Source organism: Acinonyx jubatus, chromosome C2 (genome assembly GCF_027475565.1).
Source record: "Acinonyx jubatus isolate Ajub_Pintada_27869175 chromosome C2, VMU_Ajub_asm_v1.0, whole genome shotgun sequence".
Taxonomy (NCBI): domain Eukaryota; kingdom Metazoa; phylum Chordata; class Mammalia; order Carnivora; family Felidae; genus Acinonyx; species Acinonyx jubatus.
The window spans coordinates 79309204-79538445 of NC_069384.1; the positions used below are offsets into that span (position 1 = coordinate 79309204).

At 45.4% G+C, this 229242-nt stretch overlaps 1 protein-coding gene, 4 long non-coding RNA genes and 1 pseudogene across 14 annotated transcripts; 2 read left to right on the top strand and 4 right to left on the bottom strand.

The window, feature by feature from the left end:
- Positions 1–10116: 10116 nt before the first annotated feature.
- Positions 10117–48365, bottom strand: LOC128315221 (uncharacterized). Its single transcript, XR_008297763.1, has 2 exons — positions 48102–48365; positions 10117–10632 (listed from the first exon to the last, which is right to left on the bottom strand). It is a non-coding gene; the product is annotated as an uncharacterized LOC128315221 (long non-coding RNA).
- Positions 26643–40247, top strand: LOC106968010 (uncharacterized). 4 transcript variants are annotated; one of them, XR_008297762.1, is made up of 3 exons: positions 26656–30821; positions 37159–37281; positions 38983–40247. It is a non-coding gene; the product is annotated as an uncharacterized LOC106968010 (long non-coding RNA). The 4 variants fall into 4 exon arrangements; XR_008297761.1 differs by lacking the exon at positions 37159–37281 and having other exon boundaries at positions 26643–30821; XR_008297759.1 differs by lacking the exon at positions 37159–37281 and having other exon boundaries at positions 26643–30280.
- Positions 48366–70218: 21853 nt separating the features above from the next.
- LOC128315222 (uncharacterized) lies at positions 70219–71234 on the bottom strand. The gene is made up of 2 exons (XR_008297764.1): positions 70610–71234; positions 70219–70396 (listed from the first exon to the last, which is right to left on the bottom strand). It is a non-coding gene; the product is annotated as an uncharacterized LOC128315222 (long non-coding RNA).
- Positions 71235–73313: 2079 nt separating this feature from the next.
- On the bottom strand, positions 73314–193544 carry ST6GAL1 (ST6 beta-galactoside alpha-2,6-sialyltransferase 1). 7 transcript variants are annotated; one of them, XM_027061219.2, is made up of 9 exons: positions 193072–193544; positions 165027–165157; positions 124391–124548; positions 107805–107940; positions 101629–102264; positions 93799–93896; positions 80003–80101; positions 78479–78653; positions 73314–76220 (listed from the first exon to the last, which is right to left on the bottom strand). In XM_027061219.2, the coding sequence occupies exons 5-9, from the start codon at positions 102212–102214 to the stop codon at positions 75979–75981; spliced, it is 1200 nt and encodes a 399-aa protein (XP_026917020.1). In that variant the 5' UTR covers positions 102215–102264; positions 107805–107940; positions 124391–124548; positions 165027–165157; positions 193072–193544; the 3' UTR covers positions 73314–75978. The 7 variants fall into 7 exon arrangements, with proteins under 7 accessions (XP_026917020.1, XP_053077061.1, XP_026917021.1 ...); XM_053221086.1 differs by lacking the exon at positions 193072–193544 and adding an exon at positions 178276–179816; XM_027061220.2 differs by lacking the exon at positions 165027–165157.
- LOC106968027 (uncharacterized) lies at positions 136217–136765 on the top strand (annotated as a pseudogene).
- Positions 193545–205705: 12161 nt separating the features above from the next.
- Positions 205706–219970, bottom strand: LOC128315223 (uncharacterized). Its single transcript, XR_008297770.1, has 2 exons — positions 219892–219970; positions 205706–206037 (listed from the first exon to the last, which is right to left on the bottom strand). It is a non-coding gene; the product is annotated as an uncharacterized LOC128315223 (long non-coding RNA).
- Positions 219971–229242: the final 9272 nt, after the last annotated feature.

Consider the following 229242-nt stretch of genomic DNA (forward strand, 5'->3'; position numbering starts at 1 on the left):
TTTCTCAGCAACAAAGACGTCTATGGTTTGAAAAAAATTCCAAGTGTTTTCAGGAATTGGAGTCTAAAAATGCCACTTGTACTTGTTATCTAGCCCTGCCTCCTCCTCTTAGCCAAACCGTGCCTTCCCCACACAGGGAATTTGTCTAGAGGCACAACTCTGGGGACCCAAATCCCAACTCTGACTTGTGTTGAGAGGCCTTTCTCCTGGAGGAATCTAATCATAAATCTAGCTTAAATTCAAACCTTGGCTTCAGTCATGAAAGAACAGATTGGCCAAGGAGTGAGAGCCTAAGTGCTCCCAGAAGGAGACAGTCGACGTGCTCTCCGGGGCCATCTGAAGCTTTGTGAGGTGCCAGAGGAGGATGTGCTGTCCTGAGCATGAAGCGGGGCTTCTGCTGGGAACAGGATTGTGAGAAACTTGAACCCTACTTGAACCCGCTGGGGGCTGCACCTGGCTGAGATGCTCCTTGGAGTCCACACTTGTAGCACCCTTTCCAATCAAACTTCATAGAAACACAGAAAGGTGTGTGTGTGTGTGTGTGTGTGTGTGTGTGTGTGTGTGTGTGTACACACAGGAGAGAGAGTGAGAGAGAGAGAGAGAGAGAGAGAGTCCTCATCTGTAACAGCCCTGGGCCACAAGGAATGGTGTCATTAGTGGAGCAGAAATTTGAAGACAGTTTTTCAGGGAATGACATGGATAGGATGAGGTTGACCAACATCCTGACCAACTAGTCATATGTGAAAAGAGGGCTGGTATGTAAACGCCAGAGACAACTGAGTGAGTAGGAGCCCTGCCAGCACCTGCAAAGCCACCAAGTAGAGCGGAACAGCTGGGGGCAAGGGCAGGCCCCGGACAGCTGGGGGTCTGGCAAGAAAAGATGAAATAGAAAGGAAGTCCGTGGCAAGCAACAAACTACTCACTGCAGATGCAGTTATTACACACTGTAAGATTCTACAATAATTCTTGAGAGATACGCTACCCAATGCAAAAAAAATGGGGGCACCAAAATGGCGCAGTGGGTTAAATGTCTGACTCTTGGTTTCCGTTTGCGTCACGATCTCACGGTTTCCAGAGTTGGAGTCCCGTGTCGGGCTCTGGGCTGGGAGCACGGAGCCTGCTTGGGATTCTCTCCCTCTCTCTCTCTCTGCCCCTTCCCCACCAGAGCTGTCTCTGTCTCTCTCAGCATGAATAAACTTTAGAAAAGTTTAATAACCCGTATAACTTAACGGTGCTAGATGAGCTTTAGTGAGTAGCCATGTTCAGACTCTACACCAGGTGTAGTACGTGAATCATCTCATTCAATCCTGATATAATTCCAATATAGCGGATCCCATACTTCTATCCATTTAAAAGATTAAAAAAACAAAAACAAAAACAAAGAACAAGGCTCAAAGAGAACTTGACTAAAACTAGACGGCACCAAAATGTTACTCGGGCTGGTCTGACCCTGAAGCCCCGGCTGTAAGTAACTACAGAATGTTTGTTCTCATGCAATCCCAACAAAACTCAAGAGCACATGACATGGGCAGAGCTACATGCTGTGAAACCTATGTTTTATAAACTGCCCTGACCCAAATGCACCGCGTGATGTTCTTGGTTTTCCCACATGAAAACGTAGTGTGGTTAGAGCACACGTTCTTTAAAATCCCTTCCAGCTCAAACGATTTGTGAAGCTGAGCCCCCTGGAGACGCTTTCAGGAGTGATATTGCGGGGTTTTGTTTTGCTTGGTTGCTTTTTTAAAAGTTCGCGTTTGATGGATGACGGCGAATGAGAAAGTGCCGTGAGGTCCTGGCCACAGATAATTCTCGCTTCGGTGTTTTCCATTCTGGGCCTTTCAGGGCCAGGATGCAAGTACATTTACTCCCATATTTGACAGTTCCAGATAAAGGTCCAGCCCTGTGGTGGTATCTCCCTGGTGTCTCAGTCAAAGGGAAGAGGCAGGGATATGATGCGAGTCAGGTGACAAGTCAGGTGATTGGCTGCTCTCCACCCCAGGACTGGCACGGTCCTCAGAGTGCCCCAGGCCAGCCCCGTCACTTGCACGTCAGCCCCAGGGCTGTGTGCTCGAGGCTAGGAGGCAGCCGGCGGCTCAGAGGCTTATGGACAAGACACAGCCTCACCAGTGAGCCCCAAACCCTACAAACTGCTCAAGTCAAGTCACAGGTAAGCCCTGAGAACCCGCTGGTACTTCATTCCCACCTCATTCTGCACACCTGCTTCATCTCAGGGATCTGGATTTTTCTACTCATGGAGACACTTGATTCCAAAGCCTAGAGTCTCCTGAGGAGCTTTAAAGTTATCTCTGAAAGAACTGCTACTTTGTCTATCTTCATCTTCCAAAACAAATCCATCCCGCAGGGCCTACCTCAAATGCCACCTTCTCTGGAAGCTTTCCTTGATTCTCCCAGTCACAATTTCTCTCTCCTGTGACCCCAACAGTCACTTCACGCTTTTCTCCTGTAGCCCTCATTGATAGTGAGAGGCACAGCATCCCATGATACCAGCAGCATGCACAGAGTCTACTGGGGAAAGCTGGATCGAGGTACAGGCTCAGCCCTTGGTGTGTCAATTCCTCTGGCCCAGACCTCACCGCGGTGCCCATCCTAATGGGCTCACACTAATTATCGTAACACATGTTCCCTGGCTCGTTGTGTGCACCTGACCCAAGAAGCAGATATCCCAGGGAGACCTCTCAGCTGAGACATGGGCCATGTGGAACGCACAGAAGAGGACCCACCCAGTGCAGAGCCTCTGCTCAGCCTCAGCTGAGGGTGCATTCTGAATGTGGGACACCCCCTGGCCACGTGCGTGGTCCATTCTCCAGATGGAGGTGCAAACAAGGGTATCCGGGGACCCCTGCAGGCTGGCAGGCAGGCTCAAATCTTGTTGCCTTCATAAAACCAGACTACAGGGTGCTTAGAGGCTGCCCTATCTATGCCAGTACCAGGTAACCCAAAGTTCCAGAGCCCTCAAAGGACATGACCAGGGCAGCTGCCCCTCAAAGGACATGCCCCAGGATGTCACTGCTCATGAGGGTCCTGAACACATGGACAGGACAAGGGGGGAGCGGTCAAGGAAAAGTGGCTTTCTGCTCCATGCTAACACTGTGAGCTCACACAGCATGCAGGCCCTACTCTAGATGCTCAAAAAAACAACTGATCTCCCCAGGGATGGCATTCTGACTTCTTTGGCCTCTCTTAGCATTGTGTATGCGGTGGCCAAGGTCACGCCTCTGCTGGCCAGGGACCTCTCAACACTGCCCAGAGGGAGCAGCAGGAATGAGAGGCTCCAGGGCAGGAAGAAGACCCAGATTCACCAACCCACAGCCAGAGAGAGGGAGGGATCAGCCACAGAGCTTCCCTCTCCTCCTGGGCTAGGATGACTGGGGGAGAAAAGGGGCCATAGCAGGGGAGAGAGTAAGAAAAGAAAATGAAGAGCCAAGAGTGGACAGAGAGGAAGAAAAAATGTAGTGGGGATAAATGGGCAGCAGGGAGGAAGGAGGAGGGATGGATGAGGGAGAGCAGAGAGAGGGAGGACAAAGAAAGTAGGGGAGAAAAAAGAACCTTTAGAAAGAGTTAAGCAGAGACTAGAGGGAGAGGTAGAAGATGGGATAGCAATAAACATAGAAGATGAGGAAGAGAAGCAAAGGAACAGAGTCAGACACAAGAACAACAGGAGAAATCACAGGAGGGAGAACAAAAAGAACAGAGACGAGGCAAGAAAGACGAAGAGGCAGAACAGCAAGGAGAAGGAAACTAGGGTAGCAGAGGTAAGAAAAGCACACAGAGACAGAGACTGACAGACAGAGAGGCAAGAAGAAGGGGGAGGGCCTGAGATGCTGAGATGAGATGAAGGAAGCCTAGAGTGAGGGAGACTGCATCAGAATGGCCAGAAAGCAGGCAGGGAGAAAGGGAGAAGGGCGGGAGATGAGGGAGCATAGACTGGGAAGAGGGAAATTGGACCAGGAAGAGAAAAGGCTGAGGAAGAGCAATAGCACAGAGAGAAAGAGTTGGGGAGGGAGGCAAAGTAGAGCTAAGAGGGCGAGAAGCAGAAGAAGGAAGTGAATGGGGTAACATAGATAGAAGGAAGACAGACACAAAAAGAGAAGGTTGGGTCAGAAACAGGACAGAAACTGTCCCAGTTTTCTCAACTGTAAAATGGAATGCTTACTTCACTAATTTTTATGAGAATTAAATACAGTGATGTGGGTAAAGCGCCTGAAATACTGTAGTCACTTAATGATTTTCTTTTGTTTTGTGGATCACAGTTCCGACACTGACAATGAACTAAGTGTCAGAAAAACTCGCCTTCTTTTATTCACCTTTATACCTTTGTCACCTAACACATGCCCTAGTACATAACACACTTGTCGTGTGTGTTCGAATGAACTGAACAAACGGTCAGAGAAAGGAAGATATGGAATTAATTCTTTGAAGCAAAGAAGACATAGGAAAAGAGAAATGGAGACAAGAAAGAAACAAAAGTAAGGAAATGAAACTACAAAGAAAAAATGGAGGGGCGCCTGGGGGGCTCAGTCGGTTGAGCGTCCAACTTCAGCTCAGGCCATGATCTCACGGTTCGGGAGTTCCAACCCCGCATCGGGCTCTGTGCTGACAGCTCAGAGCCTGGAGCCTGCTTCAGATTCTGTGTCTCCCTCTCTCTCTGCCCCTCCTCCATTCATTCTCTCTCTCTCTCTCTCTCTCTCTCTCTCTCTCTCTCTCTCTCTCTGTCTCTCTCAAAAATAAACATTAAATTTTTTTTTTGAAAAAATGGAGGAAGAAGATCAATGTGGAGGAAGGAGAAAGAGAAAGCAAACTTACACTGGTGACAACCAGGCAGCTCAGGCCAGAAGCTGCCACTCAGCAGTGGGTCCAGCAGTTCCACGGACCTCAGAAGGCGTAAGCTGCCAGGCGGATGCTCCTGGCTGAGACATGGAGCTACAGTGAGTGATGGGGCAGGAGCCAACTTTGTGATCTGAAGAGCTCCTGACCATCGATCACCTTTGGGGACTTAATAGAAACCCTCCAGAGCCCAGCCTAACTCCTTTGAGCTTTATCTAATTTCAGCATCTTATTCCTGGGCAATAAACTCTGCTGCCACCACCACACCATCATACTGCTAGGGCACCAGAGATCTCAGCCCCTGGCTCCCTTCAGCAGATTATGAAATACAAGGTTAGTGAAGGCTCAGTAACCATCCCATTGGATAAAGAAGTTCGCCTCAAGGTACAGTGTAAGCAGGTAGGATGGATTAATTGATATATCAACCAACCAGTCCCTTTCACACCCTGCCTGCTACACACCTGGCCACACCAAGGGAAGCCTTGGGAGCCCACTGCCTTGATGAACAACTAAACATGGGGCTTGATGTCAGAACCTATACCTTGGATTAGAAGGTATTCGGGCACATGATGGATTGACTAAACTAGCCCATTAAAAGCAGTGAGCATGGAAAACAACTTGATGACCCAGTGACAGGAGATGGGGAGCAACTCAACAGTTGCTGAGTACAACTGCTCGTCATGTGCCCTGGGGAATGGGGTAGAGAGAAAGGTGGCATGAAAATAAGAACATGCCTTCACTAATCGTCATGTGCAACACTGAGGCACGGCACCACAGTCATGGTGGCAAATGACCAAATATAAGAAAGAGGGGGGGACGTTCTTCCCCGTGGAACACCACAGAGCGTTGGCACGTGAGATCTCCACTGCATCCTAATCACCAGTCCCAGTGGGAGTTACGGTACCCAGGAGAACAGCAGCAACGCCCAGTCGGTCAAAGTGGTACCTAATGGGAGATGATGGTTCCTGAGAGAAGGTAGTAGAATTCAGAAGAAAGTAAGTAGCAAAGGTATCCAGAAATGAGGATAGTGTGCAGCCAAAAAGTGGCAATGCGGAATCACAAATTTAATGAAATGAACACAACTAGAGTGAGTGTCAGCAGGGTTGCCTGGGTGGCTCAGTCGGTTGAGCGTCCGGCTCCTGATTTCCACTCAGGTCGTGATCTCGCGGTTCATGAGTTCGAGCCCCACGTAGGGTTCTGCGCTGATGGTGCAGAGCCTGCTTGGGATTTCCTCTCTCTGCCCCTTCTCTGCTTGCTCTCTTTCTCTCAAAATAAATCAAATAAACTTAAAAAAAAAAAAAAATGAGTGTCAGCAGAGCTTGCGGTCAGCAGACGGAGCAACGTCCCGCGGTAGAAAACCAGGACGGAAGTAGGAAAACACAGCTGCCCTGACAACTCCTAGAGATGGTTGTCGGGAAGTGGTTCCTTTATTAAGACACTGCTGCGATCCCCAAAACTGCCAGGGGTGGGAAGGGACTCTGCTAGTTGGGAGACATAGCAGATTCTATCTATGGTTCTCCACCCACTGTGTTGACCAGGAACTGGCAGGCAACTTGCAACCATGAGGGAAAGGCTGCTTCCCCTGACATGACTGAGTCATGGCTTCCTTCCAGACTTACGTGAGAGTATTAACTCCGGTTTCTTTAAGCCAGTGCCGGACTAGTTAATGTCACAATTAAAAGCATGCTATTCGCACCCTTGAAAATAACTGGTTTATACTTTGGAACATATAACTACTATATGTACCCCCTCTCAGAGCCCACACACCCCAACCCATTTCCATGCTTCTTTTTTGTTTTTAATTTATTTGTATTTATTTTGAGAGAGGTAGGAAGCAAGCAAGGGAGGGGCACAGAGAGAGGGAGAGAATCCCAAGCAGGCTCCACAATGTCAGCACCGAGCCCCACGTGGGGCTCCAACTCACGAACCCTGACATCATGACCTGAGCCGAAATCAAGAGTCAGACACTTAACTGACTGAGCCACCCAGGTGCCCCCCCACCATGCTTCTTTTTACTGGGTCCTCTGTCAGCTACTGAAATTATTGGTGCCAGTAGCCATCTATTATCCATTACCCCCAAAATACCTTAAGCATAAGACTCCTTAGCGTTTAGACCTGTGAGAGAAAGAGCTAAAATAAAAGAGAAGTAGACCTACATTCCAGGGACCATTTGTTTGGGGTAGGAGAGGGGGATAGTAGGTTTTTAATTTACCTTATGAATTTTTAAATGTTTATTTTACATTTATTTTTGAGAGAGAGGGAGACAGAGCGTGAATGGGAGAGGGGCAGGGAAAGAGGGAAACACAAAAGCCGAAGCAGGTTCCAAGCTCTGAGCTGTCAGCACAGAGTCCAACACGGGGCTTGAACTCATGAACTGTGAGATCATGACCTGAGCCAAAGTCGGATGCGTAACCGATGGAGCCAGCCAGGCGCCCCAGGATTTTTTAATTTATTTGAGAGACATGCACAAATTTCCACCAGCCATAGAGAGGGAGCAGTTGAAAATACAGAATTCCAAGACAGTGAATGATGGTGTAAGATAAAGGGATTTTTTTTTTCTTTTTGAACAGGAGAACAAGTTCTTTTTCCCAGAAAAAAAGGGAGGTGATCACTAAATAAAGTTTCAGATATGCGGGCAGGACATTAAAGAGGTCAAGTTGAAGCGAAGGTTCTACTGGGTGGGACTTGTGTACAAAAAGGTAGGACGGAGATTTGGGGTGAAGTAATGATGTTTGGAAAGACCTTTGTCGGGAAGGGAGGAGTAGCTGTTTGAAAGGGTGAGGAGGCCACCAACAGGATTTGCCCCAAGCTTACGGATAATCAAATTAGACTTCTGGTTAGAAATGGCAGCAGTCTGAATACTTGCTTTTATTTCTAGTCCCTTCACACACCACATAAGGACAAGACAAAACAACTTTTTGAAATACGTAAATCCATAAAGACGGACGGAACGGGAAGTGAGACTGCGGATGTCAGGAGAATTTAATACCATCTTGGGAAACGGAGTTAGTGGGATAAATCTTAAAAGAAATTAAATTGTCACTAGTCAGAAAACCTGAGGTAAAATGCCTGCAGGTAAAAGAATGAGTCACTCACCTGCAGCATCAACGCTGCCTGGAAGTGTTCAGAAACGCAGATGCTTTGGCCCCACCTAAGAGTCTCTGGAGGTGGGACCCAGATCTCTGGGATTCACCAAGTTTTTCAGGTAATTTGTATACACGCTGAGTCTGAAAAGCACTGCAGTATGTAAGGCGTTAAGACCCAGAGTCTGAGGAACTGCAACGTCTGCTCTCTCTGAGGATAAGGGTTGAGAGGCTAACCCTCCACAGAACTACCTCAAAATTTGTTTGAAGAGAGGTGAGAACCCCAGATACCTTCTTTTCGGTTCGAGCAGCCAGATGACTGTACGAACAAGAGATGTGCTTTCCGAAGACGATGTCGCGGGTAGACTCGAAGCAGATGGACCAGAAATGGCGGGGAGTAAGAAAGAGTCCATATACTCAAAACAGGGAGGTTGTAGCAAAACCTACTTGTGACTTCTTCGGCCTCTTGGCTTCCAAACTGTTGGGCATCAAGATTATCATGATCTCCCTGCCCACGCAGGAAATGGGAGAAATCCTATGTAGGTGGACGGAGTAGCCTACAGACAGTGACATGATGGGGTAACCCCCTCCCCTTAAAAATGGCTGTGTCTCTTGCTGCCCATCTACCCTGCAGTGAAGCCTACCACCCTACAAGCCCCACAGATGCACTTACAATTGCTATTGTAGTGCTCTCTTAAATGTGAAGAGGCAGCCAAAGACCACAGGACATCCGGAGAAAGAATATAATGATAATGTAACATTGTATGTCAACTACGCTTCAATTTAAAAAAAAGGGGGGGGGCGGGCACCTGAGTGGCTCAGTAGGTGAAGCGTCCAACTTCGGCTCAGGTCATGATCTCACGATTCGTGAGTTCAAGCCCCGCGTCAGGCTCTCTGCTGACAGCTCAGAGCCTGGAGCCTGCTTCGGATTCTGCGTCTCCCTCTATCTGTCCTTCTACCGCTTGCGCTCTGTCTCTTGCGTTGTCTCAAAACCAAATAAAAACATTAAAAAAAGGTGGAGGGACATAATGCAAAAGACACAAAAGCAGACCAAAAAAAAAAAAAAAGGAACTCTAAGGAAAGAAAGATTATGCAGGAAGCAGAAAACTATAATTAATGTACAAGCCCCTTTTAGGCAACAGGCTTGAGCAATGGAAACCTGAAGAAGACAAAAGGGCCCACAGTGACCACCGACCTGAATGCCAACAGGCTCATTAGGCCACCCACCTCGAAATAGCCAGCCTTAGCTGATCAATGGGCTACTTACATCCAGGCACAGGTACCAAAAAAGGAAAATGCCATACATCCCCATACCTCCTCACTCCCTCACTTAACCATAGCAGCACCCCCCGCCCCCATCACCACCTCGTGGTAGACAGTCTCTCCTTTGCTGTCCTGCCTGCTGTCCCCTTGCAGTGTATTCAACAAACTTCTCTCTCCTTTGTCCTGCCTTGGGTGAATTCTTTCACCTCCCGTGCCACCGGCTTCCACCCTACAGTCAATGCTCTCTGAAAGCTAACAGCATACATGTAACAAGAAAACTGTAGAAAAGAGTACCCAGCAGAAAGAGAAGAGTTCTTAGAAATTGTAAGAGTCCTTAGGAGAAATTAAAATTGCAAGAAAAGAATTGAATGGTAAAGTTGAGGAGATTGCTATGAAATCACAACAACAACAAAAAGGCAAAGAGAACATAGAAGAGAAAAGACAAAGAAATCAGAGGACAAATCCAAAAGATTCAATTTCTTTTTTTTAATATATATTCTTAAACATTTACCAATTTTTGAGAGAGAGAGAGAGAACAAGTGAGGGAGGGGCAGAGAGAGAGAGAGGGAGATACAGAATCTGAAGCAGGCTCCAGGCTCTGAGATGTCCACCCCAAGGCTGGGCTGGAACCCACAGACCACAAGATCATGACCTGAGCCAAAGCCGGATACTTAACCGACTGAGCCACCCAGGTGCCCCACAAAGATTCAATTTCTTGAGGAACCTCAACACTGCTTTTCACACTGGCTCTACCATTTTGCATTTCCACCAACAGTATGCAAGGGCTCTAATTTCTCACCAACGCTTATTGCCTTTTGTGTTTTGCTTTTAATAACAGCCATCCTGACAGGTTTAAGATGATATCACATTGTAATTTTAATTTGCATTTCCCTGGAGATTAATGATGTTAAGTTTTTTTAAAAAAAAATGTATTTGTTGGCCAACTTACGTCTTCCTTGGCAAAATATCTGTTCAAGCCCTCAGCCTATTTTTAATCAGATTATTAGGGGCATTATGCTAACTGAGCTATAGGCGTTCCTTATATATTTTGAATATTAACCTCTTAACCACCATATGATCCACCAGTTCCACTGCTGAGTATTTATCCAAAAGAATTGAAATCAGGATCTCAAAGGCATATTAGCACCCTTACGTTCACTGCCACACTACTCACAATAGCCAAGAAGTGAAAACAACCTTACGGTCCACTGATGGATGAATGAGTAAAGAAAATGTGGTATGCACGCACAGTGAAATACCACTTGGGCTTAAAAAGATGGAAAATATGCAATATGGGACAACATGGATGAACCTTGAGAACACTGTGCCGAGTGAAATAAACCAGTTACAGAAAAACAAATAGTGCATGGTTCTACTTACCTGAGGTATCTCAAGTAGTTAAATCCATGGAATCAAAGACTGCAGTGGTGTTTACCAGGAGCTGGGGAGGAGGAAGTAGGGAGTTACTAATCAACAGGCATAAAGTTTCAGTTAAGCAAGATGAATAATCTCTAGTGTTCTGATGTTAAGTGTTCTTACCACAGTAAAATAAATTCAATCTAAGATATTAAATATTCAATTAGTAGCTGTTCCAGAAAGAGAAAGCTATAAAAAGAAATAGTTTCCCAGAACTGAAAAACATGAATTTCTTAATTTAAGCGACCCACCAAATTGTGGCTCGTTTATTTATAAAAGGAACCACAATAGACATTATTGTGAAATTTCAGAAAAGCCATAATAAATAAAAGGTAATAAAACTTCCCAGCCGTGGGGAAAGGAAGGTTATGGATGCAAGTTCAAGAATCAGATAGGCATCGAATTTCTCGAAGCTAGCACATGGAGTAAGACCGTCAATATTCTGAGATCATGTGATTTCCAACCTAGAAGTCTATACTCAGCCAATATTCTGATTAAAATGAGGGATGAACAGAGATGTTTTCAGACATAAGATGTCTCAAAATATTTTCCTCTTCTGCACACATTCTTAGCAAGCCACTAGAGGAGGTGGGGTTACCCCGAAAGAAGAGACTAAATCAAGAAGAAATAAATAAGAAGAAATCAAAGAGGAAGTTCTGTGCATATAGTAAACAGAGGACCTGACACAGGAGAAAGAGGAAGAGAATTCTTAGTTTGATGATGCAGGGAAATCTGTTGCCCTAAAAAGCAGCTGAGGATGGATGCTGAAGAGGAGACATCTCTTCACGACAAGCACATTGCTGGGCTTTGCTTCCCCTGCCACGATCTAAAGTGTCTTTGTGTCATTTCATTTCAGGTGTTTCAGGAGGTAGGAAATGTTGAAGTCCATTATTGGAAGGAAATTTGGGGTGCATCAAGTTCATTTCTGAGAACGAGGAATATTTAGGGGGCTCACAAAGGAGATGGGAACTAGGGAGACAACAAAGGTTGGGATAACATGTATCACACAGGAAACGGGGACCTGGGAAAACATCATCCTTTATCTATTTAGGCTACAAACTGGGACCATTTATCTGGCTAGAAGGGCTCATTACTAGGACAAAGGTCAAGGAAGAGTTACCATACTAAATATTCAAAAGGAGTGAGATAAATGAATCCACCACTGGAAATTCTCACTGGCCACATTTCTCCCACATACTCCTGTCTCTACATGCATCAAAAAGAGGCTCCAGCAAGTTCTCATGGTGGGAAGTTGGAAACTGCAATTGACAAAACTCCAGTGAAGTCAGAATTCAGTTACAGGATCTCTCTTTGAAGATGGTGCTTGAGGGGCACCTGGGTTGTTCAGTCGGTTAAGCGCCCGACTCTTGATTTCTGCTCAGGTCATGATCTCACAGTTTCATGAGTTCGAGCCCCACATCGGGCTCTGTGCTAACAGTGCAGCAGAGCCTGCTTGGGATTCCCTCTCTCTCTCTCTTTTTCTCTCCCTCTCTTTCTCTCTCTGCCCCTCCCCAGCTCACGCTCAGTCTCTCTAAATAAATAAATAAATACATACATACATACATACATACATACATACATACATACATACATACATACAATGAAGGTGAGGCTCGAGGTTTCCATTTCTTCCTTTTCTTGGCAATCATCCTAAAGCCACCAGCAGAATGAGAAGCAGAAGTGCGAAGTCTTCCTTCAAAGAAACAAGATTGCTGGGGCGCCTGGGTGGCTCAGTCGTTAAGCATCCGACTTCGGCTCAGGTCATGATCTCGCGGTCCGTGGGTTCGAGCCCCGCGTCGGGCTCTGGGCTGACGGCTCAGAGCCTGGAGCCTGCTTCTGTTTCTGTGTCTCCCTCTCTCTCTGACCCTCCCCTGTTCATGCTCTGTCTCTCCCTGTCTCAAAAATAAATAAAACGTCAAAAAAAAAAAAAGAAAGAAAGAAACAAGATTGCTGAAACCTCTAGGCACAAAACTGGAAGAAGCACGAAGGGGTAGGACAGGTGTTGGCAGTGCATGAAGCGTATGGAAGGAAGTGGAAAGGAGACTACAGAGCTCAGAAAGAGATCACAGAGTGCATTGTCTAAGGACAGGAGCACACTCTGAGTGCAATACCAAAATCTTTTGTTTGTGGCTGAGGGATATAGCGGCCACAAAATGGCGGTTCCCTGGCCTTGGTTTTGATGTGAAAAGTGGAGCAGACAAGGTTGAATTACACAGACAAGACATAATTTCAGGCAAGGGTCTACCCATGTGGTTGGGGGAGAAGAGACACTTGCAAAGCAAAAAGCACCATAGAGCCTTTTTCCATCACTGAGATGAATGACAGGCTGTCAAAACCCATATCTAAAACTCAGATTCAAGGGGTACCTGGCTGGCTCAGTCATTGGGGCATTCAACTCTTAGAGTAGTGAGTTCAAGCTCCATATTGGGTGTATAGGTCACTTAAAACTAAAATCTTAGGGGCTCCTGGGTGGCTCAGTCAGTTAAGCGTCCAAACTCTTGATTTTGGCTCAGGTCTTGATCTCAAAGTCCTGGGATCGAGCCCCAAGTGGGGCTCTGTGCTGAGCATGGAGCCTGCCTGGGGTTCTCTCTCTTTCCCTCTCTCTCTCTCTCTCCCTCCCCCTATGCCCCTCCCCCACTGACACTCACTCTCTTCCTCTCTAAAAAGAAAATCTTTAACAAGTAATTAAAAATAAAAATAAAACTCAGATTCAAAAGAAAATTTCTGCACACTTAAAACACAGGTGTGGCCCCACCTCCATGTGAACCTTCTGCAAATATCTGACACAGGAAAAACTCCCCACTGACTCAAAAATGAGGTCACAAATAGGAACTGCAAAAGATCTGTGCAAAGTTCCCATAAAAACAAATGAGGAAAAGAAAAATAAACAGAATATAAAAAACAATTTTCAAGAAAAAAAGTTGCTTTGAACAACTTGAAAATTATGTAATTTTTAAAAATAAAAGAAGATTTGATTTGCAAAATTGGAAGGACACACAGTGACCCAGGACAAAGTAACACAAAGACATACTGTCACAAAGCTACTAAACTTCAAAGACAAAGAGTCCTTTGGGGAGCCATGCAAAAATATGAATTCATTTACAGCGGAAAAAAAATAAGGCTGACCTCCGATTCCCCCAGAGCAAATTCCCATAGCAGGAAATAGTAGACCAATGTTTATAATCTCCTCAACAAGATAAGACCAAGGACTATTTTACTCACTCAAAATTTCATTCAAGTATAAAGGCAAGAAATGAACATTTTGAATATCTGATGAGCCCTTCTTGTAGCAAACACTAGAAGATGAAGTTCACTCAGCCAAGAGATAAATGAAAAAACCACAGGCTTGGCATTGAGATTGAATCTACTTTGCTGTAAAATAAAGATTAAAGCAAATGTAGGGATTATGGTAACAATGCAGAAAGAAAACGTAGTAATATCAAAAGCTGACCTCTGTTCTCTGGAGCTGAAATACATAATGTAAAGACAGAGTCTGGGTATAAAAAAGAAGATCATTTATTGCTTTGCCAGGCAAAGGAGACTGCAGCAGGCCACCAAGACTGCAAGGCCACCTGGGGTAAAAACCTGTGGGGTTTTAAAGGAAAATGCAGGATCTGAGTAGTTTCCATTGGAATCTGGTACATGCTGCCAGCCGAGTCCCTCCTGTCTTCAAGGTGGTCTCATGACTAGCACTGGTGCCCCTTCACCAAGTATGCACTGAGGTCAGTGAGATCAATATCCATACCGAGTCCCTGGACAAAAGATTCTACAGAAAAACAAGTGAAGGGGAAGGGGAGACCTCAAGAATGAGGAAGATAAAAATGTATTCAGTTGGAAGTCAAGCCTTGCTGAAGCACTAATGTGTCCCTCTAAATTTCCATCCAATAATTCTTACCATATGGAACGGACATATCTAACAGATTTGAGAAAGAATTTGGAGAGTAAGTAGCTAGTAGTGAATACTGAATTCACTCATCCTCTATAATACGGGGCCAAAAGATATCATTGGAAGCTGAGAAATCAAGTGGAAATAATGGAGATTTATTTAGCAATACAAAGATAAATGCTAAGAACAATAGCAATTAAAACTGAATGGAGGGGTGAAAGGAAAGAAAAAGGAAATATATTAATTTGTGGCTGCTCACAGTGGGGAGTTAATAGATTCCGAATAAACAGCGGATTAAAGGTTTTATCCTAAATTATGTTTATAACAGTAATCTCTAGATCAAAGAAATACTTTACAAAGTATTAGAATAAATACGCAAGCTCAAAAAAAGTGCAAAACATATTGCATAATAGATACTAAAACACAAAAACGTAAGATAAAACAGTATGACAGAATTAAGCTAAACATATCACTGATAGCCAGTGGTGTGCTAGCAAATGTTTAACAACTGTCCTTGGGAAAACATAACAAAACACGTTAACTTGTAGCTTTTGCTGATTTCCATGTTGCGCATACCCCTACTGTTACCAGTGGGAGAGTCTGCCTTGTGTGAATGGAGGTCTCCTTCCTTGGATTCCTCTCATGAGGAGACTTACTGGGGATCCACATTCAAATAAAGACAGACAGAAGGAGAGTAGCAAGCAAAGTTTATTATAGTGAAAAGTACACTCTCAAGGTGGGAGAGCAGGCAGGTTCCCAGAGGTAGAATGGCCCCTAGGTTGTTTTGGGATTGGGTATTTGTTGCTTCTCTCTGGGCTGAGAGGAGCTGTGACATTCACTGGGGTGGTCTCTAATGGAGGTTACTTCCAATCATGTGGGGGACTCTTCCCACAGGTTCAGAGGGAGAGTTTTTGACTCTACAAGGTTTGTTACCAGAACCATCATGGCAGTCTTTCTCCATGGAGGGAGGGGGTGTACCATACCTGCAGGGCAAATACAGTGTAATGAATCTAGGGGTTACCCTGGGGCAGAGGTGGAGGAGGAAAGTGCAGGCTCAGCACCTATGGCTCTGGAGCTGTTGTCCCCAGAGTTTTGGAAGCCACAAGGTCAGGATGTTGTGCCCTGGGCTTCTATTGTGTAACCTATTTACCACTGCCCTTGCCTCCAGCTCAAATCTCTATCATTCCCCTTCAAGGACTTGGGACTCTGCCTCAGGGCGGTCCTTCCACTGCACTGCTCACTTCTAGGTTCTACCTAACTCTACCTTGGCCAATTTCAAGCTACAGATCTGATATCACTAAATGGGGGCTGCGAACTTATGAGAGGCTCCAGCACACCGTGGCTGACAGTGATAAATTTAAATCAGCTAAGGAGAAAACTTTCATTTTGGATTACAAAGCTGCACCAACTTAATACTGTATACAGGAGATCTTAAAAACAAAGGGGTTTAAAATTGAAAATAAAATAATGGGAACTGTATACTAGGCAGAGACAAAAAAAGAAACGACGAGGAGAGAGATCCCGATCTTATATAAAATAAATTTAAAGAAAACAGTATCAGGATGCCTGGGTGGCATCCAACTCTTGATTTTAGCTCAGGCGATGATCACAGTTTGTAAGATCCAGCCCTGCATCGAGCTCTGCACTGACAGCATGGAGCCTGCTTGGGTTTCTCTCTCTCCCTCTGTCTCTCTCTCTGCCCCTACCCCACTCAAAATAAATAAACAAACATTTTTTAAATAAAGAAAATAGTATCAAATGATGTCTCAAAGAGTGATTTATAATGACAAGGCATACAGATAACAATGAAAAGATAATAACTATAAACATTGGCACTAGCTAACATTACATCAATATCAATAAATAAAAACTACAGGAATTACATGAAGAAACAGATTTAAAAATGCATTAGTAAAAAGACACATTATTACTCCCAGCCTAGGAATTCCAAGTGAATAAAAAGAAGGATGCACAAGACTTATTAGCATAATAATGTATTGGTATATTTTTTATCAAATTCAAGTTCTTGGAAAAAAATACACCTCACCTTCTTTCCAAGAAACCACAAAAGGAGTCATTAAAATTGATTACATATTAGGCCACAAGAAAACATCAAGAAAAATTTTTAATACTGTAGACAAGTTCTTTGATGACAAAGTTTAAAAACCATATATTTATAATCAAATTTAAAAACAAAATTCTCTTATATCTGGGAATATTATTTTTATAATTTTTAAACAATTCTTGAGTCAAGCAGGAACTCAAAACTGAACTTGCAGAATGTATTAAAACAAATAATAATTATCACATTTCATATTCAGAATCCACTGTAAATAACTATGGCAGTGTTCAGAAGAAATTGTACACACTATATTATTACATTAACAAACAAAAAAGAATTAAAATAGTTGAAGTAACCATCCAACTTTAGAAGCTAGAAAAAGAACAATAAAAGTAAATAGAAGGAAGGTAGAGGAAGGAAATAATAAAAGACATAATAATAAAAGAAAAGGTAAATATTTTGAATTATGAATTATAAATTCAAGATCAGAAAAAAAAAGTCACCTGGGTGACTTGGTTAAGCATTTGACTTCGGCTCAGGTCATGATCTCACTGCTACTGAGTTCAAGCCCCACGTCAGACTCCATGCTGACAGCTCAGAGCCTAGAGCCTGTTTCCGATTCTGTGTCTTCCTCTCTCTCTCTCTGCCCCACCCCCACTCGCACTCTGCCTCTCTCTCTTTCTCAAAAATAAACAAACATTTAAATAAATAAATAAATAAATAAATAAACTAACATTAAAAAAAATTTTTTTTAAAGTCATAATATTTTTTAAAGGTACCAGAGCTGGTTTCTGCAGGGCAAATAGGAAGCAATAAAATACCACATTTCATTCATATGTGGAATTAAAAAAAAAAAATGAACAAGGGAAAACAATAAAAGAGAGAGGAAGCAAGAAACAGACCTTTTTTTTAAGTTAATTTGTGTATTTTGAGAGAGAGGAGAATGCATGAGCTATGGAGGGGCAGAGACAGGTAGAGAATCCCAAGCAGGCTCTGCACTGCCAATGCAGAGCCCAATGAGGGGCTGGAACCCAGCTCATGAACCATGAGATCATGGCCTGAGCCAAAGTCAGAAGCTTACCTGACTGGGTGCCCTCAGACGCTTAACTATAGAGAACACACTCATGGTTATCAGAGCGAGGGGGGGAGGTGGGTGATGGGGATTTAGGAAGGCACCTGTTGTGATAAGCACCAGGTGATGTATGGAAGTGTTGAATTACTGTATTGTACACCTGAAACTAATATAACACTGTATGTTAATTAGCTGGAATTAAAATGAAACTTTTAAAAAAGGAAAAATGCAATTATATGAGATATAAAAGAGGAAATCATTGCAGACATTGTGAACCTGACACATAAGAGACTACTTTGATAAATTGTGGGCAACTAAATTTGAAAACCTGGATGAAATCGATAATGTTCTAATAAAATTAATTTTATTAAAACATAACTCACCAAAATTGGTCTTAAATAGATCAGTTACTATATGCTTAAAATTTGTCAAAGACCTATATTCCCAAAAACACTATGTCCAGACAGTTTCACATAGGACTCTATAACTTGAAAAAGCAGGTGATCCCAATGTTATTTGTACTGTTCTAGAGTATTAAAAAAAAAGAGGGGGTTTCCATTTTGGAACTATTCCCCCCCCCAAAAAAAAGACACCATAGAGAAAAAAAACTATAGAATAATCTCACGCATGAACACAGACATAAATTCTAAATAAAATGGTAGAAAACAAAGTAGCATATTAAGAGGCTAATACAACATGACCAAACGTGGTTTATTCTAGGAATAAAAGACTGGTTCATTTAAATAAATTGCCATATCAGAAAATTCGTTTAAATAAACTGCCATGTCAGATTTCAATATATAAATACATGATCATTCCCTTAGACACTAAGAAGTGTTAGATTAAATTCAATACCTGTTCTGGACAAAAATGTTTAAACTGTAAGCAGAAGATACATCCTTAACATGATAAAACGTATTTATCTGTCTCCAAACCAATATTTATGCTAAAAGAAGATAGATCAAGATCATCACCATTAAAATCAATAATAAGATATAAATGTAAATCCCATAGTACCAGATGAAACTTCATCTTACAAACTGTACAACAGTATATTAGAATAACAATGGAAAGAAATACAGGTATTTTATTGTATTGTCTTGAGTAATTCTATTTTTTGAAAAGAACCAATGACAGGGTGAGAGATGTCCGAAAATAAACTGTAGTCAAACTAATTTTCATTACTATGCATGAATGCATCCTGAATGACAATGCACGATAATGAAGCTTTGCTATTCACCTATTTAAGCATTTAAGGGGTTAAAAGATGATAGATTATCTGACTCATGTTGCTATAATAATTCCATATACATCCCTTTTTGGTTACTGCATAAAATAGCATTCAGAGAAGATATCTAAAATGTTACACTTTGGGGATAAGAATAAGAATATATAGATTCATTAGTATAAATAATGCTATAAAGAACATTCTCCTCCTTTTGGATTATTTACATAGGATACTTTGTAAGTGGCTCAGAAGATATCTTGATTTTTATTGAAGAAAATACCTCTTTTTCTATGGTCATACTTAATGCAAAAGGAGTATTGCTTCTTCCATAGCTAACATACTGTATTCTTAATAAAATTTAATTTCCAAATTTTCAACTAATTTTGTAGTTTTTCCAAACTTACAGTTTTTTGTTTTAAACAAGTTTTTAAAAAAGATGATAGAAGTTTAATTGCTGCTGGAGTAATCGCACATCCATAAACAAACAAACAAAAATGAATCCTGGCCTAAGTCTCACACCTTAAACAAAAAATAAAACTCAAACGGGTCAAAAACTTAAATGAAACCATAAGACTTTTAGAAAAAAATTGGAGAAAATCTTCAAGATCTAGGCTGGGCAAAAAGTTCTTAGACTTAACACAAAACATCACCATAAAAGGAAAAATTGATAAATTGGACATTAACAAAGTTAAAAACCTTTGCTCTCTGGAAGACTGTTAAGAAGAGGAAAAGACAAGCTACAGAATGGGAGAAAATATTTACAAAACACATACCTGGCAAAGAGCTAGTATTTAGAATGTATAAACAAACACCAATACAGTAAAACAGGGAGAGTTCGGTAAAAGGATACAAACTACAAGTACATATAAGGTCTGAGAATGTCATATATAACATGTATCTCTAGTTGATAACACTGTGTTGTATGTTGTATCATTGACATTTGCTAAGAGAGCAGAACTTAGATGTTCTCACACACACAAAAGGTAAGTATGTGATGAATGTGCTAACTGGAGGGGGGGGGAATCTTTCACAGTGTAAACATATATTAAATCATCACACTGTACACTTTATCTTACAATTTTATTTGTCAATTATAACACAGTAAAGCAGGGTGTGGCGGTACAAAACAGTAAAAAAACCCACACAATCCAATAGTTACCAGCTGGAAGGTAAGTAAATTGGGAGCCCGGAAAAAACGGAGCTCAATGAAGAGACATTTCACTGAAGCGGATAGGTAGATTGAAAATCAGCACATGAAAAGATGTTCAACATCATCAGTCAACTGGGAAATGCAAATTAGAACCACAATGAGATATCAGTACATACCTATCAGAATAACTAAAATAAAAGTGACAACACCAAATGCTGATGAGGATTTGGAGAGATCGGTTCACTCCTTACTTGCTGATGGGCATAAAAAGTGGTACGGCCACTAGGAACCAGTTGAGCAGTTCCTGAAAAACTAAACATGCAACTGCCATGCAATCCAGCAAATTACATTTCTGGGCATTTATCCCAGCGAAATGAAGATTTGTGATCACACATGAACCTATTCACAAAAGTCTACAGCAGTTTCATTCATAAAAGCCAAAAACTGGAATCTGCCCAGATTCCTTCAGTGGGTGAATAGTTAAAAGGTGGCATATCCATCATGAAATACTACTGAGCAACAAAAAGACACAAGCTACTGATGTAGGAAACAACTGGAATGAATCTTCAGAGAATTACGCAGGGTAGAAAAATGCCAGTTTTAAAGGTTACTTACTGAGTGCTTCCACTTATGTTACAAACCTGAAATGAGAATTTCAAGATGATAGAAATAGAGAACAGATGAATAGTTACCATGGATTAAGGATGGGGTGGGGAAAAGTAGAAAGTGGGTATATATAAAGGGGCAACGTGAGGTTCTTCTGGCAATAGAATGTTCTGTAATCTTGACTGTATCAATCTCATTATCCATGTCTTAATATTGTAGTATAGTTTTGTAAAATGTTACCTTTGGGAAAAACTGGGTAAAGGGCACAGATCTCTCTGTATTATTTCTTATAAATGCTCGTGAATGTACAATTATCTCAAAATCCAAAACTTAATTTTTAAAAATCTGATAGAGTGTTTTTCCCCTTGATAACTACTGACAATGGATATAGTGGGGTTGTTCATGTTTGATGCACACATTATTTCAAGAAAACAATTTAAAAAACCCTATTCCGATACCATTATTGGAGTGTGAGCTGCTTTGGGGTAGTAATGTGTACCATCAATCGGTTGCATTATTCTTCAACAACACTAAGTAACCAAGACTTGAAAAATCACAACTAATGAGCCTCATAGAATCCAGTAATATGAATTTCCTTAAATGATATTTGTAAATCTTACATTAACAACAAGTAAAGTTTGGATGTTTTAGCCTGCACACAGAAATCATATAAGTCTATAAAGAAAAATGTTTTTAAAATATTCACTATTTGAATATGCTCACTATTTGAAATGACTAGGGAATGCTTTGTTTCCATCAAGGAAGTAAAAAGTGTGTGAAATTGACATATATTTCAAATACCTTTGAAAGTTTAAGTCCTTCTTAAACTGCAAGAAAATAAAATCAATCTCCCTAAAATGAAGGAAATTACGATGCTATTTATCAACAAATTTATATTGTTAGCCCCATTTACCAACACCTTTCAAAATGTCCATCTTTGCATAAGTTAAATAACATAGGCTTAAAGATAGATTTGAATATATACTGACATTATGATGATTAGATTTAAAGATCTGTGTGATTGTATAAAATAGCGTCAGGAAAACAGGTAGGTAAGATATTCACAGGATAATGTAGGTAGGTAAGATACACGTTTCACTGTTGCATGATTTAATCGGTGTAAATAGGAAACGTTTTAGATCTAATTCAAACTTTTATAGCCACTTATTTGGAAAGAAGATACTTTTATAATAGTATCTCCAACTACATGCTTGTTTTGAAACAGGTTTCAATCGCAGTTACTGCAAAGGTGAACAAGAGGTAAACTGCATGGGAGATTTGACTTTCCTTTCAATTTAGAACTAATTAGCACAGATGTTGCATTAACAGGAATCTTATAGTTTGTTAATATTATTTTGAAATAAAGTAAGTTATTTAACGTTTAGTTGCGTAAGAAATCTGCGATAGGAGATATGAGATCTTCACTCGGCTGGGAGGTTAAGTAAATTGGGAGCCCGGAAAAAACAGCTCAAGGGAGTTGCCAAGCTCCCGGAGAGCCCGGCGGTTGTTCGTGGAGAGGGCGCCCCCTGGAGGTCTTGGCCGTTCCTCGCTCGTTGGCCCACTGGAGCCCAAGCTATGGGTGTTGGCCCGCAAGCCGCCAGAGCTAGCAAATCTTTTTCTTGTTTATCCAAAATGAGGATGACACCACGCCGTGTGCCCAGCGCCAGATCACGCACTGCAGCAAGACGGAGAACGAAGGATGGACGGGGACCCCAAAGCGGGCCCAGGCACAAGCCACCCTGGAATCCGCCAGCCGGCCTGCAGCACCTACAACGGCTTGGCCGGGCGCGCGGCCGGGGGCGGGGCCTGTCTCCCGGGAAACCACCCTCGGGCCAATGCGCGACGCCAGCCCCGGGTTTCGGTTGAGCCGAGGCTGTTAGACGCCCTGAACCTTTGCCACCGCCGGCCGCCAGTTGCGGGTAGAGGGGCCCTTGCGACTCGGCGCCCGCGGCCAGACGGGGGGCAGTGGCCGCCCCTTGCGACAGTAGACAGGGTTCGGGTTCGCGATCCGCCCTGGTGGGTCTCGGGTGCGGGTGTCCGGCCGGCCGTTGCCCGCCCCAGTCTCCTGCAGCTGGAGGCGTGCGTCCCCCAGTTGGGGAGCGGCGGGAGTGCAGGCGCGGGAGGGGCCGCCGCTGGGCGAGGGTGAGCCAAGTCCGCTCCCCGAGCCGTGACCCGGTCGCCTCATGCAGACTCAGCGGCCGCAGCTCGCACCCGCTCCCCCCGCCGGAGCTCCCGGAGGTCCCTCGCCGGCAGCGCCTGTGTGTGGCTTGGAGGAGGAAAGTTGACTATGAAGTAGCCTCGGAGTCACTCCTGCCCAGGCCTGCAAGTCACCGTTGCGGGTGTCAGTCTGTCGTTACCCAACTTGGGGCCACAGAAGCTTGACCCTATGAATACCCGGGATAATCCGTGGTCTCATCAGCAAAGGCAAAAGCCTTACCCACCTGCTTCTTCCCCTCACTGCTTTCCTCCCAAATGGTTCTCACTGGCTTCAAAACCTCTTCCTCAGTGAATTCTAGTAGACTTGATTTTGGAGTGTCCGTTAAGGTTCCATTCCTCAAGGATCGTCCAGGTAATCTCACCACTTCCTTGCTTCTTCCAGAGACCTACGCCCCACCTAGCCCCAGCTTCACGGAGGTCCAACCTGTGCAGTGGCGCAGGGCTCCACGCTCAGAAAGGGGGCCTCCTGCTTGTTTTAATGCTCTGCCATCAACAATGAAAAATTCTTAATTTCTGAACAAAGGGCTCCATATTTTCCCTTTTCCACTGGACCCAGCAAATTATGAACCTGTTACTGGTCCCAACTCTCATCTTTTCCTGAAGGCCTTCTTTGATAAAATTCAATTATATAAAAATAGTTACAAGGGAGTCTCCTCTAGACCTCTCAGTAGCTACTAAGAGCATCAAGAGACGGGGGGGGGGGGGGATGATTCTATTGCCTGAACTCACAGTTGTTGGAATCATGAGATCTTTCTGATCCAGTGCTCACCCCCACCCCTCATTATATTTCAGGGCCTTCGGAGAATATGCAGAATGTGTAAGTGCCACACTTTTGAAGGCAACAATGTTTGGCTCCTTGCCTAAGGATAGAGGCAGGTGAGAAATCAGCTCTATTAATGGGTGTTCTGGGACTACTTTCACAGATGCCCCAGAAGTGCTGGTGCAGGTGTAGGGGGCAGGGAGGGCAGAGAAAGGAGGCTGCCTTGTTTGACACCATGTGGAAGAACTAAGAGGCTTCCAGAAGGAAGCTGAGAGGCTGGACAGCTGTGCTGTCCAATACTGTAGCCACAACCTGCAAGTGGTTACCGTGCACTCAAAATGAGGCCTCTACAGCAAGATGGCGCTTTATTCATCATCAGGGAAATGCAAATCAAAACTACAATGAGGTATCACCTCACACCTGTCAGAATGGCTAAAATCAACAACAGGTGTTGGCGAGGATGTGGGGAGGGGGAAGCTTCTCTCACTGCTGCTGGGGAGGCAAACTGGTGCAGCCACTCTGGAAAACGGTATGGAGGTTCCTTACAAAGTTAAAAATAGAATTTCCCTTAGATCCAGCAATTGCACTAGTAGGTATTTACCCAAAGAATACAAAAATATTAATTCAAAGGGATACCTGCATCCCGATGTCTACAGCAGCATTATCTACAGTAGCTAAATTATGGAAACAGCCCAGGTGTCCATCGACTGATGAATGGATAAAGAAGATATGGCATATATATATAATGGAACATTAACCATAAAAAAGAATGAAATTTTGCCATTTGCAGCAACATGGATGGAGCTAGACAGTATTATGTTAAACCAAAGTCAGAGAAAGACAAAATCATGATTTCACTTACATGTGAAACTTAAAAAACAAAACAAATGAGCAAAGGGGGAAAAAAGAGAGGCAAAACAAGAAACAGACTCTTAACTCTAGACTTAGAGAACAAGGTGATGGTCACCAGAGGGGATGTGGGTGGGCAGATGGGTGACATAGATGAAGGAGAGTAAGGAGTGCACTTATGATGAGTACTAGGTGATGTATGGAGTGTGGAATCACAAGATTGTACACCCGAAACTAATACTACACTGTATATTTAACTGGAATTTAAATAAAAACTTTAAAAATAGATGTTAGTAGGCATCTTAAAAAGAAAAGAAAATAGGGGCACCAGGGTGGCTCAGTTTGTTAAGCATCCGACTCTTGATTTTGGCTCAGGTCATGATCTCACAGTTTGTGGGTTCGTGCCCCACATAGGCCTCTGCACTGACAGCATGGAGCTTGCTTGGGATTCTCTCTCTCTCTCTCTCTCTCTCTCTCTCTCTCTCTCTCTCTCCCCCTCCCCTGCTCACACTCTCCCTCTCAAAATAAATAAACTTAAAAAAATAAATAAAAATAAAATAAGATGTGCTATAAGTGTAAAATGCACACCAGATTTTAATGTCTCACTTTTTAATATAAAATTTTCTATTTTTATTATGACGGCATATTGAAATGATATTTTGGATATATTGGGTTAAATAAAATATATTAAAATTCACCTATTTTTACTCTTTAATATAACTACTAGAAAATTTTGAACTACATGTTCACATATTTCTTTTGGAGAGCACTGTTCTAAAGATTTCAGAGTACTGCAAACTTTATGAAACTTATGAACTTAAAATGTTCAGAAAAACTGCCTCTCCCCAAAAAACTCACATTGCCCTTCCTCTTCCAGAAGGTACCCCTGTGTGGTCTAGAACTGCAGAATTACCATCACTTGTACAGGAGAGTCTCAAACTTGTGTCCGCTCTTGCCCCTGGAACCAATTCAGATGCTGGCAGCTGTTTCTACTGATTTGGCTGTTTGCCTAGTTTTGCAAAATAAATGATAGAGTATGCAAAGAAGGGAAGGAAGAAATAAGTAAGGGAAGCTCACCTCACCAATCTTTGCTCTAAATTATTATATTGCTACAAATTATGGGATTACAGCAGCACCTGACTCCTTTTTGTCAGCCATGCTACCTTAAAAAGTAATTAGCTTTAGTGATGAAATTGCCTGATGCATTGATCTGAAATATAAAAAGGAGCAGAAAATTATCTGCATATGCAGGCTCTCACTTGGGCATCCTCCTTTAGTTACGGAAAGTACAATGGGTGGACTCCAATATCTTAATCCAGTGTTTTGAATGTCTCTTGAAAGCAATGTGGTAAGTGAAGAGGTTAGTTCTAAACCAGTGTGTGTGGGATACTAGTCCTGACCCAGTGCTCCTAGAGCCTCTAGTTTTCTGAAAAGTGGTCCTAGTGTGGGAGTTGGTGGGAGAGGGGAGGACTGGTTTCTTGGAGGGAATAACTTGGAATTCTGGACTTTCTGCAGTTTCCAGTAGGTTGAAGCGCAAGTGTTTCTCCTGACACCTAACAAGACATATGTCCAATAGATGTACACCGAGAGCTAGCTTGGTCTTGTCCTGATCTTCACTTTTGGTAGAGGGGCATCTTGGCCTGTAGGCTTCCCTGGTGGAAGTGTTTTAACTACAAATTCAATATCTTTCATAGACATAGGACTATTCAGACGATGTACTTAAGTGAGTCTTAGTCATTTGTGTCTTATAAAGAATTGGTCTATTTCAGCCAAGTTTGGGGGCATATGGTTGTTTGTGATACTGCAGTATTCTTTTAATGTTCAAGACCTGTAGTGATGGCCCCTTTTTCATTTCACGCACTGGTACTTTATGTCTTTTTATCAGTCAGGCTACAACAATCATTTTGAGGACACCTTTTAAGGATGTAGGATGTCTAGCAACATTCCTGGCCTCTATACCCCTAGATGCCAGTAGTAGCACTACACCCCCGTCCCTACCCCCACCCCCACTGTAACAATCAAAAATGTCTTGGGGCGCCTGGGTGGCTCAGTCGGTTAAGCATCTGACTTCAGCTCAGGTCATGATCTCGCAGTCTTTGAGTTTGAGCCCCGCGTCGGGCTCTGTGCCGACAGCTCAGAGCCTGGAGCCTGCTTCGGATTCTGTGTCTCCGTCTCTCTCTGGCCCTCCCCCGTTCATGCTCTGTCTCTGTCTCAAAAATAAATAAACATTAAAAAAAATTTATATAAAAAAAAAATGTCTCAGCATTGCCAAATGTCTCCTGAGAGGCAAAATTGCCTGAGGTTCAGAACCACTGCTTTAGGCTGCCAATTATTTTTTGGAACAATTAAAAATATGATAAAATGTATTTTTTATATTTTACTTTAATTTTAACTATTTCTGGAGATCTTCATCTGTGTAGATGCAAGTTCTGTTTGGTATCATATTCTTTCTGTTGGAGGTTTTTTTTTTGTTTTCTTTTTTTTTTTTTTAAGTTTATTTTGAGAGAGCTTAGAAGCAGGGAAGGGGTGTAGGGAAGGGACAGAGAGAGAGGAGAGAGAATCCCAAGCAGGCTCTCCACTGTGATGAGAGGCTTAAACCATGAACTATGAGATCATGACCTGAGCCAAAATCAAGAGTTGGAGGCTTAACAGACTGAGCCATCCAGGTGCCCCTGGAGAAGGTTGTTTTGACCTTTATTTTAGTGCAGGTCTATTGATAATAAATTTTCTTGTTGTTTTTTTGTTTGTTTTGTTGTTCTGTCTATCTTTTAAAGTCTATTTTTCCATCATATCTGAAAGATATTTTCCCTGGGCACAGTATTCTGGACTAACAGTATTTTTCATTAATGTTTTACAGGTATTAACTCCACTATATTCTGAGTTGCATAGTTTCTAAGCCAGCTGTAATTCTTTGTTTCTCTGTAATGTGTCTTTTTCTCTGGCTACCTTTAAGATTTTCTCTTGACTTTTCAGCAGTTTGAAAAAAAATGTATTGGGGTGTGTATTTTTTGGTATTTATCCTACTTGGGACTCAGTGAGCTTTTTGTATCTGTGGTTTGGTATATTTTATTATTTTTGGAAGATTCAGCCATTCTTTCTTCAAATGTTTCTTCTGCTATCTCTCTCCTGGAATTCCAAATACACTTTTATTAGACTGTTTGGTATTACCCTACAACACTTTTGTGTTTTCTTCACACTTTTTTCTCTTTGTATTTTAGTTTGGGTAATTTCTATTACACAGCTTCAAGTTCATGCTTTCCAAGTTCATGTTGTATCAAGTGTACTGATGGGCTTTTGAAGGTATTTTTCATCTCTGTTACTGTGTTTTCTATTAGCATTTCCATTTGACATACATAGTTTTTATCTCTACTGAAATTTTCTGTATGATCATTCCTGTTATCTACTTTTTCCACTAGACTCTTCAATATATATGATTAATATATTAAAGTTATGTCAAATCCCTCTCATAGTTCCAACACTTAGGTTATCTCTGAGCCTCATTCTGTTGACTCTTCTCTCTTGACAATGGGTTGTTTTCCTTATGTGTCTCATAATTTTCTATCCAATGGTAGGCATCTTGTATAGAACAGTAGAAATTAAGATAGTGATGACTCAAGTAAGTATGTTTCTTCTTCTGCTCAATCAGTCATGTGGGGTATTGAATCAGTCAGTGGTTGACCTGGGTTTGGGTTTTCTTGTTGTACCTTCAGTGCACCATTGGTTTCAATTTCCTCTAGTGTTACCTTATATTTAAGATGTGGGATGGAAGGCTAAAGGGAGTTTCTCAACATTCCTTTTCCACTCTCAGCTTCTAGCCTTCCTTTTAACCTGCAAAAAAAAAAAAAAAAAAAAAAAAGCCTGCCTCCATGCTTTTGCCTTTCTGCCTTCTTGTAACCTGCTGCTTGATAGCTTGGTAGTGGGAGCCAGAGGACCAATCATCCTGGTCCAGCCTCTCTTAAGCAAGTCTTATATGTTTAGGCCTTGCAGGTGGGGCTTCCTCAACTCCTCAGTCTCCCCATGGCAGACAGAATTCTACTTTGCATCTTTGATGAGTCTTTTTTTTTTTTTGTACATTTATTCATTTTTGAGAGACAGAGAGAGACAGAGCACAAGCAGGGGAGGGGCAGAGAGAGAGGGAGACACAGAATCTGAAGCAGGCTCCAGGCTCCGAGTTGTCAGCACAGAGCCCAACGCAGGGTTTGAACCCACAAACTGCGAGATCATGACCTGAGCCCAAGTCGGACGCACAACCGAGCCACCCAGGCACCCCTACATCTTTGATGAGTCTTAAGATAAGAGTCTCCTGATTCCTGTAATTGTATTGGCATGAGATTTTGAGCCCAAGACCATTTCCTATCCCTCCTTATCCAGGTATAGAAGCTCTTTGTCTTCTCGTACTCTTGCCCTTACCCAATATCAAGGGTCCTCTACCTGAGCCCAGGAGACAACAGTTTGCTTCCCCTTTCCCAGCGGCTTGCAGCTATCATTCATAGGAAGGGTATGGCAGGACTTTTGTCCTTCCCATAGTGGGAGCTTACTCTGCTCCAGCAAGGCCTTCACCTCCAAGGGAGGCTGTATATGGTCTCCTGCCTTGTCCCCAGTTTTTCTCATCAGCATCCAGTGACAAGAGGCTGTAAGTGGAAATGCAAACAAGCTCCTTTTTGCCTGAGGGGTTTCTAAACATTATTGCTTGTCCTCACTTGGCCTTTAGCAATGTGTTAACAATTTTAGTTGAATTCTTACCACCCTGTATAGTAGTTGATATCTCTTCTTCAGTGCTCACATCCTATCTCTCTTTGGTGAGGCCAGTCTTTTCTTGGCTCTCAGGCTACTTGCTTGGTCTGCAACACTTGCTAGGGTGTCACATCATCCCAATTTGTGTGGTACTGAGAGTTTTCCAAGAATAGGACTTACAGTACTAAAACCAGGAAAAGTTCAGTTGGTCACCCTAACTTCAGCTTCCCAACAGGTTCAAGAAAAGCTTTTCTCTAGTTTTTCTAGGTGTTTAGGTAAGAATGATGTTCTTTCTGGATTTATTTTAGAGAGAATGTGCGTGCCTATGCATGAGAGCAGTGGGAAGGGCAGAGAGAGAGAGCGAGAGAATCTTAAGCAGGCTCCACACTCAGCATGGATCCCATCAATCCCATGACCCTAAGATCATGACCTGAGCCAAATTCAAGAGTTGGATGCTTAACTGACTAAGCCACCCAAGCGCCCCCTTCTTTCTAGATTTCTACATCCTAGGTAGAAGACGAATTAGTGAAATGCTTATGCATGTTGAATCTGAACAAAAATGGTTCTTGAGATAGTAAAAAGCCATATGGGTAAACATCTGTTTCTTACTAAGGCAGAAGGGTTTTTGTGAAATCTTCCCTAAAGTAGAGAATAAACAAAATTAGTTTAGTCTCTGTCATTATTTTGTCTGTTGACAACAAATTTATCTGATAACCTAAATAAACTCTAGCTGAAGAGGTAGATTCACACATACTATTTTTCTTTATAAGTCTACTCAACATTCAGCTAGCACCAGATTTGAACTTTACTTCCAGCAGGTGAGTATCTCCCATAGATTTTTTAGTGACACTATAAAAAAAAAATCTTTATGCCCTTTTGTGGAGGAGCAGGAAGAAGGCTGAATAGGCTTTTATCAAGAATGTTGACCACCTCTGGGTAAATGTGTATGTATATGTATATATGTGTGTATAATCTTGCTATCAACTGTCTGGGAACATACCTGATTTACGTTGCCATTGGTGGTACATCTCGTCTTGTGGTTTTTATTTCAGATATTTATGGGAGCCCAGGAGTGTGTGTGACCCCTACAGCCAGCACTAATGAGTATGGTAGGGAACCTCAAAGCCATGCTCTGTATTTTGTGTGATGGTGAAGGCTCTGTCATTTGCTCAGTTACTCCTTTGAATATCCAAGAGAAATACTTATGGCCGCTAGATAAACTTGTAGGCTGTATATAGGATATCTTAATATGTCAATAGTTTGATTAGTATAATAAAAACAGCACAGAAACCATAAGACATAATAAACACAGCACAGAAATCGTAAGACTAGGAGCATGTGTAACCTCAACAGCTGTGGGGTTTATATGGCTGTAGATATGATAATAGCTGAGATGTACAGTGTTTGTCATGTGTCAAGCGTTGTCATAGAGGTTTACATCTATAAATATATTGCGTCATCACATGTAGAAACTTCATAACAATCCTATGACTTTAGGTATTATTATCCACATATTACAGATTAGGAAAAGAGGAACAAAGAGGTTTGGTAATGTGTTCAAGATCACAATGAACAAATGATGACTTAAGCCCATGTAGTCTGTTTCCAGAGTTCTTTTAACCACTGAAAATGATCAAAGACAAAGAAGAGGTAAAGATTTCAACTTTCAGGAGGGTATATAGTAATGGGAGCTGTGTATCTGTGGGGAAAAGAAAAAGACTTTCAAGTAACACTGATTTTAGGTTGTAAACCAAATAGAGATGTACAGAAAGCTAGACAAAGACATGCTAAGGAAGAAGATTCAAAAAATGATCAAGTTATGTTTTGTACTCACTGCAAGTAAACAGAAAGTGTGAATTACACTGATGAGTATGGTCAGATATTTCATGTAAACTTCATGTAATACAGATAACCCGGTAATGGCAGAAATGCTGCAAAACCAACTTGCAGGAAGACCTCCACTTCTCTACATGAAATACTTGAATACTTTCAGTTTCAAAATGGAAAATTACTTAGATACTACTTGCCACATAGAAGAAATAGAGGCTGAAAAGTTTTATCAGTTCCATTTATTATTAACCAATTGAGAATAAAACCAACGAATGGTATGTAAAAGAACTTTGGTTTAAAGGTGACAACATGGACATTATTAACTCACATGAAGCACAGTGAGATTTACAAATGACTGGAAGATTCCACAATCCTCCAGACCAATCCTTGTAATCCAGAGGACTCATAGGGGAGCAGGACAATCAATAGGTGTACCCACAACTTGGGTTGAGTGTGTTGTTGGCAGGGATTCTGGCTTTCTTGAAAGAGTGGGACGCTTTGTGGGCTTGTGATTGGTTTTTCAAGTCAAGTGGTTATAAGAGAGTATTGTATATAACTGTAGATGGGGTGAAATCTTTAACCTAACCTGAGAGTAATCACTGAAGTCCTCTCTGCACCTACTGGATGAGCTGCATGACTTCATACAGCTCATAAGTGGCGCTCATCTGCATATGAATCTGATATTCTCACAAAGGCTACAACAAACTGTGATCAAGGAGAGAGAGTACTCAGATTGTGCTGAAAGGTATAATAATGCAGAAGCTCTGTAGATGTTTTCTTAACGTTAATTTTGACCATGGTCTAAAATGTCCGGAGTGTTGGTAATCTAGTATAGCTTGTAGCCCATAATAAATGGATGCTATATTTGCATTACTATAATACTTATACTCAAGATAAGTGAAAGAATTTAATATAACCAGCTCACCTACATTATGATAATCTGGAGTTTTCTACTCAAAAGAATTGAATGAGGACGTACTTTTGAAGGGCCAGTTCAGTATTTAAGGCATTGTCAACAATGAGCAGGAAAGGGAGCATTCCTCTGCTAGGATCAGCTCTACTCCGAAACTATGGCTATGCCTTTTTTTTTTTAAGTAAGTATTACTTTCTAAATTGAAATGATCTCACAAAAGACTTGGCTTGAAGCTTGGTGAAGAATAACCTTGTACCTAATGGACACAGAGGGCATTGGATTGGAGTGTTTGATGAATGTGGCTTCTCAGGTCTCTCCAACTCCTCCTAAGACAGGTGTTTAGGCTGGTGATACTCAGGTTCTGCCTGCCCAGGATGGAGGAGCTTTATAAGGCTCTTATATCCCAACTACATTAGTCTGAAATTCCAGACAAAAACTGCCTTTCACAAGCCAGGTCGTCTGGATCTAACCTTCAGGATCCAGGAATGATCCTTGCTAAGCGACCAACACTGTCTTGCTACATTGCCTATAGTTGATACAATAATGATTAGGCATCTTACACAGTCATATTGTGATGTTGTAAAGAAAGAAGAAGCTGTGAGGGGGCATAAGAATTCAGGTCTGCCATGGTCAAAGGTATAGTGGGAGCTAAGCAAAGCACTCTAGTCAGTTCCTACCACATATATGGGAAGGTATGTCTGGGTGTTGAAGGTGTTTGTGACCACACTCATGGTGCTTATGGGCATAACAAAACCCAACCGCATATGTTTTTGCCAAAGATAAATTATTACACCCAGACCTGGCTGTGGAAACCATTTGGTTGTTCAGGTATCTGTCTGGGACATCACAAGGCATAGGTGGCTACTGACTAGCTGCCAGAGTCAGAACCAGTGGTAACTGTTACAATGGTTTCCTCACAGAGTAATAGCCAGCGTTTGTGTCATAGGATGTGTTGGTTTAAAAGCAGACATGGCAAATATTAACTCTTTGTTGATGTTTACGGAAGAATGTGGCCTCCAGAAAAAGTGTTTTGTATAAATATAAGAAACTTGTGTCCCCATCCCAGATTTCACTAACGCTGTTTGAGGGTTTATGAGTGGGAACTTAAAAGTACAATCTGCACTGATCAATTTAATATGGTGCTTTTCAGCCTTTTTTTGTTGTTCCCCTTCCCACAAAGAGACTTTCTAAATTTTCTCTTAAAGTGTTCACAGATTTATGGCCAGTTGATGAATACTGCTTTTCCCCATAGGTAAGGATTAATGAAGAGTGTAGGATTTTACTGTTACTGCAGCCAGTACTAGGTATTTTATTTTCATTTTGCAGTTGGGAGAGAAGCAAGCAGCTTTGTCTCTTTGGAGTAGAAAGTTCAGACTGGTAAAAGTTAGGATTTCTCCTCCTTTCTTTTAACTTGGGAGAAAAAATTAAAGTACCTTTTTACATTGGGAATGTTTTCTTGGTAAAATTTTAAGATAGCTGTTGCTTATTTTTGCAGGTATTTTTACGCTGGGGACAAAGAGTTAAGACTATAAACAGTATCCTATCTCTGGGTTTTAAGCAACTTTTTAACAGGGTTTTTAGAAACTTAGACTAAACTTTTCTTGTCTTGAGTTTTAAAGCTATTTTGTGAGCTAATTACATTAGGAACTAACGCAAAGGAAATTATGTCTTGGAACTTCGCAACCTTTTACACTTTCTACTTTGGTAGTTGGTTATAAATGAGTGTGGTGGATGATGGTGGGCAGGACCAGTGCAGTAATATTTGACTTATATGACCGAATGGAAAAGGGACAACCACTGATCTCATTATGCATTAAAATATAAGCATATAATTTAATGATGGCACTGTGTAACCACCACTGAGGTCAAGAAAGAAAAGACTGCCAGCCTTCCACATGTTGATTCCAAGTTACGGCCCTTATCCCCACAGGTAACCACTATTGTGACCTGCAGAGTAATTCCTTTTTTTATACCCATGTTCCTCAAAGCATGGTCTGGCATGAGCATCATCTGGGAACTTGTTAGAAATGCAAATTCTTGGGCCCTCCCCTCGACCTAACACATGTACACATTTTTGTGTGTAGGATGCACATTTATGTGAATTAAAGTATAAAGCAGTAATTCTCAAGCTGTAGCATGTATCAGAATGACTTGGATGGCCCATTAAAACAGAGATGCTGGGGCCTACACCGACAGTTTTTGATGATCTCTTTATGGTGGTTTTATTCCCTGATTCTAATTTTCTTATGTGCTGGGTATCTTTGACTCTGTGCTAGTCATTGCACTTGACATGTTATTTTGCAGGAATAACTAACTGTGAGGCCTATAAAGAAGGTACTTTACCCCAAAGAGTATTTGCATTTGCTTCTGCCAGGCACCTGGGGGCGCCATCAGTCTGGGATCGTCTGTTCAGAGTTTGATATATCCTGGACAATGCAAGGGATTTTTACCATGTTTTAATTCTCTTTAGATTATTCCAATTCTTGCTCCCTTCACTCTGAGATCCTGGAACCCAGGTTGTTGTAGGGGAAGGCCTGCTGTCAGGTCCCCCAACTTGTATGGATCTAGAGTTAGTCCTCTTCTATACCCTGAAAGGCCATAAAACGGGAGGTTCTAGTTTTCTGGGATTAGCTAGTGCTATCAGGACAAAAGTGGCTTCAGGCTTGTTCCCTTCTCTAGATCCTTGACTTCTCTTTACTTTCGGCCTGATGATTCCTTGCTATTTTATAATCTCTTTGATGCCTTTGAAAAGATTATTTAAATATATTCTATCCAGCCTTTTTAGTTGTATTCAGCTGTAGGACTGATGTGAACAACCTGAACCAAACCTTTACCAGAAGGGAAATCTGGAAAATACATTATTAATACACAGTATTTTTTCAAAATACTGTGGTTTTTCAAAGCATTAAGAATCTATGGGTATTTATATCCTTAAAAAAAAACTTTTATCTTTAGCTGACAACTTCACCCAGACATGGGACACACAAGATGGTTTGGGTACAAAACTTTCAATATGAAAAACTTGCATATTTACAACTTTTAACCACTCCTAAAGGCTCTGATATTTCTGGTGGGTTCCGAGGAATGCTTCCCACAAATGCAGAGCCTTCCAAAATGCAGAGATGTGCCTAGTGCAGGCTCCATTTTGCAGTTTATGGCACTTTCTATGAGGTTTAATTTTACCCTTAGCTTTAACCAGTCTGGACACACCAAATTTAGGAAACATAGATGGCTTACACATTTATCCCTAGGACAGTTTCTGTCTGGGATAGCATGTGGAATGCCCCAAATTTTTATCGGCAAGTTCTAAGCACTTGATGAATTTTAACCACCTCTCTCTCCCCCACAAAAAGTAGGTTATATCATCTTTTTCCCCCCTGATTGACTCCAATGTCATGTTGATCCCTTAAGATAGGCAAGATTCTCATGGAGAAAGTACCCCATCTCAACCCATTGCTGATGAATCAGAATACATTCTTTCTGGGTAGAGCTGAATCTTTTATAGTTATCTTTAGATATATTTTGAAGGGGATTGGAGATGGAAATACACTAATGCTACACACGTGAATTTGGGAAGGAAACTGGCAGGCCTTCCAGATGTCAAGAGATTGTTGGGAATTTGGTGAGATACTTTATTTTGAACACTCTCACTGGGGTTGACAATTAGGATGTGTAGCAATCTGTGTAGGCTAGGCTTGAGGTAGGAATCAACAAACTCTGAGAGCTATTTGTAGAGTCCTTTAAAGATACTTGACGGTCATTTGATGAGCGTCAGGATCCCCTGAAGGTGGTAAGGCTTGCTTGCAGTGGAGCCCATGACCCCTGTAAGTTGTGGGTCAGGATAAATGCCAGATTTTAATCTTCATGGTAGCAAGCATTAGCTCATCTCAGATAAAGGCTATAATCCAACTAGTTAGAGCAGAGAATGCCTTAAGGCAGTAGAGCACATGCTGCTCCCCAGTGCCTTTCTTTTCCTTCCCTAAGATGTGCCCAAAATCTATGGGCTTATGGCACGAGTGCAGGATGGGCGTCCCACCAGGTCAGAGGGACACTGAGTCTCCTGAATCTGTGTTTTTCTTTATCAGTTCATAGAAGATGATGTTCTAGCTACCTTGTTGCTGAACCTAAAGTTCATGTTTTGAGTACAAACTTTCAAACTATACCATAGGATGCAGGAACTTTATAGTTCAGAGGTACAAATAATGGTTGGGGAAAGGGTGCTTTGTATATAACACGGGGCTTTCCAACCAGGGGATTTCCTAAGTTACAATACTTAAAAAAAGTCATGACCCGCCACAATCCACCCCTTAGCTCATGACTTTTGTGTGGACCAGCACATTGATCTCCAGACCAACATGATGCCATCATTCATTATTTTCACATAACTCGTCCCTTAAAATAGAAATATTGCTTTCACAAATAATAAACTTCCTTATTATAAATTCCCACTTTACTAAATGGTATGGAGAACTAGGACCACATGGAAGTCTGCTCAGTTTAACCATTTACTTATGGACATATTTTATTGAATCCCAAGTGTTTGGGCAGTGGTCTGGGATGTAGGCATTTTCCCTGTTTAATAATACATTCCCCTTCTCCCTCCCCAGCTAAAATATAATCTTAAGGACATGTGGATATAGACCACCATATATCTTATGGTTACCATTTCTTCAGCATTACTGTTGCATAGCTGGTCATCTATAGCTCTATCACTGATCTCTGAAGTAGCCCTATCAATCTGAACTTTGGATATTATATAGTAAGTTCTGTTCCTGAGCCCAGCAGGGATTTGGGGGAACCATTTAGTGGCTCCCAGTTCTGGTCTACTTAGTTCCAAATAGCATCTCCCTCTATATTCCTCAGGCAGTCATGGGTATACATGGGGTCCTCATATCCAGTAAGTGGGAGAATTAGGAGTAGACCTACAGTTATTGACAAAACCCAGAGTCCCAATTTTTGGTACTTAATATGGATGTTATAATATAGGACTTTTATGAGCATCCTTGATGTTACAAATGCTGGTGCCTAGTCCCTTTATCTCAGACTCAGAGAAAGCATATTTATATAGGGTTGGGACTATGCCTTAGGATGGCAGGAGCTGGGAATGTCAGGGGTTGGGGAATGGATCTTCCCTCTCATGGGTCCAGTTAAATGACTAGGTACAATCAGCCCTGTTCCAGCTGATAGAGATTTGGTAAGTCTAATATGCCCTATCCCCACATATATTTTCTCTCTTAACTGCAGGAGAGCCTTCCATTTATCATCCCTTTTAAACGTAGCCTTTGTGTAGGCTATCCAGCTTCTGGACTTTGCCTGGTTTTTTATTCAGTACCATGATTTACCATCCCTCAATTGTTATAGAATAAAGTATGTATCTCCAGCAGTTGGACTATGTATTATTCTGTATCTGCAGCCTCTAGGCTAATTAGATAACTTGGTATATAGCCAAACAAGCGATTTAGTATCTTCTTGAGGAAATTCAATTACTACAGGTGCTCTGAATCACCTGAGATGTCTAGGGCAATGACTGTGATCATTCAAGGTAAAACTCATCTAATCAGTGTTTTTTTTTTTTAAATGTACACACACACACACACACACACACACACACACACACACACACTAGAATGAGGACTATTTGCTTGCTGGCTGTAACCTTATTTAAATTGGTATTATAGCTAGCCCTTCCATAATTAATCTTCACTGTCTTCAGTGCAGGTAGCAGAATCCTCTTTGTGTTTCTTTCAGAAAGTTTCCATGCAGAGTTAGCTCCAGCTACAGCAATATGTCATAGGCATTGAACTTTGGGGCAATGACTGGTCAGAGCTCCAAGCCAAAGAGTCCCCCGAAGAGAGCACTCTACTCACCTTCCTCACTGGGAACTAATACCTGGAATAGTACCATACACATCTTTGTCGTACTGAACTTCTTTGTCTTACTAAAATAAAGTTTTCTTTAAGAAGACTCTTCAGTGCAGATGACTTTAAGAACATGGCCAGGACAACCAGTGTTCTCAAGGGAGGAGATGGCAGACTCATTGGTTTGGCAGCAGCCCAGGCCAGTTTTTCCCCTGCAACTTTCCAAGCTTGTTTCTGTAGTGGTTGGAGCCAAATAACCACTCGTAGACTTTGTTATAGAAGGAATGGTGAAGTCATATACAAAGAGCAGAATGGGGTCAGCTAGATGCTTTCTATAGGTAGCTAAACTCATCATTTAGTCAAACTAGGATGAACTGTGATAGGCAGCTAAAGGTTCTTTTCTGTGTGGGGAGAAAAGGAGAGGATGGGGCAGAGATAGTATTGTATCTTCCCTATTTGTATTACCTATTCAGTGTTTTCAGGCCTGTTCTCTCTGTTAGCCTGTAGACTCCTGCAAGGGTACTTGTGACTTGCTGTTCCTGAAACATTTTGTGTCTCAACCACACCCCACACTAGACCCCACCTTCCATAGCCGCGCGTCTGTTACTTGCACATAAAGCCTCTGTTCCCAAATGTTCCCAGTGGAGGAGGTGGCCTAATTTGGGGTCACTGGCTTCCCTCTAGGGGCAGTTGTCTTGGAACTGTCTGAAGTTTGAACACAGGGTTGAAGGGCAGACAGTATGGTTAACAATCTTATTATTTCTCTTGGTATTTCCTTACCATGACAGTAAAGGTTGACCATCAATTTGGGCCTCTTTTGGCCTGTCTTTTAATAGCCAGACCAACCAGTATTTCCACTGAGAACCTCTTTTTTTCTCTTTTTTATATCCCCCCACCCATTTTCTTTTGGTTATTTGGGGAGCTGAAATTCCCAGAAGTCTTCCTAAGCTACCTTTTCCAAAATTATGCATAGAGACTGCTAGTTACCTACCACTCTATTCATTCTTCTTATGAACAGGAAAAAAAAAAAAAACTACATTGTCTGTCCTCCACTACCAGTAAGGATGACACAGTGTGACACAGTCTTGTCAATGAGGGGTAACTAAATGTGTTAAGAGACGTTTCTAGTAAAGCTCCTTAAAAAGGGGTAACTTCAGAGCACACACACTTTTGCTCTAATTTCTGCCCCTTCTTCCTGTCTGTATCTTAGGGGAGATGCTAGACATGGAACAGGCATCTTGCAACAATACAACCATGTGAGAAAAGCCAAGTGAAAAGCTTGGGTCACATCTGAAAAGACTGGGTGAACAGGACACATAGGCACTGTGTGTGAACTCAAAACTGCATAATTTTTGCACACTGCCACCATCCCTGCTGCCTTAGGTTGTAAAGAAAACAAATCCCTTTGTGTACAACAGATCTGTACTGCTCTTGTATCTCTAACACTGTTTGCAGGAGGACTGTGCTGCCATAATTTACTCTTACCATCTGCGACTTAGACATTTTTTTACACCTAAATTCTTTAAAAAATAGCCGTGTGTACCTCTTTGCTGTAAGTTCAAAACTTGACATTTCTTATCAATGGAAGGTCTAAGATCCTCCAGTGGAGTACAGGTATACAATTCGAAAACAATTCGGTTGACAATAAGTTCGTTAATTTTGACAATTAGACTTTAAAAATTAGTACCACAGATATTTTAGAATAGTAGTACTATAAATGTACCATGAAATGGTTTTGTAACACATTACCAATTTTAAATGTGTAGATCCATATTTTAAGTTTTGTGGAGATGAATTACTCTCTTTTTAGATCCCTATTTATTTTCAGCCAGTCATTCCAGCTTTGTATTATTTGTAATAGTGAAACACCGAAACAGGTTCAGACCTAAAAATATAAAGGGTTATTGCAACAGCTTACGGAGTTACATAAAAGTTATGGATTACTTAATTGTGGCCACAAAATAAAATCTACAACTCCCTCAGTTTACAGAAAGATCACTTCTGTATGCACATATATATTATCAAGCCGTTACTGTTATTTTCCTAGATAAATGGGCTAATAGAAACTTTTAGTGTCCTATTTAATTTTTCTGTAATGAACTGTTATTAACTTTTCATAAGAACGATTTTTAAAAATGAAAAGACTTCCTCTTGATGGGCATTTAACAAGAGAAACAAAAAGTGTTGCTGAGAAATGAAGAGCATTCAGGAACAGCAGGAACCAGTGGACGCTCACTTTTGCTGCTGAGATACTATCACCGATGACTCAGACTGCTCCAGGCTCATGAACTGCTCCTGAACTGCTTGTAGGACCTGCGTGGCCACGAGCCCTGGCTGCAATGCCAGAGATGCCCTCTCATGTCTGCCTTTACTTCCACATGTTGCCTTGTCCCATCCCATGCTCACGTCTCTCTGATGCTTAAAAAGTGTGCTTTCGTGTATTCAATAAACGCTAGAATTTGAGTTATATGCCAACCCCCTGACTAATGCTGAGAATATACCAGTGAGCCAAACAGACCTTCATGGAACCAGTCCATCATGTTGGGATAGATGCTAATCACCTCATACAGACGTATAGAATGGGACAGAATGAGATACGGACTATGACAGAATGGGCTGCTAGGAGGCTGAGTTACTGCGCAGGTGGGGAGACCCTCGTTACATCATGCATTCAGAAATCCATTTAAGCCGAGAACTGAAGGAAGGGAAGGAGCAAGTATGTGACAGTTACGGTAAGGGGAACACGTATTTTGTGCAGAGGAGACAGCATGCATGAAGGCCCTGAGCTGCTCCGGCATGAAGGGAGTGAGAGGGCATTGGCTAGAGAAGAGAAGGGAGAGAGAACAGAGAGGTGAGCTTGCAGAGGTAAGGAGAGGCCAAATCACACAGGGCTTTGTAAGTTATGGCAGGATTTTGTCTTTTTCCCTACACAGTTAAACCAGTGAAAAGTTTTGAGCTAAAAAAAATACCTGAATCAGGTTGGTTTTCACACTGACTATTGGTACAGGAAAAAGAGTGGAGGAAGAGAGAAGAGAGGGATTGGAAAGAACAATGATAAGGAAAGGTCCAGTCATTTCCATAGCTACTCTATTTAAAGGAGATGGTTTCCAGAAGCAGTCGTGGACTCTGGCCCAGAATTTGTAACCATGGCTATTATACTCAGCATTCTGATTTTGACACAACTGCCCATCTTCTTCACTCTTGTCTATAAGGGGTCCCATGTTTGCCACAGAGAAACCTTTGGACCGTGGTCAGGTCTGAGTTATGAGGTAAACTCTTTGCTCTTCCCAAAGTATTGAAGCCACAGTTACGAAGAGGACTACACAGGGGTGCCTGGCTGACTCAGTCAGTTAAGCATCCAACTTTTGATCTTGGCTCAGGTCATGATCTCAGTTTGTGAGATCAAGCCCCATATTGGGCTCTGCGCTGACAGTGTGGAGCCTGCTTGGGATTCTCTCCTTCCCTCCCTCCATCTGTCTGTCTCTCTCAAATAAAACTTTAAAAGAAAAAAGAACTGAACAAATATTGAGTGCTTACTACATGCCAGGCACTGTAATAGGCACTAACATATGGAGTGAGTTTTAAAAATAGAGTCCCTACTCTCATTGGAACTTACTGGATTGGAAGCAAATATTAAATCCTGCAAATGTGATTACACACGATGAAATGATCACATCTTCTTGTCAGCTGCTAATAATCTTTTTAAAACTTTTTAAAGAGTTTATCTGAGAAAGAGAGAAAAAACATGAGTGGAGGAGGGGCAGAGAGAGAGAGAGGGAAAGAGAGAGAATCCCAAGCAGGGCTCCACACTGTCAGCACAGAGCCCAACATGAGGCTCAAACCCATGAACCGTGAGATCATGACCTTAGCTGAAATCAAGAGTTGGACACTGACAGAGCCACCCAGGCACCCTCAGCCACTAACAAGAATCTTAAGGTAATGTTCTCCATGGCTCCCAGACCCAGGGCTATCTGGTATAATTGTGCAATTTGAGTGTTGCACAAAGATGCTTGGCCAAGGGAGAAAATGGAGACTAAAACTCTGCCAGAATTCCCCTTGTCAACCCATCCCCTTGTGCAAAGCTACAACTGCCCAGAGGAAAGGTACATTTTTCTTTTGTACCAAAGTGTCCATCTACAGGTCAGCCCATCTCTTCATCTCATATTAGTAGGGAATTCCTTATTCTCAGGATGGAATGGCAGGCTCTAACTTGTAAATGTGTAGCTGCCCTAAGCACAGAAATCTGAGGTGAATGTCATAAGCATGAGTGGGTGTTCTTGTAGGCTGAGAAAGAATCGGGAGTATGAAGAAGGCCTAGGACACAGGTATCTTTTAGGACATAATTTTTCAAAACATCCTGCATCTGCAGGAATTAGAGCAACGCTATAGAGAGCTAAGATGAAGTGGAGAAAGAAAACTTAGTGGCGGCACAGTGGAGGAAATACCTGGCTGTACATTAGAAGGGTGGTTGTTCAGGGTGGTAGAACTTGTGGGGAAAGCTGTGGTGGAGGAAAGGAGATCTGTCACAGACTAGGAGTCTGGAGTTCTCCCTCGTCCAGCAAGAGAGCGGACGCAGAATTGAATATGAGAGAGGCTAAGGTCTGGGAGGAGACAAGAGCCCCGAACAGGGGTTTCATCTCCGCATTTATTGAGCTCACAAGATATTACTCACGTGGTGAATGTGAAGAAAATAAGATCTTACACGCGTGAAGGTGGGGAAAACAATCAGACAGTAGTTGTGTAAGAAGCAAAGGGTCTAGGGGGCAGGTGGAGTTTGTGATCAAGGTACATTGGTGCCAAATGGGAAGTAATTTCCTACAGGTGATATAACAAGACACTCGTGATTCCATTACACTATCTTGCTACCTAGCCTCGGGCGTTTTCACCCCATGGTGGCTGCTCTTCGCCCTAAGCTTTTTTCTAACCCATTTATGTAAGTAGAACCTATTTCCCCACAGAGATCCATCTATAAAATCATGTATTGGTTTCTGTATCCTGAGCCTGGCTGACTGAACAAAGCTTTGCTCCCATAATACTAACCTTTCTGTCTCAGTTTTGAAATCATAGACTCTCGGCTTATGGGAGTGGTTCTGTTTCTGGGGAGAATCCTGCCAGAATAAAGCCAGAGACAAAAAGCAAAGGACCAGGAGCCAGATATCGTGACATCCTGGCTCTCCCCAGTAGCCGTATGATCTGATGATTGTTTCATCTGAAAATAGGAAGCTGCCTTCCTCACTGGGTTACAAGTCTCAAAAGATGTCAAGAAAAAACTTTGTATACTGCAAGGCCATAAAAAGCATACAGTTTTTTCATGAAATGCCGAGTTTCAGAGGCCTGACTCTGAGCTGGGTTAAGCTGCCTGCCTGGGTTGCCTGAAGCTCTGCTTGGAGTGGCCTGGTTCTGAGGATGTTTCTCCTACATCTTCTGTTTCTCATCTGTCTTCTGGCTGTGCCAAGGGTTTTAACTACCCTCTGGCATTGATGGTTCAAAAACTTTTAATTTGTCATACAGACGCGAGACAGGTTATGTTCTGACCACAGGACATCTGTCTTCTAATGGAATCTGTGGTCAGTTAAGACCCTTTGCCCTTTAATGGGGGCCAGAAATGGAGGTAACCTTCAGGTACCAGCACCCCCCTTAACAGATGCATTAGACAGTTTCCCTCCCCTTGGCTGCTAGTTTGTTGAGCATCAGAGCCCATGCAGCCTCCTCAGGCTCAGTCCCTCACTTGCCCTCTTTCTCTGACAGATATTTTGAGCAAGTGAGGCTCATAGAACACAGTAGCAGAGATAAGTTAAAGCATCTATGTTAGCCTGTATTTTTAATGCTTATTTTTATTTTTGAGAGACAGAGAGAGAGACAGCATGAACGGGAGAGGGGCAGAGAAGGTGAGAGACCCAGAATATGAAGCAGGCTCCAGGCTCTGAGCTGTCAGCTCGAACTCACGAACCGCGAGATCATGACCTGAGCCAAAGTCAGACGCTCAACCGACTGAGCCACCTGAGCCAGGTGCCCCATCAGCCTGTTTTAATCTCTTGTGATCATTACTGAAACAATAGCAGCCAAAGTGAAGTTTAATCCCTCTGTAGCTTCTGACTAGAGCAAGAACCCTACAAAGTGTTTCAGTGCACCTTCCCACGTGCACAGGAAGATTGCCTTCCTCTCTTTCCAAGTTGCTAAGATAGAAGTACAACATTCAATCCATGCCCATCCAAAAGGATGTCGAGTTCACTTTGTGTGAGGACACCACAAAGGTCAGCCAATAGGCAAGGCGGTCCAGGTGAGAGGAAACCGGTCATCCACAATGAACAAGCACAGCAGAAGGCTAATGACACCACTGTGCATGTCAGCATTCATGTAGCAAGGTGGTTATCACCAAGTCAAAACTGGACCAAAACTACTAAAAGATGTCTTTTTAATTTTTTTTAATATTTATTTTTTTGAGAGACAGAGCATGAATGAGGGAGGGACAGAGAGAGAGGGAGACACAGAATCGGAAGCAGGCTCCAGGCTCTGAGCCATCAGCCCAGAGCCCGACGTGGGGCTCGAACTCACAGACCATGAGATCATGACCTGAGCTGAAGTCGGACACTTAACCGACTGAGCCACCCAGGCATCCCACTAAAAGATTCTTGAAAGCAAAGCCAACTGGAAGGAATATATATCTCAATGGCTTTATGAAGACCCCTAGAAGGTTGCCTCGTCTCCACACCAAAAATGATTTTGATTCCCATGAATGGCAGCTTTCTCTATTTCATGGAAACCTTGATCTTCTAACATGATCCAGTTCCTTATTTTCAGAGACTGCTGTGATGCCCAGAGCACACATATGGCAGAAAAATATGCAAAAGATGAACAGATCACACACACAAAAGTTCTAAAGATAGCCCCTACACATAGGAAAAGATATCCAGCCTTACTCAGAAAAATGCACATTAAAATCGCAATGATATACCACTTCTCACTTTTCAGATTGGGAAACATTGCATCATATAATATTCCAATGCAAAGTTATAAGGAAACAGCTCATCATAGGTTGTGCGTAAAAATGCAAACCAATAAAAGCATTTCCGAGGAAACTTAATAGTATTTAACACAATGAAATAATTGTTTACCTTTTGATACAGCAACTCCATTTCTGGGAATTTACCCGCTTGGAAAAACCTGTACCTCCAGCAATATGACAGTATGTGTCATGAGAATATTCACTGTGGCATTGTTTGCAATTGCCATGCTGAAAACAGCCTCAATGTCCATTTATGGAAATATTTTCCACAGAAATAAAAAATTTAGGATAGAAGGACTTATGCAAAAGAATGTAGCAGTGTTTGTAGTGAAATAAAATAAAACAAGCTAGAAACAAAGTGAATATAGGGGTTTGGTTGCATTGCCAAACCACGGCATACTGTGTGGCCATTCAAAAGCCTAAGTTAGATTATACGAGTTGACTTGGAAAATATTTTTCTTTTAACAGGCAAGCTAAGCCATTTATACTTATTTGTCTGATATATTTGGTCTCAACTCTGTCATATTATTTGATCATTATAATGTATATTATGTTTGCTATGTTTCTCTGTGCAATGCACTATTTTTTTTTTTTTCATTTAGGAAGGTTTGTATTTTTTCTAGTAGTTACCTTTGTACCTATGTTTCTTAATGCCCTGAGCCCCAGTTTTCTTATTTACCCTTTAACAATCCAGTTTTTCTTTTCAGTGGTTCACCTGCATTCTTATCATTGCCTGCACAACAATATGCAGATTCTGCTTCCATCTCTCCCTCTCCCTCAGGCCTCCCATTTCTAATTGCATTATTTCCAAATTATCAGAACATATAACAGTTGTGTGTTATTCTCTTTTAAAAAATGTTTTAATGTTTATTTATTTTTGAGAGAGAGACAGAGAGCAAGCAAGGGAAGGGCAGAGAGAGGGAGACACAGAATCTGAAGCAGGCTCCAGGCCCTGAGCTGTCAGCACAGAGCCCGATGTGGGGCTTGAACTCATGGACTGCGAGATCATGACCTGAGCTGAAGCTGTACACTGAGCCAACTGAGCCACCCAGGTGCCCCCAGTTGTATGTTATTCTCAACCCAAACATTGTCTAGAATAAAACATACTAACTTATAGACTTCCAGTTTTCTGTTCTGCATATAAGAAGCTTGGAAGTTAGCATTTTTGTCTTAACAATAAGTAAAAAGCTGAACAGACTCAAAGATCCATAAGAGAAGGGAGGACACAGGGCAAACTGTTGCCCCCAAAACTGGAGAGAGTCACAGCTTACCTGATTAGAGACACGTAAGCAGAAAACACCATGGGAACCAGTGGTAGGGTAGGAAAACCTAAACTGTAATTGACAAGTTTACTAGAGGCTTTAGTGTGGACAACTCAGAATTTAAAATTCCAGAGGGACCCAGTCATGGGGAAAGGGAATAATTTTGTGAGATTCACCTCACAAACTTGTCCAAATTCTCACAGAAATTTGGAAAAGAAGCTCCTCACACTTTCTTCAGGGCAACGGGAAAACAAACCATTTAAAAATAGAGCACCCCATTCTTCTCAACAAGGCCTGCCCTCAGGAAAACCTGGTTAGCCATAGCCTAACTGTCATGGGAGAAGGGAATTACACTATTTCAGCCCATTCTAATCTTTCTGCCTCACCTAACAGGGGAGAAGAACTGAGAAACACTTGTGAAGTTCACAGTGCTGATAGGCCCACGAAAAGACTGAGACCCAATCATAGGACTATAGAATAGTTCCTCTCCCCCACCTCACCACATTTCTAAAGGCCCATTTACACCAGCTCCTTTTAACTGGTATAGCATGTCCAGCCATCCAAGATTTACAAGGCACGCTGAAGGAACATAATATGCAGAGACAGGACACATATCAGAACCAGTCATGGCAGGAATGTTGGAATCCCATCAACCCAGGAAATTTTTTTTTTAATTTTTTTTTTCAACTTTTATTTATTTTTGGGACAGAGAGAGACAGAGCATGAACGGGGGAGGGGCAGAGAGAGAGGGAGACACAGAATCGGAAGCAGGCTCCAGGCTCCGAGCCATCAGCCCAGAGCCTGACGCGGGGCTCGAATTCACGGACCGGGAGATCGTGATCTGGCTGAAGTCGGACGCTTAACCGACTGCGCCACCAAGGCGCCCCAACCCAGGAAATTTAAAACAACTATCAGTAATATGCTAAGGGCTCTAAGGGATAAAATTGCAAGAAGAGATGGGCAAGGTAAGCAGAGAGATGGAAATCCTAGGAAAGAACCAAAAAGAAACACTTGCAATCAAAAACACTATAATAGAAATGAAAAAAAAAATGTCATTAATGGGTTTATTGGTAGCTGCACAGACAGACGAAGAAGAATCTCTGAGCTTGAAGATATACCAACAGAAATCTCCAGAACTGCAAAGCAAAGAGAACAAAAACTGAAAAAAGCAGAATAGAATATCCAAGGATTGTGGGATAGTACAAAAGCCATAACATTCACATAATAGACATGCCAGAAGGAGAAAATAGAAACAGAAGGAATATATGAAACAACAGCGATGGAGAATTGCCCCCAAATTAATGTTAGGGACTAAACACAGAGCCACAAAGCCTATAGAATACTAAGCAGGATAAATTTTTAACAATGCTATACCCAGGCATATCATTTTCAAATGATAGAAAATCAGGGGAGGAGCCAAGATGGCGGAACAGCATGGAAGGTTTTGTGTGTCCCACGTCTGTGAAATGCAGCCAGACCTTGGGGCGCCTGGGTAGCTCAGTCAGTTAAGCGTCCGACGTCGGCTCAGGTCATGATCTCACAGTCTGTGAGTTCTAGCCCCACGTCGGGCTCTGTGCTGACAGCTTGGAGCCTGGAACCTGCTTTGGATTCTGTGTGTTTATCTCTCTGACCCTCCCCCGTTCATGCTCTGTCTCTCTCTGTCTCAAAAATAAATAAATATTTTTAAAAAAAGAAAAGAAATACAGCCAGACCAACACTAAACCGTCCTGCACACCTAGAAAACTGATTGGAGGATTAACACAACAATCTGCACAACCTGAACCACAGAATTCAGCAGGTACGCGGCACAGAGAGGTGAACTTGGGGAGCAAGAAGCTGCAGAGGACAGGGAGGTGCTTTTGCGGGTGGAGAGAGGATGGAGACGGCGCGGGGGGAGAATACAAGAAAAGTACCCCTCCCCAAAAGCAGCTGGAGAGAAAGTGGAAAATCGGAAACAGCCGCAGGGACTAAACTAAAAAGGGAGAAAGGAGAAAGGAGAGGGTTTAAATTCCACTAAGACTAAGCAAGGGGAGCGCAGTCTGTAACTCTGCAGCTCCATACCTGGAGGTGCTCTGGTGGGAAGGGCGAATCCCCAGGAACAGAGTGGGGTCCAGGAGGTTCTCGGGCCACGCAGGGAAAAGCAGTTCCACTGCTGGAAGGACATTTGGTAGAGACTGTTGAAGCCACCTGGTCCCAGCAGACCCCAGAAGGCGGCCACATTCGCTGGTGCTGGAACAAGGTCCTTAAGGGTGAAGCCTGGTGCCAGATGTGTGTTGTGATTTTCCACAGTCCCTGAAAAGCTGCTGCTACACTATCTCACAAACTTTTTCTGCAGTCTCGGGGCACCGGCAGCAGCAAGGTCCAGCAGGCGTTCCTGGGTATAGCCGGGATTCGGCCATTGCTCGGTGAGACCCTCCTGCAGAGGGGCGGAACGGGTCAAAGCCGCAGTCCTTCAGAGGTAAGGGGCCAGGGAAAACAGCCGCATCTGAGACAAAACTCCGGAGAGAGGTACTGCCTGGGGCTTTGTCACGGACAGTGAAGAAGCGGGAGTGGATGAAAGCTGAAGACAGAGGACGGGTGCGCGATTGCTGATCAGAGAGAACAGAGTTCCCATACTAGAGACTGACGCCATTTTCACTGCTCCTGCGCATGCGCATACGCACACGCACCTATGAGCTCTGCAACAATCCACCCCAGTAGGCTAGCAGCGCCATCTAGTGGAGAGTGGAGCCATTACACTGAGCCCCACCCAACTGGGCCAACCTTGCTCTTCAAGAACACAAGTCTCACCGCCTGCTTAGTTTATGGACTATAAAGCGCTTCATAGTCTGACTTCTAGGGGAAAACGAAGTAATTTCAGTCCTATTCAATCTTTTAGCAGGTCCATCTATTCAATTTTCTTTCTTTCTTTTTTTTTCTTTTTCACTTCTTTTCTTGAATACAGAAAGAAAAAATTCATTTTTATTTTCAATTTTTATTAAAAATATTTAATTTTTTTTACTATATTTTTTACTTTTGTGTAAATTTTTTCAAATTCTATTTTACTTCCATCATTTTATTTTAGTCTACTTCAGTGTATTCACTTTTTCAAATTTTCAACTGATTTTTTTTATTTTTAATTTTTTTCTCTTTTTCTTGAATGCAGAAAGAGACAAATTCATTTTTAATTCCAATTTTTATTAAAAATATTTTTCTTTAATTTTTTTACTATATTCTTTACTTTTGTGTAAACTTTTTCAAATTCTATTTTACTCCCATCATCTCATTTTAGTCTGCTTCAGTATATTCATTTTTTCAAATTCTCAAACGATTTCCTCCCCCCACCCCCACTTCTTTTCTCTAATCTGTCAAACTACTTTCAACACCCAGACCAAACCTACCTAGGATCTGGCATCATTTATTGGATTTTGTGTGTGTGTGTGTGTGTGTTTAATTTTTTAATTTTAATGTTTTTTTAATTTTAATTGTTTTAATTTTAATTTTTCTACCTAATTAACTCCTTTTCTTCCTTCAAAATGACAAAATGAAGGGATTCACCCCAAAAGAAAGAGCACAAAGAAACAACAACCAGGGATTTAACCAATACAGATACAAGCAAGATGTCTGAACCAGAATTTAGAATCACAATAATAAGAATACTAGCTGGAGTCAAAAATAGATTAGAATCCCTTTCTTCAGAGATAAAAGATGTAAAAACTGGAATGAAATTAAAAATGCTATAACTTAGCTGCAGTCATGGGTGGATGCCTCAGCAGCAAGGTTGGATAAGGCAGAACAGAGAATCAGCAATATAGAGGACAAACTTATAGAGAATAATAAGGCAAAAAAGAAGAGGGAGATGAAGCCAAAAGAGCACGATTTAAGAATTAGAGAAATCAGTGACTCATTAAAAAGGAACAACATCAGAATCATAGGGGTCCCAGAAGAGGAAGAGAGAGAAATAGGAGTAAAAGGGTTATGTGAACAAATCATAGGGGAAAACTTTCCTAACTTGGTGAAAGACACAGACATCAAAATCCAGGAAGCACAGAGGACTCCCATTAGATTCAACAAAAACCGGGGCGCCTGGGTGGCGCAGTCGGTTGGGCGTCCGACTTCAGCCAGGTCACGATCTCGCGGTCCGTGAGTTCGAGCCACGCATCGGGCTCTGGGCTGATGGCTCAGAGCCTGGAGCCTGTTTCCGAGTCTGTGTCTCCCTCTCTCTCTGCCCCTCCCCTGTTCATGCTCTGTCTCTCTCTGTCCCAAAAATAAACGTTGAAAAAAAAATTAAAAAAAAAAGATTCAACAAAAACCGACCATCAACAAGGCATATCATAATCAAATTCACAAAATACTCAGGCAAGGAGAGAATCATGAAAGCAGCAAGGGAAAAAAAAGTCCCTAACCTACAAGGGAAGAGAGATCAGGTTTTCAGCAGACCTATCCACAGAAACTTGGCAGGCCAAAAGGGAGTAGCAGGATATATTCAATGTGCTGAATCAGAAAAATATGCAGCCAAGAATTCTTTATCCAGCAAGGCTGTCATTCAAAATAGAAGGAGAGATAAAAAGTTTCCCAGACAAACAAAAATTAAAGGAGTTTGTGACCACTAAACCAGCCCTGAAAGAAATTTTAAGGGGAACTCTGAGAGGAGAAAAGATGAAAATATAAATACATACATACATACATACATACATAAATACCAAAAGCAACAAAGATTAGAAAGGACCAGAGAACACCACCAGACTCCAACTCTACAAGCATCATAATGGCAATAAATTCTTATCTTTCAGTACTCACTCTAAACGCCAATGGACTCAATGTTCCATTCAAATGATAGAAAATCAAAGATAAAAAATCCTGAAAGAAACCAGAGGACAATCTACAAAATTGCAACTTTTCATGAACTCATTAGCTAGTTAAGGTTATGGATAGCTGGTTATCCTAACTCTGGTGAAATACAGGAGTCTCTAAAAAGAGACAAGACAAGAAACACTGACTCACTTGAAAATCACAGGAAGAATATGGGGTCCGATCATAAGTAGGGAAGAAGAATTCAGCTAACATTTTTGATCCAGTTGCTAAAGTCTGAGTGTGAATGTGGGATAATCTGAGAGAACAGGATCTCTGGGAGCCACAGAAATAGGGGATTTATTTCATACCCACTGGCAGGCTTTTGTCTATGGACCCCCACAAGGTATTCATTCCCAAAGAAGTCTGATTAACAGAGCAGGAGACTAGAAGAGAAGGCATCCCTGAGGTAGAGGCCTGGATGAGGGGAGCAGTCCCCACTGTAGGAAAGGCAAGAAGCGTTGTCTGGAAATGTATATCTTTCAGAGCAGAAGCATAGCTGGTGGGCCAAGGACAGCAATCCCTATTCTTCCCAGGGCGTATGGCTGGGAGGAGCAGAAAGGAAAAAAGTCATCATGGGCTCAGACCAACAGAGGCCTCCTACTGCTGGGGAAGGACAGGATCCCTGAGAAGGTCTCACCCCCAAAATTCAGGGATGTAGGGCTTGCCTAAGATTGAGATGGAACCAAGGCATCCTGCCCCAACCAGGTAACCAAGCACTGTTAGTAACAAGCACCTGAAATCTACCTCTATGGGAGGAGTGAGAGAGTGAAGAAGAAACCTTTCTGAAATGCAAGCAAAGGCATACAGTAAAGGCCTAAAGATAAGAGTGGAGCAGGATCATTGAGAAAAAGGTAAACTGGTCCCACCGTAAGTACAAGGTAACACTAGAATTGGAAGCCAGTGGTGAACTGACAGCAAATATAGAACAAAACTCAGACCCAGCTCAGTTCTGACTACAATGACTCAACCTCCCACATGCTTATGGCCCAGCAGAGGACTGCCCAATTCCAGATTAAATACTACATGCCTCAGTTGTTACTGTCCTAGACAATGTCTGCCTTTCAACCAAAATACAAAATACACACGCACACACGCACACACGCACACACGCACACACACACACACACAAAGGAAGAAATAAAAATGTAATCCATTGATAGCCAAAGTAAGCAGCAGAACCAGACTCATCCATGATTTTCATGTTGGAACTATCTTCCCTACTTATGATCGGACCCCATATTCTTCCTATGATTTTCAAGTGAATCAATGTTTCTTGTCTCGTCTCTTTTTAGAGAACTATCACTTAAATAACTATAATATGCTAAAGGCTCTAGTGGAGAAGGTGGACAACATGTGTGAACAGGGGGGAATTTTTGCAGAGGGATGGAACCTCTAAAAAAAGTGTCAAATAGAAATAATAGAAGTAAACAATATGATAACAAAGTGCTACATGCATTTATGGTAAAAAAAATATTTAGCAAACTAGGAATAGAAAACTATTTCTTCTGTGATAAAGATATCTACAAAAAATCTACCTTGACTGCTTTGCTGGTAATTCAGAAACAAAGTAAGGGGGTGTTTACTCCTGAAACACTATTCGACATCAAACTGAGGTCACTAAGACAAGAAAAGGAGATTTTATACGTATTGGAAAGGAAGCAATGAAACTGTTTCTATTCATAGATGAAATGTTTTCTCCATAGAAAATCCTCCAAATTCTACAAAACAGAAACTGGAACTCATAAGCTATCATGCCACAGTATGCATGGTCAATGTAAAAAACTCTGTTGAGTTTCTATATTGTAAAGGTGAGTGATTGGAAATTTAATTTTTTTAAATAGTACCATCTACAAAACACTAAAAACCATGAAATACTTCAGCATAAATCTAACAAAATATGTCTAGGATTGTATGCTGGAAACTACAAAACACAGATGAAAGAAGGCAAAGCCCTAAGCAAATGGAGACATACACTGTGTTTATAGATCGGAAAACTCAATGTTGCTAAAATGTCGTTTCTCTCCAAATTGATCTATAGGTTCAACACAATTCTGATCAGAAACATCATAGGTTTTATAGTAGAAGTAGCCAAGTGGGTTATAAAATTTATATGGAAATGCACAACCTTGAAAAAGAACAATGATGGCGAAGGACTCATACTACCTAGTTTTGATACTTACTGTGAAACTGCAGTAATTGAGCTAGTGTGGGTTCAGTGAAAGAACAGACATGTAGAGGACAGGAAGGAGATAGCTTTATTAGCTGATTTTTTAGCTTTATTAGCTGAGTTGATTGTTTCAGATTAATCTTTTCAGCTATGTAGTAGATCCTTTCAGTTTGTAGATTGGTATTTTATTTCTTACAGTTACTAATTATAGTTTTAAATAATTGTTCCATGTTTCATATTTCTTCTTTAAGGACTCCAAGTTTTCCCATGTTGCTTTGTTTGTCCTCTGTGTCAACCATTTCATCCTGACCATTTTTTTCTTTTCGATCTCATTTAATTTCTTTGCCTTTAGTGCCACTTCCTGAATTTACATTTGAGCCTGTTCTCCCTTGGGTGCTATAGTGGGTCGAATGGCCACCCGCCAAAAGTTAGGTCCACTCAAAAATTTTGAATGTGGCTATTTTTGGAAAAGGAATTTGGGCAGATGTAATTATGGTGCGGATATTGACATGAGATCGTCCCAGATTACCTGGGTGGGCCCGAATTCCAATGGCAAGTGTCCTTAGAAGAGAAGGGGAGCAGACATAGGAAAGAAGGGAAGGTGAAGACAGAGGCAAAGATTACAGTGATGCATGTACAGAACCAAAGAGCCAAGGATTGCTGGAAGCCACCAGAAGCAAGGGGAGAGCCTCAGGAGGAACCAGCCCTGGTGACTCCTTGCTGGCGGACTTCCAGCCTTTAGAACTGCCAGAGAATCCATTTCAGCCGCCCAGTTTGTGGTGATTTGTTAAGGCAGCCCTATGAAACTAACACACTTAACCTCTTAAAATTTTCTCTTCAAGTCTGAATTTCTTTTGGTCTCTTTATTTCTTGCGCTTGAGCAACTCTCTTTTAATTTTTTCCTGTTCTTTTTCCAAACTCATTTATGTTGTTGATTTCTGATTCTAGGCAATTTTTCATATTTCCAAATGCTTGTTCGAGGCTGCTTAGTTCAGTCTAGAATGTCACCGTGCAGTTTTCTTCTGCTTCACGGTTGCTTTATGTTGTTCGGATTTGTTTGTCCTGTTTTGTTTGTTTGTTATCTCCCTTGGAATGTTGGAGGATTTGATCACTTGAGATGTATTGATTCTCTCTTTTTTTACCTTTAAGTAAATTTTGCACAGAATTATTTCATTTTCTTCCATTCTTTTTGTGGATTTGGGGTGGTTTACAAGATTCTTAGTTTACTGGTGCCCTCTTCTGCCAGTGTGTCCAAGTACAGATTTTTAAGTGTATTTTCGGCGGTTGGGGAGGGATTGTATGTCCTCTGTGTGAAATCCAAGCCTATAATGTGCGCTGAAGAATATAAAGTTTTACCTGAAGGCCCTCGCCTTTCCAGTTCTGTATGGGTGAAACATACTGCCTTCTCAGGAAGAACCCCCAAAAGCACACAGCATTCTCACATTACCCCCAAGTGCTCCTTCACATTCCCTCATTTGGGATGCTGTCTTGGAGTCATCCCCACCTGTGCTCCCTGCTTCCCTCTCTCTTTCTTTGGGGCCTCTCTTTCTGGAAGTCACTGTTGGTATTTGCCAGGGAAACAAGGAAATGTAAACCAAGAAGGAACCAGTCGTGTGGGGAGGGGAAGGAACAGAATTCAAAGAGGAGAGAGGGGCAAAGGGAGTTCCTCAGAGAATGGCAAAATGAAGATCCAGGACAATGTTGTTTCGTGTAGGCTTAGAGAAAGCCAATTCTGGAGGGATCGTTCCCCCACCGCCCCCCTCAAAACAGGAAGGCAATATCTAATATTTATGAGTAAATATATGAGAAAAGTTTTATAGCTCTGTCAGAATTTGGGGATCGAACAGGGATATTACACAAGAACACTAAGCAAGAACACACACGCGAAAGTAATCATTAACTCTGCGGTGGGAAGAATTTAAAAGAAAGAAAATGTAACCATGGACTATGGCTCACCTAATAACACTTATATAATAAAAAATGCAATTATTGAATATTGATTTAACCAAACATGACACTAGTAGGATTATACTAGGAGTGGGGTATAGGAGAAGAGTGTACGGGTGAGGGGTGAGTTGGAAGACAGCTAAATTTTCATCTTCCATTGTAGCAATTTCTAAAACTGAAAAACAAAAAAGCAATCTTAGGATTGAGCTCAGGAGGCGCTGATGTCGCATTCTCCTTCCTCTGGACTCCATACTAGGTATCTTCACTCACATACCTCAGCTCCCTTGAAGGCAATTCCCCTCCACCCTCTCTACATTTTACCATATGCTAAGATTCACATCAGGTCCCGTACTCTTCTGAAAGTCCCCCCTGTTCGCTTGAACAAAATTGATCCCTGGGCTCTCATATTCCTAATATATTCCACTTTTCTGACATCTCACATTTTATTAGATTGCAAGGATTTGGAACTTGCAGAAAACGCTGATCCCTCCAAGGAGGCAGGGGAATAATAAATGTTCAGTAGATACAGAGGCCAAAAAAGGACACGGAGTCTTGCTTGGTGACCAGTACACATGCAGGGAGGGATGGGAAAGAAAAGGGGCTCGTGAGGGCTAGGGAGCAGGCCGAGGTGTTTGGCATTACCCCCTCAAAAGGATTCTTTCCGGGGCACCTGGGTGGCTCAGTCGGTTGAGCATCCGACTTCGGCTCAGGTCATGATCTCACGGTCCGTGAGTTCGAGCCCCGTGTCAGGCTCTGTGATGACCGCTCAGAGCCTGAAGCCTGCTTCAGATTCTGTGTCTCCCTCTCTCTCTGACCCTCCCCCGTTCATGCTCTGTCTCTCTCTGTCTCAAAAATAAATAAACGTTAAAAAAAATTTAAAAAGAAAAAAGGATTCTTTCCTAGAAGAGGCCTTGAAGCATACACGAAGAGAGGAGTGAGCAAGAGGAGATTTTGAGACATCTGTGTGTGTGCTGTCTTGTTCTCTCCAGCCTAACAAGGGTTCTAGAAAAATTACTAAAGAATCTCCACAGCAGCTGCTATGTTAATCTAACTCGTTACCTCAGGCCCTTCTGTGTGCCAGGGCACTGCGGAGAGCCCCCCCCAAATGCAGCTGTGATGCCCTGGTGAACACAATAACTGGAGTCACAAGTGTGCTTCCTCTCCATAAACCTACTCGAAGGCCGACCTTGTCCAGGGAGCCTTCTCCAGCCACTGCATCTCACTCATGATGTCCTGATCTTCTGAACTCAGAACATTTCTCTCTGGATCCCTTAGGAGTAGGGAGAGGGTGCCCTGCCCAGATCCCGTCAGTCAGAGCCCTTCTACCACAGTGTGTCTTCACCGCCCCCCCCCCCCCCACTTCTGCAGGCTTTGCAGGTAACGGCCAACACCTATGACCTTCACGGGCTTTCTCTCCTAGGCAATGGGCCTGTGCATTCTCACCGAGCGCAGGAGGTACCTGGGTGTTTTACATCTACCTCCCACGCCCACACATAGCTCCTCGGTTGTGAAAAGAATGGGCAAAACAAACTTTGAGGAGCCAGTTACTCCCTGGAAGTCTCTACAATTCAGGCTGAACCTGCACTCCAAGAAATTGCAGCCTTGCTTAGCCTCGTCTCCTCCCCTATCCTGCTTCTGCTGCTTCCTCACTCGCGTCTTTCTTAATAAATCACTAGCACCTGAGTCCCTGACTCAGGCTGTGATTCTGGGAGAAACCAGTTTAAGACCGTTAGTACCAGAATCAGTCCCAGGAAGCGCACTCTAAGGGTGAGATTCTGGAGCTGGATCACACACTGGCCAGATGGAAATGACTCCATGCTAGTGTTGATAGGCCCTGACATTCTGTAGCATTGCAACTACTAAAACTCTCACCTGTGGTTAACTGGGGCACTACCCAGGTAGAAGGCAATGCATTCACTTATTCAGTATCTTCGGCATTTGGGAAATACAAGGGAAATCAAAATTATGACTACCATAGAACTTGGTAGTACCACTGGATGTCCTTGACATATCAAAGAGAGGAAGGCCTGCCATCTGCAGCATGGAATTATAGACCTTTGAAACAAAGACAAAACAAAAAGTAGCATGGTACCGAGCCCTGATAGAGACAAACCATCCGATCTTAGGAAATCAAGGAACTCTGGGAGCAGGGCTGCCCACCTTGAGCCGAGAGCTGTCAGAATTACCAAGTCATAATGTTGGGCAGGCCCAGCAACAAGCCATTCTGTGAAAAGAAGTGGTATATTCTGGATGTGGCTGGAGCCGGTACGTGCACAGACAGCTCAGTTTTCACTCATTACTCACCACCAATGCACCAGTAACTTCTCCGCTAACAATCGTGGTCTCATGGGGGAGTTCCTTCGATCACCTGAGGAAGGGGGAAAATAACTAGGTCTGATTCATGGGTGGAGTATGTTGGTATAAGCCAGAAATCAACCATGAATTATATATACCTACACTCAGGGGGGGCCCTGAAAGACAGTGGTGAGAAGAAATTCCCCAAGTGGGCAGAGTTTGGACATTGCATCTGGTCATCCACCTTGTATGGACAGAGAGGTAGTCCATGACTACCTTCAGGGACAGTCGTGAATGGCTTGGCTGATTGGTTAGGGGCCTAGAGGGAGAAAGATGGGAAAATCAGGACTAAAGCAGTCTACAGGCAAACCTATGAGTGTGGGCTCAAAAGGCGAGCATCTATGTACCACATGTCTCACGCCCACCAAGGAGAATCTATCCCTGCAGAAGAGGCATACCACAAGCTGGACAGAGTGATTCTTCCAATGGATGTCAGTCCGCCTGTGTTCCTGGCCATATCAATGTTTGTATAATAGGCCCATGAACAGAGCAGCCATGAAGGCAGAGATGAAGACACACTGTTTATGGGCCCATGGATGGCTCCGTTTTGGCCAGGTGGACCTCACTGCTGGCCTTGCTGAATGTCTGACCTATCAGAAACAGAAACCCACACTGAATCCAAATACAGTGTTAGCCCTCAAGAACGAGTCACTCAGTGAAAAGTTGATTACATTGGATCCTGTCCACTCTGAAAAGGGAAGCATTTTTCCTGATTGGGTTTGATGTATATTCCAGGAATGGGTTTCCCTTTCTTGCTCACAGGCCTCAGCTCACTAACCAAGGGCCCCCAGAGTATCTGATTTAACAGCATGAAATACTGCATAATGATGCTTTGGATGTGTGTCCAAGGGCACAAAACTGTAGGAGCCACTAGTCCTACCACATACTGCATCATCCAGAGGCTGCTGGCCTAGTAGAGTGTTGAATCAGCCTCTTAAAGGCACAGCTGAAATGCCAGCTTGGAGGGGATACCCTGTGAGGGTTGGGTTCTTGTGTAATCAAATTAGGTAGAACATAGGACTCTGGCAATCAGCTGGTAGAATCAGGAAATGACCTCAATTACCATCACTCCCACTTGAAGAATTTCTACTTCTTGTTCCTGCAAACTTAGGCCCTGTGGGTCTAAAAGTCCTGGTTTCCTGGGGAGGTATGCTTCCACCAAAGGATATATTAAGAATCCCATTAAAGGGGTGCCTGGGTGGCTCAGTCAGTGAAGTGTCTGACTCTTGATTTTGGCTCAGGTCATGATCTCATGGTTCATGTGTTCGAGCCCCATGGAGCCCGCTTGGGATTCTCTCTCTCCCACTCTGTCTGCCCCTCCCTTGTTTGTGCTCTGCCTCTCTCTCTCAAAATAAATAAACATGAAAAAATATTTTTAAAAAAATAATCCCATTAAATTTAAAGCAATGGCTCCCAACTGGTTCCTGCCAGGAGACCAAAAGATACAGAAATGAATCGCCAGACCATTGGGGGAATTGTCTCTGGGGAGACAGAACTATGCTTTATGATGCAGGTGGAAGGAATACATTTGGTGCTCAGGTAGTTACAGAGCCATGGCCTAATAAAGGCATGGTAACCAGGAGGTCAGAACCCTGAGGCTGAAGGTCTGGGTCATCTCACCAGGCTAGCCACCTAGACTACCAGAAATGGTAGCCAAGGGTAAGGTGGGGGACCTAGAATAGGTAGTAGCAAAGAAAAATGACAAATAATACTTACAGTCTCAGGACTAAGTGCAGCAGTAAGGGACGTGGCTTATCCCATTGACATACCTCTTGTAAGCTTTTCCCCAGAAACTTTGACCAAGGGTTCCTTTTTCTCCACATCCTTGCCAACACTTGTTAGCTCTTGTCTTTTTGATGATAGTCTTTCTAACAAGTGTGAGGTGATAACTTTTGTGACGTTGATTTGCATTCCCCTGATGATTAGTGATGTTGAGCACTTCTTTATGTACTCATTGGGTCATCTGTATGTTTTCTTTGGGAAAATGCCTATTTAGTTCCTTCTTTCTGACGATTTTTTGACTGGATTGTTTTTGCTACTGAAATTTGTTGTATGAGTTGTATGAGTTCTTTATAAATTTTGTATTTTTCTTAATTTTTAAATGTTTATTTACTTTTGAGAGAGACAGAGAGACAGAGCACAAGCAGGGGAGGGGCAGAGAGGAAGGGAAACACAGAATCTGAAGCAGGCTCCAGGCTTTGAGCTGACAGCACAGAGCCCGACGTGGGGCTCGAACCCACAGACTATGAGATCATGACCTGAGCCAAAGTCGGACGCCTAAGCAACTGAGCCACCCAGCCACCCCTATAAATTTTGAATTTTTAACTCTTTATCAGATACAGGATTTGCAAATGATTTCTCCATTCTGTAAGTTGTCTTTTCATTTTGTTGATTGTTTCTTTGCTGTGCAGAAGCTTTATAGTTCAGTGTAGTCCTGCTTGTTTATTTTTGTTTTTGTTACCTTTGTTTTTGGTGTCTATCTAAAAATCATTGCCAAGTCCAATGTTAAAACAGTTTTTTCATGTGATTTTTTTCTATGAGTTTTGTGGTCTCAGTTCTTATGTTTAATTTAAATCTGTGGTCCCTTTTGAGTTAATTTTTGTGAGTGGTGTAAGGTAGGGTTCCAATTTCATTCTTCCACATGTGGTTATCCAGTTTTCCCTGCTCCATTTATTGAAGAGACCATCCTTTCCCCATTGGATATCTTCTAGGCAGCATGTATTTGGTTCTTGTTTTTTATCCATCCACCACTTGATGTCTTTGAAGAATTAAATCCATTTACCTTTAGGGTAATTACTGATAGGTAAGGACTTACTAATGTCATCATAGTCTTTTTTGGCTGTTTTATACTTCCTTTGACCCTTTCCTCATCTCTTGCTGCCTTCCTTTGTGAATTAGTGATTTTCCTTAGTGGTATGCTCTGATTTTCTTCTCTTTATCTTTTGTGATTCTATTCTAGGTATTGTTTTGTGGTTTCTGCGAGGCGTTTATAAAAAATTTTATATGAATAACACTCTATTTTATGCTGATAAGGGTTTAACTCCAATTGCATACAAAAACTCTACCCACTTACTCCCTGCTTTTATGTTTTTGATGTCATAGTTTACATCTTTTTGTATCGTGTATCCAGTAACAAATTGTTATAGCTATAGTTATTTTTAATACTTTTGTCTTTTAACCCTCATGCTCGAGTTGAATAGCGCCACATTAGTGTTTGAGTATTTGGAATCTATGTTTATATTTACCAGTGTTGTATATTTTCACGTTATTAAGTAGCATCCTTTTGTTTCAGTTCGAAAAACTTCTTTCATCATTTCTTGCAAAGAAGACTCAACAGTGATGAATTCCTTCAGCTTTTTTTTTTTTTTTTTTTTTTTTTTAGGGAAGGTCTTTATTTCACCTTCATTTCTGAAGGACAGTTCTACTGGGTAGAATATTCTTGGTTGGCAGTTTCTTTCTTTCAGTACTTTGAATATGTCATCTTATTCTCTCCTGGCCTGCAAGACCTCTACTGAAAAATCCACCAATAGTGTTATGGGGTTTCCTTGTTGCAAGAATGTTTTTTCTCTTAGTTCTTTTAAAATTACTTGTCTTTTAGACTATTTCATTATACTGTGTCTTGGATAAGACCTCCTTGGTTTGATACTTTGTGGTGACCTACTAGCTTCATGAATTTGCATATTTAAATTTAAATCTCTCCTCAGATTTGGGAAATTCTCAGCCATTACCTCTTTTTAAAAATTTTTTTAACATTTATTTATTTTTGACAGAGAGAGGAAGAAAGAGAGCAGGGGAGGGTCAGAGAGATGGAGACACAGAATCTGAAGCAAGCTCCAGGCTCTGAGCTGTCAGCACAGAACCCGACGTGGGGTTCCAACTCACGGACTGTGAGATCATGACCTGAGCTGAAGTCAGACACTTCACTGACTGAGCCACCCAGACACCCCTTCATTACTTCTTTAAATAAGCTTTTTATCCCTTTTCCCTCTCTTCTGGGACTCCAATGATATGTACCTTATTTCTCTTGGTGTCCCATAAGTCCTGTGGGCTCTTTTCATTCTGTTTTCCTTTTGCTCCTCTGATTGATACTTTTAATTGGTCTGTCTTCTAGCACACTGATTCTTTCTTCTGCTTGGTCAAGTTTGTTGTTGAAGCTCTCTATTGAAGTCTTCAATAGAATTCTTTAGTTATTGTATTCTTCAAATCCATGTTTGGTTCTTTTTCATGTTTTCTCTTTGTTAAACTTATTTTGTTTTTGTACTATTTTCCTGATATCATTAATTTGTTTATCTCTGTTCTCTTTCAGCTTCTCTCTGAGTGTTTTTAGAGCAATTATTTTGAATTCTTTGTCAGACAATTCTTAGATCTCCATTCTTTGGGGCCAATTACTAGTTGGCTTACTGTATTCCTTTAGTGGAGTCATGTTTCCCTTAATCTTTTAAAAGTTTACTTATTTATTTTGAGATAGAGAGATACAGCACAAACAGGTAAAGGGCAGAGAGAAGGAGAGAAAGATCCCAAGAAGGCTCCACACCATCGGCACAGAGCCCGATACGGGGCTCAAACCCATGAATTGCAAGATCATGACCTAAGCCAAGGTCAAGAGTTGGACACTTAACCAACTGAGCCACCCAGGCACCTTATTCTCAATGATTCCTGTAGCCCTGTGTAGGTGGCTATGCATTGGAAGAAGCAGTCACTTCTTCTAGTTTTAGGGGTTGACTTTGGTAAGGGAAGACTTTCACTTGCAGGTGGGGGCATGCTGGAGTGTGCTGTGATCCCAGGTCTAGTGGTGCAGGGCTCCATGTGTGAGCATGTGGCAATACCAGGTCCAGGGGGAGGCATATTTCTTCATCTCAAGCCACCAGAGTCCCCAGTATCAACAACTATGTGTCCTTGGGGAGGACTTGTTGGATGGGGAAATGAGTAATAGCTGCAAGAACTATTGTGATCTTCAGTGGCACCTCCATGGCCAGGGTACAGGCAGTGGTAGTGGCCAGAGCTGGTGGTATGCCACTCAGCAGTGGGAGCCAGCTGCAAGTGCCTATGTGGTGGCAGGAGCCAGTTGCAGACACACACATCCAGGACAGACAGAAAGGGCCAGGGACAACTACAGACTCCATGGCAGCTATGAATGCCCTGGATATCAGCATGATCTCCCCTTGTTGTACGATCTCCCACTACATGTGTATACTTCATTGGAGGCTGGTGACAGGGGTGGGGCCAGGGGGTGTGACTACACAGATGGAGGGGCTGGCTATAGGTTAGTACAGTGGTGCAGGCCAGTGACAGAAGACAGGGCCTGATCTGGGCCCACAAGCAGCTGTGGGGCACCCTGGCTGGCATCATGCCTTCCCACAGCTGCACGGTAGTATCGCTGGGTGCGTGCACTGCAGTAAAGGCTGGTGATGGACGTCAGGTCAACAGCATGCAAGGGAGCAGCTGGCAGGTCTCGCCCTGAGTGCACACATGGCAGCGGGGTCAGCCGTGAAGATCTAGGCCGGTGGTTTGCTCTGATGCAGCCACAGAGGCCTGAGTTGGCTGCCAGTGTGATTCCCAGGCTCTGGCGGGGATAAGGAGGGGGTGGTGATGGAGCAGGAGGGACTCAAGTGGCTGGCATCAGTGAACACAAATACCTGTAGGGTGAAAGCTGGTAAAATATGCAGGGATCTGGGAGCTGTGCTGGCCACTGGTTCTTTCTTCAGGAGTGAAAGCTGCCTGGTTTATCTGTGAAGCAGGCCCACTGAACCACAACTGTTCCTGCTGCATGGCTGCTATTGGTAGGCCCTGTTTTCCTTTTCGTTCCTCGCCATCTGTATTACATCTCGGGTTTGCCTGTCTGGGTTGGGTGAGACTGAAGCAGGCCTTTTCTGTGATGCCATGAAAAGCTGGAGAAGCTGGTTGCTCAGCCTGTTTCTCCTTTCCTGACAAGGGGAGCTCTTTCTAGCTGGGAAATCCCTGCTTGACACTGGGCAACACCAGTTTGCGAGGTGGGGTGATTCAGGCAAAATGCAGCCGCCCTTCTTCTCGTGTGGTTACGCTCGGGTTCTGTTGTTCCACTGTGTTGCTAAAACTTCTTAGGTGGATCCCAGAGCGGTTTTTGTTCACAGCTAGCTGTCTAATGATTGATCTGTATGTGGGGACGGGAGCTGGGGTCTTCTACGCCACCGTTTTGGTGGTCATTATCATTGTCATTACAGTCTTTGTAACTTCATCTCGTGGCACCATTGCGGGGCATAATTTATATACATCGGCATTGATCAGTTGGATAAACAGGTGGATGGGTGGGTGGATGGACAAACAAATTTTATAGGTTTTAAAAGTTCTAAAATAAGAGGGTGCAAAGAGATAGCCGGCAGGATTAGTGGGCACTAGACTCAAAGAGTTTTAAGTGAACTTTGGGTCTGAACTAGAGAGTCTGTCCTAAGTGAAGATTGCTGAGTTGGGCAACAGTAGAAACTCCGGTGTAAAATTAAACTTAGAAAGTGTTCCCACGCTTGAGTAGTGGGCTGGGAGTGTTAGGGTCCTCTCAGCTGGTAAACGGGGAATACTGTGACGTGGCTTCTGATGGAATTTACCAGGGCCTGATAGGAAATAACTCCCATGAGTGAAAATGAAGGGGAAAAAGCTGAGATTACTAACTGCTGGCCAAGTATATAGCAGACAGTGAGATCAGCATGGTCCCCACCGGCCAAACCACTAACTCCCTTCTTTTGGTAAGTAAGCACGGCCTGGAGCATTAGAATCAACTGCGGTTGCATTATTTTATTATAAAAGTGGCTACTCAGGGTTTCTCTGTGTTTTCACTTTCATCTAGAACTCTCCGTTGAATACTACTTTATTACTCAGTACCCAGGGCCACACACTTCCCCTGTGCAATATGTTCCGAGAACGGGTGGTTTGCTGTTTGGAAAAGAGGTATTCGTGTAAAGACCTATCAGATATTTCTCTTTTGATGTCTTTCCATAGAGACTCACAAAGGCTCACAGCCTTTGTCTCAACCTGAGCTGCAGAGTTTAAGACTTTCAGCCATTTTCACGTCTGGGCCTAAGACTGGTTCTTTCCCTTCATCTAATCACGCCTCCAATAGACTTTTGGCAGGTGGGTTTCAGAGTGTCCTGCTCAATCTTTCTTTGGAAAGAGGTAAAAATAAATATCTGAGGAAGCACAGGGAGAGCTCTGGGTGATGCCAGGATCTGAGGCGGCAGTCCTGGCTGGGCTGGCCCAGCTAGACAGGCCCACCTGTAGGTTGCCCCAGAGCAGAGATGTCATTAGAGACAAACACAGACCTCATTACCACAGAAGGACAGACCAGATCTCACTGGTCTTCCCACTGGGAAGAGTGGGTCACTTTCATAGCTAAAGGCAAAAAATTCAGTTGCTCAAAGCAACCACACTAGTCTGTAGCTTCCACTCTCTCGCTGCCCCTGCCCCCACTTCCTGGCTGACCGAGGTGCGTACATGCACCCCCTCCATAAGGGACTTCTCTGTCAGAGGTCATTCTTGCTTCCCCAAATCTTGCTTCATGCTTTGACCTTGGCCCTTTCATTGAAGCTCCAGCCCCTTCAAATCTCAACCCAAACAGTGGACCTGTCTTCACGACAGCCATCACTTTCCTCCCTTCTTTTTTCTTCTATGAACACCAGCGCCAGGCACCCACCATTCTTGCCACCTCTCCTCACTACTATATTCCGTGTTGTTGGAGCTACAGACTGCTCGCACCACACTGAGTTTTCAATTTCCCGGATATTTCAGGGAATCTGAACTTCTAGAGTTTTTGCCTGCTTTCACCACAGTCCTCTCTTCCTAATTCCACAACAGAGCTATGGGACAATCAGCGTCCCCTTCCCCTCCTGTTGTGACCCCTTGAACCTGAGCCAAGCTTGATGAGCCTAGAAAGAGAGACTCCTCCCCCCCAGCCCCCCCCCCCCACCCCCCGCCCCAGGACTAGGCTTTTGGGAGCAATCTGTTTAACTATATAAAATAATTCATGATTTGCCTAGCAAGAGTCCACTTTCAAAATTATGTTGGGCTAGCAGATGTTGGGCTTTCACTGCTTTAGAGAGAGGAAAAACATCTAGAAGATCATCTTGGGCTTTTGAGTTTTCGAGGGTCCAGATCTGGGGTTAGGGCACTTTAAGGAATTTTTTGGGAGAAATTTTGACTATGTGTGCTTTTTGCCTTCTATACTAACTTTTGAACCTTACAACCAGATAGGAATACGATTCAATTGTGCAGTTGTTGAAAGAAAACATTTTTATTCCTAGGATTTTATACCCAGGCAAATTGTTTCTCATGAAAACAGAAAGAAACTTTCAGATATGTAAGTACCTGTGTATCCTTGAAATAATTTTTTGAAGATGTACACCAGAATGATAAATGGAACAAATTAAGAGCATTAAGATTGGGGATGTTACAGGGGAGCCTGGGTGGCTCAGTCAGTTGAGCGTCCGACTTCAGCTCAGGTCATGATCTCACGGCTTGTGAGTTTGAGCCCCGCGTCAGGCTGTGTGCTGACAGCTTGGAGCCTGGAGACTGCTCTGTGTGTCCCTCTCTCTCTGCCCCTCCCCTGCTCATGCTCTGTCTCTCTCTGTCTCAAAAATAAACATTAAAAAAAAAATTGGGGATGTTACAGCATATAAAATGATTGTTGCTGAGTAAGCAATTTAAAATAGAAATCTTCCTTGAAATACACTGTAACTCTGGTTATAAAACTGAATGATATCATCAAAAATAATTCTCCAAACCACAGTCATATTCTGAATCTAAAATCTTAATATTAACAAAGATTAAGGATAAGGAATAGAGAATAATCTTATCTTGTCCATACAGAAATATAAGATATCATTTCATTTCTGACTCTGACAAGGAGTGAAATATGAATTAAACTGCTTTGGTAGAACTTTAAGTTAGAATGAAATATAAGATATATAGTACACTATATAGAGTGTATATTATACAAAGCTCTGAAAATGACAAAATGAGAAGCCCATATAATAAAAGGAGAAAATTAAAGAAACAGTAAGTAAGGAAGTATAAAACCAGAATGAAAGAACGTGACAGTTAAAGATAACAATTATGGGAGTGCCTGGGTGGCTCAGTCGACTCTTGGTTTTGGCTCAGGTCATGATCCCAGGGTCGTGGGATTGAGCTCCAAAGACTCTCTGTCTTTCTCCCCCTACCCCTCTCCCCTGCTTACACTCTCTCTCAATAAAAATAAAAAAAAATAAAAATAAAAAGATAACAATTATGATGGTTCATTAAGATGAATTTAAATTAAGTTAAAATATTCCTGTTAAAAGGCTAACATTCTGAGTTGGAAAACAAAATCTAGTAATATGTTGTTTTTAAGAAACACACCTAAAACCAAATGAGACCCCAAAAAAGCTTATAAGCAAAAGGATGGTCGTGAGTATGTCAGATCTTTTTAACAAACAGCATTGGGGTAACTGAATATCTACATACCAAAAAAAAAAAAAAAAGATGAAGTTGGACTTCTTGCCTTATACCTAGCCCAAAACTAATTCAAAATAGATCATAGACCTAAATATGAGAGCTAAAGGCATAAAACTCTTAGAAGAAAACAGAAATAAATCTTAATGACCTTGGGTTAGGCAAAGTTTTATTAGATACAATGCCAAAAACACAAGCAACAAAAGAAAAATAAACTTCATAGAAACATGCTTTAATGCTTTAAATGCTTTAAATGATACCATTAAGAAAGTGAAAGGTAGCCCACAGAATGGGAGAAATACTGGCAAATCATATATCTGACAACTGACTTATAAAGAATTCTAAAAAAATTCAAATATAAAAAGACGAATTATGGGGTGCCTGGGTGGTCCAGTCACCCAGGTTAAGAGTTAGGAGTCTGATCCTGGATTTCAGTTCAGGTCATAATCTCATGGTTCATGAGATGGAGCCCTGCACTGGGCTCTGTGCTGCCAGCTCGGAGCCTGCTTGGGATTCTCTCTCTCTCTCTCTCTCTCTCTCTCCCTCTCTCTGCCTCTCCCCTGCTCACTTGTGTGGGCACATGTGCTCTCTCTCTTTCTCAAAATAAATAAATAAACGTTGAAAAACTCTAAAAAAATTAAAAAACAAATTAACCCATTTTTTTTTAAATGAGCAAAAGATCTGAATAGGTATTTCTCCAAAAAGATACACAAATATCTGGTAAATACTTGAAAAGATACATGGGGTGATGTCATCAAAATGGGGGCACAGGTCATTCCTTACTTCAGCTCCCCTCACAGGAAGACGAACTAGCAACTATCTGTAGACAAAACACTATTGTGAAAATCCCACAACCGAGAGGGGAGGCTGAAGCACTCCCTGGGGCCACAAAGACCAAAAAGGACCACAAGAAGAGCCTTAGCCTTCATTGTAAATGCATTGCCCTTTCCCCCACTTAGTGCTACAGAGTGGGTGCCCCTGAGACTCTGGTTTCTCCAGTGGGAAAAGAGAGCCCAAGGTGGACATCCAGCTCCCCCAGCACTGTGGGATGCTTCCTGGGTGGGGGGGAGGAGGGGCATTTGGGTTTCACTTCAAGGGGATCACTGGGGGAATCTGCTGGGCTGAAGAAGGGGACAGAGCCTACCACAACCAGTGCTCAGATCTTGGTGGATCTCATTTCTGCATGCAGCAGCACTCAAACAGAGATTCCAGCCGGTGGCTCTGCCCATCTATCTGCAGAACTGAGCTGGTGGCCCTGTCCGTTGGCACTTCTGCCCAATTTGAGTCCCAGTCAAGGGGCCATGTAGACTGGGGAGCCTGTTCTGCTCTGCTGGGGCAGGGAAACAAATGTGCAGCCCCACCCATCTGCTGAGCACAGGCTCCAGTCCCACCTGTCCAGGAAGCCTTGCCAACAAACTAGGGCAACTGTGGAGCTCATCCTTCAACCCTGATTGGGCCGGGAGCCGAGCCAGCCACCCTGTCCAACGGTTAAGCATAGCTTCTGACTCTGCATAACCAGGGAGCCTGAACAGTGACCCTAATCAGGCTCAGAGCTCAGCTTGTGGTCCTGCCAAACCGTGGAGCCCAGCCTATAACCACGCCCAGCAGAAGACCCCAGCCTGTGGCCCTGCCTGACTGCTGAGCGCAACCTGTGGCCTGGCGCAGGCAGGAAGCCCAGAGGGTGACTGGACTCAGTCGCAGAGCATAGCCTGCAGCCCAACCTGATGAAGGAACCCAGACAGGAGCTCTGCCTGACCGCAGAACAGCCTCTACCTCCACCCAACTGCAGAATACAGCTGGAGGCCTCTTCCGACCACAGAACCTGGCCAGAAACCTTGCTTCTACACCGCTGGCAAGTTTCTGTTGGCTGTTGACAAGAAGCCTCAGTTCTCAGGACTTTTCCACAGGACTGCCGGGGTGTCCTCATGATTTGGTGGTTGGCTTCACCTAGAGCAAGTGATCCAAATGAGAGCAAGGTGGAAGCTGCAATGTCTTTGTGCCCTAACCCCAGAGGCAATACACTGTCATTTCCTCAGTATCCTATTGGTAACACAGATTGGCACTATTCAGTGGGGGAAGGAATGTCCTTACCTAAGGACATGAATACCAGGAAGTGAGGGTCATTGGGGGTCATTTTGAAGCCTGGCTACTACAGTCTGCCTTACTGACCTTAACCCTACCACATGCAAAATACACTCAAAGCTTTCAAATCCTTCTTGCTCCCCACCAGCCATATTTCATCCCTTCACAGTACCAGTGGAGCACAGCCAGCAGCCTGCCAGAGCACAAAAATCAGCCTACAGCCCTGACTGATCACAAAGCACAACCTGAGGCCCTCTCCAGAGTCTTCCCGAACACAGAGTAAGGCCAGCGGAACCGTCTGAGAGCACAGCCTGATATGGCAACCAACCAGGAGAGATTGTGGAGTCCAGCCTATAGCCCTGCCCAATCACAGAGTCCAGTGACACCAGCCCGCCGGGGAACACGGCCTGAGACCTTACCCAACCAGAAGTGATTGCAGAGCCCAGCTAGTGGCTCCCTCTGACCACAGAGCCCAGCCAGTGGCACCACCCCGGACCTCAGAGCCATGTAAGAGAACCGTCTTGGGAGGAGACCAACCAGCTCCCAGTGAAGCCCTCAGATGGCTGCGGCCCCAGCTGCCATCTTAACCACAATCTGTGAGAGATCCCAAGCCAGAAGCACCTAGCTAACCTACTCCCCAACTGACTCACAGACACTGTGTGAATACGTTTACTGTGGTTTGAGCAGCTGGCCATTTGTTAGGTAAACTAGTGTAACTAATAGGCACTCTTCCGTTTCCAGGCTTTCACTAATTTCTATGGAGACCACAAAAAGGAATAACAAAATAATAAACCAGAAAATGTCACAAAGTTTCTAGCAATCTTAGAGTGCTTCCTTTGGTTTGTTCCCTTTTCTGATTTTCTAAGACTATTCCAGCACTTTCCTCTAAGATTCTTCCAGCCACAATTCCTGAGAGGAAAAGACTACCTATCCTACCCACCTGCCACCTCCAAATGCAGTCAGAGATGATGACATATGCTTATATGTGCAGGTATTCGGGGAGCGGGGAACAAGTGCAAAGAAACTACATGTCCAATTCTAAAGAAAATTGTATAAATTATAACACATTTTTATAATAGCAAATCATGCAACCATTACAAGGCATAATTACAAAGAGATCCTTACTGATTTGGAGACACTTTTATGATGTCTTTTTAAATTAAAAAAAAGTGGGTGTGTGTGTGTGTGTGTGTGGTATTTTGTATGTGTGTACATATATAGTATTTTAAAACACAACTGGGAACTACTAGCAGGGATTATCTTTGGATGAAAGAATGCAGATGACTTTTTCCCTTTATGGTTTTGTGCTTTTGACAGCGAATATGTACTTTTATTTATTTATTTTTTATTTTTTTAATCTTTATTATTTATTTTTGAGAGAGAGAGAGAGAGATACAGAGTATGAGCGGGGAGGGGCACAGAGAGAGGGAGACACAGAATCCAAAGCAGGCTCCAGACTCTGAACTGTCAGCACAGAGCCCGATGCGGGGCTCAAACCCACGAACCACGAGATCATGACCTGGGCCGAAGTCAGACGCTTAACTGACTGAGCCACCCAGGTGCCCCTGTACTTTTATTTTTTTTAATGTTTATTTATTTATTTTTGAGAGAGAAAGAGAACACACACAAGAAGGGGAGGGGTAGAGAGGAGAGAGAGAATCACAAGCAGGCTCTGCACTGTCAGTGCAGAGCCCGACGAGGCGCTCCATCCCATGAACCCTGAGATCATGACCTGAGCCAAAATCAAGATTCAGACACTTAACTGACTAAGCCACCCAGGCACCCCTGTACTACTTTTATACTCAGAAAAAGCATTTAAAGTAAAAAGAGAATCTTGTCCATCCCTTAAGACTGTCACCCATTAAGACTACCTAAATCCGGGATGCCTGGGTGGCTTAGCTGGCTAAACGTCCAACTCTTGGTTTTGGCTTGGGTCATGATCTCACAGTTCGTGAGTTCAAGCCTTGCATCAGGTTCTGTGCTGATAGCACGGAGCCTGTTTGGGATTCTCTCTCTCTCTCTCTCTCTCTCTCTGTCCATCCCCCCACCTCTCTCAAAATAAATAAACTTTAACATTTTTTTAGAGATAAAGACTACCCCAATTCCTGTCAAAATCAATCTTATTTTCTATAACTTCATTATTGTACTTTTCCTTGTATGATCCTACTTCCCCATTTTGGCATTTGCATGGTGTTTTCCTTCTATGCCGTTACAAATGCGTGCCGAACAACCTAAGTGTACTACCTAGGTTTAGTTCTCCAGGAAATGGCACCACTCGTCTCTCAGGTGACAATGACACTGCTCACAGGCGGGGCCGGCCCATTCTCCCAGGCCCCAAATTCTTGGAGGACAGGCGCTGTGACCTGTGCCACTCACAGGCTGTCTCCCAGTGCCACTCACAGTAGGTGTTTCCTGGGGACTCACTGGGCTGAACAGAATTCCTCTTCCCATTATCAGCTTGTTTCCTAGTCAATCCTGAGGAGGGACTGGATGGTGGCATAAATGCATGAGGTGGTGGGATTTTGTAGGCGCCAGGAAGGTCTTTTCCTCTCTCTTGCAGCTGATGCCATGATCCCAGCTCACAGGGATGAATTTTATGGGTTGAAAAAGTGGAAAGTGACCCTGGAGCATTAGTGCACTCCCTGTCACATCACATCACAGCCAGGAAGGCTGCCCCGAGGGTCACAAGAGAAGAGGAAACCAAGGCCACACAGGAGGCCTGGGAGCTAGGAATAGGTGTGGGGGGTGGGAGAGGCAGCCTGAGGTATTGCAGAAGGTCCCTTCCAGGCCCAGATAGCGGGTCCCCGCCCTCCCAGCTCACCAGCTAAGAGGACCTTACAGAGAATGAGGGCCACTGTAAAATGCGGCAAGCACAAATCTCCGTTCTCAAACTGACTGTCACTTCTATTTTGAGCTCCCTTTCTACTGGGATCCAGACAGAAACCCAATCTTTGTTGATAGGGCATTACATCGGAGTTCCAGGGAACGTACAACACGAAGGCATTGGGTGCTGGGGTCCGAAGTACATACGGGCATCGCTTGTTTTGTTGTACTTTGCTTTACTGCACTGCGTGGACACTGCATTAAAAAACAATTTTTTTTTTTTGAAGGTCTGTGGCAACCCTGCGTCAAGCAAGTCTGTCGGTGCTATTTTTCCAACAGCATTTGCTCACTTCCTGTTTCTGTGTCACATTTTGGCAATTCTCGCAGTATTTCAAACTTGTTCACTATTATTACATTTGAACTGCTGCAATCTCATGATAACACTTGAATGGATGAAGAGTTGCTTCTCATGCACGAGCAAAGAAAGTGGTTTCTTGAGATGGACTCTACTCCTGGTGAAGACGCTGGGAAGCCTGTCGAAATGACAACAAAGGATTGACAACCTCATACGCTTCGGTGATAAAGCAGCGGCAAGGTTTGAGAGGACTGACCCCAAATTTGAAAGAAGTTCTACTGTGGGTAAAAGGTGTCAAACAGGATCGCATGCTACAGAGGAATCGTCTGTGAAAGGAAGAGTCAATCGGTGTGGCAAACTTCATAGCTGTCGTATTTTCAGAAACGGGCACAGCCACCCCAGCCTTTAGCCACCAGCACCCCGAGCGGGCAGAAGCCAGCAACACCTCCACTTAGGACTCCCTGAAAGGTCAGAGGATGCCTCGCATTTTTTAGCAATAACATATATTTTTTTAATGTTTATTTTTGAGAGAGTGCAAACGGTGGTGGGGGGGGGGGCGGTGGCAGAGGAAGGGAGACAGAGGGTCCAGTGGGGGCTCTGCGCTGACAGCAGGGAGCCTAATATGGGGCTCGAACTCAGGAACCTAGAGATCATGAGCTGAGCCAAAGTGATACGCTCAACTGACTGAGCCACCCAGGTGTCCCACAATAAAATATTTTTTGATCAAATAGTTTTTGCAGACACAGTGCTGCTGCACCCTTAATAGACTACAGTATAGTGTCGTGTGGTTAAGGGGGGACATATCCGATCCCTAACGGGAGGGGCACAGTTCACAGAGAAAAGGAATTCTCCTCTCTCCTTATTCCTGCTTCTGAGATTTTTTGTCCAAACATTTTGGCTATCCTCTTGGGACCTCAGTCCCTTAAGGGTTTTAGGATTTTGGAAATCAAGGTAAAGACCTTCCTTCCATCCTGCTTCCTTGTCCTACAGCATCCTTTCCCTGAGGTGCTGGACAAACAACTTAGTCACGTGAACCCAAGCAAGAGCAAAAGGAAAACAACAACAACAACAACAACAATCGGTCAATATCTCAAAGATGCTGTTTGCTACGTAGGTGAGCATCCTTCTTCCCGGGGGAGTGGAGAGGAGCTAGTGGGAAAGGATTCAGGGCTCCAGGACTCCAGCTGTGTCCTCCTTGGAGATAAAAGTTGACCCCCAGCAGTTCGTTCCCTTAGCGAGTAAGGAGAGAGGGATAAACTTTTTGAAAAACACGTTTATTTTAAAATTTTACATCATCTTTGGATAATTCATGATCGGATCAGGCACGGTGCAGACACTTCTGAGATCGAGGTCTCCAGACCAACGTGAACAGTTTCTGCGACTGAAGAGCCAGGGGACCTCATGATATAGGATGGAGCGATGGCTACTGACGAAGACGCGACCCCCTCAAGACGGGGACTTTCCAAATGCAGCGTGCAGTCACCATTTCTAAATTATCTGTCGCAAACATTAAACATCTCACCAGACCAACAATAATACCCCTATCTTATCTGCAGTTTACTAGTTTCCATAGACAACACAGAATTAAATTAATTTGATCCCTTAGATGAATAATAACAATTAAAGCTAGCATCTACCCAGTGTAGTCTCATTGTCCACACCAACACCTACCTCCTGCTGATGGAATGCCACCTGCCTCTCACTGTTTGTGATTCAGAGATTGCAGCAAGCACGTCAAATCAGAACATAAAGCAATGTTTTATGGGCCCGGGCCCGGGGGGCCCGGAGAGGGGAAAGACTCCCCACACAGCAAGAAGCGGCCCAAGTGCGCTGCCTATCCCCAAGCAGAGAGGTCAGAACTGCAAGCAGGGAGGAAGAGGAGGGGGAGGAGGAGAAGGAGGCGGGGGGGGGGGGGGTGCGGGGGGGGGGACACCCTCTGCACGTTCCACTGCCTCGGATGGTTTTCTGGGCATTCCAGGCAGGTGTCCCAATAGGAGAGTTAATTCCCTGATGATAGGACCCCTCTCCGGCCTCCCTCAAAGTAAGGTCTTGCCCAGGTGTGAGCACACAGCAGGTCCTTAGAAAAGGAAGGAAGGGAGGGAGGGAGGAAGCCACCATGCGCGGGGAACCTCCTAGGACAGAACCAGGATAGGTGTTTCATGTAACCCTTAGAACAGCCCTGTGAGGTAGGCTCATCACCCCCCCATTTTAAAGACGTGGAAACAGAGTCTCAGAGAGAATTCACCAATGGTGGTATGGCTGGTAAACGGGGCAGGGGGAGCATCAATTTGAAAACCCGGGGCTTCTTCCTCTGGGGTCCTTCTACTCTTCTATCAACCAAGGGTTTGGCAGCAAGTGAGCCAGCTCCAGCTCCCAGAGATCTAGAGCTCAAGCTTGAGGGGCCCTTGAGCACATGAGGCCAGGAGTCCAAACGCCCAGGTCTAGGAACCCTGGCTCTACAGCATTACTTTGTGACCCTGAGCGAGCGCTCTGCCTTCTCCACACAGCAGGGCTGGCCTAGCCCAGTATGCTTCTCCACCAGGGAATGGGGTAGCACAACTACCCAGGAAGCCTGTTGGCAGACCAGGGTGCGAGGGCCTCTGTCTGGAGACTCTGACGCTGCACCGTTGCTGGAGGGCCAGAGGGCATGGCTGTCTGATAAACCTTGTGAGAATCGGTTATGATCTCTAAGGTTCTGACTTCCGAGAGCAACTTTAAATGCTAGGGAACCACATCCCCACTCCCTGAGAGACGTCCCGCAAAAGGCCCGGGAAGGTCAAAGAAATCATCAGATCAGGATACTGTTGTAAAGCAGAAAATGTTGAAAAATAATTTGAGCGAGAGAGAAAAAAAAAAACCCACTGCTTTAAAGGGGAAAACAAGATTGCAGTCAGGGGTGGGGCGGGGTGGGCGTTAAGGAAGCAGTGGGCGCGGTGTGCAAATCCCACTGCAGGGTAGGGTCAGGCCAGGCTGAGCATGGACAAATCAGGTTTTTGGCATCTGGCTTGCCTGGTGTCTGCCAGGGGGCTGCACTCCCTGCCTCAGACGGGTTGGGGGGGGGTTCCTCAAAAAATCATCTGAGCCCCTAAGTTCAGGCAGACCTTAGAGAATAAATGTAGGCAATAAAGGCAGAAAGGAAAACGCAACTCAAATGAGTCAAGCGTCTGCTTGGCCTGTTTCTCCTCTTCCTCTAAAATCTCCTCCACAGCCCAGCTCAGAGAAGCCCTCTCCGACCGGCAGACAGAGCAAGTGTGCGGCCCCTCCCGAGCTTGCAAGCAGCTGGAGGATGGAGCCTGTGCCCTTCTGTGCCTCTCATCGCCCTGTGGAGAGGATGTGCGTTCGGCAAGACCCTTTGCCCACAAGCACCCAGGTTAAGGACCCGCCAAACCAGCTAGAGCGACAGGAATGCCACCTCTCCCGAGGGCATGGAGCTTGGCAGCAGCTTTGTTCTAGAGGAATCGAGGATGTGTCCTACGCTCCCTACTACCTACTGGTCCCCAGAGCCACCTTATCATCATTTAGGGCAAATCATCATTTAGGAGAATTTCTTTAAAACACGAAATCAGTATCTAGGAGCAGATTTCAAGCAACAGAGAGTGCTGGTTTGTGAGAATAATGCCACTCCCTTGGGGAAAACAGCCCAGCTTTGGCAGCCCTGGGGAGAAAGGTGGATCCCGTATTTGCCTGTGTGTGGAAAGAATGCTAGGTGTGTGTGCACATGTGTGTGGCAGGAGGCTTTGGGGGTCACACACACACCTCTGCAGCTACGGGGCAGGCTGGACCTGGATGCTTGCTCTTGGGACTCCTGCAGCCCGAGGCTCTTGCTGACAGAAGGCCCGCGGTGCAGGCTGTGATTGTTCAGGAATGTCATCTGCCCACGCTCGGTGGAGAAGGGTGAGGGGACCTGACCAGGAAGCCCACGCTCAGCAGCGAATTCTCCGGAAGCCAGGCAGCGTAGCTTTCCCAAGCAGGTAAATGTCCTCGTCTGTGCCCTGGTTGAGGTGTTTCACCAGATTCTTCTCAAAGAGTAGGGGGTGGTAGGCGCCCATCGTGCAGGCGCTGTCAAAGAACTTCTGGTAGTAGTAACACACGTCAGTCTTGCGCTTGGATGGGAGGAACTCATAAATATCCACCTGGTCACACAGCGTCATCATGATGATGATGCCTGAAAAGGGGAGCGGAGGTAAGTCCTGCCCAGCGACCCACCCCAGCATCCTGAGCTCGCGGCCCATGAGCCCGGCAGCTCAGGGACCCAAATCTGGGGAGATGTCTATCCGGGGTTTCTGTTTATTGCTGTGATTCCCAACCTGAGCTCTGCCAGTAGGCCAATCCCGCAAGCTGTTCCTCGGGATGTTGTGTCCTGTGTGCCTTGGTATCCCTGGCACCTAGGCTGATACGTGACAGGTCCCCCCCTAAGCACTAGAGGACTGAAGCGCTCCACCGGTCACCGAACTTATCGGGGCGAATGAGCTATATGCAGAGAGAGGACAAGACGACTGAGGTGACGGGACCATCACACGTAGATAGTACTTTCTAGCACTTTTACATCCCACAGGAGCCTGGTGGATGGTGCTGACTGGGAGAAGTTGCTTCTTACAGTGCTTAGGGAGACAGACCTTCCCCCGGGCCGGGAGGAGGGCAGTGGGAACAGGAGCATACACGGTCTGTATCGCTGGGCTCTGCTCCTTTGGGCAGGAGATGCAGCCGAAGTGGTGTGGCCAGGCCGGTGCTTCCAGAACACTGTGCCAACAAGAGGCTGGAGACTCCTGCTACCACCCTCCTGTCCCCACCTGGCTCAGGCATCGCCTGCAGGACACGTCCCTCGCCATCTGCCCCAAGGGGTGATCCGCCCACTCCTCCTACCACACAGGCTGTTGCTAGGATACAGTAAGATGGTGGCTCTCAGACCCCTCTGTCAGCCATAAATATGGGGAGCGTTTGCGATGAAGCAGTTCTCACTGATAGCAAAACTGTAAACTGCTTAGCAGCAATTTTGGTCCAGAGGAATCAGTTATGGGGAAAGCCCTCTCTGGCTGCCTCTGGTCTAATGCGGGGGAAAAAGACAGCTCTACAATGAACTGATGAAGGCACAACGGAAGTGCTTCCAGAAATTACGGGAGGAAGCACTTCCTATGGGAGAGGTCTTCCACAAACTTCCTGGAGGCACAGGTGTGGGGCCCGGCAGGGGCCACTAGGGATGGGCACGAAGGGGGATTGGTGGTACAGGGGACTGCGTGGGCAAAGGCAGAGCAGTGGCAACGGGAAAGTGCTTTTCCAACCATTCCTGTTCCAAAGGGCTCCTGGAAGAGCCCCAAATGCACACATCTAAACGTTGAAGAAAAAAGTATGAAGAAGGTGTGATACTGAAATGGCCCCCATCCCTTTCTATAAGGAGTGCCTCTGACATTCAACGCTGACTTGTTCATTAACTTAGGGTACAGTTACCACAGGGCTATCCTATGCCAGACCCATAAGAATGCATCAAACTCAGTCCCCACCCTGAGGTGGTTTGCATTCCAGAAGGAGAGCAGGCAAATCATGCAATGGGGGGTGGCAGGGGCCAGCCATCCAACCATCCATCCATCTTTCCGTCCATCCATCCCCAGGGAAAGGGGTCCCCTGCGGGGGCTCAGAGGAGAGTTTCCCTTCCATGCATCCGAGAAGAAAGTATGAAGCCAGCATTCAGGACCGTCTGGACTCAGACCTCAGCCCACCCTCACCAGCTCCCTCAGCTCCATTCATGACGCCTAAACCCAATAAAGCTTCACAGCTCATTCCTCTTTCAGGAACATAAACTGGGGCACTCACTGGATTAAACAAATTTTTGAAATCCAGAATAAAGTATTACTGAGTCTCGATTTTTCCTCGGATGCCAATATGGCTCAGCAGAACATTATTACTGATCCTGTTTTTATTTAAAATGTTTGATATTTCACTCAGCATCAAATCTTGCATTCGTTGTGGTGTTGAAGAGAGTCTGTATTGATGTTATTTGTTACTGAAATTTTTTGGTGCTCCCTTAAACTGTACACCTGAGGCAAGTGTCTTCCTCGCCTCATCTTCCAAATCCCAGCCCTGCTCTTCTGCTTTCCTGCCCAGCCCCCACCACCAAATCTGCCCCTTGCCCAGGCCTGGGCTGACGCCACCCCTCCACAAACCTCCCTCCTGGCACAACCGGGCAGCTGCTCCCTCCTGGCCTTGGACGCCTGACTGAACTCCACCACCAAAGACCCTAATGGAGAAGGATTCTATCTTCCGATCTCTGGATCTTAGCTAGAACTTGACACAGTATACAAATACAACAAAAACCTAGCAGTTGTTTGGTGAGCAAAGAAACGAACGAATGAATGAATGAGATCCCAGAAGAGCGCTAACCGCTTCTAGAAACAAACACGAGAGGTCCTTCCCCAGATGCAGACTCACCAAGCATCCCAGAGGATGGGGGGTTGGGCTGAATCTCCTCCGGGGAGACTTCTTGAATGATGTCCCACAGCTCCCAAGGCATCTGGGGCCTGAGGATGTAAAAGGGCTGATCGGGATGAAGCTTGCGATAACTCTTATAGTTCTCAAAGAAGCTGTAGTCAGGGCTCTGGTACCACTGAAAGAGAAGGAAATGGTCTTCTCAAGGAGAGGGATGTGCCTCGGCTCGGAGCAGATTCCAGACTCCTCCACATCACAGCACTCACTTGATAGCACAGGGGACCCAGCACATAGCCTATGCTCACAGGGGATTCTGAGCCTGGTGACCCTGGAACAGCCTCAGACTTCAGGATCATAGTCTCTGGGAAAGCTTCCAGAGCTCAAAGGGGCCCTTGGCACCGTCTAACCCCACCTCTAAGGGGGCGAAAACTGGGGCACAGCTTGCCACATCTGGGGGGTTCAAAGTCCCTGTCCTGACCCTGGCCAACTTCTGTTTTCAGGGAGATCAGTGCCAAACTGCGGGGGCTGAGGTGGTGAGGGCACCAGGGGTCACCAGAGCCTATCGGCTCCTGCCGGGTCTGACTCCAGAATCAAGTGTCCCCAGAGGGTCCCCAAGCACCCCATCCTTCTGCCCTAAAGCCATTCTCCTGTGGCACTGAAGCCACATCAGGGAGAGGCCAACCGACATGCAGGACAAACAGCGAGAGCGCCAATCTGGAGAAGCTGAGGAGCCAGCAGGCCCGAGACTTCTGTCGCCTTTCTGAAAGAGTGCCCCCTGCTTAGTAAACCAAACCCTGGGACAGGCGACTTCCCCTCTCCACAGTCCCGTCTCCTCACCTGCAAAAGGGAAATAACCACGCTTCTACCTACTTCCCTGTGTTGTTACGAGAGTGAAATGGAAGAATTCTGGAGACCGGAAGTAGGTCAAGCATGGTGATTCTGTCATAGGAGTAAGAGTAACCACTGTCTATTCCTACTGATCTGCATCAGAAATAACTGAATTAGGGGCGCCTGGGTGGCTCAGTCGGTTGGGCATCCGACTTCGGCTCAGGTCATGATCTCACAGTCTGTGAGTTCGAGCCCCACGTCGGGCTCTGTGCTGACAGCTCAGAGCCTGCCTGCTTCGGATTCTGTGTCTCCCTCTCTCTCTGCCCCTCCCCTGCTCATGCTCTGTCTCTCTCTGTCTCAAAAATAAATAAAAAACATTAAAAAAATTAAAAAAAAAAGAAATAACTGAATTAGATGAACACAACCCCACTCCAGTGAGAAATTCGGGCCCTGTTACTCCTGATCCATACCATAATTAAGAGATGAAAACACGGCACCATGGGGCAGGGCGCGGAGGGCACTGGTATAGGACGGGAATACTTCCGCGCTGCTATTCCGGATGAAGTGTGTTGTCCTCAAACTGAAAGAGCCAGTCCTCAGGGATGGCCCAGGTCAGCCATGACTCTCAAACCCAGGAACTCAGAGACATCTACAGGCAAACAGAAGACTCATCCCTACGTCCCATGTTTACCCACTTACCTTTGGGATATCTGAATGGTAAACAGATGGGTCCCACACAATTAGGATTCCCTCGTTGTACAAACTGTCTTTGAGGAAGCGCCCTTCAGTGGTGACCAACTGCAAGAAGAAGCAGCAAACTGTCACCTGGATGTCGACATGTAAACATTCTACTTGTGGTAGTAACTGACAGGTCACAAGTACCACCTGAGGCCCCAGGGCCCATGAGGCTTCTAAGTTTCGGTGCAGCACTTAAATTTCAATGACATATGAGATCAGCTGTCAACACTCACCCTAAAAGGCACATGTTGCCCAGGTGGAAACTGAGACAACAAATGGCGGAAATCAAATCAGAATTGTTTGACAATAAAAGCCAGAATCACAATAATCCCTCCCCACCTCGACCACTCACCATCACGAGGGGGCGACCTAATCAGTGTCACTGCAGTGTCTCAAGAGCGACTATGGGAAGGTGGGTGGTCTGTGTACAACCCAGGGAACACCAACTTGTCATTGGCCTCGGAGGTCATTCAGCCATCTCATCGCCCCCAAACCTCCCCCAAAGGTAGGAAGGCCCTGGAAGCCTGAAGAATATAACCCCACTTCCTCAGCATATCTTTGAGACATGAAATATTAGTGGTGGGGATTATGTAGTTGCACTGGGTGTCAAGGAGTCCCCAGACAGTCACAGGGGGCCAGGGTATGGCCATGAGGTGAGTGAGTATTAAGGGACAAATAATAGCAGGCCAAGCCAGGGAAGGGGGGTGTAGGGAGAGGGAAGGTGTCCCAGACAGAAAAAGCAATGTGTGCAAATCCCCAAATGTGAGATTATGTGAAAGAGACTGCTGGGCATCACCCAATATTCATCCCTTCTTTCTTCTTTGGAAACAAACGTTTCTGCTTGCCTCAATACATGGCTATCTAAAATAAAGACTACCTGAAATAAAAATGTCCCAGCTTCTCTTACAGCTAAGCATGGCCACGTGATAAAATTCTGGCCGAGGGTGTGGGAGCAAGAGTGACTTGCAGGAAGTGTCCTTAGAGGCAAAGTCATGCCTTTCCTTGTTCACTCCTCTTTCCTGCTGGCTCAAAGTAGATGTGATGGCTGGAGCTTCAGCAGTCATCTTGGACTGTGGAGTTGAAGCCACAGGACTGAAGGGCAAATACACAAGGTAGCAGGAGCCTGGGTTCCTGACACACTGGAACACCATAGCAGCCCTGAAATGTCTACCATTGGACTTCTTTTACATGAGACAGAAATACATTTTTATCTTGTTAACCTAGTATTGAGGGGTGGGAAGAGTGTTCCTGGCACTTATAGACAAACTTAGTTCTACTTGGTACAGTGAGGAGCTTGTCTGGGAATTGCAGGTTGTCCAGTGCAGCTAGGATACAAAGAGAGAGCTGGAAGGTACTAGAAAAAATGTAAGCAGGGGCCATGCCAGGGAGCTTAGGGTTTCTTCAGATTATGGGACCCGTGAAGTCTTTTAAGTGAGAAAGATCTCAACAGACTAGTGTTCTGGAGTCTCTAGAGTTTCAGAGAAAGGAGACCAGGCAGAAGCTGCTGCTGAGGCCTAAGAAATGATGGAGAAGGAATGACGACAAAGAGTTACAACTGTCAGCTGTAGACCTGCAGGTCGTTGGGTGTTGAAAGTGAAGGAAAGGGGGCTAAGGGTGACTTCCAGACCTCAGGTCATTTCCTAAAATGGTAACATGGAAAGAAAAGCAATGGGCATGTGCCACTGGGGGCGAGGCAGGGATGTGAAGTTCAAGGATGAGACAACTGGCCCTGAGTTCCACAGCTGAGGACCACAGGAACTAGGAACCAAACCCACGTCTTCTGACTTTAAGGGCGGTCCTCGGTCTGTGAGGAACATTGTTAAGTCCCGGCACAGATATTCAGTGCTGTGGTCCAAAGGCAGAGCAGGTGTCCCAACAAGCTGGTGGCAGGAAGGCCCAGGGAGCAGCGGCCAACCCTCTGCTGTTTTATACTTGTCTTCAGAATTCTACTGCTTCACTCCCTATTCCCATCCTTCTCCACCTCAAAGCAGCAGGTATATTGAGAGCATAAGTCTTTTCCTGAGCCATGCTTCTTTCTATGCAGAGTACTGACACCAGGTGATGTATGGGTACTCAGGAGGATTAGAGAGAACTGGAATTTTTAAGATGTCTCCAGCCCCTCTCCAGTAATCTTCTTAGTATACGAAGCAGGATGCAGGTGGAGCCAAGTTCTGGCACCCTAAGACTTTGCCACTATCTGTGGCTTCACTGTCCTCAGAAATCCCAAGCGAGCTGCTCAAAAGTCTTCTCCTGTACGATAAAGGAGAACAACAACGATAGCAGCGGATGCCCTTTAATGATGTTTACTACAAGCCAGGTACTTTTCATACAGTATCTCAGTTCATCTTTGCAAGAACCCCAGGAGGTAATTATTAATATGCTCATCTTATAAATAAGGAAATAGGCACAGAGATGCTAAGAAACTCACCCAAGCCATCTTGCTAGTAAGCAAGGGGTCTGAACTAGAGCCCTTTTGTCTGGCTCCAGAGCCCATACTTCTGACCTATATACTACACTGCCTCCCACAAAGAGGGCAGGGGTGGGTCACCCATGGGTCTTGGGAGGAGATGTCAAAGAAAGCATTTGATGAGGGACATAGACATGTCCATGGGAATGTTGCTTCTTGTGTGAGTTGTAGCAAGTCACAGCGGGAAGATCCTTGAGGGACGAGGTCCAAATCTGTCATTTTCAGAGGGGTAGACTGAGTTCCGTAGAGAAAAGAGACTTGTCCAAGGCTACCAAGTGAGCTTGGGACAGAGCCAGAACCAGAGTCTAGAGGCTGGCTCCTCCCCGAGTGTCTGTTTTCCCCCCCACAAGGCTATATTCATAAACCACGAGGCCCTTAAATAAGTGAGCACACCAACAGGGGCCGGGCCACCCTCAGTTCTCACCACACATGGTGGGGAAATGGCCATTCACCCAAGCCACTTGATGAGGCAAATGACAAAGCAGGACAGTAAGTGTTAGTTTATCCAGAGGAGGAACAGAAAGTGAACACAGCCAGGACCCGTGCGGGGAGAGGGAAGAAACTAGCAAAGCACTTCTCAACCTTACATGGACCGGGCTCTGTACTTACCGCATTAATTCTGCTGTGAGATTTAAAGATGTCCTCAAAGACAAGAGAGCCTCAAAACTGCTTGGGCAAGTGGGGCAATGCTTCATGTCTAACCCGCTCTGTGGTCTTAGGAGGGCAGCTGCCCCTCTCCAGGCTAAGGTAGCTTATTTATAGGACATTATCACCCAGTAAGGCCCTGCGTGACCAGCCATGCCTGGACAGCATCTCAGTCTGTCATGTTTTCAGCTGCAGCAGAAGGCACACGGGAGAGAATCAAAGTCTTTCCAAATGCTCCTGTACTTAACCTTGTGCAGAGTCTGACCTGAGTTCAAGGGATCCCAGGAGCCTCATGATGAGGAAAATAAGTCACTGCCATAGCAACGGAGCCCCAAGGAACACCTGCCAGGAAAAGGTTACACCAGGGAGATGGAAACCTGCTTAAAATACTCTCTCCAGTCACAGAGTAAGAAATGGTCACTGCGGAAAGTTAGAAAAGACAAGAATATACACATATATCTATATATGGAAGAATAAAAAAATAACCCCAATCGTTGCATTCTGCAGATCTTACCTGAATGGTTTTTATTCTTCCCAAATCTTTCTTCCCTCAGTTATGGACTGAACTTTGTATGTTGAAACCCTGACCCCCAACTGGACTATATTGGAGATAGGGCCTTCAGGGCAGTAATTAAGGTTAAATGAGGTCACAAGGATAGATCCCTAATCTGAGAAGATTGATATTCTTACAAGAAAAGGAAAAGATGCCAAAGATCTCTTTCTCTCCACATGCGCATAGGGGAAAGACCACATGAAGACATGGAGAGATGGTGGCCATCCACAGACCAGGAAGAGAGCCTTTATCAGAAACCAACCTTGATGGCACCTTGATCTTGTAGCTCTGGCCTCCAGAATCGTGAAAAAACAAATCTCCGTAGTTTAAGCCACCCTACCTGGTGGCTTGTTACCTGGTCCTTTGTTATGGCAGGCCTAGGAAACTAATATACTGTGTGTGTGTGTGTGTGTGTGTGTGTGTGTGTGTAGATACTGATATCTTAACTATAGAGTCTAGACTTAGTCGTTTTGTTAAACTCACACAGCAATTACAGTCAATGTCTTCTCATTTATCCCTCATGGTATTTCCCAGCCCCAAACAGAGTATGAAAAGGAAGCTCTAAGGTTCCATAACTAGCCCAAGATCACACAGCCAGGAATGGATGGAGTTTGGATGCAAATCAAGGCCTGTCTGATCTTTTCCCACTGCACTAGACAACCTTCATTCGAAACAATACGGGATAACAAAAGAAAGAGTGTGTTCTAGCTGATTTTCGAATTTGCCAGAGTCACAAAGGGGGTTAGTGCTATAGGGAGACAAACAAAGGGTGGTCAGCGTCTTGAGTAGATATGAGAAATGAAGTCTTGACCATGGTAAACTGGACCTGGACAGAAGGTGCCCAGGGCACCTCAAATGGAAAGCCACCAAGTCAGAGGGCCTGAATTCTACCAGGCATCCCAGGAAGTCATCAAAAGAACCATAAGTATGGGGCGCCTGGGTGGCTCAGTCAGTTAAGTGGCCAAATCTTGATTTCAGCTCAGGTCATGATCTCAGGGTCATGAGATTGAGCTTCAAGTCGGGCTCCGCATTGGGCGTGGAGCCTGCGTAAGAGTCTCTCTCTCTTCCTCTGTCCCTCTTCCCTGCTCGCTCTGTCTCTAAGGAAAAAAAAAAGCCCCTTTCTGGAAGGGTAGATGACAACCACTTCCTGCCTTTTATAAGTGGAGTATGAGGGGATCATTTATTTTTTGTCCTTTGCCTATGGGGTATCTGGCTAGTCATGCAAGAAAATTGATCTGGCTCTCGCTGCACTGCCCCAGAAGTAGGAGCTTGGGCAAAGATGGATCAATGCATTCATTATGTACTATGAAGTATTTAAATAAGAAATCTGTCTCTAATCCAGAACACCGTGTATGCATATATTCAAGATAAAACGAATAATGATCAAACATTTAAAATGCAACAGATAAGTCTAGAATGAACTGGAATATCTTGTTATGCCAGAAGATACAGAGTGATAAGAAAAATGATAAGAGCATGTATGTCATGGGGAAACAAGAGCTAGCCTGAAGGAACTCCCACTGGCCAAATCTGAAACCATGTGAATGCCAAAGTAATTCGGAACACTGGTGAATTACAAACCATTGAAAAAAAAAAAAGGAATCCATGAGTTCTTACCAATAAAACATAGAGAAAGAAAGGAGAGGCGGGAGGGAGGAAATAAATGGGAGGAGGAGAAGTGAGGGTTACACTTACAGTAGAATTCTGAGTGCCAACCCAGTGATGCGGGGCAGGGAGAGCTATAGTTAGAAAGTACCATTTTGCAACCATCACAGTAAAGACTGGTTCAGGCAAAAGTGAGCCATGAATGCGAAATATAGGAGGAAATTTTGATGAGGAGCGGGACAGTGGCACAATATTCAAGTGTTCATCCACAGACCATAAAGGAAAAAGAATAAATGTTATGTGTATGTGTATCCCGATCCTGGACTGGCTCTTGTACTAAAATAAAAAAAAAATGCCATAAAAGACATTATTAGGTCAATTAGGAAACAGATCTGTCTGGAATGCAGACAGATTAAAGTATGTTATCAGTGTAAATGTATGAAGTTCATAACTGTACTTTGGTTGAATAAGACAATATTCTCATTCTTAGGAAATACAGACTGAAGTGTGTATTAACTTAGTCTTCTCAGGCTACTATAACAAAATACCAGAAACTGGATGCCTTGAACGGCAGACATTTATTTCTCACAGTTCTGGAGGCTGGGTAGCCCAAGATTGAGGTACCAGCACATTTGGTTTCGCAGTGAGAACCCACCTTGTGGCTTGCAAATGGCTGCTTTTCTCCGTGTCCTCACCTGGTGGAATGAAAGTGAGCTCTGGTCTCTCTCTCTCTCTCTCTCTCTCTCCCTCTCTTTGTTCTTATAAGGACACTAGTCCCATCATAGAGACCCTACCCTCAAGACTTCATCTACATCCAGTCATCTCCCAAAAGCCCCACTGCCAAACACCATTGCACTGGAAGTCAGGGCTTCAACATATGAATTCAGGAGAGACACATTCAGTTCATAACATTCTGTCCCTGGATCCTCCAAAATCACATCCTTCCAACATGCAAAATACATTAATTCCACCCAACATCACCGGATGCCTCAACTCACTCCAACATCAACTCTAAAGTCTAAAGTCCTACGTCTCATGTAAATATCTAAATTACATAAGGGTGAGGTAGTTCATCCTGAAGCAAAACTCTTTTCCAGCTGTGAACCCATGAAACCAGAAAAGTTATGTCCTTCCAAAATACAATGGTGGGACGGCATAGGATGGACATTCCCATTCCCAAAGGGGGAAATCCGAAGGAAGAAAGAGGTAACAGGTCCCAAGGAAGGCCAAAACCTAGCAAAGTAAATCCCACTAGATGCAGAGGTTTGAGAAGAATCTTCTTTGGGGCTGGGCCTGGGTGGTTCAGTGGGTTAAGTGTCCGAATCTTGGTTTCAGCTCAGGTCATGATCTCACAGTTCATGGGTTTGAGTCCTGCATTGGGCTCTGTGCTCACAGTTCAGAGCCTGCTTGGTATTCTGTCTCCCCCTCTCTCTCTGCCCCTCCCTGCTCTCTCTCTCAAAAATAATTAAATAAACATTTTAAAAAATCCTCTTTGGTTCAATGTCATGCCTCATGGACCCACTGGGGCCAGTCAGCAGTCATACCCCCAAGGCTCTGAGTAGCTGCCATCTGGCCTAATAAAACCACAGCAATGCCCCCCTCCCACCTTTGAAACCAAGGACGCAGCCCTGATGATTTCTGAATCACATTTGGGATCATGCTTTTCCTGCTGCGAGGCACAATGACAGTTTTCAGCCAAAGAGCTCTGTGGTCTGGTCCTGTAGTATCTAAGAAGCCCAGGAGCCTTCCTCCACTTTGTCCTGTATCCGTTTCCTTCAGCTCAAGCTGGCGGTGTTTCTGCTGAGGTGGCTGATTAGGTCTGTGGTTCACACCCTTGCTGATCTCTTTATCAAATGGTCTTGGGCCACCCCTTAGTTTCCTCTTCAGAACAAGCTTTCTCATTTTTTTGCAGTATAGATAAGCCAAGAATTTTCCAAATCTTTAAGCTCTGTTTCCTTTTTGCTAAACAATTCCTTTTTAAATTCATTTTTCTCTACTCCTATCTCACTGAAAGCAGTCAGGAGAAACCAAGCTACTCCTTCAACATTTTGCTTAGAAATTACCTTAGATAAATATCCAATTTCTTTGCTCAAAAGTTCTACCTTCCACAAAACATTAGTACTCAGTCAAAATCTCTGCCACTTTATAATAAGGATCACTTTTTCTCCACTGTTCAATAACATGTTCCTCATTTCCACCTGAGATCTCACCAGAATGGCCTTTATCATCCATATACCTGCCAGCATCCTGTTCGCGATTATTTCCATATTCTCTAGAAAGATAGAAGCTATCTCTCCAGCTCCCATCTTTTTTTAACTTTTAATGTTTATTTTTGAGAGAGAGAGAGAGAGAGCACATGTGCACAAGCAGGGGAGGGGCAGAGAGCGAAGGAGACAGAGGATCCGAAGCAGGCTCTTCACTGACGGCAGTGAGCCTGATGTGAGTCTCAAACTCAGGAACCATGAGATCACAACCTGAGCCAAAATCAGATGCTCAACCAACTGAGCCACCCAGGCACCCTGGCTCTCCTCTTTTCGAGTCCTCACCAGAATGTCCCTTAGCATCTTTAGTTCTAGCATGCCCTCCAAATCTCCTCCAGCTTCTGTCAATTGCCCAGCTCCAAAGCCACTACACATTGTTAGGTTTTTCTTAGAGCTGCACCCCACTTCTCGGTACCAACAAATCTTAGCTCAGGCTGCTATGACACAATACCATAGACTGGATGGCTTAAGCGACAGGCATTTACTTCTCATGGTTCTAGAGGCTGGGGAAGTCCAAGGTCAAGGCGCCAGCAGATTTGGTTCCTGGTAGAGCTGCCCACCCTGGCTTGTAGACAGCCACCTTCCTCACATGGCAGATATATCATGGGGACCCACACTCAAGACCTCATCGAAATATATTTATCTCTGAAAGACCCCATCCCAAATACAATCACATTGAAGGTTAGAGCTTCAACAAATGAGTTGATATAGTGGGGGGAGGGGTATAAACTTTCTGTCCTCAGGAATTAATGTCTACAATATATACAACTTACTCTCAAATGAAAACCTATTCTGAAGAATGAAAAGAGCAGATGATATAGCAATGGGGTAAAATGAAAAAGTAATAGGGTCTGGATAAAGGGTATACAGGCAATCTTGGTTTTGGTCATATGATTGCAACTTTGCTGAAAGTTTCAAGTATTTGCAAATACAAAGCTCAAAAAAAATTTTTTAAAGGATTTGGAGAAGTTTGGAGGCAGTCCACTGAAGGAGCAGAAGGTTCTCTGGACTATACTCAACAAATATTTATTGCACACCGACTACATAATGGGCACTAGTCCAGGCATTTGGGTTTAAGAGTGAACCAAACAGACAAACACGCCTCCTCTTGGAGCCCATACGCCATGGTGGGAGAGCCAGGCAATAAATGAGATGGATAACCAGGATGATGGTAGAGATAGGCGTGGACTGGGAAGGTACCAGCAGGGAGCCAGGGAAGAGCCTGACCCAGCTGTGACGAGGCCTTCATCCTGCACGGGTCTGCCATTACCCTATGTGGGTTGTGCGGACCACCTTTTCTTCCTGGGCCTCGGTCATCCTGTCTGGAAAATGAAATGACCCCACAAGATCGTGGGCTCCACAAGCACAGGGAACACGTCTGTCTCTGTTTTACTGCTGCTGCGGGCTGCTGAATTCCAGCTCCCTTCACAGAGGCTGGCACAGAGCAGGTAATCAATGAGAATTTGTGGCATGAATTCATGGCCAGTTGATCTCCAAAGTCCTTTTACGCCCTGTGAATTCCAATACAAAGGACGTCCTATCACATCAGACATCACACCGGATTCTGTAGACATTAAAAGGATAATGAGGGAATATTATGAACAACTTTAGGCCAATAAATTCAATAACTCAGAAGAAATGAACAAATGCCTTGAAAGACACAAACTACCAAAGCTCAGTCAAGAAGGAACAAGTAACACGATTAGCCCTAAGTCTATTAAAGAAATTGAATTTGTAGCTAAAAAAAACTTCCCACATGGTAAATTATAGGTCCAGATGGCTTTATTGGCAAAACCTACCAAAATTCAAAAAAAAAAAAAAAAAAAGAAAGAAAAAGAAGAATACTAGTTCTACACAAACTCTTCCAGAAAATTGGCAAATGAACCTCGATCCAAATCCCACCTCTAACGTTTCCTTTCTGCTCTCCCCTGAGCAACTCACTGAGACTCTTTGAGCCTTGTGTCCCCACTGAAATGGCCTCACTGAAATGGTGCTCATACCAACCTGGGCCTGAAACAAGTATTGAACAAGTGGTACAGGCTATGGTCTCAGGATAAGCTCCTGTATGTGATCAGAGAATGTCCCAGTTGAAATCCAATCAGCACACATTCTGGCCATGCACGTGATGTAGGCTTTCTCTCCCCAGCCTGGAAGAACTTCGTAGGCAAACCTACCATAGCCTTAAATTAAAATATTTACAGGATGGGGTTTACCTCTTCACTAATCATCTGGAAGAGATGCCTAAGAAGGGGGCAGCCTCCCAGATCCAAGAGACTTTGCAGGGCTCCTCCGTGCTCTCTCTTCTCGATCGCTGCCGCCTACCAGTCTGGAGATCATACTAATTCTCTCCAAGGTCATACTCTCCAGCCCCAAAGTGGCCAGCATGGCCTGGAAATCCTGCTCTGTTCCTCTAGCTGGCCCCTTCCTCTGCTCTCCTCTTTGCTTTCTTTGCTTAAACCTCCTCTACGGAAATCCCTCTCCCCTCAGCCTCCCTACAAAAAGCCTCCTTTTCTTTACATCCTCCTTTGCAGAGAAAAAAGAAGCCCTTTCGTCCTTCCACTGTAAACCACCTCCAGCTACACTTTTCCTAGGCTTCTTCCCTTCTGACTCCGTCCTATGGGGCTTGATCCTCAACTGGGCTTTGGATCAACTCCCTCCTCCCCATGATTTACTTATTATCGCCTCTTTTTACTATATTCACTTCCTCCCTCTATTAACTGGTTTCTCCTCACTGACTTAAAAACATTTTTTATTGTGGTAAAATACAACATAAAATGATCCATTTTAACCATTTTTAAGCGTACAGCACAGTGACATGAAGTCAATTCATGCTGTTACACAACCATCGCCACCCTCCATCTACACAACTTCCCAAACTGAAACTCTACACCCATTAAACAATAATTCCTCCTCCCCGCCCCAGGATCCAGAAACCACCGTTCTACTTTCTGTCTCTATGAATTTGACTCCTCTAGGAACCTCATGTAAGCGTAACCACGTAGCATGTGCCCTCTCGTGACCCTCTTCCCACTGTCTTTTAAACGTACTCCATTCTCTCCACTCTAAAGAATGAGAAGAACAGAAACTGGTCCTGGAGCCTTCGACCCTCTACAGCTATCGTCCTACTTCACTTCTGCCCTTCAGAGCCAGCCTTCTTGAAAGAACTATCCACATTTGCCTTTCCCACTCACCCTTGACCCTATGCTCCAATGTGGTTTCTGGCTTCACCACTCTCCCTGACAGCTGCTGTTGAAGGTGCTGGGTGGCCTCGCTTTTGCCAACGAGAGAAGAGGGCTTTTCAATCTTTACCTCTGTTGGCCTCAGCAGAGACAGTGCTGATTACCTCCTCTTTCTATTTTTGTTACCCAAAGCCCTGCATAGAACTTCTGCCTACACCCTGTCCCTCATGCTCTCATCCGGCCCCGCTGTTTCATCGCCTCACAGATAAAGATGACTCGCAAATTCCCACGTCCGGCCCAGAGCCCTCCACTGAACTCCAGCCCCCTCTGTACAGCTACCTGCTTGACATCTCTTCACAGGTATCTACCAGGCAGCTCCGATCAACCCTATCCAGAGCCACGGTTTCTATCCTACCCTTCTCTCTGACCCTAGCCCTCACAACCCAAAACGTCTTCAAGTTACTTACAATCCCTGTGACTTCCGGCCGGCCAGCCAGCCACACAAGCCCGGTACCACCTGCTGCCCCTCTCCCTTCACCCCTCACTAACACCTGTGGACCACAGATGCCAAATAGCTCTTGAACCTGTTCTCTTCCCACCCTCCCCTTCATTTCTACTCTGCGGCAACTACGGGCATTTCATTAACTGTGGCGAACTGTGCCTCCTAACTGTGCCTCTCTCCACGCGCTGCAGGGCCTCTGCTCAGATGGATGCCAGCGACGTTTGCCAAGTGCAAGTCTGGTCATGCCACCGAGGATACTCCTGACCACAGCGCCTTGGCTCAGAGCACCCTTACCTTCAGCCTCAGCACTCACCACACCCCCATGCGCATTACTCCCTCCCCGGGCCCTCGCCTTCCCCTGCCCCCTTCCACACATGGCCTTACCCAGGCTGTTGCCTCTTCGTGAGAGGCCCCAGCCCTTCTCATCCTCTACACCTACACAGCTGTGTCACCTCCTCGCAACTCCTGATAGCCCTGATCAGGGAAAATTTCCCTGTGTGAGCCCTGGTAGCACTTTGATCCTGTCCTCTGCAGTTCTCTGTAGCAGCTTTCTATGTCCCTGCATGACAATTGTATCTGTAGGCAGCACATGAAAGGGCCCACTGTATCCCCCAAGCCCATCCCAGTGTCTGCCCACGTAAACGTAAGAGTGGCCATCATCCATCGATGTTTGTGCCAGGTACGAGGCGCTCGGCATGGTCTTCTGGCTTATTCCCCATAACGACCTTGTGCTGTCAGGAAGGTACTATTATCCTCCCCTCTCCACAGAGGAACAGACAGAGGAGGCTTAAGTAACTTCCACATGATCATTTAGCCACTAAGAAGCAGAGCGGGTTTCAACCCTAAGTGGCTCTACATACCGCCTCCTACCTTCCACTCAGTACTGCCCATAGTTGTGAAAGGGGACGATGGGAGGGAGAGAAGGAAGCAGAATAAACATCTCTCCTGGATATTCAGGAACCATCTTACATAGAAGAACAGGTTAAGCCTTAGCACTTCCTGAGGTGCCCTCCAGCTCCAGGATTTCTTGGACTGGGTTACAAGAAGGAAAAGGAGAAAGAAGGAAAATCTCGTCCCAACTCCTCTGCCTGATTTCCTAGATTTGGCAGGGTCCAAGCAGCCAGGAAGTTATAGCCTCATCTCCCTCTACAGGGCAACACAAATCCATACCCCACCCCCACGATAGCCAGATCTGTCTGAATGTCTCCTTCATTTCCTATCGGCATCTCTGTCCTGCCGATACCACTTTTTAGAATGCCTCCCTATCACTATTTCTCCAAATCCTGCCCATCTTTCAAAGTCTAGCTCTGATGCCATGTGCTTCAGGAGGCCCCTTGCTGACCATTCTATTTTTTTTTTAATCTGCCCTCTTATAGTTTATAACAAAAGTAGACTCGAACCCAAAGTATAAGGTTAAATAATAAATAGGAACTGAAAGCACTTAGAATCTACTGAGGATAGAACAGTGACAGAAAGTGACATCATCATCAAGGGATTTGAGTAAGAATGGAAAACAAGATGGCACCCACTTGCAAAGAAGTTCAGTTCATCAATCCTAGTTCCTTCATAAAAAGGTTCCTAGGAGTGTGGGCCTCAAATGGAAAGTGGGCCGTGTAGGAGGCAGCTTCTGCCCAGCTGGGGAGTTCCTCAAGGGCAGGCAGTGAAGAGATCACTGTCTGAGAAAAACAGAAGTGGAGCCCTGGCAGAGGAGTGGAGAAATGCAGTCCTCTTGCAACACTGCAGACAGGGCATGATGATCACCCCAGAATGCACTCCATGCCCACGGAGTCCCAGGCAACGGACAGAGTCTAAACACTGATGTGAAACAGCCAAAGTCTTTGTGTTTACTCAGAGAACACAAAACACTGACGGTCATGAGTGAGGTGAATGGGTGTCCAGACGTCTCATGCTAGTTTTGATACTCATGTCTTCCAGTTTTTTGGGGTTTTTTGAAACCACTAATTAAAATCTATTAACAGAACTCTGTGGCAAGAGTATGTCTCCAGTTTCTATTCGTTTTGAGAAATCAGCATATGCTACCTGGAAATACTTCAGGAAGCCAATTATCTAGGGGAATGCATGAGGTAATACATGAATTCTAACGCCATATAACACATAATCATGTGGTGATGGTGTCTTTCAATATTTGTAGACTATTTTACAGCTTACGAAACATGTCCACATTCTTGCTTCACTTACTTTTCACAGCAGCCCTCACTGTCTGATATTCTCTGCTACGTTGTCCCTCATGCAATACTCCGGATATAACCTGGCAGCTACGGGGACTGCATAACTCTGTTTTCTCTGGGCACTGGACACCTCCGTTAATACAAACTAATGCCCCGGGAGCTTTTCACGAACACATCACCAGGTTGGGTCTTGGGATCACTGTCTTCTCCTTCTCCAGTGAGGAATCCAGGACTCAGGAAGGTCATGGGACTTAATTCATTTGGCATCTTGGATGTGCTCCTAGCAGATGGGTTCTATGTTGGAGCCCATCCTGTGGTCCTTCCCTCACTCCAGAGCTGCACAGAAGAAATTTTACCTGAGAATTCATCAGGCGAATAGTGGTTTTCGTGCCCACATCTTGTTGGAAATTGGCTGTGGGCGCCCCATTAAATCTCAGGACTGCGTCATGATCATCTATAAACCACAAGGAAACAGAAAAGAGGTGATGAGCACCAGCAACATGAAGAAACAGAGAATGGTCTGGAGGGAGAGAGGGCAGGAGGAAGGGGAGGGGTGAGAGAATAACACTTCCCAATCTTTATCCCATCAGGACACACAGGGGGAAAGGGTCACATGCGTATGGGGCAATCAGGTACAGTTTGCAGACGGAGAGGACCACATGTCCGCCCGGCCATGGAGAAAGCTAAGGAGGCTCATATTGCGGCATCCCTGAAATCCACTCAATGGTTCCAGTGTGCCTGGGCGCCACAGAAAAGTGAACGGGGCCAGTGTGCTACCGAAAGTGCAATCACTGTTCCAGCTACCAAAGGAGCAAACCAAATAATCTTTTGGTATTACCAGTAGGTCATACTTCTCAATCCCTGTCAGAAAAACAAAGACTCTACCGTAGTCTCAGGGTAACCCACGAGTGCAAAGTCCCCGTAGCGCTCTGAAAAGCTTGCAGTGCTCAGGGAATTGGAAGCATTTATCAAGACACCTCCCTAAGTGTTCCATTAGGAACCTGAGGCCCAAAGAAGGGTCACAAACCTGGGTGGTGGCAGAGACGGAACAGCAGGTCGTAGATCTAAACTGAACCCCACATTTCCTATTTAAAAAGAAAACCTCTTTGGGGTACCTGGGTGGCTCAGTCGGTTGAGCATCCAACTCTTAGTTTCGACTCAGGTCATGATCTCACGGTTCATGAGATCGAGCCTCGTGTCTGAGATCGAGCTCTGTGTCATCGGGCTCTGTGCGAACAGCACAGAACCTGTTTGGGATTCTCTCTCCCCCTCTCTCTGCCCCTCCCCCATGCTCGCACATGCATTTGCTGTCTCTCTCTCTCAAAATAAACAAATAAACTTTAAAAATACTAAAATAAATGAAAAAAAAGCCTCTTTGTCAGAAGCAATGTCTTAAATCCAGGCAAGATCAAACAGGACATGTTTTTAAAAATCCATTCACTCCCTGTCTCTAGTTCCCCGTCCTTGTAGCTGTTTCAGCAGAGCTTGGAAGACCTGGAGAAGTTTCTCTATGTGGCATTGACCAATCTCATGGAGGAGAGAACTAATGACGTTTAAGATCTATCCCAACCCTGAGCCAACCTCCTATGAGCTCATCCCATTTTACTTGATCAAGCAAGTTTGGGGTTCACCTGTAAAATCTGCACAGGGTTTGGAGGTCAGCCCAATTCTCTGCTGTTGTATTTCCCTCCTTGTGGGAAATTTATTTGGGGTGGTTCGTCATCCACAGAGGTGGCATCAAAAGGTGGAGGGGGCGGGACAATACAAGACGATCCGAAAGAAGAATACCCATAGAGTTAAGGGATGAAATCCTCCCTCTTTATTTCAATTCTAATTTAGGTCTTAAGCCTCAGGAGTCTAGACATCTCAGCCACAAAAACAACCTGATCTTAATCCTAGGACACATTTTATCAAATGGGCTTGGAAGTTACATGACATGTCCATAGTCCGCACTTTATCAGCTTACAGGGCAGTCATACTGAACTGCAAATAGGGCAGAAGGCGTATCTTTACACAACTCAGATTGCAACACATTTGGCAGAACTGGTCACTGGCTTCAAAAGTGACCGGCGGTAATCACACCAGAAACGTAGATGCATCAGGAACTTGACTTAGTCAGCTCCCCCATTTCACAGGCGAGCAAACGACTAATCTGAGCACCCCAGTACCAAAAAAATGATAAACTCAGATGGAGTAACTGAGAATTGAATAAAAGGACTATTTCCAAAGTTGTAGGTAGAATTTACTTTTTTTTTTTAAGTTTCGTTATTTATTTTTGAGAGAAACAGAGACAGCACGAGTAGGGGAGGAGCAGAGAAAGAGAGGGAGACTGAGAATTCCGAGCAGGCTCCGCGCCGCCCGCACAGAGTCCGACAGGGGGCTCGAACTCACCAACCCGTGAGATCATGACTGGAGCCAAAACCAAGAGTCAGATGCTTAACTGACTGAGCCACCCAGGCACCCGGCAGGTAGAAGTTAAAGAAATCAACAAGGAATGGGCAAAACCCCAGGGTTGGCCACAGTGGGAGCCATTCCTACCCTTGCACCTAACATGGCAAGCAGAGCAGAGGCCCTGATCTGAAGAAGGCCACCTGTCCGGACTGGTGGCTGTTAGGGGAATACAGCTACTGCTAATGTCTAGGCAGTGAGAAGGGAATCGATTCCTCAACCTCTCTCTCCTCCTTGCCTCTGATTTCTCGGCCTGAGGGTAAAGAGAGAGAGCAGGGCTCAGAGACAGAGAGGGCTGCTTGAAAGGAGCTGAACTTTTAGTCGGGAAGAGAAGCAGTCTGTGGTTATTCTGCACGGAGAGAGCTGGGGGCAGGGGGCGGGGGGGACAGGCACTCCGACTTCACTCTCTCCCTTCTCAGTTTTACAGCAGCACTTGTATTGTCCAGTCCCAAATAAAAGCCAGAGGAGAAGGAAGCCCAGCTGACATGGTCCCAAATGTAAATTCCCAGGGCACAGAGTCAGACAGGAAAAGGAAGAGAGTGGGTCTGGAGGGCTAAATGGAGAACACCCAGCACCAGAGGCTTAGGATACATCCTTGGTATTGACCATCAGGAAACAACATGTTTTTGTTCATTCAACAAATACTGACTAAGCACCTACTTCTGTCGGGCACAGTTCTAGGTGCTAGAGACAATGGCCGTGAGCAAGAAAGATAATAAGGTCCTTGCCCTTAGACCTTAGATCTTGTAATCTACTGCAAGGAGGAAACCAATAAATGAGCCCAGCAACCTCTACTCAAGATAATTACAGACTGTGATTAATACTCTGGCACAGATAAAGTGAGCTGTGTAACAGGGGCCCTGAAGGGATCTCCTTTGTATGGTGTGATGATTTGGGACATGCTGCTGCCATCCAAAGGGAGGCCAGGCACAAGAAGGGTTTAGGGAAGTATATTTCAGCCAGAGGGTGCAGCACTGTGGGGACCCTAAGGAGAGTAAGGACTTGTCTGGAGACGAGTGAGGTGAGGGAAAGAAAAGATGCGTTGAAGAAGCTGGCAGGAACCCGGCCACACAGGCTGTGGAGGCCACAGGTATGAAGTCTGGATTTTATTCTAAGGAAGAAAAAAAAAAACCAATTAAAGAAGAAAACTTTAAAACAGGCCACTAAATTGGGCTCATAAAGAAAGAGGACAGCATCCTCGTTTGCCAAAACAGTGCTTTGCTAGTGAAGGTGAAGAAGTTCTGAAATCAAATAGGCCTCCAGGAAGTCACCAGGAAAAAGCCACAGCTACTGGGAGCCCAGCAAATGAGCCCTGCAAGGGGAAGGCTGCAGAAAACAGGGGCCACCACTTCTGTTTAACTTAGACTAAGAGAAAGAGAGGGACACAAATTAGAAAATGAAGAAATAAATGCACCACCATATGCTCAGGATATTACTGCATGCCAAGAATATTCAACAGAATCAGCTCATTAGTAAATTCATCAGTACACCAAAATCTACTGCCTCCAGGTACAGTAACTCTAAATAGCTGGAAATAATAATGAAAGAAATTTTATCATAGTTTAGACCAACCTCTTTGTGTATTTTCAAATGAGCTTAATAAATCATGTAAGCATATTTCGAAGGCTGAATTCTGGTTCTGGTCAGGAAGACTAGATATAATACACATCAGGGAGAGGAAATTATGGCCTGAAGGCCAAAACTGACCCATTCTCTGTTTTGCAAATAAACTTTATTGGAACATAATGAGGTTCATTCATTTACTACTGTCTAGTTTGCTTTTCCACTACAACCGCAGAGTTGAGTAGCTGTGAGAGACACTCTATGGCCTCAAAACCAAAAATATCTGCTGTCCAGCCCTTCATGGGAAATGTCTGCTGATCCCTGATACAAACAATCATACCTTCTGAGCTACACAATCCAGGGATGTCTTCTCAGTCCTCACTCTGCACAAGAACTCCATCTGCCCAGAATCTGCCCAAACTGCACTCCCCTTGCCTTGCATATGACACACACCCAGTTCTCCCTGTTCCTTCTCACTGGCCTTCTGAATGTCTCCGCCTTCCCTGTTCTTTCTCCACCTCTTAATGTTTACTTATTTTTGAGAGCGAGAGAGACAGAGTGTGAGCAGGGGAGGGGCAGAAAGAGAGGGAGACACAGAATCTGAAGCGGGCTCCAGGCTCTGAGCTGTCAGCCCAGAGCCCGACGCAGGGCTCGAACTCACAAACCACGAGATCATGACCTGAGCCGAAGTCGGACGCTCAACCGACTGAGCCACCCAGGCGCCCCTCTCCATCTCTTGAATGTATACTTTCTCTAGGTTTTCTCCTCAGCCCTCTCCTGGACTAAACTATCACCTCGGCACAAGGGACTCCTCAATCTGATCTCCCACCCTGACCCTTCCCCGGAATCAAATACCAAATCACATAGGTACCTACCCAGGGAATTGACAAACACATCAGACTCAGCATTTCCAAGACAGCACCTGTCTTCCTCTAGAAGCAGGCTCCCCTGTGATAGGAGACAGCCTGCTCCCAGGCTAGAAACTCTGGCTCCTGCTGATCACTCAAGGTCACTTCCAGTTAGACACCAGTTTCTGCCTCTTCTCAAATCAGACCCACCACCACGATCACCACTCAGACAACCCTGGCACTTCTCCCCTGGAAACTCTCAACTAGAATTTCCTTCTCCTATGGGAGAGCAAGTAAGTGAGAATATGAAGGGGTTTTTTTTTTCAGCTGATAAGGGATTCATCACATCAAAATTTTTATTTCATGTTTTATTTGAGAGAGAGAGAGAGAGAGAGTGAGTGAGCGGGAGAGGGGCAGAGAGACAGAATCTCAAGCAGGTTCCATGTTGAGCATGGAGTCCGATGTGAGGCTCAGTCCCACGACCCTGGAACCTGAGAGTTGGACACTCAACCGACTGAGCTATCCAGGCACCCTGCTGTCTCTGTTTTAAACATTGCTATTCTGCAGAAGATCTTGTTAGAAAAGTGAGTCCTGTCACTACCAATAAGCACAACACTATAATGGAGATTTAAAAATAATAGAAGCACTGATTCCTACTGTGTCTTCAGGTCCTGAGATTCTGTAATTTTACTGATTACATGAGGACTAATTGTCTCTTTTGGCCTCACCTACCTGAATAATTTTCAGCCTTTCTGTTTGAAAACCATTACTGGAGTAGGAATTCTTAACCTGGGGACTGTGGACCAACTTCATGGGATTCATGAATCCCTAAAATCGTGTGCAAAATACCTGTGGGTTAGGTGTGTATAAAGTGTGTGTGTGTGTGTGTGTGTGTGTGTGTGTGTGTGTGTGTGTGTATTAAATCAGTCTACGCGTTTTTCCAGAGAGAAAGTCCGCAGCTTCCAGCCAATTATTCTTAGAGGTCTCTGTGACCCCACAAGGTTAAAAGTCAGAATCTATCAATTTGCTTTTTTAAGAAATCCTTCACACTTAATAAAGATGGAAAGCCTGTCCATATTTATAAACATGTGTGCAACACAAAGAAATGCAGTTGCTTTAGGCTCCTTAGTTCCCTTATTTGGAGAGAATGTGTTTTCCATCCTTGTGAAATGAATCAGGCTAAAGAAAGCAAAGCACAGGAAGCCTTCCTCTTCTGTCAGGCTCTGGAAGGTCCTGGAGCAGGTGAGGTCATATGTCTCCTTTTTTATTCCCTGCACATAACTGCCAGGAAAAATGGTCTGAAAGGCTCTCAAAGGAAGAAAAGTAGACCCAAATGGGATTCTCTGCAGCAGAAAGAAGTGGTGAGATCACATTTTGTGCTTCCCCAAATAGTCAGTACTTCCTAATAAAAGCTGCCAAGGTGACTGGCCCCACCCCCACTTCTGCTTTTGCCTTTATGGTTTCTTTGGGGCTGTGTTTTCTAAAAACTCAGTGTGGAGGTTTTTTGTTCATCCAGAATGGATCCTTTCCTTCATCCTTTCTTCCTTCCTGATTTTTGCTCTGTAGTGGTCATGTTTAGAATGTCCCAGGTGCTAGCTGATGCTCTTTTTCACGTGAAATCATCACTGTCTGCCGGGGCAGAATTGCATTGAGGTTTCAGGGAGAGCCCAATACTTCTATGAACTGGAACCGCCTGTATTTTTATGCACTCCATACAAGTTTGGAGTGATTTGCATAAACGTTAGAATAACCTTTTTCTATAGACTAGAGTTATAGTTTCAAGTGTGTATTTCCCTGGAAAAACTTTGACCTTGAGACGTAACAAAAATTGCACGTTGGACTTCAAATGTTCTGCTTTTTAATAGGGCATCTCCTCTGGGCATTTAGCCTAACAAATGTTTTAAGGAATTCATTCATTCTTTACAAACTTTTTTTTAAGTTTATTTTTTTTATCTTGAGAGAGAGAGCAGGAAGGCTGAGAGGGAGAGAGAGAGAATCCCAGGCAGGCTCAGCACTGTCAGCACCGACCCCAATGCGGGGCTCGATCTCAAGAACTGTGAGATCATGACCTGAGCCGAAATCAAGAGTCAGACGCTTGACTGAGCCACCCGGGCGTCCCTCATTCATTCATTTATTCCTTCATGGATCTATCAACAACACAGAGCAGGAGCTTAGAATACAGAGGGGAAAGAGAGGGGGTAGGCCTTTTGCTGAAGGCCTGGGAGCATCAGGCAGCATGCCTCGCCCATAGCCTTCCCACTCTACCTGGAATCTGTCCAGCTATTTCTCCACTATTGAACATATTGGATGGTTTCAAATGGTTTGCTCTTACACACTGCACCACTAACAGGGGTTTTGGGCGGATAACTTAAGTGACTAGAGGGGAAATATCCACAGCAGTGGGTCCAGAAGACCAAACAAAGTAAGGTAAGTTTCATGGCTCCTTTTGTGTCCTTGTAAAACTGTTTGCCCGAGGGATTGTGATAATGTGCCGTGTCTCCAGCCTCAAACCTCAAACCAGCCAATGGTGGGCACAGTAATTCTCAAATAATTTTGATACACATATATGTAAGGTCTCTTAGATTTGTTTGCATGTTCATTTGAAGCAATAGCATACTTCTAAAACATCATAACCAACAGGGATAACGCTTACTGTGCACCTGCTGTGTGCCCAGCGTGCCTTGCTTTTTAATCCTCCCAGTAATCCCGTGACGTCGGGACAATTACTGTTCCCATTCAACTGATGAGCTAAGTATTGGGGCTCAGAGATTACACAACTGATAAACAATGCACTGTCACTACAAACCGGGTCCTTTGACTCAAAGGCCTGGAAACTCATCCTCTCTGCTCTTGCACCTATAGTGGTCATAGCTTTATAATAAAATTTGGCAGGGGCACCTGGGTGCCTCAGTAGGTTGCGTGTTCAGCTCAGGTCATGATCCCAGGGTTGTGGGAGCGAGCCCTGCGTTGGGCTCAGCACTGAGCGCAGAGACTGGCAGAGACTGCTTAAGATTTTCTCTCTTTCCCTCAGCCCCTCCCTCCCCCCTGCTCATGCTCTCTCTCTAAAATGAAATTAATCCATTAATCAGTAAAAAAGAGACAAGCAAAGCTCTTCTCGTTGATAAAGATGCTGGCAGCCTGGATCCCCACCCTTTCAGCTGCCCTACGGTACCTCTGACTCATACAAGAAGGCCGAAAAACACTGTTGTGGGCCCACTCTGCCAGTCCATGGAGCCACACGTGGGCCCCTCCTCTCCAGTCCCGCCCACATGCCCAGCTCCACAGGGGCACTGGCTGCTCAGCTCACCTTAACACCCCAGAACCCACCTATTTCTCGGCCGAGCTGGGAGGACTTCAGAGATCCTGCCGATGAGACCACAGCACACGTGCCCCACGGCCCAGCCTTGGTCCTAATGTTCTCCTTGGGCAGGAAGCCTTCCCACTCGGAGGTGTTGAAGGGAAAATCTGTGACCTCTACCATGGAGACGTTCACACGTTCCCGGAGGTGGCAGTGCAGGGCCTCGGCACTCAACTTGACCCCCGGCCCTGGCCCCTTATAGGACACTTTATACTTGTTCATATTCAGGTAGTTCCTCCAGATCTTCTGCAGCCTGGGGATGAGGTTTTTGGAAGAGCTGTCCTTGTTCCACACCTGGAAGGAGGCCTCCGGCTTGGCCTTGGCTGGGCCCCGGGGGCTGCTGAGGGCGTGGCTGCCCCTGTGGGGGTCCTGGGTGCTGCTTGAAGTCTCAGCCTGTTTCTCCAGACCTCTCAACACCTGGAAATCCTTGCTTTGCAACTTAAGGGAATCATAGTAAGTCCCTTTCTTCTTCTCCTTCCACACACAGATGATTGCAAACAGCAGAAAGGCCAGCACACAGCAGCTGAACTTTTTCTTCAAGTTGGCGTGAATCATAATGAAAGATGTGCTCAAGGTAGCCACTCTGTTCTGAGCAGGAAACAGGCCTAAAAGAGGTAAGACGAGGCAAAAATTTTGTTTAGGTACACAAACCTTTGTTTAGGTAAAACGAAACCTAAAAGTAGTGACAGGTAAGAGGTGGGACGATGAGCCAGGCAGCGGATTCAGGGTGAGGAGACTCACTTCCAACCTTGGTCCACTTCCCACCAGGCCCGCGGCCCACAGAAGCTTGAAGTCTGCATTCGGCCTCGGTTTGGGCTCTGAACGTAGACAAGCAGTCCTCAGACACCCCTTGTTGTTCTCTGAACCATAAACACGTCCTGTATTCTCCGACCACTCCTTCGTACGCCCTAAGTCTTGGTCTTGCGTTGTCTTAGCCTAGCTCCCTGACTATACTCTCGAGCTAGGTGAGGTCAGGAACCATATCTTACACATCGTTGGGTTCCTAGGGCCTTACGTGGTCTGTCAGGTGGAGGCACGCATGCTTGAAAAACTAGCAGAAAGAAGGAAGAGCAGGATAACTGGTCTACATCACAAGAGTCCGAACTCCCTGAAATCCTAAGGGGCCCAGCATCCTTTTCAAAATTGCCAGAAAGAGGGGCGCCTGGGTGGCTCAGTCAGTTAAGTGTCTGACTCCTCATTCGGGCTTAGGTCATGATCTCATGGTTTGTGAGTTCGAGCCCCAGGTCGGGCTCTGCACTGATGGTGCGGAGCCTGCTTGGGATTCTCCCTCTCTTTCTCTTTCTCCCTCTGCCTCTCTCTCTCTCAAAATAAATAAATAAACTTTAAAAACCAATTGCCAGAAAGAGACCTCGGTCCACAGACAGGGGCTGTGACAGACAGACCTGGGTGTGGCGCATCTCTCTAAGGGCTTGGGTGTTGGACTCCTACATGAGAAGACCACCGACGGTTAGCTTGCAACATGACATCCAGTTTCGTGGCGTGCCCCGCAAGAGTACTATCAGGTGGCAGGATGCTGACCCCCCTCATGGTAAAGCGGAGGAAATCTTGGTAAGACAGCACACACGTGACCAACTCGGGAGATAAAAACAAAGACGCACCTAAGACGGTATTTCATCTAATTTCACCATAAACCAGGGCCCCTGTGATGCACAACCCTAGCCAGTACCACGTGCACAAGTGTCCAATGGGAAGGGCGTCCCCTGAGCCATGCAGAGACGCCCTGACCATCATTAGCCATGAAGGTGTTAGAGTCTCCATATTCATAGGTTAGCAACCCGAAGCTCTGAGAGGTTAAGAGAAGTGCCTAGGGTCACAAAGCTGAGTAAATGGTAGCATCGAAGTTCAAATCCAAGTGCACCGGGGTCCATAATCCATGTCTCTTTCACTATAAACCTGCACTAAACTGTTGCAAGTTCTGGAACGTGGATTTTATTACACGCATAGAGCCTAGTATGCCCCCTTACATCTGGGTAAAGACCTACTTGGCTTTCCCGGAATTAATTGTGTAACTAGATGGCAAATGGAAGTACTTTGAACTCAAACAATGATCTGTATCTTTTGGAAAACATTAAATTCTCTCCTAAATAACTGGGCTTATTTACCATAATGAGTCTAAGCAATCACCTCTGGGGTTCTGCTAATCCACTAGAGATCCATAGTTCCTTCCCATGGAACCCACAGCTAAGGATATCTGGCCCAAGACATAGGAGTACTGGACTAGGTATTCACAAAACCTGGTCTCTCTCCATTCTTGATGACTTTGGGCAAGTCACTAAACCTGTCGGCACCTAGGTTTACGTAGAGTAATCCCTCTCTCATGCACAGACTACTAGGAGGACCAGAAAAAAATGGTGTTTGAACCAAGTCATTGTAAAGGCATAGGAAGTGTTCTGAACAGACCAGAGAGCAGCCCCTTGGCTCAGGGCCATGCGGACGCCATGTGCGACAGGGAGAAATGGCAGAGTGGAACACCTGACTTTCAGGTCCTCATCTGAGACTCTTCAAGGTAAGTGGCTTCCAGACCATTCCTGGAACCCATGGGAAGTACTGTAGGAACCAGTGGCTCTGGGGAGAATGGGCTCTTGCCTTGGGCTGCAGAAGTTTTGGAAGTGACGAAATGTACAAAGGGAGAAAAATTCAAACCTATGATCATGAAATCGGGGAGGGGCCTTGTTACATGTCAGAAAATTAAGGAATTCAATTTCCTCAGACACTCAGCCCAGCTAATCGCATGACTACAATAGCTAAAGAACTCAGAAGAAGGGAAAGGAGCATTTAAAAAGTGCCTCCAGTATGGTATGGTAGGCACTTTAGCTGCAATGTCTAATTTATTTCTTTTAATGTTTATTTATTTTTGAGAGAGAGAGAAAGAGAGAGAGAGAGAGAGAGAGAGAGCGGGGAAGGGGCAGAGAGAGAGGGGGACAGAGGATCTGACGTGGGTTCTGCACTGACAGCAGTGAGCCCAATGCGGGGCTCAAACTCAAGAACCTTAAGATCATTACCTGAGCCAAAGTCAGACACTTAACTGATGGAGCCACCCAGGCACCTCTGCAATGTCTAATTTTATCTTTACTATAGCGCCATGAGATAGATATTCACAGCCCCATCTGAGAAAATGAAAACACTGATGCTTAGCAAAGTTACGGGGCTTCTCCAAAGTCAACCAGTAGTCAGTGCCTGAACCAAGATTCCAACCTAGGTCTATCTGACTCTAAAAGTGTATGGTCTTTGCACTAAAAGACAGACATCTGTGTTGAAAAACAATGAAATGTCAGTGTTGACCAAACTCAGAAATCAGAGTCTCAGAAATCAGAACTCAGAAATCAGGGTCCCTAGAGGGACAATTTAACCCACAGACAATCACAGGAAAAAACCACCTTTGCCATCTGCAATGTCCCAGCCCTGACCAGTGTGCACTGTTTTACCCTCAGGCAGCCCCTTCACAAAGATTAGGCTTATAAGATCCACAATAACCCTGTCAGGTAAGCACAGGAAATCATATTAGCTCCATTTATAATTGAAAGAACTGATGTTATAGGAAGGAAGGGAGGGAGGGAGGGAAAAGGAAGGAAAAGGAAAGGGAAAGGGAAGGGGAAGGGAAGGAGGAAGGAAGGAAGGAAGGAAGGAAGGAAGGAGGGAAGAAGGGAGGGAGGGAGGGAAAGGGGAGGGAGGCAAAGGGAAGGGAAAGGGAAAAGGAAAGGGAAAGGGAAAAGGTAAGGGGAAGGGGAAGGGGAGACAAGGGAAGGGAAGGAGGAAGGAAGGAAGGAAGGAAGGAAGGAAGGAAGGAAGGAAGGAAGAAGGGAGGGAGGGAAAGGGGAGGGAGGCAAAGGGAAGGGAAAGGGAAAAGGAAAGGGAAAGGGAAAGGGAAGGGGAAGGGAAAGGGGAAGGGAAGGGAAGGAGGAAGGAAGGAAGGAAGGAAGGAAGGAAGGAAGGAAGGAAGGAAGAAGGGAGGGAGGGAGGGAAAGGGGAGGGAGGCAAAGGGAAGGGAAAGGGAAAAGGAAAGGGAAAGGGAAAGGGAAAAGGTAAGGGGAAGGGGAGACAAGGGAAGGGAAGGAGGAAGGAAGGAAGGAAGGAAGAAGGGAGGGAGGGAAAGGGGAGGGAGGCAAAGGGAAGGGAAAGGGAAAAGGAAAGGGAAAGGGAAGGGGAAGGGGAAGGGAAAGGGGAAGGGAAGGGAAGGGAAGGAAGGAAGGAAAGGAAGGAAGGAAGGAAAGGGAAGGAAGGAAGGAAGGAAGGAAGGAAGGAAGGAAGGAGGGAAAGAGGAGGGAGGCAAAGGGAAAGGAAAGGGAAAGGGAAAGGGAAAGGGAAAAGGTAAGGGGAAGGGGAAGGGGAGACAAGGGAAGGGAAGGAGGAAGGAAGGAAGGAAGGAAAGAAGAAGGGAGGGAGGGAAAGGGGAGGGAGGCAAAGGGAAGGGAAAGGGAAAGGGAAAAGTAAAAGGAAAGGGAAAGGGAAAGGGAAGGGGAAAGGGGAAGGGGAAGGGAAGGGAAGGAGGAAGGAAGGAAGAAGGGAGGGAGGGAGGGAATGGGAAGGGAAAGGGGAAGGAAGGAAGGAAGGAAGGAAGGAAGGAAGGAAGGAAGGAAGGAAGGAAGGAAGAAGGAAGAAGGAAGGAAGAAGGGAGGGGAAGGGGAGGGGAGGGCAGGGGAGGGAAGGAAGAATTTCCAAAGTTGCATGTGTGACTAGAAAGCAGTGCAGTAAGTTGGGACTTAATTCTTCTATGTATGAGTGAAATGAAACAGGAGGTAGGGAGGTAGGACCTGATTCACTATCTAGGAGCTGAGGCTTGGAAGGAGCTGGTGGTCACCTCTGGCCATCACCTACTGTCCCAAGGTTGAGGGTCTCAAGGGTCTCAAAAAAGAAGACCTCCTCCGAAAAGCCCGGCACAACAGTCCTGCCACTTTAAGACAGCCTCAGCCTTTAGGGTCATGGCCCCAGTGCACTCATCGGAAAGCTTACCTCAGGGCTCCCCAGGTCTCCTAACACCACCCTCTGTTCAGGCTCCAAGTCCAAAAACTGGCTGGAGTTTCTGGTCATGAACAGAGTATTTCAAGACCCTTTTTCCTCTCTCCTGCTGTTCTGAAGAGACAGGGACTAAAGCAGTTCCATCTAAGCAGCCCAAACTGAAGGAAAGGAGTAGTAAAATTTTCTCCCCTGTTTCTCTGGGGAAGCACACCAAGCTTTGGATTTTCCAGAGGTCTTAGCCCCTGGGCCTTTGCACTGCCATAGTCTCTCGCTTGTCCACTTGCCTGTCAACCAGACAGAGTTACCTTTCTGCTTCTGCCCTCCCATGGAACCCCCTCTGGTTTATATCAGGTGCTAAGCAATGCTTGCTTTTCCTGCTGACCCCCTGCTAGAGGGGACCCCCTCCTGGCTCATTCCTGAAACCCCAGTGTCCCGCACAGGACCTGAAACTGACTGGGTACTCAATAAAGGCTTACTGAACTGATGGGACTAGGTCAATAAATCTTTTCTACCCCCACCAGGCTTCTAGAAGAACAGGAACAACCCACATTATCACCTACAAAGAACAAGCCAGGGGCCTCTGGGTGGCTCAGTTAGTCAAGCAGCCGACTTCTGCTCAGGTCATGATCTCGTGGTTCATGAGTTCAAGCCCCACGTCGGGCTCTGTGCTGACAGCTCAGAACCTGGAGCCTGTTTCGAATTCTGTGTCTACCTCTCTCTGCCTCTCCTCTACTCGTTCTCTCTCTCTCTCTCTCTCTCACACACACACACACACACACACACACACACACACACACATAAATACATAAAACATTAAAAATTATTTTTCAATAATAAATAAAAAGAACAAACGAACACTAAACCAACAGTAAGAAAACCCCAGTCAAAGTAAGGTTCCTGCCCTGGTTTGCTCATCACTACATGCTCAAAAAAGGTGGGCTGAATCACAGAATAACTTCAAGTCTCCCACTTCCCATTTATAAAAACAGGCAAACCACCTAGTCCCACCACTCACCGAATCGGAACACATAATACATGAGGAAAACAGCGAAGCCGCAGTGAGACATCGAGACCCTGTGACTCCCGGCCCCATATTCTACCACCCCATTTCTTAATTAGGAATGTACCCCTTTGCTGCTCCATAGTCCAAGCTTCCAGGTCTCCTTACCTGCTCCCGGCTAATCCCCCTGGGGCTGCAGGCCCAGCAGGTCCTCAGGAACCAGCACTATTCTCCATAGGAGGAAGGTTGGCTTTATGGGGTCTGGAGGCCAAGGCTCATTTTTCTCAGGATGATCAAAACACATCTGCAAAGGCCAAAAAAGAAAAAGAAGCAAAAAAAAAAAAAAAAAAAAAAAAAAAAAAAGAGGAGGTTCAGAGCTGGTTTCCAGGAGGGGCAGGGTTAAAGATTAACAAGGTGGTCAAGCACCTCTGAGAGTCTTTTGGCTCAATCCAGGAAGCCCGGAGGGCTCAAAAAAAGAAACACAAAGAGACAAGAGCCCAGTACAGGTGCTGAGCTCAGGGTTGGGAACAGCAGAGAAGTCCTGGAAACAGACCTATATTAGATAAGAACATGCTAGAAGGATAAAGCAGGCACCACAGAGCAACCTGGGAAAGAAAAGGATTGTTTAGTCACTGGTTTAGGGGTAAATAGCAATTTGGGGAGAGAAGATTCAGCTCATCCCTAAAGACACTCTAGACAGATTTTTCAAAGTTATTTCTTATCGGGGCACCTGGGTGGCTCAGTCGGTTAAGTGTCAGACTTCAGCTCCGGTCATGATCTTACAGTCTCTGAGTTCGAACCCCACATCAGGTTCTGTGCTAACAATTCGGAGCCTGGAGCCTGCTTCAGATTCTGTGTCTCCCTCTCTCTCTGCCCCTCCCCTGCTCATGCCCTGTCTCTCTCTGTCTCAAAAATAAATAAAAACATTAAAAAAATATTTTTAAGTTATTTCTTATCAAAGAACACTTAGTGATATGTGAAATTTCTACCAGTATAATGCTAACTGGAAAAAATAGGTTGTAAAACTATATATAATATTCTAGTCAAATCCAAAAACATAAAAATTTTAATGTACATGTGAGAGAAAGGACTAGAAAAAAACAAAACAACACTGGATGGTAGAATAATGTTTTCAGCTTTTACAATTTTTTGCATATTCCAAAATTTCTAAAATGTATATGCATTACTCTTAGAGTTGGAACAATAGTACAAAAATAAATAAAATTTTAAAAAGCTACAAACAGAATTCGATATTCGAGCATCTGACTCTTGACTTCAGCTCAGGTCATGATCTCACGGCTCATGAGTTTTTGAGCCCTGCAGCCCCATGTCAGGTTCTGTGCTGACCGGGCAGAGCCTGCTTGGGATTCTCTCTCCCACTCCCCTCTGCCCCTTCCTCGCTCACTCTCTCTCTCTCTGTCTCTCAAAATAAATATATAAACTTTAAAAAAAAAGAAAGGAAATATACATATATAACACAATATTAACTTAAAATATACAAGGTAATACGTAATAATATACAAAATGTATAGATAATTGTGTATGAATTTATGTAGCAACAGGGGGAAAATTCTTCAAACACTGTAACAAAAAAAAAAGTGAAACAGAGAATGTTATCTGTGCATCCATCGTTGTGACTAAAAGTTACTCACGTCCAAATATCTAGGAAAAAATGTACCTGACTGAGACCTGGTGAGCAACTGGTGAGCAGAGAGAAGTTCTCATCTTTCAGTCTGACTTCCTTTATTACGCTTCTTATGTTACTGGCAAAACTGTTAGGGACAACACTGAAAATACATTTCAACCTTGTGTATCAACCCCACGCACACTATTGGGCTGGCCTTGAAGCCTGTCCTGGAAGATGCAGCGTTAACAGAACTCAGAGGAAGCCAGAGTGGCCATAACTCCCTCCCTCCCTTGACCCAGGAGGAGACACCCGCCCGCCTTGCAGGCCTGGGGTTCATTCCGGCAGGAGGGCAGCTGTGGGCGGGCCCTGGGTATGTCACACAGGGCAAAAGCGAGAGGTGCCTTGTGGTGTTCCTTGTCAAAAACTCAGGGGGCTCCTTATCAGATCAAAGAACTGGCGCCCAGGCACTCCTGGTCAAGTCCTAAAATAGCTCTGAGACCTCTTCCTCTTTTCATGTCATGTATGTTTCCTTTGTGGCATAAGAGTTTGTAATTACGCATGCGTTCGTATGATTATCTGATTACCAGCTGCCTCCTCTGCTAACAATGTAAACTCCTTAAGTAGGAGCCTTCTCAGACTTCTTCACTACGATCTTCAGTGCCTGGATGAGTGTCTGGCACCTGGTAAGCACTCGATAATTATTTGTTGAATGAGTGAAAGATTACCAGGCCTTCAGAGGCCTATGCTTCCCTCAGGCCACACTGATGGAAAAGGTTCTTTCTCGGCACCCTCATGAGGAACACTGAGGGTAGCCCCCTGCCCTCTAGGTGACGCCTCTTGCCTATGAGTGCTGATTTGCTGCCAACCCCCGCCCCCCCCCCCCCCCCGACCCCGCAAGCTGCTAGACCATGTGACTTGTTTGAATTCAGGGCACAAATAGTTAATGCAAATCTTCCTGTCCCTATCGATTGCACCTGTTCAGAACAACTCGCCCTCCTAGGATGTAACAACCACTCCCTGCCCGATTTCCAAAAACCAAGTAGCTGAAACAAAAGTGGCCCAATTGTTGATGTCCATCTACCATAGGTGAGGAGAGTCTTCCGGAAGTAGTCACTGCTGCTCGTAAGGCTGCAGTGGTGGTGAACTTCACCCAGCTGCAGGAATTAGAATCCTCAATTCTCTGGGTGAGAAACTTTGGCCATCAGCTACCATTTATTTGGTACTAGCTGTGTGCTCAGCACGCAGGGGTTGAGGTTAAGAGCTCTGGGATTAAACAGATTGGGGGCAAGAGTCCAAACTCTCTCACCAGTTACATGACCTCTGGCAAGCTACTCAACCCTCTAAGACTCAGCTTCTTTATCTGTAAAATGGGAGTAATAATAAAAGACCCTATCTCATAGGATTGTTTAAATAATCAAGTAAGGTGATACACCCATAGGGATTACGATAGGCTTGTGACAAAGACCACAGGCATCACTTCATTTACTCCTCACCATCCCCTCTGGTGCACCCCATGGTTGTCCCAGATTACACATGGGTAAGCTGAAATAGGGAAGAGGAATAATTTTCTCAGAGTAACTCAATTGTGGCATTCCAAATGCCCTATGTTCTTGCACCCTTTGTTGCCCTGCAAGTAAATTTCCTTCTGATGAAATGTCTTTTCCTCCCCTGTTCACACGGGGCCACACCCACTCAGTCCCCCACCATCCCCTGCACCAGCTTATGTGTCCCTGGACTCTGAAGACTTTCTTGAATCCCCCCCCCCCCCCGAGATCCATACAACTCCACTGTGCCTGTTCTGGCTCTCATCAGACTACGTGACATTTAGCTGTTTGCAGGTCTGTCCCACCCAGACGGAGAATTCCTTCATCTAGCCAGGTTCGGAACCGTAAGTGGGACGTGCTCAGTTGTGTCTGAATGAAAGAGCGAAGCTAGCTCTGACACCACCCCTCCCCATTCCCCATGCCCTTCAACGATCAGATCCACACTCATCCTTGCACCCATCCGTCACCTTCAGTTGCTAGAACCCCCTTTGCAGCACTGTCGCTGCAGAAGCTTATTTTGTCTGTGAGATACACAGAGTGAGAGGGAATTTACCACCTCCCGGGGGGGCGCATATAGCTTTGTGAACAGCTCTGCCCCTTAGAAGGTCTTAAAATGAAGAGAAATCAGCTCCCCCATAAAAATAAACTAGGGGGTTAAGCTCTGCTTTTTGGAACCACATAGATTCAGAATGAGAACCACGATGACATGTGGAGCCTTGCTCAGTGCTGAGAACTTCATGTGCACCAGCTCATTTCATCCTCACACAACTCCATGCAGACCACACCACCTGCTACCAGCATCGGTGAAGTCATTTCCCCTCCACCGGGACACTCTTCTTCACCCCTAGAATATTTTTGCAGCTGGCTCACTGTAATTCTCCCCACGCTGTTTCTGTCCTGACTCGTGGTGATATCAACATCCACCTACAGAATGGTTCTAGTCCCTGGTCTCTCAGTGAATCTCTTCTACTCCAGTGATTGTGCCTTTAGCCACTCACCCCCAAGGTCATATCTCCGATCTTATCATTTTCATAAAAGACTCCACAGTCTTGATTTTCAGGACCACCACCCCCACACACCATTCCTATCTTCGTAGCTTTGTCCAACTAGTTCTGACCTCCAACTGTCTTCTGTGGTTCCTCCTATGACCTTCTCATGGTCTCGCACTTCCTTCACAGCCTCACTTCCCTTCCATCCCAGATTAAACTCCACAGTCACTCATTAAATTGAGCTCCCCCATCACACAATATTGGATAAACCCCAATCCTGGTTAAAGCCAACTCTCTGTGCCCCTCCACACCTGCGAGCATACAGGTGCATATGTAAAGAAAATCAAAAAACGATACTTAGTAGAGTTTGCCTCAAGTTCATGATCATAAACTGCCGGTAGCTGCTTTATGCTTCCTAGTAATCACATGCTACTTTTCTAGTCAATTCACCTGCCACTCGCCTAGAGGACTATGTGACTTCATCTCCATGAAAAGTCCCCTCATCTTCCCCTTTCCTTGGTGAACGTGCTACTTACTCATAGAGAGAAAAGAAGCTACCAGAATCGAATCACCACATGTGCACCTCTGTACCACAGCTATTCACCTTACCTGCATTTATGTCCAAATGACGTCTTGTTACTGTGGATGCACCCAACACTTGCCGTACCCAACATTTGCTCCACTAGAACTCATATTTATTTCTTAAAATATTTTTTAACGTTGATTTATTTTTGAGAGAGAGAGACAGAGCGCAAGGGGTGGGCGGGAGGGGTGGGGGAGTGGTGAGAGCAGAGAGAGAGGGTGACATAGAATCCAAAGCAGGCTTCGGGTTCTGAGCCATCAGCATAGAGCCCGGTGCGGGGCTCGAACCCACGAACCACGAGATCATGACCTGAACCAAAGTCAGACACTTAACCAACTGAGCCACCCAGGCACCCCAATGTGCCACTAGAACTTACATACTCTGCTTAAGGATATTCTTCTATAAAATCTCCCCTTTTTCTTCTGCGTCATATGTATCCCTCTCTCAAAGATGATGCTTATCAGCACATAGACATGCTATTGTTTCTCCTATCTTAAACAAACATACAAACCCCTCTTGGTTGATGTGAGGCAACATGAAACACACAGCACCACCTACGAAATACTCTCATCCAAAATGTTCCACCTGTATATAATCAAGCCTTTACATGTCATTCCAGTTTTGAGAAAACACAGGAGAAAGAACAAGTTAAACGACACCGCAGACAGAAGCCAGAAAGCAGGGCATTCTACAGAACTGAACTAGTTTCATCAACGGGTCAATGGGCATGAAAAACAAACGCCTTAAAAGGCAAAAATGTCATATGCAATATGCAGACTTTGCTTGAATTTTGATTTGAACAAAATACCACCAGGGACAAATGGGGTCCCATTATCAAATGGGGATATCTGAATATAGATCTGGTATTAAATGATATTAAGAAATCATTGTTGGGGTGCCTGGGTGGCTGAGCCAGTTAAGCGTCTGACTTCAGCTCAGGTCGTGATCTCATGGTTCGGTTCATGAGTTTGCACCCTGCATCGGGCTTCCCTGCTGTCCGTGCAGAACCCACCTCAGATCCTCTGTCTCCCTCTCTCTCTGTCCCTTCCCCCCTCGTACTCTTACACTGTCTCTCTCAAAAATTAATTAAATTTTTTTTTAAAAGAAATCATTGTTAATTCTGTTAGGTATGATTATATATGTGTTTTTTTTAAAACAGTCAGTCCTATGCATGTGAAGTAGAGATGAAATCTACTTTACAACACTTCAGCCACAAAACAGATGAAGCAAATATGAAAAACACGTAATGTCATTTTTTCAAGTGTGTTCAAACTAGGCTAGGTCAGAAATAAGAGAGACTTGCAGACTCTTCTTGGACAATATCGTTGGGTGGGAGTGGGCAGAGCTTAAGCTCAAACAAAAAAAAAGCACGGGAGACAATTTTTTTCTGTTTTACTGAAGGAATTCACTGAAAAAGACACATGACTTTACAACGGTCACACATTTTGCCATGGCGTACATTCTACATTATAATCGCCATTTCCCTGTCCCTCCTGCGTAACTTCTTGACCTCATTTGACCTTCCAGCTGCTGCCCTCTTTCCTTCGCAGTAAAACTCCTTGAAAGAACGTTGTACAGTTACGGTTTCTAATTTTCCTCTTCCCATCCTCACTTGAACCCACCCCAGCAGGCCTCCGCCATCTCCAGGAAACGGCTCTTGTCTACGTCACCAAAGACCTCCGTGACCTCCATGCTGCTAAGTAAATGGCCAGTGCTCAGTTTGCACCGTGTTTGGCTCCTCAGCAGTATTTTGAGAAGTTGGTCATTTCCTGCTTCTGGCTTCCAAAACCTACACGCTCTCCTGGTTTTTCTCCACCTTACTGGTCATTCCTCCATAAATCTCCGTTGCTAGTTCCTCCTCATCTCCCCCATCTCTGCACACGGAAGTGCCCCTGGGTTCTGCACTTGGCGTTGGCAACACTCATTGTCTGTTTGTTGTGAGCACCTTGTGGTCGGGTCTATCCCTCTTCTACCCATTTTGCACTCAATCCATGCTTGTTGACATGCACCAGAATGAGATCAGAAAACAGGTTATGTCAGTGAGTTTCTGTGAAAAGGAAGTACTTAAGAATTGAAAACACACCAACAAAACAGCAGGGTCAGGATGGGGGTGTAGAATAAAATACTATACTCACTTGACTATTTCCCTATCACCTATTACCAGTGAGGGGAGGCAGCACTGCCCAGAGCACTGATGGTCAGACTTCGAGCATATCACAATTATCAATAACTGGGGCGCCTGGGTGGCTCAGTCGGTTAAGTGTCTGACTTCAGCTCAGGTCATGATCTCACATCCCGTTAGTTCGAGCCCCGCATCAGGCTCTGTGCTGACAGCGCAGAGCCTGGAGACTGCTTCGGATTCTGTGTCTCCCTCTTTCTCTGCCCCTTCCCTGCTCACGCTCTATCTCTGTCTCTCTGTTTCTCTGTCACTCAAAAATGAATAAACATTAAAAAAAAAAAAAGAACTATCAAATTACTTATTGAAATGCAGATTCCTCAGTCATTCTGATCCACGTGGTCTGAGATGGGGCTCAGAGATGGGCATTTAGCAAGCACCCGTGTGATTCTGACACAAGTGGTCCCACCCACACATCATGCTCTGAGAAAAGGGCAGCTGAGGGCACCATGACTCAAAGTGAGATCCGCAGTTAAGGCTAGTCTGAGAACGCTTTCTCAAGATCCGGGATGGATTCCAGGATAGGAATCTAATGTAATCAACTTTTATACTAATTCGAAGGAGTAATTTTATGCCTATTGATCCTAACAATAACTTTAAGAGTATTCCAAAAATTCCTCCTCGTTGCATTTTAGAAGCTATTGATGTGGGAGAGGTTGGCGGGAAAGAAAAGGATTCTTCACAGATGGTGCGAGAAGCCCTGGCTTAGGAGAAAGGGTTCACGCTCTGTCATCTCAAAAGCCCAGATTCAAATCCTGACCTTTCTACCTGTCAGTTATATGAGGTTAGACCAGTCCATCAGCTTCTAATAAGCTTGTGTCTTCATCTGTAGAGGATGGATAATAATACTTTAAAAATTCACCCCTGCAGGGTTATAGCGACAACTTAATGATAGACTTCATCGCTTTGTTCCAGCTAATAATTGTTGAGCTTTTTCACCACGTGCTGAGTACTCTACACAAGGGCCAAGCTCCTGTAATTCAGCAAGCTCATTTAATTCCTGAAGAACAGTCCCTGAGGCAGGTACCGCTCTCAGCAGCTTCCACAGTCCCCGGAGAGGTGGTCCAGGCTGCTGACTCATTCCCAGCCCCTGGCCACCGAGCTCTATTAGTGGGAGCCAGCAGAGGTCAAAAAGTTTATACTTGTGTCAAAATATTTCTGACAAGTCACAAATCTGCTCAAGCTAGAAACATATTAAGCCACAGGAAACCAACTTGCAGTTAGTAAATCTGCGAAGCGAGTGAAAGGAAGCCTCCAGAAAGATTCACAGGGGGGTCTGAGTAGCTGTGCTTTTGCAAGTGTTTACCTGAGGGCCAGAGCAGCTGCGGAGGAGCTCTGGTGGGGAGGGGGATATCCTGCCCGGATCAAAGCCCCGGAGATAAAGGGGCTTTCACTCCTGCTTGCCCCAAATGTTCCAGACCCAGGCTGCAAAAAGTGTGTCTTCATGGAGATAAGATCTTTTCCCAGCCAGGCAGGCACTAATGGAGAAGGAACACCTGAGGACATTTCCCTGAGGTTTTTCCAAAAGCATGAGAACAGAGCTTTGTGGGCGGGTATTGAGTCCCCACCACAGACAGGTTGCCCTGTGGTTTCTGACCAGAGCCAGTCACCCTGAACGGGTAAGGAGAGCTCTGAACTCAGGATTCACGGAGCCACGGCAAAGGGAAATCACTGGCCTTTTGCTACTGTCTTCAACCTTGCGCCTTTCAACGGTGGATGTATATTTGTAGAAATGTTTGCCTTCCCATTTGACAGGTGCCAGGCTGAAAGGGGGCACGTCACACCCCTTCAGCTCCCTCTCCCTATGATGCCCACTGCCCAGGACAAGCAATCAAAGCCCCAGCCCCAGCAGGCATCTTGCCCCATCTTACCACACTGAGAAACACCGTGTACTCCACTCCATCCGAACTGAGCCAAGGAAGGAGCAAAAGGGCCTATAAGGAGGGTTAAATAAATACTGCACGCCTCCTAAGCAACAGGTCCACCCCTTTTTCCTCCACACTTCAACCCACACCCAACAGAGAAGCAGAGAGAAAAGAAAATGGGCCTACCTCCTCCTCAGGAAATGGAGCTGTTTCATCTCCCCTTAATAGTTAAAAAAGAAGTAAGTTTATATCACAGAAGTCTCTACACCTACAAAAAGGTATAGGGAGTAACACAATGAACCTGTTTTCAGAGCCCAGCTCCAAGGATTACCAACATTTTGCCAACTTCGTGTTACCTCTTTCCCCCTTTTTTTTCTCTGGAGAAATTTAAAACAAATGCCAGCTCCCCTATCTTCTCCATTGGGGTTCCATAAGAAAATTAAGCCCTGATGTCCTACGTATGACATCCATTTACGTAATGAGTTAACTTACCTCCCTGGCATCCAGGATGGTGTCAGCTATGTGCCATCCTTGGGAGAAGTGGGACCACAGGCCCTCGAATAATTTTCCATGGAGCTTAATTCTCTATAACTCACACACACACACACACACACACACACACACACACACATCCACGCACACACACGCACCGGGTCTGTGAGAGGATATGTGAGGATATATATAAAACCCCGATCCCATTATCACTTAATATCCAATCCACTTTCAAATGTTTCCCAGTTCTCTCAAAAGTGTCTTTTACACTAAATTCCTTAAATGAGGATCCAAACGAGGTGGGCACATTTTGTTTGGATGATCTACCACTCTCAACTCCTTTTAATGTGAAATCGCTCCCCACTCCCTGATTTTTCCTTTTCAGGACATATATTTGTGTAAGAAACTAAGTCATTTGTCCCAGGAATGTGCCTAGAACGGAATCCTGCGGAGGACCTCCTTGCGGTATTGTTTAACTTACTCCTCTTTGTTCTGTGTTTCCTTCCTGTAAACGGAGTGTTGGATTTCAAGGCCTGTTGGGATTCAGTGGTTTCAAGTTGAATGGTTCTCCCAAGTTGTTTATATGTAGGAGGGCCTAAGTCCTGGTTGCCTGGGGGAGTGCAGGGTGAGGGACACCAGGAGAGGCCTGAGCTCCCCCACTTTGCAGAAGTTCCAGAGTTAGTGAGAACATCATACACAAATGTTTACAGTTATACTGTGATCCAGCCAGCGACACGGCAATGCAGACACCAGCCAGAAACCCCACGCTCCCCAGAATGTGCCTTCCAGTGAGGGGATAAGTGAAGAGTAAAACAAAACAAATACGTACGTCATGTTTTGGAAGTGGATAACCACTATGCAGAAAGTTAACGCAGGGGAGACGGATAGGGACCACAGGGTGTATGGGAGAAGGATGGAGATCACTGTTCAACTGGATGGTCCAGTGTTCAACTGGATGGTGAGAAAGCCTCACTGAGAACACGGCGCTGGTGCAGACAGACTGGAGGGAGGTGAAAGGAGGGGGTCATGCAGATATCTGAAGGAAGGGGATTTCAGGTGGACGGAACAGCAAAAATCCCTGGGCAGGGGCAGGCCTGACCTGTTTCAAGAACAACACGGAGGCCAGAAACAGAGCAGAGCGAGAAGGGGAGCAGAAGATGAGGTCGGGAGCATAGGAGCCAGATCACCTAGGGCCTTAGACAGGTGTAGGATTCCAGCTTACATTCTGAGTAAGACTTGGCCGACCTATGTTTGCCAGGGATCATTTGGGCTGCTGAACTGAGAAGCAAATGTGGTAGGCAGCAGCCTGAAGGAGGTTAAAGAAGAAGAAGAAGAAGAAGAAGAAGAAGAAGAAGAAGAAGAAGAAGACGACGACGACTTTTCAAGAGTCCATTGCAACAACCCAGGTGCAAACGGCCCATGAACCACTTACTCTTTACTGGGTGCTAGCAATTTAGAGATATAACCAAATGTGATCCTCTTTTAGAAACAAAAAGGAAGTTCTGAGAGAGTTTAAGCCATTTGCTCAAGATGCCATTGTCAGTGGTCAAACTAGATTATTCTAACTGCCCAAACTGCTCTGCTGTCCAACAGATGTCTCTCAGGACCCTTTAAAGAGCTCCTAAGAGCCTGGCTGCTTTACCAGGTCAACTACTGGTGCTGGTCACCATCCTGGACCCTCTGGTGACACCTCTTTACTCTGCCCTGATCTCCACTCCTTAACCCCTCAGTGTGCAAACCTCACCCTCATCTGTACCTTAGAACCTGAACTTTCTGTCCCTAGAGACCTTGACCCCCTACAACCCCCAGAGGGTACTTCAGCCAGCCACAATACCTCCAAGAAGCAGTCCATGTGTCCCGGCTTCCAGAAACCTTCACCACAATGGGCGCCCCCACACCACTTTTTTTTTTTTTTTAAGAGAGAGAGAGAGAGAGAGAGAACGAGTTGGGGAGGGGCAGAGAGAGTGGGAGAAAGGGGATCCAAAGCAAGCTCCGTGCTGACAGCAGAGAAGCAGGCTCCGTGCTGAGGGCAGAGAGCCCGATGCGGGGCTCAAACTCACAACCATGAGTTCATTACCTGAGCCAGAGTCAGACGTTCAACCAACTGAGCCACCGAGGCGCCCCGAGGGCTCCCCTTTCTTGCTTTGTGCCAACTGTGCTGCCACTTAATCCTGTAATGACTCCTCTCCCTGCTTCTCATGTCAGGGATGGCTGGCTGCCCCACCGACATCGGGATCCTGCTACCATTCAGAGTTGTTGAAAGTGGCGGCCCACCCAGGGGTTCCATTTTCCAGCAAGCGCACACGCACACACATACACACTCTGTCCCGAGGTGGGACAGGTGGCCTACGAAATGGGATCAAAAATAACAGGTGCCTCTGCTAGGCCAAGATGACTAGGAAGTGTAGCTAGCATCACCCTAACCGAGCTTCTTGGTAGAGACCTCCCGCATCCTTATTCCTACTCCTCTGGGAGCATCAGCAGATTCTCTGCAGTAGATTCTTCCATCATCCCAGGACTTCCCCGAGCACAGTGGATTAACAGAAGCTCTCCTCAATGTATTAAAAGCCAGAGGTTCCTGAGTCCTCCATACCAAGTACCTTTCCGATTTGTTTCCCCCTGCTGTGATTCCCTGATGTGAAGGACAAAGGCAAAAGAAATGCAGACACAATTAAATTTCCTTATAACCTGCAGCCCACTGACAACTACTTGAGGCAGGCAGAGGATGCTTTCCTCCAGGAACTCCCGACTGTTTTAATGTTAATGCTCTTGTAGAGGCAAAAAACAACCTTAGCTTGACAGTAGCTAGGCCCCCAGGATCCTGTAAGTCTTCTGTAACATAGGAAAATCCTTCTGGAAACTTCCTTGGTTTCTACTGGCCCCCAACTTAAAAGTATATAATCACTTGCTCCTCAAAATCCCACTGCAGCTCTTTCTGCCCAAGGGTCCTATCCCCATGCTTTAATTAAACCACCAAAAAAAAAACGTCTCAAGATTTCTTTCTTGACCGTCCGCTCCCGGTCATCAAATCACATCAATCCCCAGGTTTTAAAAGATGCTATCGGCCACATTTAATTAAGAATGTGGGCTCTTGTCAAATGAACAAAGATATTGCCGCCGGTAAGAGGTTCTGTTCAGCATGAGATTACCATTGTTATCACAATCAGTTGGTAAAATTTCAGCGTGATACAAAGAAATGGATGATTTCTTTGCCCTGGACAGGTTTGTTTTGTTTTGTTTTGTTTTGAATAAATGTGCTTCTGCCATCTGGCTTTTTGAAATCCTCCAAGAGTCTCGTGGGCAAGGAATGCTGGTTTGTGTGGCCTGAAACTTACCCCAATAAACTCATGACTTTCTGATCCCAGCTGGCCTCCTGAAAAACAGGTTTTATTGGTTGGCTAGCTATGTAGGGTACTTAAAAAAAACTACCCACAACTGCCCTCAACTAGGCAGAATTAAGTCATTCTATGCTTATCTGGAAGAATCTGGCCCCCAAGTGCTTAAAAGTCAGGAGCCCAGCAATGTAAAACCAGATTTTTATTGACTGCCAGATCAAACAGATACAGGTCTCTCACCCATCATCTCAGTGCTCAGCAGCTGAAGGCAGGCAGCCATTACATCAGAAAGACACCCTGCTCTGGGACAGAACAGAACTGTCACAGCTGAGCACAGTAACTAGGTGGCCCAGAATTCTCACTGAAGAGCAAAAGGGGACCAGATGGCAACAACGCACGAGGGAAAGAGTTCTACTGAAAGACCAAAGATGAAGAATTTTCTCTTAAATCCTGATACCAAGGGTCTGATGACCCACATCCGTCTCTTCGAGCCCCAGTTTAACTGTCTTTAGTGAGAACAATGATGTCTGCTAATGTTGTCTTAAACATGACGGTCACCAGGAACTCCTCGGCTGGAGATCGTGCCAGGGGCTGTTTATTCTTCCCTTCCATTTTGGCTTTACCCAACCAGACAGGAGAATGGCAGGGCCAGGGTTGTTGACATTCCCCGGAGCCCAGAGTCACTGAAGGGAGCTGCTGTTCTTAGAGGCAGCCACCAAGGTGATGAAATGTTTACCTCTCTCACCTTGGCAAATTGATCTCTTTCCTAGGACCAGCCCAAGGCCAACTGGGCCACCATACAAAGAGAAAAGGGAAGAGAATGTAGAGGAACGAGGGTTTGATCAAGTCTGTCCTCAGGGTATACCCTACCCCTAGTCCCACAGCCATAAGGGTCAGTGTAGGTGAAAGGAACCACTCAGGTACTACTTTTCCATATCACCTGGGCATTAACATCACCTAGGATGCATCTAAAAATATGGATGTCAGGGGTGCCTGGGTGGCTCAGTCGGTTGAGCATCCAACTTCAGCTCAGGTCATGATCTCATGGCTCATGAGTTTGAGCCCCACATCAGGGTCTGTGCTGACAGCTCAGAGCCTGGAGCCTGCTTTGGATTCTGTGTCTCCTTCCCTCCCTGCCCCTCCCCTGGTCACACACTTGCACGTGCATGGGCACGTGTTCCCTCCCTCTCAAAAATAAATAAACAAAAAAATTAATAAAAATACAGATGTCCAATACTGTCCTCAGTAGATTCTGATCTAATTGGTCTAGACCAATAGAGGCCTAGAGAAATATGAATGTTCACAGGAGGGTGGGCTCAGGCAGAGTGGGAGGAAGCCATGCTAGTTCAGGCTAAGCGTGAAGGCAGGGGATGAGCCAAAACCATGGCCTCAAGCGTGTGCAGTCCCTGCTTAGAAGAGGCTCCTCCACAACCCGAGGAGTCTGCTGTCCCTTCATGGCCCAGAGTTACTGAGAAGGGGGCGGGGCTTCAGTCCACGGTTTTGGGAATCTCAGGCCAATCTGTTGTCACTTCTGGGCTCCCCACCCCAACGGGAAATGTGAACAATTCAGGTCTGTCCTGAGGTCAGAGGCGGGGAGTCACGACTACCAGAGAGAGTGCTAATTGCCCTGGCATCAAGGTGTGTGTTTCTTTCACCTTCTCTCCTCCCAGCTGTGAACCTGACTTAGGTCACCAGATCACACAGGTAGCAATGTGGCTAAAGTATAATCTAATAGGCAAAGGAGTGTGCTCCATTCTGGGCAATCACAGACAAGGGCTCACACTCAACTTCTACTCCTCGTGAATGGTCATTTTCTCCTAGAGGGGAAGGGCTGGTATTCTGGAGTTTTCTACATTCACTTCCCTCCCCACCACACATACACAGAGACCACTTTATAGCTGCACCTACTTGGTGCTTAATGGAGCAAGCAGACGGTGGACAGTTTGGATATTTTTCTTTCGGGGCCAGATCCACAAATCTCAGCCCTAATTAATCTCACCCCCAAACCTCCCTACTTGGTCATTCCCTCCCCTTCATTTCCGGGATCCAAGAGCATGCCCATAACCAGCCCATCTCCATAGAGGAAGCTTCCCAGACTCTCCAGGCTGGAGCCCTCGCCGTGTAGACTCCCACCACACTCCCGACCTAGGTGAATGCTCTCTTACAGGCATTCCAGGTGCTGGGAGTGAGGGGCGGGGGGGGGGGGCTGCTAATCTTATTCTCCTTCTAATCAGAGATAGGGCTCTATGGGGATTCTGCTGCTTCAGTACCGCTAAGCACAAGGCATACAAACAGTACTCAGTATCCGGACCAGGGCTCACCGCCCGGGCCTGTAAATGCATTATGTTGAGGGTGGAAGGTGGTTAATTTTTACATAAGAAAATGATTTCAGACTTGAACCAAAATCACCAGTGAACACGAAGCAACTACTGGGCGTGCATCCCTATACAGAGAGAGAGGAAGAGAGAGAATTCACCATGACTGCTTTTGGTGGCTCCCTATGTGCCAGGCACTGTGCTAAACCTGCACGTTCATTCAGCCCCAACGGCCACCCTCCGAGGTTGGCGCGGTTATCGTTTCCATTTCGCAGAGAAGGAAGCTGATTTTTCAAGAAGCGGAAAGGCTTTGACTGATAAATGGCACTGCCAAAACGACAATCCAGGACTGTCTGAATGCAAAGGCCATGCTCTCAGTACCTCTTCGCCAGTGACCATCTCCTTGGACCTGTGATTCTCTCAGCCACAGCCGTGCCCGCCTAACCCCAGAAGCAAATGGTTTCAGTTAATAAGGAAACCAGCAGTATTGAGTTCTAAGCCCAGGGCACGCTTAGGATGCTACACACTTTATATGTCGAACTGGATCTTTCAGCAGCCCTGGATGGCTGCTGTTCTCACAGTTGACCTTTGGCATTTACAGGGTCAACATTTGAAATTTTGACTATTAGAGAACAACCCCATGGTCCTAGACATAAAGCAGGCTGATTTTGCTCATGAACGAATATGAAGTATGTGCAGCAGAAAGTTGGCAGGGGCCAGTCCCTTAGTATGTGAAAGGGCTCATCCCCGGGCCATGACCCAGTGCACAGGGGGCTCTCTGCCCTCCATGCACTAGGAAGTGATGCAGATAACTGCCTGTGAACTACAGATCCCACAGAAATAAGATTGCTAGTCCGTGTTAAGCAAAGTTTATGCTTGATGATGAATTTCTGCTAACAGATTTATAAATGCCCACAGCTCTATATTCACGAAATCAATCAGAGACAAAAATCACTTAAATGGTTCAGTTATGCACGACCGCATGTACGGGGGAGCCTCTGTGCCCTGGTAGCACGTGCACGAGTCCTTATCTTAAAATTCTCAAAGATCAAGGGTACCTGGGTGGCTCAGTCAGTTAAACGTCCAACTTCAGCTCAGGTCATGATTTCGCAGTTTGTGAGTTCAAGCCCCGCGTCGGGCTCTGTGTTGACAGCTCAGAGCCTGGATCCTACTTCAGATTCAGTGTCTCCCTCTCTCTCTGCCCCTCCCCTGCTCATACTCTGTCTCTCTCTCTCTCCCTCAAAAATAAATAAATATAAAAAAAAAAATTCTCAAAGGTCTCAAGAGAACACTCTCATGAATGTTGAGCCTCCTGATCCAACTTTTTATAGATGAGGAACATGAGGCTTGGGGGAGTCCTGTAACCAGCCTGGGAAAGTCTGGCCCTGAAGCCAGTGAGCTTTCCCCCCTAAAGCCCAATAGCAAGTCAGCAAAAGGTTGTCAAATCCTGCATGCTGACCCAACCAAGGAATGTGACTTTAGAGGATGGAAAAGAAAGAAGCACCATGGAAGGAAGACAGCTGCCCCCCCCGGGCCACCACAGTCCCTCCCGCCCCCAACCAGTGCTGGCCTAGGAATGGCTGTGAACTTACCTTGTGACCACATCCATTCGGATCAATCAGTTCAACCAAGATGGAGGTAACTCTGGGCTCAGGCCCGATAACAGTAGGCCCAGAGGTAACGGCCATGCCGCTGCTCTCAAGATGCTAACAGTCTCAAGTACCGTGAGAAATCAGACAAGCGCCCAAATACCTAATGCACTATTTACTCTGTCTGTTTCCACACCCCTCCCCAGCCCAGAACGTGAGCGCCTGAACCAGCGAGTTACCTCGATGCTCCCAGAGACAAGGTCAGGGCCTGTGGCTCGGCTTCATGTGCCAAATAAGTGAGCGTTTTCTTCTTGCAAACAAGGTGTTCAAGAATCTTAGCCCAGGAGTAGGAGCCCACATCCAGCCCAGGATCAAAGCCTTCATGGATGGGGAAGACCTGGAGGACAGGAGAGAAACAGCACGGAGGTGGGCAAAGGGCAGGGCACCAGGGCACAGAGAGAGGTTCAGGTCAGCCCAAGCAGGGGCCCAAAGCTGAGCAGCGGGAGGTGACACTGAAAGGGAGACTCGGGTCTCACCCCGCGGCACCATGAGTAGCCTGGGTCTGGCGATGATCGGACACGTAGTGGAGAGCAGATAAAAAGCTTCAGAGGAAAGCAAAGAACCAGCGGGAACTGCGCGAGGTCAGCAGGAGTGGGGGGTGGCGGGGTGGGTGCCATGGCTTACAACACCCCCTCCATTCCCTGAAGGTAAGCAGCCAACAAACGAGTACCAGCAGCTGCTCCTCCACCATCTACTTCGTGCCACGTGTGGGGCCAAGCAGCCGCCGAATCTTCACCATAACCCCACCATCAGGCAAGTAATTGCTGAACCCGTGAGCTGAGGCTCAGAGAGGTTACAGGACTTGCCCACAATCAACCTACTTGTCAAGAGGCACAGCCAGGATCTCAACGCAGATTTGACTCAAGGCCCAGAGGCCAGGAAAACCCTGGGTGCAGCTTCCTGCGTGGGGCAGAACGAGGAGCAAGCCTGAGGCGAGGAAGACGTTCAGACTAGGCCCAGTCTGCAAGGGTGGTGCGAAACTTCACGGGAACCCAGCTTTGCAGCCAGACGAATCCAGACTTGGATCCCCGCTTCATTACTCATCCCTGTGATCCCAGGCAAATGAGATACGAGTACTCAGGGTCTCAGTTTCCTCCTTTGCAAAATGTGTGCAGAACCACCTACGTGACGGGACTGCTGTGGGGGTTAGAAGTAAGGAGCCTGCAGTGCCAGGCATGGGGCAGGTGCTTACCACACGGTGACTGGTAAACTTGGACCTGGCTTAGCTGCTATGGGTGGGGGAAGTCCTCATTTCTAAGAGGAGATGAATTTTCTGGGAGTGTCATGAGTCAATATTTCTCTTTGGCTACATACAGGACCTTGATGTTCATCTCAACAAAACTGATGTCTGCTGCTTTCGGTGTTAACTCTTTCAGACACTGCTCCCCAGTCAAGAGAATCAGAATTTGGGACCCTCGATGAAGTGAGAGCCCAGGGGATGGTAGAGGGAAGGCTGGACTCCTGGAAAAGTCTGAAACCGGGTCCCAGTCGAGAGGTCCCTAGCTGTCCACCAAATCACCGTGTGTCCTTGCAAGTCACTTATCCCCTGGAGCCTCTGTTTCCTCACAAGAAAAGGAGCTTCCAAGCTATGCAAAGTGACACTATTGTCATTTTCAATTTCTCCAAGACAGTGGTGTAACTTCATCACCTCTGCAACGCCATGGAAGTACAGCTTGTGGGTAGAGGACCTTCCCATTTCAGAGAGAAAAAAAGAAACACTGTTGAAGGAACACCTACTTAAGACACTGAAGATTTCTTCTATTCAAGGGTCATTCTTATGAATTGAGGTGACTTGTGTTAGAAGAATCATGTCTCTGTGATTATCAGCATGAAAGCGTAAACCTGTTCAATTCCCTCAAGATCTGGTACCCCCAGAGCCCCTGCAGATGCAGGGGCAGGGGAGGGCTCTCTTCTCACCTCCAAGGAGCGGAGGGAGCACTCACAGCCTGCACAGGAAAGGCCGGTACACCCAAATTCTCACAAGAAAGCCTACTACTGCCTTTTCTCTGGATTTTCCCTCAATTTAGAGAATAGTCCAAACTCACTCCCCTTCCCAGCCTCACCCTTAGGTCCCTTGCCGCTACAACGTGACCTGAGAAGAAAACAGGAAGTCAGTGAAGTGGTCCCAGGACAAAAAAACAGGGTAGGCAGAGAGCTCTGAGGTCCAGGCACCCAATGTTGATTTCTTTGCTCAGTCAACTGCACCTGTGCTCTGAGCTGCATGTTGTAGGGTTTTCTGGCCTTCTTGCTTGGTGTTGAAATAACCTCAAGGGTCCTCGCCACCCCCACCTCCCACCAATCAAAAGCAGTAAAAAGAGAAAAAATACTTTGGGTTCTCTCTTGGTCTGTGAACAAACAGGTTATTTAGAGCCACAGCCCTCTTTTAAAAAAAATATTTATTTTGAGAGAGAGAGAGAGAGCATGCACATGCATGGGCACAAGCAGGGGAGGGGCAGAGAGAGAGGGAGAGAAAATCCCAGGCAGGCTCCACACTCAGTGTGGAGCCCAACGCAGGGTTCAATCCCATGAACCGTGAGACCGTGACCTGAGCCAAAATCAAGAGTTGGACGCTCAACCAACTGAGCCACCCGGGCACTCCCTGTCCCTTTTTATATTGAGTAAATTTGGAGTGTATCCTGGACTTTTGAATAATATATTATGAGACACTGAATCCTGCTAAAATTCTCTGGGGAAGAAAAAACGTTGATATTTTTCTTTATTTATTTAACAGACAACTAACCCACTTAGGTTCACATTGAAAGTTCTGTCTCATCTCTTGCAACTGATCGCTTCAATGCCAGTTTGGTTTTCAAAGCCTTCACTGGGCTAATTGGGTCTGCCCGCCACGTAGGCAACTCTGGGTTTATCTGGGACCTGGTTGGTGTTACTGTTATAGTTAAGCTCTCAAAACCTTTGCTGTGCCTCTTTGGGTCTATTCCATGCACACACACCTTGCAGCATGCCCATGACTTAGATCACTCCATGCGCAGAGTGAGTGGGGGCCCTTTTTCCACTTCTCTCCTCTCAGGGATTTCCTCACACCCTCTGGTGGCTCCATTGCTGGGATCCTCTGGCTGGAAAGATGGGGCTATCCCAGAGTGGTAGCTTCCCACACCGTCATGCAATTCCATGTGACAAAGGCCATGATGGGTCATCATCCAAGTTTCAGGTCCAGTATCCTACACCTGTCTCTCAGGGCTCCCATCTTGTTTTTGCATTCTGTCCAGTTTTTTAGTTGTAAACAGAGGGAGGTTATAGTTGGATTCCTTCATCTTGGCTGCCTTTTCTTCTCAGCAATTTTTACTTCTTAAAATTCCACTCATTTCTCAAAGCTCCATTAAAATACCACTTCCTGGGACACCTAGGTTGCTCAGTTGGTTAAATGTCTGACTACCTGATTTCAGGTCAGTTCATGATCTCGTGGTCATAAGATCAAGCCCTGTGTCAGGCTCCACACTGAGCAGGGAGTCTGTTTACGATTCTCTCTCTCCTTCTGTCCCTCCTGCGTGCACACACATTCTCTCCCTGTCTCTCTCTCTTTCTCTCTCTCTCTCTCGCACTCTCTCTTAAAAAAAAAAAAAAAAAAAAAGGCACTTCCTTCCAAGAAGCCATCCTTCTTCTCCCAGCTAGAAAAACTTTCTTCTTCCTCTGTATTAGGGAAGATTCAGATTTGGCAATATCGAGAGTCAAAGTCAAATCTTTTCATGATTATCTTTGTTCAAAGATCTAGGTTCAAGGACATGGCTGGAATGAAATCAAATGCAACCAAGAAGCATCATGGTGGTTAGGAGAACAGATTTTGCCTAAACCCCAGCTTTGCTAATTGCTGGATGTGTGACTTTAGGTGAGCCGCTTACATCCATGTACCTCAGTTTCCTCATCTATAAAATGGAAATAATAATACTACAGACAATTGTGAAGATGAAACGAGTTAATAGTTATAAAGCGCCTAGAATAATGCCATGTTGTTGGTGTTAAGAGATTCGCCATCTCTCACTGGTTACCTCAACTCTGCTCTACAGATGAGGAAACCCTACAGAGGGAAGAAGAAAGAACAGACAGAATGAACTCTATCTCCGCCTTTTACTAAGCCCTAAAAGGGACTATAATTTTTATTTTGACAAACACTTAAAAGAGCACAATTTGGGTGTCTGTGGGGACCCTCTGAGAAGCCACGTGGCAGATGGAAGGCTAATGGTATAAGGTGGGTTAGATCTGCCTTCCACAACTGGGTCTCCTCTGCGTGTTTCCTGTTCTAAATCATGACTCGACGGGGTAGACTGGTCTACCTGCACATTGCTCACAGAGTGAACCTCTGTGGAAAGCAAACAGAATTGGGCCCTTTCTCAGTTTACCCCCTCCAATGCCTTCCTGATACACACATAATAAAATCCAAATTTTTTTAGGCTATTACATCAGAGTTCTTGTGATTTTTTTTCCTGCTGTCATTGCTATCTGTAACCTCATCTTCTGCCACTCCCTCACAGCCCTCACATTCCAGCTGGACTGAGCTAACTAAAGTTCACCCATCCCACCTCATCATTTCCCAAGAGCACCACTGCCCTCGTCCTTGAGCTCAAATACCCCTCCCTGCCCTCCTGTCAAATGTGTAAATGCCTCCTCTCCTATGCCAACTCTTCAAGGACTTCCGGGAGGCTTTCCCAGACTCCCCGGGACCCATTTGGTTTGGCCCTCACTCCCTCCCTTGTTCCCAGAGCTCTCTGCATTAGACACCCTGGTAGCACTTTCTGGTAGATGGTCATCACTTATTTTATAGGTTCCTCTCTCCTTTACTGCACCGGTGTTTTTCAAAATATGTATCTTATGTTAGTTGGTCTCCAAATCAATGCAGAGCAACACTACCAGCTTTTCAAAAACAGAATAAACTCTGTGTGAGGGAGGGGAAAGGAAGGGAGAGAGGGAACGAGAAAATAAGTTATGTTTCTCTGGAGAACTCTAACACATGGATGCATTCTTAGCCAAAATCCCCAGTGTGACGCTGGAGACATTGACAAGCTAACTCTAAAATTTATAAGGAAATACAAAGGACCTAGAATAGCAAAAGCAACCTTAAAAGAACAAAGTTAAAGGACTTGCATTCACAAACGTGCTATATATAAAACCTCAGTAATGAAGACAATTTGTTGTTGGTGTTAGTTAGGACAGACAACTAGATCGGGGGGGGGGGGGGGGGACCAAAATCCCTAAAGAGGCCCACACATACACAGTAACAATTCTTTACAGTGGTACCAATGAAATTCAATGGAGAAAGGAAAGTCTTCTTAATGAATTATTTTGAAATAGCTAGAGATCCATGCAGGGAAGAAATACGACTTTTGACCTCTACTTCACTTTATCCATACAATGAATTTCAGACGGATCTTAGAGCTGTATGTGAAAGTGGAAACAATAACACTTCTGGAAGTAAATACAGAAGAGTTTCTTCGTGAACTTGGAGCAGACAAAGATGTCTTAGGACACAAAAGGTACTAATCACAAAAGGGAAAAAAAAAACGGTTTAAGTAGAAGTTCATCACATTTAAAGTCCGATTTATGTGAAAGTGGCCCTGATAATCTCAGTTCTTAATGTGAGAAAGACTGAAGATCGAGGCCCAGAAACAACCATCTCAGGACAACTTGTACCCAAGATGTTTCAGGGCCCCACACCAGGGTAACTGACTCATATTTCACCAACGTGTAGGCCCGGAGTTAAGAAGCGTTTAAGAGAACAAGATAAGGTCTTTGTCACTGGAAGATCAGAGAATTGCTGGGAGATAAGACTCACTCAGAACTTACAGTGCTACTAGACTATGTAATTCTGACCTGCGGTCCAAAATAACTCAGGCAAAGAAGAGAGCAGGTTGCGTTGGAGTGAACACATTGAGGATATGAAACAGAAGGGAAGTGAGAAAGCATCTAAGTGTACCCCCCCTCCCCCATCCCATTTGTATAGATGAGAAAACAGGCCCAGTGGCATAGAGAAGGCCACATCACTGGTTTGCGACACAGCCAGACTGGAACCCTGATTTCTTGGCTCCCTGTCAAATTTTCCTTCCAACCCTGTCATGCTGCTGACTTTACAGAAGATGTAGGGGATTCGCGTTGGTCCTTAAACGTATTTGAGACAATACTTGTGAGGTTCCCAGTATACTGTCCAGCATACAACAGGTGTTTGGCAGAGAATATGACTGTTACGCTAGACTGGACTTCCCAGATGAGCAGCGACAAAGCAGAAGGCCCCAACGCCAGCATTTCTATGGCAAAGCTCATGCCACACCAGGATTATTCCTACACCTGTCCAGCGCCCCATTCTACCAGCTACTACCGTTCAAGGAAAGCCACAGAAGCTCACTGTGGCTCTTCCCTAACTCACAAGGCATGAGGATTGAAGAAGGAAATGCCCATCCCTTCCGTGATGTGCTCAGAGTTCAGATTTTGCCCCAGAAACAGGAAGGCTCGCAAGTTGGACGTGAACACACCACAGAACTTTCCTCACCCGAAATCCTTGGCTGTGCTGTCCAGGCCCAGTGGTAGGTAATAAGGGTACAGGGGTGCCTAAGGAAGGTCTCTGCCTCGGGAGGAAGACAGGTAAGAGAGAATCACAGCCGCCCAGTATGCCACCATGAGGAGGGTCCAGTCAACCAGTCTGGATGGTTCAGGGAGGCGAGCTGGAGGAGACATCTCAAATAGGAAGATGAGCAGGAGTTGGACAGATAGAAGTAGGGGATGGGCGGGCTGTGTTCAACTGCGTCTCCAATCATTTCTTTGCATTTCCTAAGGAATGTGCCTTATACCTTTCCATTCAGACAAATTTCATCTGTGTCACTGGGCACCATCAAACACTCGATACCTTCCATTCCTTGTGACCCCAACTGTAGGGGGAAAGCCGCTGAATTAATGAGCATATGAAGTATCACCCTCTCTCTGCGAAATTATACACTTGCTAACCTTAAAACCAAGATTTCGTTAAAACCCGTTCAAAGCTTCAGGGACCACGAGAATGTCGCTTTGCTCCCCCTTTGTTTCAGGATGGCCCCAAACCTACAACGTAGACATAAAAATGCACTGTAACAACAAATACGGTCAAAATCTGGGAGCTCATTACAACAGAAGTTAGACCAATGCAAGAGGGCAAAGCTCTCCCTTCTGCAGGGTACAGAATAAAAATTAAAACACAGTGCTTTTCTTTTGGCTCCATTTACGCAGGGGCTTTGATATGTAAGGCTCTGTGCTATATATCACCTCACTAACACCCCCTAACACTTCTGTGAGGCAGGTGCCATATTCCCGCTTTACAGATGAGGAGACTCAAGAACAGAAGGGTTAAGTGAATTGCCCAAAGAAGGCATCTAGACTCAAACCCACATTTACAAGCTTCGTTGAGTCCTAAATACGTGCCAGGCACCGCTTAGTACTTTGCAAGAGGTAATACACTTCACCCTCCTGGCAACCTTATAGGGATAATGCCACTGTCCCCATTTTAGATGAAAAACGAGTCAACAAGAGATTAAATAACATGCCCAACACCGCACATCTCTCGGACTCCAAAGCCTGTGACAGATCCATGTGCAATAGTAGGTGTGGAAGGAAACAGGAAGGTCATTCCTCTTCCTCAGGCCACAGCCAGTTCTGGAGGAAGCTCCATTGTGCTTTTGTGCTGCTGTGGGGAACGGAGGCTGAGTGCGGGGGAGTGCCGTGTCCAGACTTGGAGGCTGTGGGTATTTGGGCTTGGCCCTCACCATCAGTCTGCAAAGGAAACTGTTTAACCAACCCGCCTCGAGGAAGGCGTCCCAACACTGATGGTGGCCTCGCCTGTCCCTCAGTGACATCAGTGGTATTCTAAAAGCGAAGTACAAACAAACACTTGGCATATTTTTACCTTTGTTAATTTAGCAAAACTCTGAGTATCACACCCAGTATCACACCTAAATCTGGTGATTTAGGGGCAAGAATGGTGAACTTACATAATCACTTGTTACTGGGAGACTAGAATCATATGCTGTCCACCTTAAACTTACACCAGGCTGTTATGTCAATTCTATCTCAGTAAAACTGGCAGAGAAAGAAAACCCAGAAGCAACACCTCGAGAAAACAGAAGCAATAATCTCAAACCACCAACACATTTTAAAATGTTTGTCGCCTTCTGGCCTAGAATTCAAAGGCTGGGGTGTTTATTATAAAGAAATCGCTTTAAATTTATAATTATATATTATTTATAAATACAATTATATTCAATTATATTACATTTAAATGTAATTAAATTATGCTTAAACATAATTAACTTATATATGTATAAATCTCAGTGGTCTAATTTTATCATCTAATTATAAAAGATAGAAAAGAGACGTACGCATGATGCTACAGGCTGGAGCATTAAATATGTCAATTTTGAAACAATCTAAATACCCAGCCATAGAAACAAGCAAATTTTATATAGGATTCAGTGTTATCCTCTGAGGCCATTAACACACCACATGCACTATAAAGATAGAAAAATGTTTATGGTACAGGAAGAAACAAACTCCATCCACACTAAAATTATAATTATAGTAAAAACCTTTTTTTTTTCCCCGCAAACGGATGATGATTGTACGAGAACACTGTACGATGAACACTAATGTGTCGGAACACCAGGAGTTAAAAAGCGTATCTTTCCTACTACTGCAATGTTTGTGAATGAAACACACTTAGAACTCGCTCGGTTGCCCACAGGCAGGCACATGGCCCTCCTAATCCCGTTTCCCCTCCATCAGGATATCTTCGTCTTCCAGGAAAGGGATAAAACTCACATGAAACACAGGACCTCCATTAGCACAGGGAGGTCAAACACATCTAACTTGGCGCTTCACAAGCCAGCCTTGGCCAAGCGCTCTCTGCGTGTTAGAACCTGAATCTTCACGCAACTTCTAAAAGGAAAGTATTGTCCGTGTGAGACAGGCTCACCCCATAGTGAAAGGGCTCCCTTAACTTCCTTCCACTCTTGCATTTGAAGACAACGGTTCCCCTTTACTCGCCTGTGACCCCTCGGCTACCTCCTTATTAGAAACAGGTCTAACAATGGTTTGGAAATTACCTACACCTACTCTGCCCCCGGCCCCCCTTGCCCACTGCACACAACACTGTCAACACCAGCAGCAAATCAAACACTCAGAGGTAATACCACCACATCAGGGCCACTGCTCCTTTCCACCTATTCAATTCCACCATCCTTCCAGGCCCCGATCAAGCCCCGGGAAGAGGAAGGACAGACCTGGGTCACAACCCAGCTCTTACGTTCCAGCTTCACGACCCCCGGCAAGTTATATGACCCCCCTGGGTTCCGTTTCCTCAGCTATTAGGCGGTACTGTAATAAATGCTTCATGTGACTGTGGCAATACATGAAATACGTAAAACACACCTTCGCCCAATACAGGAGTCACTAGCCACATGTGGCTATGGAGCCTTAGCAGTGTGGCTAATCTATATGGAGATGTGTTGCAAATGGAAAATATACACTGGAGTTGGAAAATTTCATATGGAAGAAAAGAATGTAAGAATGTTGGATTCATAACTTTTATGCTGATGACGTGATAAAGTACATACTATTTACATGTGTTGGGCTAAATTAAATATATTAAAGTTAATTTCATCTTTTATTTTTACTTGTTTAATGTGACTATTATAAAATTTAGAATTCCATATGTGGCCCACATTTGCGGCTTGCTTTCTATTTCCACTGAACATGGTCACCGTTCGACGTTCGTCCTTTCTCTGTTTTGCCCTCCCCATTCACTGGCCGCATAGAAGCTCATGCTCAGTATTGTCTGAAGTCTTTAATCGCATCTGTGGTTCCTTCCAGGTGCGTCCTTTCTCCGTCCCAGGCCCCAGGTTACCAACCTGAGCCAGGTGACAAAAAGTAGAAAGGAAACTAGCTTCTTAGAATCAGGAAACCGAGCTGCCGTCCTGGCTCTACCATTACTAATCAAGTAGCCCCTTAGCATGCCGTTTCACTCCCCTGAGCCATGGTTTTGTCACTTACAAAACAGGGTTAATGATATCATGTCCATGGCGTGAGAGAAGGCAGGTGAAGGTGCTTGGTAAACTGTCAAGGACTGCAGAGGTCAGGATTAAGTAGTATAATTTGCACGGCGAGGAGGTGGGGCACTCTTGCCTGCCTCCTCTGAGACACTCTGCCTTCCATTTTGTACCGTTACAACTACTTTCCACGTCTCGTGTCTCTAAAACCAAGTCTCCCAGAGAACACGCCTCCTCCCTCTCACAAGCCCCCAACGAAAGCAGAGTGCTACGGGCAGACCCCCTCAAACCACCACACAAACGCAGTGTGTCCTGTGCCCCAGGCATTAGGCTCAGTGATGGGGATGGCTTTGCAGGAAACCTGGCAACACAACATAGAACACGGTTGTAAGGGAGGAATCAAGTGAGTGTAAGCGCGCCAGGGACCAAGAGTAAGGTGCTCCTCACCCGGGAGAAGCAGAGAAGCGTGGTGGTGGGGAGATGTAGGAAATGGCCAACGGGAAGGACCCGTTTTGATACGTGCAGAACAGAAGGGTATAAAAGCATGAATGAGCAAGAAATGCTATACCAGTCCATCGAAAGTAAACATCGGCATTATGATGCCCAATGGGCCGCCTAACAATAAATATGTATCTTATCATGAGAGGCCCCTGATTAAGAGGTCCTTCCTGCGGACAGAGCACTACTGCCTTTCTGCCTTGGCTTCTTCGCGGTCCACTAAGGGATGTGTGCAATACGCTGTTAGGAGCTGAAATAACACCTGTGGCGACAGCATCAACTTCAGCTTTGTGCACGGAGCCTTATGAAAGCAAAAGCCCCTGTCTCAAAACATCCTGTTCCTATTTTTAGCCAGCATATATCTCCTTACCATCTACACTCTACCGCCTCCCAAGCCAACAGGCATGCAAAGCACAAACCTACACCACCTTGTGGGTGGCAGGGTGGGCTTTGCCACGTCATAATGTTTCTTCCTAGTTCCTGAATAAGAGCCAGATTATTTCTAGTACAGCTGAGCTGCAACCTCTACCAAAACCACAATGTTCTAACTGCATGGCCCAGTTAAAGCAAACACATAAAGCTTCCGTGTTGAAGATGGGGGCTGAAATTTCTGAAGCTGAACTTGTCCTTCAGACTGGTGTTCAAATACTTAAAGGAGTAAAGAATCTCAAAAGATCGTATTTTCATTTAAGAACAAAAAGACAAAAGATCAGGAAGTGGGTGATTCTAAGAGGGACAGTTGAGCAATAAAAGTAGATAAGCATCATGCGGAGGTGGCCTCGGTGGCATCAGTGTCCATCCCTGTGGACAGTGGGACCATGAGCCACACCTTACCGGTGGCCAGATACAAAATCAGTGCCTGGACCCCTAATCCCCCTCTTTGGGGAAACTACTGATTACAAGCATTTTAAGAATGTTAAGTCCTATCAACCTATTGCAATGTAAGGACTGTATTTAGATCCTGATCTGAATGTTAAAAATGCTTTAAGCATTTACTAAGTAAGCTTTACTCCCAACATGGGGCTCAAACTCGTGATCCTGAGATCAAGAGTCGCATGTTCCACTAACTGGGCCAGCCAGGAGCCCCAAACAAACTGCTTTTAAAATTACATACACACAGGGGTGCCTGGGTGGCTCAGTCGGTTAAGTGTCTGACTTTGGCTCCTATCATGATCTCACGGTTTGTGAGTTCGAGCCCCGCGTCGGGCTCTGTGCTGACAGCTCAGAGCCTGGATCCTGCTTCGGATTCTGTGTCTCCTCCTCTCTCTGTCCCTCCCCTGCTCATGCTCTGTCTCTCTCTGTCTCTCAATAATAAATAAACGTTAAAATTTAAAAAAAATAAAATAAAATTACATACACACATAGCCACATGCACATATAACAATTGGTGATATTTGACTCTTAACTCCCTATCTGATGGTATGAAGGAACTGTTCATTATTTAAACATAGTGGTATATTGTGGTTTTATTTTTAAAGGGTCCCCGTCTTTTATTTTTTTAAAGATTTTATAATTGTGTTGGCGGCCACTGCTGCACGGCCTCTAGCTCGCCAAGCTCGGCAGAAGGAGAAGGGGGGTAAGTGAGGAGGTCTCAGTACCATGGCTCGTACAAAGCAGGCTGCCCGCGAATCGACGGCGCGGGGCGGGGTAAACCACCGAGGAAGCAACTGGCTACCAAAAGCCGCTCGCGAGAGTGCGCCCTCTACTGGAGGGGTGAAGAAACCTCATCGTTACAGGCCTGGTACCGCGGCACTCGGCGAAATTAGACAAACTTCTGATCCGCAAACTTCCTTTCCAGCGTCTGGTGTGAGAAATTGCTCAGGACTTCAAAACAGACCTGCGCTTCCAGAGCGTGGCTATGGGTGCTTGGCAGGAGACAAGCGAGGCCTACCTGGTGGGCCTCATTGGAGACACCAACCTATGTGCTATCCATGCCAAACGTGTAACAATTATGCCAAAAGACGTCCAGCTAGCGTGCCGCATACGTGGAGAATGTGCTTCAGAATCCGCTCTGATGGAAAACATGTCATTCTATTAAAAAAAAAAAATTTTTTTTCCTCTTCTTTCTGTTATTGGTAGTTCTGAACGTCACATATTTTTTTCCCAGGGGGGTCAAAAGGTACCGAAGTATATGATTGCAAACGGAAAACTCGGGGACAGAAATCAGGTATTGGCAGTTTTTCCATTTTCATTTGTGTGTGAATGTTTAATATAAATGAGGAGACATACAGCATTAATGCAAGTCAAAATGTTTCAGTGAACACGTTTCAGCAGTTCACCTTTATAACAATTATAAATAAATTTGTTAAATTTTTCTGGACAGTGCCAGCATTTGGATTTTTTTAAAACAAGTAAACTTCTTATTGACTGCAACAATGGTGTTTGTAGCATTTTAATTATACAGTAGATTCCATCCATTCACTATACTTTTCTAACTGAGTTGTCCTACATGCAAGTACGTTTTTAATGTTGTCTGTCTTCTGTGCTGTTCCTGTAAGTTTGCTATTAAAACACATTAAACTATAAAAATAAAGAAAGAAATAAAGATTTTCGTTTTTTAAGTAATCTCTGCATGCAATGTGGGGCTTGAACTCACCACCCAAGATTAAGAGTCACATGCTCTACTGACTAAGCTAGCCAGGCACCCCTAAACAGTCCCTGTCTTTTAAACATATACCAAAATATTTATTTATACAGACAAAATGAAAAAATAAAGAGCTGAATTAGAAGTCAGTTAAAATAAGATCTTATTTTGTATGGATAATCACATGCAGTAAACGAAAGCTAAATGAAAAGTCTTCCTACCTTAAATCACCCATAAAATAGAACACACAGTCTGTTTATACAACCCTGAATGCTCGCACAGAAGTTCATCCAGTGAACCTAACACAGCTGGGTTATCATCCTACCCTGGAGCAAATTACAACTTTTTTCTCTGGGTAACAGAAGAAGTAATTAATTATATTGAGTTTAGTTCCACGTAGCACGAAAAAGACAAACATTGGGATCACACCCTGCACAAAAATGTTCATCCTACTGAGAGTGAGGGAAACTCAGATTCATTGCTCCCAACCTGCTCTTGTGCAGGCCTTTGATTAATTTGGCTGAGTGGCTATCAGAACAGTAGACACTATCTCAATTATTCTTTCTTTTTGAATCTCTCCCCTTTTAAAAATGTGCTGAGTGGATACGGTTACATTGACATGCCAGTCTGTATGCTCATATGTTGCTTCTAGTGTTAGAGTTGCTATTTAAGAAAAAAGATAACCACATCTGAACCCGTAGAAATACATGGACAATAAGGAGCATGCAGTGTTCAGGTGACAAAGATAATCCTTGGTAAGGAAGCATCACCGTGTTTTCCCATATTGCAGCAACACGGCAAGCACAGGACCTCGCGTTCAATTATTATCATTCTCGTGTCAATATCATCATTGTAAGTATCACTGAAGCCTTATTCTGTGCTAGATGCTTTCTATTTTACCTTAAATCTTCCGAATAACTCTGTGGGTTGATTATTTTACAGGTGAGGAAGCTGAAGATCAGAGTAAGTGACTGATTTCCCGAAGGCCATACAGTTAGAGGGGGACACAACCAAGATTCAAGTCCTGCTCCGAAGCCTAGCCCTTTCTAGCACAGTGCTACCCTGCACACACATGAGGCCTGAGCACAGTTACTTAACCAGACCCCTTTATTTGCTAAAACATTCTAAAACATTTCTAAAAGAACAAAAACAAAAACAAAACCCTATTGAGTTGTCAACTGAAAAGCAGAGAAAACCCCACTCTGTGATCCATGGGAGGACTTCTACATGTTTACGGCCCTGTTTAGTCTCACTTCCAGTTTCTTTGGCCGCCATTATGTCTGCCCTTACATCCATCTGACACCCTTAAGAGAACAAGAAATGATTCTTTGGCTTGGAATGATAGAAACTCAGATGATCCCAGGATACCCCGACCCCAAAAAAGAGGTCCCTTATAACATTTTTTTCTTTAAACTTCAAATCCATTGGGTTGTCATGGCAACTTAATAATTGGGTCAGAGTGGCCACTTATGAAAGTGAACTGACAAAGGACACGCTCTGTCCAAAGGCCAGCCAAGCAGTGACTCAGGCACCCCACAGGAAGTTTGACCCTGAAATAGATCCCTTTATGAACTTGCTACTGCAATTCCTCATGCAGGGGATTATCAAGTGCCTGCAAAGGGAGGTGCCCATCCCAGGCTAAGGATTGTGGGGTAAAAGTAAAGTCAGAGTCTCAGCCCATAGGTAGCTCGAGGCATCATGGGGAGTGGGTGTGGGGTAAAACAGCCATCTGCTGTCACAGGAAACTATCCTTTGCCATCTCCAGGAGATTAGAGGAGATGGACAGTTTTGGAGGGATTAGCAAAGGATTTGTCTCACAAGTGCTGACCAGCAGTGGAACCATCTGACAGAGAAAAATAGTGGACTGCGGGGTTGTGGACAAGGACCATGTCTAATTTGCCTTTGAATACTGAAACTGTTCTCAGGTGCCACAACAGAAATCTGAAGGGCTCAGCTTGAGGAACTAGGTGTCTGCCCTCAGAATCGATTTGGCCATATCAGGGATTGACTGGAGATGAGGGAGATGATAGAATGATACCCACAAGGCCTCTCAAAGGCTGGGAACCAATGATATCCTAAAAGATCATGGGCAGACTACCCTCTGTCCTCAGAAAGGAGGGGAGGTGGCTGGGAATGGAAGCCCCTTCTGGCTTCTGTTGTGAGCAGTGGCCAAACTCGGTGACTCGGGAGAATTCATTTCTGCCCATAAGCTCAATGCCCCCCAACCGTGGAAGCAGTGGAATCATGGGAGCAAAGGCAGCAAGATGAATATGGGTCATCTCAGAAGGCACCAGGGCAGCTCATACACCTTCCCAGTAGGGATGAGGCAGTCAGGCAAGTAACCCATGGTTCCAAAGGACCCAGGTCACAAGAACACACGTCTTCAGAGGTGAGACCTGGGGAGGCCAGAGGAGGTAATCCTAGGTCTCTAGCAGGCCACCCAGGGAGGAGTCACAAGTGTTCTTTGACTTAATGTGTGGGAAAAAACCAGTGCGTCTCATGTAAAGAACATATTGAGTATGAGGCAATTTAGTACAGGAACCAAAGTCTCTCTGACCCCAAGTCTGAGTTAGGAGTCCTCCCCTTCTGTCCCACAGCACCCCTCTTACAGTTTCCGTGTCCACCTCCTCTGCTAGGGTGTGACCTTCCAGAACACAGGAACCATTCGAGACCTTTCTGAGGCCCAGGCACCTACCACACCACTAGGTCCAGACCGGATCCTAGGCAATGACTCCTGCATACCCCGAATGCACACACCGTGAATGAGGTACTATTCCACATTCCACACTCTACCCAAGAGAAAATAAAGGCCTGGCCCAATTGAAAAGCCAAATCAAAGCAAGTCCAGGAGAGGGCAACTGACTAGATCCTACCTGCGTCTCCCATATTATAAACTGTAAGTTTCAATGGAAAGGTCTAAAGTCACCTGAGAAAAAAAGAGAATTAGTCAGTTACCAACAGGTGCACAGGGTAGAAGCCTGGGGTGGAGATTCTTGCTAACACTGTGCAACCCTGACCAGCTATTTGTAGATGACCTAAAAGCAGGGGCAGAAAAGGTGGGAAGTCAGGCAACCATGACAGGTAGTGATGGAGAACTCACTGTGTCAAGTACATGAGCCAGCTGGTTCCAGATAAAGCCAGGACCTGGTTTGTATTCTTAATTGGAATTTTTACAGGAAATCAAGAAAGACTGAGCCGTGGGAAAGGACAGCAATGGTTTAAGAGAGAGGGACTTGGTTCTTCATTCCAGGTAGCCACTCACAGGGTAGTTAAATACAGTGGTCAATCCTGATGCCTATCAATACATCATCTTAAATGTCAATACCCCTAACTGAACATGAACTATGTATGTATCAGGTGCTGTGCTAGGCAGTTTCTCTCTCTCCAATTATCATAACGACCCTGCAAGGTAAATGCACATCACCTGCATTTTATAGATGAGCATCTTTATGGGAAGAGCTAAGCCCCTTGCCCAAGGTCACGCATGCAGGTAGAACAAGGCTAGAATTCAAACCCAACTCCAAAGCCCATGTTTATAGCACACAGAGGAAAGACTACCCCTACAAGTAAGGGCAGGGAAGGGAAGGCTTCCTGTGAAGAAATAAGGTCAGAGCTGGAAGGATGTGTAGGATGTGGACAGCTGGAACAGTGCTAGAAAGATATCCAGGAGGTCCTGATGGTCCCTGAGATCCTGTGACAGAAGACACTCAAATTCAAGTGCCTTGCAGTTATACCATTTTTCAAATAGCAAATGCTACCTGATGGGCACTTTAGGATTCTAATTTTTTATTCATCTCCTCTCCACACCTCTTACCGTCCACCTGCTGGTTCTAATTCTACTCTCTAGAGGAAAACACATGTCTCTTCTTTTGCCCAGAGGGCAATCCTTCAGGACTATTACACTCCCCTGAACCTTCTCTTCTTCAGGCTAAAGATTCTCCTTCTTTGAACCATTCCTTCAATGGCATGGCCTCTGAACCCCTCACTCAACTCTGGGCCCGCTCTCATTTGTCCACATCACCGTGAATAGAACTAAACAGTTTCCAGATGTGGCCCAACTAGTATAGAACAGGAAACTGACTACACCTCTACAATGCAAATATAAAGAGTTTCTAGGTAGTTTTTAGCAGTCTCATGTGAGTGACTCTCTCAGTTGAGCGACCACTGAAGTAGAGTTCATTAGCCTTTTTTCCAAGTCCTCCTCTAAATAGTCCCATCCCCAGGTGGGCTGCCTTACTTATGCCACTGGTATTCGGACCTCACATTTCATCTTCCACTTAGCCCGGTGCATTCTTTCTTTCTACACTTAGCCCCTCTCCTAGCCTGTGAAGCTTATACCGAACCTTGACCCTGGCACATACCACATTTGCTAGCACAAATGATAGTTGTGCATCATCCATAAATCAGCAAATCCTCCCGATGTATTCCTCTAAATCACGGACGGACGGGCACTAGCCTCCCGACACAAAAGCATTCTTCGGTGACAGCCACAGAAACAGTATGCGTGAGCCAATGGAAACACCATCCAGGCCACATTTTCCACAGTGTTCCCGAGAATAGAAACTCCCAGTTATTGAGGAGACAAAGATGCTCAGTGTCTGACACAAGAGTTTTAAGTTACTCTATCATCATAACCGACACGTATTTTGATGCGACATCACATGTCTGCCCTCGAGGGAACACCTGGGATGGTCTTTAAAATATAGGTTATGGGACCATACACAAGTCTCACGGTGCAGACACCACAAAGAGCAACTCAACTAGGCTACAAGGGGCTGGGCTGGACCGCCAACTCGGAGAGAGATTATCTTTCGTAAAAAAATATTATGGATAGAGAGAGGCTATGGTGCTTTCCCATATGAGCCCCAAATTGAAAAGTCTCAAGTCATGGAATTCTATGCCTCACGTCCCAGGGTGAGGAGAAGCAATAGGATGGACTTATATAATATATATAATAAATAGTTCCCTTAGTATCATAGTTATCACTTACTAAGTATTGCCACATGCTATGCATTTTACACAGGACATTTCAGTTATTGCCTCATACTCATGGTTTGTAATTATGCCTCTTGAAAATTTAAATTATATTTCTCCCTCCCTTGGGTTTCCCCATTCTCTAGAAGACAATGAAGACCTCCCAACAGCATTTCAACAAAAATATTTACAAGTTTTCTCCAGACCCTGGCAATTCATTTGGCCAACTAACCACCTCTTTCGTAAGTATTTCTCAAGATTTTCCTGAGAATAAGACACTGGGCTGGGCACTAGGGATATTTCTTTTTTTTTATGTTTATTTATTTTAGAGAGAGAGAGACAGAGACAGAGACAGAGCGTGAGCAGGAGAGAAGCAGAGAGAGAGGGAGACACAGAATCGGAAGCAGGCTCCAGGCTCCGAGCTGTCAGCACAGAGCTCGACACGGGGCTCGAACTCACAAGCCATGAAATCATGACCTAAGCCGAAGTTGGACGCTTAACCGACTGAGCCGTCCAGGTGCTCCCAGGCAGCTACATTTCTTACATTGATCTCTCTTTAGCCACAGTCTTCAATTTTCTCTCCCCAGGGCTTGTTCTAGGCTCTCTCCCCTTTGTCGGCTGTGAGCCCTCAGGTAGGTTATGGAAAATACTGATACAATGCCCTTCACCTAAAGAGGACGGATGTAACATGCACACAGGAGCTAGCTTATCTCCAGGCACATAGGATACTTAATAAATATTAGGGATTTTTCTTTCTTTCATTCTTTCCTATGCAGCCATAGGAAAGACACATCTGTGTCTTTTCAGAGAAGATGGGAGTAAAAAAGGAGTCAAATGATTCTGTTCTCTCCCAGGACATCTCTAAACTTTATGTCATTTGCCACCACCAGAGAATTAAGCCTGCCTGCTCTGCATATCACATTTAAAAAAATGTTTTTAAGGTTTATTTACTTGAGAGAGAGAGAGAGAGAGAATGCAAGTGGGGGAGGGGCAGAGAGACAGGGAGACAGAATCCAAATCAGGGTCCAGGCTCTGAGCTGTCAGCACAGAGCCCGATGTGGGGCTCAAACCCATGAACCGTGAGTTCATGACCTGAGCCAAAGTCAGACACTCAACCGACCAAGACACCCAGGCGCCCCTGCATATCACATTTTTAAAAAGGGGGGAAAAAAAAGACTTTAGTTCTGGATATATTTCAAATCATGGTTCCTTTTATATTTTTCCTTTCCCAACACTATTCTTTTTATAAAATCCAAAGAAAGCAAACTGAGATCATTGAAATCCAACTCCCAGAGAGTCGGGGTGAGATGAAGCTGGTTCAATGCCAGGCTCTGACCAACAGTTCAGAGATCTGTCTGCCACCCTTGGCCAACTCTTTTCTTCCTCTGGTTTCCTGGGACTTATCATCAGCTTGGGTCTGAAAGTTTGTGTCCACCTCCCCCCAGCACTCAAATTCATATGTTGAAATCCTAACCCCCAAAGGTGAAAGTATTGGGACATGATTAGGTCATGAGGGTGGAACCTTCATGAATGGGATTAGTGCTCTTAGAAAAGAGGCCCCACTGCCCATTCAACTCTATGAGGGTACAGTGAGAAGGCACCAGCTATGAACCAGGAAACGAGGTCTGATTTCAGACTTCCAGCCTCCAGAACTGTGAAAAATAATTTCTCCTGTTTAAGCCACCCAAACTGGTCTTTTGTTATAGCAGCCTGAATGGACGAAGACACCAATCACATCCTTTACATCCATGTGGAACTGTTTACTAACTTGTCACTGAAATGAGTCATCTGAAGATATACCTCTTAAACACATAACCACTGTGCAGTAAAGAAAGCCAAAGTGTAACCACATACAGCTGCTCAAAGTGCTAAGAAATATATAGCTTAGGGGAGAGAAATGCCACTAACCAACAGTCAGTGCGTCAAAGAGCAATCTCTCTACATTAGACATTCTTGTCGTCTTGTTGTTGCTGCTGATACAATGACTGATCACTAAGGTCCACAGGATTTTACTGGATTCAGTAAATACTAACTGTGGACCCACTATGTGCCAGGCATGGTGCTAGGGGGCTGGACTGGGCAAGGACAAGATATACTTTGCACTAGGTTCCGTCTGTCAATCTGGATGTTATTAGCTTACTGTCGGTCACTTCCCCACTCACTCACCCACCCACACCCAAAAGACGGTTTTTCAATAGCTAAAAACAAATCCTTCAAACAAATCACTTCCTCAAGCCACCGCCTGATCTCTCCTTCCTCATAGCAGAGCTTCTCGAGTCACTTCCCCACTTTCCACTTGTTCCTCAAATAATTGAAGTCAGCCCCCATCATTCCACTGAAATTGCATTTCTAATTGCAAAATCTGAAGAGCCCTCTCCAGTACTTTCTTTGTGAGTCCTCCCCAGGTCTCCGTCTTCAAACTCCCTCCTTCTAAAGTCTGACAGGCATACTTTGGGGTTTCCCTCCTCCCTCCCCATTTTAGCCTCCTCTGGGGATCAGCTTCCAGAGCAGCCCAGAAATGCCCACGTCCCCAGGGGCCCAGCCTCAGCAGGACCTCTGTTAACACACAGACAACGCCTGCCTCCGTGTGGCCAGCCCCCTCTGGCATCTCCCTCAGACTCTACACCACATCTTTTAAGAAACATTTTTAAACTCAACATCTGTACAGAAACTTTGCACTCCACATTTACTCGTTTTCTTAAGCGCATGAGCCACCACGTGCTCGACAAGAATCTTAGTGCTTGGGATGCAACAGGGAATAAACCAGATGAAGATCACTGCCCTTAAAAAGGGCAGAGTGAAACACAAAAGCCCCATAAATGTAATAAATTATGTAGGATCTTAGAGGATACTAAGTGCTATGGGAAACAGAGCGGAGCGGGATGTGGAAAGGGAAGGATCAGAAGTGGCGGGTTGAGGCAAGTTTCCATTTTAAAAAGGTCAGAGAAGGGCTTATTGGGAAGGGAACATTCGAGCAAAGAAGTACAGGTAGTGAAGAGTGAGCCCCAGCGGTATCTCAGGAAGAGCGCGGGCAGGAGTACACAGGTGAGCACTGGCCCGGATGCAAGGCACAAAGGGAAGGGGACAGAGGGAGGGGATCCCAGAGGAACAGAGACAGCCAGGTGGGAGGTGGAAGAGATCAGGTAGCACCTTACAGGTCATGGTGAGGACTCTGGCTGTCGTTCTAACTAAAAGTGAGAGCCCCTCCAAGGGTTTGGCAAAAAAGATCAACTTTGACCTGACTCAGAGTTGCCAGGATGGCTCAGGCTGCAGTGTGTGGGGAGAGGGGTCAAGGGTAAAAGCAAGCAGACCACTGGAGAGATCCGAGTGTGAGAGCAGGAGGCTGCAGTGGAGGTGGTGAGAAGGAATATATTTCAGGGTGCTTTGAAACTCAAGTTTGATGGATTTGATTTGGGTGTGAGAGAAAGGTCAAGGGCGATTCCAAGGCTTGGGTCCCAAGCAGCCGGAAGGATGGTGCTGCTCTGAGTGGAAAAGGGGAGATGAGAGGGAAGAGCAGAAGTCCAGTGTGGGGTAGTCCTGAGTTTGAGGTCAGACTGTCAAGTGGAGTGTAAATCGGCCAGCCGACAGGAGACCAGAGGTCAGGAGAAAGGTCCAGGCTGGAGGTATAAATGGATCCTGTGGTCGAGTTGTTCCAGTGCAGCTGCATGGGTGTTTGCTTGCCAGCAAGAGTTCCTGGGTTTAAGCCAGCCTCTGGCACTGTTCAGCTGCGTGATCTCAAACAAGCTACCCAACTGCTCTGAGCGTGCCTCCTCACCTGTACAGTGGAGAAAACCAAAGTACCTACCCCTTTGGGGTTCATGGGGCAGGGAGGGGGGTTGGAGAAGAGGCAATTCACGTTAACTACCCTGCACACAGAAATCAGCCTTCAGTGTATGTTAGCAATTATAACCCTCTCCCTCCCTCTCTCCCTTTCTTACTATCTTGCTAAGCCTGGTATCTTTGACTTTTCCTTCTTTCTTACCCCAAATTCAACGCATTCCACTCCCCAAGTGCTCCTAGATCACTTGTTCGTCCTGGTACCTCACTGTCCCCACGACAAGCCAATCAAACTAAATAGGAAACAAAGTTCCATTTCTACTCTCAAAACATGTCCTAAATCTGTCGCCATCTCTCTTTTCTCATTATTTCTCCTCTGAGCTCCCAATAAATGTTACGAACCCTCAACCTCAATGACTGCTCAAAGCAAATTAAAATACAATTTTAATTTGCTTGCATGTCCCTCTTCCCTTAAAACCGCAGGAATTTCAACCACCAAGTAATAATTAGCTCCATAGCCCTGGAGCCTTGTGTTCAGTGCCCAGACCATGATAGGTATCCAATCAACATGGTGACCAAAAGAAAAAACAATTTTATTGGCTACTGTTACCCGCTAGACACTGAAATTAAGACACAATCACCACTACCTCCACATAAACTACAGTCCCTGCCTTTCAGGAGTTTTGAGAAACAAACTAAGTACACCCGAGGCAGAAAATAACCCAGCTGAATAAATGTAATGAGACCATTATAATGAAAGGGCAAGCTGTAGAATATTGACTTGATTTACATAAGGAACGCCAAGAAAAAGATACCATCTGGGCTAGATTAGAAATGAAGACAGATGGGCCGCCTGGGTGGCTCAGTCAGGTGAGCGTCCAACTTTGGCTCAGGTCATGATCTCACAGTTTGTGGGTTCGAGCCCCCCATCCGGCTCTGTGCTGACAGCTCGGAGCCTGAGAGCCTGCTTCAGATTCTGTGTCTTCCTCTCTCTCCACCCCTCCCTCGCTCACACTCTGTCTCTGTCTCTCAAAAAGGAAACAAAGAAAAAACAAACGAAGACAGAGACTATTATTGGAATGGCTGGCTATAACCAGAAGCCTTCAGGACAGAAAGATGGGATCAGGGCTTTCAAATAGAAGGTGGGGAAGTGAGACAGGCCACTGGGGCCTTCGCCAGTGGTCAGGGAGAGACAGGACAGTAAAGTGGAGAGCGCCCACTTCTAGACGGAGGCCAAAAAAGCTGCTGCAGGGAAAGATGGCTGATAGGTAGTCAAAAAGGGGAGTGTGACAGAGGACCCTCCATCTTGCCATGAGTGTGTGCATAACGTAGAGCCAAAAAGTAAAATCTGTTCAAGGAAAACAGGGCTTAAGCTGCAGAAAGCCCTCAGATTCCTTCACCTCTCCTGGAGGATTTTTATTTCTCTAACACGGCAGATCTATCTACTAGAAGATGCGATCTCCTTGTGTTCGGCACACAGAGGTGGGGGCTCAGACGGTCTCCTTATCCAAGTGAATACACACAGGTATCCCGTGGTCTCAAGCCCCAGGTTGATGAAATGACACACAGCTCACGCTCCCTTCTTCTCATTTCATCTTCCCAGCTGTCATCACTCAAGGGCAGTCAGATTCCTGGATCTCAACATCCTTGCCCCAGAGCCCAGCAGCGTGCACACATTTTTCAACATTCTTAGCCGGGATAGAGACTCCCCGAGAGTCATGAGTGACAGGAAATCTCTCTCTGCTGCAATCACCAAGACATGACTTGAGGAAGGTCATGGTTATCCACATTCATAAACGTTACGGATGACTTCAAACATGAATACAGGGATCAGCCATCCCTTTGAAGCACTCTGAACAAAGCTTTGCGCTCTGTCACCAGTCAGGGTAACCAATCCCTAACTTTCCTCCTCATCGAGAGAAGCAAAACTTCATATTATCCCAATGAGACACAGTAGCGTAGGCATAATAAGTTCTAATGTGTGATTCACACAGACACAGGTCTGAAGTCCAAGTCCGTTGCTTACTAGCTCTGTCACCAAGGGAAACTTAGCTGAATTCCCTGAGCCTCAGTTTATTCATCTGTAAAACAAGGATAGTGTTCCCTATATCACACGGCTGCTGAAAGGATTAAATGAGAAAAGATACATAAAGCACCAACACACAATCGGTGTTCAGAGTGGCAGCTATTATCATGGATCTTAGAAATCAAAGTATCCAAGGCAGTTATTCGGTAGGCTTCCATCAGTTTTAGCAGGGTCTTAGAGATGCTCTTGGTCTCTAGGAAAGCCGGTGCTGAGTTTTGTCATCAATGCTGCGGTTAAAAACAGGACAGGGGTCAAGCTTTCCTCCAGGCTCTGATGAGACAACGTTCCCTATGGTCTATGATTTATATGCCCCCAAGATGGACCTTAAGAACTTCAAAACAAAGGCACGACCCAGACATATAGAGAAGAGACAGACAACTGCCCACCATCAGTCCCCAGGGAAAATGAAGTATTCTGTGCCCTCATGGTAGGACCGAGAGTCCGGAGACTCAGCTACAGAGGAAACTGCAGAAGCTTCCCAGGGCCCAAAGCAGGGAGTGATGGCCCAGAGACAGCTTCTCACTTCGGCCCCTGCCATCCCTTCCTTCCTGCGTTCCCTCCCAGAGTCGGGATCCTTCTTGACTTTTGCACAGCTGCTCCACTCCACCTCCGCTGGTATATTAACATGAAGGACTCCTGGTGCGTGCATGCCCGGGGCAGATGCTGAGCGGCCACCGGGTCCTCGAGGAACTGACCAGCCCACCCGACACATGGTGTCACCACCGACTGCTCAATCACAAACAACAGGACCTCTGAAGGCAGCTCATTCCGTGTGCAGATCGTTCTCCGAGTCTAGAGTTTTAGAATGTAGACTCACTGATCCAGAATCTACTTCCCTTAACTTCTATCTTCAAGAGCTAGCTGTAGGACTAATGAGCTTTTAAAAGATGAAAACCTTTTCACGGTAAGCTACCCTCTGAGTCAGTTCATGTCACAATACTCACAGCCACCATTTATAGGGGGCCAATTTATAGGGGGCCAACCGTGAGCCACATCTAACAGGCAGTAGAGCACAACACCGTTTCCTAAACTTGCCAGATCCTAATATCATCCTGGGTACCTGTTTCATCCTCTGCTCCCGGAGCCCCACGCTAAGCAAGCTGAATCAACAGCTGACACAGAGCCTGGGAACTGCTCCTTCACCAAGAGCCCCAGGTGGTTCTTAGGATCACGCAGATTGGAGACGGGTGACCTAGTGGACCCAGCTGTGCCACCACTATCGTTGACTCACTACGGGAGCTTGGGCAGCTTGTAGAACCTCTCTGAACCCCAGTTAAGGATCTGTGATTTCAGAATGATAACAGCACGTGCGTGCTGGGTATTCCGAGGAATAAACTAGATGTCTCAGCCCACAGCCTCTCAGCAGTGATGCCATTCCTGGTCCTAATGACCCTATGAAATTGCAACCCTAATGGAGCTTGAGTGTATTATGCTAAGTGAAAGAAGTCGGTCAGAGAAAGACAAATACCATGCGACTTCACCCATATGCACGTGAAACAAAACAAATGAACGAGGGAAAAAGAGACAAACCAAGAAACGGGCTCTTTACTGTAGAGAACTGATGGTTACCAGAGGGAGGTGGGTGGGGGGATTGGGTGAAATAGGTGAAGGGGGGGGCGGGGAGCGCCTGGGTGGCTCAGTCGGTTGAGCGTCCGACTTCAGCCCAGGTCATGATCTCGCGGTCCGTGGGTTCGAGCCCCGCATCGGGCTCGGTGCTGACAGCCCAGAGCCTGTTTCAGATTCTGTGTCTCCCTCTCTCTCTGACCCTTCCCTGTTCATGCTTTGTCTCTCTCTGTCTCAAAAATAAATAAACATTAAAAAAATTAAAAAAAAAAAAAAGAAATAGGTGAAGGGGATTAAGAGGGGGCACCTGGGTGTCTCAGTCAGTTAAGCAGCCGACTTCAGCTCAGGTCATGATCTCACGGTCTGTGGGTTCGAGCCCCACGTCGGGCTCTGTGCTGACAGAACCTGGAGCCTGCTTGCGATTCTGTGTCTCCCTCTCTCTCTGCCCCTCCCCTGATTGCTCTCTCTCTCTCTCTCAAAAATAATAAACACTGAAGGGGATTAAGAGTACACCTGTCATGATGAGCACCAGGTAACATACGGAATTATTAATTCACTATACTGTACACCTGAAACTAATATAACCCTGTTAACGATACCGAAAGTAAAATTTTTAAAAAGGGAAAAGTAAAAACTTAAATAAATACATAAAAATAGCCACACTAGTAGTTTTACTCAGTGCTACACAAGTCGCAGTTCAAGTGTCTGAGACCAGGATCTGAACTCAGATCTTACTGTCTTTAAAGCCTACGTGCCTACACCCAGCAGTAGGGGGAGGCAGAATTAAACAGGCAGGGGCACAAAAGGACCTGCATATCCAGGTCTGGCTCCAAATTCTTGCCTGGCCCCAGCTCATATTTCAGCCTCCGCAGCGGCCGGCAGGAGCTCTGGCCAGCAAGATGCCCCCAGTATCACAGTAAGGAAAGAAAAGTTTGCCTTGTACTTCCTGCTACCCCGGCTTCTACTCCTCTTCTGAGTACCACCTCGTCCCCTTCCTTTTGGGACCACCCAGAATCTGCACTCTTTCTCCAGGTCTGCACCCAGCCTTAAGGAACCCCCCTCTTGGGAGGCAGGCTGGGTGGAGAGTTTGAGAGGCTGGCCTGGGGACCAGGGCACGCTGTGCCTCACGCTACAATTTCGAAGCTTTTGCAACGTTACTTCACCCCCATGCCACCCCCTCTCGGCTGCAGGGCTCGCCTGCACTAATGTCCTTGGCACAGTACCTGGCTCAATTAACAGCACCACAGACTCAGCCTATCACCTCTCACTGAAGTCCTTGGACTTTGTACTTAATTAAAGTGGAGCCCACCTATGACTCACACATTAGCAAATAATTCATTCATGAGCCCCTATTCATTTTGTTCAAGTACAGGTGATACAGAAATAAACAGGGTCCAGTCTCTGCCCCTGAGGCCTCGGAGGAAGAGAAAGACCCATAAAATGATGGGTGTAAGCGCATGTAAGGCATTCAGAACTAAAGGCTGGGGTACCACCAACTCCACTAGAGGAAGTCAGGAATGGTAATGTTCCTCCTGGGCTCTGAAGGATGAATAGGAGCTCACAGGCAGAAAAAGGCATATCCAGAGAGAATGGTAGTCCAAAGGCTTAGCTATGAAAGAAGGCCCGTAGTAGTCACAGAATGGTGAGAAGCTATGAGGGGTGAGGGTATGAGGGCTGCAGTGATGGAAATGGGGTTCAGAATTATCTGCTCCAGACAGAAGTGTTTCTCGTCCCAATTTACCCAAGAAACTGGGACTGGCAGAGGTTTTCTAAGCAAGCAAGTGACATTATTATTTTCTCTAAGCTCAGTGTTGAGTTCCTGACACCAAAAAGGGGCTCTGATGGGGCAGGAGAGGTGAAGAGAAGCCATTTCAGTTGATAGAGGAGAAGGTGCCAGAGACTACCTTTCCTCACCCCTCGTCTGACCTGCAGCCCCACCAACCACCGATCTGGCAGATCCTGAACTTGAGTCAAGTCCCCACGGGAATAAGAAGCTCCAGAAATGGGATATCCGTGTTCACAGAGTGATGGCAAGAGAGGAAGGTGAGAGCCACAGCTGGCACCGGCTGCAGAGGTAACCTACAGGCGAGCTGGGAAAATGTCCTTTTGTGTCTGGTGGCTCACGGCATCCCGAAAGGAGGAGGACAGACCTCGGATACTTCGCTGTTCTCTCCAAGGCTACTTTCTCATCCATTAAATGGAGATAAACCCCACATCAAAAACTCATTCCAAGGGTCTGTTTGTTTCCAGTGGCTAAGGGTCCATTTGTTTAATCTTGTGGAGGAGGGAGACGTCAGACTAAAAGACCTCAAATATAATGGGGCCCCTGGGGCACATGGGTGGCTCAGTTAGTTGAGCGTCCGACTCTTGATTTCGGCTCAGGCCATGATCCCAGGGTTGTGGGATCAAGCCCTGAGTCGGGTTCCACACAGAGCGTGGAGCCTGCTTAAGATTCTTTCTCTCCCTTTCCACCTCCGCTCCCCTTCCCCACTCGTGTGCACTCTCTGTCTCTAAAACAAAGAAAATAAAACTGTCAAATACGATGGGCTCCACTAAAGCACAGGATGGAATCAGCCCCCCCGAGACACACGCTGGGCTGTGGTCGATTCCTAGGAGAGGAATCTGATCAGTCCCTTCCAAGCTGCTTTCTGCCCTGCTGGGCTGTTTGCAGTTTCTGTCAGATCAGATCACATTTCCCACCTGAGCCAGGGGGCCCAGGAGAGCTGTGGGCCTTGCAGCCGGGAGTCTCAGAGGGCTCACATGACAGGCTGGCAGGGCGCAGCTGTTCCTGGCAAGGGCATCAATAATACAGGCCTTTTTCCGCAAACTCTGGCAAACAGTCTAACGTGACAAGTGAAAACATTGTGTCCAAATTCTCACTGGGGCTGAGGGCAGCAGAGGCCAAAATAACTCGCCTTTATCAGGGCTAAATCACCAAGCGAATCAGAGCTCTGCTGGGCTGGGGTGGCAGCCGGAGGAAGCTGCTGGTGATAAGTGCCAAGAAATGTAGGGGGAATGGTGGAGGAGGGAGCAGCAGGCAAGGTCCTTGCAGAGAACAAAATGCCTGTATCGCGTGAGTGCCTGTCCATGGAATGTTGCAGAAACCCAGGGGCACCCAGAAAGGAACCCGTGTGACTTGTTGGCTGGGGAGTGAACTGGGCCATGGATTGCATCTCAGCAACAGCCAAAAATCACTGCGACCACCACAGGCAGCCCAGAGACGACTGCAACAGGAGGCCTTATGAAGAGCGGGCCAACCGCCCTTCGTGAGCAGAGGGACTAGTGGGGTAGGGTTCAGCAGGATTTTGTCTCCTTTGTGCTGTATCAGCACCAAAAACAGGGCCTGGCATCAGCGCACTCCGTATGAATGACTGAAGAAAGGCGTGGTGTGGGAAAGAACACGGGCTTTGGGCACAGGAGCACCGTCAGTAACCGAAAATTTAAGCAAGCCACTTGTTCTCTCTGAGCCTCAGTCTCCTCATCCGGTAAATGGGATAATGCGCCTGGAAAGATGCCTATAAGAATTAAAATAATGAATGTAAAAGCCCCGAAAATGATGCCTGGTAGGTAGCAGGCACTCAATAAACGGACTTCTCAGAATTAGACCGCAGCCTTCAAATACTTGGAGACCTGCAGTATCAGCTGTTTCCAATCCTTTTGGGGGGCGGGGGAGATTAGAAGAGATAATAAAAAGAATATAAAACAACAGAAGATGATGAATCAAAGGGAAGTACAGGGAGACCTCTAAGGTCACACTGCCTGGGTGGCCTTGGTAAGTCCAATTTTCCGTGGGTCTCAGGACTCCCTATGGTTAGATGGGGATTGGGGTTGATCGGTATTCTTCAAACCATGCTCCAGGAACCACAGAGTCCGTGGAGACCCTGAGGGGCTGTCTTGGGGTAAGGAGGTGGGAGACAGTGGGCCCTAACACAGCTTCAGGAAGCTCCCCACTGAAGGCTTCCTTCTGAAGAAACTTCCACACTCTGTCCTGAGTCCTTTAAAAGTCAGTGCTTTGGGGGTTCCTGGGTGGCTCAGTTGGTTAAGCGTCCAGCTCTTGGCGTTGGCTCAGGTCATGATCTCACGATTCGTGGGATCGGGGCCCCTCTTCCGGCTCTGTGCTGGCAGCGTGGAGCCTGCTTGAGAGTCTCTCTCTCTCTTTCCCTGCCCACCCTCCCCTGACTGTCTCTCTCTCTCTCTCTCTCTCTCAAATAAGTGAACTTAAAAAAAAAAAATTAAAAGTCAGTGCTTTGTCCAAAGTCACCAGGGTCCTCCCAAAGACCAGTTCTCTCCAGGAACCTAGTCCAGCACTAGAGGAAGGCGAGGAAGGCACCTGGAGTGCAAAATCTCAGGGGCATCTGAGTCCAGGGTTGGCATCTGAGCATGAGTGCCTCTTTAAATCTTGCACCTGAAGCATCTGGCTTACCTGGCTACTACCAGCCCTAAGTCCCCAGCCCTTCTTCAGCTCCCCTGTTCGGCATTGGGCATTTCCCACTCTGGAAATCTCTCACCACTACCTTCCACGGCACTGCCTTCCGTGGTAGCGTTTTGCTTTCTGGCTCCCCTCCTTCCTCCTGGGCGAGAAGAGTGGAATAGAGAACTGGAGGGGAGGAGGGCATGGCAGGCGAGGGGAGGGCACGCTGTGGGGAGGGGCCGGTGAAGCTGGTATTGAACACGCGGAGCGTGACGGACTGGCTGAAGTGCATGAGGCAGGTCTGGACCCCAGGAGAAGAAGCTGGAACGGGGAGATTTTCTCCCCGCACTTGAGAGAATCTTCTCTCGCATCCACTTCTTCCTTCCTCACCCTACCGGCGCAGCTAAAGTCAGGTCCACATCACCTAATATCAGGGCCCTCGCAGTAGCCTCCCAAACCATGGCTGCCTCCCACCTCTCTCCACATACAAGACTGTGCTCCACATCCGGCTCTGGACAATTACGCCCCTCCTTAGAGACAAAATGGCGTCTTCCAAGTTTGCTCCACTAAGTCCAAATTCCTCACCCCCACCTCACCGGCAAGCATCCGAGCCACACCCCACCACGTGCAAATGTGCCCCTAAGCTGTAGGTGACCCAAGGCACCACTACTCCCTGAACTCCCCCAAGCCCCCTGCTCTGACTGCTCGTGCTTTCTTCCCCCAGCGCATCCTCACCGCGCACCCCAATCCCACCCTATGGAATCTTTGCACTGTGAACAGCACACCCACTCTCCTCTCTTCCCAGATCCTGCATCCAGGCCTGTGAAAGTCTAGAGCCGTTTGCAGATGTTGGAGAGTACGCTTCCCTCTCTCTGTTCGGCCAGTATTTTCAGTACATCACTATTGCACAAGCAAGGCCCTTGCCTTGTCCTCAGCAAAGAGCTACAGGGTGAAAAGCAAGCACCTTGCCCTGTAACCGCCATGAGACCCACACCTGCAGACAGGAGACACTGAACAGTGAAGCTTCAGTGGGAACATTGTGAGCCACAGAGAAACTGCCCTCTCCACAGTTTCTCTCTTTATTCCCCTTTGCACCTAGCCCAGCTGTGGCTCCAGCGGGCACTCGATAAATGCTAATTGAATTCATTAATTAGATCCTCCTGCTGGGAGAACAGAACTAACCCCAGAATGATTATGGAACATTTCCATAAAAAATAATTTTCTTGGGGCGCCTGGGTGGCTCAGTCAGTTGAGTGTCTGACTTCGGCTCAGGTCATGATCTCACAGTTTGTGAGTTCAAGCCCCGCATCGGGCTCTGTGCTGACAGCTCAGAGCCTGGAGCCTGCTTCGGATTCTGTGTCTCCCTCTCTCTCTGCTCCTCCCCTGTTCACACTCTGTCTCTCTCTCAAAAATAAATAAAGATTAAAAAAACATTTAAAAAAATAATAATTTTCTTGGGGCACCTGGGTGGCTCAGTCAGTTGGGCATCCGACTTCGGCTCAGGTCATATTCTCATGGCACACGGGTTCGAGCCCTGCATCAGGCTCTGTGCTGACAGCTCAGAGCCTGGAGCCTGCTTCAGATTCTGGGTCTCCCTCACTCTCTCTCTGCCCCTGCCCCACTTGTGCTCTGTCTCTCGAAAATAAATACACATTAAAAATAATAATAATTTTCTTGCCTTTTCCATGTAAAGATGAACGACCCCTCCAATGATGAACATGTTCTAAAACTGGATGGTTGCACAACTCGGTACATTTACTAGAAGTCATAGAATTTACACTTAAAGGAAGTTAATTTCATGGAACATAAATTACACCTCAGTAAAAGTGTTTTTAAAATATCTGTGTGATGATCAAAACCACTGCGTTCAGATAAGTAATAAGCTGAGTAATGAGCACACTTAAAAACAAACAACAACAAAAACATAACCAGGCCCTCCCTGTAAGGTGTGGCTCTGAGCTCAGCCTTGGCCCCCGTGGGCCAACAGCAGCTGTCAGTGGTTGGGTCCGGGGAACCTCCCAGGACAGTGTGGCTTGTTGGGGTGGGGAAAACACCAGGGCGGCCAGGCATCAGGTCAGCCTACAGTCAGGACAAGTGAACTGATCCTACAGAACATTCCACATGGGCCTCTTCGGTGGATCAAGGCTAAAGAATCAGACCCAGGTCAGAAGCAGCGCCCTGAGGAAGTGTCTTCCGGCCTCAGACCGTGGCTCACTTACACGGCACCACTGAACTTCCTCCAGAGCAATTCCACAATCCACGATGTCACGCTCAGTTGTGTTATTATCTAATTAATATCTGTCTCTCTCTGTAGACCCTACGCTACGTGAGGTCAAGGATGTGGCTCTTGTGCTCACAGGGCCTATTACAGAAGCAGGCACATGGTAGAGGGTCATTAAAAAGTTGCTTGAGTGCTAAGTAAGCGAATGGACACTCTTCACTGATGGAATCAGGACAAGGTACACACACGCCCACACACACACACACACACACACACACCCATTTTCTTTCAGCACAGCCCTGCCATTCAGCTGGATGGTTGGAAAGGGCCCCACGAAGAGGAGAGAGAACCAACGTGCTCTAGGGTAATTCACTACACCTGCCCCCACTGAGCCTCACAACGATCTAGATACTAGATATCGTTATTGCCCTATTGATAGCAGAAACTGGGGTTTTGCAATCAAAACCCAGATCTGTCAGGCCAGAAAGCCCCAGCTCTTTCCCAGTCATCTCTGAGGAGGGAGTGGGGGCAGGCAAACTCACGGTTATGACTGCACAGGCAGGTGGTTGAGAGTCTGAGGACCAGTGAGGACGGGTGCTTTCCCCAGGGTCAGGGCCTCCCACATCCTCCCCCGCCAGCCTCTTCCCACAGTGTGTGTGAGCCAGTCCTGAGTGCACAGCAGGCTCGTAGAACAGAATCATGTCTCCACAAGACTGTGGCTCCGAGCCTGAGCCTCACTCACACCCGGACAGCAGCCCATGGCCAGTGCAGGCCTCCAAGAAACTCTCCTTTCCGCCTAGGAAAGCACTTCCCCCGCTATTCCATTTCCCACCGCAGCATCACAAAGTGCTGACGCCCCAGAGAACACCCACAGCATGCCGCCCGCCTCCCAAATGCTCCCAAAAGCACGGCCTGAGGCCCACAGTTTCACACAGTAAGGTGTGCATCACACAAGGTGCCGCCCACCCTTACTCCCAGATAGCAGAGCGCGAGGACTAGAAGGACGGACTTGTGCACTGTACGTTCACGAACCATAACTGAAATAAACATTTGAAAACAAGAAGACTTGGGTGTCAGGCCATCTGGGTTCAAGTCCCAACTGAGTCACCACTTACTAGCTATGAGACCTCCCATGCCTTCGTTTCCTCATGTGTCAAATGCAGTATTAACAGCACCAAACTCTTAGGGTTGTTGGGATGAATGAGGTAATGCATAGAAAGCACTTAGAACCTGGTACATAATAAATGCTATAGGATTGTTAGCTGCCATTATTATTTTTCCCAGCATAGTAACGCTGCCTGTCCGTCTAGAAGTGAAAGAACAACATCAGCAGATGCTGAGCACAGGGAAGGCCTGAGGCCATGCAAGATTCCCTTGGCATTTCAGACCTCCAAACACTGAGAAAATAGCCATCCTGGCCTAACTCCAGACGCTTCTTTATCTCAGCTGCCAGTAAGTACAGATGTTGGCATACCGGCACCGGGGAGGAACAGGGTGGAGGGAGAGAGCTTACCCCACAGCACAGTAAAAAAGTCAACACTTACAGGCTGTTTGCTCATCTGCGGAAGGGGGCGGGGGGAACTTCCCTGGAAAAATATGCAGCTCTAGAAAATACCACTTTCCTGAAACCACCCAGAATGATGAAGAAGGATCTCCGATAACTGGCTAACTAGGTCAAAGGACAAAGAAGTCAGGCTTCGGGGCAACTCCAGAAATGTGGGAGGGGGTTTGTCAGCACTAGGTCCTCTCGCTTCTCACATTTAAAGTTTATTTATTTATTTTGAAGGGAGTGGCAGAGAGAGAGAGAATCCCAAGCAGGCACCATGCTGTCAGCACAGAGCCCAGTGCGGGCTCGATCTCACTAACCATGAGACCATGACCTAGGTGGAAATCAAGAGTCCGACACTTAACCGACTGAGCCACCCAGGCGCCCCTCCTTCCTACATTTAAAAAGTATAGGGGCGCCTGGGTGGCGGTTAAACGTCCGACTTCGGCTCAGGTCACGATCTCACTGTCCAGGGTTCGAGCCCCGCGTTGGGCTCTGTGCTGACTGCTCAGAGCCTGGAGCCTGTTTCAGATTCTGTGTCTCCCTCTCTCTCTGACCCTCCCCTGTTCATGCTCTGTCTCTCTCTGTCTCAAAAATAAATAAATGTTAAAAAAAAAAATTAAAAAAAAAAAAGTATAGCCTGGGGTCTAAATTCACACAGCCAGACCTAAGGAGCAGAAAGGGTAAGAGACACACAACTAGCCATCAGAGAAATGCAAATTAAGACCATAATGAGACACGGTCCCCCATCTATCAGAAGAGCTAAAATAAAAATATGACCCTACCAAACACCAGCAAGGAGGTGGAGAAAGTGGATCTCTCCCACACTGCTGGTGGGAATGTTAAATGGTACAGTCACAGTTTGGCAGTTTCTTAAATATATAAATAAATAAATAAATAAATACATACATACATACATACATACATACATACACTTACCATACAACTCAGCAATTGCACTGCTGGGCACTTATCCCAGAAAAACAAAAATTTATGTCTACACGAAAACCTACACAAAAGTGTTCACAGCAGCTTTATTTGTAATAGTCAAAAACTGGGAACAACCAAAATGTCCTTCCAAAGGTCGATAGTGAAACTGGTACATCCATACTATGGAACACCAGTCAGAAAAAAAAAAAAAAAAGAGCAAATTACTGATACATTCAACTACCTGGATGGGCCTGAAATGTATTATGATGACTGAAAACAAGCCAGTCTCAGAAGTTTGCATACTGTCCATCTCTGTTTACAGAACATTCTCAGAATGACAAAATTATAGAGAGGAAACACAGAGGGGAGGGGGCCACGGCAGTGGGACAGTGAAAGGGTGGCATGAAGGAGATCTTTCTGGTGAGAGAACAGCCCATCTCTTGATCGTAATAGCGGCTCTGCTAATCCACCCATGCGAGAAAATGACACACATTGTCCCAATCTCACGTTCCTGGTTTTGATATCGTGCTATAATCATGTAAGATGAAGCCACTGGAATAAACTAAATGAAGGATGCACTGGACCTCTCTGTACTATCTTTGCAACTCCTAGTGAATCTACAATTGTTTCAAAACAAAACATTAAAAAAAAAAATAGAAGCGCGCAGGCCATAAACCCCGGCAACTGGGAGTCCAGCCCACATCCTTCTCCAAAATCCCAGTCGTCCAATCAAATTACTTACAATTTTGCATGCAGCATGACATTCAATACGGCCATGCCTTTGCATGTACAAACTTCCACCCAGACTGCCCTCCCTCCACCTAGCTAACTTTTAATTTCCTTTACAAACCAATTCACATACATTCACCTTCTAGAAGCTTCCCTGACTTCCTGTCCTAAGATTGCTCATCTTCCTTTGCACTTCCCTGTATGTACTCAACTGAATTGTAATTATTAGTTTACGTGTCATAGTCTCTCAGGACATGCAAGCTTGGGAATTGGAAAATACATTTCCAAACATCTCCAATAAAGGATTTGTTTGTAGAGCGACCAAAGGGCTTGATTCAATCGTAAGAAGACAAAGAAACAAATTCTATTTTTTTTAGGTGAACAAAAGATTCTGCACAGACATTGCACCAAAGGAAACAGGCAGATGGCAAATAAGCACACGGAAAGATGATCAGCAGCATTGATCTTTAAGAAAATGCGAATAAAATGACAAGATATCACCGCAAACCTAGCAGGATAGCTAAAATTAAAAAGGCTGCCCATACCAAGTGTTGGCAAGGAAATGGAGCACCTTGCCAAAGATAGTACAGAGAGGGTCCAGTGCCTCCTTCATTTAGTTTATTCCAGGTATTCTCAGGTAGTGCTGGGGGGGGGCAATGTAAGACGGCACTGCCACTCTAGGAAACAATTTGGCAGCTTCTTAAAAAGCTCAACATACACCCGCCATCTGGCCCAGCCATCGCACTCTTAGGTACTGATGCAAGAAAAAGAATCCATAGGTCCCCACAACATTTTTTCACAAATGCTTACAGGGGCTTTATTTTAATGGCCCCAAATTGGCAACAACCCAAATGTCTGTTAATAGATAAAAGGATAAACAGACAGTGGTATTTCCGTACAGCAGGACCCTATTCGGCAATAAAGGCATGAACCACTTCCGCACACGACGCGGACGAATGTTAAAATGATTAAGGAGGGCACTGACTGTGATGAGCACCGGGTGGCGTATGGAGGTCAGGAATCACTATATTGTACACCTGAAACTAACATTACACTGTATGTGTACTAACTGGAGTTGAGATAAAAACTTAAATTAAAACTTAAAAGCGATCATGCTGAGTGTAAGAAGAACACATGCTGTATGATGCTATGTACTTAAAGTTCTAGAAAACGCACGCGAATCTGCAGTGATAGAATGCAGATTAGGGGCTGAGTGGGGCTGGGAGGCAGGACAGAGAGAGGGGGAAGAGGGAAGGATAAGGTGAAGGAGGAAACTTTGAGTGCTAACGATTATGCTCATTAACTTGACTGTACAGAGAATTTCATGGGCGTAAACGTGTCAAAACTCATCAAGTTGTGCCGTTTATTTTTTTTTAATTTTTTTTTATGTTTTATTTATTTTTGAGAGAGAGACAGAGCATGAACGGGGGGGAGTCAGAGAGAGAGGGAGACACAGAATCTGAAACAGGCTCCAGGCTCTGAGCTGTCAGCACAGAGCCCGATGCGGGGCTCGAACTCACGGACTGCGAGATCACGACCTGAGCCGAAATCGGTTGCCCAACCAACTGAGCCACCCAGGTGCCCCCAAGTTGTGCAGTTTAAATAAGTGCAGGTTGTTGTTAGGATTCAATAGAGCTACAGGGAGAAAATCACAGGTACCATTTAACAGGCATCTACTTTGTGGGAAGAGCAGGACATAAATAATTATTAATCTTCACTCGTTTTACAGATGAGGAAACTGAGTCAGAAAAGCCAGGTAGTCGTGCAGCTATGGTCAAGCGAGGTTTACACCCAGTTCAAATGGCCTCAAAGCTGGGGCACTTTTCTCCGTATGGTGAGTTGTTCCGACAGTGGGGGAGCTTCCAGCAAGAAGCCAGAAATGATACACCTCGGCCTCAACAAGACCTCTAGGAAGGTTGACAACAGAGGAGGATGAAGAGCTGGCATCACAGAGATGCCAGGGGATCTTTGACATCATTGAGAGGACACCCTCTGCCTTCTGGGTGGCCACTGCCACAAATTCCTCCACTAGGCAAACCCCGCCCATCACAGGTTTGGGGCCAGACAAGCCAAGGCAGGAAATGGGCTGTACCTGCCTCTGGGAACATTCTTCCCCGTGCAGCCAGAGTGGTTTTGTGTGAAAGACCCTGGCCAAACATTCAGCACAGACTCCAGCTCCACCTGTGTCACCGACAAGGCTCTTCCCCTTTCTGGGCCTCCATTTCCTCAAATGGAAGATGTGAAGGCCCACCGACCAGCTTTCCAAGGACCTCTTTCAGCCCTGACTCGTGTTCTGAGCGCCCTGCTGAAGTGAGTTTTTTCTGCCTCTGGAACTGATCAGGTGCCACAAAGGAAAAGGATTCTTGATTATCTACAGAACTGTACACGCCACGCCTCCCTCAACCCCAGCCCCACAAAGACGCCTGTCCCACTCAGCAGTGCCTTCCCAGATCTCCCCCTCTGGCCACTCTGCCTCCTCCCCTCAGCACTACCCTTCTGCAGGAATCTTCCCAAGACTCTGGCCCACCATTTGCTGCTTTGCTCCGTAGTTAGCAGGGGGAGCACCGAAGACTCAATTTTGGGGGGGTCTGGGAGCCCTGGGACACACAGACCCTTGAGACAATTTCTCCCTTTAGAATTCTTGGAAATGGTGTATGGCTGTGGGCTAACAGACGTCGGGTACCATGTCGATGTAGGAGGGCTCCTCCCCCGGTCCCCTGCCATACCAGTGCGCTCAAGGCCCAGCCAGGATCTCCCGACCGAACGGGCCACGAGATGTGGCTAGGCACCCAATTGGCTTTCGGTAACTACCTATGACACTGAAGTAAATCCCTCTTGCCAGAGGAATAATCACTTACCCAAACATGGAGGAAAACCGAGCACATCCACCTCAGTATGTTCGCCTGGCAAAAGCACATGGAGCCCAGAGGCTGAGAGGGCCTCTGCTTCCAAATGACTCAGAGACCTGGGGCCACCACATGAGTGAGGGGACGATGCTAAAGAATTCTATGGATGCTCCCAGCTCTGATGCTATCTTGCTGTAGAATGAAGAGTCCTTGGTGTCTGAAAGGAACAGTGTGGCCTTTTGTCAAGCCCCAAGCACGCAGCTGCAGCTGCTCACATAGCCTCAGAGATGGAATGATGTACCCCGAGGGAAGGGACCCTGCCTGTTGGAACCGCATCAGCATCATCCGGAAACGCCCTCTCCTGGAGGCGAGCACTTGCTGTGAAAAGCATCCGCTAGAGCTGTGGAGTCACAGCAGGCTGAGTTTACATCTCTGTTGCCTGTGGGCTGTGAAATCTTGGACAAGTCTCTTTACCTCCACGAGAGACTCCATTTCCACATCTGCCTCGTGGGGATGGAAAAACCTATTATCCTGTTAGGCCACTGCAGAACTAAATGAGATTCCGCAGACAAGAGTACAAGCACAGTGCCTAGAGCCGTCACCGACCCTTTCCTGCCCTCCCTTGTACACACAGGTAAGTCCCCAGACTAGCATCTGCCCAGGTGGTTTCAGTGGAAAACCAAACCCCTGATGAGGAAGGGGACTTAACTGCAAGCACACCGGAGAAGCCCCACATGCACCAAGGCTATGGCAGCAGACGCACGGGAAGGGGTCTGAGAAAGTTGGAGGCAGGGACGGCCCCTGAGACCATCCACCACGTCCCTTTAGCCATGGCACACAAGGGCTCAGTGATCAGGAGGCCTCCAGAGCCGTGCCCCATCCCACCAGCCTGGTTCCCCGCCTCCCCAGGAGGAGCACGTACCTTCCCATCGGCCACCCACCGCCAGTCACCAGCTGTGCGACCTGGCTTCTTAAAATGAGGGCTTCGGACCAAATGGCCTCTCCAGTCCTTCCCACCTTTCTAATTCTCTGAACTACGATTCTACAAAGTGAACTGGTGCCTAATTGATGCCCCACCTTCTCCCTATCCCCTTCCCCGGAATACATGGGGCGCGGGTGGGGAGGCAGGGAGCCCAAAGTTTCCAGGAAAGTAGAGGGAGAAGGGCAGAGGCTGGGGCTCCATTATGCTAATTTAATTAGCTCTAATCTGCCCACAGCAGGGCCTTGAAGAAAGAGGCTTTTGTTTCAATTTTTACATTTGGCAGGAAGTGCTCCTCCTCCTCCTCCTCCCCCCTCATACCCTCCTGTAGAATTTAAGAGTCAAAAGCTCTAATTTCAGTCCTGGCTCTCACATGTAGCCATGCTGGGCCTTCCTTTTCACACTTCTTTGACCGACTCCTTGATTTTTCCAGGAAGGAAATATGCCCCAGATGTCCATGAGTAAATGGAGAGTTTTTATCTGCCCTTACAAAAGGGTGTCAGTAATTCACAGATTTCCCAAGAAGCGAGAGCCAAGGTGTGGGGAAAGGCCAGCAGACTTCTCTCTACTGAGAAACCAAAGGTTTACCAATCACCTAAGCCCCCTCCCATGGGCAGGGAGCCTCACGACCGCCTCATGGGATGATTAGAACAGAAATCTCATCCGTTCATCCATTCTGTTAATGCTCATTGAGCAGTACTCTCCGCAGGAGAGGAAGGACAAGGAAGATGCACAGGACAGTGACTTGCTTCATGCCTCCCAGCCTGTCGGTGGTAGAACGAGCAAGTAACCTGAATCTCCAAAACCAAAAAGCCCTGGTTTATAAAACTGGCTAACTTCGACAGTGTAAACTTCCCCACCGTGGCCAATCTCTAGCTGTCAACAGTTTTTAACAAGCAGTTTGCAAAACTCCTGAATATTTAAAAATCGGCTCTCTGAGAGTGCCCAGACTAGCAGCAAATTCTCCGGGCTCCTAATTAAGGGTTCTTTCGGCCTCACCTCTCTACTTCCGTGCAGGGGGCGGCAACATGCCGTGGGGGCTGAAGGACTGAAGGAGTAACCTTAATGAAAATTATCTGAAGGACTGTCAGCAGGGGTAGGATTTCAGGCCTGTTTTATTCTCTTCCATGTCAGTATTTCTCCAGGTGTCCTATGAGCACATATTACCTTTACAATCAGAACATATCTAGGTAATTAGTCATTTTTTAGTGAGCTTAGCGGAATGCTTTGTATTAACCTCCTCACATCATTTTGGTCATTCTGTCTCCCTTGGGTGTGAGACAGAGAGAAAGTATCCTAAGAGCTCAAGCTCCCTCGCAGAACAGAGCAGGTGCCCCCTAAGTTAAGCCATTCACGTGAATCCCGTGCAGTCTTACCTGGAGGATAAATTCATCCCCTCTGGAGTTCAAATTTCACCAGCAACTGAGAAAAACACAACTCCCCGTTAAGATTCCAAAAGCCCTGCTCGGAAAAATCAAAGCCTCTGCAGCCACCAAGTGACCTTGCCCTGCAATGGGCTGAGGTAGAAGCAGGTGGTTTATACTAGAAACAACTGCTCCTTCTCCCTTGAGCTTTAGAGGGAGAGGTTTCCAGCACCTCCAAAGAGGAGGCGCTCTGCCCTCTCTGTCCCCAAGCTGGGATTCAAGGGGTCTTACCTCATTGCTGGGACAGAGGCTGGGCACCAGGGCATGGGCACGCTCAAGGAGGCCAATTCATTTCAGCTGGGGCTCACTGCTTCTCTGTGGGCTGCTGGCCGCAGAGCTCTGCACAATCGGCTCTACCTCACCTACAGAGGAAACACACACACACACACGCACACACGCACACACAGAAAAGTTGCCGACAAAGCACCAGAAGCGCATATGTTAACACATGCAGGAGGGCTAGCCCCCTTCCTCCTCCCACTCCTGGCCCTGGTCACTCGTGACACCTCAGAGCCCCTTCCAGAACTACAGCCCTACCTGAAACAGCCAGGCACCTTTCCAGGACCCAAACTGCCCATCTATTCACCCAGACCTACCCCTTCGGGGGCTGTGCAATTTCACTGAGCTCTAGATGAAGCAAAGCAAATTCTACCACAGTCACTTAATCCTGTGCTACTAGCTATTATTAGTAAGAAAAGCAAGAAAAAGAAAAGTACAGTTCTGGCCCCAAGTCTCATGTTTAGATAAGGCTATGGGTACCTGATTTCAATCAACGAACACATCCAACTTGCTCACAGTCTCCCTTTGACCCACAGTATGTTGTTTGGAATGTTACGAATGTGAATTCAATTCCCGATTTATTTTGAGAGCATTTTTAACGGAAACTAAATTTTCAGTCCATATATTATTATAGCTGTCTGGGTGAACAGCATGTTTTTCAAGCAATTGTTTTTTTTCCCAGGATCAAAGAAATTTGTGTTTAATCTAGAGACTTCAGAAAATATAATTAAGTCAACAGAAGGAAAAAAATTACCTATTCCTCTCCACCCAAGATAACTACAGATAACACACTCTTCCTGGTTTTATTTGGTTATCCAGATCTTTCACAAAGCTGCAATAAAGCTAGGCATGACTTGGTTCTGTGTCATCAGCGTTCTCCTGCAGCCCCATTGTAACAGTGATATAACTTGCACCTATGTGGCTATAAATGTTACCCCACCCCCAAAGGCTGGCCATCTCCAATGTTTTTATGGTAATTACAAAGAGTGCTTAAAAGTAAATCTTTGGGGAAATCCAAGGTTATTTCCGTAAGGCCCGGTCAAAGAGTTTCCAAATGTCTCATCTTGGAATGCTGCCTCCAGGACTTCTGTGCCATATAAGCCGCTCTCAGCCATGGAGAAGGGTGCCCATTCCTCCCCTGCTCCTTCCCCAGGGCCGCCTGGCCCCTCCCTCACCCACATCCTGGCTCACCACGGGTAACACTGGCAGTGGAAATTAGAGTAGAGTGCCAGCCGTGTGGATTCTCACTTTTCATGTTCACATTCAGCTTAGCCCAAATAGAAGGTAAGACCTACTGATTAAATGCACTCCCCTAATCAAGCCCGGGGAGGGGGTATCTGAGTGGGAACGGTAAGGAGCAAAAGGTGGGAAACCCCCTGAAGGACAGAGACGAGTGGTAACACACAAGCATGGTGTCCAGGGGGAAGAGACCCTGAGATGCCATGAGAAACAACAGTCATCCCCATGAGACTTCAGACACTGATAGGAAGTTTCATCATCAGATGAAAGTGAAGATGAAATGAGCCATTGAGGGGGTGGAAATGTCAAGGTCCCACAAAGGCTCAGGGCAGAGCAGAGCAAAGGACAAAGGCATCAGTTGACATGGAAAAATAAAAAGTCACTTGCAGCATATGGGCACTTTGCTGCTGTCTGTAATTAATGCTGACAAAACAGCAGGAGCCAAAGTCTCCGTGGGGAGACTGGGTCAGGCTGGGACGAGATCTCTACCTGCAAAACGCAGCTGAGCTGGTGGCCACCTGGGAGCCTGCTGGTAATGAGCCTTCCCCAGGGAACAAAAGCAAGGGGCTCCCAGGGCTGGTGGACTCTGGGGCTGCTGACTCACCTGCCCTCTTCCCAGGAGGGAGGCCCCCCTCCCCATCTCTAGCTAGACTCTCTTACCCCGCCTTTTGCTTCAGGCCAAACCTTCACCGAGACAGGGATAGTTCACCCCATCATCTGTCCAAACAGACAGACTTCCTGGATTTCTGCGGCCCTGTGACCTAGGCAAAGACCCTGAAAAGCCTAGTCTCGTGCCCCTTCCCAGCTGATCAGCACCCCCTGCCTCTCCCCCCCATGCACCTGCACCCCAGTCACGGCAATCTGCCGACTGATGAGGGAATATGGGGGCTCCACTAATGCTACTTAAATCCTTTGTCAGATGGCTTGCAGACCTCCAGTACTGTTCAAATGCTCAAGTCATTCTGCCAGGTCTTCCTGCTACCCAACCCACACTCACACCTGGGCAGTCCCCGGATGGACACAGGGTAGAACTTTGACTCAAAAGCAACTCACCCATAAGGGTGCTGGACCAATCAGTACTTTCAAAGTTGCAACGGTGACCAAAGACTACAGTCAGCTCACGGGGAATCGTAGGGCTAGAAGAAGTGAATGCCATGCACAAGACCAAGTGATGGGGCCGTGGGGCCCTGCAGAAGGAGAGGAAGCTGGCCCACAAAGAGAGGGCAGAGGCCCAGAGAGAGGCAGACAGGAAACTGTGCAGGTCCAGAGAGAGCAGACGCTTGGTGACGTTCAAGAGACTGCAAAGCTCATCTATACTTCCTACTTTTTCTTCCTATAAGCATCCCCTGAATCCCCTCCATAAACCCCTGAAGAGCTAGGTTTAGATAGGCTCTGGGGTCCCAGCTGACTCCGGCTCACTGAAGTCTTTCAGGGCCATGACTGAGAGCAGAGGGGCACTCCCAGCATCACCCAGTGCATGGCTTTGTAGTCGGGCTTTGGCCATCCATTGTGGCTACTCAAAGCCTTTTTTTCCCCCAGCTTCCTTCCCAAGTTTACGACTAGGTTTCTGATAGATGAGGCAACTAGATGGGCCAGTCTTAGACTGCAAGTACAACTTGTTCTTAGCAGAAACATGAGAAATAAACAATTACAACAGTAGTAACAAGAGCTTTTTCTATTTGAAGGCTTTTCTATTAAGTGGCTCATACTAACTCCTATCACCCTACCAGTGTGATCCATTCAGCTGGCCACAGAGTCCCCATGTATACGCCTGTGCTTCCTCACAGTGTTAATACATTGAATTCATGTCCCACTGTAATCTGTGTGTCTTCCGCTCCCTGCTCCCTGCTCAAATCCCACATGAATCACTGGCTTAATATCTGGATTTGGTTTCACTGCTTTTGTCCCTCGGCCTCACCAGCCAAAGTTTGCCTCCAAAACTTCCTCGTGCTAGAGGCCTCTTCTCTGCTCTATCGCTCCCTGCCCTCACTCCTGCCTGCGCTGTTCCCCGACCTTACAGCCCCTGGCACCTCCTCAGCCAAGGCCCTCGGTCAGCCCGGAAGCCTCAGAAGACGATTCTGAGGAAGAAAGCAGAGAAATGAGACGCTGCCTTGGCCTCACTGACTCCCTCATGCTGCATGCAGGTGTTTCCTTTCAGACGTACAACGTGTGGGCGCTGACCACAGACCATAAACCAGGATTTAGAGAGCCCACCAAGAACCAAAGAAGTTCATAAAATGAGCCAAGAACATACACCTTAAGAATTTCATGGCCCAGCATCCTCCAGGCAAGGATCGTTACTAATGGGCTTGGTTCTGAGTCAGAGAAGGGGTCAGCCTATCCCAGGGGTAGGCTGGGCCCAAGTCCCTGGCTTAAATGCATGATCATCATAAGGCACACAGGAGCCCTGGAGTAAAAGATAACCCTGTGAACCCTCCATCCATTATTCCACATTATCTGGAAAGCGAGCAACCGAGCGACCGTTCCAATTGTTTGGATATGGAGCTAAATTAGCTAAGAGCTTTGATTGATCCACACACATAAAACTTTCCAGGATCTGGGTCTCGACCCATTTGCTGAGCTCTGCAGTCAGATCAGAAGACACAGCACCCAAAACGCAAGAAGAATTTCTGCTAAGATCAGAAGACTTCCTGGTATATTTGTGCCTTCTTCTTCCCTCCCGAGCTCTTGTTTCTTCTGGATGGTTCATCTGTGGGGCCCGGACCCGACATTACAGGGCTCCTGTACTAGACCAAGGGTTAACCACAATAGTCCTCTATTTTTTTTTTTTTTTACTTAAATGTTTTTAGCAACTACTACGTGCCAAGCACTTAATATACTAATTTATTCATTTATTCCTCACACAACCCTATGAGGCAAGGAGTGTTTTCTCCATTTTATTTTTTTTTTTAATGTTCTTATTTATTTTGGAGAGAGAGAAGGAGAGAAAGAGACAGAGGGTGAGTGGGGGAGGGGCAGAGAGAGAGGGAGACAGAGAAACCAAAGCAGGCTCCAGGCTCTGTCAGCACAGAGCCCGACGCGGGGGCTTGAACTCGTGAGCCACGAGATCATGACCTGAACTGAAGTCGGATGCTCAACCGACGCAGTGCCCCAGATGCCCGTTTTCTCCATTTTCAGAGGAGGAAAAGGGCTGAAGGAACTAGGCCGGGCCCAAAGCTGGTAAGTGACCAGGACAGAATTCCACACGCCGGCCTGCCTCCCCAAGCTCTCTCATCAAAAGCCGAAATTAAACATGAGTTGAGCACTGAATACACGGGTTCTGACAAGAAAAGAAAATGCGTAAAGAATTCCTTTTCAAAGAATCAGAAAAAGGAAGGTCCTCTGCCACTGCCATGTGCAAAACACCCATTCATTCTTGTTGTTAACACGTCGACAGCAAACAATCCTTCAGTTCTGACTGTGCCTATTTGAGCTGCCGGTGTGGATATACATGGAGAGGCTTGAGCCTATTTTAATGTCAGAGCGATACCCATACATGATTTCAGGCCCTCCCCCAGGCCCCAGCCCCGTAATCTTTGCCACCCAAACGCTATGACTTTCAGCTCTTTTACCTAATTCTAGAGTGAGCTCAGTATATATCTAAATAGCATGCTTATATGGCATTTTCTGTCAATGCTAGATATTATTCATTACTTCCGACTACGAAAAATGAGAATTTAGCTTGCTTTTATCCCATGTACCTCATCTACTTCTTCTAATACAGTTATACCATTTTTTATTAAGTCGACACTAGAAGATATATTATCATGACCAGATAAATGACTGTTCACAGCCAGGCTCTGTGGTGTGTTATGATTCATTTCTTTCATGTACTTTCCTCAGCTGTCATTTCTGGAGGCCATTATTGTCTGTTTATTTGTTTAATCTTCTGTGTACCTATCACTAATTCAGTCCTCAACTTTCCAACTTCTTTTTTTTTTTTTTTCTTGATGCTCTCCCTTCTGGAATCTTCTGTCCTCCTACTCCAACTTGAACCAGTTGCTCTCTGAGCTTAAAGGAAGACTCCATTTCTCCTGTCTTAAATACCCCCTAATCTTGAAGGAACACATCTAGAGGAGCTTCCTCAGAAAGGATGTATGGGAGGTAAAAGAATTGAGTTTTCTCACATCTGAAATGCCATTATTCCTCCCTCACGTTTGATTAATAATTTGCCTGACTATAAATGCTCAGTAGGATATAAATCCCTCTCAGAACCTTAAAGGTACAGCTCCATTCATTGCCTTCCAGCTTCTAGTGTTGCCGTAGAATCTATTTCTTATATGTATTCTTATTCTTATTTTTATTCTATTTCTTATTCTTATTTGTAAGATTTCTATTCTTATATGTAATTACTTTGGGATTTTTTTTTTTTTGCTTGTGTCTTCAAGCTTTGCTTCTGGTTTATGTGGGTTTTTTTTTTCCACAATGACGTGCCTTGATGCATGTCTTTTTTCATTCACAGCACTAGGCTCTCAAGAGAGTTTTTTCATCTAGAAGCCTATGTTCCTCAGTTCTCAGAGTTTTCCTTGTATTATTTCTTCGATAACTCTTTCTGTCTGTTGTCTCTATTCTTCTTTTGTATGTCCTCCTATTCAGATGTTGAACTTCTCCGAATGATCCTTTCTTATTTTTCATTCCATAGCCCTTTTTAATTTTTTTTTTTTTTTTTTTTTTGGTTTCTAGCCTTTCTCCAAGATCTCTTCAACTTTGTATTCCAAATAGTCTACTGACTCGTTGATTTCTGTCACATTTTTAATTTCCAAGAGTTCTTTGTTAGTCTCTGAATATTCCTTTTGTTGCACACCCGTCTTTATGTTATCACTGTGCTATCTTCACGGACACCAGTACTTAACGGTTTTGGTAAAATCTGCTTCTCTCCCTGCTCTGTCTCTATGTCTTGCGAGTTTCTTTTTATGTGGTCGTTGTTCGTCTCTTTTGGTTTCTGTGATTTAGGTTTTGAGCTTTTCTCAACGTCTGGTGATCCTCAGTGGTCTTTTTAAATTTACAAGTGAGACACTAAAGGGACCGGAAGCTCCACTTACATAGACAGAACTCTTACCACCGGAGGGCTGAGAGTAAGAACGCTAAATATCAATATCTATAGGCCTTTTCTCTTGGGCTGTTAAGTTTATGCAGAGAGGTCTCGTGACCAAGGAAAAGGAGGTCTACTCCGAGCTTGCCAGCACTGTGAGAACCAGCAACAACAAAAATGTTGGGGAGGGGTGGTCTCACTCTTCAGTAGGTAGACTTTTATTCATTCCCTCTGTTTCAGGAAGGCATCTCACGCATGCCCGACTCGGCTTGGCCTGCTGTGCCTGATCTTAATTAGGTCTTAAAACTGAGCTTGTTCTTGGAAAGATCCTTAAAAGAAATTTTAGTTACCAGGGAAAGAAAGAAAAAAACAACAACAAACTTGTTCTCCACAGAGTTTCCAAGGCCAGACATTTAGGAAAGCATTAACTACGGTTCACAATCACTTATCAGGAATCTTTGGAGGCCAGATAAGTGTTGGAATTCGGAATGCTTCATATTTTGGAAAAGTGCTGCGTTGCCTAAACTATATACTGCGTAACACCCACAGCAAGGGCAGGGCAGCTCCTCATAATAATGCGGATTCATGTTTCTGCAGCAAAACAAATGGATGCTTATTCTAAGTAGGTTAAATAAAGATTTATAAATAGCTGCACATTAGTCCAGACAGGTCTCGCCACCAAACGGGTTAAAAATAAAATTTGGTTTTCCCAGACGTATGGATTTGGAAATCACAGATAAGAGACTGTATGTGCATTTCCTATGCGCCTCCCACACCTCCAGTCACACATGGGGCATTTTCACAGGGATTTTGTCAGGCTGTGGGGCTGCCCTCTTGCAATGAGATATGAAAAAAATGAGGCACGGTGGCATGTGGGGTGGGGGGAGGCCAGGTTCAACAGGGAGAGCGTCTAAGGGCACAGTCACTTAGAAAGCGTGAGTCCCAGTTCTGTGCTAGCAAGCTCTGTTACTTTGAAAATGTTACTTAACCGCTCTGAGCCTCAATTTCCTCATCTCTAAACTGTGGGTTATTCCAACTAATTTTGAAGTGGTGTTGTGAAGATGAAGTTAAATTCACCTAACACCTATGTACTGTGCCCATTATTCCTGAGGCATTGCTCTGGGTCCTAGAAAAATAATTATGGACAAAAGAGACAAAGTCTCTGCCCTCGTAGAAACAACTTCCTAGTGAGAAAAGACACGGTAAAGAAATCAGATGGCCATATGTGCCACTAAAGAACAGCAAGGCAGGATAAAGGGGAGGGAACCAGGGGGGAGGAGAGAGGAGGCTGGTACCAGATTAATTTATATACGGTGGTCAGAGTGGCCTTTCAAATAAGGTGACATCTAATTAGAAACCTGAAGGAAAAGAAGGGGAACTCAATGACAGTGTATGAAGGAAGGGTGTTCCAACTGAGCAGAAGAGCAGTGCAAAGGCTCTGAGGAAAAAAGGGGCTTTCTGTTTAAGGGACATGAAGTAAGACAGAATGGAGGGGCAGAAAATTATAGGAGCTGAAGTGTGTGAGGACCTGAGGACCAGATCATGCAGAACCCTGTTGACCCTTCTAAGAACTCTGGCTCTGAGTGAAACAAGAAGCCCTTGTTGGTTTCTGAGCAGAAAATGACATGATGCCTTTTAACATCATCACTCTAGTTGACGTTTGAAGGAGACCACAGGAGCAAAAATGTAAGAAGGAGGCCCAGTTGGGAAGCTCTTTTAATAATTAGAGATTGATGGGGCGCCTGGGTGGCTCAGTCGGTGGAGCGTCCGACTTCAGCTCAGGTCATGATCTCACAGTTTGTGGGTTCAAGCCCCGCATCGGGCTCTGTGCTGCTGCTTGCTCAGAGCCTGGAGCCTGCTTCAGATTCTGTGTCTCCTTCTCTCTCTGCCCCTCCCCCGCTCACACTTTGTCTCACTGTTTCTCAAAAATAAATAAAATGTAAAAAAAAAATTTTTTTTTTTTAAATTAGAGATTGATCGGTCTTGGACGAGGGTGAATTTAGTGGATCAAGCAAGGAGTTGGTTTCTTGATTTACTTTGCAAGGGCAGCTGACGTGGTTTGCTGATAGCCTGGATCCAGCATGAGAAAATCAGAATCAAGAGTGACTCCACAGTTTGAAACCCTAGCAACTGGAAGATGAAGCTGTCACCCCCTGAAGTGGGGATGGCTGCGTTGGAGGGAAAAGTTCAGTCTTGAACTTGTCATCATTGAGATGTCTATTAGACATCCCAGGAAATGTGGTGAATAGGTGATTGAAGACAGGAGTACAGTGTTTGGGGGTCAAGGTCTGAGATGGAGCTACAAAGAGGGTCATTGACATATGGATGGTAGGAGAGCACCAGGGAGTAAGGAGACAGAGAAGAAGTCAAGTCCAAGGGGTGCTCCCTGACACGCTCCAAAGCAAACAAGTGAAGATGAGCCAACAAAAGAGACTGAGCAGAAGCCAGTGACAGAAGAGGAGAACCAAAGGGTGTGATGTTCCAGAAGCCCAGAGAAAGTACTTTTTTAAGGGAAATGGAATAACCAACCATACCAAATGCTGCTGATAAATCAAGGTAAGGGCTGAGACTTGACCACTGGAATGGACAATGTGGAGGTCACTGGTGAACCTGACAGGTGTGGTTTTTGTGGAGTGATGGAGGCAAAACATGGATTTGACTGGGCTTAAATCATGAGAGCAGAGGAACTACAGGGAGCAAGCGCAGATGATTCCTTCAAGGAACAAAAAACGAGACAGCAGCGGGAGGAGTAGATGCAGTTAAGGGAAGAAGCACGTGCGCAATATGCACGTGAGTGGGTTTCAGTGGGAGGAACAACAGCCAGGGATAGACAGATGGGGTGGACAGATGGGAACGGTCCAGCAGAAAGAGAGAAACATTGGGAAGAGAAGGGAATATTGCTGGAGTCATGTCCTTAATTAAGCAAAGGGAACAGGATGCAGCACACCAGTGGAGGGGTTGGTCTTATGTAGGAGCAGAAACAAGTCATTCTCCAAGGTAACGGGCAGAAAGAAGAATTTGGTGGTGGGAAGGTGTGAAAGTTCTCTGATTGCCATTAGTTTCTCAGGTAAGTGGAAACCGAGGTTCTGACTAAGAGTAAGGATGGGAGAAGAGGTGTTAAAGGTTTGAAGACAGAGAAAAAGCTGTGAACAGTCACCTAGAGAATCGCAGTGGTTCTCAGCCAAGGCTGCCCATTGGAATCAACAACAGAGCTTTTAAAAAAAATTTTAATGTTTATTTATTTCTGAGACAGAGCACGAGTGGGGAAAGGGCAGAGAAAGAGAGGGAGACACAGAATCCGAAACAGATTCCAGGCTCTGAGCTGTCAGCCCAGAGCCCGACACAGGACTCCAACTCACAAACTGTGAGATCATGACCTGAGCCGAAGTTGGTTGCTCCACCGACTGAGCCACCCAGGGACCCCAATCACAGAGCTTTTAAAAAGGATACTGATGCCCAGGTCATCTCCATAAAGACTTGGATTTCATTCTTTCTGGGTGGAATTACCCAGGAAAATAAAAGCAATACCTTTTATGATCTCCCCCAGGAAATGCTAATGGAAGCCAGAGTTGAGAATCACTCGACGAAGGGAACGGAGAAAGATGACCTGACAACGCCCAAGTCCACTGAAGGATCATGGTCACGAATGAGAGAGGGACCAGTCAGGACAGTGGTCTGCTTCTCCAGTGTCACATTCAGCTGGGGGGGGGGGGGGGAGGGGGCGCAGGCATGCTGGGGAGAATGAGCTGGAGTTAACGAGGGTTCCATGTGATACCTGTTAAGTATCGCATACCTGTAAAAGTACACGTGGGAAGAGTCCAGTGAATGAAAGCTGCTGTGTTTATTTTTATCACCAGCTAGGTGGCATATACTATCCTTGTAGCAAATATAATTTTCCTTTTATGTCATCCTATGATTCACCCAATTTGTATGTGTCACAGCGTTTTCAAGTCATTTGCAAAAAAACCAAAATCACAAACGTGTATCCTTAAATATTAAGGAGGTGTCCTGTGGGTCTTTTTTTGTCACATTTAGCACTACACATGGGATCACTGGAATTCACAGGTCACCTCTCCCACCCAACCTCCCTGGGTTCCGATTTGATAACAATAGTTCTCTGCCAAAGTTTTGTGAAGCTCCCGCCAGCCCACACCCCCTCGGAGCCTGCATGTTAGGGGTTCCATATTTGCAATTCCCGTCTGGTGATCCGTCCTTCTCCCTCTGGGAAGGTCCCCCCTTGATCCTGGCCCTGAGTCTGGAGAGATCTCTGTAGCGATAAGAGCCATCTCAACACTCCCTCCCTGAGCCAAGCCTGGCTAGGTCCCCGTCCGTGTCCACCAACTGCTGGAAAAAGACTGCAGACTTCATCCTGAGCCTCAACTGTGTGCACTTGAATGCCAGCGGAAGGCAGAAGCCCTGTGAGCTCTCCTGCTCATCCCCCAGTGTCCCTTACTATCAGCTCCTGACCTCCCTTATCAATGGATACCATGCCAATTCTTGGTTGTGAACTTCCTTCTACTCCACCCTAAGTGCCCAGGCAAACTGCTCCCCGGGGGTCTCACCTCTTCTTCTCTGACCCCGCCCCTCCCTGTCTCTTGCTCCCATTCATCTGTGCCCTGAATCCACATGCCTGCCTCTTCTCCTAGACAGAAGCTCCTCCAGGGAGAGGCTGGAACACACGTAGCCTCATATCCACAGTGCCTAGCAAAGTGTCAGGACCGTCGGGTGGCCAATAACTGAAAATAACTATCACATTAAATAGCTACCAATTTTTTATCACTAATCGTGTGCCAGAGCTAGGTTAAGCACTACACAGGACTCGCACCCATGCTACGAGGTAGCACTGATTAATACCCACTGCAGATAAGGGGTGCCTGGGTGGCTCAGCCGGTTGAGCACCTGGCTTTGGCTCAGGTCATGATCTTGTGGTTTGTGAGTTCAAGCCCTGAGTCGGGCTCTGTGCTGACAGCTCAGAGCCTGGAACCCGTTTTGAATTGTGTCTCTCTGCTCCTCCCCCGCTGGTGCACGTGCTCTCTCTCTCTCTCTCTCTGTCTCTCTCTCTCTCTCTCAAAAATAAATAAACATTAAAAAAAAAATTTTTTTAAATACCCACTGCAGATGAGAAACTGAGGGTCAGAGGGGCACCTGGGTGGCTCAGTCGGTTAAACTCAGGTCACAATCTCGCAGTCTGTGAGTTCGAGCCCCACATCGGATTCCGTGCTGACAGCTCGGAGCCTGGAGCCTGCTTCGGATTCTGTGTCTCCCTCTCTCTCTGCCCCTCTCCTGCTTGCACTGTCTCTCTCTCTCACTCTCTCTCTCAAAACAAAAAAAATTTTTTTTAATTTAAAAACAAAACAAAACTGAGGGTCAGAGAAGTTGAGTTCTCAAGTTTGCGCAACGAAGACGTGGCACTTCTGGAATTAAACTCGTGTCCATCTGCCTGCAAAACATGCGGGTTTTTTTTTCTCCCCGCAGTATGATAAGGGCTTTCTGAGAAAGGTGACACTGCAGACGGTAATGGGGAAGCCAGTGAGTTGCCTTCCAGCATGCTCCCATCCCCCCACCCCGGGGCGTTACCTGGACTGTCTGGGAGACAAGGGTAGGACTTTCCCAAGTGCAGAAGCATGTCCCTGGGAGGTGCCTTTCATCTGTCTCCTGCCTACCTGATCTTTCCTCTCCTCTTGATTTATAAGCCAGAATAAAATGTTCATTGTCTAGAGCAAAAAAGGAACCGCCACAAGCCCTCTGGCAGGAAGCATCTTCTGGGGATTTATTCCCAACGCTGTCATTAACCACCCCCAGCTCAGGCCCGGGGCCAGCATCCTCCCATTGACAAAGGCTGTGAGGACAGTCTGTTTGGATAAATGGAGGTCCAGCCCAGCTGCTTTTGTCAGAGCTCCCTCACTGCCTGCTCTCCCTCTCACCTGGGACAAACTCCCGGGACCCTGGTTCTCCGAGGGATAAGAGAAGAGCGAGGTCCTAAACCTGACTCCCCGTCCCCACCGCCAGGGCTCGGCTCCCACAGGTCAGCCCAGAGAACATTCCCTGTTTCATCTTGCGGCTTGTGTCTCACGTCTAAGGCCAGAAGTGAGGGGGAAAGGACCGTCCAGTGGAGCAGAAGGGTCCACCAGAGCCCGGAGTGCTCCCCACCCTGGGCTCCTGAATCTCCCACTGTGCTCCACACTGTGACCTGACCTAGGGGCCACCTGCTCACGCTCACTGGTGGCTGAGCGCATCTGTATCCTGGTCTCGGAGGGCAGACGGTGAGCGTGGGGAGGGGCTGGGTGCTGGGCTGGGCCCGGGGCTGTGCCACGAAGCCAGTCAGCCTGCTGCCATCCAGGGGTCCACTGTCTAACCCAGCTAACTCCACAGAACACAGGACAGCATACGAGATGAAATGTGGGTGCCAGCAGTCTGAGGGGCCCATCCTGAGCTAATACTGAGCTCAAAGGCCTGTCTCGGCTCAGCAGAGAGACCAGTAGGAAAAGGAAGGAACTGGTTTCTTCAACAGTAAGGAGAAGCTTAGCTCTCTCTAAAACCACCCATCACCCCCACACACAACACACAAGACGGGGCTTTCGGATGCCCGGTGAGTGGCAAGCCAGGCCCCACCCCAGACCCCGGAACAACCGCAACACTTCCTGGGGCAGATGTAAGTCACCTCAGGCCACCCTAGGTCGGTGCTCAGGCACTTCCTCGTGGGTAGTGTGAGAGACCAATTTCCCCAAGGCCTTGTCCTCATCAGCACTCCCGAAAAGAAAAGACTGCTCCCTCCAGAGGCCCCTGACGTCTCTGTCCCTCCGGTCCATTTTCCAGACCACAAGCCTCTACCAGACGGACATGGCAGGGGCCTGCTCGCCTGGCCACTCCAACACTCCTTCCGGTAGCCTGGCGCACCTGGAACACCCTCCTGGGCCCTGTGTAACTCACCAAGCTGTTCACAGCTGTCCCGACTCCACTCTGGCCCAGACTTTGCCAGCAAGCAGGAAGGCAGGCAGGAGCCTTCCCTCACCCGGCAGCGGGAGAGACCCACACAGAGGACCGGCCTGCCCCCCTCTCCACTACCTCCCATCAGAGTCCCCAGCCGGTAGTCTGAGTCAGGAGAGCACAGCTTCTCGCCTGTTGACCAAGTTGTTGCAAGTCTGCAGGGAGCACGGCCATGACTGGGGGAAGTTTTCATGAACACCTGTGGGTGCCCTAACAGACGTCTGTACGTTCTCACAGGGGCAAGGGGTGTGCCAGCAGTAACAAACCCTTCTGTGTGGCTCTTTCACACTTTGTCATCTTTTCACATCTATGATCTAATCTGAACATAAAGACCAATCTGGGGATAGGCAGCCCCACAATTTTATTACCCCCTTTTATGGATTAGGTAGCCTGAGGCTACACAGCTGCCAGATGGCAGAGTCTGGACCACAGTTTAGGCTTTTATCGTTACTTGTTTTACCTGTGAGATAGATCTGTATTTCATAAGTCTAGATGTATGCAAATACATGAAGTATAGTTACCTGGCGAGTCTTGACCTATCAAAATACTGTTCCCATTTGCTTGTCTTTTTCTAATTTATGTCTCACAACGGTGGCCACTCGGGTCTTCTGTGCACTACAAATCCCAGCACAGTGGAAAAATCGTGGGCTCTGGAGCCCAGGCAGCACGGGGGGTCCAAGCCACCGTCTCGCACTGTGCAACTTTTGGCCAATAAATCTCTCAACCTCAGTTTCCTCATCCGTACGGTAGGGGTAATTGTAACCATCCTATAGGGTTGCTGGGAAACCGGGAGATGCTGTGTGTCGCACATGGCATGCCATGCACGCTTCGTGAACAGCGGCTACTCTTCCGTCCATCCTTTGTTCCCCAACCACCACAAATGCCTCACAGCTACCCAGACATGGCCTGCCTTCACGCCTCCAAGCCTGTGCCCCCGCCCCTGCTAGGCATGCCCTTCGCCCATCCTTGACCCATCAGAACGCTTGTCATTCTTCCACCGTCCAGTTCAAACTCTGTCTCCTTCGTGAAACCTTCCCCTTCGTCCTCTGGGCCCCACCGCCCCATGGGTCATCCGGTTTACAGTGTCTCATTCTGCTCAGAGTTCAGCATTCATGCAACTGACTCACCAGCTTCCCCATGAAAAGACAATGTCTGATTCACCTATTGTGTCTCCCACCTGCTCTCCACACCCTGAGCATCAGCATCTAACAATACCTTTTTGAGGGGTACCTGGGTGGCTTAGTTGGTTACACATCTGACTCTCGATTTCGGCTCAGGTCATGATCTCATGGTTCATGACATAGAGCCCTGCACCTGGCTCTGCACTGACAAAAATAAATAAATAAACTTAAGGGGCGCCTGGGTGGCTCAACTGGTTGAGTGTCCGATTTTGGCTCAGGTCATGATCTGACAGCTGACAGCTCAGAGCCTGAAGCCTGCTTCGGATTCTGTGTCTCCCTCTCTCTCTGTCCCTACCCTGCTCTCACTCTGTCTCTCTCTCTCTTAAAAATAAACATTAGAAAAAAATTTTTAAGAAACTTAAAAAAAATACCTTTTAATAGCCTAACACAAAATTATAAAGAGCTAAAAGTCACCCAAGATCCCTCCATCCAGAAAAAAAAAAAAAAAAAGATTAATATCATTCTTCACCTGTCTCTACCTTTACATGTAGATGGACGTGTGAAGGATGAAAGAAGGCATGAAACAAGGATGGGGGAACTACTTAATAAAGTAGCTGTTTTTTATTTTTAAATTTTCTTTTCTTTCCATTCCACGGAAAAGTAAAATTTCCTAAATGCCAGACTTTTAATAAATGTTTCTCCCCCCAAATAGATATTATTTCCCCAAAGATTCCTCCAAGTTTGGGGCGCCTGGGTGGCTCTGTCGGTTGCGTGTCTGACCCTTGATTTCAGCTCAGGTCACAATCTCAGGGTCAGGGGTTGGAGTGCTCTGTCCGGCTCTGTGCTGACAGCAAGAAGCCTGCTTGGGATTCTCTCTCCATCACCCTCGCAAAGTGGCCTCCCTCACTCACTTTCTCTCCCTTCTCGCTCTCTCTCTCAGAATAAATAAACAAACAAACTAAAAAGATCCCTCCAAGTTTAAGAAAACAATGAGTTGACTGGTTAGAGCCATGACTTTTTTATTATTATTTTAGAGAGAGAGAGAGAGAGTGGGGAGGGGCAGAGAGGGAGAGGTGGGGGCGGGAGGAGGGCTGGACAATTGCAACCTTCTCAGCCTGGAGCCTGACAAGGGGGCTCAATCCCACAACCTGGGATCATGACCTGAGCCAAAATCAAGAGTCAGCCGCTCAACCGGCTAAGCCATCCAGGCGTCCCACCCATGACTTTTTCTCTTTAGACAGTATGAGAGCGGGAAAGCTAGCACATACACTTTCTTCTTCACTTACATTCTTGTTACTTCTCACATTCTTGCTTAGCTTCTATTTGAGTAGGTTAAGAGCTCACCAAATGACCCTTAACCATGCCTTCCTAAGCCCACTTTTGATTCATCCTTCTCATGATCAGGTAGGCTTTCCCGAGAAGAGCTCATGTAGGCCCTATTCCCTTCGTTCTAGCATGCATGAAAATGGCTACCTGCCTTATCCTTGTAGAGTGATATACGTCAGTGCAAAAGTCTTCAGTCATGCTGCCTTTCCCTCAGAACCCTGTAAATATTTCTTCTTCTCCATGTTCTCTTCTTCCGCTGCTGATCGAGCCTGAGGCCAACAGGACTTTTGCTCTGTGGCATAGGCGAATTGCTCCCAATATCCATTTTCCTCCTCTTCCTGAGTTTTTGGGTTTTTTTCTTTTCTTTTTTTTTTTTTTTTTTAAGTAGGCTCTACGTCCAACATGGGGCTTGAACACAGCCCTGAGATCAAGAGTCACATGCTCTACCGACTGAGCCAGCCAAGCACCCCCCCGACCTGAGTTTTAAGAGGGTGCCCAGCTCCCCCGCTGGAGACGTTCTTCCAGCCTCCTTTGCAGCCAGGCATGTCCACGTTTTGGTCAATGGAACGTGAACAGAAGTGACGTGTATCTCTCAGATGCCTCAGTCACTATTCTGAGGGATCGCCTCTGTGTGACCTTTAGAGCTCTGACTTTTTGTCTGATTAATTTCCTTATCGTTTTTCTCAGCATGTACTGTGATCCTCCTTCAGCCTTCCCTCTCTAACAATTCAGTTTTCCGTGTATACTACTTTGTTCCTTTATTAACTTTTCCACAATGATGTCTGCATCCTCGTGTTTCCTTAGCTCTGGAACAGCCCCCTTTTAATTCATTCTTGTCTCTGAGCTCTCCGTTGATTACTTTTCAATAAACTTTATTTGAATGCTTGAATGGATACTGCCTTTGACCCAAGAGCCAAGCCCAAGCCAGAAACTAATTAGCTTGGGAGATGGGAAGAATAGGACAAAGGTGTCCCTTTTTTCATGGGGAGAGACAGAATAATCTTAGAGGTCATCTATGAGTCATCCACCTTCCTGATCATACTCATTCTTAAAGGAACAGCTCAAGACCCACCTGTTCCAGATTCTTCCAGCCCAGATTGATTTTGCTCCCTCTCCGGTACCCAAGGGTTTCTCCAGACTAAACATTCACAGGTAATGCTTAGGCTGCTAAGTGAACCTGGAACTTGTGAGAAAGGGCATGAAGGTTCTTCACCTCCCTTGCCACAAAGTTCGGCACATAAAGGTTTCCTTTGAAGATTTCTGGACTACTGAGTCTCTGAATGAAAAGGAGGGCAAAAACCAGGACAACCCTTAGAAGAGGCCTTCAACACAGACCTACATGATGCAGGTAGAAGGAAGAAGATTCAACAGGGTATTACCCTTGAAAGATCAATGGAGAAGGAACAAGCCCCTTAGCCAGCAAGCCAGGCCTTCCCAACCTGCCCCTGCAGGCACCGTTGTGGGAGCTGATTAGGCCTACATTTAAGTACAAAAGCACCTTAAGTCACTCTCTGGCTGACTGTGAGCATGTCACCCAACTTCCTTCAGCCTCTGTTTCCTCACCTACTAAACAGAGATAACAGAATATGCCACAGAGGGAAGTTGTGAAAATTATAGATAATGCATGCGACAGTTCCAGCCTCATCCCCACTCCTGCCTTGTCGTGCTCCTCTGCAGGAACACCAATCTCCTAGTGGCTCTCCCGCACATGCAAACGGGCCATTCTTCACCCCACACCTTTCCTCCTGCAGCCCCTTCTCCTGCAAATGCCCTTTCCCTGGAGGCTAACAGCTACTGCCCTCCAAAACCCAGCTTAGGCATCACCTGCTCCAGAAAGCTTTCCCAAACTCACTACACCTTCTTCCCGGCTTCATAAGGTTTATCACACAAGATCATAATTAACATCTAAGTGTCCACCTCCAACTAAGAACAAAACTATGGGAGTATCTGGGTGTCTAGTCTAAAATGCACGCTGTGCATCGGCTATAACGGGCATTCGATGTTTGTTGAATGAATGAACAAAGCAAGGACTCTGAGAAGAAGAGGGTGACACAAGAAGTCTGTCTGCCACTAACTCCCAAGGCCTTGCTAGTTACACTGAATATGTGTATATATTACCGACAACATGTGTAAATATTCCCAATGCCTAGCACAATGACTAGCACATAATAGGTCCTCAATAAATACTTGATGAATCAATTAACGTTGAATAAACTTTACAAGAGAAGAAACTGTTTAAGAGCCTAAAACCACAGGTGCAAGATAAGCCCATAGCAATGCCTATACTGAGTTCTATTTACAAGCCAAAGGCATTTAAGGTAGCCAAGCAGCAGTACCCACTAATCTGTGGCCATACTCACCACCGGTATGTGTGTTCCTAGTCATAACCAGATAATGAGTCAGGTGGATATCCTAGCTTTAAAGGGCAAGCAAAAAAACAAAAACCAGGGGCGCCTGGGTGGCTCAGTCGGTTAAGCATCCGACTTCGGCTCAGGTCATGATCTCGCGGTCCGTGAGTTCGAGCCCCGCGTCGGGCTCTGTGCTGACCGCTCAGAGCCTGGAGCCTGTTTCGGATTCTGTATCTCCCTCTCTCTCTGACCCTCCCCCGTTCATGCTCTGTCTCTCTCTGTCTCAAAGATAAATAAACGTTAAAAAAAAAAAATTAAAAAACAATAAACCAAAAAACCCAAACCAGGCTTGACGCAAACAACTCGTAACCAAAACGAATGACAGCAAATGCTATCCACACGTGAATGTCCCATGAATTCTTCCTTTCATATGTTCTCAGGGGAATGACAGAAAATTTCCATCAGCCCCTGTACGGAGAAATTGAGCCAAGGCCCCTGTGAAACTAAGGACGAAGCCCTTCTCAGACTCAAAGGACTTGGAATGATTAGCAGTGGATAAACCTGTAACATAACATAGAGAAAGAGCTTTGCCCCAGGCCAGCTTCAGTAGTCAGCAGCAGTGAATCTTCGGGGGAGTCTCTACCCCTCTCTGAAGCTCGGTTTTCTCATCTGCAAAACGGAGCTAATGACCCCAAGACACAGTGTCGCTATGAGGACTGAATGAGAGAACATACATAGTGCTTCATCAGGGCCAGGGGCACAGCAAAAGCCCAGAACCTGGTAAGCTTGCCATGCTGCCCTCACCAAGACGCAACTAACCCTTAGGTCCAAGAGGCTCCTCTTAAACCACAGGAAAGAAAGGCACAAGCATTAAATATGGCGGGTGCTATCGGAGGACATTCAAGAGGTTGCAAAGGGTACAGTGTTGCTAAAATTAAAGTTGACTGACATCTCAGCACTGGGCTAGGGAAACCAGGAGATGGATGCAAATTTAGAAAGACCGTAATCAAAAAAAAATTTAGAATCATCCTCCTGGGACACGTAGTTCTTTTCTGGTTGCCAGATTTCCTGGTCATCTAAAGTGTATGTGATATATTTATTACTATGGAAATAATTTATGAATAAAAAGTCAAGTAGAGCTGAAGCCAAGGACAGAACAGGAGGAAGGTTGCCAAGATCCAGGGGAAACAATGTTTCAGGCTCCTTTGAAGGCTTCCATTTTATTCCACCTTTACAAAGCTCCAGTTACGCCCTCCATAACCTGTCCTGACCCTGCAGTCCTAGTTTGCCTCTTTCTGCTTCTGGTCCCACAGGCTCTTGTCCCATAGGCTCCCAAGGCCAGAAGAGGCCTTAGCAGGCACTTTGGTCAACCACTCCACAACCAAACTGCAAAGTTCACACGCAACGTCGGCTTGAATACTCCCCCCGGGGGAGTTCGCGGCCCCGTGACACAGTTTGCTCCACGGTCGAGAAGTTCTGCCAAATAAGTTCTTCCTTATCTCCCATCCTCCTGTGCTTTTCTTCCAACCTGTGCTGGTTCTCCCCTCCACAGCAGCCACTCAGTGCTCCTCCCATCCTTCTTCCACATGAAGCAGGTGCCACTTACGATCCCCTGCAGGCTGGAAAGTCCAATGCCCACACTTATCCCACCTCCAACACGGTGTCCTAAACTTCTGTCTTCCCAGGAGCCCATCTCTGGATTTGCTTCCTTTTCCCATGATCTGTATCAGAGCCAGGGAAACAAAACACTCCAGATGGGTCTGATCAACCAGACAGAGCAGAGTGGCACGGGTGCACTCCCTCCTCCAAGCCTGAGATCAAATACTCCTCTTCTTCCCTCTCTCCCTTCCGTCCCTGTTCCAGGCCTCCCACTGGGTCCCCTCAGGTCCTGGGAACAGAAACAAACCTGACAGTGCCAGGGAACGTGCGAGGAGGAGGAGAAGGTGATGACGCAGCTCAGTGCCTTGCACTTGCAGCCAAGGGCACCCAAGCCGGCAGGCTATCTCCAAAAATAACCCTGTCCAAACAGTCAGCCTCTTAGTAATTCCCCAGGAGCCCTTCGTTCCAGCTTTCCAGGGTGTGGTCCTCAGCGTCCCTGTGCCTGGTCCCTCGCCACCCTTTCCAGAGCCTAATGGACTGGCTCCATTTAACCACTGACATTTACAGCCATTGTTCCTTATGTCCAAGGTCTAAATATACTTAGAAATATATTTTTATGGAAAATTTTTACAGTTAAGCAAACATCATAATATAGATTGTAATGCAACTACAAAAAAAGCATCTGCATGCACGGAGAGGGAAAGATCTCTAACACATATAGTCAGGTGGAAAAGGCAGTCTTGTAAAGTGGCAGTTGTTATGGGATCCATTTACTGCGTTTTAAAAATGTATCTGTGAAGGGGCACCTGGGTGGCTCAGTCGGTTAAGTGTCCGACTTCAGCTTAGGTCATGACCTCACAGTCTGTGGTTCAAGCCCCACATCAGGCTCTGAGCTGACAGCTCGGAGCCTGGAGTCTGCTTCGGATTCTGTGTCTCCCTCTCTCTCTGCTCCTCCCCTGCTCATGCTGTCTCTCAAAAATAAATGAACTTTAAAAAAAATTTTTTAACATATCTGTGTAGAACCATGAATACACAAGTCAATGTATACAAAAGGGGCAGAAAGACCCACAAAAGTGCAAACAGTAGTCACTTTGGAGAGAAGTGGGATTGGGGAAAATGGCAAAAGGTGAGGGGGGTAATTTTTTACTCTGAATATCATAAAGGGAAACAGATTTTACTTACTACTTGTATGAAGAAGCCACCTGGCCTAGGTGTACCTTTCCCCCTTTGTCATCGATCATCTCAGAGCTGGAAGGGGTCCGGGGGACTAAGACACAGGTCCTTGAGGTAGGGTACCCATGGTGGCATGCCTTTTGCCTAAGGTCACACAGCCAGCTAGCAAAAGCCAGAGACCACAAGTCATAGTACAGGCCCTGACATCGTGGAACCCCCAGAGGATTAAAAAGAAGGCTTTGACTTAATTACTAAATCAAATCAACTTTATTCTTTCAGTTGAGTCAGAAATACCTACTTTGGTGAACAGCCAGATGGAAGAGACCAAGGTCATCAAACCTGGAGGGAAAGGGGGTCTCAGGCAGGACCTATCACTCAGGCATGGCTGGCAGGCCCTACCTTCTCTGGGCTTTCTGACCCTCATCCATAAATCAGAGGGACGGGCTAAGTGACAGGGGACAAGGGACAAGGACAGATTGGCGGGCACGGAGTGCTGTGGGTACCAGGTGTTCGTCTGAGCGATCTCCGCATCCTCAGAATGAGACTGGCAGGAGCACTCCCTGAGTGCATCCTGGGCCGAGGGGCCGGCAGTCTGTGACCTTAATTCCATATGGAAGCCCTGCCTCTCAGGAGGGGAAGGCTGGGTTCAAGTTTGACTCAGCTCCCCACCCCCACCCCAGCACCAAGCTGCTTGGGCTGCTGCATGGATTACCTCATTCGATATTCGCCAAACTTTCAAATGCGCTCAAAGAAATTCAGAAGTCACTTGCCAAAAGCATACAACTGGGAAAGGGTGGGGACCTTCTGCAAAATTAGGTCTCCTGACTCTACATTCAGTGCTCCTTCTATCCTGCTAGTTTGGCATGCAGTGGGGCCTCCTCACTTGAGCGATAAAACTTAAGTTCTTGGGTTGGCTCCCCACCAACCCGTCTCTCTCTCTCTCTCTCTCTCTCTCTCTCTCTCTCTCTCTCTCACACACACACACACACACACACACACACACACAGTCCCCTAACAGTGACAGCAGAGACAGGCTCCAGGAGCAGCACGACTCAGATACGCATCATGCTGATAAGATGTCTGGGATGTGCTTCAAAGTCATCTGGGGTGGTCTGTGGGGATATACGTCAGCTATGAGTTGTGATAATCACTTACCCCTGTAAGTGATTGTTTACAGGGGTTCATTACACCATTCTTTCTACTTTTGTACATTTGAAATTGCCCAAGATCAGACTTTTTTTATACTGCATCATGCAAGTGATCAATTTGTCACCTGGTAGGTGGTTCCATTGTGATCAACTTGCTGCTTCCCTCGGCACACAAAGCCACACAATGGCCTGCTGTCATGTTAAGAAAAAATATCAGGGCCAAAGTTTCTGCAGGGTGTGAAAATCCCAATTATAGCAATAATAGCCATCGCTTACTGAGTGCTTCCTGTTTACCTGTCACTGCAGTGGACCGTTTAGCTATGATTTCATTTAATCCTCACAGTGGCCCGGTAAAGTTGGAGCTGTTAAGCCCATTTTATAGAGAAGGAAATTGAAGTTCAGAGAGCTTAGCTAGCTTGTCCAGGTCTCCACCTGTGATGAATGATGAGCAAGAATTCAAATCCTTCATCATAAGAAAAAAAAAGTCTGTAACTACACGTGGTGATGGCTTTTAACTAGATCTATCGTGGTGATCATTTCACAGTATATACAAATATCAAATCACTAAGTTCTACACCTAAAACTAATGCAATGTTGCATGTCAATTATACCTCAGTAAAAAAAAAAAAAAATCAAATACTGAATTACATGTGCTTTTAACTCCTACTGCTCCCACAATATGTAATACTTTGGTACGTTAGGACTTTCTATGTAATTGGGACTAAATCTATGAAATTTTTCAAATGATCATATCCTTCACAGTGTAACCCAGTCATTTTAACCTTAGGATTCTACACGATGCAAACTATCTTGGAATGTAGATAGGGATTAATTCACAAACACATTATTCACAGTGTCAATTACCATAGGCAAATGAGAAGTGCCTGGGCTATCCCACAGTGGCCTTCATCCCAGAAGCCTTACTCATGGATGCTCCAGTCTTGGGTGCTTGCCCCTCCTCTGTGGTCCCACAGCACCCTGTACCAGTCTCTTGTTTCCTGGTCCCCTCCACCGGACCATGAGCTTCTTTAAAGCTAAGCTCTTCTCACACATCTTTGGTTTAGAGTGGGCACTCGAATACGTGAGGACTGAATTAGTAAATGACCGTTGAGTTGATGATTTAACATCTACAGAAACTGCTTAAGCTGCTGGAGGACAAAGGATAGTACCAGAACCCAAGGTCACATGCAGTGCCCTTCCCCCTCCACCTTAGACTTTAAACTTTTTCTAAAATAAAAAGTAACAAAAATGACTGGAGTTTGAATGTTTGAGGCAGGGTGGGAGAGGGGGAGGAAGCTGGAGGCGCCTTCCTCTCGAGGCCCTCATTGAAATACCACTGAAGTGACCAGATCCCATGGGCCATGTGACCTTGGAGGTGCTGAGCAGCTGATATGGTTGATGAATGAAAGACACAGCTTTAATGTGGACTTAAACTATGTCAACCACATCTGAGAAGGTTAAGCAAGAAAGGCAAGAGATGACTGCACATACAGCATGTTCTCAACCATTTAAAGAAAATACATCCATTTGGAAAAAAAAAAAAAAAAGACCAGAGGGAAAACTGCCAAATGTTAATAGTGGTTACCTTTGAATAACGTAATCTTTTTCTGTGTCTCTATACTTTTTTATAGTTTCCAAATTGTTCCCAGTGGGCATACTTGATTTTTATAATCAGAACAATAAATAAAATTTAAATCATGAAATTGATTCTGAAGGCTAGTAATGATTTCGAAAACCTCTCCAGTATTTTAATGCGGTGAAACTGCATTGCTTACTATGTTACTGTTACAGAAGAGACTATAAAAAGTACATCTACTGGAATCAGAATGCCATCATGTAGTTTCAGTACACACGCACACAAGCAAGAAAATGTATTTTTCCCCAATTCAGTTTTTAGTGAATAAATCACTGATACCAGGTCTGAGCAAATTCTCAGTATTCTAATGTTCCATAAGGTACTGTGAATTTCATTAATGAACTATTCCTGTCATTTTTTAACGTTTATTTATTTTTGAGAAATAGAGACACAGCGCAGGAGCAGGGGAGGGGCAGAGAGAGAGAGAGAGACAGAATCTGAAGCAGGCTCCAGGCTCTGAGCTGTCAGCACAGAGCCCAACACGGGGCTCGAACCACAAACTGCCAGATCTTGACCTGAGCCAAAATTGGATGCTTAACTGACTGAATCACCCAGGCACCCCTCCTGTCATTTTTTTAATGCAACCACATCCTCACAACTTTAGAGAGCTACATTCTCTTTGAAGCCTTCCTCTTCCACTCACTCGTTTACCATCATTGGTTTGATTCCCGGAGAAAAAGGGAACACCCCTCTCCATGCCCCCTCCCCAGTCAATATTGAGATAAATTAGATCTACTTTCTGTGGGTTCCTGAGGACAATTTCTTATTGCAGTGATTTTTTTAAGTGTATTTATTTATTTTTGAGAGAGAGAGAGAGAGAGAACAAGAGCATGTGCCTGGGAGCATGACCAGGGCAGGGGGAGAGAGAGAGGGAGAGACAGAATCCCAAGCAGGCTCAGCACTGTCAGCACACAGAGCACAACACAGGGCTTGATCCCAGGAACCCTGAGATCATGACCTGAGCCGAAATCAAGAGTCGGACGCTTAACCAACTGAGCCACCCAGGTGCCCCTCTGAAGACAGCTTCTGAGGGGAGATCCAAATGTGTTCTGCATCCATTTAAAAAAAAGGGTGGGAGGGCTTCTCTGTAACTCCAGGTCAACACCAAACCCCAGCCCTAGCCTGCCTGTTTGTCAGTAACACAGAATGAATGAATGCCATCACTTTAGACTGCACAGCTTTGTTTTTTATTTGTTTCTTACTAGGTTTAATTACCTTAGAATCACACAAAGTTTACAACTCTCCAAAGGCCCCCTTTACAATGTGGCAGGCATTCACCCCTCTTTGTTAACTAGGTAGGGTCTCCTAATTTGAGTAGAGGGCTTACTCTATGGGGTTATTCTCCCACCAACATCCTCTGCCACTTAAAAAGCCGGTGAGCACCGGAGCCTGCCAAGAGGTCTGAGCAGGCATAAGCATGTGTCACATCGCTGGATACCCACAACAACGCCAGGATATACATACCCATCCTTCCCTTCACATTAAACAATCATATTCTCAAGGAACACAGGACACAGAAGAGCTGACCCAAACTCCTCTGATCCTAAGGCCTAAGCATCTTCCACTCCCCTGGAACAGCCTGTGCAGAGACTGGGCAGGAAGGACTTTCACTGTCCAAGGAAGTGAGGAACTGGAGCCCAGGAAGGTTAATAGCACAGAAAGCTAAGTGGGGTCTCTGTCTTCTGGCTTCTTGCTGCCTTTTGCTTTACGATTATGTTCAAAGCAGGTCCCCATTGGGGAAGCAAGCAATAGCAGGGGAACATGTAGGAGGCCAGGGCAAGGGTGGAGTGAACCACTTAGTAAACACCACAGAAAAGTGATCCCCAATGATAACTGCAATACTCCTCACCATATCTACCATAGGGATCCATGGCTCTGTACCATAACCAACACCTATTTAATTCCTTAAGGAATTCATTCTCAGACTTAAAGAGTGTCGTTATAACAACCATCATAACTTTGACTTTACTCTGGGGTACCAACAACAACTCATTTGATGCAACGGTTTTCCTTTTACGCACAAAGAGAAATTAAAAGCAGACACCTTGCTGCATGTCCTTAGGTAAGTGATTTCTCCTCTCTGGGCCTCAGTTTTCCCATCTGGAAAATAAAAGGGTCTGGCCGGATGATGCCTAAGGTTCCTTATAAGGCAAGCATCCCGATAAGAAAGCTATACTCAAGTGCCCAGTGGAATTACCACAAAAATGAAACGCTCTAGAAACCCTACGAAAAGAAACAAGTGTACAGGGACAGGACAAAACAGCACATTAGCTTTGGGGAAACCCGGACTCCAAGTATTTGTTGTTGGGTTTTTAAATTTTTATTTTTTTTGGTTTTTTGTTTGTTTTGGTTTTTTGGTTTGTTTGGGGTTTTTTTGTTTTTGGGGTTTTTTGGTTTTTTTTTTTTTTTTTTGGTTTTCCAACTTTTCCTCTGCCAAATACAAAAATAGGCAGCTACTTCCGTGGAACTCTCAAAAAGAATTTAATTAAATAAAATCAATGAAAACAATGCCTTGTTCTCCCACAAGTGGCTCAGGAGTAGCTTGCTAAGAGACACTTTCTTCCCTGTGGGTCTGATGTCAACAGCCTAATGCTTAGGCCCAAACAAAGGCTTCCTGGCACAGAGATGAGAGGCAAATATCTAAGTCTCCATATCTGGCCCTATTCCAAATTGAGGGGAAAGGGACAGTGAGAAGAGAAAAATACCAAAGTTTATGAAAGGCTAGCAGAAGAGTAAAGAATTACTAAATCTATCTTTTCCCAAATGAATAAGAACTCTTAAAAGAGATAATGGAAGGGTGCAGCTTTCCATCTGAATTACTTTCTTTGTTTAACTCTGTTCTAGGGCCACTGATTTTTAGACTAACCTGGTTGTGCCTTTGGGGGCTGTCAAGGCCAGGGGCAGTGTGGGAATTGGGAGACCCATACTCAAATTCTCTTTCCCATTTCACTGGTTTAAACTCCCGCAAGGCATTTTCCAGGCCAACATTACCCGCTTGTAAAATAAGAGGGTTCCCTAGATCCCCTTTAGATCCTCAGTAACAGTGGTTTGGAGCTGAAGGCCCTCCAGTTCTCCCCAGGGACAGGTTTAACCTCCAGAGGGACTGGCGGCCAGTGAGCTCGGCAAGAGCTCTCTAGCAGCGGTGCCTCCATGCCTGCACACCCCAACCCCCACCCCCCACTCCAGCAACCTTAGGGTCTTACTTCTGCACCAGCACCATTCCCTAACAGGCCAATGCACCCACCCACCCACTTCACGGCTGCCCGAGCAAGTCTGATGAACCAAAACCTGCCAAGGTGAGCAGAGCACATGTAAGCAAAGCAAAAACAAAACAAACAAGAGCCCTCTTATCTGGACCTCGGAATTTCTCTCAAACTGACCTAACTGAAGATAAGAGCGTCCCTACCCAGAACAAGAGGCCTCGGCTGGCCTCGCCTGTAAAAACTAAAAACGCAAAGCGAGTCTCAAGCCAAAAGGGGCCAGTGCCAGACGCAAGGACCTACAAGGCAAAGCTCAAGCAAAGGGCTGAGAAGACCAAGACCGCGCTGGGCGCTGTTTAAATTGGACTATTGTTTCTGCAGTCTGGGGAGGTGCTCGCCATCTCCCAGCAGGGGCAGTCGCCTGAGTGCAGGGACAATGGTGCACTAGGCACGGTCTTTTTTTGGAGAGGGACCCAAGGGCCCTTAATTCAACCCCGGTGCGCTGGAAGTGAGGGGCTGCCCTGGTCACATCCAGTAATGCACCACGGCCGGGGACAGGCTCTCGGCCTGGGGCAAAGCTTTTTGTAGACGCTTTCGTGTTTTGTTTTCCCCTTTTGGCAGACTGGCAGTTTGGCCTGAGGGCCAAGTGGTACCTTTTCAATGTGTCTGTCGTCCTCCTCTGGCCAGGGGCGCCCCTAGCGCCTCTCCCTCCCCCGCGGCTTGAGACAATGGCCCGGTTCCGCAGGGCGGCCGTTCCGCGGCCAGCCGGGCGCCGGGATCCCCGCGCAGAGCGCACGTGCGTTTGTTATGGTGCCTGAGCCCCCACCCCCGCCGCAGGCCTCAGTTTCCCGGTCCTTAAATCTAGCGGCGGGAATGCGCAGGAACCCGGAGCGCGCGGGGCGTCCAGCACCTGACCCGTGGCGCGGTGCGGGAAGCGGGGCTCCCGGGGGCCGAGCGCACGTGGGTTTGTTGTGGGTCCGCAGACTCGCGGAGCCCCGGGGGAAAGCCAAGGCGGTCCCCGGGCCGGGAGAAAGCCAGAGACGGTGGCCAGCCGGCCGGCGAGACTGCCGAGGCGGCGCTGGGCACCGGCTCCGCGCGCCCCGCCGCCCCGCTCCCCTCCCGTGCCCCTTCGCACACACCTCCGCCCGGGCCCCGGGCCGCGCCGCCGCCCTGCGCACCCCTACTCACTCGCTGAGCGCTCGGCCGCCGGGGCTGCGGCCCCTCCGCCCGCTCCGCGCCCTCGCCGGCCCGCAGCCGCTCCCTTTGTTAGCGCCCGGCAGTGCCCCAGATGTCTTCCCCAGCCCGGCCCGGCCCCGCACTCCCCTCCCCCAGGTGCCGCCCGTCTCTGCGCGCCGCGGCCGCAGGGGAGCCCGGCAGCTGGGAGCCCGGCGCCAGGTCCCGGCAGGAGGGTCTGCTGGGGAGGAGCGGGGGACTGGGGCTGAGGGGTGGAGGGGACGGCGAAGGAGGGAAGAAGAGCGCGGCGGAGGGGCGGGGGAAGCGAAGGTCTCCGTTATGCAAATAGTCGGGCCGACGGGGTGGGTCCCCGGTCGCACGGCGCCCCAGACACCCTGGCCTCGCCCTCCGGGGGTCGCCCGCGGGCGGGCCTCCGGGTTAGGGGTGCCGGGTTAGGGCACCTCGTGATGCGGGGACCCCGCTTCCACCACCCCCCACCGCCACCGCCACTGAGGAAGGCGGAAGGAGGAACGAGGGGAGGGGCGACGCGGAGGGCCGGGATCCCCAAATGCCGACTCTCCCCACTACGCCCCAGGTCCCGGAGGGTTGAATGCTACACTCACAGGCTTTCCGTCCTCACCAGCGGGAACTGTAAATCCTGACTCCGCTACCGACTGCCTGTGTGACTGAGCAAGTCACTTAACGTCTCTGAACGCTTCTTATGTAGGATATAAAACGGCAAAATCTCTTTCACGGGGTTTGACCCGATCCTGCCCAACACCGGGCGTCGCATGTGCTAGGTGCTCACAAACACTGCAGATACTAGAGGAGTGTGGCCCCCAAGCTGCCTGCAGGCTGGCGGGACGGGAGGCCTCAGGTGCGGTGTTGAAGGGAGCGAAGTTCCTTCCTTTCACTGGGGCTGAACTGGGGCTGCTAGGGGAAGGCGTGCACCGCCTGTGGAGCAGCTGTCACTGCTGTATACCGACCATCCCCGGTGCCCCGGGGGGCGCTGAGACAGAAAACCGCCCCACAGGAGGGCCAGAAGCAGCCTTGGGCCACCACTCCAGTTCCCATAGAGAGAATGGAACCACCGGTAGCAACAATCATCACCCAACTGAGTTTTGAGCACCCACTTGGCACGAGACTATGTACTTGGAGGGAAAGGGGGAGTGGAAGTCATTTGGGCCCTCTGGGAACACACAGTGTGGGGAACACTCCCAGCGCCTGAAGCCCTGACACAGAACTCTGTCTCCAAATTGAGGTGACCACTCCCCACCACCAACTCAACTTGGGAAAGGGGAGGTCACATCCTCCTCTCATCCCTCAACACCCTTCTTCCAGGTATTGCTACCTCCCTTCCCCTCCTGCTAGGCTGCTGGCTGGCCGGCTGCTGAGGAAGCGTCGCTGCTGGGTCCACGGAGCTCCAGTTCTAGGAGGTGCCGCACAGAGTGAATTCAGATCTCTACCACCAACCAGCTGAGTATGGGTTTGGGTCCCTCAGCCTCTCTGAGCCTCTTTTTTTTTTAATGTTTATTTATTTTTGAGAGAATAGGGGAGGGGCAGAGAGAGAAGGGGACAGAGGGTCCAAAGCAGGCTCCCCACCGTCATTGCAGAGTGCCATGCCATGCTCTGTTGGAACCCAGGAACAGTGAGATGATAACCTGAGCCAAAGTCTGACGCTTAACCAACTGAGCCACCCAGGCGCTCCTCTCAGAGCCTCTTTTGAGCCTCTTTCCTCTTCTGTATCATGGAGATATTAATGATGGTGTTGTCTTCAGGATTATGTGAAATGAACTGTATGAAGCCTTTGGCTTAGTATCTGGCATTTGAAAGGTGCTCCTAACGGTAACCGTAACGTGAGTGAGTGAAAGAAGACAAACTCATGAGACTACTTCTGGGAGGATGCCATATTGGAGATTTCAGACTTTAGTCCGAGAAAATTGGAAGCTCTTGAAAGATTTCATCCAGGGGCATGGCATGCATCCTTGTGTTTTACACTGATTTTTCTGCCAGCTTCCTGGAAAGTGGATGGCAGGAGCAGAGACTGCGAGCATGGGGCACAGAGACCAGTTTGCAAGCTGCCATCAGTGGAGATATAATAGGAACTGGGGCAATGACAGCAGGAATGAAAAAAGAGGACATGCAAATAATACCTACCATTTGGGGAGCAAAAGCAATTTGCTTATTATATTGCCTCTCTTTTTCATACCATATGTGGGGGCCTTACCCTATCGTATGAATAAGAAAATTGAAGTCACCGAGGAAATGAAAGAGCTGGAATTTGAACGCTTTTCCACATGCGTGGAGAGCCTTAATCATTTCCTTCCTCAGTATCACTTTTATGTCAACACTGCTTAAGACTCAAGAACAAGGAGACGCCGGGCTGGCTCCATCAGAAGAGTATGCCACTCTTGATCTGGAGGTGGTAAGTTCGAGCCCCACAAGTATAGAGTAGAGAGATTACTATGAATAAATAAGTAAATAAGTAAGTAAATAAATAAAAAACAAACTTTAATAAAAGAGAAGAATGGGGCACCTGGGTGGCTCAGTCGGTTAAGTGGCCGACTTCGGCTCAGGTCATGATCTCATGGTCCGTGAGTTCGAGCCCTGCGTCGGTCTCTGTGCTGACCGCTCAGAGCCTGGAGCCTGTTTCAGATTCTGTGTCTCCCTCTCTCTCTGACCCTCCCCCGTTCATGCTCTGTCTCTCCCTGTCTCAAAAATAAATAAAACGTTAAAAAAAAAAAGAGAAGAATGAAGAACAAGAAACAGAGGAGAGACTATTTTTTAGCTCCCTTCCCACTCCATATGACTCTTTATAAGAAGAGCTACAGCCAGATTACAGAGAAAACAAAGAAAGAGGCTCACTCCGTATTCTTGGCTTACAGGGCCAAAGTGACCACAGATGACATGAAAAGCCCAAGAAGTTTTGTTTTGTTTTTTTTTTTTTTTACTTTATTTATTTTGAGAGACAGAGAGAGCACAAGTAGGCGAGGGTCAGAGAGAGAGGGAGAGAGAGAATCTCAAGCAGGCTCTGAGCTGTCATCATAGAGCCCAACACGGGGCTCCATCTCAGGAACCATGAGACCATGACCTGAACTAAAACCAAGAGTCAGACCCTTAACCAACTGAGCCACCCAGGTGCCCCCAAGAAGTTTCTGGGGCTGTGAGGCAGATGCGTGGACGGGTAGGGAAGATCTCCCTGGAAGATGTCCAGGGAAGGAGCAGCTGTGTGTGGAGTTATTCCTTTTGGGGGCCCCTCCCCCAAGGTTGCAGTTGGGGTCCTCTGACCTACAGATGAGAGGCAGGAGAGGGATGGACCTGTCCTCTCCAGCCTATGAGGCTTCCTCATGTATTGTCTCTAGGGCCCCTGACTTGACAGGTTATTTTTCTTAGAAGTATAAATACCTAATTTCCCTCTGGACACTACCTCAGCTCCCCACCCCCATGACCTCAGTCTTTGCCCATGAATAATATTTTAAGTAATGCCTTTCTTAGTCATCATTTTAGGCGGTTTACTGGCTAATACAAATAATGCCCTACTTTATAATGTTCACTTACAGTGAGCCGCTCACAGACATGCTGTTTCTAGCACTCTTAAATTGGAGATGGTGGTATTGCACAGTCTTATAAGGAATAAGGAAAGCACCGGAGGCTGAAAATATCTTCCCAAACCCTTCTGCCTCATCTCTCTCCAGATGCTCATGTCGAACCTTCGATGGCGTCCACAGTTCTCTGCACGCTTTCAACACCCACAGTCCAGTATAAGGGCGGACTGAGGGCTAAAGGAACTGCCGTGTGGTCTACCTGCGCCCCCTACCTTAGACTTTAGTGCTCTCAGCTTCAAGGCTAAAGATACCTATGCGCAGCGAAGTCTAAGGAACCCAAGTCACAAAACAAATAGAGGAACAGCATGTCTGGGAGAACAACACTAGGGGCAGAGGCTGGACACTAGAGATGGGCCCCTTGGAAGGACTACAGCCACAAGACAGGGAAATGGCTGGGCCGACCGTGCCTTGTACAGCAGGCAGTGGCCTTGCAGCCTCAAGACCTCAGCGTTAGATATGGGCATTGGGTAAGCAGGTGTGGGCTTGGAAATGGGCATGTCATGGTGGACAAGCTTTCATTGGACTGCACTTCACCCAGTCAGCTTCAGTGTCCAGCCTTGTCCCAGGAGATACGAGGAGAAACCAAGTCCCAATTCTCAAATTACTTGTGTTTTAGCAAAATATCTTTTGGTCCAAATAATTAACACAAATTGCTATGGATTGAACATCTACTGGGTGCAAGGCAGCCTATGTGCATGTTCTCACATAATCCTCACCTGGGGGAGGGGTATCATTCTGGAACCCTGGTGTACCTAAGTCTTCTTAGGCGACTCTTCCTGTTGTCACCTAAAGGCCAATCTTAGCATGAAATTAATGTATAGGAGGCAAGGGTATGGTTATAAATCTCACGCTAGGAACATTAAAAAGCGAGAGAGGTCTTCCCTGCAGGTTTCTTAAGGAGACAAAGTGGTGTCACAACAAACATCAAGATGCAAGGCTTCCTAGATATCCACTTACAACATCCCTTTTTCTGAATTCCACGCCTGACATCACCTTCACACATTTCTGCAGAGGCCTCTTCAGCATCCCTCTCCCTCCTATGATACTCCTCCAGCTCCCCCCACCCCCACCTCCCAAGTCCTTCCCTCTAGGGGTCTCCCTTAATTTTAACTAGCCTCTCTCAGTGACCCCAAAAGATGTGAGAAAAAGAGTAGGAAGCTGCAAAAAAAAAAAAAAAAAAAAAAGACAGTGTCCATGAATATAGATCTTTACATTTACAAATGGCTTGCATATACATTATCCCACCTGAGCCCTTTTCAGACTCAGAATAACCTGAGAAAACTGAGGCTCAGAGATAAAGTGAGTTGCTTAAAGTCCACTAGTGAGTGTTGAGCTGCACCTTGAAACCTAGGCCTCTTTCCTTCAGACCACATCTGGCCCAGGGCTGCAAATGCCTGGACAAGCCCATCAAACTGTCAGTAACACTTCCCCAGCTACAGCTGCCAAAACTGTCGCCCTGGTGCCCCAGGGCAAGACTCAAGCCATGCCCAGGAGACCCGAGTCACCAGCAATGGAAGGAAGTGCAGGGACGAAAGGACTCAGAAATCAAAGATACTTGTAATAAATTCCTTCAAAAAGATCCAGGAAATTGGCTTCTCTCAAGTGACTTCTATCAGAACAAAAGTGCAAAGTCCTGTGTATTTATTACCTGAGGATGACCTTCTGAATAACCCACAAATAATGGTCAGGCTTCTTGCAAGAGAGTGCCTGGGTCAAAGAAATGTCTTTGAAATTAACAAATGTTTTGAGGGGGGAAAAAGAAACTATCCCATGCCTGTTGGTGATTTCTCCCAAACCTGTCTCTGTTGGTTTTGGGTTTTTTTTTCCTAATTTTATAGATCAAATTTGCTTTAGGAAATTTAGAAAAGTCAGACAAGTACAAAGAAGCAAGGGGGAGGAAGATATTGTCAGCCCATCAGCCACAGGCAGAATTAACCTTTTGGCCTATTTTCTTCCAGTTATTTGCCATGCATTTTTCTACAACTGTTCATAGCTGAGATCATGATATATAAAAATGATATCCAGCTTTTGTCCCCCATTTAAAGCATAACAAACATTTCCTGTATGTATATAATAGTACATGTATTCATTCCCTTTAGCCCTTATTAGATGCAAGGCAGACATTCTTAGGCAAGTTGTTAGTGGTTTATTGCACTATTTGTCGGCTGTATGAGAGACAGTTTAGGGGCTAAACTGACTCACTGACTGGAGTCGGGCTGCCTGGGTTTGAATCCTGACTCTGCCACCTCCTGGTTACATGACCTTGGGCAAGTTAATTTACCCCTCTGGCTCCATTTCCCTACATATAAAATGAGGATCGTAGTATCTGCCTCACAGAGTAGTTCTAAAGATTAAATGAGTTAATTACATGAAAAGTGCTTAGAATAATAAATGGCATGGTAAGCGCTAAGTAGTAGCTATTAGCAATCTATGGTATATGTGGTCACATCATAAATTATTCAGCTATTCTCTTGCAGCTGGACAGTAAGATTGTTTTCAATTTTTCCACTATTATAGATAGTCCTATAAACCATTTACTGCATGCATTAGTGGAGGAAATGCAGATTGAAACTCTGCTGTGGAAAAATTCGAATGCCAAGATAAGGTATTGAGAAATTCAGGATAAATGACCCAGGAGAAAAACTCTCCTTGGAAGGAGGTATCCAGTCACCTTGAAGAGATGACATTTAATTCTATGGCAAACATTTGTTGAGCTCTGTGCACCAGGAAAGGGTCTTGGCTAGATCAGGGAACACAGAGACGAAAAGGGGACACCAAGACGAACAAGAGAGAAGACTGAATCTCAAGGAGCTTTATTCAGTTACAAAAATATCACATTTGTTATGTCCAGGAGTGAATTTTCACCATGACATATCTCTATGGTTCACTTATGTGGACAGGGATTACAAAACGCCTGATTTCAAAGGACCAATGCAGTAGGAAATACAGAGACGGCCAGTCTTCCTTCACGCCCTTATGGAGAGGACTTGATCAAGAACCCCTATTTCACAGAAGAGAGGCGCCTGGGTGGCTCAGTCGGTTGAGTGTCCAACTTCAGCTCAGGTCATGATCTCACAGTTTGTGAGTTCGAGCCCAGTGTCGGGCTCTGTGCTGACAGCTCAGAGCCTGAAGCCTGCTTCAGATTCTGTGTCTCCCTCTCTCTCTCTGCACCTCCCCACCTCCTGCTCACACTCTGTCTCTGTCAAAAATAAATAAACTTAAAAAAAAATTTTTAAAAAGCCACCAACCATGCCTAAGTATAGGAGTGCTGCATGGCCAGGGGAGCCCTCTCTCCCGATATTGTCCTGAGTGAGGGACCCTTTGCCGAGGAATTGTGAGGTTCAGATGGCTCAGACAGGGCTGCAGCCTCAGCCACATTCTTGCTGACTCTCATCACCTACAGTTAATGGGCTACAAACAGCTGGACAATAACCTTTTGGGAAAGGCCACATTTCCCATCACTGAGATAGTTCCTAAAGTTCAAATGTCTCCTGCAAAGCTGCATCAACTTTCCAGCCCCTCTTTGTATAGGGTACAATGCAAAACCTTTTATACCATGAGAAACCTGGGTATACAGTTGCAGCCTTACCCTGCCAGGAGTGGGTGTGGGGATCGGTGATTTGAATTAATCCATAACCAGCCCTGCTAAGGCCTAAACGTGTGGACAATCAGATAGGCATTTGAGGAAGCACCGATGAGGTTCGGTGCAGGAAGTAGCCTCTGAACAATGTCACATTATCCATTACAGTCCTTCTTCAATGACATCATAAAGCACTCAACTGTCAAGTTCAATTAGCAAGTAGGTGGTCTATAATGATAATTGCAGCCTGTACCTCTCAACCTAAATGGCTCAGAGCACCACAAAGTCATGACTTGAAGGCCTTAGAATGACTCCACCCAGGAGGCAGGGACACCAGGGTAGGCCCGCTTACGTGGAAAATGTGTGTGTGTTTCTAGAGTTTGGAGGAGGTGAGGTACAGACACTTGTACTAAATATATACCATTGTGTTTAAAGTGTTGTATCACATTGGCTTGGGGTCCTATCAAACCAGCTGTAATTCCAGGGAGCACGAGATACCTTCTATCACACCTCTTTGGCCAATTCCTCTGTGAGGCCTTTCTCAAACTCACAGGAAGGATGGATAGTTAGGAAACTCATTTCCTTGCCCAAAATAGACACAAAGTTGCTAAGTTCACATTCAGAGTGAACTACACAGGAGAGATTTTTATTTGTAGAATCTGGGACTCATGGTTGGGTTAAGAAGAAAGGGGCACAGTGCACCTGCTTGATTTTAATCTACTCCCTTTAAAATGTGTTCCTCACATAGAGGACTCCCAAGGCACTTTCCTATACACCTTTCAATTGAGGTCTAATTTACAGATAAATCAACTGAGGCTTAGAGACTCAAATGGCCTGCCAAAAATGAGCCAGCTAATAAGTGGCAAAGTTTGGACTAGCGCTGACATCTTCTGCCTCTGTTATAGATGCTAATAAGAGGCCACAGGCAGCCCAGAAAATAGAGAGAGAACCAAAGACTTAAAAAGCAGAAACTTCTACGGTCCAGCCTCCCATAACGAGGCGCCTGAGAGAAATCAGGCCTTGCTCATTATTTTCCAACTTTTCATAGTGGTCAGGGATCATTAGGCTGGGTTTTCAGCCTGTCTCTTCAAAGGGCTAAGAAAAACATATCAGGTGATAAATGGAGGTGGTAAAGAATGGCCAGAAGCCTCGTGGAATGTTCTTGTTTCTGCTGGGAAGAAGGAAGTCACTCATCTGAGGTAGCTTTGTGTGACCATAGACCCCTGACGATACATTTCCTTCACTTCAGCGTTTTTGGCACAGAGGGTAAGGAGGCATTACTGCTTCCGAGATCTCATGAGCTAAAAGAAGTGATAGTTCTCAGTTATTGATTACTGAGGTGAAATGGAACATGTTAAGATTAGGATCTGGATATTCCCAGATGATCTGAGAGATAATAACGACCTCCTCAAACCACAGAACCGGGAACCGAGCTCTGCCACAGCTAATCCGCACAAAGACCCTGTGCGTGCACATCATTAGCAGCATTTGGAAACGAGATAACTGAGGCTTAAGGAGTTTGAATAATTGGCCAAAGGCCACATATCTTGTAAGTGGCAGAGCTGGGGACTGAACCAACACGTACATGACTTCAAAGCCACTCTTTAACCACTGTGCACATCAGTTTTTCCTTGGAAGTGGAGTGATGTGAGGTTGGTCTGACTCATCTCTCCATTATCTCTGACTTATTTATACTTTTTCGTTTCTCTGAAATGTCCTCTTCATCTCGCTATGCCTGAGTGAACACGACCCCTCCCCTAAGGTCTAACTCCAGCCTGAGCTTCGGCAGAAAGGCTTGAGTCCCAAACCATCTCCTTCTTCTCGAAAGTCTTAGAAACACTTGTAGAATTTCCCAGGACTGTGGTTTTTTGTTGTTGTTGTTCATTAAATATACAACTATATGAGGTCGTTTTTAAGTCTATTTATTTATTTTGAGAAAGAGACTGGGAGGGGGCAGAGAGAGAGGGAGAAAGAATTCCAAGCAGGCCCCTCACTGTTAGCACAAAGCTTGACACAGGACCCGAACCATGAGACCGTGACCTGAGCTGAAACTGAGAGTTGGACGTTTAATCGACTGAGCCACCCAGGCGCCCCGAGATTTGTTTTTCTTTTTTTAAGTTTATGTATTTATTTTGAGAGAGACAGAGACAGTGTGAGTAGTGGAGGGGCAGAGAGAGAGGGAGAGAGAGAATCCCAAGCAGGCCCTACACTGTCAGCACAGAGCCCACTGCAGGGCTGGAACTCATGAAACTTTGAGATCATGCCCTGAGCTAAAACTGAGAGTTAGACTTGACCGACTGAACCACCCAGGCGCCCCAAGATTTGTTTTTTCTTAATATGCTTTCAAATAAATAAACATTTGATATCTCATAGAAACACTGTTTTATATCAACAAATCCACAAATCAGGACACATCATCCTTTAACAGATTCAGAGGTGTGAATTGATTCAGTTCAGGATCTTCTTTCTCCGCCATTCCCCAAATGTGGACCCGGAATCACAGGGGTATGGAAGTGGGGGTCCCTCCTGGCTTTATCTATGGAAACAGGAAACAGGAAACAGACCATGTGGCAGTGGCTCTTCAGCAGGCTTTGGGACCAAGCAAAATGGAGAATGATCTCTACAGTGCTTTTTACTAGCCAGGTGGCTTCAAGAAAGACCCTTAACCCCTCCAAGCCTATGAAGTATAGTGTGTGAAAGATTGCAGGAAGGATCAGCAATAATGCTGTTATGTGCACCAAATAGCTACTCAAAATATGGTAGCTATTACGTTTATTAGACATGACCCCAATCAAAAGGAGGTAAACAACTAACTTCCCTAGGGTCAATTCAGAAAAGAACATGAAACGCTTTTGGTCTTACTTAAAAATTCAGAAAAGAACATGAAACACTTTTGGTCTTACTTAAAATGCCTCCTTCTTCTCTCTTCTTCTAATCCCTTGTAAAAATTCAACATTGTAACTGCAATTACCTACTGTTAGTGTCCCTCCAAAATTCACATGTTGAAAACCTAATGACCGAGGTGATGGTATTCCAGTGGAGGTGGGCCTTTGGGAGGTGATTAGGTTGTGAGACTGAAGCTGTCATGAATGGGATTTGTGTCCTTATAAAAGCTCCCTGAGAAAGCTCCATGCCCCTTCTGCCTCACGAGGACACAGCAAAAAAGAGGACCATCTATCAATCAGGAAGCTGGCCCTTGCTAGATACTGAATCTGCTGATGCCTTGAGTGTGGACTTCTCAGCCTCCAGAACTGTGACAAATAAATTTCTGTTCCTTACAAGCCATCCAGCCTATGGTATTTTAGTTATAGTGGCCTGAACAGATTAAGACACCTACTTTATGAAATAAACTCACGTCCATGAGAAAAGTAGCACTGCTCCTTAGTTTTCGAAAGATTCCTGCTCATACCTGACATACTGAAGAAGAAGCAACAGAGAGAAAACTTTCTTCAGCCTTGGACTGAATCAGAAGGCTAGAGGCAACGGGAAGGTCTTGTACGAGGGGTTGCTCATCACCATGTGAGAGAAACGTAAGGTATTACTGGGAGATTTTACCACATTCACGGAATGTCAAAGGTTATCTCATTTCCCTCATGAGGAAACACAGTGGTAGAGAAACCTCCCCTGTGGTGCACAATGACAGCGCCCAAGGCAGAATCTGGTCTCTCGGTGCTCAGATTTCTTTCACCCTTCCAACCATCAGTTTAGAAGCATTACCGAGTACTCCCAGCACACTGGCTCTCAGGGGTGCAAGGCAGGGAGGCGAGGGCCCCAGCCCTGCAGGACTTCACAGGATGGAGAAGCCATGCCTCACAGGAGACACAGCCATGTGGGAACAGCTCAAGACTTTCATGATCCAGAGCTAAGTGGGGCACCCAGGCCTAGGCAGCCCCCGCCATACAGGAAGTATACTTGCTTCATTCATTGTTCCATCTCCGGTCCCTAGAAGAGTTCAACTAAGGCAACGCCTGTAACTGTGAATGCAGTTCATGGACTCCGGAGCCAAAGGGACTGGGATTGAATCCCAGGTCACTCAAGGAATAGCTGAGCAATCTTGGGCAAGTGACCTAATCTCTCTGTGCCTCAACTTTCCCATAGTAAAGCATGAATAGTACTATAGAGAGGAAATGAGCTAATCCATGTAACGTACTTTAAGAAGTGCCAGCACAGGGTAAATACTCAAAGGACATGACCATAACTGTTATTCTTAGCAACCACATTATTAGAGAAGAAATTAGTATTTGATGAGTGTGTGTGTATATGTGTATATATATATGTATATATATATATATGTATATATATGTATATATATGTATATATATATGTATATCCTTAATATGCCATCAAGTGATATTTAATGAATAAATGAATGAATGATGGAATGAAATTGAATGAATGCAGTCAGAATCAGAGAAGGAAGGGATTTTTGCAGGCTGAAGTGCTCAGGGAAGGTGTCCTAGCAGGGGCCAGACCTGAGCCAGGCATGTAAGGAAGTGTGAGATAGGGGCCACCGGGGTGGGTCAGTTGGTTAAAGGTCTGATTCTTGGTTTCAGCCCAGGTCATGATCTCACAGTTCATGGGTTAGAGCCCCGAGTCAGGGTCCACAGCTAGTAGCACGGAGGCTGCTTGAGATTCTCTCTTTCCCTCTCTCTCTCTGCTCCTCCGTGCTTGCACTGTCTCTCTCTCAAAATAAATAAATAAACATTAAAAAAAAAAGGCGGGGGCGGGGGGAAGTGTGAGATCAACGCAAGATGAAACAGGAAGAGGAGAAAAATATTTACACTTTCAGAAGCTCTCTTAGACAAAGACTTAATATCTAAAGATGTTTATTGAAGTGGTTTTTTTTCTTTAAAATATTGAAAAAAGCCCACACGGCCAGTGAGACAGTCAAACACAATTTGATAAATCTATAAAATAAATTACTTGTAATCCATTAAAGTATTTTCAAACAAGAGTGAATAACAAATATGCTCAGATTATAAGACTCCAGGAACACCTGGGTGGCTCACACGGTTAAGCGTCTGACTTCGGCTCAGGTTTGTGAGTTCGAGCTCTGTGTTGGGCTCTGGGCTGACAGCTCAGAGCCTGGAGACTGCTTCAGATTCTGTGTCTCCCCCTCTCTCTGCCCTTCCCCCACTTGTGCTCTGTCTCTCTCTATCAAAAATAAAGCAATGTTAAAAAAAAATTATGAGTCCAAAAGAACCACCACACATTATACACAGTACAATCTCAGCTGAGTAAAAATTCCATTTGCATATAAAAAGAAAGGAAATTACCAAAATGTTGGAAGGAAGGAATGTGGATACTTTTGTTCCTTTAAATCTTTCTTAGTTTTTCAAATTGTCTACAGTGGGTATGCATTATTTTAATAATTGTGTTTGTTTTTAGTTATGGTAAAATATAAAATTTGCCATTTTAACTGTTAGGGTGGCCGGTGATGCGGACAGCAAAGAACTGTACAGAGTAGACTAACAAGCGTGACAGAGTTTATTCACTCTCGAAGGAAGGAGAGAGGCCAGACATCAAGAGAGATGTTGGCTCCCAGTCTCTGTTAGGCTGGGCCTCTTAAGTGGTTTGTAGGATGTGGGAGGGTTGTAGCTGTGGTCTTGGGGGAGGCTGTGTAGGAAGGGGGTTGACACTTGGTCAGATAGAGAAGGAGGTGACAAGTTATGGGGGCAGGAGGGGGCCGGCGGTGAATCTGTCTGGGGCTCATCCAGGATGTGAGTTGTGGTCGGGCCAGAGAAGAATATGTTCTGGAGTGGTAGCTTATTTTCTGAGAATGAGTGGCACCATGACCTAGAAAAACAAAGAGTTAGGGCCAAGTACAGACACCTGTGAGTGTTGTCTGTAAGCTTGGCTGGGGAAAGGGCTTTGAATAGAACCCTTTTATGAACCGTGTTTATGTGTCCAGTACAACTAATAGTATTATTTTTTAAGTCTTGTATATTTCTCAGGTGAACAAGGTGCCCAGGCCCGGGGCCTTGTTCACACTGCTGTCCTGTTACGATGGTCCCACAGAAGCTGAGGGGAAGCATGGCCGCTGCCCATGTCCGAACACCCCGACTGACCCCTTTGCCCTGGGAAGCACCATCATGATTTTGGAGCATGTTCCTGCCTGCTGAGGGCTGGCACTTCGGCCCTCCAGTGTGGAGAATCACTCCTCCCTAAAGTCAGGGTGTTAACACGCTTGTCATGTCTGGACAACGAGCGGCCTGCCCCGTCCCCAGGCCTCTTCATTTTGTCTCTGGTGTTGCTCCACACAAATGCAACATTCAGCCATTTCTTCCAATGCTCACAAACCGGGGGAGGGCAGGGGATTCCCTCAGGCTCCAGAATCCCAAAAAAGTCCCTTGTGCCTCCTGGAAAGTACAAAAAGTGGGGATACGGAGGCTCTTCACCTACTTCTGAAGGCTTGGCCTCGTGCTGCGGCTTGTACAGTGAATCACCACAGAGTTAGAGAGAACACCTTGTGAAATAGAAGCCTGGCCAGAGGGAAGAGCTACCTGGCCACAGGCCTGTGTGTCTGCTACATGCCCACATTCAAGGAGAAAATGCCCGTCTTGGGGCTTATCCTCAGTTTCCCTCTAATTCCACCATGCCTTATATCCATTCTCTTCCATTTTCATGAGTCTCATTCATTTACCCAGCAATCATTATTTACCCCTTTCATGTGCCAGGGACTAAGTTAGGGATGAGATACTGACACCTAAGATAATGGCAATAATCTTTTTCTTTTAATTCTTTTTAGTGTTTATTTATTTTTGAGAGAGACAGAGTGCGAGCGGACGAGGGGCAGAGGGAGAGGGAGACACAGAATCTGAAGCAGGCTCCAGGCTCTGACCCATCAGCACAGAGCCCAACGCAGGGCTCAACCCCACAAACTGTGAGATCATGACCTGAGCCAAAGTCGGATGCGTAACCGACTGAAACACTCAGGCACCCTGATAATGGCAATAATCTTATACACTGCCAAGCACTGGGCTGCAAAGTTTTATCTGCCCTACCCCAGTTCACCCTTATAAAAACTTCACAAAGAAGGGACTGTTCCCCCATTTTACAGATAACAGACCTGAGGCTCAGGAAAGATAAGACATTTGCGCAGAAGAACTTCTGGGTAAAGATGGCAAAATAGCTCGAGCTTAGAACATCTCTCTCTCCCCACATTTAACACAATGAACAGCAAAAGTGAAAACCACAAAACAGTGAAAGAAATTATCAGTAAATTCTAACAAGCACCTACCAGACCATGCTTTTCCCACAGATAATGGCTATACACTCAGGATCAAATACAATTAGTGACAATCTGAAGGCACAAGAGACTAAACAGAAGCAAACAGAACCTGGAGGGGAGTCAAATTTTGCTAGAAAGACATGGAAGGAGTTACCTATGCTTGTAGTTTTCAGCCTGTGAACAGGCTGAAGTCTCTGCCATGAGGGTTGCCTCAAGCTTTAATTTCAAAAAAATCCAGAGTCTTTTTGGCCTCAAGAACCAGAGGACAGAGTATGCTGGAGAACAAGGAGAAAGGGGAAATATTGGGAAGGAACGGTCCAAAGAGAGAAAGCCCCAAATTCTGTGTGTAAACTCTGACCAGATCCCAAACCACTTGAGGATAAATCAGACCCCAAGTAACCAAGCCAAAGACAGGGGAAATGAGCTGAGTTCGGTTGCTCCCCAAAGGGCAGTTTTGCAGTTTGGACCTGCCTAAGTTAATTTGCTTCCTAAACCAAAAATCTCAACATTCTCAGAGCACTCCAACAGGATCTAGAATCTCCATAATGTGAAATTCATATGCCTATGATATAATGCAAAATGAGTCAATATACAAAGAACCTGAGAATATAATTTCAGGCTTAAAAGAAAAGACAATCAACTGACACCAACCCCAATATAATCCAGATGTTAGGATTAGAAAAGGATTGTCAAGCAGCTATTATAATTCTGCTCCGTGAAGTCAAGGAAAATATACTTTCAATGGATGAAAGGCAGGAAATCACCGATGAGAAAAAGAAACTATACCTTAAAAGAACCCATGAAAATTCTAGAACTGAAAAACACAGTATGTGAAATCATAAATTTCTGGAAGAACTTAACGAAAAGAGTTAAAGAAGCTGAAGCTAGATCAATAGAAACTTTCTAATCTGAAGAACGGAAAGAAAAAACATGGGAAAATATGAACAGAGTGCCAGGGACCTGTAGAATAATGTAAAAAATGTCTGCATATGTGTAATTTGATTTCTAAAAGTGGAAGAAAGAGAGAATGGGTCCAGAAAAACATATTTGAAGAAATAATGGCTTCAACATTTCCCAATTTATAGAAAGACATACATTTATGGATTCAAGAAGTTCAGTGAATCCCAAGCAGCATTAAGTGTAAACAAAGACACACATGGGCAAACCTGCTCAAACTGCTAGAAACAAAAGTAAGGAGAAGCTTTTGAAAGCAGCCGGGTGTGGGGGGGCGGGGGGGGTGTTGGGGAAGATACATCACATAGTGGGAGAGTCATATGAGTCACTGCTGAATTCTTATTAGAAATAATGGGCCCCAGAAGACAGTGGAACATCTAGGGGAAGGGTAGAAGAGGCCCTTAGCAACCAAGAATTCTATATTCCTTGAAATTATCCTTTCAAAAAGAAGGCAAAGTAAAAACATCTTTAAAAATCCACCAGCAGTAACAAGGAAAGAAGTTCAACTTTATGCCAGGAACGTTGAAAAGAAAAAAACAAAGGAAGACAGGAGCAAAGAATTCTGAGGCAGTGCCAGAGCATCATAAGTAATCTCATCATTCCTTCCCTAGAAGTGGTATGGAGGAAACCAGGTGAAATGGCAAAATCCTGATAACATTCAGGAACTGGCCTGCCCCATTCCCATTTGGAGAGAATATGACCGAGTAAATGAAAAGGCATCTTGGAAAAAAGTCACAAAAAAAACACTTGGGAGCAGAAGCCCCTATACACCACCGCAGAACCATGACCATGACCAAGACCATGACCAAGACCTTGACCATGACCATGACCTTGACCATGACCTTGACCATGACCTTGACCATGACCATGACCATGACGAGTGAAGAAGGGCACCAGCACTTGACAGTTTCCATATCACTGTGCTAGGTTGGGGGCATGCCCACGGGAGTGGTATACACACCCAGCTGGGTGGCATGGGTACTGAAACTGGATGTTTTCATGGTTCTCAGAAAAAGCACAGTTGCACACAGTCCCACCCACCCCTCTCCCATGTCCTGAAACTATGGAGAAGTAGACAGCAGGCACCCCACCACAGCCCTCCAGCTACGGTTCTGATGGGAAGGTAACTGAGTTTTAAATAACATAGAAAGCTTTCAAAAAGAAGTCACCCATATTTTATATCAAGCCAAATAATCCATGTTAGTCACAGGCTAAATAAAAAAGAAATAAGACAGAAACTCTGAAAACATTCCACACAGAGAAAAAAAAAAATCAATCCAGTCTGAAAGAACACCTAGCCCAAACCAAGCAACAGAGGTACACTGTGTGAATTCATCACTTTTCAGACATATATATTCTAATAAAGAATATGACTTTATGGGCGCCTGGGTGGTTCAGTTGGTTGAGCATCCAACTCTTGCTCTCAGATCAGGTAATGATCTCTCTCTCTCTCAAATAAATATTTTTTAAAAAGAATGTGACTTTAATAAAATAAGAACACAAAGACAAAAGTACTAAATTACAGCATGAAATTAAAAGGGAGATTAAAATGTTAAAGACAAAGTGTCAGGCAAAATCTTCATTCAGATCTAGCAAATCACTTTCAAAAATAAACATGTAACATAAGAGGTGTGGCTAAACATCAAATTATTTTAATGGATGGAAAACTTTATATAGTCATAATGAATATTGAAGGAAAGAACATTAAATTTAAAGCAATTAAAGAATAGATGACGAAGACAATCTAACACGAAAATTATTGATGTCCTAGGAGTGAAGAGTTGCAATAATTAAGGAAATAAACTGTAATACAGGAAAATATGATAGAGAAAAATTTCTCCAAAGTGTGAGAATTCAACCTTTTAATCAAAAAGATGTACTGTTTTCCAATAACATTGATAGAAAAAGATATTTAGATTTATGCTTGCCAACTTAAGTGGAAGGATTAAAAAAATAAGAGTTCTTTGGCTATCCAGGAAAAAAATCCAATCATCTATAAGGATGAGAAATCAGATTTCCCACTGCAATGATCAATGGAAGAGGACAGTAGAGTAATATCTGCAAAGTTCCAAGGGAAAGAAAGAAGTGACCTCAAAACATTACATCCCATCAAAATGTCATTCAAAGGCAGACATTCTCAAATATGCAAGAACTCAAGGACTATAGCATGCGTGCACTAGCCCATCTTGAAAACACAAACTCAACTTGCTCAAGAGTTAAATCAGAATAAAGCAAGTCAGAAACAAAAACGCTGGCCAAAACCCTGGTGGTGAGCATCCAATCCACTTAAATATAAAAGCAAAGTTAAATAATAGAAAAGTGACAGCACGGAATGGAACGGAACAGAATGGTCATAACCTTTACTAAGAAATGACACTGACCAGCAAAGACTGGTAAGAGGGGAGAAAGAGGCAGAGAGAAGTGCATGGCATTAGTCTCATATCTTCTAGCAGGCCATCAGTTGCTGGTATTTAAACTTAAGATGTGATGGTCCAACTTTTCATGGTTTTTATCAGCCTTTTTCCCCCCTTAATCTTAGCACAGGAGGCAGATACCAAGGAATAGTTGCAAACATTTATAGATGTTTACCATATGCTTACTGCTCTAGACTCTTTACGGATTAATTTATTTAATCCCATCCATAACCCCATAAAGTATAGTCTATTACCAGCCTCATTTTACAAAAGAGGAAATAAAACACAGAGAAGTTAACTAACCAACCCACAGCTAACAAGTCATGGAATCAGAATTGAAACCCCGATAATCTGACTCCCCAGTCCATGTACTTGTTGCTCAGTGAGCATGTGAAGTGGCCAGAGTGAGACATTCAGCTTCTGTTTGTCTAAATAAACTGTGTGTATCCAAGCACGGCATCCACGTGGGTCAGTACACAGCCTGCTGGGCCCAGGTGAGGGTCCTGCTCTACGAGAGGTTTAGGGACACCTGGGTGGCTCAGTCGGTTAAGCATCCGACTTCGGCTCAGGTCATGATCTCACAGTCCGTGAGTTCAAGTCCCACATCCGGCTCTGTGCTGACAGCTCAGAGCCTGGAGCCTGCTTTCGAATCTGTCTCCCTGTCTCTCTGCTCTTCCCCTACTCACGCTCTTTCTCTCTCTCTCAAAAATAAATAAACACTAAAAAATATATAATAATAAAAAAATAAAAGCTTTCAAAAAAATTAGACTTTTGGAAAAATTTTGCTCACCAATGTACTTACCAATTTTTTTTTTTTTTAAGCTCTGTACCCAATATGGGACTTGAACTTACAGCCCTGAGATCAAGAGTCATATGCCCTACTGACTGAGCAAGCCAGATGCCCCTGTGTTTACCAGTTCTTAAAGATTTTCCAGATGAGGTGGTAGCTATGGGTTGAATTGTAGCTCCCCAAAAGACATATTTATGTCCTGACCCCCGTATCTATAAATGTGACCTTATTTGAAAATAGGCTCTTTGCAAATGTGATCAATTTTAAAAGAGACCGTACGGGATCAGGGTGGCCCTATAAGTAAAAAGAGATTTGTAAACATAAACACAAGCACACACAGGGAATGAGGCTGTGTAAAGATGAGGTAGAGACTGAGGTCAAGTCAAATCAAGCCAAGAAATGTTAAGGACTTCCAGCAATGACCAAAGCTGGGAGATGGACGTGAAACAGATTCTCCCTCGGTGCCTTGAGAAAAATCCAACGCTGCCAACACCTTAACTTCAGACTTCTACCCTCCAGAGATGTGAGAGAACAAGTTTCTGTCATTTTAAGCCACCCAGTGTGTGGTACTTTGTTATACCAGCCCTAGAAAACGAATACAAGGATGATAACACCAAATGTGACTATTTGATAGTGTGAAGTGTGGCATGTGAAAGATGTGCATGACTCATTGAACTGGTATTTCCAAAAACCCAGTGTATAATGTCACAAAATCATGCACGTAAAGGAGCCATTCAAAGTGTAAAATGGCCTGATACATTGCAGTATAACAGGGTACAAAAAGTTCTCTGTAAGGTGTCAGAATTCACATTGCAGCTATAACCTTTAAGAAACTATCACTCATCCTTTGATCAAAGGAAACTATCCACAATTAGCTGAAAAGGCTGCTAAAACCCCCTTCCCTTGTCCAACTATTTATCAGTCTAAGGCTGGGTTTTCTCCGTATATTTCAACCCAAATAATGTATTCCAACAGATTGAATGCAGAAGCAGATATGATAACCCATCTGTCTTCTATTAACCTAGCCATTAAAGAGATTTGCAAAAAGATGTAAAACGATGCAACTCGTCCCAAGAATTTTTTTTTTTTTTTTTTTTTTGCTTTGAAAATGGAGTTACTTTCATGAACGGAGTTACTCATGTTAATGTGTGATGGGTCTATGATTATTTTAAATCACTATCTCAAAATTTCTCATTTAATTTCTAATACAATAAACATCTTTTTTTAAAATTTTTTTTAGTGTTTATTTATTTTTGAGAGAGGGAGAGAGACAGAGTGTGAGCGAGGGAGGAGCAGAGAGAGAGGGAGACACAGGATCCAGAGCAGGCTCCAGGCTCTGAGCTGTCAGCACAGAGCCCGATGCGGGGCTCGAACCCACAAACCGTGAGATCATGACCTGAGCCGAAGTCAGATGCTCAAGCAACTGAGCCACTCAGGCACCCCTCTAGTACGATAAACATCTTTAAATATGGCTCATTGCCAAAGCATAAGAGACTCTTAAAAACTGAGAACAAACTGAGGGTTGATGGGGGGTGGGAGGGAGGGGAAGGTGGGTGATGGGTATTGAGGAGGGCACCTTTTGGGATGAGCACTGGGTGTTGTATGGAAACCAATTTGACAATAAACTTCATATATTAAAAAAAAAACAAAAACAATAAATAAATAAATAAATAAATAAATAAACATGGCTCACGTATATAGGAGCTTTGGGGGGATCCTTGATGATTTTTAAGCCTAAAAGAATCCAGAGACCCAAAATTTTACTAGGTTACAAGGTAAAAACAATAAGATTTGGCAAATGTTTGGTGGAGATGGAGAGAGAGAGAGAGCAGTCTTGTTCTACTCTCCTGATGGGGATTATGTCAAGAACAGGCTTTCAAGGAGAGATGATGTTTCACTGGGAGAGCAGGTTAGAAACCAGTCTATGAATCAGAAAAAGATTATGGGGGTTGGGGGGAGAACCTTTGCAGGAAAGAGTGTCACAGAAACCAAGCAAGGTAGAATTTTCACGAAGGGAAGTGTTCAATAGAAGCAAAAACTCTAAAGATATTCAACGGGGTCATTACTGACCAGCTGGCAGCGGTTCTAGAAGAGGAGAAGTCAAAGAGGCAGCTGGTCTGGTCTGCTCTTAAGTAACTAGCTGGAGGTCAGGCAGAAGTGAGAAGAGTCATGTTTAGTGGTGGGTGAGAACAAGGCCAGAGGAGAAGCAGAAATTCAAAATTCAGAAAAGGGAAGCATAAACAACAGCACAAGGTTCCCCAAGAAGCCCAGAGGATAGGATTTTCTAGAGCTCAGAAGACCGTGGGGCATAGAAGGAAAGCCTGAAGGGCTTTTGAACCCAACTATGTGATTCAAGTCTTGCTGGTGTCATTTGCTTTAAGTGCTAGGGAGTGAATATTTATGTCCTCCCAAAAGTCGTACCTGGAAACTCCAACCTCCTCCAAATCCCCAGAGTGATGGTATTTAGGGATGAGACCTGGGGAGATAATTAGGTCAGATCAAGAGTGAGCCCTCTTGAATGGGATTAGTGCCTTTTTTTTTTTAAGTTTATTTATGTATTTTGAGAGAGAGAAAGAGAGAGAGAGAGAGCATGAACAGGGGAGGGCAGAGAGAGAGGGAGACAGAGAGGATACCCAGCAGGCTCTGCGCTGCCAGCCTGGAGCCCAATGCTGGGCTCAAATTAACGAATTGCGAGATCATGACCTGAGCTGAAATCAAGAGTTGGAAGCTTAACTGACTGAGCCAGCCAGGTGCCCCTGCCTTTGAAAAAAGAGACCGGGGAATTTGCTTCTCTCTCTCCTTATCCCTGACCCCCTTCCCCCATGTGAAGATACAACGAGAAGACAGTTGTCTGCACACCAAGAAGCAGGTTCTCACCAGATACCAAATCTTCCAACACCTTCATCCTGGACCTCCTAGCCTTGGAGCTAGGAGGAATAAATATTGTTGTTTCGGCCACCCAGTGTATGGCATTTTGTTCTAGCAGCGGGAGCTGAGACACTAAATAAGGGATTGACAAGCTACCTAAGCTCTCTGCACCTTAATTTCCCCTGCTAGGAACAGAGAGAGCGATAGTATACACCTTCAAGGGGTTTCATAAAGGCCGCATGAGTTAACACGCATCAAGAATTTAAAATTCTGCCTGCCAGTTGGAACACACGTGACCAATTGCTGTCACTGCTAAGATGGAAAGGAAGGGAAAATGGTGGCGTCCACCATTGGTCGTCAAAGTCGGTAGGTGGGAGAGACGGAGCAGAGATGGCTCCTGCCTGATATCCCTACTCTTTTCTGGAGTACTTAGGAGGAAGCAGGTGGTCTAGTCGGAGTTTAAGGAAGGTGACATGATTCTAAAATACGACTCAGTGGGACGGAAACAAAATTGTTCTCTTTTTCGACTACTGTCTTCAACCACACTCTCAAATCCTCCTTTCTGGTTTATAAAAAGGCAGGTTAAAACTTCAAACTCACCCCCGCCCAGGCTGGAGCTGGGATTCCGATGACGGACAACACTTCCAGTTGAGGGGCGGGCAGGAGGGAGAGGGGTAAGAGCAAACGTCGTGCTCCCTAACCCCGCCTTGTCCTACCCCTATCCGTGGCAGCATCTGCCTCTCTGGCTAACGCTGGCCGGGCCCGCTTGTCCTCTGTGTGGCAGGTGTCCAAGAGCTGAGTCACCCTCTGGTGAGGGACCCCAGGTGGGAGCTTGCTCCACTCCTCCACCCCCCAGTGCTCACACCCAGCAACCTGCCCCAACCTTATTAGGGATCGACACCTATGAAAGGAAGACTGAGGAGGTCGGATCCGGCCCGGAACAAGGTGAACCCTGATGCAAAAGCTCCAAGAACCTGGTGGGTGGCCCTGCAGTGAGGACGTCTGTCGTGCCTCCGATGGGGCACAGAGGTCCAGGGCTTTGTACCCGCACTTCACTCGGTCACTAGTCACGGGCTCCCCAGGAAGGGTGTGACCACCCAGCAGGCCGCCTGCCTGCTGACCAGTCCCTGCAGCTGGTCAGCAAGGCTTCCCTCGGAGGGAGTCTAGACAGCCCATCTCTGTGACAGCCACCCCACACTCCCCTCCGGCTTTGAGGCTTGCCTGCCTCTCCCACCTCTACAGAATCTGAGAGCCCAGGAAGTTTGCCAGCAAGTCTTCGGAGAAGGAAGCAGGAAGAAGTGTAAATTTTGGAAATGCTCTTTATCTGTAATTGTAGCCCCGAGCACCCATAATTAGAAAGGCAAATTTACTTCTAAAGAAATCGCACAGCAATTCCCTGGTAAGAGACATTTTGGGGATTTTTCTGCTGTGCTAAGTCTTAACTGACTCCCACCCCCACTTGAAATCATCTAAAATCAGGAGTGCTGACCATCAAGAACACAGGGGCTTCTTAAGCCTTGGACACGCCCTTGCCCATCTGGATTTGGGGCTAACACTGACCGGCTGGGCCCTTGCCCAGGAAAACGTGAATTGGACGAGAGGTAGGGTTTGAGGAATAATTTGTATGATTACCTGCAAGTCTCTTTGAGGGTCATTTTAAGAATCCAGAGACTGGCACATTGCCAAGGACCCCAAAAATGTTTGTGGAAGGAAACTTCTTCGCGAATCTGGTCCTATCACGAAATGTATCTGGGATGAGCACAACTCTCAGTTAACCACTCTGCCCTCCCTCATTAAGCTCCTGTTAAAGGGAAAGAGGATTTTATTATTAGGAAGATGGATAGGCAGGCAGTGACTAGGAGAGGGCGAGAGACGAGCGGAGGCATTTCCAGAAAGATAGCTTCTCATCCCCATATATGACAGAAAGGCTTGCATAAAAGCTCTCGGGCTCTTGTTTCATTGTCGATAACCCTGAGTTAGCTACTTATCATTTGTAAGTGTGCAAACTGAGCATATTCTTATCACATAAATTACGCGGCGCTCTATAAGGATCGAGATAGTAGGTAAAGTGCTTAGCCAGCATGACACTCGAGGTGGGGTGACTAGAGTTGTTCATAGGAACAGAGGGCCGTGTTTCACCACAGGGGAAGAATGGCAGGAGAGAAGAGGCAATGAAATCCGGAACAGAGAGGTCCTTTCCTCGGGCAGAAAACAAAGGTACGTGGTTACCAGTCATTTATTTGTGCAGTCATTCATTCAAGATATTCACTGAGTGGCTGCTGTGTGCCAGACTGACTCTAGGTGCTTGGGATTCATTTGTGAACAAGACAGGCGAAGAGTCTTGCCCTCAGGGAGCTTACGTTCTAGAGGAGAAAGCAGACAATAAAAGCATACAGTGATGAGGAGAGGAGGGCTGCTGGCTGCAGAGGAAAAAAGAAACCCAAAAGGAGAGCATGAAGGGAAATCAGGACTGAAGGAGTGAAGTGGAACAGAGGGAAGGAGGCTGTGAAGGTAAATACATTAGCAAGGTAGGTGGGGTGCTTAAGGAAGTGAGCCAGAGCAAAATTGTACAGGTGAGGACCACTGGGAATCGTGGGGAGAGCAGCCCCAAAGCTACAGCAGAGCTTGGAGGCGGGAGCCTTCCAGAACAGGCTCTCCGGGGACAGCAGGGGAGCCAGGGTGGTGGGGCCACTGAGCAAGGGGCAGAGAGCACAGAGGAGCCACTTTGAAGGATGACAGACAGATGGCACTGGCTTTGTAGCCGCTCTGACTTTGCTTTTGCTCTGAGTGAAACGGGAACCTTTGCAGGATTCTGAACAGAGGAGTGACAGTATCTGACTTTAAAGGGGTTATACTGGCTGTGACGGGAGACCCATAAGAGGAACTTCTACCACTGTTCTATAATGGTTGATTCAAAGGAATCTGTTCCCAGATAGATCACTTAGCTTATATGGGACAAGTCCCAGCAGGTAGTGGCTGGGATTGCACAAAGCAAATGCTTTCTTAGGTGAGAGAAACGCAAAAGGATGCAGATCCAGACTTTTCAGGCTTATTTTAATGCATAAGCCACTCATCTTCAGCAAAGAAAAGAAGACATGTTTAACACGCAGACAAAAAAAGAAAGATTGAGAGAAAAACTTCGTCCTTTATTTTTACCCAATTAGGATTTTAAATAGGTATTACCTGCATAGGATACTTCAAAGTTACAAAGGGTGGAAGGGTGTCTTTTCCTTTATCTGTTGCCTGTGCAATGCTTCCCTTCCATGTTCCATGGAAGCAAACCTGGTCACCATTGGCTGGGTAGCCTCCGAGGGCCACATACAAGAGTAAATGTGTACCTTATTGTTAGGGACTAAATTGTGTCATCCCATCCCCCAAGTTCATATGTCAAAGTCCCAACCCCCAGTATTCAGAACATGATTGTATTTGGAGATAGGATCTTTAAGAGGTAATTAAGGTTAAATGAGGTCATTGGCATGGGCCCTAATCCAATATAACTGGTGTCCTTATAAGAACACAAGATCAGGACACAGACATGAGGAGAGACCAGGAAAAGACACAGGGGGAAGATGGCCATCAGCAAACCAAGGAGAGAGGCCTCAGAAGAAACCGACCCTGTGGCATCATGATCTCAAACCTCCAGCCCCCAGAACTGTGAAAAATAAAGGAAATAAATAACTCTGTTGTTTAAGGCAGTCTGTAGTACTTTGTAACCATGGTCCTAGCAAACTGATACACTTCTGTATACCTTAGGGAGCAGTGTATATATACTGCATATATATATATATATATATATATATATATATATATACACACACACTGTATATGTGTGTATATATATATACACACTGTATATGTGTATATATACACACACTGTATATGTGTGTGTGTGTATATATATATATATATATATATATAGTGAACTGAATCTTGTTTCTCCCCAAAATCCATATGTGGAAATCTAACCCCCAAGATGATGGTCTTAGGAGGTAGGGCCTTTGGGAGGTGATTAGGTCAAAAATGAGGTTGGAGCCCTCATGAATGGGATTAGTGTCCTTATAAGAGACGAGAGAGCTAGCTCACTCTTCAGACACAATGAGAGGTCAGCAGTCTGCAGCCTGGAACAGGGTTCTTGGCAGATTCTGACCATGCTGACTCCCTGATCTGACTGCCAGCCTCCAGAACTGTGAGGAATACATTTCTGTTTCTTACAAGTCACCCCATCTATGGTGCTTTGTTATAGCAGCCCGAATTGATTAAGCTGTGCATTTTTTTCCACAATTTGAACAGATTATATATACTATTATGCACTTTGATTTTTTTCATTTAAAACTGCATCTTAGAGATCACTCCAGGCCAGTATATATGGAGTTGCTTTATTCTTTTTAAAGACTGCAGAGTTTTCCACAACATGGATTTCAGTAGGCTCTATGCCCAACATGGGGTTCGAACTCACAACCCTGAGAGCAAGAGTTACATGCTCTACCAACTGAACCAGCCAGGTGCCCCAGCATGGATATTTAATAATTAAATTATTTAACCCTTTATTAATCAGTATTCAATTGTTTCAAAACTTTTGCTATTACCCAAAACATGTCACAAGGAATAACTTTGTATACACGGTCATTTCACACATGTGTTTGATGTAAGTAGGCGAGATTCTTAGAAGTAGAACCACTTCTCTGAAAATAAATTTTTTAAATTTTTTTTATGTTTTTATTTTATTTTTGAGAAAGAGAGAGACAGAGCAAGAGCAGGAGAGGGGCAGAGAGAGAGGGAGACACAGAATCTGAAGCAGGCTCCAGGCTCTGAGCTGTCGGCACAGAGCCTGATGTGGGGCTCGAACCCACGGATGGTGAGATCGTGACCTGAGCTGAAGTTGGATGCTGAACCGACTGAGCCACCCAGGTACCCCTGAAAATAAATGGATTTAAAATTTTGGCAGATATTGCCAAATTACCTTCCAAAATGACCAACGTACCCTCCAATCAGCAAAACTTTCTGTTTCCCCATAACATCACCAATATGTGGTATCATAAAACGATTTGATTGTTGCCAATATACTGGTGAAAAATAGTATGTTGTACTTATCATAGATAAAGTTAAGTGACTTTTTACAATTTTCAGTATTTTATTTAACTTAAGAATTGAAATTTTCAGCCCTTTTCTCCTCCCACCCTGCATGGAAGTCTGGGCACCATAACCACTAATCTGGCCCCAGGAGTTTGTCACCCTGTGGTATTTCAAATCCTGTTTTCCTATAGTATATGCCATTCTTTATGCCACAGGGGGCATCACAAAGGATGATCACCATCACCGTAGTTGTCTCAAGACACCCACAGTCTAGCTCAGTCAGATGACGTATAAACAAATATTTACAATTCCAAACCTACCTGGAGGAATCCAGTACGATTTCAAAGTGGAGGTGATACTCGAGGTACTTACAGAATTCGGCCAAGTCAGAAGCCATTCTAGACAGATAAAAAGGCCTAAAATTTAAAACACCGCATGCTTGGAACATCAAGTAGTCCGGTAGGACATCTAACACAATGCAGGAAAGACTGTGGTTGGACGGCCTCCCCTTCCTTGTACAGGTTTGTAAATGGGGACACTCACACTCTCTGTGGTTTATAGCTGAGGTGGCTTTCTGGCATCCACAGGTGCCTCTAATTCCACTCCATCCTACTCCAATTTCCTCTCCTGGGTTTCCTCATTCCAACCAACCAGCTCTCAAAAAGAGTTAGAAACCAAAAAAAAATTTTTTTAAATACCTGTATCATTTTTTTCTGATTAGAGTAGAAAACCTCATGCAGGCAACTGAAGGTATATAGAACACTATGAAAAAAATTTAAAGAACAAAAATACTAACTCCCAGAAGTTTTGCTGGAAATCTTTGTAGAGGTCTCCCTGAACACACACACACACACACACACACACACGATGTTAAATATATATTTCATGTAAATTATATAATATTTTTCACTAAATGATTATAGAAATTTTCCATGCCAGTGAATAGAGCACTGCATTATCCTAATTACTACCTACATAATATTTTATTCTATTAGAGCTACCAGAATTCATTGACTAATTCTCTTTTATGGACATTTAGGCTCTTATACAAACATTGCTATATTGAACAGGCTTGTATATTTATGCACATCAAGATTATTGTATTTTTGGTGTAATGATATTTTTTGATCAGTTGGCTGTTGAGCTGACCTCAAGCTAACCAGGTCTTCCCGAAAAAGGACAGTTTCTAGTCATTGCCTTAAACTCGTTTGCCTCCCTCCTTCCTGGCACAATTTTCAATTTAAGAAACGTATTCCTCCTATCATTCTCCTCCCCAAACCTCCCAGGTCTGCCTTGTGCTGGCTGGACAGCACCTCCCTCTCAGTAGGTAAAAATAGAGATATTGCTGAGATGATCATTGGTAACATTTTCTTCCCTCTCTGAGTTTTTGTGAAGTTAGAATCTGAAAGGTTCCCCCTGTGCTCTTTCTTTGAAATGTAGACATTTCGTCTTGAGCCCCCCAAAGCCTTAAGGCTTCTCTCTAGGTTTGGTGTACATTATCAAATAGCCCCTTTCACCTGCTACTCCACGTAACAGACTGTGCTGTGTATATGACGTTATTCTGCTGCTGTGTAGATTCTGGTCATTGGAAAAAATCGCACTGAATGTTTCATCTAGTCGTGAAGGATACTGAGTCTACTCAATGTCATTAGTAATTACGTTTTGCTCAGTACCAAGAACTGCCCCTGTAGATCCTACTGTAAGTCACTGTAAATCACTCCACCAATTTGAGCCTCAACTTCCTCATTTGTAAGCTAAGAAGGCTGTGCAAGAGGACCTCTGGAGTCCTTACTGCTCTTAAGGCTAGAGGGATGAACGGACGAAGCCAAAGGAATGAATGAACATATTACTCGATGGCAATCTTCTTAGGATTTTATTACCTCAACAACAGCGCAGGACCACAGTGACAGGAGTGTTCCAAGGACATCTTGAGTAGTTATGACAATAGGCACAGTAGAAAGGAGCTTTAAGGAGATAAATATTGAAGAGGTCAGAGGTGGCAAGGGAAGGGAAGCCTCAGCCTATTTACAAGGAAGAAATTTTACCCTGAATCCTGTCTCCGGTTACATCTGCAAGGTTTCAGGTTCCCCAGACTCTTCTCTTCAGTAGCCTGTCCTCAGATCACCCTGTGCATATCTGAACTGTCTCTTTCCACCCTTCCCCCAACTCAGTGGACCTCCCCACCTGGATTGGGCTACAATTCACATCCGTATACAGTGAATGAGCAAAAAGAAGTATTAGCAGTTCCAGAAAGAAATCCAGCAATGTCAATGCCTGACTGGAAGTGGCACCGTCACCATCCTGTGGGGAGTCAGCATGACAGTGGATGTTTATACTGATGTTACCATACCTCATACTATAGCCATTGACAGCCCTACAAAGATTTCAGGAAAGAGAGCTTAGGAAGAAATGATAAATTGCCAAAGGGTATGGAATTTTGATTCTCACAACATCAGATTCTCGAAAATTCTGATTCTCCAGCTTTCATATATGGCCACCCTTCTCAAAGTGTCAATCGTTTCAGCAAATCTCCTAAGAGCCGGTTCTCAACTACAAGGAACCAAAGGTAGCTTCTGCCATGGCTTGATTTCCCTGCAGCAATCGATGATGTGATGCCTATCATTATGTAGTAGTTCTGTCTGATCTACACCTCCATGTAACTGGAATCATACAGTTTTGACAATTCTGGGTCAACATAATGCTCACTCAACATAACATTTCTTAGATCAAGCTATGCTGTTGGAAGTATCAGAAGTTTGTTCCTTTTAATTGCCGAGTGGTAGTCCGCTCAGCCTATACAACAATGTGTTTATCCATTTATCTGTAGCTGAAGATTTGGGTTATTTTCAGCTTGGCTATTATGAATTACGGATAAACCAGAGACGAACATTTGTTGTGTTGGCCTCAGCCTATGGCTAGTGATGCTCTTAGCTAGGATACCTGAAGTCCTCTCCTGGGCCCATATTACTTGTAGCAGGCCCCCACAGATACTTCCCCAGCTAGAGTCAATGTTGTGGCTGGATCAGCCCCTGTGGTTCTTATTATAATTGCAGGATGCACTTTAGCAGAAACCACCAGGGGACTTTGAGCAACAAAACTTATTCCCCACAGGTCTTGGAGAGTACACGGAACAACCAAGGTCCACCCACACAGCAAGGGCATGAGTTGGTGGGTGGGGAGAGATTGAGAGAGAGAGAGAGAGAGACCTGGGGCTCTGCCTTTATTAGGGTCCCAGGGTTGGGATATCTAGAATTCCAAAGACTCACTCTTTAGTGGCTAATTTGAAGCCAAAGAGGGGGACTGGGGTATAGAAAAGGAGAAGGGGGTTCACACAAATGGGCAGTTATTTAGGTTACCCAGGGCTTTCTGAAAGAAAGAACTTCATGGGTGAGGGCAGCCCAATTTCTTATCTGGTTGTTTTGCTAGCACTTGTGACATACAGCTGGTGATGTTTATTCAAGATGGATGATTTTGAAATGGATGCCATGGCAATCAAAAGCTTAATGTCAGGCACATAAACTAAAATTAAAAAGCTTAATGTCAGAGACTTACATGACAATATTCATATACAGCTCTTTTGGTAGCAGATGTTTTCTCTTCTCTGGGTGGTATGGTAAGTGTATGTTTACTTTATAAGAGACTCCTGAACTGCTTTTCTGCAGTGGTCATATCATTTTACATTCCCAGCAACAAAGTAGGAGTGTTCCCATTGCTGTATATTCTCACAACAGTTGGCATTGTCAGCCTGTTTAATTTTAGCCATTCTGGTCCTTATGAAATGCCATTCTTCATGATTTTAGTTTATATTCCCCTGATGTTAATGAGTATATTTTCATGAGCTTAGTGAACATTCATATGTCTTTGTGAAGTATCTGCTTATATTTTTACCCTATTAAACACATTGGAGTGTTTGTCTTATTATTGAATTGTTAGGGTTCTAATATCTACGTCTGATTCTGGATAGTCTATTCTGATCTATTGATCTATATGACTATCCTTCCACCGATACCACCCTGTCTTGACTTCTATAGCCAAATAATACATCTTGAAATCAGGTAGTATAAATCTCCAATGCTTGTCAAATTCTACAAAAAGGCCCGGTGATATTTTGGTGGGGGTTGAATTGAATCTATAGACCAGTTTGGGAAGGATTGCCACCTTAAGTATACTGCAACTCCCAATCCATGAGCATATTATATCTCTCCATTTACTTACTTATTTTTTAACTTTGTCAACATGTTCTGTAATTTTAAACATAAAGGCTTTAAATAGTTTGATGTTATTACAAATTGTATTTTTAAAATGTCATCTCACTGTGGTTTTAGTTTTAATTTCCTAGATTACTAATAAGAATAATATTTTTCCATATAGTAACAAATTATATATTCTTCCATACTTTTGTTCAATTTTTATAGGACTATTTTTTAGTTCTTTATATCTTCTGAATACTAATTGTTTGTCACCAGGGATATGTGGTGCAAATATTTTCTTCCATTTTGTGGTTTGTCCCTTTCACTTTCTTTGGGGGTATTTTCCAATTAATAGTAGACTTTAATAGTACCATAATAAGATTTAAAAATCTTTTGCTTTATTATTTATGCCCTTTGAGTCTCATTTATAAAATTCTTTCTTATCTTTATATTTTTTCTAAAAATTTAAAGTTTTCTCTTTCATATTTAAGTCTTTAACTTAGAATAAACTTATGTGCATGATCCAAGGAAGAGATTCAATTTCATGGTTTTTAAAATCTACATAACCATTTATCCCAGCATCATTTATTGAATTATCTATTATTTTCCCACTGATCTGAGAAACAGCCTTCATTATGAATACAATTTTCATATATGCATGGGTTCATATCTGATTCTATTTCTTTGTCTGTTCCTGAATTAAGCCACACTGTCTTCATTGCTATAGCTTCATAATAAGTCTCATTATGTGGCCGGACAAAAATCTCCAACCATGTTCCTTTTTCAGGGAATCTTGTCTCTTCTCAGCCCTTTGCTCTCCAATAGAAATGTTAGAATCAGCCTGTCAAGTTCCATGAAAACCTTATTGGAATTTTACTGGAATAGCATTGACTCTATAGATCAATTTGAGATTTTCTTATAAATTCTTAAATTATTATCTTTTTTATAATACTGACTTTCCATGCATGAACCATGTCTTATTTTCAATCTCATCTTTTGATTTCCATCAAGCAACCCAATGTCAGGCCCAGAGGAGAAACTCAACGTATTTTGTTGAATGTATGGATTATTTTTTTTAATGTTTATTTAATTTTGAGAGAGAAAGACAGGGAGAGGGAGAGGCAGAGGCAGAGGCAGAGGCAGAGTGAGGGAGACAGAGGATACAAAGCAGGCTCAGTGCTCTCAGCACAGAGGAGCTCAAACTCACCACCTGTGAGATCATGACCTGAGCTGAAGTTGGACGCTTAACCAACTGAGTCACCCAGGCACCCCTGAATGGATTGATTATTGAAGAGTCGGGGTAAATTTACCTAAAATCTCTGGGACGTCTTCACCATTACATTGTTAGCGGGTAGTCTTGTTTGCAGTGAAATATGTCCAGGAGTCCTGAAAAAGGGTATACTAGCTTGGAGAACAGATAGAGAGCGTGAAGAAAGGGTAAGGGCTTCCAGATGATGCCCACAGAAGTTTCTTGCAACACAGCACTTATCTTGCCTACCCCCAGCCAGCCTCTGTGCGTTACCTGTGTAGCACAACCTGGCTTGGCAAGCATAACCAGTTCAGTCACGGTGTGTTTAGGATGAATTGAGGAAAGGATGATTTGGGGGCTGTCAAAACCAATGTAAATAAAGCAAAGGTTTTCCTTGTGTTTAATATTCTGGAGAACTACTGAAATCACTTTTATTTCTACTGTTAGAAGAAGGTAACTAAGTATAGTTACTTGGCTTGAACCCCATGGCAAGTTGAATTTTTATAAGTTTTAATACAAGGCAACTTTAAGAAAGAATTATTAAAGTGGGGCGCCTGGGTGGCTCAGTTGGTTGAGCGTCCGACTTCGGCTCAGATCATGATCTCACAGCTCGTGGGTTCAAGTCCTGCGTCGGGCTCTGTGCTGACAGCTCAGGGCCTGGAGCCTGCTTCGGATTCTGTGTCTCCCTCTCTCTCTCTCTCTCTGCCCATCCCCCACTTGCTTTCTGTCTCTCTCTGTTTCCCAAAAATAAATACACATTTGAAAAAAAGAATTAGTAAAGTTATTAGGTAGCATTTTTCTCCCATGAATATAGTGTGATTTCATCATCAGTTTTCCTACTAGACACTGATTGGTGACAATAATATAAACAATGTAACAGAAGCATTCAAAACAAACAAAAAAGATTTATTTTGCATATCAGAAAAATAAGCTATCAAGTGTATGATCACTTCGGAGAAGGTTCTTACCTTATAAAATTGTTAGTGGCTCAGGAAAAATTACCACAGCATAAAGGAGGCAACAAATGTGTTCCCTTCCAAGCATTTGTAGCCTTCAATCTTAGAGATAAGCATTACACTAATTAGAAGCTGCCCGCCATTCTTCAATGAAAAACATTTATTTCTCACTTAATCCTTTTTCCATTTAAGAAGAGGGGCTTAAATGCTGTTTTTCCACAGAGCTGTATAAAGAAACTTCCAGGAAGCTTTGGGTATCTCAGTGCCTTCTATGAAGTCCTGCGGGAAGGGAATGGATAGCAGGCTGAGGACCCCGGACTCTCCACCTTCTAATTCCTGAACTTGCCATAACCCAGACAAGTTCTAGGACTTCAGATTCTCTGGCCACGGCAGCCTTACCCATTTCTCCCACTTGATTTCATGTTTGATCTCAGGAAGATCTTGCTCAGAAACAGGAAATCATTAAGCAAGTGCTGACTTCGAGGGAAAACAGGGATCTAAAAAGGATGTTTACCCAAAAGAGAAGGAAACCAGGCTCAGTGACAAACTGACGAAAGGAAGTGGTGCCTCTGGTTTAATCTGGACAACTGACTACCATAAACACTTCCTGCTACTTTCTGCAAAACTGTAAGTGGCCTGAAAATGTACTTGGATGGGTCAAAAAGGTAATCGGTAAGTCACCATAATTGAAGAAGCAGGCTCCTATCAACTGTGATCAGCTCCTAGAAGCTCTATCACAAACAGACACCCATCCGCCTTAGAATACATTTTCATAAGGCTCATACGTCCATAAACTCCGAATACCTCACCCCTGCTATCCATAACATCATCCCTCAATATATAAGTAGCCCGGTGTTAAAATACCTCAGAGTACATTATGGAAATGTAAGATGACAAAACAAATTCATTAAAAGGCAATAATTCTCAATACAGAAATAACATCCCAAGAGTGCCTTGCATGAAACAGATATCGTAGGAGAAAGTGGGCTTCTGATAGCTTCGGGTGTCCAAATGGTAAGAAGGTCACAAACGATTTTCCCTATTGGACTGATACACCCACCACTTTCTCAAGAACGCAGCCTTCGTGTGGTAGGATACAGTCGTGTGTAAACCCTATATCTGTTTATATTCTGTGAGTAGAGGCTGAGACATCCGGGTAACTCACACTCACACTTCTTTTACCTGGCTCATACAAACACTCCAACTGAATTGAACAGCAAAAAGTAGGCTATGGTTATATCCTAAATTTATCATTCTAATGTAGAAATATCTCTAGAATTGAGTCTTTCCTCCCAACTCAATCACTACTGCGTTTGTCTTCTCTTGCTGGGATTCATAACAAATAGCTTCTAATCTGGTCTTTCAACAGTAATAATGTCAGCAAGTGACCTTCATACGATACCAGTCTTATCATATTATGCCCCTGCTTAGATTTTTGTTGGCTTCCCATCACCAAAGATGAAGTCCAAACACTTTACCCCACCAGTCTCTTTCCCTGAGCTTGCCACGTGGAACGTCATCTCTGGTCTTTTCTCTTACTATGTTTCTTTCCAGTCACATTGAATTTCTCACCTTCCTTATCAGCCCATTTATGCTTTTTTGACTTTGACTCTTCACTCTTTTTGGAATGTCTTCCTTTGCTCCTCAGTGTAGTAAATTTCTTCTCCTTTTTTTAAGACCTAGCTCAAATTGTATTCCCAGTGCACTTTCTGATCCTCTCTTAACTTCTTAACCACATTTTATTAATTCATATGGAAACAATTATTAAGATAAAGGGAAATTATGAGTTTATATGTCTCTCTTCCCTCTAGATAAGTGCTGTCCAGTGGAACTTTCTGGATGATGGCAATGGTCTTCTGTGCTTGTCCAATAAAGTAGTTACTATGTATAACTATTGGGTACTCGATGTGTGGTTAGTGTGACTGAAGAACTGAATTATTTTATTTTATTTACATTAATTTGAATTTAAATTTAAAAAGCCACATGTTTTAGTGGTTGCAAAACTGGACAACACAGTTCTACTCTGTGCCCAGCACAGATCCTGCCTAATATTAGATGATCAATATTGTTGAATGGCTAAATGGATGGATGGAAACAATATCAATATTTTACATTTCAAGATCTTCCTGTTATTATACATGCTTTCTAGCCCTGAGAAAAATACAAGGTTTCCCAAATGTATCTAGGAGGCCTGGAGGTCATAGTACTCATTTCAGAACACAATGAAATTGATATATTTAATTCAATTATAAAACTCAAGAGTCAGAAAATGTTATCATATTATATCCCCAAAATCATACATGAAGTATTTTAAAGATCACTTTTCAGCAGGACAAATTCTCTTATCCAATTTATGGAAAACTTTAAACAAAGTTTCTTTGTTTGTTAATGTTTAGTTATTTTAAGAGAGAGAGTGAGCAGGGGAGGGGCACAGAGAGAGTGAGAGAGAATTCCAAGCAGGGTCCGCACTGTCAGCACAGAGCCTCATGAACCATGAGATGTGGGGCTTGAACTCACGAACCGGGAGATGATGACCTGAACCAAACTCAGATGCTTAACCAACTGACCCACCAGGAGCCCCTCAGATGTATTCTTTAACAATTAAATGTTTATTTCCAGAACTACATCCAGAAGCTTGTTGTGCTTTGTCCTGAGAAAACATGGATGGAGAACTGAGTTTATTTGATAGCTGACAGTGAAGGTGGGAAGTTGGTTTCTAAAGGATAAGAAATGCTAGAAGCAATAATCAATGACCCCAGACATTTCATAACACAATCCATCTTAACAGAATAAAGGTTTATTTCTTGTATGTGCCATTGTCTGATGTACGTTGAGGAGCTCTCTAAGGAGGCTCTCCTCCAAAGGTGCCTCAGGAATACAGGGTCCTTTCACTCCATGACGCCCATTATCCATCATTAACCTATGACCTCCACTCTCACTGCGGAAGGAGATGACAGTGTGTGGGAAGGCACATCAGACTCTCCATTACTTCAACCTGGAAGTGATACCCATCTCCGCTCCATTGGCCGGACCTAGTTATGGGACCAACAAGGGAGCCTGGGAAATACACAGGAGCATGCAGATATCAGGGAGTTCCAGAAGAATCTGTCACGATGCTTAAGGCAATAGCCAAATCTATTAGAATTGCCCTTAACAATCCTTTTTAAGAATTTTGGGAATACACAAAGTAGTTGCCATCAGTAGCTATATTGAATGAAAAATATCTATCTTTATAGAATGGATAACACTCAACCTCGGTATTAGCTCATGTGCAAG

What these genes read in the sequence shown, in the direction of transcription:
- ST6GAL1 (XM_053221088.1), bottom strand. Translation starts at nt 102,214, where the DNA reads ATGATTCACGCCAACTTGAAGAAAAAGTTCAGCTGCTGTGTGCTGGCC. An exon ending in TTCGCCTGATGAATTCTCAG is followed by an intron (nt 80,102 to 93,798) that starts GTAAAATTTCTT and finishes TTCTTCTTGCAG; the next exon opens with TTGGTCACCACTGAAGGGCG. An exon ending in CCCATCCTCTGGGATGCTTG is followed by an intron (nt 76,221 to 78,478) that starts GTGAGTCTGCAT and finishes TCCCCTTTTCAG; the next exon opens with GCATCATCATCATGATGACG.